The 288,358-nt window shown below is 44.8% G+C and overlaps 12 protein-coding genes and 1 non-coding gene across 20 annotated transcripts in view; 8 read left to right on the top strand and 5 right to left on the bottom strand.

Annotated features, from left to right (window-relative positions):
- Positions 1-46,679, bottom strand: part of gle1 (GLE1 RNA export mediator) — a 46,779-nt gene extending 100 nt beyond the window's left edge. The window contains exons 1-15 of the mRNA XM_056591572.1: positions 45,936-46,679; positions 45,288-45,515; positions 44,785-44,925; positions 43,812-43,960; positions 43,579-43,639; positions 34,666-34,905; positions 33,501-33,723; positions 25,357-25,469; positions 24,801-25,013; positions 23,241-23,431; positions 21,651-21,780; positions 20,845-20,949; positions 2,166-2,248; positions 1,020-1,083; positions 1-821 (exon numbers count right to left, since the gene is read on the bottom strand). The exon at positions 1-821 is cut by the window's left edge and continues 100 nt beyond it. Of these exons, the coding sequence (XP_056447547.1) occupies positions 753-821; positions 1,020-1,083; positions 2,166-2,248; positions 20,845-20,949; positions 21,651-21,780; positions 23,241-23,431; positions 24,801-25,013; positions 25,357-25,469; positions 33,501-33,723; positions 34,666-34,905; positions 43,579-43,639; positions 43,812-43,960; positions 44,785-44,925; positions 45,288-45,515; positions 45,936-46,034 (2,109 nt within the window). The 5' untranslated portion in view covers positions 46,035-46,679 and the 3' untranslated portion in view covers positions 1-752. The remainder of the gene's footprint in view (positions 822-1,019; positions 1,084-2,165; positions 2,249-20,844; positions 20,950-21,650; positions 21,781-23,240; positions 23,432-24,800; positions 25,014-25,356; positions 25,470-33,500; positions 33,724-34,665; positions 34,906-43,578; positions 43,640-43,811; positions 43,961-44,784; positions 44,926-45,287; positions 45,516-45,935) is intronic.
- Positions 46,680-49,826: 3,147 nt separating this feature from the next.
- Positions 49,827-56,440, top strand: slc25a25a (solute carrier family 25 member 25a). The gene is made up of 10 exons (XM_056592242.1): positions 49,827-50,152; positions 51,396-51,519; positions 51,657-51,744; positions 51,871-51,982; positions 52,353-52,511; positions 53,751-53,903; positions 54,064-54,171; positions 54,538-54,705; positions 54,807-54,957; positions 55,105-56,440. The coding sequence occupies exons 1-10, from the start codon at positions 49,994-49,996 to the stop codon at positions 55,287-55,289; spliced, it is 1,407 nt and encodes a 468-aa protein (XP_056448217.1). The 5' UTR covers positions 49,827-49,993; the 3' UTR covers positions 55,290-56,440.
- An 11,554-nt stretch (positions 56,441-67,994) lies between these two features.
- Positions 67,995-72,036, top strand: LOC130384168 (palmitoyltransferase ZDHHC12-B-like). Of its 2 annotated transcripts, XM_056592256.1 has the most exons (6): positions 67,995-68,387; positions 68,538-68,596; positions 68,891-69,024; positions 69,324-69,413; positions 70,066-70,232; positions 70,403-72,036. In XM_056592256.1, the coding sequence occupies exons 3-6, from the start codon at positions 68,923-68,925 to the stop codon at positions 70,722-70,724; spliced, it is 681 nt and encodes a 226-aa protein (XP_056448231.1). In that variant the 5' UTR covers positions 67,995-68,387; positions 68,538-68,596; positions 68,891-68,922; the 3' UTR covers positions 70,725-72,036. The 2 variants fall into 2 exon arrangements, with proteins under 2 accessions (XP_056448231.1, XP_056448230.1); XM_056592255.1 differs by lacking the exon at positions 67,995-68,387 and having other exon boundaries at positions 68,394-68,596; positions 70,403-72,035.
- On the bottom strand, positions 71,207-104,304 carry LOC130384167 (serine/threonine-protein kinase N2-like). 4 transcript variants are annotated; one of them, XM_056592250.1, is made up of 20 exons: positions 104,230-104,304; positions 102,610-102,752; positions 101,594-101,718; positions 100,401-100,572; positions 90,345-90,428; positions 89,778-89,887; positions 89,201-89,344; positions 88,067-88,142; positions 85,842-86,007; positions 85,036-85,132; positions 84,801-84,844; positions 84,658-84,715; positions 84,484-84,575; positions 82,604-82,780; positions 78,717-78,779; positions 76,332-76,417; positions 75,882-76,024; positions 73,333-73,440; positions 72,999-73,079; positions 71,207-72,604 (listed from the first exon to the last, which is right to left on the bottom strand). In XM_056592250.1, exons 2-20 carry the CDS (start codon positions 102,731-102,733, stop codon positions 72,407-72,409), a joined length of 2,148 nt encoding a protein of 715 aa, XP_056448225.1. In that variant the 5' UTR covers positions 102,734-102,752; positions 104,230-104,304; the 3' UTR covers positions 71,207-72,406. The 4 variants fall into 4 exon arrangements, with proteins under 4 accessions (XP_056448225.1, XP_056448226.1, XP_056448227.1 ...); XM_056592251.1 differs by having other exon boundaries at positions 76,341-76,417; positions 104,230-104,303; XM_056592252.1 differs by lacking the exon at positions 78,717-78,779.
- A 1,214-nt stretch (positions 104,305-105,518) lies between these two features.
- Positions 105,519-110,929, top strand: seta (SET nuclear proto-oncogene a). The gene is made up of 8 exons (XM_056593339.1): positions 105,519-105,772; positions 106,743-106,800; positions 106,884-107,026; positions 107,225-107,328; positions 107,413-107,526; positions 107,781-107,951; positions 108,108-108,239; positions 110,192-110,929. The coding sequence occupies exons 1-8, from the start codon at positions 105,700-105,702 to the stop codon at positions 110,213-110,215; spliced, it is 819 nt and encodes a 272-aa protein (XP_056449314.1). The 5' UTR covers positions 105,519-105,699; the 3' UTR covers positions 110,216-110,929.
- Positions 110,930-112,214: 1,285 nt separating this feature from the next.
- eeig1a (estrogen-induced osteoclastogenesis regulator 1a) lies at positions 112,215-128,146 on the top strand. The gene is made up of 12 exons (XM_056593337.1): positions 112,215-112,329; positions 112,440-112,710; positions 118,521-118,641; positions 119,561-119,590; positions 121,005-121,121; positions 121,409-121,455; positions 121,975-122,108; positions 122,855-122,959; positions 123,503-123,680; positions 124,960-125,081; positions 125,518-125,587; positions 125,921-128,146. The coding sequence occupies exons 2-12, from the start codon at positions 112,568-112,570 to the stop codon at positions 125,964-125,966; spliced, it is 1,113 nt and encodes a 370-aa protein (XP_056449312.1). The 5' UTR covers positions 112,215-112,329; positions 112,440-112,567; the 3' UTR covers positions 125,967-128,146.
- Positions 127,085-137,870, bottom strand: cnot6l (CCR4-NOT transcription complex, subunit 6-like). Its single transcript, XM_056593336.1, has 12 exons — positions 137,650-137,870; positions 135,978-136,099; positions 134,900-135,086; positions 134,563-134,648; positions 134,215-134,304; positions 133,783-133,851; positions 133,213-133,370; positions 132,834-132,988; positions 132,520-132,671; positions 132,013-132,225; positions 131,296-131,516; positions 127,085-130,560 (listed from the first exon to the last, which is right to left on the bottom strand). Exons 2-12 carry the CDS (start codon positions 136,087-136,089, stop codon positions 130,348-130,350), a joined length of 1,656 nt encoding a protein of 551 aa, XP_056449311.1. The 5' UTR covers positions 136,090-136,099; positions 137,650-137,870; the 3' UTR covers positions 127,085-130,347.
- Positions 137,871-138,391: 521 nt separating this feature from the next.
- Positions 138,392-149,501, top strand: mrpl1 (mitochondrial ribosomal protein L1). The gene is made up of 9 exons (XM_056593338.1): positions 138,392-138,500; positions 140,314-140,386; positions 140,641-140,911; positions 141,357-141,440; positions 141,530-141,601; positions 142,238-142,349; positions 143,712-143,812; positions 144,120-144,201; positions 149,336-149,501. The coding sequence occupies exons 1-9, from the start codon at positions 138,470-138,472 to the stop codon at positions 149,434-149,436; spliced, it is 927 nt and encodes a 308-aa protein (XP_056449313.1). The 5' UTR covers positions 138,392-138,469; the 3' UTR covers positions 149,437-149,501.
- Positions 149,502-159,750: 10,249 nt separating this feature from the next.
- Positions 159,751-178,708, bottom strand: LOC130384913 (SH2 domain-containing protein 3C-like). The gene is made up of 8 exons (XM_056593312.1): positions 178,601-178,708; positions 178,106-178,330; positions 176,263-176,378; positions 175,608-175,779; positions 166,823-166,934; positions 160,758-160,852; positions 160,592-160,697; positions 159,751-160,013 (listed from the first exon to the last, which is right to left on the bottom strand). The coding sequence occupies exons 1-8, from the start codon at positions 178,706-178,708 to the stop codon at positions 159,751-159,753; spliced, it is 1,197 nt and encodes a 398-aa protein (XP_056449287.1).
- A 1,152-nt stretch (positions 178,709-179,860) lies between these two features.
- On the top strand, positions 179,861-184,248 carry LOC130383850 (UDP-glucuronosyltransferase 2A2-like). Its single transcript, XM_056591700.1, has 2 exons — positions 179,861-180,035; positions 182,361-184,248. Exon 2 carries the CDS (start codon positions 182,555-182,557, stop codon positions 184,121-184,123), a length of 1,569 nt encoding a protein of 522 aa, XP_056447675.1. The 5' UTR covers positions 179,861-180,035; positions 182,361-182,554; the 3' UTR covers positions 184,124-184,248.
- Positions 184,249-186,255: 2,007 nt separating this feature from the next.
- cfap157 (cilia and flagella associated protein 157) lies at positions 186,256-217,020 on the top strand. Its single transcript, XM_056593311.1, has 8 exons — positions 186,256-186,395; positions 208,108-208,379; positions 209,066-209,219; positions 210,374-210,659; positions 211,706-211,836; positions 213,938-214,154; positions 214,513-214,784; positions 216,669-217,020. Exons 1-8 carry the CDS (start codon positions 186,256-186,258, stop codon positions 217,018-217,020), a joined length of 1,824 nt encoding a protein of 607 aa, XP_056449286.1.
- Positions 217,021-218,581: 1,561 nt separating this feature from the next.
- On the bottom strand, positions 218,582-247,142 carry p2rx7 (purinergic receptor P2X, ligand-gated ion channel, 7). 4 transcript variants are annotated; one of them, XM_056591698.1, is made up of 14 exons: positions 247,076-247,142; positions 240,408-240,655; positions 239,584-239,731; positions 239,432-239,503; positions 239,137-239,209; positions 238,624-238,720; positions 238,272-238,352; positions 227,256-227,391; positions 223,268-223,404; positions 222,248-222,338; positions 222,063-222,128; positions 221,759-221,836; positions 221,534-221,671; positions 218,582-220,957 (listed from the first exon to the last, which is right to left on the bottom strand). In XM_056591698.1, exons 2-14 carry the CDS (start codon positions 240,524-240,526, stop codon positions 220,493-220,495), a joined length of 1,701 nt encoding a protein of 566 aa, XP_056447673.1. In that variant the 5' UTR covers positions 240,527-240,655; positions 247,076-247,142; the 3' UTR covers positions 218,582-220,492. The 4 variants fall into 4 exon arrangements, with proteins under 4 accessions (XP_056447673.1, XP_056447670.1, XP_056447672.1 ...); XM_056591695.1 differs by lacking the exon at positions 247,076-247,142 and adding an exon at positions 240,795-240,853; XM_056591697.1 differs by lacking the exon at positions 247,076-247,142 and adding an exon at positions 240,786-240,831.
- Positions 247,143-287,530: 40,388 nt separating this feature from the next.
- Positions 287,531-287,648, top strand: LOC130384980 (5S ribosomal RNA). Its single transcript, XR_008895950.1, has one exon. It is a non-coding gene; the product is annotated as a 5S ribosomal RNA (ribosomal RNA).
- Positions 287,649-288,358: the final 710 nt, after the last annotated feature.

Genomic DNA, 288,358 nt, shown 5'->3' with positions numbered 1-288,358 from the left:
ACGTTTTTGAAAGATGCTGAAATTGGATTTGCAGAATTGAGCAGTGAGAATAATAAGGGGTGTTTTTAACATACAGGCTTGTAACCCTATTCTAGTTGCTCCAAATGCAATTATTAACCCTAAAAAAAGCATGATATAAGATCTTTGAATAAGTTCCTCAAGAGGATTTGAATTGATTTTTTCTGACCTGGTACCTACAGATCATTGATTTATTTAATAATCAAATTGAGCAGGTGAGACCATTAGACGTTAAAATCTCAGTACATTCAGGGTTGCATTAGATAATACGAATCATCTCTAAACAGCTTTATATAAAACCATGATCCAAGACACTATAGGCTGTACAATAAATTGAGGCTGATGCCTAGGCTTTGACCCACCATTTTCTTGTTCTACCATCAGTGTTTTTGTGAGCAAGAGTGGAGAGTATTTAATTACTGAACAATTAAATTTGATAACGTGCTGCAACTCTTCAGCAGATCTAACTCATGTTTTAACCATAGCCTGGTCCATAAAACAAACATGACAAACCACCAGTACACAGTCTGACAGGTTGTCTCAAAAAACACATGACTCTGCCCCAAGCGCAAAGATTCGACACACACCAAAATAAAAAAATAGTTAAACTATAAAAAGGGAAGGGGATCTCAGCCCAGCCAGAGAGAGTCTGCTTCGATGAGCTCCAAGTAGAGCTGGTTCAAGTCTATCAAAAATTAGGAGCATCCAGGTTAGATCCGGACTTCCATGTTGGCTCAATACCTCCAGAACTCTGAGGTGAGGTATCCTTTAGGAGGGCTGATCTGACGGCTTCGCAAGGACCCCTGGAGAACAAACGAGAACATCATGCATATTAGATATCAAAACATAACCAAACATTAAAAGACACAAATTCAACCAAACAACTCAGATGCTACATCCAACATAACAGAGAAAGTCCAGCATTCTATCCAAATGTCTGACCCACTGCTAGAGGTCTAAATCCGTTGAGCCAAAACCACTGAACCTAGATCAGTACTCACCTCAAGGAACTGCTTAAGTCTCATGACGGAACCCATCTGACCAGCGCTGGTGATCACCTGGATCCTGAGGAACACACCCAACCAGAACGTTAGAGAACCGCAGAGAGGCTGAGGTTCCTCCTCAGTGGAAGTCCATTTTATTTGACTGGGTGGTGGCAGTGTGGGCAGGTGCCAAGTCCTGCAGGATAATGAATTCAGCATCTCCATAAAGCGTCAGCAGAAGGAAGCATGAAATGCTCCAAAACATCTTGGTGACGGCTGCGTTGACTTTGGACTTGATAAAACACAATCAACGCCCATGTCATCACCAGAAGATGACATGGCACCCCAAATCATCACTGACTTCACACTGGACTTCAAGCAGCTTGGAATCTGTACCTCTCCATTCTTCCTTCAGAAACTTGGACCTTGATTTCCAAAGGAAATGAGCGACAGACCAGTTCTCTTAGCCTAGGTAAGACACTTCTGACGTTGTCGCTGGTTCGATACAATGAATTCGGTGACAGTTGTACTAGCCCATGTCCTGGATCCGTCTGTGTGCAGATGCTCTTGATGCATTGCCTTCTGCCTCAGTCCACTCCTTGTGAAGCTCCCACACATTTTTCCTTCCACTCAACTCTCAAGTTTCTTTAGCGATGACCTTTTGAGGCTTAGCCTGCTCGTGGAGGGTATCAATGATGTTCCTCTGCACAACTGTCAGCAGTCCAGACTGAGAGACCATTAAAATGCTCAGGAAACCTTTGAAGGTATTTTGCGGTAGTAAGCTGATTAGTGTGTGACACCTTGAGTGGAACTACAATATGGAACTTTTTCAAAATATTCACATTTTCTGAAATACTGAATTCTGGGATTTCATGAGCTGCAAACCATAATTATCAAGAATAATACAAATAAAGGCTTCAAATATTTAGCTTTGGGTTAATGAATATGTAATATATTAATTTCACTTTTTAAATTGAATTATTGAAATTAATTACGGTAACTTTTCCACAATATTATAATTTATTGAGATGCACGCATGCGGGGAAGGTTGACTTGTTATGTGTATATATACACACGTGTGTGTGTGTGTGTGTGTGTGTGTGTGTGTGTGTGTGTGTGTGTGTGTGTGTGTGTGTGTGTGTGTGTGTGTGTGTGTGCCTGTACCTGGGGAAGTACTCCTCATGGATGAACATGAGGAGTTTCCAGAACTGACCCTGGTACTGCTTCATCAGGGCGTGACCACAAACCTGTGAACACAGCAAAACACCTTGATGCAAAAAAACATCAGGTCCATTCCAACAACACACCTGTACATCAGAGATGGAAATTAACTTTTTTGCCCACTAGCCACTGTGGCAGGTAATCTACCAGCCACTATTTATACGCTATATATTTTTTTAATATATGCGTACATTTTAAACAATAGTAACAATAGATAAGAAAAGGCTATTGGTTAAGCAATACAAGTAGAGGCATGTACTTGAACTTTATACCCTGAACTTTTAAACCTTGCGAATGTGCAAAAACATAATTTTATATGTATGTGGCATAGGCCAATGCTGTGGTAAAGTGTGTAAAGTATGAACAAGTGTTTCTTTCTGTTCAATAGTCTAGATATAACTTTATCAATCCCCTGTAGGAGAAATTTGTTAATGTTTGTCCCTATAAAACAATAATGGTAAAAAAATAAATACAAAACACGACGGTAACTGAGTAAGTCAAACCGTCCAATCTGAAGGCTCTGCTTAACCACTGCCCCTACTCACTTCCACCAATGCAAAGCGAACAGAACCGATTAGGGGAGAGCGTAGCCTAACTAGTTTGTGAACGACCCAGAGAAACGCAACGCAAATTCAATGTGAACATGTATGAGGCTTTAATAAAATCCTGGACGATTTTGAAATTCCGCAAAACATTTTTTAAAAGTGTCTCAAAAAGAGGGCATGTCCGGGCAAAAGAGGACGTCTGGTTACCCTATGTACGGGAAACACATTTGATTCCTAACTGTAACACTTTTAAATAGCGGCCCAAGTTGTTGGGCGCTATACTGGTAATTTCTCTGCGTGAGAAATACGAAGTGTGGCGTGTGAGCGTGTGCATGGGTTGAATTCAAGCCCCCAGGAACAGTGCATACTTACGCAATCCACCAGTGCTCAGCGGCCAAGCCTGGTATTGCAGCTGTTTTAAAGCGGGCTGTGGACGGGTCCCTCGATTCATAGAGCCCAGAAGTAGATATCTCCGTTCACTCCAATACAAGTGGGGAACAAGAATGTGTCTCCGCAGAAAATGACTGGATATTAATCAAAGGTTCATAATTATCTTTATTCCATACTTAAAAAATGTAAGTTTTCTCTTTTCAAAATGCCACCTCAAGCGTTTTCTTAGCCGTTTTATGTTATTATTTTTTCCTGGAGGAGGGGTGGGTAGCTGAAAGGAGTCGTAGTGAAACAAATGTTGTTTCGCACCCAGGCCAGCCCCCTATATAAGTATCTGACCGTGCGCACAGCGTCATTCAGGGCAGCAACCTCTTCTCGCTCACCGCAGAAGGGTAATCCGGTGAGATACCTCACTCATGCTATCAGAGAACCGGGGTTACGTCGTAACCTTAAGTTCTCTTTCAAGCAATCGTGAGGTATCTCACATATGGGATATGTTTACTCTCGTATTGCCAGACAGGCCAACCTCAACGATACGTGACCATTCCAATCATGACAGAGCATCCTGCGCTCCCTATGAGTTCACATTCAAAACAGCATGAGCCAAGCGAGGCGCAGTAACGTCAAGTCTGTAAAACCTCATGAACGTAGTGGGTGAAGCCCAAGAAGCGGATTCACAGACCTCCTGCAACGAAACCCCTTTAAACAAGGCCCACGACGTGGCAACGCCCCTTGTTGAATGCGCATGCAAACCAACAGGCACCTCCCTTTTGCTGAATGAGCCAAAGTTATAGCCTCAACAACCCAGTGTGATAAACGCTGCTTTGTGATAGGCTTACCCTTGTGAGGGCCAGACCATGAGACGAACAGTTGATCCGCTTTCCTAAACGATAGAGTCCTTGGCTTGACACATAAGTTCTCAGAGCGCGCACAGAACACAACGTACGTAGCCTCTGTTGTTCCGCAGAGGTGAACGGCGGAGGGTAGAAAGCATTAAACTCCATGGAAAGGCACGAGTAGGACGTGTCCATGACCTTAGGAATATACGCCGGGTTCGGCCATAGCAAAATAACGTAGAGTCCCCAGAGCCAAACTGCATACATGACGAATGCACCGACAAAGCGTGTAGATCATCAACTCGTTTTGCTGAGACGCACACCCGTCCAAGCTTTCTATCCTTCGTGTTAGGAGGGGGAGAAGTTTGGAGACTGGCAAGTTGTATCAAAGACACCCCACTTAGCCTCATAAGGCGCCCTTGCGCTTTGGATGGTCATTATAACATTCTGTGGCAGGCCACATGACGTTAGATTCATCCTTTCCCAGAGAGCCAGACGTTCTGGGTAGGGATGAAAAATTTCCCCCCGAGCCTGGGATAACAGATCCTTGCGCAGCGGGAGTCGCAGCGGCTGTGAATAAAGCATTTGCGTTATCTCCGCCAACCAATGTTTCTGAGGCCAATTCGGCGCTACCAGAATAGCAATTAGACCCTCGTTCCTCACTCTGTCTAATGTGGGGGTTATCAGAGCCAACGGGGGAAATGTGCGTGGCCACGGGTGCACCAATGTGTCCACCCCGAGCGGAGCCTCTGGATCATTCAGAGAAAAGAACAGGGGACATTGTGTGTTCTCTCTGGAGACAAACAGGTCTACTGACGGGCACCCGTAGCGGTTCCGAATCAGTTCCATCACCTCCTGGTGAAGTCTCCACTCTCAATAACAAGGGTGCCCTCGTGAGAGTAAATCTGCGCCGTGGTTCATCACTCCAGGCACATGCGTTGCCCTGAGTGAGAGTAGATTGGCGCTGCTCCAGAGGATCAGTTTGTGTGCCAGCCTGTGTAGTTGAGGGGAGGGCAAACCTCCCTGCTTGTTGATGTAGGCCACTACCATTGTATTGTCTGTCCTTACCAGAACATCAGCGCCCGTTACATACGGCAGAAAATTTCTCAGCGCCAGGAACACTGCCATAACTTCGAGAACATTAATGTGAACAGAGTGCAGTTCCGATCTCCATTGGCCGTTCACCGATCGCCCTTCGTGGGTGGCACCCCACCCCCATAGAGACGGGTCGGTGGTAACCACCTTGCTCGCACATATCGTGCCAAGTTTCACGCCCTGTGTAAGGAAATACGGATGCTTCCACTGGCGAAGCGCCAGCGTCTACTGGAACAAATATGCGGCGGTGTGCATGAACTCGTGGGTCCAGACCGAGTCTCGACACCCAACGTTGAAAACCCCTCATATACAGCCTGCCAAGGGCAACGCCATTCTGTGACAATCTCTTAATGTGACATAATTCCCCCTGCGAAATAAAGTGAGACATGCATGCATCGACTTCACTCTGTCCGGAGTTAGTCAAGCCCTCATTGTGACTGAGTCCAGAGACAGCCCGATGAAAGTTATTGACTGAGAAGGGGTCAGTACACTCTTCTTCAAGTTGAACCTGAACCCCAGCGATGACAAGTGTGCCATTGTGTGTTCCGTATGAACAACTGCATCCTGTGCTGAACTCGCAGCCAGGAGGAAGTCGTCTATAAAGGTTGCCAGACTAATCCCTTTCGTACTGAGTGGACCTAACGCTTCTGTGCATTTCACAAAGACTCGCGGGCTTAGTGACAGGCCGAAAGGAAGAACCGAAAACTCGGAAATCACCCCTTGAAAGGCAAATCTGAGATACTTTCTGTGCCGGGGGTAGATTTGGATATGCTAATATACGTCGGCCAGGTCCAGGGTGGTGAACCAATCGCCTGGACGTACGAACCTCAGCAGTGCTGAATATGTCAACATCCGAAATCTGTATCGTCTGAGATGCGTATTCAACTCTCTTATGCCGCTTTTCCACTGCATGGTACCAGCTCGACACGACTCGACTCGACTCGACTCGCCTTTTTTGCGTTTCCAACGCGAAAACATGGTATCTGGTACCTGAAGTGGCTGCTTTTTCTAGTACCGCCTCGCTCTAGGTTCCAAGCGGCTGAGCCGATGCTAAAAGGTGACGTCGGCAGACGGCCGGCCACTGATTGGCCAGAGAGTGTGACGAAGTCACGAGAGCGACATGGCAACCATGCTGGTAACAGCCATAGCAGCGCCGCAGCCAACATATTCCACTTCTTCAACATGCCAGCTAATAATACGAACACGAATACCATCGCATCGATGTTCTCCATTGTTGTTATGTGGGTTCTGTCCATGTCTGGGTTACGTAGGTGTCGTTTGCGTCGCGTACAAAAATACGTCACGGCCCTTTCGCGCAGCCGACCCCGCCCACGTCCCGGAGGTACTATTTGCGGTGGAAAAGGACCCGCGCTGCTACCGTGTCGAGTCGTGTCGTGTCGAGTCGAGCTACATGTGCGGTGGAAAAGCGGCATTAGATCCAATATGATCTCATGCCCCCTCCTTTTTTCTTTATTAATGAAATATCTTGAGTAGAACCCGCTCATTGCTTGAGCTGGTGGAACCACTTGAATCGCACGTTTCTCCAGTAGAGACTTTATCTCTGCTGCAAGAAAGTTGAGCCGCTTCCCCCACTGCCAGCGAGCCTATTATTCTCGTGAAACTTGGAGGGGAATGCATAAACTGGATTCTGTACCCTTTCCCTATGGTCTTCAGAATCCAGCCAGTGCTGCATTCGCTGTACAAGTGAGCCCACTGCCGGCGCCAGTGCCACAGGTGGAGCAAAGCCGCCCCCTTGTGGCAGGGAGCGTTGCTTCCCCGTTTATAGCCTGCTCCGACAAAGAGCTTATATGGCTTATTTTTTGTCTTTTTTCAAAAGCAGTGCCCTCGGCCCTCGGGCTGGATGCACTAGGGGGTACAATTTTAATGCTGTAAACATGTTTGTGCTTTCGACAGTGGAGGGGTTCTGTAACTGTAAACCGTCCTGAGTCGCAACGGCAGACTCTTCGGACATACCCCTTTGCTGTGGGAGAGGAGCGTGCGTCTGGCAGACACGTTTTCCCTCTCCCGGCAGCGAGCTAGGTGGACTGCTTAGGCCCCTTGCCCGGGCGTGGGCGAAGTGGCGCTGGCTTGCCTCCATGTTGATCCACTGGTGCAGCTGGTTTGTTGGCCCACGCAGCCCCAGCCTCAGTCTTAGGTTGAGCTGGAGGTCTGGGGTGCGAACCGGACATCTCGGAATCTTGTAGTTCGGCGGAGGCCGCGCCACCGCCTGTGCAAAGGATGGCCGGGAAGTCGGAGCGGGAGGAGGCTGCGTCTCCCTGGGCATGCAGGTCTGCAGAGCCTCACCCTCCCGTTTCTTTTCCTCACAGCGGCGTTGCATGGTGGTCATAGCGGGGCCGAACAAGCCCTTTGGATCCACCGCTACGTCGAGGAGCTGGACTTTCTCGCGGTGAGAGAGGCTGGATAAATTGAGCCAACATGCTCTCTCCTGCGCCACCATGATGCCCATAGCCCTTCCAGAAGCCTGCACGGCGCACCGGTAAAGACAGAGGCATAGGTCGGTCACGACACACATCTCGTCCCAGAGTTTGCGGTCTATGTCTCCCGATCCTGACATCTCGTCCTGTAGCTTAGCCTGATACGCCATCAACATGGACGATGCATTGAGGGCTCGCACACGAAGAGCCACAGACTTGTATGCCTTGTCGGTCATAGAAGACTAGAAACCGTCCGTCTTCGATGGGAAGCTCGGTGCGGACGATGTGGATAGGGCTTTCTGACCCGGGTGGAGATGTTGAGCAACCATCGGCTCCACAAGTGGCAGCTTGAACAGTCCTCTTTCTTCCATGTCTACGCATTCCAGCGTGGCTCCCCCCTGGATCGGGCTCTTCGATGAGAACGGCTGCGACCAGGTGCGGGTAGCCTCTTCCACACACCCGGGGAATAAGGGGAGAAGTTGTCTCTCCGCGTTTTCACCCGGGGTAAACGCTTGCCTTCGTACCGGGAACCTGGTCATCAACCGGGTACCGGGCTCATCGCCCTTAGGTCCCCCTGCTCCATCCTTTCACCCCAGTTGGTGCTTGCGCCCGCTGTGGCTACTTGGGTATGGCCGCTAGGAATGGGGGCCTCCGACAGCAACGGCTCTTCTTCTGTCAGGCTAACATGGTGAGCTAGCCGACGCCGGAGACTTTTCATTGGGAGTCGTGCGCAGTGGTCGCAGGTACCCATAAGAGCTAGTGCTTCTCGGGCATGTCTCAGCCCGAGGCACTCATTGCAGATGAGGTGGGTATCTCTCTCAGATATATGGTTCCCTCCAACGCACACCCGTCCAAGCTTTCTATCTTTCGTGTTAGGAGGGGGAGAAGTTTGGAGACTGGCAAGTTGTATTATTTTATTGAAGCTTTGCAGCCGATTCGGTTTAGCTTCCCAGCTAAACGTGCAGCTTTCCAGCTACATGATTGAGTTAGCTTTGCAGCTAAATGTTCCCGGTGACTAATGTTTGGATACAAGCTAGTCACTGTAGAAGCGAGTAACCACTGTTGGAAACAGGCTGGTTAAAGATAGTTGTTTGGTGACAAGCCTCTCTGTCGACAACCGCTTAGTAGGCACTAGCGCCCGGCGAGCGAGTGGTAAACTCACTCTGTGGACAGTAGCATAGAACCTTGGCACTTAGCAGTATCGTCGCTCTTTACTTCTGAGCGAGACGAGGTAATTGAATGACGCTGTACGCACGGTCAGATAATTATATAAGGGGCTGGCCTGGGTGCGTCAGACGTGGCCAGCCAATCATGGCTGGCGTAGTGATAAAGTGCTTCTGAGGGATACGTGGAGAGGCGTACCCATATGTGAGATACCTCACAATTGCTTGAAAGAGAACGGGTGCATTACGGTATCATATTTATAATATTGTTAATAGCCTAATAAACATTTCAGTAGCGTTAGTATTTAATTTTTCATTTGCTTGTTTAGCTGTGTATGGCAGTTAACAATGTTGGTGTATTACAATTATTTATGTGGGTAAGCTACTCCAACCTCATTGCTGATCGATATGTTACCATTTATTTGTATATACATTATTGATTGCATTTTTAGTATATAGTTGGATGGAATCTGTTTCTTAAGCAATAACATTGAACTGTATTTTCGCCTTAGGCCTACATAGATTTACTATGTTGTTGGTGTTACATGTTAAATGGAGCAATCTTTCATACTTAGAAGTTAAATTATACTTCCATGCAGGGTTTGAGTTATGATTCCATTTTTGTGGGGGTCTCTTGAAGTTGTTAACCGAGGAGGGGGAGGGGGGGGAACCGTACCTTGCGCTGGTTTGTTGACGGGGGGGGTGCTAAAAAACAAGAATATTTCTGCATCCGGTACATCATGAACTAGGGCGTGGCTAGGCTCCCATGATGCGGAAGCATATCTCTCCTTGATGTTGCCCTGCGCCATTGAGCAGTTTACATAGGAATGAATGGGCGCCATTTTGGAATCCGGTGTCCATTCTATATTCTGTCCATGGGGAAAGCCCCAGGAATCTCCCACTTCCGGCTTCCATGAAAGAGAACCAAACTAATTCGCACAAAAGCGTTCATGCAAATCTAGCATTAAAGGTTATTTAAGGAAGTTCTCTCCAAACACGCTGAAAGTAGTTCGCTAGTAGTAGCGCTTTCATTTGCAGTGTCAGAGAATTCTGAGAAATCTGAATGCTGACTTAAATTCTCAGAATCCTGACACTGCAAATTATTGTGCGCCACAGAACTTCCACAACTATGCCCATGTTCCTGACTGCTATATACAAAACCATTTATAGCGCATCAGCTGGGTAGTGGTAGTCGCCCTAAATGCAGCTTTAATGCGGGCTCTGATTCTGAATGAATAAATAAAGGGAACTGAAATCTAAAGAAGACACGTGGTTTTGATGTACCGGTGAATTCCAGCTGAAAGTGGAACATTGCTGCCATCATGGGAAATTAATGTAGCCTAGGCCTATTGTAAGTAGCTTTCAATTCCTTGTTCTTTTGTTGAACATATCCAATTGGTATGTGTAGAACTTCCCAGTAAGTGTTACTGTTACTTTATTATTGGAAGTGATAGATGTTATAATTACGTATTTGAGGAAATAAGTACCAACATTTACCACCTTATTCCAAATGCAGGCATATTTTATGTTGTATTTTATATATGTTATAATTATACCAGGTTACAGGTTTGTTTATTGTCCTTCCTGATAGGGGTGCAACGGATCACAAAGCTCACGGTTCGGATCGGGTCACGGTTTTTGAGTCACAGGTCGGATCATTTTCGGATCAACAACAACAATAAAGATAACAAGACAAGTGCCTTTAAATAAAATCTTCAACTGTGTAAAAACAAAATAAAGTGAAAAATTAGGTAATAATCCTGCTTCATTTAAGCATGGTCAATATTTAAAAAATGTGCAATCTGATGCATTATTCCTTCTTCTTTTTATCATGGATAGGATAGTAAATAATCCCTAACCCTGGATTTACAATTCAGGATGTCTGCATTGCCTGGGGAGAGTTTAGAGTCTACACTCTCCCAAGGCAATGCAGACATCCTTATCTTCTTTTTTTTAGTTTGGTAGCGAAATACAGTTTCTGTGGTGTTTTATTTGGCATTTTGTAAATCCATTGATTTCGGTTGGGAGACTCATTGCTCATTGCAAGGGGGGTTGTAGTCTTTTCGCTCGGTTCTAGCCCTACTGTTGATACGGCGAACTGAGCGAAAAGACTACAACCAAACCTAAATAAGTCCGGTTCCGGTTTAAGTTTCAATGGGATTTACGGAACGCCAAATAAAACACAACATAAACTGTATTTCGCTACGATACTTGATGATGTTGTTAATACCGGAATTGTCCTCTAAACATGCGCTGATCACGTCAACGAACAACTTTTTTTTTTTTATCAGCCGATCCGCGGATCACTTGAGTCCCGAACTGTGATGGTTGATCCGTACGGATCACGGGAAACCCGTGAACCGTTGCACCACTACTTCCTGATCTCCATACTGTGTGTCTGTGTATGCGCGATTAGTCCCAGTGCGCAGGTGGCCACGCCTTTAGGTCGCATTTTATACAATTGATGGTCAGGACTAGTACGCCTTGCCGGTGAGTGATTATAAACTAGCATGCTAGTAACTGAAATCAAGAATTAATGTCACGGGAATGTTTGTATAATTTCATTGGTTAATTATGGGTTTTGTGTTTGTGTTTTCTTTGCAGGTTTACAACCTATCTATTTATCTGTCTAACTAACAGTTATTTCAACTTGAGAGGCTAGCGTAACTTGGTAGTCAGGCTACGGAGTGCGTGGGTGATTATTGTTTGTGTGAGTGCAATAAAAGTCCATAAAGTTACTCGAGTTGTATCCGCCGTACTTATCCTGAAACCCTTCCAGTGGGGCGTTTATTGAGCTATAGTAGGTAGCTTAGTGAAAACTGGACAGTTGTAAACCGTCGTCGGAGCCGTGCCGGAGATTGCACGGGCCCCGAGCGGAGGAGCCATCGTTGATGACCGGCGCCGGGAGCGGAGACCCGGAGTCAGTAACGCCACTATAACGGAGGAGCCGAAGCCAAGAGCTAACGGGTCCGTTAAAGGGCTGAAGAACTTCCACAACCGTGAGTAAGGCTGTGTGGATGATATTAAAGCCGCAGAAGGAATAAAGTGACTTTGTTAACAACGCCGCAACCAGCCATAGCAACCGGGGAAAGACGCCTGTCGTTCGCGGGAAGACGTCTGTGTCGTTCACGGACGAGTCGTTCGTTTTGAACGAATCTTTTGGACGAGTCGTTTAAATGAATCCTTTTGGCTAAAAGGTGATTTTAGTGATTCTGTTCACCTAGAGAAGACAAAATGGCGGATGACAAGCCAGACCTAGAGAGCTTAAAGCGGAGCCGTCACATGCGCAAAGAAACTTTACAACAAGAATAAACCGCCTTGATGTTAGTGTTGGTCGTTTACGTGAAGTTGAGTTGTCAGAAGAGTTGGCGAGATTGAAGGATGATTATGACAAACTCCTCGATGTCGGTAATGAATATATCGACGCACAGAGCCAGATAGACCCTACAGGTGACGACAGTGAGTCGCGGGACGCCTTGGTGAAGAGAGATGCCAGTGAGCAAAGGTTCCTTGAAACTGAGGGCAAGATCATGGAAATGCTGTGGTCCAAGTATGCAGCGCCGGACATAGATGCTCTCGTAACACAGTTCAAGTCTGCCTTTGATCAGGCTGAGGCGCTCAGGAAAAGTATAGTAGTGCCATGGACGCAGCGAGGGGTCTACATTGGTAAATTGGATAGGAAACTCGATGAACTCAGAGAGGCTGTGTACGCTTGGAGAGACTATCGGCCGCATGGAAAGGACAAATGGATGCTCCTTTTATCATTGAGAGAGGACAAGGAGCAACTGATGGATGAGTGGACCTGCCAACGTGACAAAGAGGTTATGAAGAGGAACTGTACAGAACAAAATGACGGTGACGGAGGTGAGGAGGAAGAGGATGAAGATGTGGCAGGTGATGGTGCGGTCGGTGGGCATGTCGCAACAGCTAGCGACAGCCTTACAGCTGCAGGTCACATCACTTTTACCCAACAGACATTACAGCCCACTCTGCAGTCGCGACGGTCTGATGGTGGACTTGGTGTCAGTTCCGCCCTACCTCCAACCCTTGCCAGCACGCCACAACTGTTGAGTGTTCGTGCCTCTCCACCAGTCGATATCAGCATGGAGCAAGGTAGTAGCATGCCATATAGCGGCCCTGGTGCGTACGTCGGTGGGAATATCAGCTCTCAATGGGCCCGACCAAACATAAGGCTCACACCCATAAGTTCTCCGGGGACAGGAGGGACTATTCGCCCTGGAAGGCTGAATGGGAAAGTATCCAGGCGCAAGCGGAGCCTACGGGGTCAAGGGAATGCAGGAAACTTCACTTGCTAGACAGTATAGGTGAGACTTTGAAAAGTGATCTCAGACTATCGCGTTGCAGAGATGCAATCGATATCTTTATGGAATAAGAGAACCGTTATGGTGATAAAGCACAAACGGCAGAGGAGATAGTTTTGGAGCTACATTCACGTCCTGCTGTAAAGAACCACCAGCCACGAGAGACGTTAGAATTGATCCTAGCAGTGGAGAGGGCAGCATTGGACCTCACAGACCTGGGGTGCGAAGACGCTATACAGAATCAGCTAGTGATTCGGTCTTTAGAGAGCAAACTCCCTGATGTCATGAAAAGAGAGTGGCTCATGTGTGTGAGAAACCCTGTTAACAACGTCCTACCAAGAAACCGTTTCGACAAGCTCTTGATGTTCCTGGAAGACCAAAAGTCGTTGCTCGTGAGGTTGGAACAGTTGCTTCCCAGTAAGCCATGGCCTGCTAATGCTCCTGAGAGACCAAGCTACCGGGAGAAATCAGGTGACAGGTGGAGAGAAAAGAAGTCGTTCACTAAGACTACAGCGAGTGAAGTCAAAAGAGACTCCAAGCAGATACCATGTGCCGTGTGTGGCGATGAAGAACATGGAGGTAAACTGTTTCGTTGTAAAGCTTTCAGGAAGGCCAGTCTGGCGGAGAAGAAAGCTCAGGTGAAGAAGGCAAAAGCATGTACAAAGTGCCTGGATGTTCACGGGATCGATGGTGCCTGCACTCCAAGGTTCCTCTGTCGTAAGGAGGCGTGTAAGATAGGCGACATTCCGGTAGACCACCACTATTTCCTCTGCCATAAGGCACCGACAATGAAGGATGCTGCTAAGAAGAAAACAAAGCAGAGGAAAAGAGGGGACCTCGTGGTCCGACAGAGGAGCAAGAGGCTGTGTTCGCCGAGTTGAGACTGACTCCCCGCCAGTTGGAGGCGGTCCGCAGGGCCTGTACTAATAAGGCAACGTCGAGAGCGTGTTCTGGCAAGAATCCGATAGAACAGAGTGGCTTGAAAGAACATCCAGTCCTCATGATGCTCTTACCTGTCACGGCAAAGAGAGGAGACAGCCTTGGAGCCTTGATTGATCTCGCTTCTGACACTAATTACATTACGCACCAAGCTGCTTAAAGACTCGGGCTAACCGGTGAACCAATCTCCCTTGTCGTGTATGGTGTTGGCACGATGAAGGTGAGAGTTGATACAAAAAGGTATCTCGTAACAATAAAGGTGTGGACCTCACGAGGAACTTTGAGGTTCCATGAGATGATCTGCTATGGGATGGAAGACATCGCCAAAATGGATCGAGTGGTGAGTTCGGAGCGGCTGGAGCAGTTTTTCCCTGAAGCTGAACCGGGAGAACTGGCCTGCCCAGGGAAGATCGATCTTTTGATCAGTGCTCGAGAAGGCCGATTTGCTCCACAAAGACTGCAATGGGTCGGCGACCTGGTGTTGTGGGACGGTCCTCTAGGCAAGACAGTGAGTGGTGTGCATCCTAACCTCTTCGAAGAAGTGGTGGTGACCACATGGCAGTCGGAGACGCACTTTGCACACTCCATGAGGATGGTAGCTGTCAAAGTTGAAGAACACTTCGTTGGAAGGCCAGGAAGCCATTTGGAACGAGGGTGCAGTATGGAAGTTCGAATGACAGCAGCATGCAATAAAGAGGTCCTTGAGTGGCTAAAATGGGACAGCATCGGTGCTGCCTGTGACCCTACCTGTGGAGGGTGTCGCTGTGGAAAGTGCCCACCGGGAGGAAAGGAGATGACCCTGGTTGACGAGAAAGAGCTGGAGATAATAAGGGCAGGTCTAACCTTCAGAGAGAGTGACATCCACAGCGACCAGCCACACTGGGATGCGAAGTACCCCTGGGAGGAAAACCCAGCCTCTCTTCCCAACAACCGAAGGGCTGTGGAAGCAACGTTCCTGAGGGCTGAGAAGCGGCTGATGAAAGACCCCGTGTGGAAAGAAGCTTACATGAGGCAAGTGCACGAGATGGTAGACAGGGGAGCTGCTGTTAAGCTCACTAAGGATGTGATGGACAGCTGGGATGGTGCAGTGTGGTGGGTGAGCCACCTAACCGCACCGAACCCCCACTCAGTGACTACACCGGTGCGCCTCGTCTGGAATAGCAGCCAGGAGTTCAGAGGGATGAGCATGAATGGCATTTTGCTCAAAGGCCCAGACGTCCTAAACCCTAACAGAGGGGTGCTCCTCAGATTCCGGGAAGGAGAACATGCAGCCATCACCAAGATGTATAATTCGGTATGGCTGGAGGAGCGAGAGGTCCATGTGCATCGGTTCCTATGGAGAGACTCACCGGAAGATGAGATTGGGGATTTTGCTGTCGTGAGGGTGAACATGGGAGATAAACCAGCGGGGTGCATTGCGCAGGTTGCAATGCGAGAGACCGCGAAGTTACCCCAGTTTTCTGATATGAAGGAGGAAAAAAAGAGTCATTGAGGAAGACTCCTACGTTGATGACCTCCTTACGTCCCACAATGACCCTGACTGTCTAGACAAGATCCTAAAGGGAGTGGAGAAGATACTGAAAGCAGGAGGCTTCTACCTCAAGCCCTGGGTCCGGTCTGGTCAGAGTGGGAGGCGGGACGGGACAGGGTCCAAGCCAGTGACTCTGGTGTTGACCAACCAGCTAAGGGAGGAAGATAACAAAGCCCTGGGGGTTGGTTACCTAGTGCAAGAGGACAAACTCTTTGTGATGGTCTCCATCAACTTCTCCAGAAGGAAGAAGAAGATGAGAACTGAGGTTGACCTCACTGAAGAAGAAGTGGAAGCAAAGACACCAAACCCACTGACTCGTCGTGTTCTACTGAGCCAGATCGCCGGACTGTATGACCCGATCGGTTTAGCAACACCTGTGCAACAGAAAGGAGTGATTCTTGTGAGAAGAGCCTTCCAGGAAGCTGGCAAGCTTACCAAAGATACCTGGGATGAACCTCTGTCTGACGAGCTCAGAGGAAAAGCAATTGAACTGTTTAAGGAGTACGCTCGTCTGAGTAGCATCAAGTTCCACAGAAGCCTCACGCCCTCCGACTGGAGGGGTAAACCCTGGGGTATCACGTTTTCTGACGGGAGCTGTGAGTCCTATGGTGCTGTACTGTACTTGCGATGGGAGACGTCCCATGGTGTGGTCACCCGGCTGGTGGAGTCAAAAGCCAAGTTAACCCCCCTCGACCAGAAAGGTGACGCGGTCGAGGCTGAGGTCTGTGGGGCTGTCTTTGCCTCACGTCTAAAAACATACGTTTCGAAGCATGGACGATTGGATGTGGAGAAGTGGTACCACTTCATTGACAGTCAAACGGTGCTGGGAGCCATCCAGAGAGAGAGCTACGGACTCCAGACGTTCTTCGCGAACCGAGTCGGAGAGATTCAGAAGGCTGGGCGCGTAACTGACTGGTGGTGGATACCAGGCGAGGTCAACATCGCTGATCTAGTCACGAGGGGGTGCTCTCCTGAACTGCTGGATGAGGACTGTGTGGCAGAAAGGTCCCATGTTCCTGTCTGGCCCAGTGGAGGATTGGCCCATGAAGTCCGCTTCAGAAGTGGCAGCTGATGCTAGGGAGATGGTGAGCAAACTCCAGAGAAAGGCCTTTTCGGCAGTCCTCACCAGAGCTCAAGCCAAGAAGTTGTTGAAGCCTGCAAGTCCTGTTGGTGAAGGTCCAATAGTCACAGATGGAGTGAGCGGTGCTCCAGCATCCTCAGAAAATGGGATGAAATTGACCTCAATTGAGACCAAGGAAACGGAGATGCTGTGGGGAGCCAGGCTCATAGACCAAGTGGATCCAAGAAGGTGCAGTTCTCTGACTAAGCTCTGTGGAGTAGTCGGTTATGTCCGCAGAGCTGTGAAGAAGTGGTTGGCCCGTGTAGGCAGGGCCTCTATGCCAGCAAAGTGGGAGGCGGTACTGACAGTAAAGGAACGCAAAGCTGCATTCCAAGACCTGTGCCTAGCCGCCCAGGAGGGAGTTACGTTTCCTGTGACAACGCTAAACAGGCTCGTTGTCAGCAGGGAGGAAGTCTCAGGACTCCTGAAATGCCATGGTAGAGTCCAGGCCATTACCCAGGGAGAGACCGGTGAGCCCCTGGTCCCCTACAATGCGTGGATCAGCACCCTTCTCACACGAGAGGCCCATGAAGCTAACCACGAAGGTGTTGCTGGCACACTCCTCCGGGTGAGGTCTAAAGCATGGGTGGTGCTGGGACCAAGGATTGCCAGAAATGTCATCGACTCCTGTATGCACTGTCGGAAGGCCAAAGCGAGAATGTGCAAACAGGTGATGAGTGAGCTCCCCCTCGAACGAACTGAACCAGCTGCACCCTTCGAATTTACAACGTTGGACCTTTTCGGCCCCTATGTCGTTAAAGATATTATAAGGCGAAGAACAAAGATGAAAGTCTGGGGTGTGGTGTTCAGCTGTATGGCTTCGAGAGCAGTACATGCTGACATTGTGGAAGATCTGTCGACGGAAGGATTCCTGAAAGCATACCAGCGCTTCACGGCTCTCAGGGGTCACCCAAGAAAGCTCTGGTCAGATCAAGGGACCAACTTTGTGGGCGCCAGGCCAGTATTACAGGAGTTGTATGAGTTCCTAAGTAGCATCGACAAAGATCAAGTCCAGAAGAAGGCGGCAGCTGTAGGAACTGACTGGATGTGGGTGCTTCACCCGGCGGACTCTCCCCACCGGAATGGGGCAGCTGAGGCAGCTGTCCGTGTACTCAAGAGAGGGTTAAGCAGTGTTGGCGAGGAAGGTAACCTGACAGCGCTGGAGTTCCAGACCCTCCTGTACCTGGCTGCTAACCTGTCAAATGAGAGACCAATTGGTGCCAGAGCCCAGGTACAAGATGAGGCCATCGAAGTCATCACTCCCAACTCTCTTCTCCTCGGTCGCGCAGGACCCAGTGGGGACTCCCGAGGCTTTGAGTATCCTACTTACCCCGTCGTGCGTCTCAGAGCAATCCAGATCGAGGTCGACAAGTTCTGGAAGAGGTGGAGCCAGCTGGCAGGTCCGGGCCTCTACATCTGTCAGAAGTGGCACGCACCTGCTAGAAACGTTGCAGCGGGAGACCTGGTGTGGTTGGCTGACCAGAACGCGCTAAGGGGCCAGTTCAGGCTGGGTCGGGTCGTGGAGGTGTGTTTCGGTGAAGGATCAAGACCCCCCCACTACCATCCTCCCGGAGGCTGGTGGTGTGTTTCGGTGAAGGAGGTCATAATGTAATCGAGGACAATGTGATGTTTATGGGCATTGAGACTACCTTGAACCTATGGTTATTCATGTTGTGACATTCGTTCATGGGGAGAACTTAGAAGTTTAACTGTTTTGGTTATGGTGGCCTACTTGGATTCTAGAATCAGTAGGCCAAGTGGGAGGTGTAGAACTCCCCAGTAAGTGTTACTGTTACTTTATTATATATTGGAAGTGATAGATGTTATAATTACGTTCTAGGGTATTTGAGGAAATAAGTACCAACATTTACCACCTTATTCCAAATGCAGGCATATTTTATGTTGTATTTTATATATGTTATAATTATACCAGGTTACAGGTTTGTTTATTGTCCTTCCTGATCTCCATACTGTGTGTCTGTGTATGCGCGATTAGTCCCAGTGCGCAGGTGGCCACGCCTTTAGGTCGCATTTTATACAATTGATGGTCAGGACTAGTACGCCTTGCCAGTGAGTGATTATAAACTAGCATGCTAGTAACTGAAATCAAGAATTAATGTCACGGGAATGTTTGTATAATTTCATTGGTTAATTCTGGGTTTTGTGTTTGTGTTTTCGTTGCAGGTTTACAACCTATCTATTTATCTGTCTAACTAACAGTTATTTCAACTTGAGAGGCTAGCGTAACTTGGTAGTCAGGCTACGTAGTGCGTGGGTGATTATTGTTTGTGTGAGTGCAATAAAAGTCCATAAAGTTACTCGAGTTGTATCCGCCGTACTTATCCTGAAACCCTTCCAGTGGGGAGTTTATTGAGCTATAGTAGGTAGCTTAGTGAAAACTGGACAGTATGTCCTGTAGAAACCTATATGGTGGAAACCGATATGCCCTCTCAACCACAAAATGTTTGAGTCACTTCTATGGAAGTAAACCTGTGCCATCGGATTTTGAAAATAAAAAGCCATTGAACTCTAAGCACGTTATTTCAATGCATTTATGCATTGAAATAACGTATCTGGATTTGAATTTATTTTTCAATATTTAAAATTCAAAATCAAATATTCAACGTTAAAAAATTCAACGTGGGGAAGTTGATTACGTTGAAATTCAAATCCAGGTACGTTATTTCAATGCATAAATATTCAGTGCTTAGAATTCAATGGCTTTTTATTTTCAAAATCCGATGGCACAGATTTACTTCCATACACTTCTCCTTCGTCATGCTTACTGATCATACCTCTCTCTCGTTGGTTACACAAATCTTACCATGGACACTCAAGAATCCCTCCCAAATTTCAGCCAGCCAGACAATTCACGTCACAGTCACGTCTGTTAATTTATGAATGGAATTCTGAACGTGTCCCGCCTCCGAAATAGCCTGGCTATAGCCATGCTGCCTTGCGCGCAATTTCATTTCGCGTTGCGAGGCAGCCTGGATTCCATGGATCCGATTTTCGCCTGAGATGGGGAACCAATCACAGAGCGGGGAGGGACGGCAAGATGATGACGACGTCTATTCGACACACCCATCGTCTTCTTCCGAATTGCGTGTGTCTCACCCCGCATGCGTGAGACTTGAGAACCCTGTTACCGGTATATTATCCCGGATGTTGACAGTCGCAGTTCAGCAAAAGAGGCGTAGAGGAAGAAGGGGGCCGGATGTTGACAGTAATGGTTGTAGAACTGCAGCGCCATATGACGAATGTATTAAAGATGCAAATTTGATCTGACCTGACTGGAAAGTATAACCCGACACAGTGGCGGGGGAAGTGACACAATTCACCCGCCACCATACAAATCCACCAGCAAATGGTGTGTGGCGGGTGGCGGGTGTTAATTTCCATCCCTGGTGTACACACTTGAACATACCCACCAAAGAATACAACACGACTACCAGGTGGTTTGCATCAGGGTTCAGGCCAAATCCCAAGTCTTTGTACTGAAGGTTTGCAGAGATCCACGTCGCTTCTCAGTGACCCTACTCAGTGACCCTACATGCCACTTTTGGCGGCCGATGACCTGAGCGTATGCGGTCCTCCCAGAGCTTCACTCCCCTGAGCAGATTCAGTCTTGCGTATTCATATCCTGAGAGCCGATATACTGTCCTTTTGTGTCCACCTAAACCTGATGTGGCAGTATAAATGCCGGCAGCTCTGGAACAATTCATGACCGTGGTTATGAATAGTATGATGGAAAACATGCCATTACACATGCGGTACGTAGAAATTAAGAGGTCAGTAGTAGGCAGAGGTTAAGAAAATTCCAGATAATAACCCAGTCGTCCAGATTATAATCGATATAATCCACACCTTCAGATTATAACGATATTATAATCCAAACCTCCAGATTATAACGCAGTCCTCCAGATTATAACCGATATTATAATCCACACCACCAGATTATAACCGATAATATAATCCAAACCTCAAGATTATAACGCAGCCCTCTAGATTATAATCCAAATCTCCAGATTATAACGCAGTCATCCAGATTATAACTCATATTTAGAATCCAGGCCTCCAGATATAATGCAGTCCTCCAGATATAACCCAGTCCTCCAGATTATAACCTAGTCCTCCAGATTATAACCAATATTATAATCCAAACCTCCAGATTATAACCCAGCTCTCAACATTATAATTCCGTATTATAAAACCGGCCCCAAAATTATAATCTAGTATTACTGACCTCCAGGAAGTCGAAGAGCAGCGTTGCTGTGACGTCTGCCAGAGGCTCCATATTGAGCATCTGGGCCAGCCAGCGCCAGCCATGGTTCAGCCCGTGAGGACCCGGCTGGAAAACAAAACACCAGTCAGAACCCTGCTTCTACTGCTAGAACCTCCATTATAATAATAGTTCGAACCCCGCTTCTACTGCTAGAACCTGTTATTATACTGTCAGAACCCTGCTTCTACTGCTAGAACGTCTGTTATAATACTAGTGATAGAACCCTGCATCTACTGCTAGAACCCCCGTTATATTCATAGTTACAACCCTGGTTCTACTGTTAGAACCTCCACTATAATAAAACTGTCAGAACCCTGCTTCTACTGCTAGAACCTCCATTATAATAATGCTGTCAGAACTCTGCTTCTACTGCTAGAACCTCCATTATAGTAATGCTGTCAGAAACCTGGTTATACTCCTAGAACCTCCATTATAATAATGCTGTCAGAATACTACAACAAAGCTGAGAACAGTTATGGTGATAATAAAGAGGGTCAGCACAACTACAAGAACCCTGGTACTAACAGGATGGCCTGGTTCTACTGCTACTGACCTGGTACTAACAGGATGGCCTGGTTCTACTGCTACTGACCTGGTACTAAAAGGATAGCCCTGGTTCTACTGCTACTGACCTGGTACTAACAGTGGGGACCTGGTTCTACTGCTACTGACCTGGTACTAACAGTGGGGACCTGGTTCTACTGCTGTAACCCTGGTACTAACAGGAACACTGGTTCTACTGCTAGCACAGCCGTGGTTCAGCCTACCCCAGGTTTGGCGCCGTAGGGCCACCTCAGCTGGATGATGGCGGCGTAGAGGCGGATCATCCCCGACATCCTCTTCAGGAAGCTGTCCTGACCCTCGACCCCAGAGTCATCCACCCGGTAGCCCAGGATCCTATTTAAAATAACATTCATATTAACAATACCATAACATTACTATTAACAAAGGACCCTGGTAATTAAGAAGCATAATACTGCATTTTAGCATCCTGTACCAAACCATAATGTACCAGAACAATATTAACATGACCATTTACATACTGGATATTAAGAAAGAACTATCACCCATATACAGTAGTATCTGGGTATGGTACAAGGTAACCAGCAGCAGTGCTGATGTGTGTGTGGTGCAATATGTTGATGTGTGTTGCTAGATGCATGACCCTAGAAGGGCTCTGGTGCATTTCAACATTAATGGTCCCATACAATGGTGTGTAGATATAACACGAAAACCAATAGCATGCTAGCACACTACGGTATGTGCGCGAGTATATTTTCGGCATTAATGTTGCCGCACGTTTTCCGTCTGCAATTTGAAGCCCTCCCGTCGTCTGGATTTCATAATACTGTTGCTTCTGTCCTACCAAATGAAAAAGCCAACTGAGCCCACTGTTTCAGATCCAGAACACTGATCTAAAAAAATGTGTTTTTGGCTGAGAGTTTTAGGAAAGAGAGGGTGTTATCACCCAGGTTACGACAACTTTATGATACTTATTTAGCACCGTCGTGGTGTAACCCTATTGTAATAATCGATATTGTATATGAAATGCGCCACACACCGTAGTGTTATACTATATGTGTCCGTAAGCCTTGGCCTCGGATACGGGAATTAAATGCATCTCTGTTCAGACGGAGCTTCAACCTCCACACACTTTGGTGTTATACTATAAGTGTCCGAAGAACGAACGGTAATCTGACGTCACGAAAAGAACGCCCGCAGCAGATTGAAACCTTCATAGAGTTTTGGGGGGAAAATGGAAAGAACGTAGGATTTTATCCCTTTTTTTTTTCTAGGTGCATCTCAATGATTTAGAATATTGTGGAAAAGTTTATTAATTTAAATAATTCAATAATCCCTTGTGGAGGCTGTCAATGACTATCTTCTGGACAACTGTCAAGTCAGCAGCCTTCCCTATGATGATGGTTTAGTCTACTGAACCAGAATGAGAAACCATAAGAATTACTATTTTGAGGTAATTAGCTGATAAGAGTGTGACACCTTGAGTCTACGATATTGAACTTTTTCACAATATTCTAATTTACTGAATATTGGATTTCATGATCTGTAATCCATATTCATGAAGATTAATGCAAATAAAGTCTGGAAATATTACACTTTGGTGTAATGAATCTATAAAATATATGAGGTTCACTTTTTATGTACATTTTCCACAATATTCAAATGTATTGAAAGGCACCTGTATGTTGATAATTCCAAAAAACAGCGTTTAGGGTTCCAATAGTCGGAGTGATCACAGTTGCTACCAATCCAGCGGCGGCACTGCTTCACAGCTGGCTGCATGGAGGGGAAACCCTATAGATAGTACTGTTATAGTAGTAGAAGTATCACTGTACCTCTGGTACTCTTCTAGGGAGGTGCCCTCTGTCATGGGCGGGTAGTGAGGGACGGAGTAGGGGCACTTCCTGTGGAGGTGGGCCAGGATGAGTTCCCCCACCTGGGGGTGTCTCTCCCACACCCCCGAGGCCACCACGGCGATGGGGAAGGCGGCCTCGTGGTGGGATGCCACCTCCTCCTCCCCTTGTTTCTACCCGGAGGGAGAAGGAGCAGAAAGCAGTATAGGAAACACAGGATTAACTAAAGTTTATACTGAAATACCAACTCCGCTACACCTACATGTAATTGTTGCATACAGGGAATAGGTTAACCTAGCACTTGTTAGTGCTTTGCACTTGGTTCTAGGAACATCCTTACTGTACCGGCAGTGATAGGTTGTTGTTTCTCCTTCTTCTGACAAACGTATTTAATGTAAGTCGCTTTGGATAAAAGTGTCTGCTAAATTCCTTAAAAGTAAATCGACATGCTATGGCATTCGAGAGTAACCTCTGAATGAGGCAATTGGAAATGGTAGTTCTGAAACACACTCACATCCATGGCTTAAAGGACCCATGGCATGCTACTTCATGGATGCTTTTATATAGGTGTTAGTGGGCCCCTAATACAGTACTTGAAGATGTTCAAGAAATTCTGCCGTGGTGCAGAATTACAGCCACTAGGAGCCAGTCCCATAATGAGCTTTCCAAAAACGTGCCTTTTTTTGGAGGCGGGTCAAGGTGGAGGGTGGGGGTGTGGTCCTGAGCAGCTTGTGGCCACCGTATCTGTATCATTTACAGTTTCCTACCGCAATGGCTCGGATTTAATCATCTGGAGGCGCACACAGCTTTTGGCCGTGTTCTGTAAATTCTCTAGAACGCTCCGGGTGCTCCGGCGGGAGTCCTGGAGCTCTATATCTAAATAATATAATAAAAAGATATCTAAATATTATAATATATATTATCACGCCCAAAAGCTGTGTGCGACGGTGGATGATATTATGAATCTCAAACGACTGCGTCGGGTTCTCTGACGTCTCTGGTTCTTCCACGTCAATCCGGAGTACAGACTGAGGGGCGACATGGAGGAGAAAGGGATTGTTGCCGTTTGCGGACTCCCGGTACTTCCACAACGAGACACGAAGTGGGGGTTATCTCTGCTCTGGTGCTGCCATGGAAGACAAAGGGATTGTTTCCCGCGATTGTTGACTGGGATTGTCTCTCGCACCTGAGCCCAGCTACCGGGCCCGGTGGCGCTCACATGTGGCGCTCGCACGGCCGTAGCTCATTGTCTCATTGGTGGGCCAAATTCTCCGGGCGGGCAAGGCATAGAAAGGGGAGGTAACCTGGCTCCTTATGACGACATATGGGGCCAAACTCGAAATCGGAGCGTCTGAGCTTTCATTTTTCAAAGGCGGAGCAGAATACCTAGTGCTTGTTTTATACATAACATTATTTCCAGCCACTGGGGGACCATAAGCAGGCTAGGAGAACTAATTTCAATGTAAGAAAACCTCATAAAGTGACATTTTCATGCCATTGGACCTTTAAACAGGACTTAACAGGACGTCATCCCGTTCCCACCTGAAACTTTTCGGCCAATTTGTAACAGACGAACGCCAGCCCCTTTGCATGCTGGGAGGTGGAGGCGGACCTCCCGCCGGTCACCACTGTCCGTCCCGACAGCAGCTTGTCCAGTTTGTCCAGGACCTCTCGGAGCTGGGAGCCAGAGACACTGGAGATCTGGCTGACGGGAGTGGTGGCGGCTTTCTGGAGCTCCATCCTCAGCCTCTTGGTCTAGGTAGAGATCTCGGTTACCACACAGCTACTACACAACGACAGGAGACCTCTGTTGACAACTAAACCCATCCTGAACTTACAGTTACGCACGTACAGTATGCATTGCAATTATCTTTTCATTTTTTGTGATTTTGCGTGATTATTAACTTTTTTACATCAACCTATGAGTATAACCAGAGCAATAATCTAGAGAGCTATGGGTCGACCTGACTGTGCAAGTATTGTGGAAGCAACTAATCACGATGCCCACATTCCAGTTTCTTTCCCCAAGCCCGAGTTGACAGGTCACTGGCATGCGAGTAAAGAGAAGCCTGGTCTGTGATTGGTCAGCCAGTCTCACCTGGGTGTCCGTGGCGGTGTTGAGCGACTGTAGGGAAGAAAGGGTCTGGGAGGCGGCGTCCTGGAGCTCTCGGTACCATTGCAACGTAGCATCTTCAGCACTGTTCTGCAGTCCTGCTCACCAAAACACACACAGAGGAAACCCTAAGAACGAGGGCGAGACACTGGAGTCTAGGCTGCTATCCTTGGGATTGGGTTGAAGATTTTAGAACACACGCGCACACCACACACGCAGAAAGTTAGTTAGCAGAGAGTTAAATTAAAAGGCAAGAGGAAAATCCATATTTGTGTCGTAACTGATGTAAATAGTTGACGCAATGCCCTTTATTCGTTATGTGGCTGATGTAAAATTACCTTTATTCGCCTTACTCACAAACCCTCTACCATGAAAATACCAAGGCACTAGTTTGGGTTTTTCATGTTTAACCAGTATGGAACAATCCAAGATGGCAGCACCCTAGGTTGCATGCGTGTTTGTCTGTCTGTCTCAGTTTTTTTTTGCTTCTATGTCTGATTTGGCGTAATTTTTTTCTGCATCAACTACTACTGAGCACACTGGACTTTAAATGAAACAATTTTGAATCTAATACGGACTACGTGGATACATCTACCTTCAAGCCACCTGCCTGACCTGCTAGCATCCAGCCATCTGCCTGGCACACTAGCATCCAGCCACCTGCCTGGCCTGCTAGCATCCAGCTACCTGCATGACCTGCTAGCATCCAGCTACCTGCATGACCTGCTAGCATCCAGCCTCCAGCCACTTGCTTGACCTGCTAGCATCCAGCCTCCAGCCACTTGCTTGACCTGCTAGCATCCAGCCTCCAGCCACCTGCCTGGCCTGCTAGCATCCAGCTACCTGCCTGGCCTGCTGGCATCCAGCTACCTGCATGACCTGCTAGCATCCAGCCTCCAGCCACCTGCTTGGCCTGCTGGCATCCAGCTACCTGCATGACCTGCTAGCATCCAGCACCCAGCCACCTGGCTGACCTGCTAGCATCCAGCCTCCAGCCACCTGCATGACCTGCTAGCATCCAGCTACCTGCCTGCTAGCATCCAGCTACCTGCATGGCCTGCTAGCATCCAGCTACCTGCATGACCTGCTAACATCCAGCTACCTGCATGACCTGCTAGCATCCAGCCACCTGGCTGACCTGCTTGGCCTGCTGGCATCCAGCTACCTGCATGACCTGCTAGCATCCAGCTTCCAGCCACCTGGCTGACCTGCTAGCATCCAGCCTCCAGCCACCTGCATGACCTGCTAGCATCCAGCCTACTATCATCTCAAGACCCCAAAGCAGCACTGCTAAAATCTCCAGGCCTACAATCTGCAACCCATCTCAAGTACTGTGACATATACTAACCATGTCAGGTAAAATGTTTGCCCTCCTGGCCTTGTTCTTTATACCTGTGTGTGAACATGAAAGAATTGGGAAAAGTTGTGAGAGTGTGTCTTTGCATACAGTGTACTTGCTAGATAAATCAAAGGTGACCAGTGCACAGGAGCTGACAGGCTCCCAGGGGTGCTTGGTATCTTGTGTATGCCCTATCCTTAAACAAGCAAACTTTAAGCATCTATTAAGCCTCCTCCTGTTAAATGACTATTTCATCCCATCCGAAAACTCTTGGCCTGTCTTCTTGAACAGATCTGATATTACAAAAAACACAAAAAATGACAGACACACACTTAGGTGTGTCATCATGCTTCTGTTACTATTATCAGGGAATGTGCAGCCTAATCCAGGGCCTGCCACTACCACAATGTGTTTACAGACCCCTGCAGACTTTTTAGATAGAACTGGTATTGGTTTTATCCATATGAACGTGAGAAGCCTATTGCCAAAAATGGACATGGTTAAAATTTGGGCAAATTCTACAAATGCTGACATTATGGTTGTATCAGAGACATGGCTGAGTAGATCTATTCCAGTCATGTAAATCTGGATGGGTATAACCTCTTTCGTGCAGATCGCCGCGCTAAAGGTGGAGGAGTGGCAATCTATACAAAAAATACATTTCAGACAACAGTTCTTATATCAAAGTCAGTTCCTAAACAATATGAATTACATGTGTTGAAAGTTGAATTTACTAAAGGTTGTGTTATGACAATAGTGGGATGTTATAGACAGTCTGCATTAATAGATACATTAACCTCAATATCAGAGTCCTTGGCTAATGTTAAACACAATGAACTGGTTTTCATAGGAGATCTGAACTGGGACTGGTTGTCTCCGGTCTCTGATCCTTTTAAATGTTTTTGTGATGATGCACACTTGACACAAATGATAGAATCTGCGACAAGGCCTAACCCTAAACACCCTGAAAAGTCATCGCTTATTGACCTGTTTCTGACAAACTGTCCTCTCAAATACAAAGCCACTGCTGTATTTGCAAATGACATCAGTGACCACTGTGTAATTGCTGCAGTGAGAGACATGAAGCTTCCAAAAGTAAAACCATGTATCATAACCAAAATGAATTTTAAATCTTTTTGTGAGCAAGCCTTTTTACATGATCTTTATTTATGTGACTGGGTAAAAGTTGGTCTGATGCCCGACCCTGATATGGCTTTGTCTTACTTTAAATCACTTTTCCTAGACATTACAAATAAGCACGCTCCTCTTAGAAAATACAAGGTTAAAGGCCGTGTCAATCCATGGTTCACTGATCACCTTTCTGATAAAATTCATGAGCGAAATCTAGCTTGGGCAACTGCAAGAAAATCCAAAAGTCAGTCTGATTGGATTCATTTTCGACATCTGAGGAATAAATGTATGTCCTTGATACGTAAAGCTAAATCAGACTACTATATTAAAGAAATGTCTGACATGAAAAATACATCTAAATTCTGGAAGGTTTTTAAGTCCATGTCATCAAGCACAAGTGACAGTGTGTTACCAAAGGAAATTCGGGTGGAAAATGAAATCATTACAGACAAAACAAAGATGTTATCTATTCTAAATCAGCATTTTATCGCCTCAGATAAGCTGTTTGAGAAGGAAATGCCACTTAAAACGGCACAAAACTCCTCTTACTCCGAGCAAAAGCTCCCTTTTGACTTTAATGTTACTCCCATTACAATTAATGAAGTACGTGATGCTCTGAAAAAGATACACTAAAAAATCGGCTGGCCCTGATGGATTAGATCCACATTTGTTGCAGAATGCTGCTGAGATTATTGCTGGACCATTAACCCACATTTTTAACCTGACTATAGAAAATTGTCAAATTCCGAAAATTTGGAAGGCAGCCAACGTTGTTCCATTGCTGAAGGGTGGTGATCCAGCAAACCCTAACAATTATAGGCCTATATCCAAACTTTCAGTGCTTGGCAAGATTTTGGAAGGACTTATTAGTAATCAGTTAAAGGAGTTTCTATCGAAAAATTGTATTCTAAATGATCTGCAATCCGGGTTTAGAAAGAAACATGGTACTGTCACTGCTACAATGAAGGTTCTAAATGACATAATAACAGCAATTGATGAGAAAGAACACTGTGCTGCACTATTCTTAGACTTATCAAAGGCTTTTGACACAGTCGACCACTCTGTTTTATTACAAAAGCTAGTGAACATAGGATTTTCCTCAAAATCAGTTAAATGGTTTGAGAACTATCTGAGTGATAGAACACAAAGTGTCCAAGCTGACGGTTTATCGTCTAGCTGTAAGAATATACACTATGGTGTCCCGCAAGGATCCATTTTGGGTCCTATTTTATTTATAGTTTATATTAATAATTTGTGTTGCAATGTTACAAATACAAAATTCCATTTTTACGCAGATGACACCATTATGTATAGCTCTGCTTCATCCTTAGCAAGTGCAACTAAGGACCTCCAATCGGCTTTTAATGTTGTTCAGCAAAACCTACAAGGATTAAGACTTGTACTAAATATTGACAAAAGCAAAATGATCTGCTTTACAAGAAGTAATAAAACATCCGATATGGATGACAACCAGATTGTTACTCTAAACCAGGGGTTTTCAAAGTGTGAGAGAGTGAGCCCCCCCTCAGAGAAAAAAATTCAGCTGAGCCCCCCCCCCCCCCAATTTTTTTTTCTAAATACCTGTGTTTTGAAAGCTATTTTAATTATTTTACACATTTCAAACATCTCCGATCATAATTTTAAAACATTTGGAACATATTTTTGAAACATTTGAAACAATTTTTTTAACATATCTTTTAAACATATTTCTGAAACATTACAACATCTTTTTGCGTTTTTAAACAACACAAATTAACAACTTTATCTAAGCATGTTTTAGCTTAACCTTTTTTAAATACATTTGAACATCTGTGTAAACTGCCAGTTTACAAATTCATTCAGGGTCCCCGACTCTGAATTTTCTGAGTCGAATCAGGTCTGCCTTTTCAGTCCAGAGATTCGACTATTCGGCGGGGTTTGTTTACCGGCGTTGCTATGGTGACCTAAATTATTATAAGCAACTGAAAACGACGCCGGTTTGAAACTAAAACTGTGATTCTGAAAAAAGTATAAATGCTATCAAAATTCCGTTTATATAGTATTGAAGATACAAGTGTGTAGATTTGTTTAATGGTTTGAATGATGGTAAACGGTTGAAAAAGGAATGAGTTACGATGTCTAGAAGTAGGTGTATCAGAATGGGCTGACGTCTTCAATGAAAACATCTGAAAACGAAGCGGTATGAAACTAAAACTGTGATTCTGAAGACATTTTAAATGATATCGAAATTCTGTTTAGATATTATTGAAGATACAAACGTGTAGATTTGTTAAATGGTTTGCACGAAGATAAACGGTTGAAAATTGATTTAGTTATGTTACTTCTACAGTTGAAGTACGACTGATGATTTGAATCATCGTCTTTCAGGGTTTTTTTCTTTTTTCTTTTTTCTCACGTCGCGCCCCCCCTGAAGAACTCTGGCGCCCCCCAGGGGGGGCGCGCCCCACAGTTTGAAAACCACTGCTCTAAACAACAAAGTGATAGAGCGAGTCGCAACCTACAAATACCTGGGCTCTTTTCTAGAAGAAAATCTCTCTTTCAAACATCACATTGAGTGTCTTACTAAAAAGCTAAGAATTAAACTGGGTTTCTTGTATAGAAATAAATGTTGTTTTTCTTTTGGTGCCAGGAAGAAAATTGTCCAAGCCGTTCTTTTATCTGTTATTGACTATGGTGATATTTTATATATGCATGCAAATTCATCATCTCTGAAAATGCTAGATTCTGTGTACCATGCAGCATTACGGTTTGTCTCAAACTCTGGCTTCCGAACACACCATTGTAAATTGTATGAGAAAGTTGGTCTGTCTTCCTTATACACCCGTAGGATGGAACACTGGTATATGTTTCTTTATAAGGCAATTTTGCACGATCTGCCTCCGTATTTGTGTTCTCTAATGGTTCCTAAAACAAACAGTGCTCGTATCACTCGGTCTAGCAGTTTGATTATGTATAACGTTCCTCGGACTCGCACTACGTTTGGTGAAAGTGCTTTTAAATCTTTTGCCCCGTCATCATGGTGTAAGCTACAGGAACACCTTAAACTGGAATCCCGAATCACCCTGAACAATTACAAAAGCAGGATCAAGGACTATTTAACCACAAACTGAACACTGACTTACTGCCAATTAGATTGATGCTTTGTGACTTTTTATTGTGTTTTGTGTCTTGTTTTTAGTGTGAAATTTTTGTTGTTTTTAATGTGAAACTTTAAATGTTTGTATGCTGCCTTCTTGGCCAGGACTCTCTTGAAAAAGAGATTTTGAATCTCAATGAGAATATTCCTGGAAAAATAAAGGTTAATAAAAAATAAAAAAAAATAAAATACTTTCACTGGAAATGCAGACGTTTAAGTGTAAACATTTGTAAAAATAAAAATATTTTATTTTTACAGTAGTTTAAACTATTATATACAGTCCATGTTAAGTCAGTTAAACCTGCATCATATACAGTCTATGTTAAGTCTGTTTATTCTGTATTATTTAAAGTCTACGTCAAGTCAGTTTAACCTTTATTATATGCAGTCCATGTTAAGTCTGTTTATTCTGTATTATAGTCTTTGTTAAAGGTCCCATGACATGCTATTTTATGTATTCTTTAATATAGGTATTAGTGGGCAACTAACACAGTATTCAAAGACGTTCCCGAAATTCAGCCGTGGTGCAGAGTTACAGCCACTCCGAGCCAGTCGCACATTGAGCTTCCCCCAAATGCGCTGTTTCGGTGGGCGTGTCAAGGAGGAGGGTGGGGGTGTGGCCCTGAGCAGCTTGCAGCCACGGTACCGTGCGCTCTGTTTACAGTGGATGTATCGCAATGGCGAGGCGCACACAGCCTTTAGCCGTGTTCTGTAAATATTCTAGAACACACGGGAGTCCTGGAGCTCTATATCTAAATTATCATATAGCATACACAGATATCTATATCATATAATATATATTATCACGGCCAAAAGCTGTGTGAGCCGATATTATGAATCTCAAACGACCGCGTTGGGTTCTCCGACGTTCCTGGTTCTTCAACGTCCACATCAATGTGAATACACACACTGTAACGCAAGTGTTTCTTGTCGGTTCTTTGACGTGTCTTGTATTTCCACAACGAGACTGTCGTGGGGGTTATCTGAGCCATGGTTGAGAAGGAATTGGGGGAAAGGAACTTTGGTTTGACTCGCTGAAGTACATGAACTGCGACATGCCGCCGGTTGCCGCGAGGCACCATCGCCCGGCAGCGGGCAGCCGGCAGCAGACAGCGCGCGGTTCAGTCGACTTCAGGTTGATGTGAAAGTGGAAGAACCAGAGACGTCGCAGAACCCGACAAAGTCGTTTGTGATTCATAATATCGTCTGGAGGCGCACACATTATGTTATATGATATAGATAGGCCTATCTATGTATTATATGATATTATTTAGATATAGAGCTCCAGGACTGTAACGCAAGTGCTGTACACTTCCTTGTTATTTGGATAACCGTTCTGCTGTTGGTGTGATGGCGCATAACACGTCGGACTCTCGTCTCTGGTATTTCTACAACGAGACTCGTATTGGGGGTTATCTCAGCCAAGGTTGAGAATTAATTGGGGGGAAGGAACATTGGCTTTGACTCCCTCAAGAACATGAACCACAACATGGGGGAGAAAGGGATTGTTGGCGGCGAATGTCTCCCACCTGAGCCCCGCTGAGGGACCATCGCCGGAGGCGCGTGCATAAGCGCTGCCCGGCAAAGATCCCTTTCTCCTCCTTGTCGTGGTTCATGTTCTTGAGGGAGTCAAAGCCAAAGTTCATTCCCCCCAATTCATTCTCAACCTTGGCTGAGATAACCCCCAATACGAGTCTCGTTGTAGAAATACCAGAGACGAGAGTCCGACGTGTTATGCGCCATCACACCAACAGCAGAACGGTTATCCAAATAACAAGGAAGTGTACAACACTTGCGTTACAGTCCTGGAGCTCTATATCTAAATAATATCATATAATACATAGATATCTATATCATATAACATATTGTGTGCGCCTCCAGACGATATTATGAATCACAAACGACTTTGTCAGGTTCTGCGACGTCTCTGGTTCTTCCACTTTCACATCAACCTGAAGTCGACTGAACCGCGCGCTGCCTGCTGCCGGCTGCCCGCTGCCGGGCGATGGTGCCTCGCGGCAACCGGCGGCATGTCGCATTTCATGTACTTCAGCGAGTCAAACCAAAGTTCCTTTCCCCCAATTCCTTCTCAACCATGGCTCAGATAACCCCCACGACAGTCTCGTTGTGGAAATACAAGACACGTCAAAGAACCGACAAGAAACACTTGCGTTACAGTGTGTGTATTCACACACACACATGTGCGCTTGCACGGTCGAGTGTCATTGGCGGGCCAACGTCTCTGGGCGGGCCAGGCAGAGTAAGGGGAGGAGCTGAGATTCCTGATGACGTCATGAATACAGACATTCCAAATCAGCGCGCTTGAGCCTCCGTTTTTTCAAAGGCGAGCAGAACAGCTAGTGCTAGTTTTACACCAAACGCAAGTTTTAGCCACTGGGGGACCATAGGCAGGCTAGGGGAACTCATATTTATGTTAGAAAACCTCACAAAGTGAGATTTTCATGTCATGGGACCTTTAAGTAAGTATAACCTGTATTACATAGTCTACATGCACTCACTCACCTTTTTTCTTCGCCTTCTCTTTAGCAGACTGTGCAGCTTTCTTCTGCTCCTCCACTTTCACCTCGAGCTCCACCTGCTTCCTCCTCTCCTCCACCTCTTCCTCATCCATCCTCTTCCTCTCCTGGGCCTTGGTCGCCGCCTCCTGCCTCTCTCTGATCAACGCTCGCATCACCTGCAGAGCCCGCTCTGCTACCGCCATGTCCTCCACGCTGGGGAACGCCCCCTAAACAAAGCCACACCCCCAGGAGTTAGCCACGCCCCTACACACAGCCACACCCCCAGGAGTTAGCCACGCCCCTACACACAGCCACACCCCCAGGAGTTAGCCACGTTTGAATTCTCTCTAAACCGGAGGGGGGCCAGACGTAAATGCCAGAGCAAATAAGACATGAGCCTGCACATCCACCTGGTTCAAAGGCTAGATCTCTAATTTGAGTGTGAGTGCACCCTTAGGCTTCCGGTTAACCCTTCAGATCTTTACTTGATATCCATTCTGCTGTTCCAATAGTCAAATGACAAGAAGCTCAGTGGTTCACCGTATCAACTTGGGGGGCCGAGGATGGGTAACGTTACCATTTTATCGGTGCTTTTACTCTTATCGATACTGCTTATTCATCCGGTACTTTAACGGTACACTTATCGGTTCTTTTTGACGGAACGCGATCGATTTTACTCAGAAAATGTATGATAAAATATGATGAATCATCATTCATTAAACTATCCAGCATTATATACAATTAAAAAACATCCAAGAACATTTTGCTGATAAAGGACAGTTTAATAACAATAAATATGTTATTCCTTTGTTTCAGATCGAAGAGATTGAACACGAAAAAGGTTTTCTCAACAGTATTTTTACTGCACGGTATTAATAATTTTAAAGCATTCCAAATTTAATTAATGTATGCAAATAGCAAAAACAATCAGTGGGGTAATGGTTACTTCAAATCAATAACCGTTGTTCGTATTATTCATTTAAATCCCGCATAATAGAAGTGGAGTTGGTGAGATATAATGTGCAAGATGACGTTTAAGTAGAAAGAATAAATAAATATAACTACTTAATTTCTCGAGCACCGAGAGCCGAACCAATAATGTCTGAGCTTATATAGGACTATATGAATGCAGCCCATATGTCAGGGACCAGATCCGGCGATGACCTCACCTCTGCGGTCGTCCGCACCACCTCGGACACCTGGGAGCACAGCTGGTTTCCGCGGGTTATGTAGACAGTGATGTCATCGGGGGCCGGGCCGGCCTCCAGCAGCTGGTTGAGTTGGAGGATCTCTTCCTGGATGGAGTTGAGGTTCCTCAGCCTATCCCGTCCATCCTCCAGCCGCTGACGTTCCAGCCCCGCCTCCCGCACACGCTGCTGCTCCGCCTCTCGCAGGCGCAGGTTCAGAATCTGAGGTTCAAGATCAACTTTATTGGATTGATCTACTCTATTGATCATTTATTCCACCAGTAACATACAGCGCCCTCCATAATTATTGGCACACCTGGTTAAGATGTGTTTAAAAGCCTTAAAATAAATTATATTTTTATTGCAGAAGCATACTCTCACACTGAAAATTTTAGAAAAATGTAACCTTCGACTCAAGTGAATTTTAACTGAAAAAAAAAAATCGCTGACTAAGAAATAATTATTCTTCATAAAATCACCTGTTCACAATTATTGGCACCCCTAACAATTCCTAGGAAACAAATGTAACTAAAGTATTTCTGTCATTTCTGCAGTAGTTTACAAAGTTCATAACTTCCTGATTCCCTGGGGTATAATTATGACATGCCACAGAAGCCATTTCTCTTCAACATGGGAAAGACAAAGGAACACACCGTTCAAGTAAGGCAGATGTGTGTCGACCTTCACAAATCAGGCAATGACTACAAGAAAATATCCACTCGCCTATACCTGCCCATATCTACTGTCAGAGGAATCGTCAAGAAGTTTAAAACAACTGGAACAGTGGTAAACAAGCCTGGACGAGAACGCAAGTTCATGTTGCCACCAGGCACAGTGAGGAGGATGGTAATAGAAATAAAAAAATCTCCAAAGCTCACAGAATTGCAAGGAATGGTAGCATCTTGGGGTCACAAAGTATCCAAAACAACCATCAGGCGCTATCTACATGCCAACAGGCTGTTTGGGAGGCATGCACGGAAAAAACCTTTTCTCACTCAAAATCATAAGCGCAAACGCCTGGAGTTCGCTAAGCGGTACATGACCTTCAACTGGGACCGTGTGCTTTGGTCAGATGAGACAGAGATAGAGCTTTTTGGCAACAAACACTCTAAAGGTACGGCCACACCAACCGCGCTGCTCGCGTTAGGGGCGTTGAAAATCGGCATTTTTGCATAGGGAACCATTGGTCTAGGCGCGGTACACGCGTTGAAGCGTTGAAGCGTTGCGTTGGGGGCGGTAGGCGCGGCAGTTGCACGTAATTACGCACGTAAACGCAGTAACGCGCCCAACGCACCAACGCCCGGATTTCAGAAAATTGAACTTTCAACGCTCCAACGCGTGACGCTTAGCCGCGGTAGCCAATCAGCGTGGAGCTTGACCCGAAGTCACTGGCAGAGAGTACTGAGCTTGCACAGAAGCATACGGCCGACATCTTTATTCTGGGTGGAAATAGTAACATAGTTACGCCATTAAATGCGTTTATGGAAACATTTCTAGCGAGAAATGTGCATTTTACTTTCATAATGTTCGCTCAGTGAATGTGAAGGATGTTTGGTTTGATAGTTATGACGAAGAGGGAACGCTCCGTTCACTTGCATGGACAATGGACTCATCTAGCTGCGTTGACGCGTTGGAGCGTTGAACCACCACACACTGGTCAAGCGTCAGGTTAGGCGCGGTACTCGCGTTGTCCAACGCGAGTAACGCGGTTGGTGTGGCCGCACCATAAAGGTGCCAACACACCAAGCGCGTACCTCGCGTACCATGTACGCGCGTAACGGTGCGGCCACACCAAACGCGTTACTCGCGTTGGATAACGCGAGTAACGCGCCTAACCTGACGCTTGATCATTGTGGGGTGGTTACTCGGTTCAACGCTTCCAACGCGTCAACGCGCCAACGCAGCTAGATGAGTCCATGTTCATGCAAGTGAACGGAGCGTTCCCTCTTCGTCATAACTATCAAACCAAACAGCCTTCACATTCACCGAGCGAACATTATGAAAGTAAAATGCACATTTCTCGCTAAAAATGTTTCCATAAACGCATTTAATGGCGTAACTATGTTACTATTTCCACCCAGAATAAAGATAGTTGTCGGCCGTGGCTGCGCTGGAGTCCGAGGTAGGAACCCCAAACGCTGCCGTGTTTGGGTGATGGAGCTCAACGCTGATTGGCTATCGCGGCCACGCGTTGGAGCGTTGAAAGTTCAGATTTCTGAACTCCGGGCGTTGGCGCGTTGGGCGCGTTACTGCGTTTACGTGCGTAATTACGTGCGTCTGACGCGCGTAACGCCCCTAACTTGACGCTTCATCGCATGTAACGCGTCTACGCGCCTATACCAATGGTTCCCTATGCAAAAATGCCGAATTTTGACGCCCCTAACGCGAGTAACGCGTTTGGTGTGGCCGCACCGTAACGCAGCTAAAATGTTGCTTGACCATTTTGTGTCAAAAATGGTCAGATACGCGCGTACGCATACGCGCGTAGATGAGACCGCCCAAAACTCCCCCCCCCCCAGCCTGTGGCTGCGCTGGATTTAGGAGTCCGAGGAAGGAAACCCAAACGCCGCCGTGTTTGGGTGGATGATAGAGCTTGGATCGGGTTAGATTAAATAATCTCGGATATAAATAACAATAATCGGGTTAAATAACTTCACATGGTGTGTCTGGTGTGTTTCCAGCATTCGTAGTGTTGATCAGCAGAGAAATAGTCCGCCAAGACATTGAGGTTGCTTAGCAATCAGAGACTCTGTCCATGCAAGTGAACTGAGCGTTCACTCTTCGTCGTAACTATCAAACCAAACATCCTTCACATTCACCGAGCGAACATTATGAAAGTAAAATGCACATTTCTCGCTAGAAATGTTTCCATAAACGCATTTAATGGCGTAACTATGTTACTATTTCCACCCAGAATAAAGAAAAATGTCGGCCGTATGCTTCTGTGCAAGCGACACTACTCTCTGCCAGTGACGTCGGGACAAGCTCCACGCTGATTGGCTATTGCGGCTAAGTATCACGCGTATGAGCGCAAAAAGTTCAATTTTTTGAACTCCTCGCGTACGCGCGTATATATTCGCGCCTCACAGCCCCTAACGGTACGGCCACACCAAACGCGTTAAGGCCGATTTATGCTCAGTTACGTAAGCGTAAGCGCAAGCGCAAGAGGCCCTTGCGCGCCCTTGCGCACCCCTTGCGCGACTTCTCACGTCTTGCGTGCGTCGGGCGATTTTTCTAGACTTGCGTAATTTTTTACGTAAGCTTTTACGCGAGCCGCGCAGCCTGCAAGGCTGTGATTGGTCTGCTCGTCTGGTTACTACTTCCTGTCTGGAGTATCACATTTCCTGTTTTCATACCGCCACCTACCACCCGATCTGGCACATAATTATGCGAACCCTTTATGCGAACCCTTCCACAGGGGCAAAGTGCTATTTTGATGCGCGACATCAAACAGCTGATGCGGGATTGTGAGCCATTTTAATGATCTTGTCACCCGATATTCGTTCTATTAGGCCTACTGGCCTTATTTGTTTTAGTGTTAGCCTATTTGAATTAATTACGTAATGTTTTGTGTTCACGTTCTATGTGAAACATAAGTGTTCATGTTCTGTGTGAAACATAAGTTCAGTAGCCTCTTTGAGTGAATGAAATTTGAAAGCGTGAGTGTGTAGTGAATGAAAAATGTGTGCGTGTATGGTGGGACTATTTTCTGTATTTGATAAATAAACCCCTTTTCTCTAATAATGCTGCCTACCATATAATTTATGTGGACATTATGCGCTATAGCTTAAAGCCTTTGGCTATAGGCCTACACTTAATTCATTCATCTGTCAAGGCAGTAGCTGTTGTATAAACATTTTATATGGATATGAATTAATGAGTTTGACGTAAACCAAATTAGGTAACTTGTGTAACATGATAACTAATGAATCAAAAGTCATGCTTCCAAGTGACCAATGTATATATATTTATTGGTCAGTGCGCATACCCAATTGTAGCACATTGTACTGGTGGGGAAACACGCCAGCATCTGACAAAAAATAATCTGCCAGCTGCTCCCTGACAAGGGCCGGTTTCGGTGAGAGTCGGGAAGATATCGGATGACTCGCGAAAGGAGATCATCAAACTTTGGCACATAAACAAACCAACGACTCCCACAGACAAAGACGTCATTCTCGAGGTCGTCTTCAACGAAAAACTTTACTCCACATATTACTCCACCTACTGTTCTGGCGGTAAATTGCTTGGCAACACGCGCAAAACGCGCAACCTAAAAGGGAGCATGAATTGCTTTGAGTAAATTTTGCGCAACAACGTAACACCAACGCTGAAGCATGCAGCCGCCTTACTCGCGTTATCCAACGCGAGTAACGCGTTTGGTGTGGCCGCACCGTAACGCGAGTAAAATGTTGCTTATACACATGTAACGCATGTACGCGCCTCATACGCGCGTAAACCAATGCTTCCCTATGGAAAAATTGCCGATTTTATACGCGTGGTACGCGGGTAACGCTTTTGGTGTGTCCGCACCTTTAGTGGGTCTGGCGGAACACAAAAGATGAGCATGCAGAAAAGCACCTCATGCCCACTGTGAAGTATGGGGGAGGATTGGTGATGCTGTGGGGCTGTTTCTCTTCCAAAGGCCCTGGGAACCTTAGGGTGCATGGCATCATGAACGCGTTGAAATACCAGGATATTTTAAATCAAATTCTGGTGGCCTCTCCCCGAAAGTTGACGATGGGTCATCACTGGGTCTTTCAGCAAGATAATGACCCTAAACATACGGCCAAATCTACCCAGAAATGGTTCACCAGACACAGAATCAAGCTCCTCCATTGGTCATCTCAGTCCCCAGACCTCAACCCCATTGAAAACCTGTGGGTTGAGCTGAAGGGGAGAGTGCAGAAGAGAGGACCCAGGTCGCTGGATGATTTAGAGAGATTGTGCAAAGAGGAATGGTCGAAGATCCCTCTTTCTGTTTTCTCCCATCTTGTGAAACATTATAGGAGAAGATAAGGTGCTGTTTTGTTGGCAAAGGGGGGTTGTACAAAGTATTAACATCAGGGGTGCTAATAATCGTGGCACACATGATTTGATGTTAAAGGCACCCAGTGCAACTTTCGAGGCTTAAAAATAAACTCAATATAATCAATTTCTAGTCTTTTTTACACGTAGTAAGTTTCAATAACTCCATACCATTACATACCGACATTCAAGCAGCAAAGATGAGACGTCGTTGTGTGGTGAGAACTGATAGAAAATCGTAAACAACAACAATCGCCGATGGGGAGAAGCCATTTTTCCATTGACTGGAAGCCTGCTTTATTTATTGTAGGTTACAAAAAATAAAGAAAATGGCGGCATTGTTGTTGTTATCGAATGTCGATATGTAATGGTATGGAGTTATTGAAACTTACTACGTGTAAAAAAGACTAGAAATTGAATGTTTATTTTTCATTGAATGTTTACATAAAGTTGCACTGGGTGCCTTTAAATAATTATTTCTTAATGTGGGATTTTTTTCCTACTGAATAAATGCACTTGAATTAAAGGCTGGATTTCACACTTTCTTTCATTGTGGTCCTATATTATTGAGAAAAAAAATGAATTTATTAGAAGCTAAAGAACACATCTTAACCAGGGGGGCCAATAATTATGGAGGGCGCTGTAAATATTTGGCCTGTTATGCCCTTTGTGACTATAATGGTGACGAAGGGCTATACAAATCAATTTGAATTGAATTAACAGTAAAAAATAATAAAAAGAAGATAAACCGGCCCATTCTCCGTACAACAGTCCATTCTTCCGTTCAAATGGTAAAATGCTTGACAAGAAGGTCAGTGGTTCACCATATCAACTTGGGGAACGAGGACTAAGGATGGGTATCGTTACAATTTTAACAGTACTACTACTTATCGATACTGCTCATTATTCCGGTACGCTTATCGGTTCTTTCTGTTGTTAATTTGATCGAGGGTCGTAGATTTTCCCAGTGGATGAAAGGTGTACTTGCACTCAGGGCCGGCTCTGGACAACAGGAGCCCTAGGCTCAAATTTCTCTGGGGGGCTCCAATGGAGTGAATATAGTGCCAATATTACTTTTTAGATGTGGATCTAAAAATCCACATATGTAAATCATTTTTGAGACGTGACGACATCGATTATGCATTTGTAAATTAAGAATTTGTGAACAGCAAATCACCACAAATGTGTGAACTAGTGGTGGGCATAGATTACGTTTTTTAATCTAGATTAATCTAGATTAAAATGGCAAACGGCAAAAAATCCTTTAGTTTACCTTGACAACTGTCAATTATACTTGGCAACGGTGAATTATCAAATATAATTCACCGCCGGAAGTTGTGCCCATGCAAGTGAACGGAGCATAAACAAAAATAATTGAAAGCTGAACGTTGGGAAGGCCCATGCAAGTGAATGGAGCAGTCTACAAGCATTGAGAAGAGCCGTGTAATAATCCATAATAATGAAAGGTTTAGAAGTTAAATATTTGAAAGTTGTAGAATAAATTTATATAATTTATATTGGAGTTAATTTGCTAGAAATGTACTTACAATGTTTAGTCAGTTAATCATTTACATATTTATGTTACACAATTATGACAATTTACATGTTTACATATTTAACACAGTAAGGATATTCTGTTGAATCTGCCTCTGATTCCCTCACGTTTACCTCAGTCTAAATTCTAGCTTCTGATTGGTTAGTTCAGTCACGTGATGGGTCCGAACAAGGAAGTGTTTGAAAATAGATTAACGGCGATATTTTTTTTATCGCGCGATAAAAGTTTCGCGTTAACGCAGCCGTTAACGCCGATAACGGCCCACCCCTAGTGTGAACACATATCCACAAAGAGTGAAACCGTTGTCGCATTCGTCGATCTCATCTTGTGGCTACAGACTGCTGCTGAGAAATCTTTTGTTACTCATTTTCCACAACTGCGGAGAAGAAAATCCACAAATGTATCCACCAATCAGAACACAGGTATCTTATTGGTGGTTTAGTGTGTGTTTACAAGAGGAACTTGAAATGCTATCAAATACCTTGTGAGGATTTTAGTTCCTTTGAAGCTCTTACATTTAAGCTTGGTGGTCCCAGCCCTATTGTATTTGCAATAATTTATCGCCCACCAAAACCAGCTGGCTACTTTTTAGCAGAATTCTCTGACTTTCTTTCCACTCTTATTATGAAATATGACAGAATTATTCTTTCTGGTGATTTTAATTTTCATGTTGATGACTACTAATGTTTATGCTACTGATTTTATAAACAATGTTACATCTTTAAATTGTATTCAGTATGTGTGTGGGCCAACGCATAACCAAGGCCATACACTGGACCTTGTTTTTACCCTGGGTGTAGAAATATCCACTGTCAACTGCCTGGAGATGACTCAAAATTCGATATTTGATGCCTATCAATCTGGGTTCCGGGTAAATCACAGCACAGAAACTGCTCTGGAGTTGTAAATTACCTTAGAATTGCGACTGACAATCATAAAATGATGATTTTTTTTCTCCTTGATCTAAGTGCTGCCTTTGATGCAGTTGATCATGCTATACTACTTCAACGTCTTCAGCATTTAGTCTCCAAGGTACAGCTCTTGCTTGGATCTCATCCTATTTAAATGGGAGATCTTTTTCTGTTTCTATTAAAAGCCTCTCTTCTGATGTAATGCCCATTTCATATGGGGTACCTCAGGGGTCTATTCTTGGTCCTTTGCTTTTTAACTTGTACATGTTACCACTTGGGTCTATCAATCGGCAACACAACATCTCTTATCACTCATATGCTGATGATATCCAACTTTACATATCTATCTCCTCCGATGACCCCAGTCCGGTGAATGACCTCACTTGCTGTATCTCTGACATAAAAAATTGGATGGCCCAATTTCTTTTTAATGATGCCAAGACAGAGATTCTGGTTGTAGGTCCTAATGCCCTGAGACATCACTTTCACCCAATCCTAAACTCCCTCTTGGTAAAACCGTTTAAGGATGTTAAAAATGTAGGAGTGACTCTTGATGCCAATCTTAATTTTCAAAAACATATATCTAACATTACAAAGAAGGCCTTTTACCACCTTAGAAATATTTCTAGTTTTTTGCCTCCTGCCAAGTTTGTGGCCTCCTGTCTTTACAGGATTCTGAAAAAATAATTTATCTCCAGTCGTTTAGATTATTGTAACGCACTCTATGCTGGTCTAACAAAACAGATGTTAAACAAACTTCAACTTATCCAAAATGCAGCTGCTAGAATACTCACTAGAATATCTAAATTTAATCATACCATCCCTATTCTTAAATCACTTCACTGAATTGAGTTCAAAATGCTCCTTCTTGTCTTTAAATCATTGAACGGCCTCGCCCCACAATTCTGGAAAGTAACAACATTTTTGAGAGGTTTCAATCTTGCTTCCGAAAAAACATAGCACTGAAACAGCACTGCTGAAAGGTACCAACGACCTTTTAAGAATAGCTGATAAGGGATTGTGCTCTGTCCTGATACTCCTGGACCTTAGTGCGGCTTTTGATACTATTGATCACTGCATACTGTTAGACAGGCTGAAGCAGTGGGTGGGGTTATCCCCAACCTAAAGCTATGTCTGGGCAGCAGTTGAATGCTGCGTCTGAGAGAAGTTCAGCATTCCCGACACTTGTAGTTAAACACCACTGTGTGATGATTTAAAGCTACGTCTGAGCAGCGATTTATATAATACCCGCAAAATCTTCTTTCTCAGAGCGATTGCAGCATAACATTGCACCACAGAGAACCGTGCTGGAGCCTCTACCAGTGTGTTTGTTTTTAGACAACAATTGAAGACAAGCCTTTATCTAGCAAGTTTCCACAATGATCCCTTGTCACATGGCCATACCTTCATCCTGTGTCTGTGCTCCTCCTTCAGTTTCTCCTGTCGCCCAATACTCTCCTTCGTTCTGAGAAAGAGGGAAAGAAAGAGGACTGACTTTCCAAACCTTAAGATCTTCTCGCTGAATGGCTGCATAGTGTAGTTATAATATGTAAAGTATGCTAAAGGGTCTTCCTTCTGATAGTTTCAATGTGGATGTGATAGTATATAGTAAAGGGTATATAGTGCATTAGAATTACTCTCTGTCCATCAGGTCTCTGATGCTCTGGGAGTCCTTCCTCTGCTTCAGCTCCATGAGCTCCTCGAAGCGTTTCAGCTGCTCAGACTCTCTGTTAGCCATCGCCATCACCAGCTGCTCCTGTCTCTCTTGCCGCAGACTCAGCTCCTTCTACACACGCATACACAATGTCATCAGTGTGGCTGTGGTGTGTAGCATGTAATATGTAATGTGCAGAATGTAGCATGTAGCTTTCAGTGTGCAGCACATAGTGTGCAGAATGTAACATGTAGCATGTGTAGTTCTAGAGTGTAGTATGTAGTGTGCAGAATGTAATTATGTATGTAGTGTGTATCGTATAGTATGTTTGTGTGTAGTGTGCAGAATGTAGTATGTAGCCTGTGTAGTTGTAGTATGTAGTGTGTAGCATGTTATGTGCATAATGTAGTATGTGGCGTGTGTAGATATAGGGTTCAGTATGTAGCGTATAGCATGGCAAGTGTTGCCATTGAAATGTATCAAAACAACATTGGCACAAATTATTAGTCTGGCTATTGCCAGACCAAGCTCAATCGTATATTGCACGTTGGTCTGGGGAAGCTGCTGTCATTTTCTTCAGCACAAGAGGCGTGTTCAACTGACTCTCCATAGGCGCCAAGGGGAAAAGCCAGCTCGGTGATTGGCTCCCGCAAAAACGTATCGGAACCAGAAAGAAATGTATTGCTCTTCTCCAGGGCCTTGTGCAGGGCGAACTCAAATCGCCGGCAGAATGGGCGGGGCTACGCAGTCTAGCAAATGATATCAAGTTATTTACTCTATTACTAGTGTAATGGTATGTAGTGTAGCTTATACTACGTAGTGTGTAGCACTTGTTATGTGCGATAGTATGTAGAGCAGCATGTAGAATGTAATAGTAGGTAGTGTCTAGTATGAGGTGTACAGCCTTTAGAGTGTAGCATGAAGGGTGCAGCCTGTAGTGTGTGGGAGTGGCCGACCTTGGCCTTGGCGCGGTGCTTTTCCTCACACAGCCGGATGCAACCGGCGGTCTGCGTTGCCCTGGGAGACAGCAGCGACATGCTGGGGGGAGGGGAGGGACTGGGCGAGGGCGGTTCAAATTCCTGAACATCAGGAACCAGCTATGGGGGATGAGCCATCATAGCAGGTTACATCAGGAGAGATGAAATATTGATGTACCAGTATGAATATATAAAATATATATACAGATATATATATATAGAAAAATAACAAAGTCCCTGTGCACAGCCTTTTGATTATCAGGTGCTGGTGATGTGAAGTCAACAATGGTATATCAAGTCAAAGAAGTGTAAAATCACTGCAGAGTGGTATAAGCTGATAAGCTGATTTATTTTGTGAACGCCGCATTTCGCTGTTGCTTCGTCAGGTTCACTCTTCAAGAGGAAGAGTGAACCTGACGAAACAACAGCGAAACAGTAGGGGGGGGGGGCATCACGTGAATGCAAGTGAGGGAGAAGCTTACCTCTTCACTTTCACTCTTTTCTGATGGCGCCCCAATCTCACTCACTGAGGGAGATTGGATATGAATGTTGTTGGGAGCAGAGGAGGAAGGACAGCTTTGGGAGACCGTCTCACTTTGGTGTGACTGACAGCTGGCGTCTCCGAGGCGTTTCCTAGGGCTTAGCTTTGTAATGATGTGACCAGACAGAGGAGACAAACTGGGGCCCTCGGTACAACCGGATAGGATGTCCTGCAGTAGCACAGCGACAGATGAATATGAAGTTAAACACTGGCTGGATAAACAAGATAGTTTGGTTCATCCCTTTCCTTAAAAAACAGTTCCATATCTGTGTAAGAGAGATTTCCTTCTTCATGTTTGTGATAGTAGCGAGCATTGCTCAAGCATTGCTCAATCAGTATTATTGTCTTCAACAATAATACTGTAGAGTATACTGGTTTATAAAGGAAACCGACTTGAGGCGATTATGTTTTGCTTAGCAATTCCGTAGTGTCTCTCTCTCCCGAATCTATACGGAAGTATAGCATTAAATCACATTGTATGCTAAGATTTCTATAACAATACCAACCCGTTCTGTAATAACCATCTACTGCTGATAAAACTTCTAATTAATAATGTTGAAGACAACATAATATTACTTTATGAACTCACCTCGCCCCTCTCCACCCAGTCCGCTTGATACTTTAGTTGGCCTTTTGAGGAATTATTTAGAGCTTCTATGGTTTCCCAGCGTAAGCTTGCAAAAGCCATGACACGGCGCTTATCAAAGCTTGAATAATCGATGTTAATAAAACCTTTAAAAGCCTTTTACCGCCTTTTAATCCCCTTGTTTTTTCCAAAACCTACAGGGCAGACTGTAAAATAAGAATTGAATATGGGTCCGACGGTAAATACTGTTCGTCAGGAAACATGAGCATGCACATTGGTTCCGGTGTTCAATGCCTTTCATGTACACTTCTGATGGAATATAAATGCGTCTCCGTTCACAGATCGTTCTCTGTAAATCAAGACATTTTATATCTGTCTGAAATGTTTAGTTTAGTTTATTTATTGGCCACGAGTTCAAGGTCATAACTAAAGGACCCTGATGCATGCATCATTGTCATGGACAGCAAAATAAAGTCACTAAAGGTGGCAAAGGCCTGAGAGTGATGCCACATATGGCAGAGTCAGCAAAAACAAATACAACTTGACTATAAAACCCATACTACATACTCTTTGCTAGGAGCATTCTAAAATTAGTTGAATGTAGAACATTCCTTGTACAGGAACTTTAGCTTCCTTCATCTTTCTTCAGATTGAACCTTAACCGGCCTCATGCAATCCTCTGTAGCTATCCAACTACAACCTAGGTTATTGATGGATGTCTTGGTAAACATCACCTCCAACATTGACTATGATTTCTGTTGCCTTGTGCAAGTCAGGCTTAGAACCGAAAAAATAACTGACCCTTTCTTCCAGGGTTGACCCTTTCTTAATGGGCATGCAACCATGGATCGAAAGCATGTAAATACTATAGGCCTACTGGTCCGACATCCGCATAATGTTATGTACAGATAATCTGAAAATCACAAGTAAACATGTTATTGGTTTAGTGGAGGTGGACACTCCAAGTCAGAGGAATATGTCCAAATGAGCTTCAATGTGAGATCCCAGACACACACACACACACACACACACACACACCCACACACACACACACGCACACACGCACACACACACACGCATGCACGTACATGCACACACGCAAACACACACACACACACACACACACACACACACACACACACACACACACACACACACTCACTTTATTTCTATTGACAGAAAGAAAACATGATGGAGTGCAAACAATAAATAGAGTTTAGCATAAACATGTTGATTTGTGTTTGACCTCTCCTCCACATCCAGCATGTGATGATCAGTGTTTTCTCTTATCTCATGGCCTAGTTCACAATGTACACCCATATACACTCCCCATGGGCTTTCTACTTATGCACTACAACAGTTGATTTCAATTCAATTCAATTCAGTTTATTTAAGAAGGGGACAGTGCAAATTAATAAAACACATGATGATACATGGGTTAAAAATGACAGAATTAGCCAAAAGGCCCTTTTTCATCTGTAGTCCCCTGGCAATGAAAATACAATTAAACAAGATAAAAACAACAACAACATAAACAGGACGGAAACCCACAGCACAAAACAGGGCATTTGTGTTTTTGTACGCTCTCTCAGCATTCAGAACACAATTCAAACCGCTTCATGTAAATGGGAATTGAACGCATCCTGGTCCTGGTGGGATCCCACTTGTATTGGCACCAGATGGTGTCTACTGGTGAAGAGACATTCCACATCTGGGATCTTTGTTCTGTGTTTGATGTAAAACTCATCCGGAGATGGCTTCTCCTGAAGTCAACATCCAAACCAACAGGCCCATTGAGCGAGTCTGCGTGGACTACCTCTCCCTAGAGCCAGATCGGAGCAACAACGTCATTCTTGTAATTACAGATCACTTCACCAAGTATGCGGTTGCCAGACGCATGTCTAATTAGAAGGGACATTGTTTCTATAAAATATCTGTTTGAGATTGAAGGCATTAAGAGGGTCAGAACCACTCATCCCAGAGGAAGTCCTGTTGAATGTTAAAACAGGACTCTCTTGCAGTTAGGCCCCCGCAACAGTGAAGAAAAAACCCACTGTGGAGAATTGGTCAAGCCACTTGTAAATGCCTGACTTTTCAAAGATGATCAGTTTATCGACTTATATTCTTATATTCTATCAGAGACTCGCCTTACTGTACAAATAATGAAATCACCTGATTCACCACCATATTAACTTATGAATGGAAGATAGCCCAGGCTACAAGTCAACCTAGCCTTTGGTATACCTGAACCAGACAACATACTTGAGAAGGAGAGGGACAAAACATGAAAATGTTAATGAAAATTAGATGGTCAGCCTATTGAGGAGGCTAAGACTCCTGTGTGCTGTTCACTAGGACAGCATCATGAACCTGCTAGTTTAAGTATTCCTGACTTGGAAAACCAATGCAGTCATTTAGTCCTAGTTCCAAGGCCTCAGCTAAGCCTTTACCAGTTCATCGAACAGACTATTCAGACCTTTCTCCCATGCAAATCCCATAGAAAATTAAAATAATTAAACTCTGAGCTTTTCCACTGCTTTTAATCTAGGCCTTTTACATATCCCTTCACTTTTGCATCTATGCTACATAAAATTATTTTTTTATTTTCAAAAACAAGAGCTGTTTTTTGATTAGCAAAGGAGGGGATAGATTATGGAGAGGTTTTGTACCAGTCTGCCTCAGTTATCTTCCTGTGTATGTTGGACACTGAATACCACAGAGGTTTATTAGCAACTCTAAAGCCCTTACACATAATTGTATACACAATTGTATCCAGGGATGGGCAGGTCATCATTAGGTTTCAGGAGGCCGGTTTTTATTTATAAAGTTATTTTTGAACAGCTCCCTCATAACTTGCACCACTTTGAGACATCAATCGAATGACACCTATGCATTACTGTCTAATGATCGTATTGTTTTGACTGGCCCTAAGGTGAGGATATTTTTTTTTTTGGTAAGAAAGACATCCAGTTTTCCGGCCCCTTAACATAGAATGAACTTCAAAACAACATGAGCATGAGGGATCCCCGTCACTCTGATAGAATGTAAGTCAATGGTCAAAGCTGTGACGCAGGTCCGTGGAGCTGTCTAGACTTGGCCGTCGTGCTTCCTATCTGCATGCGTCAAATTTGTTTAATAATGTTTATTATGTGATGTTGTATGTTGTTCACTGTTTGTTTTATTTGTATTTTATGCTGCTGCTGTCTCAGTTTTATTAATAGGCAGTAACAGGCTAATAGTCTAACAGCAGAACTATGATATAGGCTACTGTGCAAACATCAAGCCAATACGATTTAAGATGAGCCTGTTCCCCATCTGTTAACAGTATGCAATAAGAATATATATATATATATATATATATATATATACAAAAAGCTTAATTTCTTATTCTCTCGCTATCATGAATGGTCTGTTACCTCCCTGCTATTTTTTCCTTTGCAAATGGTCAGTGCCTAATCGTAGTGTATAGGATTAGATATCCACATGTCCTTCGTAAGGTCTGTTTTCATATGGATGGTCTTTAGGTCAGGTAGGCAGGGTCTTTAATCATTACCACAATCGTAAATCAGAAGCTCTCTCTTTCAGAACAATACACACACACACACACACACACACACACACACACACACACACACACACACACACACACACACACACACACACACACACACACTATGTGGCTCATTTACACACACACTTTGTGTGTGTAAATGAGCCACAAAGTGTGCGATCTCATAGGTCCCATGGGCTCTACCGCAAGCGAAAAACGAAAGACGTGGGGCGGGATCTGAATTCTGAACGAGTAACCAGAGCACGGGAACACTGCGAGGTCGGGGGGGGAGGGGGGGGGCGTGAGTCCTGAATTGACGTAAGAGCCAAAGGGGGCGTGCCCCACAGCCAATGACCGGCTAGATTCCCGGAATGGGGCGTGTTTCTTATCTTCTTTTAACAAGAGTCCCTTCCTTACCGGCTTCGTCACATAGACTCCAATGAGTGGAAGTAAATTCCGTTCACTATTTATTTATTTATTCTAGACTTTTATATTTGATCTTTTTATCAATATGCTGGGCCTGTGCCTGTACGTGCCTATTCCCTACTCCGACCCCATCGAGGTGCAGTACTTTGAGTCCGACCGCCTGCCCACTGAGCTCAAATCGCTCTTCAAACTCAGCGTCTTCCTGCCGTCTCAGGAGCTCTCGAAGTACCAGAAATGGAGAAAGGTAAAAGTCTACTTTTGTGTTTTAACTCTCGTAATTGACGCATTCTTAGTCTTTAGATGGTCTCTATTATTCGCATTTGTGTGTATAATGTAATTATTTTCTCTATAAAATGTCCTTGTCGTTCGATGGAATGCGTTGTGGCGCCGACCGGCATGGCTAGGCTGAAAGGGCTAGAGAAGCCGGCGCTAGGCTAACATCGGTAGAGAAGCCAGCGCTAGGCTAACAGCGGTAGAGAAGCCGGCGCTAGGCTAACGGCGCTAGAGAAGCCGGCGCTAGGCTAACGGCGCTAGAGAAGCCGGCGCTAGGCTAACAGCGCTAGAGAAGCCCAACCAGAGGGCGGGCGGTTCATGCCTTCCACATAGAAGGATTCATAATTTCGTAGGCTGGACGAAAAGGCCCAACAAAAGCCGCCAACTGCGCTATTTCTACCAGGTCGGTCTTTCTCTTCAAACCCTGAAATACGTAAAAATCGAGGGGGCGGGTTCCCTAGAACATGACTTGTTTTTATACTATATATTTATATACACTTGCAGAAAAATAAAGGATTTTATTATAATTTCTGTTGGTAATATAGTGGATGCCAACTTTAATGAATGGGTTAGGGACGTCGTGTAACTTTGTGCCTCCAGAATGAATGTTACATTGGGACGTCCAGGATCCAGATTGTGGGCAGGCTGATTCACTACATGGATTTATTGCATGCATTGTGGCGGGCCTTGATGTTTGCTGTAGCACTTCCCTTGGAACAGTATGTAGAGCAGATTGGTGCAGATGGAATTTGATCGCTCTGGTTGTTGGCGGGTCGCACAAGGTTTAAAGATAGACCGGCACCGGCACTTTCTACCGGTCTGTATGTTACTTTTCAATGATTTAATGCAACCAGTCTTAAGGGCTTGGACATTCTTAGGTCTGGTAATTTTGTCTTTGGCGCGGGGCAAGACACTTCTTGGCTTGCATTTAACATTTTGCATGCTGTAAAGTTGGTGTGGCGAGTCTTGTATCATAGCACGATATGCGTATGAAGGAGGTAATATTTAATATCGAGTTATGGCTAGTTCAACGCTTTGGAAAGGGTGTGCTTGTTCCTCAGAGTGACTCATAAATCGTATTTTCCTCGGTGGTACAAAATAAAGGCCTGTTAGGTTCAGGGTGTTATTATACGCTTTAAGACACTGTGGTTTTGAATGCACGATAAAGTTGCTGCTCATTACATTTCTCATCTCAACTACTTTTTTTGTTCCAGAAACCTCCGGGCCGAGAGGAGTCCAAGTCAAGCCAGCTTGACTTTGAGGAGTTCGTCCACTACCTCCAGGACTACGAGAAAGACCTCAAGCTGGTGGTCAAGAGTCTGGATAAGAAACACTCAGGTGAGACCAGTCTTCCTCCTCACTACTTATTCTTCCCCATTCCCCACCTCCTCTTCCTCACGCACCAAACCTACTTATGTTGTGGGTATGCATGTTCCATTTAAAGGTTGTTTTATGGTCATCTTGTCTTTTTGAAGGTGGTATTGATGCCAGCATGTTGAAGCAGTCTCTTCAGGACCTGGGCGTCCACCTCTCTCAGCAGCACGCCCAGAGCGTCCTTCACAGGTAATGGCAGCAAGAAACCAATGGTCTCAAAACTTTTTATTTATTTTTTATTTCTTTACTTATGTTTTGATGTGAATGAACTGCAGCCAATTCAATTTCATTTTTGATGTCTTTTTTTTTATACAGTATGGACAGAAATGGGACTATGACCATAAGCTGGAATGAGTGGAGTGACTACCCTGTCGTCCCAGCCACGGAGAACATCCCAGAGATCATCCTCTACTGGAAGCACTCAACGGTAGGAAACCTCCCAGGTGTAGGCCTGACTGATGGTGAGGTGTGTCCTGACCTTTTGATAGCCACCCCTCCTTTTCTTGATAGCAGTCTAGTGTACATTGCAATGGGTCAGTTCTTATGCACTTGCAATGGGTCAGTGGCTTAACTGCTCCTTTGGTAGCAGTTAAGCTGCTCTGTGCAGGGGAAGATGATGCAACTTCCCACTAATGACTCTAGCAGCCATCGCTAAATGTCTGGTTTGATTGCCTGATATAGTTTATAGTGAATAAGGTGTACCTTATTTTTGGGTTAGCCGTTCATTACTCAGTGCGGCGTGAAATGAGTGTATAAGAAGTGTATATCAATAGCACGTGTTCTCTGTGTTTGTGAAGATCTTTGACGTGGGCGAGAACCTGATGGTGCCAGATGAGTTCTCGCTGGAGGAACGCCTGTCAGGGATGTGGTGGAGGCACCTGGTGGCAGGGGGAGGGGCGGGCATCGTCTCCCGCACCTGCACTGCCCCCCTGGACCGCCTCAAAGTCATGATGCAGGTCAGTGGTCAACACGGATTCCAAATACCTGGTCTTTTTTGTTTGGGGTGAAGACACACCGCAACCCCAACAAGAAATTATTTTTATTATTCTGCAAAATAACTGCATGCAGCGCTCAACCATTGTTCTTCATACGTTTTATTCTTTCTTTCCTCTTTATTATTCTTTACAAACTTTGGGACTTATCTCCTTCCTCAATTTTTCACCTAGAGACACCTACTTTTTTTTTATCATGGGAGTCAATGGGAGGACGGCAGAGCCGTCCTCTGGTACTTGAACTGTTTAAGACGTAACTAAATACATTTTCAAGCGTTTATCTTCCTTCAAACCATTTAAAAAATCTACACACCATCACAGTTTTAGTTTCATACCTTTTCAGTTGGTCTCATTGATTTACGTTGACGCTGGAGCGTGATGACGTTCAGCAGTGTTGCCAGATTGGGTGTTTTTTTTTCCCGCTGGATTGGGCTACTTTTGGAGGACGTTCAGGCAGTGTTGGGCTGCTTATCCGCTCTACCGGGCTCCTTTTAATCACGCGCCAGCTTCACTCACTCACTCACTCACTCACTCACTCACTCACCACCCCCCCCCCCCCCCCCCCCCCCCCCAGCAGCAGGGCAACACGTTTGACCTTTCAGATACTTCAATTCTTTTTACATGTCCTCATTTTTTGCAGTACTTTGCGCTTTTCATTCAGCTGTCACTTTATTTGGTGCATGTTTACTCCATTTCAATTTATTTACTGAAAAACAATCGATTGAATACTCACACCTTGCCACAAGTAATTTGCTGTAGGCTACTGGTTAGTAGCCACTGATCTATCACCACACAAGTCGATGTCTCCTGCACAACTATGTCCCATCCATTCAGATGTGCCACTGCTGTCGCACTGACTCTGTTGCAAGGGCCTCACTTGCTAGCGCATTGCGTAACCAACTGGTTAATGAGTGCAGGAGTGGGTCGAAGAGTGACGGGTTAGTCTGGGACGTTGTGCTCTTCCACCAATAGAAACATAGGTCAGGCTGTCGAGGTGTTGGGAGCTGAAGTCCCAAGTCATTGGCCTCGTGCGTCAATAGGTGTTGTGACACGGGTCATCTTTGATAAGCTGCCACGGAGGAAAGTGTTGACCCTCCACACACTGAACTTTGTCAGACTGACACAGTAAGGCAGGCGAAGGGAGTTGAGGCCAGCTGTTCCTCAGTTACGACTAAACCATCCCACTGTCTTCTCGCCCCTCAGGTTCATGGTTGCCGTGCCAACAACATGTGCATCATGAGCGGCTTGACCCAGATGGTGAGAGAGGGCGGCGTGCGTTCCCTATGGCGGGGAAATGGTGTCAACATAATCAAGATCGCCCCGGAAACTGCACTCAAGTTCATGGCCTATGAACAGGTACTGTATTGTCTGACCACTGCCTAGCAGTAAGGGGTGACTTAGCGCTCCCCTATTTTACTGCCTCATAGCGGTAGCGGCTAGCCTAGCACGACCCCAGCATGCTAAAGCACTAGCAGCAGGCTGGTTAGCTAAATTATTTCCTCTGTTGTGTTGCCAGATCAAGCGGATGATCGGCAGCGACAATGCGACTCTGACCATCGTGGATCGCTTCGTGGCGGGATCAATGGCTGGAGTTATCGCTCAGAGCTCCATCTACCCCATGGAGGTAAGACACACCCCTCCCCCAGCTCACATCGCCCCACTCGCCACATCAGAATACAGGGATATCAGATGAAGATATTGTGTATTCAGGGATAATTGTGTTGTTGTGTGGGCGGCAGTAGCTCAGGAGGTAGAACTGGTCGGCTGGTGACCGGAAGGTTGCTACTTAGATCTCCTGGCTGAGTTTCGAGGTGTCCCTGAGCAAGACATCTCACCCTGACTGCTCCTGACGAGCTGGCTGTCGCCCTGCGTGTGTGACTCCGCCGTCGGTGTGTATGACTGAATGGTTGTGAGTGGCTTTAGACAAAAGCGTCAGCAAAATCCCCTAAATGTAAATGTTGCCATACTCGTGGCTCTGCCCCCTCCCCAGATGTTGAAGACGAGGCTAGCGCTGAGGAGGACGGGACAGTTCTCTGGGATCGTGGACTGTGCTTGGCAGATCTTCAGGAGGGAGGGGCTCGGGGCCTTCTACAGGGGCTACGTCCCCAACGTGCTGGGAATTATCCCCTACGCCGGCATCGACCTCGCCGTCTACGAGGTGAGGCCCCACCTCTTTGAATTTCCTGTGTGGTCATGTGACCTTTGTACAGCTTTAGTCAAATGACTAACAAGGTAACCTTTACTCGGATGTCCTCTCAGACCCTCAAGAACCGCTGGCTGCAGGAGTACGGCTCCAACCGCAGCGACCCAGGTGTCCTGGTGCTGCTGGGCTGTGGCACCGTGTCCAGTACCTGTGGGCAGCTCGCCAGCTACCCCCTCGCCCTGGTCCGCACCCGCATGCAAGCCCAAGGTAGACACTTCTCCTACCGTTCTAGACCGCTGGATGTTTTATGGTCTGAAGTACCTCTATGGAGGTACTTCAGAACCTCTGATCGGTGGCCTGTTATGTATCAACCACCTGATGCTAACTTCCTCTTGTCTGTGCCCCTCCCACCAGCCACCAAGGAGGGCAGCCGGCAGTTGTCGATGACTGGCGTCTTCAGACACATCCTCCAAACAGAGGGACCCACTGGTCTCTACCGGGGCCTGGGGCCCAACTTCCTCAAGGTCATCCCAGCAGTTAGCATCAGCTATGTGGTGTACGAGCACATCAAGACATCGCTGGGTGTGACCTCGCGCTGATGCTTGACACCGCGTTAACACTTGACATTTAGGGGGGCTTCTCCCTCTGTGAATATAACCCGAGACTAAAGGGACATGAGGAGCCTCCTGAGAAGGGGGCTCCTGCTGCTATTTCTGGTGGAAGGGAAGGAGGATCACGGGACCAAAGGACTTCTGTCCCTTTGCCAGTCCTTTTGCCTGAAGACATGTATATGTTTCTCCATGTCGGGTTTCCCCGAGTCGGTGCTGGAAGAGGCTTTGGGTTTGAGTTAACGGTTCTAGTTAGGTTTTATCTTTCTGCAAACCGCCTTCTTCGGTCTTCACAGGAGAGATTCGTATTTATTATGTCCATCCAGTATTTATAGTTTTTTTTTACTTGATCCTTTTAAAGAGTGTCTGTCTTTAAGTCAGACTGGGCTACGGGAGTTGTCTGTTTGGAATATTCCGACTCTGAGAGTTGTCTGTCAGTTTAGACCACTAAGTATCTAGCCAAGTACCACCTTGGAAATCCTTTTTGTTTAATTTTTCTTTAATAAGCTGCACAAACCTCTGGATCTGCTGCCTCAGATGATCTGATCTGTTCCTGGTCCAAAGTGATGTCTTGTCTTGTCATAGTAATGTTTTAAAATGAATACTGATGATGAAGAATGTATGAGCGACATTATGCACTTTTATCAAAAATTGTGAACTAAAGAATCAGTTAACTTCTTTTGTAAAGAACGATTGAAAGGATTATTTTTTTATGGACTTTTTAATTAAAATAAATGCTATTTCTTGTAAAACTGCTATTTTTAGGTTTTCTTTGCATAAATAATTGCATTAATACACAGGTAACTGTTCTGCAAGTATCTGGAAGTTGGTAAGTAAAGCAACTTCCTTTGACTTGTCTACGAATAATGTAGAGGTCTACAACAGGGGGTCCGCGGAGGTACTACAGGTGGTCGCGAAAGTTTTGGTCAATTAAGACTTTTTCCTATTCCCCACGCAATTTTTTTTCGCAAATTGAATCGTCTTCAAATACACATTGACATGAATCCAACACACTAGCCGCGTTTACATGGACACTTTTGATCAGATTTCTCGGAATAGATCTATTCCTATCATGCGATCCCCTTATTTTTTATAATTTATCAAATGATGTATAGAAATGTTCAGCGTAGTGTCCGAATTCTCGTTCCCTATTCCCTATATAGTGCACTATATCATGTACACTATATAGGGAATAGGGAACGATTTCGAACACAGCTAGTAGCCATTTCTCCATTCGCGTACTTGTGCGTGCTCGTGTGCTCGTGGACTCGTGAAACGTCATCAGTCGTTGCCCGAGCACTTCCAATTCGAAGCACGCATCAAGCGAGTACTGTCGTAAAACCCGGAAGTGTTCTGGATGCGTGCTCGATATCGCCGTTTCACCGAGCATGCATCGGAGGTGGCTCGTGTGTGCTTGCTCCCGCTATAAATCCCAGGATGCATTTCGCACTCACAGCAGTACGAGGGCGGACAATATGGAGAAGACGCACAAGTTACAACTGTAGCTTAAGTTACTCTTAACTTATATATATATTTATATAATATATAATATATAGGCCTAATATAATAATAATATATAAATATATATATGTAAGGTCGTGTGTGTGTATAGCTTATACACATGACAGGACACTCGTATCTTTTCAATTGTTATTCATTCAGAATATTTACATACTCTTTGAAAATGAAAGAGGCTGGGATTTTGTTTTATATCATTTGTTTATATTGTTCAGTAGTATATGCCTAAATGAGGCCGTAGCACAGTTAACGGACGAGCAGAGGTGGTGACGTCATCGAGTCCGCTGCTGTTCCAATTGCAGGTACGTACTCGCGTGCTCGCAAGTATGTGCTTGAAGTACAGACTTGCCAAGTACGTGCTAGCAAGTCATCGAGTCCGTAGTACGCGTGCTACGAATTGAGAAACGGCCAGTGTGTGTGCCCGTTGCCGTGTTCCAATACCCGTACTTCCATGAGTATACTTCAAGGAAGTACACTATCTGCACTATCCGTACTCACTTGAGTACCTTCCAAATCGAGTACTCTGTGCACTTACCGGAAATGACGATCACGACTGCCGCCGTGGCTCCTCCCCCGCAATAAACATCCCGCTTTGAACGGTGAACTCTTTACGCCTAGCAGCTATAAAAAGCTATAAAAACTATGGCCGTTTCTCAATTCGCGTACTTGTGCGTGCTCGTGGACTCGTGAAACGTCATCAGTCGTTGCCCGAGCACTGTTCCATTTCGAAGCACGCATCAAGCGAGTACTGTCGTAAAACCCGGAAGTGTTCTTGATGCGAATATGTCCAGTGCCGTTGTAAGTGCCATATTGGCTCGGCTACCAGATCGGCTCGGGGTCCGTCGTCTGCTGATTACGTTACACAATATCATTGGCTGTACGCTTGAATGGGCGTAGGCTACATTGTGATTGGCTGCTAATGGACAGTTGTGATTGGCTGTTTTGTGCTGTAGCTCTGGCTGTCGTCATAGCAACCACAGCGAGCACATGTGTGAGCGCGAGTAGGTCTGTCTAGTTTCGGTTTGTGTTGCCAGATTGGGCATATGTCCCGTTTTTCCAGCCTAACGTGATTCAAAGTAGCCAAATCAGGCTGAAAATGTGCCCAATCTGGCAACACGGACGGCTTATCTTAACAGCCAAGATGATTCCGAGGGATGTTTTGTTTTTAGAAGAAAACTATCCATACAGATAGGTTGGGAATGGTCTATGTTCAAAATGAAAGATCATTACAGGCTCTTTAATTTAAGCCATAAAATACCTTATTGCTGTAGATAGCGTATTGTGTGACGTAATCAGCAGACGACGGACCCCGAGCCGATCTGGTAGCCGAGCCAATATGGTACTTACACCGTGTTCCAATACCCGTACTTCCATGAGTATACTTAAAGGAAGTACACTATCTGCACTATCCGTACTCACTTGAGTACGGTAATTTGTCAGATGTGAGTGCTGTTCCAAATCGAGTACTCCGTGGTGCACTTACCGGAAATTACGATCACGACTGCCGCCGCGGCTCCTCCCCCGCAATAAACCTCCCGCTTTGAACGGTGAACTCTTTACGCCTAGCAGCTATAAAAAGCTATAGAAACTATAAAAACTACAAAATGACTCTATTAATGCAGTCTATGTGGAAAATGCGCCGACTTTGGCTCAGCCCGGCTCCGCCTCTTCCGCTACGTAGCTAAGATGGCTGCCGTTGAGTACGGAGAGTGTCCTTCGATCCACACTTCACGATTAGCCCATTTTGAGTACGGCATCCGGGTCCTTGAAGTATACTTCTTTTCGCCGGATCTGAATTGGAACGTACTGCGTACTCAAATTTTGAGTACGCAGTACGGACAGTACGGGTATTGGAACACGGCCCATGCGTTTCACCAGAGCCCGTCTACGAAGAGCTTGGGCACTCCCTATACGCCCCATTGTACCGATTTTGGTTGTAGTTCCATGAGACATCCACTGGGGGTGATCGCGGGCGAGTCCAGATTGAATGGGAGTCTATGGGGCTAAACGGCTAATTATGCCTCTTTCACCTGCTTGTCGTAGAAATATCGCAAATTTTATTGTAGATTCCGCAAGTTCAATATAGATTATGTTTCAAAAGTCAAATGAGTGAGTACTTATGTCCTTTCGATTTCTTACAGTTTGGGCCGTTGTTGGCCATACACGCTAGCATTCTGCTAATGAATGCTGATTGGTCAGGGACGGACTTGCGACTGATTACGACCAGAGACCCCTCTTACGGCATCTGAAGCTGAAGAGCAATCAGAAACGTGTTAACTCAATTTTTGAGTACTGTATTTATATTTTCCTGCAGGTCCTTTTATTTTTTAGATAGTAGCCTATGTATGGTGAAAGTACATGGGCATAAATGGAATTTCTTCCATTTCTTGTGTTCAATGTGTTATATACATGGTAGGTACGCTATGACCACCTTAAATAATACAGTCAATATCCCGCTCAATATCATTTAATCTGTCATTGTCTATTTTTCGAAAATAAAGATAGTTTAAAAAAGAAATGCCTCGTGAATGTGCAATGATAAACTGCACTCACAGTGGAAACGGATTGTCCGTCTTTTCGTTTACCAAGGACAGAAAAAGGTAACGTTCTTGCTTGCTCCTGTATGAATGTTCCTAGGCTACCTGAGGCTTCACCTGGTAAGGAAAGTTGCGCTGGAGCCCGGCCGGGTAATATCGCACATGGCTTATTCAAGTTGCGCGCTAGACATTCTCTAAAGTGTCGAGACTCAAGCACTTAACTTACCTTAACCGATTGTTCCATACAAATGGTTAGTTAACGATTTAACAACTTAAACATCTGCTATTACAGTCGTTATTTTTTTGTAGGACTTGGGCTAATGACCTTGCACAGAGGGAAAACCATCTACACCACTTGTCATTTATTTCTATGCATTCACTGATCTTTACAGATGGGTTTGTTTTAAGCCATTGAATATACCGTAGGCCTAATTGCTCTGCCATGCAAAACATTATAAGCTACACATGTTTGTTAAATGAGAAATATGGTCTGGGTCACATTGAAACAGTAACAGTTGTATAACAGTAATTATACAAACATTATACCAACATTGCGACAGGCAAGTTTATTCAAACATCACACTAACAAGAACACAATAAGAACAGTAACTAATAAAAAAAAAGAGAAATGATTTAACAACACTGAACATACTGAACAGAGGCAGGGGAAAAGGACAGAGGAAGAAGACTTGTCCGTTGTCACAGCATCAAGGTCCGACTGTAGAGATCAAGAAAGGAAGAGGCATGAGGAGAACAACAGAACACTGCTCTCTAGCAGATTGTTTACTGATGTAAACTAAATTGATGCAGTCTTAAAATTATGATTCTAATCCAGGTTTCTATTTAAGGAGAAAGAAATGGCTCATAATCGTTACTAGAAAAAAAAGCTTTATCATCGGCACTAGTGAGGATTAGAAAAAACACTCTCTGTAACATACATATGTAAAACATTCGCGCATTTCTTTTTTTTACATTAGCTCACTAAAACTCTAACTAGGGCAAAAAAAAAAAGCCTTACCTCCAACAGCTGGTGTTATCGTTGCGGGACAAGGGAAGGGCTTTAGAAAACTGCCGTAAAGCAGTACCTCTGACAGTATTACAGTGTGTGACGTCATCGCATGTTTTTAACGCCTTTTTAGAACAGATACGTGACCTTAAAAAATGCAATATTCAGCTGAGTTTATTATCTTAGCCCCACCATTTGATAGCAACTTTAAAATTACTTGACAAAAAATTACATCGTGAGAAAAGTGGATTCTGAGGATAAAACCCCGTTGGCTCCCATTCATTCTGGACTCGCCTACGAGCGCCCCGCGTGGTCAAAGATTATTACTGCAACCAGTCCAGAAAACCGGAACTAACCCGCGAGTGCCAGTTCTCCTCATATTTGACATTCTCTGCTAAAACCCCGTTTCTACCCGTTGACACGACAACACGTAACCGGCGTTTTCAGAAATCTCCACTTTGGCCGGAGTTTTTAGAAATGATCGTTTTCTGTGACAAAAACTGCGTTTTCGTGTAAATGAGGCCAAACCGTGTGAAAATATCTGCGTTTTCCCTTCGTGTAAACGGGGCCTAAATCAGATTGTCTGTGTGTGACATGACGTCACCACTAAGGCCCCGTTCACACGAAGCCGATTTCATGGCGAAACCGCAAAGGTCTTGTACGGTTCGGCCTTCCGTACACACGAAGCCGGCGAATCTGCTGACCGAAACCGCAAACTTCTGAAACCACCCTCGGAGGTGGTTTCAAATCTACCCGGTTTCGTTTTGGATTCGTGTGTACGCCTGAAACCGACTGAAACCGCAAACCATGACGTCATCGCCCCACCCCTCGACCTCCTAGCCAATGGCTCTTAAGCCCGCGGAGTCTCAGAAATCACATGCGAGCATGCGCATAAGGGCAGCCTTTATGCGCATGCTCGCCTCTTATTCTTATTTCATTTCTTCTGGATTTCTGTACCAGAAGCAGCGCCCCTTATGGGCCTGGAATGTGTACTACAGCGTTTCTACAGATCTACCCGGTTTCGCTTGGCTTCGTCTTTACGGAGATACTTCGAAACCGGATAGATCGAAACCGTAACGGTTTCCCCCGTTTCGGCTTCGTGTGAACGGGGCCTAAGGTGCGCTTGTTTTTAGCACCTTTAAGGCTGCAACATATAGGAAGTGCCCAGGCTCTTCGTAGACGGGCTCTGGTAGTACTACACTACTTCTGTACAACTTAAATGAAGTACGATGGTCTGGTAGGACCCGGCTACTAGTGATGGGCAAATTAAGCTTTTATGAAGCATCGAACCAGTTGAGCCAATGTTTCGAAAATGGGTTCATTACTCGAAGCTTCAGTGACAGTGACCTCTGCTGGCGAAGTTCGAGGCTGCAGTGGATTCAACGTATCCCTGCTTTGAAAACGATTTGACACACAAACCCAAATACTTAATAGCATGATCTTTTCACGAATAAAGATTGATCTAAATACAGATGTCTAAATTGTTCTTAAAGGGATATGCCTAGCCTTCTGTCCAGATAGGCTAACTGATGTAGGCTAGGATATAATTGAAACAGCATATAAAAACTTTCCCCCCAGGAATGGGATTCGAACCCGGGTCCTCCACTACACATTCAGTGTGTTATCCCCTAGTCTACTCTAATCGATACCCTTACGATGATCTATTACATACATACCCTACTATGCACAACTCCCGTAAACGATTGTAGCATCGATTGTGTATGTTTTTTTCATTAAATAATTAGGCGGTGACCAGCTGGCTTCGGACAAGGTTGGTTGGGTGTGCTTGAGTAACTCTAGTGGGTGATTATGTGGGATGGGGTTAGACACTCAAAGATTTGTATTGAGGTAGGCTGCCTTATGTATGGAAGCCCGTTTCCGCCACGTAAAAGAAAAAAAATGCAGGTCACAACTCATTATTTTGAGATAGTATCTCATTATTTTGAGATAGTATCTCGTTATTTTGAGATAGTATCTCGTTATTTTGAGATAGTATCATTATTTTGAGATAGTATCTCATTATTTTGAGATTCTATCTCATTATAATGAGATAACTTCTCAACAGGACCAGACCAGTCATTGTAGCCTAATTGTAGCTTATCCATAGGTGCTACATATAGCCTATTATTACAGTCGATTAGCTGGAGATGATGAACTCGATTATTTAAGATTATTTCAGACGGAGGTATACAAATGCTGACATTTTGGCTCGATTATCTATGGAGCACAACATAAACATTAGTAAAAGAACTCTAGAAAGAGTGCTTCATAGGAATCAGCTGTGGCGAAGACGCAATAAGGCGGACATCGGAGAAGTAGCCGATTTCATACATCGCCAATTACAGTCCTCTGGCCAACAACATGGCTACAGGTGAACAGAAGAGTTGGATGGAAGGGATCATCACGGACAGAGAGACCGTTCGTCTATTGCTGCGTCAAATGGATGGTGGTGGCGTGGATCTCCGTGCACGGCACCGTCTGAGACGTAGAGTCTATGTCAGTCGTGGCCCGAATTATGTGTGGCACATAGATGGATATGAGAAATTGAAGCCGTATGGGATATGCATCAGTGGTTGCATTGATGGGTTCTCGCGAAAGATGATCTGGCTAAACAGTAAACAACACCCACTCAACTAACAGCGACCCACGTCTTATAGCGGGGTATTTCATTGATTCAGTGATGCAGCATGGTCGCCCATTGAAAGTGAGATTGGATCACGGGACGGAGAACACACACATTGCAGCAATGCAAAGTTTTATGCACGGCAGTGAAAACGGCATTTCCCCAGACTGTGTCACTCTAGGTCCAAGCACGGGGAACCAACAGCGTTTCTCAATTCGCGTACTTGTGCGTGCTCGTGGACTCGTGAAACGTCATCAGTCGTTGCCCGAGCACTGTTCCAATTCGAAGCACGCATCAAGCGAGTACTGTCGTAAAACCCGGAAGTGTTCTGGATGCGTGCTCGATATCGCCGTTTCACCGAGCATGCATCGGGGCTGTTTCCCAATGTCAAGGAAGCATGCTCAACGGCCGCCCTTTTAAGGACGCTACGTCATCGAACGCCGACAAGCACTGTTCCAATGTTGAGGACACTCGAAATACGCCCCCTTTTCGGGTCCTTCGTTTTTGAGAATTCCGAGATTTTTCAAGGATGCATCGCTGCATCCTAGACGAGCCAAAACTACCCACAATCCTCTGCGTTCACTGGGCGGGTTCTTGAAAATGGCAGAGAAGTACACGTTCAAACGAAGTGAAGTTATATTAGTTTCAGAAATATTTTGTGCCGTATTGCTTTTTATAGATTCATCATGTTAATGCAAATAATCAAGCCTAAAGGCCTGTGCCACTTTTCAAACGTTTTTGCAACTTAATGATACGTTGCTATATTTTGCATGGACGTAGCTGGTGTTAAACACCACTGTCACCAATGTCAATTTACTCGCTCACAAGATTACATTATTTATGTATACCTATTTATGTTTTACGTTTTTTTTAGGGTCAGCCCAGCAAACGGAGGCTTTTGTGCGCCTTAGGGTGGCGCACAAACATTTGTTTGCCGGTGGAAGGGATAGTGCCACTATCCAATGTTGTAAAATTAATGCACAACCGATCATTTGCAATGTTTGTAATTTTTAATGAACGTATATAATTGTATTTTATATGATATACTTGTGTTATATATGATATAATGTGTTCAAAGCACTGGTAGATTGTAGGCATATATGAATGAATGAATCAGATCATATATCCAAATAAATACACGTTTATCATCTCTTTCTTTGTCTTTTTCCCCCTGCATAATAGTAATCAACCGTACTGTAAATGTGATGCATGAATTAAGTTCTCAGACAATTTCACTTAGTTTTATAAAAATTGAATGGATTTTCCTTTTAATAAAGACAATTCGATCAACCACAACAAAGCTTTTGTGACTTCCCCAAAGAGGCTCCATGCGAAGGAGACATGACCGCATTCATAACAGACAAAAGTCAAATAAATATCGATCAGCTTGATTGCTGCCATGTTTTATTCATAAGCGCACATGTGTTTACAAGCGGACACGCAGTATTAAAAAGCGGAAGCGCTTCCACACTACCAAGTCGTTCCCAAAGTCAGACGTTACAAACGCTAGGAAGCACTCGAGCTAGCACTCTAGTCTCATCTCCATAGGACGCGACTAGCAAGGACGCGTCCTAGCAAGGCTGCAGCCTTCACTTTGGGAAACAGCCCGGAGGTGGCTCGTGTGTGCTTGCTCCCGCTATAAATCCCAGGATGCATTTCGCACTCGCAGCAGTACGAGGGCGGACAATATGGAGAAGACGCACAAGTTACAACTGTAGCTTAAGTTACTCTTAACTTATATTTATATAATATATAATATATAATATATAATATAATAATAATAATAATATATAAATATATATATGTAAGGTCGTGTGTGTATAGCTTATACACATGACAGGACACTCATATCTTTTCAATTGTTATTCATTCAGAATATTTACATATTATTTGAAAATGAAAGAGGCTGGGATTTTGTTTTGTATCATTTGTTTATATTGTTCAGTAGTATATGCCTAAATGAGGCCGTAGCACAGTTAACGGACGAGCAGAGGTGGTGACGTCATCGAGTCCGCTGCTGTTCCAATTGCAGGTACGTACTCGCGTGCTCGCAAGTATGTGCTTGAAGTACAGACTTGCCAAGTACGTGCTTGCAAGTCATCGAGTCCGTAGCACGCGTGCTACGAATTGAGAAACGGCCATATGTCCAAATAATGAGTTATGACCTGCATTTTTTTTTCTTTTACCTGGCGGAAACGGGCTTGCATACTTACGGAAGAGGATTAAGTTCTGACTTTATTCTCAGAATTCTGAGAAAAAAGTCAGAATTCTGACATTAATCTCAGAATTCTGACTTTAATCTCAGAATTCTGAGAAAAAAGTCAGAATTCTGACTTTAAAGTCAGAACTACGGGTATCTGTAAGGACCAACCTCCGTGGGAGAGACACTTTGCTTTATGCAGTAGGAGGAAACCTATGGAAAGCCAAGAAGGCCACAATCCGGCCCTAGAATGGCGCGGTAAAAGTGCAAGAATTCCGTACGGAATCCGTACGGAACTAATAGCCGCGGCTATTAGTCATATTGAGATGGCAGTGTGCGAAATACCCGTCAATATTCGGGGATGCCCTCATCCCCAGATTGTTCTCGATATGCAGTAGCCAGCTAGGCCATAACATTACAATATTTCATGGATGCAAGCAAGCCAAGACAATCAATCTATATCTGTAGCCTACATGACAACACACACACACACACACACACACACACACACACACACACACACACACACACACACACACACACACACACACACACACACACACACAAGTTAAACACACTGGTAAAGCAATAGGAGCCTGCATTGGCTAAAGTTGTTGAGATGCACGTTATTTTATAACAGGGAGGGGCAAAGTTGTGCATTACAATGCAAACACGACAATAATTGGCACCGTTCTTGCGCACTCAGAAGAACATGAACTGAATAAATCCCAGGTATATAGCATATTGGAGACGGGCACACAATCAGTGCATTTGCAAATGAGAGCCTGCAGTATGACCGATCTTGTGACATTATTTAACCATCCATCTACAGCTAATACGATCAGACAGATACATCATTGATCACATATAAGCCCACAACAAGCCCAACATCACCACGGCAGGTGCGCTCTCTCTCGCACATTCACACAATCACTCCAACTTCTCCAACTCCAAGGCAAAGCTGTTTCACTAAGACCACAAACAACCACAACTAACCAGCCTACATATCCACAACAATGCACAACAATCAGTTCTGTACATTGCGTCTATCTTCTGTTTGGCGCACATGGCTAATTTGCATACTTGCACAGGACTGTCGGCTCCGCTTGTCAAAAAAATAGAACATATTTGTGAATAAATGCTTTGAATTCTGAATACTGGACTTGGTGGGCTTGGTGAGTTGGCTATGGGACGTGCACTTTTACCGCGCCATTCTAGGGCCGGATTGTGGCCTTCTTGGCTTTCCATAGGTTTCCTCCTACTGCATAAAGCAAAGTGTCTCTCCCACGGAGGTTTGTCCTTACAGATACCCGTAGTTCTGACTTTAAAGTCAGAATTCTGACTTTTTTCTCAGAATTCTGAGATTAATGTCAGAATTCTGACTTTAATCTCAGAATTCTGAGAAAAAAGTCAGAATTCTGAGATTAAAGTCAGAATTCTGAGAAAAAAATCAGAATTCTGAGATTAAAGTCAGAATTCTGAGATTAAAATCAGAATTCTGACTTTTTTCTCAGAATCCTGAGAATAAAGTCAGAACTTAATTTTTTTTTACATGTGTGGCCCTAATCCTCTTCCGTACATACTTATGGATTGAGTCGGTTTCTTTTTTTTTGCTCAAAGCTTCTCCACCGAGCCGCGGACCAGTCAAGTGATTCATTCAGGCAACGAACCAGTTGCTGCTTCGGACGTCACATGTCACGTGGTTTTTTTTGCTCTGAAGCAAGCTTCGAAGCAGTGCTTCTTGGGAGTTGGTTTGAAGCACGTATCGAAGCTTCAGGCCGTTGTAAGTACCATATTGGCTCGGCTACCAGATCGGCTCGGGGTCCGTCGTCTGCTGATTACGTTACACAATATCATTGGCTGTACGCTTGAATGGGCGTAGGCTACATTGTGATTGGCTGCTAAGGGACAGTTGTGATTGGCTGTTTTGTGCTGTAGCTCTGGCTGTCGTCATAGCAACCACAGCGAGCACATGTGTGAGCGCGAGTAGGTCTGTCTAGTTTCGGGTTGTGTTGCCAGATTGGGCATATGTCCCGTTTTTCCAGCCTAACGTGATTCAAAGTAGCCAAATCAGGCTGAAAATGTGCCCAATCTGGCAACACGGACGGCTTATCTTAACAGCCAAGATGATTCCGAGGGATGTTTTGTTTTTAGAAGAAAACTATCCATACAGATAGGTTGGGAATGGTCTATGTTCAAAATGAAAGATCATTACAGGCTCTTTAATTTAAGCCATAAAAGACCTTATTGCTGTAGATAGCGTATTGTGTGACGTAATCAGCAGACGACTGACCCCGAGCCGATCTGGTAGCCGAGCCAATATGGCACTTACACCGTTTCTCAATTCGTAGCACGCGTACTACGGACTCGATGACTTGCTAGCACGTACTTGGCAAGTCTGTACTTCAAGCACATACTTGCGAGCACGCGAGTACGTACCTGCAATTGGAACAGCAGCGGACTCGATGACGTCACCACCTCTGCTCGTCCGTTAACTGTGCTACGGCCTCATTTAGGCATATACTACTGAACAATATAAACAAATGATATAAAACAAAATCCCAGCCTCTTTCATTTTGAAATAGTATGTAAATATTCTGAATGAATAACAATTGAAAAGATATGAGTGTCCTGTCATGTGTATAAGCTATACACACACACGACCTTACATATATATATTTATATATTATTATTATTATTATTATATTAGGCCCATATATTATATATTATATAAATATATATATAAGTTAAGAGTAACTTAAGCTACAGTTGTAACTTGTGCGTCTTCTCCATATTGTCCGCCCTCGTACTGCTGCGAGTGCAAAATGCATCCTGGGATTTATAGCGGGAGCAAGCACACACGAGCCACCTCCGATGCATGCTCGGTGAAACGGCGATATCGAGCACGCATCCAGAACACTTCCGGGTTTTACGACAGTACTCGCTTGATGCGTGCTTCGAATTGGAACAGTGCTCGGGCAACGACTGATGACGTTTCACGAGTCCACGAGCACACGAGCACGCACAAGTACGCGAATTGAGAAACGGCTTCAGTGTCACACTGCCATCACTACCGGCTACTGTTCCCGGGGGCTTGGTTGGGAATCGCTTTTGACCGTTGACTGTTCTACATGACTTGAACGCAGCCTTGTTGTTTTACTCCGCACTGTTTGTCCCAACTCAACTTCCGTTGCAAAATACGGAAGTAGGAAATACTGAAGACTTATTCATTTTCGTTACAATATTGTCTGATATATCTGATACATATGATTTATAATGTATGAATGATAAAGCATTGTATTCATTGAGTTAAAAGTATGTTAAAAAAGGTTTTCCGCTCTGGTTTCCTTGTTAGGAGCGGGCATACCGTCCTAACATGGCTAATAACGCTGGTTCTCTTTCTACATGACACTGGTAATTATATTGAAATGACAACTCTTAATGTACTATAAACATACCGTCCTAGCCTAGCTTATAACGCTGTTTTCTCATTGTACAGGACACAATAATCCCTGTTTTGTATATATATATATATTTATAATATATATATATATATATATGTATATATGTATATATGTATGTATATATATATATATATATATATATATATGTATATATGTATGTATATATATATATATATATATATATATATATATATATATATATATATGCATATATATGTTATGTGTGTATACATGTTATGGTCAGACCTGCGGAGGTTCGAGGAGCAGGGAGAGCTGATGCAGCCGGTCGTGTTCTCGCTGCTCGTCCTGCTGTCTGTAATGCTGTACTTCACCGTCTCTCTGATGGACCCAGGGTTCATCCTCACCGAAACTGTCCAGGTATACTTTGACTTTCTCACGGACATTGTCCAGGTATACTTTAACCTAACGTACTCTACTAGTACGATACTATACTACTGTACTTGGTCTTCTCTGATGGTCCCATACCTCATTGACACTGTCGAGGTAGGTACTATGCTAAATATACTCTACTATTGCTAAAACTGACCCGGGTTCTACCCTCACTGATACCCTACAGGTGTAGAATATTAACTGATATATGTGTGCTGTACTATCCTACCAATGTACTTCAGTGTCTCTTAAAGAGGGAGTGAGACTAACAGCTGTGTCTCCTTCAGGGACCGCTTGGGGCCAGTGAGGACCAGGAGGCCATGCTCCCCCAGGCCGCCACTCCCCGCCTGCGACGCTGCGGATACTGCCTGCTGCAGGTACCCCCCCTTCCCAACCAACGCCATCATGCGATATGGTTCACTCTCTACTTGTCACTCTCACACTCTGTGTGGCTCTGTCTCCCATTATGTGTTACTCTCTCCCATTGTGTCACCATCCCATTATGTCAGTGTCCCATTATGTGTCCTTTCCCATTATTATATTTAGTTAATCACAAACAACAGTATATCAAAACACATACATAGGGCAGGGATACTGGATACATTCCAATCATAATCGGTTTTCTAAGTTAACCAAAAATAAGGGGTAACCCACTATTTCCTATTTGGTTACCGCTATACAGAAAAAATAACAAGGAAGAAGAAACATATTTACTGCATGATCAGCAACAGGGCTGAGACGGGGAGGGAGATGAGGGCATGGAAAAGTTGTCGTAAAGGCTGTTTAGTCAACTAAAAGTGGTCATAGTCTGGCAGGTACCCCCCCCCCCCCCCCCCCCATCCTGGGTTACTCTTGTTTTCCTAGCACTCCTCTTCTCCCCCGTGATTCTCCTTAGGATTAAAGAATTGATTCAACTGTTTGTGTTGCTGCCAGAGTGGCCTAAAATATCCCTAAAGAATATGATCAGATAATTTACTCAAATCCAGTAAACTCCAGTCATTCTCTCATGTCCCTCTCTCTCTGGAGCAGCAGCCAATGAGAGCGAGGCATTGCAAGGCGTGTCAGAGGTGTGTGCGTAAGTTCGACCACCACTGCCCCTGGATAGAGAACTGTGTCGGGGAGCAGAACCATCGCTGGTTCCTCCTCTACCTGCTGGTCCAGCTGGGAGCTCTGACCTGGGCCTTCCACCTCGCTCTGTGGGTATCCTCATAGCGCCTCACTCATTCATGTTTGCATGTGATGACATGACCTGAGCTCATGATAAATACGTGCTGTTCCGGTGTTACTACCATCCTCACAACCTCTCCTCCTCCTCTCCTCTCTGCTCCCCATTTCTTCTCCTCTATTCCTCCCCTCATCTCCTCAGGTCAGGGCTGAGCTGGTCCCAGGTGGGGTGGGGTCCGTGGTTGAGGACTCACGGTGTGCTGCTGGGGTGCGTGGCCGTGACAGGGGTGTTCAGCATGGTGGTGCTGGTTTTGTTGGGCTGCCACCTCTACCTGGCCTCCACCAACACCACCACCTGGGAGTTCATGTCCCGCCCGCGCATCGCCTACCTGAGGAGCTGGGGCGACGGGGAGGACAACCCCTTCGACCGTGGCCTCCTTTGCAACCTCTGGGACTTCTTCTGCGTCTGCCGCACCGTGGCCTGGGACCGGGTCTACCAGCGGGCCCACCGCGACCACATATGACGTAATCTTCACTTACAGCACCGCCATGGAGCTCAGCACGAACCACGCTCGGAATCACCACAGGACATGCTGGGCTGGACTTGTATGCGTGGTGGGCTGTACCGATGGCAATGTTTTTGGTCGTGGTCAGTGTTCTGTTGGATTCATCCAAGGAGCAGCCATGGTGGCCACCAGATTCAGTTAAGATGAGGGGACTCTCTGTTCCAATGGAGACCTTCAAACAAGCTCTACTTCTAATGCTGCACGTAATGTGAGTTCCTAATAATGTTTCATCATTCTTAGAAGTTTCCAGGGGGAGGGGCCTCACCCCTAACCCTACTATCCCGCTAACACTACTAATCCCTAAATGTACCCCTAACCCTAACCCTTTTACTAATGACACTAACGCTACTAAACCCCATACCAGTTTAAATGTGTAGGCATCAAAAACAAATGTTGATTGATCAATGTTGTTATTCCGATGTCTCCTCTCCATATCCCCATAACTCAACCTGTGTCACTGTGACCAATTTCAAGAACTGTAACACTTTTGTAACCTTTTATTTATACTGTTATTTAGTCTGTTTAATCAGGACACATTAAAATATGAATAATACATATTTATATTTTATTTATATATTTATTTATTTGTATTTATAGGAGTTGACTGTACAAGAACTCTAGCATTCATCCTCTATTTACACAGAATATTATCAGCCTTTCTTCTCTGCTAGCTGTTGGTCCCTTGTTCAGGGGTACACTTTAATCGACGCCCCCCGCCCCCCCAACAGGAAGTTAACACACCCTCTGTTAAAGTATTAGGAAGTCGTTTTAAATGCTGACATCATCTTAATTTAGTCCTCATAAAGAAATATTGGTTGCTGCTATGGCTACTCTTCTATGGCTTGTGTTTATATAATACTAGTAGTTATATAATACTATATCATACTTTATTTGGCCTACTTTAGCACAGTTCCATGCATCAAGAATGAATAATACTGCAACAAAAACAATGTTAGTGCAAATATTTGAGCTCCACTTGACACATACATATTATATCCATCCTATATTATATATATAATCCATATCTTTAAAAAGGCTTGTGTTCAGAAAAGGGTTGTTCTGTTGGGTCAAGGCAGTGGACACGGTGTCACAGTGATGCATAGTATCATCAGAAAATAAAACTGGTAAATAAATATGTCTCCCAAATAAAGCTCTGTTAATCCCCCAAAATAAAATATTGTTGATGCCCCAATTAAAGTACTGTAAATCTCCCAACTCAAGTGCTGTTCATCCCCCAAATAAAATACTGTTTATCCTAATGATATTTAAAACACATTTTATATATATATATATATATATATATATATATATATATATATATATATATATATATATATAGTGGTTTGTTCTGTTGACCTACTTTCACAAAGCTGTATTAGTATTGTAGTACTGTTTTTTAACATGGTAATACTACTTTCTACTCCAGGTGTATTAGTACTGTCGTTATACAGTTGTATCCCTGTCCATAAAGTTGTATTAGTTATACTGGTTAGTATTACGGTAATACTCCTCCTGTCCATTAAGGAGTATTAAGTTGTACTGGTTAGTATTGCAGTAATACTCCTGTCCATGAAGGTGTATATGTAGCACTGGTTAGTAGTATTACAGTAGTACTGGTTATTATTGTAGTCATCCCTCTCTCAGCTGTGGAGGGCGGAGTAGTCGAAGCCCTGGAAGATGTTCTGTTGTCGTGGGGAGAGGGGCGTTGCCAGGGGCGACAGGACAGGCTGCAGACATGTGAAGTCGCTGTCAAAGTTACTCACATCACACGGAGCACTGATCTTGGGCAGGAAGGGAGGGGGCAGGGTCTTGGTAAAGAGACACGCCCAGTCCAAACTCTGAAAACACAAAAATCCTATAAATGTTAAATGGTAAATGGACTGCATTTCTACAGCGCTTTTCAAACCAGTGGCCACCCAAAGCGCTTTAAAATACTGCCTAACATTCACACACCAATGGCGGAGTCAACCACACAAGGCGACAGCCAGCTCGTCCGGAGCAATAAGGGTGAGATGACTTGCTCAGGGACATCTCAACACTCGGAGGAGTCGGGGATGGAACCAGTTTGGCTGGTAACCGGATGGTTACCACCAAACACTTACACTGTTTTCCCGTCTATATATACATTAGTGTCATTAGTGTTATATATTACACTATATGCACATCCTAGTCCACTCTCTGAGGAGACGTCATATATTTACACTACAAATACTATATATGCTATGTATGTACCTGGTAGAAGGTGTCCTCTTTCACGTCCTCAGCGTCTCCCTCTCCCCCTCCCAGTCTCTTTACTGGATTCTTCTTCAGCAACTGGAAAGCAACGAGATCAATGTGTCACCAATAATCAACATGACTGGACTTTGGACCACTTGACCCATTCCACAAAATACAAAACATTACACAGCACAATTGTGTTATGTGGTACTGCATTCACAAAATACACTAGAATATACAGTAAAACATTATATTGTACAGTATATTACGATATACCATACAAGATAACACATGCCCAGATCGTGCAGTCTATATTGTGAATAACCATTTTAAGGGTTGCCATGGATACCTTCTTCATGATGAGGACGGCGTTGGGGGCCAGCGCGGCCGGGTACTGCACTTCTTCATTCACGATGCTGTCAAACACCTCCTCCTCTTCTTCACCAGGGAATGGGGACTTTACGATGCGGCGGAGGGACACAGGGGAGGAGTGGTTAGGTTGGTTAGAATCATACCCCCACAAAGTAGTACCACCTCCTAGCCTGTCATCAGGAGGAGGGATACCACACCAGGGGACTGGAATGATCAGAACGGATGGAGGGATACCAACACCAGGGAATAGGAAGTAAACAGGTCTGCTAGAGCAGTGATTTTCAACTAGAGAGATCGTCAGGTGTGCCGTGGGAAATTTTCTAATATCACCTAATAAACCATTATCGGGTGTCTGTGCTGCAATAAAGTGTCGCAGATAATGTACCGTAATTTTCGGACTATAAGCCGCGCCTTTTTTTTCTCTCCCATTTTTCGATTCTACGGCTTATATAACGGTGCGGCTAATCTATGGATTTTTACATTTAACGGCTACTCGGAAAATTAGTATTCGAAGCTTAAATCAGTATTCGGAGTTTCGTTGTTTTTTTTCCATGTACGTGACGTTACAAGAGCGAGGGAGGCAAACTATAAGCGTCAGCGACACCAAGCAGAGAAGCGAGAGAGGTGGAGGAGGAAAATATATCTTGTTTCCCTTTACTTTATAACACAACATTAACGGGATCTCGGGAGGAAAAGTAATACTCGACGAAATGCGAATTAGTCGTTTGTTTACGTTCGCTGTACAGCGCCGCGCCAATCAACTGTGACTGGCTTGCTGCAGAGCGTGAGCTTCTTAGGAATACCCGGACAATATAATGGATATAATATGGACACATAAGACAATCAATATTCGGTATTTGTTATGGATTTATTGCACAAATTCCCTGAAAAGATGCACGTTCCAGGATGAATTGAAAAGCTCCCGTAAGGGCTGAGATGGCAGAGGACAGCTGATTTGGAACGGAACAACAGCTGTTCGCTTTCACGGGGAAAAACGAAGGAACTTCAACCTACTCAGGCCCAGGGCCGTTGCTACAATTCCTGGGCCCCTAGACAAGATTTACTGATGGGCCCCCCTGCGCTGAATTGTTGACGGGGGGGGGGGGGGGGAGGGGGTGACCGGGGAGAACAATTGTTGAGGGGGGGGGAGCAATTGTTGACCGGGGAGAACAATTGTTGACGGGGGACGGGGGACGGGGGGTACTATGGTAGTACTATGGGCTGGTGATATAGAAATAATAAAGAATAATTTTTTTTTTTTTTTTTTGTGGGCCCCCCCTGGGCTGTGGGCCCCCTGAATCGTCATCACCTTTCACCCCTTATCGACGGCCATGCTCAGGCCTACTAATTAACGTTCAAAAGCTATTAAACATTAAACAAAATATGCAGATACTGTCAAAATCTGTTCCAGGGAGTATATAGGGATTATTAATGTTGTTTTTGATGGTGTTTTTTTCTGGAACGAGTATTCGAATATTCGCTCGGAAAAACCAACGAGTATTCAAAGCCTGAAAAATGGCATTCGGGCCAGCCCTAATGGTAATTAAACATTAAAACAGAGAGAGACAGAGCTGTTGAGGAAGAGCTTTGTGTGTGTCTTTCTACCATTCCTGCCAGGATATCCATTTTGTGTTAATCGAAACAGGCCCAGGTTTCACACTAAGTGAGTATAAATACATTTAGAAACTATATTATTAACTATATGTACTTGGAGCTATGCAGTTCTTAGATTTAATTGTAAAACATTTATTTAGTTTGTTTGCTTAATATAAAATAATATGACTTTTATGTTTATTTTCTCGTTTGTATTATAAAATAGTTAATTTGAGTTTGTTTATGCTTTTGTTTTGAAGTTATTACTAGCCTATATATAGAGGTGGCGGGCATAGGTAAGACAGGCACTGGGAAGGGTCATGGTTTTTTACTAGCTGTACGAGAGAGACAAAGGAGTGAGGCTGCTGGTTCACACTGTTGCACATTTGTTTTGTTTGCTTGGAAGATCGGAAAATAAACCTGCAGAAATCTAAATTCGACTGGACAGTTGACTCTTTCCCCTGCACTGCGTAAGATTCGTCCCCCCTGGGGCCTCAGTGGCTATTTTGATACGTTGCTTTGTTTGACTTCTTAATTTTCAAGTTATTGTTTCATTGAGGGCAAATCGCCACTACAATATGTATTATATGTACTGTGTTAGAGTGTCATTTTGTGTCATTTTGGTTGGTGGTGTGCCCCAGGATTTTGTAAATGTAAAAAGTGTGCCGCGGCTCAAAAAAGGTTGAAAATCACTGTGCTAGAGGGATGAATTTATTTAACCCATTATAAAAATATGAAATATTGAAAATTATTTTGTTTCATATGGTTTCTGAACTTGTTTCATTGTCTCCAATCCATTCATTCCATGATTTCCTTAATACATTCTTCTATGATATCTCATGGTCACTGATGTCCATCACGTCAAATGGAAACGTGTTCAAAACACATCCATTGGAATCTTGCCCACACTAGACTACACTACCCAGAACGCACCTCTCCGACCAGCATCTGGAAGATGAGGACGCCCATCCCCCACCAGTCGACGGCGCGGGTGTAGTCGTCGTCCGTAAGAACCTCGGGGGCCAGGAACTCTGGTGTACCGCAGAAGGTGGATGTTCGATCCCCATGACCCATACCTGTACACAGACTCACTGAGCTAGAACAACACCTCATGCATGGCCCTCATGCTATAATATAATCAAATATAGAAAGAAGAAAAAGTATGTTGGAGATAATTATCTATGTCTTTATCAAATATAGAAAGAAGAAAAAGTATGTTGGAGATAATTATCTATGTCAATATCTACATAGATAAATATATATATATAGATAGATAGATAGATAGATAGATAGATAGATAGATAGATAGATAGATAGATAGATAGATAGATAGATAGATAGATAGATAGATAGATAGATAGATAGATAGATAGATATACACACTTGTACTACCTTCTTTGCAGAGGCCAAAATCTGTGATTCTGACAAAGCCATCAGCATCCATCAGGAGGTTGTCCAGCTTCAAGTCCCTGTCATCGTCATAGTAATAATATATATTATTACATTTTATTTTCACCGCCGGAAGTTGTGAAGGGTCCATGCAAGTGAACGGAGCGTTCCACGGCATTGAGAAGACCCGTGTAATAAATTAGAGATAATGTAAGAACGACGGTCATTATCAGGAAAAAAATAAAATTATTATTATTTTTGATAATGACCAGCAACCGAGCACGCCAGGGTTGATCAATTTACGTACTACTTGCGGAGTGATACGAAAGACGGCAAAAAAATCGACTTTCCTTGACGGCGGTCAATTATACTCAGGGTCTTCTCAATGCCGTGAAATGCTCCGTTCACTTGCATGGGCCCTTCACAACTTCCGGCGGTGAATTATATTTGATAATTCACCGTTGCTAAGTATAATTGACGTCTTTCGTATCACTCCGCAATAGTCCGGTAATAGTCCCAGTGTGCTCGGTTGCTAAGCGACATCAACGTCTTTGGCGGACTATTTCTCTGCTGATCAACACTACGAATGCTGCTAACAAAAGAATTGTAAAAAGACACACTCTGTTCCAATGAAGTTATAGTTCCGTTTTGGCAAGTAGCCAGGTAATAAGCGGGATGTATGGAACGTCGCCGGTCATTATCGAAAATAATAGTTATTTTTCTTATTTTCCCGATAATGACCGGCGTTCTTTACATTATCCCTAATGTATGGAACGGGCCGAAATCGAGATAAAATCGTGTGGTTTAAACCAGCCATTCAGGCCATTGGCTGGTTCAGACTACACGATTTCAGCCTGATTTTGCCAAGATTCGTTCGTCGCAGACAAATTTGCGAGTCGTACACGATTTTGAAAAATCGGCGACGAGACGAAGTCTTGTAATGTGACATGCTTGGGATCTGCGATTTTTTTCGTCTGTGTTGTTCGAAAACCCCACGATGAAAGTTTGGCATGCCAGAAATTTTGGGGAATCGCATGACGCTTCCATTGTCGACTTGGAGGGAATCCTGCGAACAGCTGGAGCGGGCAGTGTTTACTAACTAGTAAAGAACTAACTAGTAAAGTAAAGACTAGTAGAGATCAGTGTCGTCACTAGGCTGTTTAATTCGGATATTACTTAATTAGCCCTGAATCTTATTTTTGTGAAAAAAAAAAAAAAAAAGTAATGCTTGGGAGGAATTGTGGGCGGGTCGCGGTGGAAATAAATAAATAATAAGTAGGTTAACATATTGACTAGACAAACGGCAAACTGACAAATTATATTTTTCTATAATCTCCCAGTTTCTGAAATCTCCGCCCAGCGCTCGTCCGCTGGTTTACCATAAGCATTCCACTGTGTGATCATCCCTGCTGCGTAACTTCCGTAAAGATGGAAAGAAATTGGCAGATTCAGAGTTTGCGGTTCAATAGATCATCAGTGAAACATCGTTGCGACACAAATGACACCTCTAGCTAAATGTAGTAACCTAGAGAACCAGCTACAACCTTGTTTTCATCCAAACAAGACGATTTTAGAGAACGGTGAATAGACCTCTGAAGAATAAGAACACGATTCTCAGATATTGCAGGGATGGGCAACTGGCGGCCCGCGGGCCGCATCAGCTCGCATCCTCACTCAGTCAGGCCCGCACATAATTAAAAACAAAACAAAAAAAAAATACTTTTTTCTTTTTATAATTGATCGAGTTACAGAAAACTCGGTCAAGAAAGATGAGAAGAATTCATAGAATTCAAAGGCAAACCCATGCGTTTGCTTGGAAAGGATATCAGTCATTAAAGATATCCACATAAGTCGCCACTACAACTACTACAACTGCAATGAATATCATGCTTGTTGGGTTTGAGTTCATTGAGTTGTTGCACTTAATGTTGGGCCACTGTTTTTCAGTTTTGTGACATCATTGAATGATGATGTATGTGAGCCCTTTGCACTGATAAAAATACTAACCATTCATGTGGCTGTTTGAGCATGCAAAACATGAAATAAATTGTTGGTTTAATTAACATACCGATCATAGGTTATGATTCTGGAAGATTTTTTAGGTAGTGGCCATCCCCAAAATGCACCAGAATACAGGAAATCATGCATACCAAATTCGAAATTGTGTAGCTTCTCTCAGCTCACGTTTAGTTGAAGTGTGCAGTCATGTGGCCCTCTGACGGTTATGATGAAAAATGTGGCCCTCTTTATCATGAAAGTTGCCCATCCCTGACATATTGTCTTGACAACAGGTTAGAGGGATCCTGCGGTCGTAACAACAGAGAGGAGAGTCGACTGAATCACCTGTTGTCATTACATAACAGCGGAGAGGCTTCTCACCTGTAGATTATTTTATTCTGGTGAAGAAACTCTAAACCAAGAACCACACAAGCAGAGTAGAAGCTGCAAACAAACACACACACATAAAGAGAGAGACAGTTAGTCAGAGATACAATTATACGGGCTGGTAGTGTTACAAACATAAAATCAGACAGGCAGATGTGGAGACAGACAGATATAGAGAAAGGGAGATATAGAGACAGACAGACAAATATAAAGACAGACAGACAGATGTAAAGACAGAAAGATATAGAGACAGGCCAGTACTGGGTTGGGTCTGGTTCAGGTTAAAGGGTGCTGGTGGATGTAGATCCTGATGTCTCCTCCGGTATTATAGAGACTAGGGGTGGCACAAAATATTGATACAGTGATATATCGTCACACTTTTTCGTGCGATACAAGAATCGATACACTGCAGCCAAAAATCGATATAATATTTTTCAATATTATTATTATTATTATTTATTTTAAAATAATTTCTTTGCATTTTTATGATTTATTCCTGGAGCGTGAGACAGGAAATATCGCCCTAAATATCTATATTTTAATTCATTAATAAGGCTCTCTAAACAGATTTCCCTGCTCCTTGAGGTGGCGCTCAACACATGAATGAATGAAGTTAATTAACCAAAGAAAAGGAACGGAAAAACTCAGCATGGACCAAAATCCAGCACTTTACATTTTCACAGTCATTTTGTATTCATTCTTACAGATATATCGTGATGTATTGTTATAAGATTTTCTAACAATCTATCAATTATTGAGAATCGCTATATCACAATATTATCGGTATTGCGGGCCATGTATCGCGTGTATTATCATATCGTGAGGTACCCTGTGATTTCCACTCCTATTAGAGTGCAACAGTGTGGTTCCAGAAGTAAAAATCCCATTCATTTTCATCATAGAGATTTTGATTAAAAGCCTTAATGTCGTAACCATCCAAATTATACATACCACGTGCCGTTATATTGTGAATCAATGGTTTTGGCTGCTGTAGAAGCCACAAGTTAAACGAAGCAACATCTAGTTTTTTTAAAAAACATTTTCTTATTCGCAATGTCATTGAAACCACTACACTACCCATAAATCCTGAAGTGTGACACGTCTTGATTGGTGGAGCTCGCTGTTACCAGGAAAAGTTTACAGCACCCCAAAAGTGAATGCCTGCTACTGCTACCAGAGAATGTCTAAAGGTGCGGCCACACCAGACGCGTATCTCGCGTACCTCCCGTATAAAATCGCCATTTTTTCCATAGGGAACCATTGGTTTACGCGCGTATGAGACGCGTACACGCGTTACACGCGTAAAAGCAAAATTTTACGCGCATAACGCGCGTATGAGGCGCGTATATTTACGCGCGTAACGCGCGTAAAGCGCGTATATCGCGTATATCGCGTACATTTCAAGAGTTCAAAAAATTGAACTTTTTACGCTCATACGCATGACGATTAGCCGCGTTGCCCAATCAGCGTTGAGCTTGACCCGACGTCACTGGCAGAGAGTAGTGAGCTTGGACAGAAGCATACGGCCGACATCTTTCTTTATTCTGTGTGGAAATAGTAACATAGTTACGCCATTAAATGCTTTTATGGAAACATTCCTAGCGAGAAATGTGCATTTTACTTTCATAATGTTCGCTCGGTGAATGTGAAGGATGTTTGGTTTGATAGTTATGACGAAGAGGGCACGCTCCGTTCACTTGCATGGACAGAGTCTCTGGTTACTAAGCAACCTCAACGTCTTGGCGGACTATATATCTGCTGATCAACACTACGAATGCTGGAAACACACCAGACACACCATGTGAAGTTATTTAACCCGATTATTGTTATTTATATCCGAGATTATTTAATCTAACCCGATCTAAACTCTATCACCCAAACACGGCGGCGTTTGGGTTTCCTACCTCGGACTCCAGCGCAGCCACGGCCGACAACTTTCTTTATTCTGGGTGGAAATAGTAACATAGTTACGCCATTAAATGCTTTTATGGAAACATTTTTAGCGAGAAATGTGCATTTTACTTTCATAATGTTCGCTCGGTGAATGTGAAGGATGTTTGGTTTGATAGTTATGACGAAGAGGGAACGCTCCTTTCACTTGCATGGACAGAGTCTCTGGTTAAGCAACCTCAACGTCTTGGCGGACTATATATCTGCTGATCAACACTACGAATGCTGGAAACACACCAGACACACCATGTGAAGTTATTTAACCCGATTATTGTTATTTATATCCGAGATTATTTAATCTAACCCGATCTAAACTCTATCACCCAAACACGGCGGCGTTTGGGTTTCCTACCTCGGACTCCAGCGCAGCCACGGCCGACAACTTTCTTTATTCTGGGTGGAAATAGTAACATAGTTACGCCATTAAATGCGTTTATGGAAACATTTTTAGCGAGAAATGTGCATTTTACTTTCGTAATGTTCGCTCGGTGAATGTGAAGGATGTTTGGTTTGATAGTTATGACGAAGAGGGAACGCTCCGTTCACTTGCATGGACATGGACTCATCTAGGCGAGTGACGTAGGCGCGTATGGCGCGTATGCGACCATTTTTGACACAAAATGGTCAAGCAACATTTTACGCGCGTATCTCGCGTAAAAATTACGTGAGATACGCGTCTGGTGTGGCCACACCTTAATACGAAGGAAAAGGAGTCCGTAGACAGGCTCTGCTGCTACTAAACACGAAGATATGTTGAGTACAAATATATGATATAGCACTAGCAATGCTTTTTATTTGGGTAGTATAAAAGCAAAGGATTACATAATGTTGAATGAATACGTAACTGGTATACAAGACTGAATTCACATGTATTATGGCACGTTCAGATCACTGGGAATTATGGGGAAAACATTTTCGCAGCGTAAGAAGGTTCTCGTGAACGACACCTCATGACACTCTGATGATTCTACTTCTATTCAGCAAATGAGGCCAGATTTTGAATGCAAAGTTGCCCAGTTGGTGACGCATTGTTAACTACTGACGCCATGAACATGGCGGAACATGAAAGTTTTACTCAATATAAAATAATAAACCATCATATCACATACTTTACTCTTGATTTACGTTGTAACCGTCTGTTGGCATCGACTTTGCTCAGTTTCAAACTTTGTTCTGGTAAATCAGCTCTAGATAAGGGCAAGTATAGGCTTCCATACAGTGGCAATGCAATGTGCTTCTCATAAAAAAAAGCAATAGCTACAAGGAAATAAAGGCGTTCAAACTTGAAACTGATCTTACTAAGTTCTGTTTAGTCCTGACTGTTTATTATAGGATAAAAAAAACCTTTTGTGAAGATCACTGACGAGGCGCTCGTTATTACCAGGACGATGAACGCGCCTTTAAAAACAAGTAACGTTAATACACGTGACTGCAGTCAGCTAAGGAAAGTACCATGTCGATGACAACGCTATACACTATATGAAACACTAACATACACATACACTAACACACACGCAGAATATATGACACAGCAATATAAACAATATAATAAACACAAAGGTTATAAGATGCAAGAAATGCACAAAACTATTGGTTGGAACCATTGCGAAAAGGTCCGCAATGGTTTATGGGATGAGGAGTCCCTTCAGCCGTTCACAAAAATAATGTACACAGTCTTGTACCTTTGCATTTTCTTCCGTTTTCCAAATTCAAACATTTTCTGGTCACCACTACCTTGACTATCGATTGGCTTGGTTCTAGGCTTCAAACTGTTTATATAATGATTTTACGAAAAGTGGACGGTGAAAATGAATGGGAAATTTACTTCTGGAACCAGAGCTGTTAAAAAAGGGGGCGGTCACTGTTACGCTCTATAGAGACACGGAATGACCGACAGATATAGAAACAGGGCAATACAGAGAGAGAGATACCGGGTCTGGTCCAGGCTGAAAGGGTGCTGGTGGATGTGGATCATGAGGTCTCCTCCAGGGGAGTAGTCCATGACGAAACAGACGTGATCGTGGGTCTGGAAGCAGCCCTGGACCTGCACCAGGAAGGGGTGCTGGGACCTCCGGACCAGCTCCAAGATCCTCCGCTCAGCCATCAGGCTGTTGGGGGAGAGGGAGGTCAAATGAGCAGCTAGACCACTGCCCCAACGAATGCTTCAAGATTACCCCCCCAGTTCATTAGGAGCACACCCCAAACTCTATAGACCACACCCCTTACTCTACTGACCAGACCCCAAACTCTACTGACCACGTCCCCAACTCTACTGACCTCACCCCCAACCCTATTGACCACACCCACAACTATACTGACCCCACCCCCAACTCTATCGACCCCACTCCCAACTCTACAGACTAACTAGACCACACCCACATTCAGACCTGGCTGTAGCCCTTTGGTAGCCCTGGGCGAGATTGAGTTTTGCGCCCCCCATTCCCATAGCGAGTGATGCCCTGTTAATTGACATTACTATACTAAACATCACTGAAGACACATATTAACTGATTTACCTTTACTTTGCTTAGCAGTTTTTTCACCCACTTATAGCTCTACTATACTACATTGCAATTGAACAATGTGTGATGCATGGACGACAAACAGAAAAGTTTCAGAACATTTTCTTTTGAATTATTTAAAATAACTCAACACTCAAAACACTCAAAAGGTGCTCATGTGAGGAATCTTTAAAAAGTGGTTAAAATATGGTCTACATCCATACATAAATTAAAGATGCTCAAGAATATTTAACATGAGATTAACTTGTGGAAATAAGGATAATAAAAATAAGCAAAAAGGGTCACCTCTGATGAATTGCATTAAAAAATACTATTAAGGACGCTCAAGAATATTTAACAAATTAGAAGTTTAGACTCAATGTACGCCAAGGTTGATTAATGCAGCAGCTGAGCACAGGACTAAAGGGCTCTTTATGGTTCCACATTGACGCAACGCAAGGGGGTCACGTCGCATTCACACTAAATGCGTCCGTCGACGCAAAGTCATGCAAAGTCAATGAGACGGATCTCATTGACTTTGCATGGGTAAAATGTTCATGTTCCGCCATGTTCATGCGAATCACTAGTAAACCATACGTCACCAATATTGATGCGTTCACAGCACTGGAAATGATGGGGAAAACATTTTCACAACGACGGAAAGTTCTTGTGAACAACACCTCATGACGCTCTTATGATTCTACTTCCGTTCGGCAACTGGGGCCAGATTTTGATAACAGAGTTTCCCAGTTGGTGACGTATCGCAATCGGCGACCCTCCGCACACTCTATTGACTCCACACCCCCTACTCGAAGGACTTGCTAGACTACACTCACACTCTACTGACCACACCCCAACTCTACTGACTAGCTAGACCACACCCTCACTCTACTGACCGCATCCCCAACTCTACTGACTAGCTAGAAAACACCCTTACTCTACGGACCACACCCCCAACCCTACTGACCACATCCCTAACTTATAACTTATATCCCTAACTTTGGCCAGTCGCAGACCTACGTGAGGACTCGAAGAGGTAGCAGAGTTGTCGCCTGTCTCTGCAAAGGTTTGGGTCAACTAATTGCTCATTGGTCAAACCGATAATTGGCTTAGTGTTTTGTTATGTTTTCAACAGCCATACAAGAAAATACAATTATGAATGCACCTGGCATTCATAATTGAATTTTTTTTTATGGCTGGCGTAAAAAACTGTTGAGAAAGATGTCATTAGCAGGTGGGAGGTGCTAGAGAGATGTCATGAGCAGGGGGTTGGTGCTGCAGTGATGTAATGAGCAGGTGGGTGGTGTTACCTGTCCACCTCATCCCGGGACACGATGTCGCACTTTTTCAGGGCTTTCACAGCGTAAAGTTTCCCCGTCTTGCGGAACTCCGCAAGCAGCACCTGGAGACCAACTAACCAATCACAACCCTGAGGCCAACATCCACATAAAACGAATCAAAACTCTGGATGAGTGGACACCGACCTTCCCAAAGTGACCTCTGCCCAGGACCGAGACGTAGTTAAACTCTTCCATCTGCAACCTGGCAACACACACCCGAATGCTCACAACACGAACCAAACCTGACATTGTATGTCTGTATTTGTGTGATTGTGTATTATGTTTACTTGGTAGAAGGTCTGTCATTCTCTTCGATTGGTTTGTCGCACAACTGTCAAACAAAAATGCGAAAATGTCTCCTTTGCCCATATTTCATACAAATACTACTTCACATACTGCTTAACACTACTATAAACATTTCTCATCATATCATCTATCTTTCATCTCCAAGAGCGTCCATTGAGTGGAATGAATCTCCACTCTGGGGGAGTGGGGGATGGGGGAGGCGGTTGTCGTGGTTACCTGGGTTTCCGTGTTGCTGTTGGGTGTCTCCTGTGGTACGATGTGGTTTGATTTCCCCGGCTCCTCGTCCGCCCTCAGCCTGGTCAGCGCTACATCGCTAAAGGTGCACAAACACAACCATTAAACACATTGTTCACCGGTTACGTTGTTGTATTGTCACGTTGTATTGTAGTTGTGTTCTGTTTTTTGTTTAGTTGTGCTGTTGAGTTGCAGTCGATCTGTATTTACCCGATCAGTGAGGGTTAGAGGTAAGTGTCAAGGGCTAAGGATCCCATATCATGCTTTTTTGTGTTAATAAATGCATTTGGGGATACTACTACAATAGGTTTATATGCCTCTATGTTAGAAATAGCCCTTATTATTCTAAATTTTCATTTGTGCAAAGCCAACATCAGCGTCTTTCAAAAACTGTTGCTTTAAGGCCCCCCTCAGTAGTAGCCCAGTCTGCTTTGATTGGTCGAGCGCTTTGCGTGTGTGTCGGCAAATTCACACCGCCGAGTAGTTGTCAACATTGCGGTTCGTTGGGAGGCGGGAAATCTGCACTTCAGCACCGCCTACTGTGCAGGTTGACGTCACACTGTTACGGAGGTAAAGTTTGAGCGAAAACTAGCTGTTTCACACACTTATTGAGGGGTGTTATCGGTGGGCACCAAATACTCCCCCTGGCTCGGACTTAGATTTTTGTAGCTTAGCAGATGTAAAACATGTATACATACATCATAGAACACTCCAAAGCAAAGGGGCAAGTCGAAAAAGCATAATATCATATCACCCCTTAAAGGGTTAGAGGTTGTGCAGGGTTTGACCTGGGCAGTGAGCTGGTGGTTTCAGGCTCCTTCTCTGTCTCATGGGATTGGTGGGGCGCACAGTCAGAGGTCGCAAAGGAGCTGTAGTGAGGAAGGACTCTCATGATCAGGTGACCCCAGGTGGAGAAGTTCATGTTCATCTGGGCGGCGCGCAGGAAGTTCTTCCCTAGGAAACACAAAGTACATCCTTAACACTTATTTCCTCTTGTCTTACTGACCTAATCTTTACCTCTCTAATGTTGTCCTAACCCTGTATCACTAGCTCTCTAATGTTGTCCTAACTCTGTATCTCTACCTCTCTAGTCTTTACCCCCGTATCTCTTGTCCTTACTCTGTATCTCTCCCTCTCTAATATTGTCCTAACCCTGTATCTCTACCTCTCTAATTTTGTCCTAACCCTGTATCTCTACCTCTCTAATGTGTTCCTAACCCTGTCTCTACCTATCTAGTCCTAACCCTGTATCTCCAGTCCTAACCCTTTATCTCTACCATTCTAATGTTGTCCTAACTTTGTATCTCTACCTCTCTAATTTTGTCCTAACCCTGTGTCTCTACCTCTCTAATGTTGTCCTAACCCTGTATCTCTACCTTGCTAGTCCTAACCCTGTATCTCTACCTCTCTAGTCCTAACCCTTTATCTCTACTCCTAACCCTGTATCTCTACCTCTTTAGTCCTAACCCTGTATCTCTACCTCTCTAGTCCTAACTCTTTATCTCTACTCCTAACCCTGTATCTCTACCTCTTTAGTCCTAACCTTGTATCTCTGCCTCTCTAGTCCTAACCCTTTATCTCTACTCCTAACCCTGTATCTCTACCTCTTTAGTCCTAACCTTGTATCTCTGCCTCTCTAGTCCTAACCCTTTATCTCTACTCCTAACCCTGTATCTCTACCTCTTTAGTCCTAACCCTGTATCTCTACCTCTCTAGTCCTAACCCTTTATCTCTACTCCTAACCCTGTATCTCTACCTCTCTAGTCCTAACCCTGTATCTCTACCTCTCTAGTCCTAGCCCTTTATCTCTACCTCTCTAGTCCTTACACTGTATCTCTACTCCTAACCCTGTATCTCTACCTCTCTAGTCCTAACCCTGTATCTCTACCTCTCTAGTCCTAGCCCTTTATCTCTACCTCTCTAGTCCTTACACTGTATCTCTACTCCTAACCCTGTATCTCTACCTCTCTAGTCCTAACCCTGTATCTCTACCTCTCTAGTCCTTACACTGTATCTCTACCTCTCTAGTCCTAACCTTTATCTCTACCTCTCTAGTCCTTACACTGTATCTCTACCTCTCTAGTCCTAACCTTTATCTCTACCTCTCTAGTCCTTACACTGTATCTCTACCTCTCTACTCCTAACCCTGTATCTCTACCTCTCTAGTCCTAACCCTGTATCTCTACCTCTTTAGTCCTAACCTTTATCTCTACCTCTCTAGTCCTTACACTGTATCTCTACTCCTAACCCTGTATCTCTACCTCTCTAGTCCTAACCCTGTATCTCTACCTCTCTAGCCCTTTATCTCTACCTCTCTAGTCCTAACCCTGTATCTCTAGTCAAAAACCCTGTATCTCTACCACTCTAGTCCTAACCCTGGTCTTTATCGCTAGTCCTACCCCTGTATCTCTACCTCTCTAGTCCTAACCCTGTATCTCTAGTCAAAAACCCTGTATCTCTACCACTCTAGTCCTAACCCTTTATCTCTACTCCTAACCCTGTATCTCTACCTCTTTAGTCCTAACCTTGTATCTCTACCGCTCTAGTCCTAGCCCTTTATCTCTACCTCTCTAGTCCTTACACTGTATCTCTACCTCTCTAGTCCTAACCCTGTATCTCTACCTCTCTAGTCCTTACACTGTATCTCTACCTCTCTAGTCCTAACCTTTATCTCTACCTCTCTAGTCCTTACACTGTATCTCTACCTCTTTAGTCCTAACCTTTATCTCTACCTCTCTAGTCCTTACACTGTATCTCTACTCCTAACCCTGTATCTCTACCTCTCTAGTCCTAACCCTGTATCTCTACCTCTCTAGCCCTTTATCTCTACCTCTCTAGTCCTAACCCTGTATCTCTAGTCAAAAACCCTGTATCTCTACCACTCTAGTCCTAACCCTGGTCTTTATCGCTAGTCCTACCCCTGTATCTCTACCTCTCTAGTCCTAACCCTGGTCTTTATCGCTAGTCCTACCCCTGTATCTCTACCTCTCTAGTCCTAACCCTGTATCTTTACCTCTCTCCTTGGTGAAGATGCATCGCTGACGTCTCAGCTTGGCCGGGTGTTCCACGACGACCTCATCGAAGGTCATCTGCAATCACACCAGATAACCAGAGGGGTATTCCATCAAAGTCGCTAACGAAATCGGCGCTTAGTTGATTAAACCCGGTTAGAACTAACGCCAACTTCCTCTGAGGCTAAAGCCATTCCATCAACCCAGTTCAGTCGCACCTTTCTCAGGTTAGTTCAAGCCAGGCTTATGTTATCGTGGATTAAATGCGCTCACGAGATATGTAACCAGCCCAGAATCGTGAATGTCGAATCATGGATCATATCTCCGAATAGGACAGAGCGGAATCTGTTCCAGCGGCGAATAGAAGCTGCTTGTGGAGGTCTATGAGATGAGCACCTTTAAAACAAGACTGAAGACTTTTATGTTTGCTTTAGCTTTCTGCTAAATCTTAAATACAATGCACTTTCTAAAAAGCTTTTTCAACTTTGCCTTTATTTATATTTTAATACTAAAATGCCTTTTTAACTTTCTATTTTACTCATTTCTTTGCATATGTTTTTTTTTACTTATCTTTTATTTTACTGTATGACAATGTTAGTATGTGAAGCACTTTGAGTCTGCCTTGTGTATGAAAAGTGCTATATAAATAAAGTTGCCTTGTCTTGCCTTGCCTACAAGCATATAATAACTCTAAAAGGGAAACCCGTAACCGTTAATAAAAACAGGGAGGCTGCCTGGCAATAAAATTGCCGATCTTTTGAATGCATAAGTAGTATTAAGCGTAACATACTTAAATGACAAAAATTGATAGATGACAAAATTGTGAGGACTAGGCTTGACGGAACCCTCTGGTACACTTTTTTCCGACAGATGGACTTCTCTGAAACACCGATCAAGTAAGCCTGACAGTTAGCCTGGTACTGACCAGGTTAGTTTGGTCGGATAAATTGCCATGGTTACTTAGCGGGGATTCCCTTTGGTCACGTTAATGGAACGCAACTCTATCTTAAGGTTGCGAGGCTAAGCGAAATAAGCCCGGCATTGCCTTTAGCTTGGTTGATGGAATACCCCTCTGATGAGGCTAGGTCAGGGGTCAGGGGTGATCAGGGGCCATTGGGGTCAGGGGGTCATCATACCGTAGCAAACAGGACCCCCTGAGGCTCCAGCCTGAAGATCTGTGATTGGTCGGTTCCCTCCATCAGCTCCCCGAGGCGGAGGAAGCGGACGCCACACAGCCCTCGTTGGTCCCGCCAGCACACCTCCACCTCCAGCTCCCGGGACTAGCACGCACAACCACACAAAACACATACAACCACATACAACAGAAACAACCACAGCCACCACATGGTTCTTCTTTAGTAGAAAATAAATCCCCTTTGTAGGCAGGGAGATACCCCTGCTGTTTACGACCAGAACTTCAACAACAAAGTCGTGTGCAGGATTCCTAATCCCAGGATTTCTGAAAGCCACGCAGGTAACCAGATATACAGGCAGGCAAACATGCATATTGGCAGAGAGAGAGAGAGAGAGAGAGAGAGAGAGAGAGAGAGAGAGAGAGAGAGAGCGAGAGCGAGAGAGAGAGAGAGAGCGAGAGCGAGAGCGAGAGCGAGAGCGAGAGCGAGAGCGAGAGAGAGAGAGAGAGAGAGAGAGAGAGAGAGAGAGAGAGAGAGAGAGAGAGAGAGAGAGAGAGAGAGAGAGAGAGAGAGGTCTAACCCGGTCCAGGTGGCAGCAGAAGGTCTGGTCCCAGGTCCGTCTCCCCGGGGGGCCCCAGCGGCTCCGACCCACCAGCCTTCCATCCAGCTTCAGCTCAGCACTAACCTCGACTAGGGTCATACAACCAACGGTCAACTAGAGGTCAATACCAACACCTGCATCTAGTAAGTATCTCAATATTCCTTATTCAGACATTTTGTTTGTGTATATTATGTACAAAGTTATTAACCTAGCCTACAGCAGCGTTGTGCTGCTCCCTCCCTCCCAGCCTGCTCCCTTCCTCTCAGCCTCCTCCCTTCCTCTCAGCCTCCTCCCTCTCTCTCCGCTCCCTTCCTCCCAGCCTCCTCCCTCCCTCTCTGCTCCCTTCCTCCCAGCCTCCTCCCTCCCTCTCTGCTCCCTTCCTTCCAGCCGCCTCTCTCCCTACCATCACTAGGGTTAGTGGTAACTGAAACTCCCTTCCCTAGCGCTGTTTGGTCTGTCCACTCTTTGGGTTTGATAGTTGGTTTCAAGTGAGGCTCACAGGAGGGTCTCATAAGGCTAGCTTAGCACGGCAACTGAGGGACTTACCTTTACAGGAAGTCAGGGGCAATCCCGTTTCTGTCAGAGACTCCAGCAGATCTTCACAGCCGAGAAGCTGTACTTCAAGTTTGCCTGAAAAGATCCACAATAATCTGAAATTAATAAAATACAGCCACAAATAAATGCTATATTTATATCAAATAAAATTGTGCCGATGTGCAGGTTGGTTGTGTGCTTGCTGATTGGTTGGTTGGTTGATTGACTGCTGAGTTGTGTTCTGTGTGGGTCAGGTTTTTAGTGGGTCGGGTTCTAGGTGGGTTGGTTTTGTTCTGGGTGGGTGGGTTGTGTTCTGGGTGGGTTATGTTCTGGATGGGTGGGTTGTATTCTGGGTGGGTTGTGTTTTGGGTGGGTTGGTTGTGTTCTGGGAGGTTTGTGTTCTGGGTGGGTTGTGTTTTGAATCAGGTTGTGTTCTGGGTGGGTTGTGTTTGGATGGGTAAGTTGTGTTCTGGGTGGGTTGTGTTTTGAATCGGGTTGTGTTCTGGGCGGGTTGTGTTTTGAATCGGGTTGTGTTCTGGGTGTGTTGTGTTCTGCGTTGGTTGTACCTTGATACCTGGATACCATTTATACGGAATATGGGGTTGTGATGACTGTTGTTTTCGGTCTTAAGGGGAACTATGCAAGTCTTTTAGCTTAATTTGATTAGCAGGTTAAGAGTCATTGTGATAGTTTGTGGAGGTTCAACATGGACTCCAGGATACTTTGCAACTTCTACAGGTGCACCATAGAGAGTATCCTGACCGGCAGCATCACCGCCTGGTACGGCAATTGCTCCGCCCTCAACCGGAAGAAATTACAGAGGGTGGTGAAAGCTGCCCATCACATTACCAGGACGGAGCTGCCATCCATGGAGGACCACTACACTTAGCGCTGCAGGAAGTAGACTAACCGGATTATTAAAGACCCTCATCACCCCAGTAATAAACTGTTTCAGCTGCTCCCGTCTGGTAGACGCTACCGCAGCATCCGGTCTCGCACCACCAGACTCAGGGACAGTTTCATCCCACGGGCCTACTGAACTCCTGAGCTACTTAGCTCACCACTATAACACTTTATAACTTGCCACTTTATAACTTGCCACTTTATACCAGTCGACATCTAGATAAACATGTCTGTTTACATTTGACATTTATTTAGTTTTGCATTTAGGTCTCTGCTCTCCTACTTGTGTTCCTCTTATACACTTAATTTTTATTATTATTATTATCATTATTATTATTATATTCATTTTTATTTTTATTATTTAAGTCTCAGCCTTCCTACTTGTGTTTCTCTTATACTTTTACTTTCTCTTATATTGCACTGTTGGAGGAGCCCAAGACAAAATAATTTCATTGCCAGCGACTGCTCTGTAATTGTTGTGCATATGACAATAAAACCATCTTGAATCTTAAATGTCTATATATTCCGGAAGTCACCCCGAGGATCTGTTCCAACTGGATCTTCTCGCGGAATCTGAGAAGTCTGATTGACAGAGAACTCATCACCCCAGGAATACATAGTACCGTGGTTACATACGTAACTATCGTTCTATTTCATTCTTATGGACCGCCAGAGGCGGTGCTTTAGCACTGGATGACTAGTACCAAAAAGGTCACAAAGAGTGCTCACCAATTAAGGGCTTGAAGCCGTCGACAAGACAGCTGTCGCCACAGGATGAGGAGCAGCGACATTAACACTGTAGAATCGGGTTAACGTACATGATGAGGACCATGTAGCCGCGGAGCAAATGTCCTGAAGTGGAACCCCCTTCAAGGCAGCCCATGATTTAGCCATACTCCTGGTAGAGTGGCATTTAACGGCCAAGGGCACAGGGAGCCCCTGTGCTCTATATGCATTCAAGACCACATCCACAATCCAGTGGGAGAGTCTCCGTTTCAACAGGGCAGCCCCCTTCCTGCAGCCCCCGTAACAGACAAAGAGGTTATCCGTCTTACGCAAGCTGGTTGTCACATCAACATACGCCCTAAGCGCCCGCACCAGGCACAACAGGTCTCACACTCTTTCTGCACCTTCTGGAGAGCCTGGGGGATTGAAAGCAGCCAACTCGATTGATTGGTTTACATGATGGGGAGACAATCATTTGTGTAGGAAGGATGGATTCGGCCAGAGCACCACTCCTGACCCATCTGCGTACCAGCGCATACACGCCTGACTCAATGACAAGGCATGGAGTTCACGACCCGTTTTGCAGTCACAATGGCAAGGAGGAATGTCTTCTTCATGGAAAGCCGCGTCAGGTCTGCCTGACTTAGCGGCTCAAATGGGGGTAGACGTAAGGACCTCAGAGCAACTTGCAAGTCCCATGATGGTGCCCTCAGGGATGGTGGCGGTTGAAGCTTCTTGGCCTTCAGAAACTGCCTGACTAGGTAGTGGGACCCTACCGTCTGGTTATCCACCCTTGCATGTGTGGCCGAGATCGCGGCCAAATAAACGCGCAGGGTAAGAAGCAGCTCTCCTGTTGTCTAACACAGACTGCAGAAAGTGTAGTATCACTACCACTGAGCAAGTCTCTGGGACTTCACCCCGTGCCACGCACCACTGTGAAAACAACTTCCACCTGTTTGCATAGAGCAACCTAGTGGAGAGTGCCCTTGAACTAAAAATGGTACGGACCACTGACTGGTCGCAAGACGTCAGCAGTGGTTCCTGGCTCTCAGGGGCCACACGCACAGCCACAGGCACCCCGGATTCGTGTGCCATATGCGTCCGCTTACCTGAGTCAGAAGGTCCTGTCTCTCTGGGATGCCCCAAGGCTCCCTGTTGAGGAGTTTTAGTAACGCTGGGAACCATGGCCTTCCTGTCCAATGTGGAGCCACCAGAAGTAGGCTCTGACTGCCACGCGCGTTGCCAGTAATGGGAATTGGAGGAAATGCATAAAGCAGGCTGTTTGGCCAAGCATGAGCCAGAGCATCCTGTCCTAGGGGACTGGTCCTCTCCGTCAAGGAGAACTAAAGGGGACAGTGGGTCGTCTCTTCGGAAGCAAAGAGATCTGCCACAGCCCTGCCATACCTGTCCCAAATCATGCCCACCACCTCCGGATGGAGTCTCTACTCTCCGGGGGGTGGGCCTTGGCGAGAGAGAAGGTCTGCGGCTGTGTTTCGCACACCTGGAACATGGACAGCCCTCAGTCTCAGAAAATGGGGGAACGCCCACGTAAGGAGCCATTGCGTGAACCGCAGACTCTGCCTCGATCTGGTGCCCACCTGATGGTTGACATGGTAGACTGTGGAGGTGTCTTCTGTCCGGACAAGAACATGTCGGTTCCTCAGAACTGGAAAGAAGTGCCTGATAGCTAAGAACACCGCAAGGAGTTCCAGCACATTTATATGCTCCAGTCTCTGCTGGGCATCCCACTGGCCTCTGACAGTCCTGCACTGCCATACTGAACCCCAGCCGAAAAGAGAGGCAAGTCCAGAATGGGGCGAAACCCGCCATCCTTCTTCGGTACCAGAAAGTAGGTTGAATAGAACCAATCGAGCTGTTCTTGTGGGTTTGGCGCAGTGCTACGGCGCTGGTCAACCTGTGGTGACAAGTGCTGGCCCCTCGATTGTCCACCTGAACGTGGTTGAGAGCTATTGGCACGGGGTACCGCAGAGGCCCCTGGCCTGGGTCTGTGCTTAAGGATCGGCACCTGACCCCCGTATAGTTTGAGACAGAGCCAGAACAATCTGAGAAAGCAAATTCCCAAGGCGGCCCACACGGGCAGCAAACCAGAGCAACGAGGAAAATACAGTGTGGCCACAGTTACCTTGAAAAAGTAATCCGATTACTGATTACTAGTTACTCCTTAAAATAGTAACTTAGTTACTTTACTGATTACTTGATTTTAAAAGTAACTAAGTTGGATTACAAGTAACTTTATTAGTTACATTTAGCTGCGACTACACCCCCTGCCGCCTCAAAATAAAAAATTACAACCGGTCCTGCCAATGCTAACTTTTTGCCCCCCCCCCTGTCAACAATTGTTCAACTGATGCTCTAAGCAAATTAAAGTAAAGGTGGAAAGGTGATATCAGCTGCCATGCTCGCTGACGGCTACACGTAGCCTACACACTTTACTCACCCCTGGCCGAAATCGAACAAATTGCAGGTCGCAGCCTTTGATGGAAAAAGTCAAATCGAGGCACCAACCCTTGGGTTACAAGACTACTTGCGACAAGCTAATATGGTATTTTAACAAACAATGTTTGTCTGTCCTGCTAGTCCGCTACCGCGAGAAAATAGAAGGAACAGATCCTCAGGTGACTTCAGGAATATATAGACATTCTCGGGTCACCCAGGTGTCACAGGTGACTTTGTTGGTATAATTACTCGACCTGCGCATGCGCGAGATTGAACATCCAGTGCTTAAGCACCGCCTCTGGCGGTCAGTAGGAATGAAATAGTAACGCAAGTAGCGAAGGGATTGTTACATTCATAATGGATCAGACAGATAAAAATAGACAGAGGAACCAGATGTCGGAGGAACAGAAGAAGAGATAAGGAGAGACCAACAGAGAGGCCAGACATGAGTAAACGTGGGCAAGCTTTTCAGGAATGGCGCGAACTGAAAAAAAAAGAAGATTCAGAAGCAAATCTGATGCCGAATTGGCCGTGTTGCTCTTGAAATTGTAAATATCCTTGGGTGAACTTTGTTTTTTGTTTTTCTTTGTATTGTGGCTTTCTCAATGTTGATAGTCTCTGCAAAAAATGTGTTTGATCGACCGTTTTGTTGTGAGCCCTGCATGTTTCTAGCTTGCTTGCTAGCTGGGGTGTTAGTTTACAAGTTCACTACCAAGCACATTATGCTTATATCAAGTTATTTGTCCGGCTTGCCATATAATGCAGTACCCTGCACTTTGTAAAAAGATTGCTTTGCCATTTTTCTTAGTTTCAAGTGTTGGCAAACACTACCACAGACCACATCAACCACTGGTGTCAAGCATCACAAAGGAATCTGACCTGTAAGTTTCCATCTACAGTATATGATTTTCTACAACCGGCTTTCATTATGTTGCACATGCTTAATTATGGACGACCATCTTTTCACACAGCGAAACACAGTAAGCCAATCCTGAACTTGGTGTTCAGCCACTTGATGAAGAGGGAGCAGTTGTTGTTTTGAAGACAAGGTAAGTGCATTCCATGGTAGCCTGCATGTCTTTCCTCATAATAATATATGTATATCCACAATTACTGATTCATTCTTTGTAGCAAGCAGTCCCTGGACATTGGCGAAGACAAGTGTGACTCTCCAGATGAGGGGCAGGCAAACTGTACTCCCACATCTGGCATACAGACGGACATCCTCTCCAGGAGCATAAGAAGTGAAACCGGCCTTCCTCGCAAGATCGTTATGAGGCTTGAGGACCCAAGACGGTTCGGCCTGCTTGGCCCGGTACAGCCACAACCCACATCCAAACTTGTGCGGGTACAAGTGTTACGAGGAAACCTTCATCCAGAGAACCCTTAAGAAGATGCTACACAATAGCCGTAAGGCAAGAAGAAACCATAAAGCACTGTCCCTTGCATTTTTTTCAATATCCAAAATAAATATTTTTCTAACCAAAAAGTGTGTATAATTGAACTGAAAGAGAGGTGGTGAAAACATGTTTATATAAAAAAAATTGAAACATACAAAAACGATATGCATAATGATTATTTACAATGTTTATTTACCAGCATCTAAACGTCCAGGCGGCGCACCCTGAAGCCCGTGTAGTGGGCCCTGGGGTCAGTCTGGTGTCCCTAATCTTCCAGACCCAGCAGCTGGCTATGACAACTCTCCTTCCCACACCCAGGCGGCCATGCTGCCATAACGCAAAATGTTCAAGCTATCGTTATGTATTATGTTGGCCAACCCTCTTACACTGATCATTCTGTTAAAAAAAATAACCCTAAATACATGATTTCTAAATGTATAACCTTGTCTACTCTTTATGAACACCTATCTTGGACATGGCTCCACGCATCCGCCGGCTTCTTTAAAAACAAATGCGCATGGCTAGCGTAGATATGGATGGAGAAGGGTTGTCAACGAGTTGTTACGACAGTGTTGAAAATATCTACTCCGAAGCTGTAGGGGGAGCTCTGTAGAGAAAAATGCGAGCACCAACCGAGAAAACAGCAAGGGAATGGCCGATCCTGTATAGTGGGCCTTTTACTGTATATTACAACTTAACGGTAAATCACGGTATCTTATACTGCTTGTAATGCTAGAAACGGTCCAGTCTTGACATGAAACAGTTCATAATATCACTAATGATCACATTCTCAGGTAGGGAGTTCCAATCGGCTACAATTCTTTGGCTGAAGATTTAGCCTCGCACATCGAGCCTACGTCCCCTGTGTGAAATGGTCGTTGGAAGAAGAGCCCGGGCTCCATTCTGTCCATACCATTCCTGATCTTGTAAATTTGTATCATATCACCACGTCGTCTCCTGTGCATCAGTGATGGTAGTTTGACTGGAGACAAGTTCTTCATAAGGGAGGGATCGGAGGCTTGGTATTAGCTTCGTAGCTCGTCGTTGGATCTTCTCGACCTCTTTGCTGTCAGATTGATATCGTGGAGACCAGATTGCATTCCCATGGAGCTCGTAAGTACGCCCCTTCCGGTAGACATCTCATGGGACCTCTGGGCGAGGAAAATTAGAATGGGAGTCAATATAAAGAAAGTAATTATTTTCTTTCTTTCTTTTGTCTTTTGCCCTGGATTACACATATGTTGCTTGTGGATTTAAATGATCATTCTTCATGTCAATAGTTTCACAGTTTATTGTGCAATTGTTCAGTTAAAGGCTGCAGAGAAAACATAATGAGAAAGACTAGATCTCTCGAATGTGACGTCAGGCTCCCTGCGACTGGCGTGGACAAGACTAACAATCTCCCCATCGGCATAACTGAAAATCTACACATGCCCCGACTTATAATGGTTTTCACCTCTTTCGATGCTGTTATCCTCCCCTTGGAAAAGGGCGGTGAAGTGGAGCAGAGAGATTGCCATGTCTGTACAAGAGTGGTGGGTACGTATATCATTCGCGTCAAGAGCAGCGAGGGGCTGTAGTTCACAAAGCGGCCTCACACAAAACCTAACATTATCACCTTCCTCGTGATTTTTTTTGTTTTCTTTGCACGAAAAATTATAATTTAAATCCACAAACAACATATGTGTAATCCAGGGCATATAAAGACCGGGACCAGAAAATAATTGCTTTCCGTCCATTGAAACCCATTCATATTTTACGATCTCAGAGGTCCCATGGGGGTCTACCGGAAGGGCATACTTACAAGCTCTATAGTGCTGCTCAATTACGGAGAATATCATAATAACGATTATTTTGGTCAATATTAAAATAACGATTATTTTTGAGTTTCAAAACATAATGTTTTTTACCCAGCATGTCTCTCCCGAAAACACTATGTAACAGAGAGCTTTTAAATTTTGCCTTAAAAAAACACACAAAATGGTCAAATCTGAAATAAAAAAAATGTCTCTGATGTGTCATTGATCAGGGTAACACCGGTAACACCATTCATTGTATAATCTAGTTCGGGGTTGTTGCTGCCAAGATGAACCACTTTGCATTTTCCCTCATTGAAGCCGAGCTGCCATTCTTCTGACCATTTAACCAGGATGTCAAGGTCTTCCTGGATCTGACGGTGGTCGCCTCAGGTTATCATTCTGTTGAAGATCTTGGTGTTGTCAGCAAATATCTTCGCTGTGCTTCGGATCATGTCGGGGAGGTCATTTATGAAGATGACATACAGTATCGGTCCTAGGACGCTCCCCTGAGGGATTCCAATCAGTACAGTGGCCCAGTCAGAGAGGTTTTTTTACGGTCACCCTCTTTTTGCGGCCCATGAGGAAGTGCTGGATCCAGTTCAGGAGGTTGCCGCCCACGCCTTAAGCTTGCAACTTCTGGTAGAGACGAGTATGAGGCACACTGACAAAGGCCTTCTTAAAATCCAGGTGTCTGTCCATATCTCCAGTGTTACCAGGAGCTAAAAAATAGTCTCCCTCTGTCATGTGTCGAAACAAATCCCACCCTGACAAGTGATTCCATAACTTTACTGACAACTGACGTGAGGCTAACATGTCTGTAGTTGCCTGGTACTGTCTTCTTTCCCTTCTTGTGGACTGGTGTAATGTTGCTGGACTTCCAGGCTTCCGGAAGTCGGTTCTCCACCAGTGAATTGTTGAAGATCAATGACAATTAGAGGCCAACTGTAGATGCTGTTTCCTGGAGGTCTCTTGGGTGCAGTCCATCTGGTCTGGATGATTTTATGGGTTTTAGCCTCTTTCGTTTTTTCTCTACCATATCAGCTGGGATATCCAGATTTACTATGGGCTCCAGGCATCTGGCATGTTGTCCATTTTTCCCTGGTGAAGACTCTGGCAAAGAAGTTGTTTAGCAATTGAGCTTTCTTGCTGTCATCCTTGGTCAGTAAGCCATCCTCTTGCTGCAGGTCTCCTAGTTAGAGGCGATTTTTCAATTTGCTATTCATGTATCGCCAAAACGCCCTTGGATCAGTCTTGATGTTGTGAGATAGATCATGTTTCAACTCTCGGCAGAGCATACGGGTACTGTTGATCAGGTTGCTCCTATATCTGGCTGCTCTGACGTAGTCAATGTAGTTCCCGGTCTGCATGTACCGCTGCCAGCAGTTATACTTCTTCTTTCTCTGGGCCATCGCCTGCCTGTTAATCCAGAGCTTTGCCTTTTATCCTTTTTTGGCAGGATTTTGGGATGTACTAGTCCATGGCCGAGTTGAAAACAATGGTGAAATAGAGCCAGGCCTCCTCTACACTCATATGGTGGAGTATATCAGTCCTGTTTGTTTCCTGTATACAGCTATTTAGTCCGTCGTAGTCTCTTATGATTATGATTCATGATTTCGGAATTTCGGGTCTGCTTTATCATCTGGTTCGGTGTACACTCTCAGGTTGAAGCTCATACAGACGTGGACACTCGTGCTTAGTCCTGGTAGATATTGAAGGTTCTCAACCATATGCTCTTCTTTGGTGATCACAAGATCCAGTATGTTGCCGATTTGTCCGTGATTGTGTCAGGTAGACTGGTTTATGTGCTGGTCCAGAAAGGTGTCTCTGATGGTCTCAAGAAAAGTTTGACTCATGTGGCACTGACCTTTTGTTGTGGTAACTGTTGTCCAGTTGATGCTGGGCATATTGAAGTCCACTGCCATCAAGAGATGTGTAGGCTTCATCTTGACTATGGTCTTTATTATCTTCTTCGCTGTTGGCGTTGGGGGAAGATGGGCTCTGATAAATACAGCCTACAATTAGGCTGTCAGTCCCTCAAAGTCTTAGTTTCAGCCATATCTGCTCCTTAAACTGGGTCGTGTTCTGGGTGGGTTGTTATCTGGGTGGGTGGGTTGTGTTCTGGGTGGGTTGTGCTCTGGGTGGGTGGGTTGTGTTCTGGGTGGGTGGGTTGTGTTCTGGGTGGGTGGGTTGTGTTCTGGGTGGGTGGGTTGAGTTCTGGGTGGGTTGTGTTCTGGGTAGGTGGGTTGTGTTCTGGGTGGGTGGGTTGTGTTCTGGGTTGGTGGGTTGTGTTCTAGGTGGGTTGTGTTCTGGGTAGCTGGGTTGTGTTCTGGGTGGGTTGTGTTTTTGGTAGGTGGGCGGTGTTCTGGGTGGGTGGGTTGTGTTCTGGGTGGGTGGGTTGTGTTCTAGGTGGGTTGTGTTCTGGGTAGCTGGGTTGTGTTCTGGGTGGGTTGTGTTTTGGTTAGGTGGGCTGTGTTCTGGGTGGGTGGGTTGCGTTCTGGGTGGGTTGTGTTCTGGGTAGGTGGGTTGTGTTCTGGGTGGGTGGGTTGTGTTCTGGGTGGGTGGGTTGTGTTCTAGGTGGGTTGTGTTCTGGGTAGCTGGGTTGTGTTCTGGGTGGGTTGTGTTTTGGGTAGGTGGGCTGTGTTCTGGGTGGGTGGGTTGCGTTCTGGGTGGGTTGTGTTCTGAGTGGGTGGGTTGTGTTCTGGGTAGCTGGGTTGTGTTCTTGGTGGGTGGTGTTCTGGGTGGGTGGGTTGTGTTCTGGGTGGGTTGTGTTCTGGTTTGGTTACCGGTTAAGCAGGCTGGTTTTGTGAGGAGCGTGGAGGGCGAGAAGCTGAGGGAGGCGTGCTCTGTAGAAGGAGGCACTGAGGGAACATGGTCTCTGGGCTCCTCCTGGCACCGGTCCAGCGAGGTCTTCAGGAGCTCCAGCCGACGGGTTGTGTCACAGACCCTCACCAGCGCCTGGTGGACAGGATGATACTGGATTCAGTGTTGCCATGACCTAATCATGATGATACTTTGATGTACCAGATACTTGAGGACATCATCAGGGCAATGCCAACAACAACACTCACACCCCACCAGGCCTTCTTAAGGAGATGCTGTAGGCCTTCCTCAGTAAATGTTAATGGACTTCATTTATACCACGTTTTTCTAACGAGTGGCCACCCAAAGCGCTTTAGAATATTGCAGAACATTCACCCATTCATGCACACATTCACACACTGACGGTGTTTTCAACCACGCAAGGCGACAGCCAGCTCGTCTGGAGCAGTCAGGGTGAGGTGTCCTGCTCAGGGACGAATCAGCAACTTCCCGGCTACTAGCCAACCTCCTGAGCCTAATGCCGCCCACACTGAGAGCGTACCTCAGTAGAGGCTGAAAGCGTACCTCAGTAAACCCTGAGAGCGTACATCGGTAGACCCTGAGAGCCTACCTCAGTAGACACTGAGAGCGTACCTCAGTAGAGGCTGAGAGCGTATCTCAGTAGAGGCTGAGAGTGTACCTCAGTAGAGGCTGAGATCATACCTCAGTAGACACAGAGCGTACCTCAGTAGAGGCTGAGAGCGTATCTCAGTAGAGGCTGAGAGCATACCTCAGTAGACCCTTAGAGCGTACCTCAGTAGAGGCTGAGAGCGTACCTCAGTAGAGGCTGAGATCATACCTCAGTAGACACAGAGCGTACCTCAGTAGAGGCTGAGAGCGTACTTCAGTATAGGCTGAGAGTGTATCTCATTAGAGGCTGAGAGCGTACCTCAGTAGAGGCTGAGAGCGTACCTCAGTATAGGCTGAGAGCGTACCTCATAAGAGGCTGAGAGCGTACCTCAGTAGAGGCTGAGATCATACCTCAGTAGACACAGAGCGTACCTCAGTAGAGGCTGAGAGCGTACTTCAGTATAGGCTGAGAGTGTATCTCATTAGAGGCTGAGAGCGTACCTCAGTATAGGCTGAGAGCGTACCTCATAAGAGGCTGAGAGTGTACCTCAGTAGAGGCTGAGGGCTCCATGTTCTTGAGGTCCTGCAGGCTAGAGGCGATGTCGGTGGCCAGGGCCAGGGCGTCGCTCTCTCTCTGGATGTAATGCTGGAGCTCTGTCCGCCGGGAAACATCTGCACACGTACACATCCACAATATACCTTTAGGTACTGTAAATACTGTTACTCTGACTGGAGAGAGAGGACCTTAATGAGCTGGGGTTAGGGGTTACGTGGAGGATCTTAATGAGCTGGGGTTAGGAGCTATGAGGAGGATCTTATTGAGCTGGGAGTGGAGTTATGAGGAAGATAATAAGCTGGGGTTATGAGTTATGAGGACCGTAATGAGCTGGGGATGGTGTAAGGAGCCTCCTAAAGAGCTGGGGTTAGGACTCGGGAGGAGAATCCTAAAGAGCTGGGGTTGGGAATGAAGTGGAGGATCCTAAAGAGCTTGGGTTAGGAGTCATGAGGAGGATCCCAATGAGCTGAGGTTAGGGGTTACGTGGAGCCTCGTTTCCACATACGTATGTTTTTCGTATCCATGCTTCCGTAAATTTACGGAAGTGGTCAGTACTGTTTTACGTACGGACATGAATTTATATACGCCAGCCAAAAAGATCGGGGAACGTATGATAATGGCCGTTTTTAGGAGACCGGTACTTTGGAACATGAGGATCGACATAGGCCTACACAGAGATAAAAACAAAACCAACCAGGCTTGGAAAGAGATCGGCGAGGAGTTTGGCCTGCCAGGTACTTACATGTTTTGTGAAAAACATAAAAACTTTCATACGGTATCTCCGTAAAACGACGGCGAAAGTTACATTTTTTGAACGTATATTACGGACACACCGGACAGAAATTTTACGGAGGGGAGGAGTCTCGGAGGTAAAACGGACATTACGGAGAATCACATAGGAATGAATGGACTTTCGGTCGGAGGCGGTTGGATCGCATACAAGAATGTACGTATGTGGAAACGAGGCGTAAAGCGCGGGTTAGGAGTTATGAGGCTGGTCTTCCCACCTGTCTGAGGGGAGAGGTTCCCCTCTTCTGTCTCTCCGCTCTGGGCAGCCTTTAGGATCTGGAGCCGGAGTGACTCGATCTTGGACCGGCTCTCCTGCAGCATCTGCTGAGCGCTGGACAACATCACGACCAGGGAACCACCGCTATCCACCAACCAGTAGAGAACCAAGACTAGTCAGTCAGACCCTAGAGAGAACCCTGACCAGTCAGTTAGACCCTAGACAGAACCCAGACCAGTCAGTTAGACCCTAGCGAGAACCCTGACTAGTCAGTTAGACCCTAGAGAGAACCAAGACCAGTAAGTTAGACCCCAGCGACAACAAAGACCAGTCAGTTAGACCCTAGAGAGAACCCTGACTAGTCAGCTAGAACCAGGACCAGTTAGATAGAACCAAAAGTCAGCTAGATCTGGGACCAGTGGGTTGGAAGAGGACCATTGGGTTAGAAAAGGACCAGTCAGCTACTACCAAAAGTCAGCTAGATCCAGGACCTTTCCACTAGGTCTAGATCCTGGGCCAGGACTAGTCCACTAGATCCGGGGCCGGGACTAGTCCATCAGTCCCTGTATGAGCCAGGACCAGGGGGACCTGGCTCAGTGATCACCACAAAGATGGAAGACCTCACATAAAATATTGTGTTTAGTGTAGTAATAATATGATTTGATTGTGCTGTGTGGATGGTGTAAGAGCATTCCCAACAAAGAAAAACAGGACTGAGTTCAAAACAGTTCTGTCTACTCTAGCGTGTTGCGGTGACTCCAACTGGAGGCCTGGACTCTCCTTATGGTTAACCGGCCAGCAACCCATCGTTGATTTAATATTTTTTTTCCTGGATATATGTACGTCAATTCCGGCCCTGATCATCCCTGGAGGGAGGGATCCCCCACTCTGTGTTCCTTCTCAAGATTTCTTCCTTGCTAGTTAAGGGAGCTTTTTCTTGCACTCTGGGGGGCTAGGGTCAGGGGGGAGGGGGTCATACATAGATGGCCTATTAAGCCCTTTGAGACTGTACCTATGAAGGGCTGTAAAATTACAACAGAATTGATCTGAATAGAAAGGACCCAAACCATGAAGAAGCAGACCAAAGGTAACCCCACTATAGGGCAGCAGACCGAAGCCACTCCCTCACAGGTGAACCACAGGAGCGACCTCTCAGCCCTGCCCACTGGCTCCCTGCACCAGAGGGGTTAACAGGAGAACCAACACACAGCCGCTAATGTAATACTACATCCGCTTTAGCACATATAGCTGTGTGAGGGTACTGAATGTACTTTAATACTGATACAACTCTGAATGCATATGCATATAACTGTATATATATATGCAGTATATATATATATACTGTGAATCCATTATCTAATTCCATATTATTATCAAGTTGTATACATTTGGTATTTATACTGTACAAATATGCCTGATGTCACCACCTCAACCCCACACAACATGAGTTCTGAGGAAGACAAGACGGATGTGATATATCGGCCTGCATATCTAAGACAAATATATCTATCATATGTATTGATGTGTTTGTATGCATATATTATATCATATAATGTTAGTGTATACATATAACGTATAATATATAATATTCTTGTAATAAATTGGAATAGTGTTGACCAACCTGCGGCTCTGACTGAAGGACAACTAACTCGTCATGCTGCCCGGAAGGAGCCTTCTTCACCCGCCTAGAAAGAGTCCAGGTCTACTGTCCCGCGGTCTGCTCTCCCTCGGTCTGCTGTCCCGCTAGCTGTCCCGCTATGGTCTGCTCTCCCTCGGTCTGCTGTCCCGCTAGCTGTCCCGCTATGGTCTGCTCTCCCGCTATGGTCTGCTGTACCGTTATGTGGATGCGGTCCCGGGATGTTGTTGAACACGCTCAAGCGGAGTGCTCTACATCTTGGGCACCAGATCAGTGATGTGTTGCCTGGTTTGTTTGTGTGTCCTATACTGCAGCCCGCTCCGCATCCTCCTCTCTCCTCTGTAACAGAATACCCCCCCCCCCATCCTCCTCCTCCCACCCTCCTCCTCCTCCCCCGCGGGACGGTAGAGGTGCTCTTGGATACGGGACCTGCTCAGTCTCCCCGGGCAGCTCTTCTCTTGGCTCGGTATTGGCCGGGGGGGGGGGGGGGGGGGGGGGGTTGGGGGGGGACTGGTATATTGTAAACACCTTTACTATCGACGTCGACGATGATGATGATGATGATGATTGACCAACAACACGGTGCCCAACCCCCAGTTCGTAATCCAACACGGGGCTGCCTAATAGGCCCATTATTGGACAGCAGCTGTTTGTCCCATAACTCGGGGGGCCGGGGGGTGGAGGTGAGGGCCGTTTACGGGTGGAGGCCGTTATAAATGATGTATTGTCATGTGTAGGAGACTTCGAGGCGATTCCTCCAGTCCAGAGGTCCAGGAACACTTCCATCCACACACTTTCCTTGATTAGCTTCCTAACCTTGGAGACTGTCGCAAGGGGAAACCATATTGTCTCAAGATTTTTTTTTGGAGGGAACGGATATTGTTGGTATAAAATGGCTACTTAATACAATTCTTTAAAAAAAAACAAAAAAAAAAACGTTATCAGCGGTCTTTAGAAATAACGAATACCATAGTTAAATAGACACATCTCGTCATTAGTCTTTGTGCTCATTTGGACGGACTGTGACATTCAGCATCTTTTCTAAGTGCGCAAGTGCGGCTCCGCGCCGCTCACGGCCCACTGGCCTGCTCTAAATGCATTCAATATGTGACTCCAAACAAATATATTTTTTTATTCCGGGATATCCATAATATCCATGATGTTTTATTCCATTACTAATTTCATTTTGGGCGGGGATTCGTGTGCTTCTCGTCCAGTTTGGAGCGGAGAAGGAGACCTATTTTGAGAGGCGGAGCCCCCTGCCCCCTCGCCGAGGCGCGTCGTACTGAGACGCGCCTTGACTTCCGTGCAGCTCCGCGGCTACATTGTGTGGACAGCAGCAGCACGTTGTTCAGACTCCTCCACTGACCCAAACCTCTCCTGCTGCAGGAGAACCAGCCTTCGCTCCTCACCGCATATTCCCTCAGGCGCCGGTTACTCTCAGCTCGCGAAACCATGTCTGCTTCGGCGGCCAAAGTGAGTAAAAAGGAGCTGAATTCAAACCACGACGGAGCGGACGAAACCTCCGGTAAGCAAGGCCTCCCGTTCACCGCCATTTTCACTCTTCGTTAGCAGGAATAGCGTCGTTAGCGCAGATAGCTTCAACACAAAAGCCAACACTAGGTTATAAATGTGTGTTGGGGTAAAGTAGGTCATCGTGTCTCTTTGCAGGGACCTTGGACGCAGTAGTTGGGGAGAAGATTATAGGTGTTTATATTTTGGCTGTTAGCATGCTGCTCCGTCCACACCGGTATCTGCGAGGCCACGGTGTAGCTAAGTAGCATGTTAGCATGGTGGCTGGTTAACATGGAAGAGGGTTAGCATGGGTGCTAGTTGTTGTAGCATCAACAGCATGGCCAGTCGAGTAGCCCGATGTCTTGTCTAGGATGCTATAAGATGCTTACTGGACGTCAGGGGGTTTGAGTTAGATACCAGATCCTGTGTTCTTCAACGGTCTGTGTCCACACAAACCAACACACGCAGTAAAGTACTAAAGTTATTTGTTAGATTACCATTAGCAGTGTTGTGGCGTTGTCTAACGCTAGCTGATTCATGTTGCTCATCCCGCCACCAGTAAACCGAAGTCCATTTAATATATGTACAACTCCTTACACTATGAATAACCCTGTCTGCGATATTGAAACTAATATATTTTAATCACACTGCTTTTCTTCATCTTGCTCTTGGCTGCCGCCAATAAACAAAAGCCAATTTACCTTTCATTCAGCTCCTATGGTTATTTAACTTTTCTATACTAATCACCATGTTCGACATTACCATGCAACTTGTCATCTCTATGAGGGTAGAGGTGGTTATATGCAGTGTGTTGGCTACGAGGTCTATTACTTAAGTTCCGGCGCTAACATGTAAGCCCCAGAATTTGAAACTACCCCCTAATGCAGACGTCTTTAGTTTCCTTGAACTGCGTCTAACTACTTCATGTACAGGACTATTGTGAGATTACTAATGTGTTTCCAACTATATTTTATTTTTCACAGAAAAAGAGCAACAGGAGGCTATTGAACACATCGACGAAGTTCAAAACGAAATCGACAGGTAAGGCATTATGTCAATGTGTTTTTAACTGGAGTACATACACGACCAGATTAATAACATGTGTTTCCATCTGCTTCCATCAGGTTGAATGAGCAGGCAAGCGAGGAGATCCTCAAAGTAGAACAGAAATACAATAAACTTCGCCAGCCCTTCTTCCAGAAGAGGTCAGAACTGATCGCCAAAATCCCAAACTTCTGGGTCACCACGTTCGTCAACCATCCGCAAGGTGAGAGAGGCTCTGTGTGGGCATCTCATCCACACCAATGCTTGGCTGGAGGGTGGAGGAGTTATGCTTGGGGGGGGAATACGGCCACTGTTGTGACTTTGTCATCGTAAAATAATGATTACATTTCTACTCTACTACTGGCTGGGTGGAGGGGTAATGCAGGCTGAATAGATGTTCATGACTGCTCTGTGTCTCCAGTCTCTGCTCTACTCGGGGAGGAAGATGAAGAGGCGCTTCACTACCTGAGTCGGGTGGAGGTGACAGAGTTCGAAGACATCAAGTCGGGCTACAGAATAGATTTTGTAAGTACAGTCATCCTTCTCGATATTCCTCATACCCGCTACCCTCTTCCCTAACTAACTTAAGACCATGTCTCTGTGTTGCAGTATTTTGATGAAAACCCGTACTTCGAAAACAAAGTTCTTTCCAAAGAGTTCCACCTCAACGAGAGTGGAGACCCGTCTTCAAAGTCGACTGAGATCAAATGGAAATCAGGAAAGGTGTGTGTGTGTCTGTGAGATTTTATATCCATCCAGATCTTGTTTATGGGGACAAGGAGATATGCCTTAAAGTAGGCCTCCAACTTTCGGCCAGAGTAGTTTAGAGTGTTTACAAGTATATTTTTTCATATTGGGCGTTGTTTTCATTATGTCTTCTGTTTGCGAATGACATTTTTTGTAGAGGACCTGACCAAGCACGCATTTAAGCGTTTTGTAGTGGTGTGTTATGTATTTCAATATGTATCTGTGTCCAGGACCTGACAAAGCGCTCCAGCCAGACTCAGAACAAGGCTGGAAGGAAGCGACAACACGAGGAGCCAGAGAGTTTCTTCACCTGGTTCACCGACCATGCTGACGCTGGGGCAGACGAGCTGGGAGAGGTCATCAAGGATGATATCTGGCCTAACCCCCTGCAGTACTACCTGGTAAGGGGTCTCACCTGGTTCCTATACACACCTAATTAACTCCACCTATCTGGCCCAGACCCCTGCAGAATGACCTAACCCAATACTACACCTGGCTGTAAGAGAAATGTGAGATGAAGGCCTGACAGTGGATGCAAATGTTGTTCTGATCTGCAGGTCCCAGACATGGATGATGAGGAGGGTGAAGGAGAAGATGATGATGAGGATGAAGAGGGGCTGGAAGACATTGATGAAGAAGGAGACGAAGATGGAGAGGAGGATGAGGAAGATGATGGTGAAGATGGAGAGGTACGATTGCTCTAGGCCGTTATTGGCAATATGGTGATGCAATATAAGGGTCATCACGATTCAATATAATGCCATTCTTTGCAATTTTCTTAAGGGTAAATTGATTTTCCATAACTATTGTAGTAACACATCTAGCAGTAGTTTGTACAACTAAAACATAGGAACAATATCCATCTTTGAACCATAGATTATTATTATTATTTTTTATAACAAATGCCTGAAAGAGACTATTGGGAGAATTTTACGTGCACAAATCACTTTAAACTGCCAATATATAAAGTACAGCCTATGGGCTGAGTTATATATTACTTGAACACGGCCGGTTTTGCCGGAAATTGGCAGGGTCTTAACCGTGGATAACGTTGATCTCTGCTCTAATAACCTCACTGCGTTTATTTATTTTAACCCAAATTATTACTTGTCTCAACCCAATCCAGTTTAAGCGGCGATGTAGACATTACGTCATCAAAACCAAAATAAGCCAGACATGTTATACGGCCAGGAACCATGTTTCAACTTTTAAAATCAATGCAACATGTGGTGTGAATAGATATTGGGGAAAATATATACTATGTATTTTATTTTTTCCACCCATTCCATTGGCTGCTCAACATGGATGTATAAGGACAACTGGGTGAAGTGTAAAAAAAAAATGGCTGCTAAACAATATCACTGAAACCTGCTATAATATAATATAGCAGGTTTCAGTGAAATTGTTACTGTTATTGTTATATTACCATTGTATATTATGCATGTTCTACCAGGCTATGGTTGACTCGCTTAGTAATGCTTCTCAGGGCATCCATTAACCTTCTGTTCCTGGCAAAGAGCAAAGCAGCTTGTTTAGTGTTTGTCTAGTAGTAGTTTAATCTATTCTATAAAATGTGTTGCGGAATTGATCAATACCCCTTATTGTATTTTATAAATGATAGACCAGTCTATTCATGTATACTATAAGTAGTGTTGCTACTTTCTACTGCCAATAGCCAAAACTTTGAATGAATGCTCTTACCATGAATTTTCTATTTTGGGATCAATCACGTATCATTCTTTTGTGGACCAAAGTGCTACTTGCGTTCATTGCGGGTGCACTCATGCTAAATGATCTTGAGCAGAATCTGAAAGGTCATAATTTAAAAAAATAAGGCTTTTGATGGGTTTAATAAATAAAGACTTCAGAATCAATCAGTTTAACTTGATGAATATAGAGCATTTTGTTTATTTTGCTGGGTCCCTATGGGGGGGAAAAGCAGTGTGGTGCAGGCTAGGGATGGGTCAGAATATTCGATTTATTCGTTCCAAAGGGGTCAAAATAGTTTTTTAACATTAGGACCGTTAACATTTTTTTCCTTCAAATATAACTTTTTTTCTCAAGCCATAACTTTGTTTCCCTGGTAACGCCTGAGGGTTTGACTAATACCTGGAACTATCATTACCTTCACGTAAGGTTCTTGTGCAACGGAAACATTGTTCACTCCTCTAGCAGTAAATCGGACGGACCTTAGCTACGACTTGGCAACGGGAGGTATTTTAGTCCTCTCGGCTATGAGCCAGAGAGCTCATAGGGGGATTCGCGACGGTCTATACTTTCAACATAAAGTGTACATATTTATAATTTGAAATTCGTCCCAGCCTTTATACCACAGATACTATAGGGTCTATAGCATATAACCGTGTTTTCTGATTAGTTTATTGCATTTGTCAGACAATTTGACTGGAACTACTTGACAGGTAGATGTTAATTTGCGTTGAAGATATTAAGTGATTATGGCTGCCTTTGTGAATGGCTGCCTTTGTGAAGGTCGGCACACATCGAATAATCGATTATTCATTTATACCACCCAATGACTAGTTGACCATGAACATTTTGAGTTATTCACATCCCTAGTGCAAACATTATTCTACAAGGCTGTCTATTTGTTATTCTGATCGCTTTAAACGCTTTGTTTCAGGATGACGATGGAGAGGACGACTAAAGCTACCAGACCCTCAAACTTCTCTTCCTCGTTGGCTTTATCCACCATGATCGGGAGCAAAGTATTTAGTTTTTTCTGATTTCCATGTGCTTCTGTCCATTCTGAAGCAACCACCTATTTGGTGCCATGTTACGTTCTTTAACTCCCAGGCCAATGGCACTTTGCCCTGAATTGTGAAAAACCTCCCTTAAAAAATAAAGATCATCTCAAAATAATAAAATGTACAAAAAATATCTTAAGGGTGACACCGTGAGTGGAACGAGAAATTAATTGGAGGCTGACCACCTGGTGTAGTTACCTAGCACTAGAAGAACTCCTCAACTCCTTAGTTCCCTATGATTTCTGTATGACCTGTTGTCCCTTGTGAGATCCTGCTCATTCCTGCTTGTAATGTTTTTCGGGGAGGGGGGTGGGATGTGATGGGCTTATCAGGGAAGGTGGATGTTTTGACACCATTTCTATGGGATTTTTTTTTCATTGTATTGTTTTACAGATATCCATACGATTTGAAATGACATTTTTAATAAAGAGAACAAAAAGAGAAAAAAACAAGCTTGTAAATTGTGGCCCCCGCTGCTTAAGAAATGACCACCGACTCATCCGCATTAAAATCACGTTTTCTTTTCCGCTGGGGGGAAAAACTGTTTTAAATTTGAGTTGTACAACTTGCTTTGTTACAATAAAACTTAATGTGTATACATGTGTGGGACTCAAGTTGAACGGATTAAGAGAACCGTATCGCCCGCCTTGCTGTCAGCTGGAGAAGGACTTGGGGATCAGGAGGCTGAGCAAAGTCTTTCGCCAACAGGCTATCGGTGATCCGCTTCAAACGTCCGCTCAGTGGTCAAACCTGCTGTCAGGGGCCACTCACTGGGCTGGAAGGACCATCATGAAGAGAACGGCATGGTCGTTAGGAGTTATCCCGGTTCGGATCACTGTGTGGTTTGAACTTACCCAGATGAGCTCCACACCTCGGGCATGAGGCAATAAGTCCAGGTGAACCCCGGGAACCAGGAGAAGCCCCCGTCGGCCGGCCACCGCTTGGCTACATCTGCTGTTCTAAATGTAATGACCTCGATTTGAGGTCCGTTAGGGTTTTTGTTGAAGTTGAATGTGAAGCGGTTTGGCTCCGAGCAGCGAGTCGTTGCGGTGAGAGCGCCAACGGACTAGGAACCGAGTCGTGTGTCCACAGTACCTACAGAGCAGCATTGTGCCGTTCTCGTCCACCGTACAGGCGTCGCTACATGTCTGTGTGCACCACAACAATGGGAGCAGGGGGCATAATGGGCCCCTCATACTCGTTTGACAGATGGACAGCATGGCTGTGTTTAAAGAGATACACCACGCATGCACGACCGGAAACTTAAATGGTATCAATGCGCTCGATGCTGGAACGAGGAACCGTTTTTATTTATAAGTCGAATATTTAGTCAAATCCTTTAAAATAAATGTGGCCTATCGCTAGGTCTTGCATTTTCTTGGTTACAGAAATAAAACAAAGATGAGATGGGATGGTGGGAACCGGAAACCTTAATTTTTCGATTGAAACCAAATGATTTGCCAGTGTGGCCGAATTATATATGAATGACTGTCCTATTTGCTTTGTAATCCGTCAGCTGTAGGCTACGTCGTTCCGGGCGTCCACACGGAACGTGAACGCGTGGTCGTACTCTCTTAACGCTCTCTCCTGGATAAATATAAATTATAATTTGAGTTAATCATTTGTTGCCTTTTCTCATCTAATGCTGTGCCATTTTCCGATTTTGCATGCTTGTAACAAATAACCTTAAGTTAACCCATTACATTTTTTTTATTTTTTTTATTACTTTAAGCAGGTTGTGATCCTACAGTGTCTATCAATGAATTTAGCAAGAATTGGGTGGCCGCGGCCACCAGGGGGCGTCGTGTCCTGCTCTCGGCCACCAGGCGGGTGTCGTGTACCCCTCTCGGCCACCAGGGGGCGTCGTTTCCTCCTCTCGGCCACTAGGGGGCGTCGTGTCCTCCTATCGCTGGGGAAGAGTCCAAGACCCAAGTTCCCGTCAGCACTGAAAGAGCCAATCTTGCCTCCGTTTGCCATGGTTCTCCCCTCAATCCTCCACGATCCGCGTCTACAGGTACGACTGTAACATGAATCCACTAAGCCTTTCTCCTGTAGCTCTTTTTAACTATGCTTCCTTGTACCCAGTATAGTTTGTAACTCCTTTACTTTGTACTCCGTTTGCAGAACCACCCCGCTGAATCATCCGTGAACTGTTCGGATGAAGACATGAAGTGACAGCAGCAACGCTCCGTTACCACTTTTTCTCAGTTTTCAGAGTACTAGCCTCCCATCTTTAATAATACAGGGCGGTGATGGCGTTTTTCGTCAAGAAGAAGAAATTCAAGTTCCAGACGCAGCTCACCCTGGAGGAGCTGACGGCGGTGCCCTTCGTCAACGGGGTTCTGTTCTGCAAACTGCGGCTGCTGGAGGGAGAATTTGTGGCAACTTCCTCGAGGTAACTATAACTATCCTTCACACCGCATTTAATCTCTTAACAGTAGAAGATAATTTAATAGTTCATTTATATGCTGCATGACTGAGATGACCCTATTCCCTTTTGACTGTGATGTAATTTTAGATGATGAATTATAGTTTATTTAAGGTTTTTACTGGCGGGGGCGTCGCCGGAGTCTTAAGTATAGGCCTGTCTTTATAACACTCAGTTTTCTTTATTTTGGTCATTTGATTGAGGTTGAATCTGGACGTGTATATGTTTTCCTTTAGAAAACCCTAAACGGTTCCATCGTAACTGAAATTAACGTTCACCAAAACTAAAGAACCTTAACCTAACTCTACAAAGTTCCTTACCCTAATCCCAGGCAGTCGGATCCAGTATGTGATGTAAGGCAAGTGGTGTTATTGTTATTGAGATGGGGGTCAGAGGTCACCTGGAGATCCTAGGCGATACAGACAAACATACCAACACACACATAACTGAAGTGACCTCCTCTAACCCAAGAGTTTTGGATGAGTCTTCTACCATAGATACAAAGATAAGGGAAGGAAAATAGACATGAAGGTAGAGAGAGGCAGGCAATGAGAGGAGAGGGACAGACAGGTTGAGAAACGAACAGACTGGTAGAGAGAGACAGACAATTAGAATGAACTATAACTAAGTCAGGCAGTGAGTGAAAAACATTGAAAGGAATTCTGTATGTGTTTTGTTTTAAAAAGTGTCAGCAAATGTGGGACAGTGAAAAAAACCTAAACTAAGCTCAGTGGTGATTGTACTCTAATGTTACCTTTCAGACATATCCTAGTTATTGTGTGTGTGTGTGTGTGTGTGTGTGTGTGTGTGTGTGTGTGTGTGTGTGTGTGTGTGTGTGTGTGTGTGTGTGTGTGTGTGTGTGTGTGTGTGTGTGTGTGTGTGTGTGTGTGTGTGTTTTAAAAAGGCCTGTCTCAGTGGGGGAGGTGTGAGGGGAGATGACCAGGCCGTCATCACAGTCCTCCCCTTTGTCTAGAATCCCAGACCTCAACATGGAGGCGGCCACTGCCTCTCCCTCTCTTCGGTCACACAGCAGTACAGAGCCACTGTTCTGGTTTATCAGTACACAGCAGATACTGATAGGATACTCCACTAAGTATCTGACAGCATGACCCAGATCTATGTGGGTTAGATCCCATGGTATCTTATTTATCTAGGTTAACTAGATATATGGTGACTAGCTCTGGGTTGAAGCCATTCTAATCAGCCCTGACAGGAAGAGGTTGATATGATAATCGTTTGGAAAACTGCTGACCTCAAGTTTCGACCGGATTTTCCAAGTCCCAGTTAAGAGAAAAAAAAAAAATGACAGGACGGGAGAAAAAGTCACAGAAGTAACCTGACACATAACAAGTGACATGAGTCCAAGCGAGCACTTCAATAGATGCTATCGTAAGATCTGTTTCTGACTAACTCCAGAAAGAAGTGGTCTATTCTAGAAAACATGATTGAAACATGACTTTGATTGTTGGTGGTCGCCTGGTGTGTTGCTAGAACAGTGATGTGGTCATCTGAAGTGGTCACGACCTACGTTATGGTGACCCTGGTGGGTTGCTGTTGTGTGGTCGCCAGGGGCCGGTTGCACCAACTGGGCGTAAGCCTAGTCGTAACTACGCCTGGTCGTAACTTGGCGTTCTAAGTCCAACCTAACCGTTACGCCGGTTGCACCAACTGGGCTTAGCGTTCTTTTCACTAAGACCAGGCGTAAATCCTACGCCTGGTCAGGGGCAGGCGTAGAGTTGAAATTCCAGGCTGTTTCTATAGCAATTACATCCAATCCAATGCAGCATTACCACCATCCTTGCAACGCTTCGCTAAACTGCATTTCAAAGCACAGCCGGCGATATGATCAGTGTTCACAGATCGACTGCCTGTCGGGAAGATATCGCTGGCCGATTAGTCCGTTCTCAACTTATAATCAGTTGTGAATGTTGTTTTAACTATGTTTATATATTTTATACAGGCCGACACATTAAACAAATCTCTCCTACAGAACCATTCCCGTCTAAATGCCTGCTCATCGTAAACCAGACATTACAAATACATATTTTAATTATATTCGTTTGCAGTGTTTTATTGTTAGGCATTAACACAATTGATGAATGACAATGAGTGAACGAATGAATTATTTATTTCGGTGTCCAACAGCATGTCAAGTAAAATAGTAAACAGCTGTTGTCACGAGGTATCCTAGCAACGCGGTGATATGCGCATACCATGGAACATTCACATGGCCGCGCATGGCTAAGACCGGGCGTAGTTAAGACCAAGCGTAAGTCCCGTTGGTGCAACCGGCGTTAGTTCCATTCTAACGCCAGGTCGTAACTAAGACCTACTTAGCAGTTACGACCAGGCTTAGTTACGCCCAGTTGGTGCAACCGGCCCCAGGTGTAGTCAAACATCGCTTAAAAATGCCAACAGACACTGCTGTGCCATGTGGAACTGCAGCTCCCACAATTCAAAGAAATTGTCCAAGGTTACCATATGTGGATATATGCAGTGAGTTGGTTAAATATGGCTCTGATAAAAGCCTCTGGTATCGTATATGAGTAGTATCTTTATAGGTTATATTACAGTAAGTATCTACAGCTCTCTCTAGGTATATGAGGCTGGCGGTGGTAAAGCCAAGTGATGAAGCAGGTTAAGGTGCTGTGGTGGACAACATGGGATAATAACATTTGACGGGTGGTCAGTGTGAGGTTGGGTTGGTTCAGAAGGGGGGAGCGGGTTTAGGAGTAGGAGTGGTGGGAGAGGAGGCATGTGTAATGAGTGAAAAGAGGAGAGTTTGCAGTGAGGAAAGTTAAGGGTGACAGGGCTGTTCACCAGCTGTTTCCTGTTTTCTGACTCCCACCTCCTCCCCCTGGTGGGAGATACAGGAGGAGGTGGGGAGATGGGGAAAGGAAAAGAAAGTCCACGGAGGAGGTGGGAGACCCTGGATGAGGTGGGAGATATGGGAGGAGGTGGGAGATATGGGAGGAGGTGGCAGATATGGGAGGAGGTTAGATCATGTAGCTGCTCCTCTGCTGTTTGTCCAGCCTGTTAAAACCAACTTCCTGCTTGCAGCAACTCTGCCAATCAGACTCCTGAGTCCCATCAGATGTTGTTGGTGTTGAGCTTGATTCCCTGCGATGACAAATGCTCTTTACGAAGTTAGTCTTTATGACTGTATATCCTTGGAATCCAAACCTTGCCCCTCTAAAGGGGGGGGGGGGGGTATTGTCTATTAGCAAGGCACTAAACCTTACAGCCACCAAGATGTGTGTTGTGGCAACAGGTCGAGGATCCAAACCAAGGAAAACAATAGCAACCATGTCCGAGAGATCAGTTGTGTTCATACGCTCTTCTCCCCCCTCCCACCCTGTGCACGTTCTTGGCAGTAGCTTGCCAGAGCTACAAGGCATGCTCTGTTGCCATGGCGTCTGAATAAAGCCATCTGGACAGAGGAATGTGTGTGTGTGTGTGTGTGTGTGTGTGTGTGTGTGTGTGTGTGTGTGTGTGTGTGTGTGTGTGTGTGTGTGTGTGTGTGTGTGTGTGTGTGTGTGTGTGTGTGTGTGTGTGTGTGTGTGTGTGTACTGTGGCTCTGCAAGTTGTGTACATGACCGGCGATACCTGTACACAGACTTGTAGGAAGGTCGTACTGTGTTGCAGACGGCCCTTTACCATGCCTATCCTGGCTGTTAGCTGATCGTAGTTGAGTAATCTCCTTCATGTGTTTCTGGTACTGTAGTCTGAGGGGTCTCCCGGGGGGGTCTTATGCAACAGGCTTGTTGTTATGGTTCTCTGGGCTTACTGGGAGACGTCAACAGTTTAACTCCCACGGCCACACGCTCCATTCCAGTGGAGGTCTGCTGCACCCCTTGGTTTAGCCAGCCAGTCTGTTTTTTTTTACTGTGAAACTTGTCCACGACGTTCAATGTCTGATTGACAATTAAGTGACAACTAAAGTCTCGTATACTCTCAGGTGAACTATTGATTATTAATAACTGTAAATAATCGTATAACCCATACACATATGCAATGTTGTACCCAGTTTACACAGAAACAGCCCCGTTTACCCGGGTAGGAGTTAGAGTCCAGAGAATTGGAAGCTGGATCTTAAAGCAGGGGTCGGCAACTGGCGGCCGGCGGGCCATAACTGGCCCGCCAGACATAATATCTGGCCCGCCAGATTTTTCTGAAGTTGTATCATTTTTTATTTTTTTGAATGTCGAATATCTATATCTGTTAGCTTAAATGTAAAGGGCCGGATACAGTGAACTTTTTTGTTCTTTCACCACCGTTTTTGAATTTAATTGTATCAAATCCTGCTACTACCCCTAAGGTTAGAGTCACACTCGTCACGGGCACGCGTAAGCTACGAGTGGCTGAGCGGGAGTTATTGGAAATTATGCAATATTAAAGGAAACGGAACCCCCCACTATAGGCCAACAACCATGGCGACCCGACATTACGTATTGTTTTGTGATACTGCACGTAGAGAAAGGCAGGAGCTGTTGACAAAAGATTAACGAGGCCAAGCTCTGAGACATTGCTGTTTAAGTAGAGTCTCTGATGAGGCTACTTTGCCTACAGCTCTTCTAACAGTGAGTAGGCTTGGAACGGAGGTTTATTCGTGAACGCAGTCAATCAGCACCTGTGTGTGTGTGTGTGTGTGTGTGTGTGTGTGTGTGTGTGTGTGTGTGTGTGTGTGTGTGTGTGTGTGTGTGTGTGTGTGTGTGTGTGTGTGTGTGTGTGTGTGTGTGTGTTTTAAAATGAGCGCTAGGTATTCTGCTCCGCCTTTGAATAATGAAAGCTCAGATGCTCCGATTTCGAATTTGGCCCCATACGTCGTCATAAGGAGCCAAGTTACCTCCCCTTTCTCTGCCTTGCCCGCCCAGAGAATTTTGCCCACCAATGAGACAATGAGCTACGACCCTGCGAGAGCCGTGTGTGTGTGTGTGTGTGTGTGTGTGTGTGTGTGTGTGTGTGTGTGTGTGTGTGTGTGTGTGTGTGTGTGTGTGTGTGTGTGTGTGTGTGTGTGTGTGTGTGTGTGTGTGTGTGTGTGTGCACGCGCGCGCGTTGTTCACTTCTTTGTTATTTGGATAACCGTTCTGCTGTTGGTGTTATGGCGCATAGCACGTTGGTTCTCTGACATCTAGGGTATTTCCACAACGAGACTTTGGCTTTGACTCCCTGAAGTACATGAGCCTCTGTGCTGCCCACTGCCAATGCCTGCTGCCGAGGGCTCCGGCAGCCACTATAACTTATGAACAGTAATACTATAGTGATACTAGCAGTAGCACTATTACTACCGTGTGACCAGTAAGTACGCGCAGTTACTGAAAATATGGTAACAAAACGTAGTTCCGTTTTCAATTAGGCGCAACGTTACTTTTCCCAGGGACAGATTTGACAGTGATAGTGCCTTCTCAGGCAGTATGGTGAGTATGAACTGCTGTATTCCCACTGTAGCTTATGAGATGTAGTACTCCCACTATAACTTATGAACTGCGTTGTTACCACTATAACTCATGAACTACTGTTTTACCCAGCTCTTGTTAGCAAGCAAACTAGAGGTCAAGCTCAGACAACGTTCCTTGTATCGACCGCAGGTTCGATTCCCACCTGGGATCCTTTGCTTGGTGCTGTTCATGCTCTTCTAGAACCCACTTTTCTGCCTCTCTTCACCCTCCTGTTTATAGAGGGGAACCTCAAAGACCAAGGTACCTCTAGTTGAGTGTTTTTAAAGTTGTGTGTTAGAGGGGGAACATGACCAAACGTGTGAATCTCTGGTTCCACAGAGTCGAGGTGCAGGAGAACTGTGTTCGATGGAGAAAGAGGTTCTCCTTTGTGTGTAAGATGAACGCCAACCCTCACACCGGCGTGCTGGACCCCTCCGTCTGCAGAGTGTCTGTTAGGAAGGTAGACCACACACACACACACACACACACACACACACACACACACACACACACACACACACACACACACACACACACACACACACACACACACACACACACACACACACACACACACACACACACACACACACACACACACACACACACACACACACACACACACACACACACACACACACCGACATGAACATCCCATGAAGGCCTATCGGTGTATTTGGTGTGTGTGTGTAGAGGGCTTATTGTGGCCTTCCTGCGTGTGTCGGCTTGTCCTCACCCGGCGCCTCCACATGCCTGAAGAATGAGGCCTGTTCCTCAGCAACGTGTGGAATTCACCTAATCAGGAGCGCTACAGCAGCCTGATAGCCTGACGGCGGTTCTTAGGAATAATCTGTAGCTGGAGATCACATGGCTGTTCCATAAAACTGGACACAAAGGCTCCAACCTAAGTGGTCTGTTGGTTATGGTGGTCTTTCAGGTAGCTGTCAACAGGAAATTAGGTCCACTATGGGTGAAGCTGCACATTTGATGTCAGTGCTGTTTAGGAAATTAAACCTGCAACCATAACTAGAGCTGTGTATCTAGAGCACCAGTGATAGGGCTGTGTAACGAGAGTGTTTAACTAGAGCTGTCAACTGAGCTCTGTAACTAGAGTTCCAAGCTCTGTAACTAGAGCCCTAAACTCTGAGAGCTCCTCCTAAGATCTCTTGAACTAGAACTCTAGAGCTCTGTTACTATATCTCTTGATCTAGAGCTCTTGACCTAGAGATCTGTAACAATATCTCTTGAACTAGGGCTCTGTAACTAGAGTTCTAGAGCTCTGTAACTATACCTCTGTAACTATAGCTCTGTAACTAGAGCTATGTAATTGACCTGTAATTGCCGTAACTCAGCTTTTTTCTGTGTTTTTTCCTATGCAGGAACTCAAGGGAGGGAAGGCGTATACGAAGGTGAGATTGTTTGTCTTTGAGGGACCTATTAGCCCACTGCTCTCCAAACATAGTGGATCACTCGGCAACGCACGCCTAACGCAAATACCTTCAAATGCTAACAAACACGAACATCCAAATATTAGCACATCTCTGTGAACTTCTGGACAAACATCTACTCCTGAACATGTGTTCTGTCAACACTGAGGGATGGGCTAAACATCCCGTAGCTGGTACCAGCCTCCTTGGTGCCGTGTGGGGGGTAGTGAGCTAGGTGGGCCTCTGCTGAGGCCGGGAGGGCTTGTTGATCACTTCAGGTCGGCGATGGAAAAGAACCACTTCCTCCTTCCTGCTCTCTGCTTCTACACTTCCTTCAGCTAAATATAAATACAGCCTCCGTCTTCCTTCTGGGAAGAGGATGGGCCCTCCTGTGTTTAAACAGAGCAGTAGAGGGAGAGCAGGAGGTGGAGGAGAGGGAGAGACCAGGAGAAAGAGATACCAGGAAAGATCCGGAGAGGCAGAGCAGGAGGTGGTGGTGAGGGAGAGACCAGGAGTAGGAAAGGGAGAGACCAGAAGGAAGAGAGACCAGGAGGAAGAGAGGGAGGGACCAGGAGAAGGAGAGGGAGAGACCAGGAGGAGGAGAAAGAGAGACCAGGCGGAGGCGAGGGAGACAGGAGGAGGAGAAAGAGAGACCAGGGGGAGGCAAGGGAGATAGGAGGAGGAGGAGGAGAGGGAGAGACCAGGAGGAGGAGAAAGAGAGACCAGGAGGAGGCGAGGGAGACAGGAGGAGGAGAAAGAGTTGATGTTGAGGTTTCTCAGACTCCTCATTCCTCAGGAGTCTGCTCCATGCCATACAAGAGAGTTCAGTATTCTGATATGATTTGACCGTGGTAGAGAGCTCACACTTCCCCATAAAAGCAATGTGAACCCACAACATACCCTGGAGGGGTAAGGACGGTACAATAGGGTAGAGCAGTGAACATGCTTGGTAATTTCGTTGCTCTGTACTTGTGACATGTGTAATGACAATAAAGTCTTTACTACTGCATGCCCAACCTCGGCCACTCAGAGCGGAGGGATCTCGCTTGGAAGCTGAAACCATTTAATCCTTGACCTTGCTCCTCACACGAAGCAACACGCCAACCAATAGATTTGCAGCAGAGTCAATGAAGACATCATTTTCTAAGCTGTTGGTGATTTTATGTGTGTTTTTATAAGTGCCGTGCTTGAGAACACAATTCCATACCTAGCTTGTTTCCAAGGCCCAATCCCATTTCTACCCCTTACCCCTTCCCCTTACCCCTCCCCCTTGTTTTGAAGGGGTAAGGGGAAGGGGTAAGGGGTAGAAATGGGATTGGACCTAACTGCGTGTCAAGTGAGTGCACCTTAACGCCTCCAGTCTTGCTCTCAAGCCAGCTCCTCTCTCCCCCCACAGCTGGGCTTCACAGACCTCAACATGGCTGAGTTTGCTGGCTCAGGCTCTGCAGTGCGCTGCTGTCTCCTGGAGGGCTACGATACCAAGAACACCCGCCAGGACAACTCCATCCTGAAGGTAAGATGCATTACCCACAAGCCCCCGGGCAACTCCATACTGATGGTAAGGTACTTCATTACCCACAAGCCCCTGGGCAACTCCATACTGGCGGTAAGGTACTTCCTTACCCACAAGCCCCTTTTAAGGATAAGTTAATCTGTATAACGTACATACCTAGCATAACCTATCCGTCCAATATAACAACATATAATAGATGTAAAGATTTTAAAAGAGTTATACAGTATGTCACAAATAACAATGTATGTCTCCAATATAATCGAAACGTAAGTCTGTGTGTTTGTCAGGTGATCATCGGAATGACACTGCTGTCAGGAGATCCGTGTTTTAAAACGTGAGTCTGCTCATGGTTTTCTCCTTTCTCCTTTGAGCCCCCTTTGTTGGTTATTTGCTGGTCTTTTATGACCTCAAGTCCTGTCCCTGAGAATAACAAGTGTAACCAAGACCAAGAGTTCCTTATTTGACTTCTCTGGAAACTGCAGATAGTGACTGATTAACTTCACCTGTCAGCATCTATTCTCTTGCCGACAAAAATATTGACTGGTACATGGGAATAGCGAAGTGCAGGGCCATTTCAAATTAATCTGCTAAATAGACATAGGGAGTTCATAGATTATTAATAAAAAACACTGCTGATGATTTATGGATGTAAACTAGATAATCAAATCATTATGTGGAAAATGTTGGATAGCAATGGTATTGTTGCTGGATATTGAGTTAGTCAAACTTGTACTTGGTTTAAGGTGGTTAAGATATGATAAGTTAAGGGTCATCCTGCTTATGTTCCTGGTGTCCTGTTAAGGTTTATAATTTAAGGTTCCCTGAAGTGACTACTCATGTTTTCTCCTGCTAGCCCTCCCAGCTCGGCCAAGTCTATCTCGGTCCCGGGCCGCGAGCCAACCCTGCAGCTGGACTGTAAGGGGGGCGGCACGGGCACCACAGGACCCCTGGCCCGGGGCACCAAGCCCAGACCCCCCATCAGCTCGGGTAGGATCACAGACCAGTTATGTAATGATTACAGCTCTGTGAACAGGGTCTATTATGCCGCTTTTCCACCGCACATGTAGCTCGACTCGACTCGACACGACTCGACTCGACTCGACACGACTCGACTCGACACGGTAGCAGCACGGGTCGTTTTCCACCGCAAATAGTACCTCCTGGACGTGGGTGGGGTCGGCTGCGCGAAAGGGCCGTGACGTATTTTTGTACGCGACGCAAACAACACCTATGCAACCCACACATGGACAGAACCCACATAACAACAATGGAGGACATCGATAACATTACTATTATTAGCTGGCATGTTGAAGAAGTTGAAGAAGTGGAATATGTTGGCTGCGGCGCTGCTATGGCTGTTACCAGCATGGTTGCCATGTCGCTCTCGTGACTTCGTCCCACTCTCTGGCCAATCAGTGGCCGGCTGTCTGCCGACGTCACCTTTTAGCATCGGCTCAGCCGCTTGGAACCTAGAGTGAGGCGGTACTAGAAAAAGCAGCCACTTCAGGTACCAGATACCATGTTTTCGCGGTGGAAACGCAAAAAATGTCGAGTCGAGTCGTGTCGAGTCGAGTCGTGTCGAGCTGGTACCATGCAGTGGAAAAGCGGCATTAGTCGCTCACTGGCTATGATTGTAGATGTTTGGTATCACTACGATATTGTTTGTAGTCGAGTTCTAGTTCAGTCTAATATCATTTAGATACTGATGTCGGGGTGTGTGGTGTTGCCTCCAGGCCTCATGGAGGAGTCTGAGCCTCCCCTCTCTCCCCTGGCCGAGGTCTTCCAGTCAGGACACTCCCGCAACTCCAGCTACGCCAGCCAACAGAGCCGCATCTCAGGTGCTTCTCCGCTACAGTCACCTCCTTCTCACCATCGACTCCTCCTCATCATCACCTCCTCCTTCTCCTCACACCCCCCCTCCATCACCTCCTCAATGTCCTCCTCACACCCCCCCCTCCATCACCTCCTCAATGTCCTCCTCACACCCCCCCCTCCATCACCTCCTCAATGTCCTCCTCACACCCCCCCCTCCATCACCTCCTCAATGTCCTCCTCACACCCCCCCCCTCCATCACCTCCTCAATGTCCTCCTCACACCCCCCCCTCCATCACCTCCTCAATGTCCTCCTCACACCCCCCCCTCCATCACCTCCTCAATGTCCTCCTCACACCCCCCCCTCCATCACCTCCTCAATGTCCTCCTCACACCCCCCCCTCCATCACCTCCTCTACCTCCTCCACACCATCCCCTCCTCCCCGCCCTACCTATTACCTCGGCCCTCTCTCCTCCTCCTACCATTGTGTGTAGAGGCCGCTAGCGTGTGTTGAAGTTAGGACTAAACTGTGTGTGTGTGTGTGTGTGTGTGTTTGTGTGTGTGTAGGCTACAGTACTGAACACTCGTGCTCCTCCAGTGTGTCCGACCTGACCCACCGCAGGAACCTGTCCACTGGGAGCAGCACCTCGGGCGGGGCCCTGGGGACCAGTGACCTCCCTACTGCTGACGGGGACCGGCCCCCAAGACCCCCCAGGCCCTGCCTGCCCCCCAGCCGACTCTCCAGGTAGAACTAGTCAACTTCACCTAACCAACTCATCTTTGGTTATCTCTTGGTTAACCTCACCTCACCTAGTTAACCTCACCATACCTTGTTAACTTCACCATACCTAGTTAACCTCACCATACCTAGTTACTTCACGATACCTAGTTAAGCTCACCATACCTAGTTACTTCACCATACCTAGTTACTTCACCATACCTAGTTAACCTCACCATACCTAGTTACTTCACCGTACCTAGTTACTCCACCATACCTAGTTAACCTCACCCTACCTAGTTACTTCACCATACCTAGTTACTTCCCTATACCTAGTTAACTTCACCATGCCTAGTCAACCTCACCATACCTAGTCAACCTCACCATACCTAGTCAACCTCACCCTACCTAGTCAACCTCACCATACCTAGTCAACCTCACCATACCTAGTCAACCTCACCATACCTAGTCAACCTCACCATACCTAGTCAACCTCACCATACCTAGTCAACCTTACATTACCTAGTCAACCTTACCAAACCTAGTTAACCTCACCATACACAGTTAACCTCACCATACATAATTAACCTCAATGCACCTGACCAACCTTGCATCAGCTTGTAAACTTAAACCATACCTGTTTATCTTCACCTTCTTCGTCGACCTCACCTTACCAACTCATCTCTAGTTAGATTTAGAGGGCTGTTGACTGAATCTCAGACGGCTGTGTTTCGGTTGTCAGTACGAGACCACAGGCTGAGGGCCGAAGATAAGCTTCATACCTAGTTAACTTTACTTTACATAGTAATCTCCTAGTTAGCTTTACATTACATAGTCAACTCCTAGTTGACCTCCCCTTACTTAGTTATTCCCAATCCTCTCCTCCAGCAGAGTGTAACAGAGTGCTGCTGTGTCCTCTCCTCCAGCAGACTGTAACAGAGTGCTGCTGTGTCCTCTCCTCCAGCAGACTGTAACAGAGTGCTGCTGTGTCCTCTCCTCCAGCAGACTGTAACAGAGTGCTGCTGTGTCCTCTCCTCCAGCAGACTGTAACAGAGTGCTGCTGTGTCCTCTCCTCCAGCAGACTGTAACAGAGTGCTGCTGTGTCCTCTCCTCCAGCAGACTGTAACAGAGTGCTGCTGTGTCCTCTCCTCCAGCAGACTGTAACAGAGTGCTGCTGTGTCCTCTCCTCCAGCAGACTGTAACAGAGTGCTGCTGTGTCCTCTCCTCCAGCAGACTGTAACAGAGTGCTGCTGTTTCCTCTCCTCCAGCAGACTGTAACAGCGTGCTGCTGTGTCTTGTCCTCCAGGAGAAAGCAGGACTCTGTGGAGAGTCATCTCTCTTGGGTCAACGACACCCGCATGGACGCCGACGACATTGTGGACAAGATCGTCCAGAGCCACAACTTCGAGGACGTCAACAACACGGAAGGTGATCAGACCTGATGGTGTGAAGTGGTCGCATCTCGTCCCTTCACAACATTATTTTTTAGATGTTGAGGGGCGGCATTTGGCTCATGTTTGCTGAAGGTTGCTGGTTTGATCCCCGGCTCCGAAGTGTTGAGGTGGCCCTGAGTGAGACACCTCGCCCTGACTGCTCCCGACAAGCTGGCTGTCGCCCTGCGTGTCTGTCACCGCCGTCGGTGTGTGAATGTGTGCGTGAATGTTAGGCAATGTTGTAAAGTGCTTTGAGTGGCCTCTGGTTAGGAAAGTGCTGCAGTCCATTTACCATTTACCTTGATGTGATGCACCCAAGAATGACCTTGGACGGAGTCGGTTGTGATAGCTTATGATGGGTTATGATGGTTTATGATATGATATATGACAGGATAGGTTAAGTAACCATTAAAACCCTGTTTCCTTTACAGACAGCAATTTGCGTCTGTTTGTCAACAAAGATGGAACGACGGCACTCAGTGGCGTACACCTCGGAAACCGGTTAGGACCACCTCTTCTTTCTCCTCCTCCTCCACTCTCTCTTGTTCCATCCCCTCTCTTCTTCCACCTTCTCCTCCTCCCTCTCTTCCTCCACCTCCTCCACTCTCTTGTTCCACCTTCTCCTCCTCCCTCTCTTCCTCCACCTCCTCCACTCTCTTGTTCCACCTTCTCCTCCTCCCTCCCTTCCTCCACCTCCTCCACTCTCTTGTTCCACCTTCTCCTCCTTCCTCCCTTCCTCTCGTCCTCCACCTTTGGTCTTCTCCACCTCCCCGTCTCACCTTCTTTCTTTTAGTTCCGTTAAACATGAATAAATCTGGTCCTCTACTCCCTCAGGGTCTCAGCTGGAGGTTACGAGCCGGTGGTGATTGAGAGCCACTAGGGCCCCAGGGGGTCCCAGGGGGTCCCAGGGGGCCCCAGCGCCACCAGAACTTCAACCACTCCATACTGACCTGGAGAAAGTGGCCCATCTATCTCCTCCTGGTCTCTCTGTCTGTTCCTAGGTGTTCCGGTTTGCACTTTATCTTTCCCAGATGTGTCGATGTCTGATGTAAACACCCCCCCCCCCCCCCCCCCCTCAGTCAGCACATGCATCACGTCTTTTCTAGCTTTAATCGGTTGAAATGTTGACATTTCAACCCAAATGTGTTTTATTAGGATTCCACTCGCAAATTCAAAGCTGACTTTAGATCTTGGATTCCAGGATGAATGAATCCAACAGGAGCAGAAGTTTGCACAGTCCGCGGTTCTGCTTCACTGAGGTGGCGTACGAACGAGTTTGTGTGTTTTGTTAAGAGTGTGTTGTTTATTAGTCTGCTTCTCATCTGGGATCACACAACGTGTTCATAAGACACTCCCTGTTGATCAGGGAGGTACGTGGTTAGGGGTAGAGCATTCTAACCCCGCGGGACGTTTTTCTTGAAGGATCCGGAAGCAGGTTTTAAGGTGGGATGAAGACGTGCTTGTGATGGAGAAGAGAGAAGATGTCGTTGGGTTAAGTCAGGCTAGTGGTGTTCAGTTGTACGAGTCTCTAACTGAGTCTGTCTCTTATGATGGCTGCTGGGTACAGCTGGTAGGAGGGCCTTGGTGGGTTGACCTCTGGTCTGGGTGCTTGGTCTGAGTGGTCTGTTGCTGTAGCGTTGGGTCTCGGAGGAGTCCTATTCTGGCTGCCGTCGCCCCCTGGTGGAGTGGTGAACCTTCTTCTTCTGCAGAACCTGTCTGCAGAACCAAGCCCCAGGGAGTTTGTGACCTTGCTTCAAGCTAAACCCAGTAGGTCCCGTCCCAGCTGCTGGAAGGCCAGACATCTTAACTAAACTAGTTCAGTTTTTTAGGCAGCCTTATATTTAATTTCACATTTTTGGTCAGGGGGAGATACATTTCCAATGACAATGACCTTAGGGTCACTTTGATGTAAGAAACAACCTTTTAGTTTTGAAACTATAGTTTGCTACAAAGAGACAATGTTTTCAAATAATTGGTCAGTTGCAACATCCAAACTGTACGCAATCTGAAACTCTGTTGGTTTAGTGTGAATAAGGATGTTTATTGATGACTTCTGACATCTCTTCAATTCACTACTTTATGGCAACCTTATTCACATTTGTTTTTATCACAGGGTCGATTGGTTTGCTATATTCACATTTGGGAGAAACCACTAATAACATTGTTTGATATCAGCCCTTAATATCCCTTTAAAGAAGTTTCGGTTTTAATGCTCTTGTCTGAAGAAGTCTAAGCAATGCACACACCTTGCACAGATATCAACTCGTTTCTAAAAGCTCTAACAAATTGTTTTACTTGTAAGCTTGCACGACTTTTAGAAACGGTATTTCTAAAAGATTTGTACCGTGTAAGACCACTACTTCAAACGTGTTTTTCTTTGTTCCAACAAATGTATTCTATATATTAAAGAGCCTATCTTACACGCCTCGTGTTGATGTGTGTTGTCTTTTTATTGTGGATCCCTATCAACTGGGGTTCAGTGACCTCTAGTGGTGAAGTGTGGAACCACTGCCTAAGCAGTAGGACGTAATTAAATGGATCTTATACCAAGTTAATTGTATTTCTTTAGGTTTAGAATAGTTTGTTACATTACATTGGATATTCTTTCCATATACTAAACATTATTGATCGTTGTGATCTATTTGTATAAAGGAGGAACCAGACACTTTAGAGCCTGCCAGTGAGTGATGTCTGGTCGTCAGCTGGAAGAGTTGGACTACTCATCTCAAGAAACGACCCTGGATAATTCCCTGAATAATTAAGTACAACTAAAGACAACATAAATCTCATGAAAACCCCATATTCCGTTAGATACTTCTCGCAAGGCCATGTATTATCATTAACCTCCTCAGCTAAATATTTATATTAATGTTTGTGAATAAGAGCACTTGCTCCTAGTCAATCTTGGTTTCAGATTAACACATATGATGTACCATTATACACACAATCTATACTAGTATTTGATACCATTATATACGGTTAGGCCTATTTTATACTATTTACATATTGCATACAATTTATTCACATTTTCTAGTATTTTATATATATATTTCATATAGGCCTGCTAAATACAAAGGACTAAAACCTGAAGTGACGCTAGATGTGGCTGGTGGGAGAACACAAAGACTATCTGATGACCAGAAATCAGAAATGAAACCAGACAACGTTTACTTTGCAATCTACAACAATTCTGTTTATCTTTTGTACTGATGTTTTTCAAAAGTGGTGTTGAATTGTACAAAGTATCAGCTGAATTTGGATTTATGACCATTTGGTCTGTCTTTCTCTCAGCCTCTGGTGGATATTGAGATCATCAAGAAGATAAAAAAACAGTGGCTGTCAGTCGGTTCCCTGGCAGGTGGAGGGTACAGATGAAACAAGCTTCACTTAACACGACTCAGTGGCTTTAGGGAGTAGGGTATAGGCCTGGAGGGCTGGCCTCAAGGGTTAACCTGGCAGCAGCTGAAACATTAGCCATAGCCACAGCTAACTATGCTAACATGAAACGCAAGCTCTATGCTAACATAAAACACAAGCTACATTTTGCTGCTGAATCGTTATGAACCACCTGCTAACAAAAACAATCAGTGTGCAATTTAAAGCAGAGCATGAATCCTTTGGCCCCCTGGATTGAAGAGTTTTGAACAAAGTTCACATTTTAAGGTCAGGTGGGGAGAAAGTATTATGGCTAGTTTTTGATCAAATGCAGGATATATTGCACGTTTTCATGGATATCAGGTGTCAGTGTAAATCTGTTTTGTGGATATGGTGTCAATGTAAATCTGGTTCGGAGATTTGGTCTTGGTGAGAATCTGGTTTTGAGATCTGATCTCAAATCTCTGGTTAGGGGAAGTTAGGTTGGAGAGCTGGAGTCAGTGTAACTGTGGTTTGGAGATCTGTTTTCGGTTTACATCTTTTGTATAATCTGGTGTAAGAAATAATCTGTAATGGAGACCTCTGTGTACATTTGGAAAACTTGAGTCTGAATAAATGTGGTTTGTAAACCAGGGGTTATTCTAGATCTGGTTTGGAAACCAGGTGTTTTTCTAGATCTGGATGGAGACCAGGTGTCAGCATGGATCTGGTTTGGAGACCAGGTGTGAGTCATGATCTGTTTAGGAGACCAGGTGTGAGCCTAGATCTGGTTTGGAGACCAGAGGTGAGTCTAGATCTGGTTATGAGACCAGGTGTTGGTCTATATCTGGTTTTGAAACCAGATGCTGGGTTCGATGGTGTACTGGTAGAGATCCTTAGACGGTCACTGTTGGTTGAAGACACCACTGGGAGTAGGCCCTGAGTTACCGTGCGAACAGGTCAAGGTTGGGCAGATGCAGCCATTCTCAGGTTATTTTACGGTACCTACGGTTACCGCCAACCTCCACCAACCTGCATACATTCATAAATCAGGAGGGAACAGTCTCCCATCTCTTGTTTCTCAATTCAATAAATTATCTTTAGAAGACGCTCTACTTCCTGGCTAGAAGTCACTTAACCTCCTGGTTTAGAATCTTAACCTCCTGTTACAAGACTCAGTCCTCATTTCCTGGTTTAAACTCTTCACCTCCTGGTCCGAAGACCCTTTGGCCAATGAGCTGCCAGGAAGCTAATTTTAAAGCTAATAGTGATTGCCATAGCAGCACTGTGTATACATATATATATATATATATATATATATATATATATAAAATTCTATCCTTCAATCTATCTCTCTTAGATATATATCTGTATCGATATCAGTATATCTATATAGATATATCTATACATCTATACACACAAATCCTTAAATTACATCTCTTTTTAATTTAAGCAAAACGAAGGAAGCGCTTGCCATGGTAGATGAAAGATAAGGGTCAAAAACTTTAGAGACGTCTAGGAATCAGGAACCTAATCCGCGCCCTAACACTCCAGGATGCACAAGAACAGCTGCATCTACTGGTGGTGACCCCATGAACTTGGGCTCCTAGGACGCAGGAGGATGAACTGAGAGATGATGCTGGTTACCAAGGCAACAGAATCCCACATGAACATCCAGTGTCATGACAACGGGATGATGATTGTCCAATCAGATACAAAAACAATCCGTCAATGTGCAAAACAGGCCCATACTCAACTCCTGTGGTGTGTGAGAGAGTGTGTGTATTTGTGTGTATATGTGTGTAGAGGGGGGTCCGGGGGGGAGAGTAGTGATTGGCTGACAGCGTCCTGTAGCAGCAGGGTGGTGGTAAGGTGACATCAGGAGAAGGAGGTGGGGTCTAGATTCACTACCTGTGTACAGGCATGTGTAGGCCGTTGAGGGGGTGTGTGAGGGGCGGGGCCAGCTCCAGCTGGGCCAGCAGGGAGAAATGGTCTGAGGGGATGTGGGGGTGGGGGCAGCCCAGAATGCTGTTTTCCTGGAGCCACTGGGGGTCCAGCGGGCCCAGCACACCCAGCGTGGTGAGGTGGGTCCTGGACGAGAAGATGTAGTCGATCACCCCCTGTGGAGACCGGGAGACAGTGGCGTCACAAGGCTGTTTAATTTGGGGCTAAGGATATTATTTAATTAGCCCCGAATCCAGTCATATATATATATATATATATATATATATATATGGTCTGTCTCACTTGTATTCATTTTACTCTTACTCTTACTACTTGAATGGAACTTTAGATGTCTGGGGATAAGCAGCACAGCAGTCAGGTAGCTATTTAAAGCTATAATAAACGTAAGCGTATTTTGTGTATATTTGTGTATATTTCGGTAAAGCAAATTTGCATGTGCAATAAAGCATACAAAATTGTACCTTTCCGTCTGGGCTAAGCCCCGGATATCTAAAAAACCTAGAAACACCCCTGCCAGGAGAACCACTCATTACCGTTTATCTTTCACACCTTTAACTCCAAACAGATCACCCCAACCGCTTCAGCTACGCGAGAAATGCTTTTATTTTTTTGTTGTTTTTTTATCCACCGGTTAGTTACCCGTTAATGGGTGTCAAGCTATCGAAAGCAAAATTTACCGAAACTGACTTCCCAAGCCCCAACCTTCTAATCCTAAAGCAACTTCTAAGCCTAACCTATCCAAAACCAACCAAAACCAACCAGCTAACTACCAACCTGCTTACCTTCTAACCCTAAACCTTTGACCCAGACACACCTTCTAAACCCTAACATCCAACCTGCTTATCTTCTAACCCTAATCTTTTAACCTGGACACACCTTCTAACGCTAACCTTGAAGTCGTAGGTGTAGTTGGTGAAGGGCATGGCGCTGCAGTCGTAGGCACTCTTCAGCTGGAAGCTGTGGGTGATGCTCCGGTCTGCGGGGCTCCTCTTCCCGTTGGGAGTGCTCTTGGCGTTGCAGCTGAAGTTGGTGAGACAGTCGGTGTAGCGGAGCTCCTTGAAGTCCTTGTGGTTCTCGGCCACGCCCCCACTACTCAGGTATTCCACCACACCTGAAAACAACACAAAGCCACCTTCCCTTAGACACCACTCCCACGACTGTCCAGAAGATAGATTAAATGGACTGCAATACAGCGCCTTTCTAAACAGTGGCCACTCAAAGCACTTTACAATATTGCCAAAGATTCACCCATTGACAAACCAACAGCGGTTTCCACCAAGCAAGACGACAGCCAGCTCGTCAGAAGCAGTCAGGGCGAAGTGTCTTGCTCAGGGACACCTCAATTCTCAGCTAGAAGGAGCCGGGGATCGAACTAGCAACCTACCAGTCACCAACCAACCCGGTCTACCTCCTGAGCCACATGCCGCCTAGTATCTGCCGTTCCATCCATCCATTCATTCATCTGTCTACAGGTTGGTCCTACAATATTCAACACATGCAACACATACAATACGTGGGAGTGTTGTGTTCTCCGTGTTCTCTTTTTTAACTGATAAATGATAAGGTGGTTCCAGCTCTGTCCTGAAGGGGGGGGGGGCTCCTCCTACCAGAGTCAGGCAGGGAGTTGAGGTCGGCACACAAGACGATGGGGATGGTTGCGGGGTCAGAGGTTAGGGAAGTGGCAGCCCTCTCAGCGATGCTCTTGAGCTCAGAGAGGAACATCATGGTCTGGATGAGCTTGACGTCGGAGAACTCCGGGTCCCAATGCATGTGGGCGTTAGCAACCAAGATCATCTGCCTCTCGGGTGGAGCCTTCATACCTGCACAGGAAACAACTATTCAGCACCAGAACGGTCTACCTGTTCACCTCTCTACCCGTCTGGGGGACCCTTTGTGCCTGCACAGGTAACAACACATTTGGTACTAACACTACCTGTTTCTCAAAGTTATAGTCTTTAATCCAACCTCACTATTTCATTGGCCCAGGAAGGTCGCCCACAAAGTACAATGCACCTTAAGGTGTGAGTATGTTTGTGGCCATTCTAGTGTCATTAACATAACTGCATGCGAGTGTTTCTTAATAACCCAATAATAACATAACTCAACATGCTCACCGCCTGAGAACATGTCCTTGTTGACCTCCAGGAGCACGGCGACCCCGATGTTGTCCTTGGTCATCACCCTGTTGAGCATGATCTCTGACCCCTCCGAGTTAGCCATGGCTACCTGGTTGAACTCTACAGTGTGTTTCTGCACCAGAGTGAACCTACACACAAAAACATACAGATGATAATATTATTCATTGTTTTTTTTAGGATTTGGAGTAATTATTGTGTTCTAGCTAGCTATGCTAGAACCCAAATGAGCAGTACGCTCACGTGCAGCATGCTATCTAGTAGCTTGCTAATGAGCCAAGTATTCTACATACTTCTGTGTCTTGAAGAAGATGGCGCAACCGTCGACGTGCTTGCGCTCGGGTTCGGACACCAGCTTGGCACGAGACTTTGGGCAGAAGTATCCGTCATATCCCTGCTCCTTCAGCGTGTCCAGGAACAGGGTGTAGTACTGCTCCGTCTCCACCTCCTGCACACCCAAACAGAAGCTTCTAGAACTAGCTCGGGTGGAGAGGCTTCTACAACAGTTCAGGTGGAGGAGCATCTACAACAGTTCAGGTGGAGAAGCTTCCGGAACATTTCAGGTGGAGAAGCTTCTGGAACAGGTGGTTTAGGGTTTGTGGTGGTTAAAGTAAGGATGAAGGCTGGTTTGCGTAGGGGTGAGGGCTGGTTAAGGGGAGGATGAAGGCTCACCTGCAGGCTGATGATGTCTGCGTGGCAGCTGGTGATCTCCTCCATGATGCCCTTCCTGCGGTAGCTCCAGCTCAGAGCCCAGGAGGGACAGTAGCCGTACAGCTGCCGCGTGGCATACTTCTCACACAGCACGTTGTAGCACATGACCGTGAACACCGCTGAGAGGGGTGGAGGCATGGAGTAGGGAGAACAAGAGTGGAGGAGAGGTATACATTTTTAAAGAAAAAGGGAGTGCCTCTCGGGTGGAGCCGTCATACTTGCACAGGTAACAACTATTTACCACCAAAATTATTGGTCAACTTATTTACCTGTCTACCTGTCGGGGGGAACCCTGCACAGGTTACAACACATTTACTACTAATACCCCCCCTTCCAAAGGTAACAGTCTTTAATCCAACCTCACTCACAACATACAGTGCACCTTAAGGCGTATGAGCATGTTGATGACCATTCTAGTGAAAATCTAATTATTCAACTTGATTTTCATAGTGGCTGTAGCAGCAGCACTTTAACGTTGGATGTCATACATAACCTTATATAATCCTGATGTTATATAGGGTGTGGAGTTACCTGTAGGGACGCTCTGGTCCCTCTCCTTCAGAGTGATCCAAGGCCTCTGGGGAAGCTGTTCAGGATGCACTGAAACCAAACAGACAGTGAGTTCAACCTCCCACAGATTAGTCAATCCATCCCCCTCCTAGCTCCTTCTCTAGTGCAACGGGATCTCAGGATGGTTCAGGGAGGGATTAGGGATATGCACTAGGGTTATAATGAAATAATATAATAATGAAACGGAAATCTTGGGAGATTGCCACTTTAAGATCTGTATCTGACAGGTAAATCTATGTATATCTCTACATCTCATCTTATTCAGATGTTCAAAACGTGAAATGACTTTCCCTTGCACTACTTTTATTTCCAAGTACAAGAGGAGGTAGTGGGGGTGTGGTCTATGGGCATGTGGGCGTGGTTTATGAGTCTAAGGGAGTCCAGAAGGGTTACCAGCTAGATTATCCAGCATGTAGTTGAGGAGCTTCCTGGTGCCGTCGGGTTCCTGGTACAAGTTGAGGATATCCTGGGACAACGGATTACCTAGACAACACATTCAGCTAAGTCATTAAATCTTGCACACATTCGGTAGTGCGGTATTCTATGACATATGTAAGCCGTCCCTCAGCTGCTAATGTTCAAATTACATTCTGAGACCTGCTGCCTAGTTCTGTCATTCTGGGGTCCATCTGCTCTCTACAAGCATACTTATAGCAGCAATTTATCTTCCATGTACGCAGCATAACATAGGTTGTGTATATACAAATACAACCATTCTACAGGTGTTAAGTAATGCCTCACCCTTTAGTCCCAGAGTCTGGAGCTGGAAGAGTCGTCCCAGTTCATAAGGCAGAACCCGTAACAGGTTGTTGTTGAGCAACAACTCCCTGAAACACAAAGACAACCACATTGTAAAAGCACAAAACCACATCTCTCATATTATATCTCTTCTAGTCAAGCACTCTCTCTTATTACAGAAGTCCATCTCTAGTACATAGCTCTATCTGTAGCACAGAGCTCTATCTAGCACAGAGCTCTATCTCTAGTACAGAGCTGTTCTCTAGTGTAGAGCTCTATCTCTACTAGAGCTCTAGCTCTAGCACAGAGCTCTATCTCATAAGAAAGCACTCTGGTCCACCTGAGAGAGACCATGTTTCCGAGCTCCGCCGGGAGGCTGCGCAGCTTGTTGGAGGAGAGGTTGAGGTAGGCGAGGTGAGGAAGATTGGAGATCTCCGGCGGGAGGCGGCTCAGGTTGTTGTCGTTGATGTGCAGCGCCGTCAGGTGGGTCAGCGACCACAGAGAACTGCTCAGACTCCGCACACGACCTGCAGCGAAGTGAACACAGCAAGACCTCCCATGTAGCAGGCTGAAATAATCTACCACCAAGAGGAGAATATTACACCAGTGTTTCATCATCATTAATCTGCTGCAGATCTCTATGTACTGAATAGGACTCAAGGGGTGCAACCAGCTCACAGTCAAGGCTGACCAGGAATTTCTAGGTTTTCAAGAGGGTTGTGGGTAATAGTTCAGGGGTACATAAGGAGCACGTGTTTTTTTGTAACAGATAAAGAGTTGACTGGTAATAGATAAATGGTTATACTGGTAATAGATAATGGTTGTTTCGGCAATTGATTAAGGGTTTACTTGAAGTAGATAAAGAGTATATTGGCTACATATTGGATATATTTTAAGTACAAGGGAACCCTATTTCAGCTCAAACTCAATCACTGAGATTAAAATAATGTTGTATCACCATGGCTACGAGCCATGACAACTTTGTCGTACTTTCTTTGTCACGTTGTTGTGAGTATTATAATGTTGTATATGAACTACGCCGCACAACGCTGAGTTATACTATAGGTGTCACATCAACCTCAACCTCTGCCCAGACAGAGCTCCACATATCAATATCACCTTCTTCCTAGACGGAGCTCCACAAATCAACACACACAAGTGTCTTTTGGTCGTGATGACAGTGAGTATAGTAAAATGCATTTTGAAGTCAAGAAAACAATCCCACCGCTGATCAGAGTACGAACACGTTTGGCGGCGTATACATAGAATTTGACTCCTGGTTTTCTCTTGACGACGGTCTTATTTCAGTAAAAGTGATAAAAGGACACACATTACTATGTTGACAATCATATAAGACATATTAACTTCATTAAAACAACACAAAGACGATTTTGGGTCCCCGTTTAAGAGCTACTGACCCGATATCTCGAGCTCGGCCCAGTAGCTCCTCTTCCCGCTGGAGGCGTCCTCAGCAGACATGATGGAGTAACAGCGGCGAGGGTCGGGGGGTTCATACTTGTCCTTGGGCATCCCTGGAGGTCTGAGGACCACAACCAGAATTAAAATCAAAGTTGGGGCACACCCATTTATTACCAGGATATTATTATATATACTAGGTTATAGGAGTTTCAGCAAGATCTCCCACACAGCGTACAAAAAAGGGTCAAATAGATGAAAGTTCATAGAAATTATTTATGTGAAACATTTAATAAACACAAACGGTAATCATTATTAAAATAGTAACCTATTTCAGGATTAAGAGATAAATCCTACAAAATGAAACAGCACACCTAGTGTGCCGTGTGTGCAGTCTGGTCGTGAACCACGAAGACAACCATATGTCCCACAACACAACATACCCTTATTATTGGATGATTACTTATCCTTATGGTCAACAAACCACCCAAAATGTGGATATCAAATATGTTGATCTTCAGTGAGTTGAATCATTCATTACCAAAAACCTCTGCAGGGAATTATTCAGAGTTCAAAACAAGCCTGGTTAGATAGGAGTTATTATTCCAGGTCTAGTCTACCGCTGGGTACCAAGTGAAGTCAAATATAATTATATATAGAAATGTATTTATACCCCAGCATTGAGAGCATTCTGAATTCCTTACATAGCACCACATTAAAACTGTTGCAATAGACTGCTTGGAGAGTTACATAACGTGTTTACACTATGGGGTCAGATAGCAGCTAGGCTCTGGTAAACACTACATTTGCTACATTTCATAACTTTACTCTCTGTTAAACTTTACATTAATTATCTACTTTAGACTACATTAGTTATTTTACATTAATCACTGTACTTACTTTACACTACATTTGTTACTTTACATCACATTCGTTACATTACAGAAGTGTAACAGTTAGTGTTGTTGTTTTTTTATAATGAGTTTGGCTACACAGTACAGTACAATACCCACAACAAAACTTCATAACCTTAGACAGAACACTACACACAACACTACACCATTTGGGACAACACACTACACTAGACACAACACAAGACACAACACTACACAGAACACTACAGTAGACACACGACAACGGTTTAGTTAATCCTACAGCCAGGGTGTGGGTTAGTAAATCATACAGCATGGTTTGGTTAGTCCTACTAGATGAGTCTGGGTTAGTTAGTCTTACAGCATTGATCTGGCTAAATAAGTCCAACACAATTAGATAGTGCTGATAGCATGGGTCTGGCTTAGTCCTACAGCTGGGATGGGGTTTAGTTATTGTTACAGCATGGGTATAGGCTAGTCAGTCCTACAGCATGGGATAAATAGCCAAACAGCAGGGATCTGGATTAGTAAATGTGACAGCATGGGTTAGTTGCCTCGATTAGTAAGACCTACCATCATTGCTCTTGGTTAGTCTGGTCCTACAGTGTAAGTATCGGTTAGCTAGACCTACACCATGCGTCTAGTTGAGTCCTACAGCATGGTTTAATGAGTCATACAGTATGGTATGGTTAACGTTAGTTATTCAGCATTGGTCTATGTTAGTTTACTTTCCGTATCGGAGAGGGGTCTAATGACACCAAGACAAGCCTGACAGTAGGAACGGAGCTCCGGTACCGCTCACCTGCATTCGGGTCAGAGAAGACAGTTAAGAGATATGGTCGGTAAGGAGGTGGACCCGTCCTGACCTGGTCTCGACTAGACCTGGTCCCGACTAGACCTCCAGACGGCGAGGTGGACCGTCCTGACCTGGTCCCGACTAGACCTGGTCCCGACTAGACCTCCTGACCTGGTCCCGACTAGACCTCCAAAAGGACCTGCGGATCTGAAGGAAGAACAACAAACGCGGCTTCCGCTCGCGTCCGTCACCCCGTGCACGCGTCTACATACCTTATAGGTCCATGCTACCTACAGTTTGTAGGAATAACGTTTAGCACTCTGAAGCAATATTTTAATTTGTTATTATGAATTTCTACTGAAGCGATTGTATTATTACGTTGTATCCACCTTTAGTGTTTTCTTATCAAGCATGGTTTATTCTATTATTATTATTATTTCTAGGCCTAACGGTGCATTAGGTCTCAAGGCAAAGTAAACATCTTATTTAGTTCTAGTAAAAGTAACTTTAATTCACTATGGTCGTTCTAGTTGTCTCAGGTGGCCTTTTTAAACTGAACCATGCCCTTTTTATGTTCAAGTGACTGATGATACAATCGTGCCCTTGCCATTCATAAATTTTTCTCTTTATGATACAATCCTTGTCTGTTTTATCATGTATTTTAGCATGAAATTTGAAGCAAAAAAGAAGCTACATTTTTTTAGCAATAGTTATGTGGTTATAAACATGGACTATAGTTGTCTCTATAGTAATTCCAAGCTGGTGGCGGAACTGTCGGTGTGATCTCTTTTTCCATTCCGGAGTCGGACCAGGCTGTTCTTCAAACATGGCATCCTGCGTGAGGACTTTATTAAAAGGTCAGTGGAAATATTTTACATTATTTTAAATAACTGGGATGAAAGGTGTTAAGGTAATAATGTTACATGTATATCCGCTGCATACAGTGAAACACAGCTCATGCTGGCTATGATAGTATTCGGCATATTCATTAGAACTTTAGGCCTATATGTTGCTTTCTATATTAGTTTATACCGCTTTTAGTTTATATACAATCTTATTTAATACAATCTGTGCTCAGCTATAACCACTTTGCAACCAGGACTATGCATTATTTTGATTTCATGACAATAAATGACATCCCTCTCTCGATTATTATCCGAGTCTACCACAGGTCTACTAATAATGTCAAACGGTTAAAAAAACTGCATTATTATAACGCATCAGCAATGCATCATAAACACAAACGATTAGTCAAAAGGCAAGGCAAGGCAACTTTGTTTGTATAGCACTTTTCATACACAAGGCAGACTCAAAGTGCTTTACATATAAACATTGTCATACAATAAAATAAAAAGAGTGCAATGTATTTAACATCAGATCAACAGACTCTCTGGTACCCGCGTCGGGACTCCAACTCAACCTAAGGAACTTGGTCCTTTCTCTGGACTGCAACCCGGATTCTAGGATTCTAACCCAGACAAAACTACCATTAATGTCAAACGGTTAAAAAAACGGCATTATTATAACGCATCAGCAATGCATCATAAACATAAACGATTAGTCAAAAGGCAAGGCAAGGCAACTTTGTTTGTGTAGCACTTTTCATACACAAGGCAGACTCAAAGTGCTTTACCTATAAACATTGTCATACAATAAAATAAAAAGAGTGCAATGTATTTAAGATCAGATCAACAGACTCTCTGATACCCACGTCAGGACTCCAACCCGACCTAAAGGAACATGGTCCTTTTTCTGGGACTCCAACCCGACCTAAAGGAACTTGGTCCTTCCTCTGGGAGTCCAACCAAGAATCTGGGACTCCAAACCGGATTCTAGGATTCTAACCCAGACAGAACTCGGGTCTCAAACCCTTTTCCTTTCTCTCTGGTATCAGATCATGTATCTCTCTGGTAAAAATATAAAATAAAGGCAAAAGTGAAAACGGCATTTTAGTAATAAAATAGAAAATATAAGCAAAGTAAAAAAAGCAATATATTTAAGATTTAGCTGAAAGCTAAAGCAAACATAAAAGTCTTCAATCTTGTTTTAAAATCGGTCAGGTCTTAAAACCTCAGGGAGTTTATTCCAGCTATTTATTGCATAGTGACTAAATCCTGCTTTCCCATGTTTCGTGTTTACTCTGGGGTTCATTAACAGATTGGTCTCAGAAGATCTGAGTGGTCTAGAAGGCTTATGTAGTGGAAGCATATCAGTTAAATATTTTGGTCCTAAACCATGTAAGGATTTATAGGTTAGCAACCTGATTTTATAAAATCAATTCTCTAACCTACAGGAATACAATGTAATGATTTCAGAATTGGAATAATGTGACTGTTCAAATTGTTTGTTCTTTGTTAGAACTCTAGCAGCAGCATTCTGAACAAGCTGAAGTTTCCCTAAATACAAAGCATTTTATACAACTCCTGAGCAGGCAATCATAAGTCTAAACCAATACCCATTTCAAGTATAAATGTCTGTAAACAAAGTAGCTTAGCAACTTCTAGTAAGTATCCATTTAGTGAAATAATATTTAAATTTAATTTCCAAACCAAAGTGGGAAAAAAGCAACAGAAAGTATTCTCTAAACTCAGCGAAATAGATGAGAAGTTATTTGCTTCTTCCTCAAGGTGCCACATGTGACTTGTGTGATTCTGTTTTCTTTCTGGTCAGGAGGTTACCTGTTGCCCTCCAGGACCCCGAGGGTCTGTCACCTTCCCGCCCGGTCCTACGCCGCCCCCGCCAGGTGGGTTTCAAACTCAAACTTAACCATTCAATCCTTGCTGGTTAAGTTGATTTCAAACTAAAACTATCCATTTAACGATCTGACTTCTATATTATCTGCTAAACAAAGTAAACATTAACTCAATAGTAAACAGTAATGATGGACAGTAATGAATATTAAATAATAATAGCAGATGTTTGAATAACAGATAGTTACGGTCAATGGCATAACTGAGATTTGTTGTCAACCTGATTGAAACCTCTGCTGTGTTCTAGAGCCCAGAAGAAGAAGGAGGTGAAGAAAGAGGTGGAGAAGGAGGTGAAGAAGGAGAAGCGGGTCATCGACGACAGTGCGCGGCATAAGCCTTACGGTCTGACGGCGTGGGCGCCCGTGGACGACGTCTATGTGGCGCGGTTCTACCCCCGGCCCGTGCTCGCCCCTGCCGTCGCGCTCCTCAGGCTCAAGCTGTACCAGGAGCTGGACGCCACCGTCCCCGACCAGCCCGTCTACATAGACCTCAAGCTGGACATGAAGCTGGAGAAGAAGGTGACACAATGGGTCTGGTACCTCCAAGACCACACACTAGGATCCTAGAATAATCATTATATTTAGCGCATTTAGCAGATGCTTTTATATAAAGCGACTTACAATAAGTACATTTGTCAGAAGAAACAGAAACTATCTATCGCTGTCGGTACAGTAGGGATGTTAATAGAACCAAGTGCAAAGCACTAACAAACGCTAGGTTAACCCATTCCCTGTATACAAAGAAGATAACTGCGATAAGATGCCTCACAACTATGTGCTTTTAATTTATTATTTTGAGTGCCAGGATGTACTACATACAATAAGTGCATACATTAAGTGCCATAATCTACTCCCAAAGTCCCTACTGACTAGATTCCTGTGTTTGCTCCGAGCAGTCGAAAGTCATCTCTTGTCTTTTATAGATCTCAGTGGCATTTGGATTTATTTATTTGTTCTCTTGCAGAAAACGGTCGATGCTTTTGTGAGTACGGTCCAGTTGCCTCACTCCTTCAGCACAGGACTCAACACGGTGGCTGTCTTCACTGAGGTAGGCTCAGAGAATTCCGGTATTGTAGACCTTTAAACTATATTATATGTATGTGTTGTAAAACGTTGTGTGGCCTGTTTGTCCTTTAGAACCCGGAGCAGGCTCAGGTCGCCCGGGAACAAGGAGCCCAGTTTGTTGGAGGACCTGAACTGGTGGAGCAGGTGTGTGTGTGTGTGTGTGTGTGTGTGTGTGTGTGTGTGTGTGTGTGTGTGTGTGTCTGTGTGTGTGTGTGTGTGTGTGTGTGTCTGTGTGTCTGTGTGTGTGTCCATATCTGTGTGCGTGTGAGGGGGGGTGGGGCAAGCAAAGTTCCCGCGAGAACTCTGACGGTTCTCATAATAACTCTGATCATCCTTGCAGCATGGGGGGTAGGGCAAGCAAAAATGTGTGTGAGAGAGGTATGATTGATTAAGACAGACTGCGTGTGTGTAGTATGAGTGAGTTAGACGGCGTGTGTGTAGTACTAGTGCATTAGACTGGACTGTGGGTGTTGGTGTGTGTGTAATATATACTGATCGGGTTGTTGTGCAGATCCTGGAGGACGAGGTGTGTAGTACTAGTGCATTAGACTGGACTGTGGGTGTTTGTGTGTGTGTGGTACTAGTGCATTAGACTGGACTGTGGGTGTTGGTGTGGGTGTAATATATACTGATCGGGTTGGTAGTACTAGTGCATCAGACTGGACTGTGGGTGTTGGTGTGTGTGTAATATATACTGATCGGGTTGGTAGTACTAGTGCATTAGACTGGACTGTGGCTGTGTGTGTGGGTGTAATATATACTGATCGGGTTGTTGTGCAGATCCTGGAGGACGAGGTGTCGGCAGACTTCTACATCTCGGTTCCTGAGATGCTTCCAAAGATCGTCCCGCTGAAGAACAAACTGCGCAAGAAGTTCCCCAAGAGCAAGAGAGGTGACTCCTCGTTATGAGAGATGTGTTTGCGGTAATGTGTGTATTTGATTGTGTGATAATATATGTGTATACTTGGTCAGTGTGCGTGTGTTAAGCTTGTCACAGTAATTATTTTGACCCCACCGTTACTTATTTTAAACTATATTATACTGGTATTACCCATATTCACCACTATGGGAATAAGACCAAGCCGAGGGCTCCAGAGTGCGACCAAAATATTTAAGGGTGCGACTTATCATCTTTCTAGGTCGCACTGGTGCAACCGACGCTGCCCGGGTGAAAGTCTGTACATGATTCTTTGAGTGATGTATGCATTTCTGAGAGTACCCCGCCTACAGTTACCAAACGAGCTAGTCAGTTTCGGCGCCCCCTCCTACGTAGGAAGGGGGCACAGTTGAATATTACCTCCCACTTCCCCACTCCCCTCCAATCAGAGCATAGCTAAGATTTTGTGGACCAGCAGACGAGCCGCTCCAGCGGAGGGAACACGGCGGCAGCTCAGCTCCGGGAGTACCATCCCTTTCTCCACCGGAGCTGCAGGACTGCCGCTAAGTTCCCTCCGCTGGAGCTGCTCGTCCCAGGGCATTTTCACGGGTAGAAGGTTGTGAAAACACGGGTTACGGGTTACGGGTTGCCTGGAACGCACCATTATTCTTGTTAATCATTCACATTATATGAAAGTTATGGCGAGCGATAAAAGGGTCACCTTATGGCGTTAAAGGGTCACCTTATGGCGTTAAAGGGTCACCTTATGGCGTTAAAGGGTCACCTTATTGCGTTAAAGGGTCACCTTATGGCGTTAAAGGGTCACCTTATGGCGTTAAAGGGTCACCTTATGGCGTTAAAGGGTCACCTTATGGCGTTAAAGGGTCACCTTATGGCGTTAAAGGCGACACAATGAAAAATGTGGGTGAACCTACATTTTGTGCTGGTGCACCTAAAAAACCTGGTACACCATTGCAACCAATGCAAAAGGTTAGTCTGGAGCCCTGGGGGGCCAAAGGTCATATAAAGGCTAAATAACAAGTATCCATGGGAAGAATAAAAAAGTATGAAATATCAATAGGGCTGTTAACCATGCAAGGAGACAGCCATGCAAGTAGACAGCCTTGCAAGGTGACAGCCAGCTCGTCGGGAGCAGTCAGAGTTAGGTGCCTTGCTCAGGGACACATCGACACTCCATAGGAGGAGCCGGTGATCGAACTAGAAACCTTCCGGTTACCAGCCAACCCACTCAATAGAATAGAATTCTCCTGGGCTACGTGCCGCCAGTACTGATACCAATAGTCGAGTGGGACTGGGAACGTTCAGTTAAGATGATAACAGGATGATAATATAATTTGTGTGTGTGTGTGTTTGCAGGGTCAGTGGGTGTGAACATTCCCAAGATGATGGCCATGTTCAAGACGGGCTTCGAGTACCAGGTGGAGAAGGACTGCTACGTCAGGACACAGATTGCTACGGTAACCATCCATCCCTCCTAATAGGGTCTATCGTCCATCACCTTAAGTCAGCATACTTAACGTGGAATTAAAGAACACATGATTACATTGATCCTTTACAAACGTTTTTGTAACTTGCTAATATCTCTGCAGCTGACGGCAATTTTGACATTTTGTGAAATAGAAAGTTCCTGTTGTTCCAACCCATAGGCAGGAGCTCCTCCTCCTGTACAAATTTACATGTTATTGTGAATGGTTGAAAATGAAACTGATTAAAATCAGCTGTGACTTGGTTATTTATTGTGTGCGTGTGCGTGTGCGCGCATAGCTGGACATGCCTACAGAACACATCCTGGCCAACGTGAAGTCCATCCTAACAGACGTGTGTTCCCACCGCCCTGCAGAATATGGTAAGGTTGAGAAACTCTGACACACATTATCTTAATGTGCACTAAACCTTGTTTTGTGTAAAGTAAATACTAGTTAAATCCTACTAATACTTCCTATTAATACTTTTTAGTATTTATTATTGTATTTATTGTTTAAGTATTTAAAGGGAAACTTCACCCATTTCCATTAAGCTTTGAACGTTAGAAACCCACTCATATTTTTGAATGGTCGTGCATCATTCCCTTATTTTCTGGAGAGACTGGAGAGATCCGTATCGATCTCCAACACTTCCTGTTTAAGATGACGCAATATGACGATTTTTGCGTAGAAGTAAATAGGAAGTGTAAGAGGGGAGGATTCTCGTAAGACTACAACCACTAGTCCCACCCCTCTATAGGGGGTGGGACCCACTGATGCTACAGACCTATTAGAGCAGTGCCAGTGGGTGGGACTTCACCAGCAGAAACTAACATCCACAGCGTCTGAAGCTAAGCTAACAGAGGCTGTTGATAAAACTGAAGTACAATGGCGGAGGGTACTGGATCTGACATAGAAGATGGCACCATGCAAAAGTTCACTATTTCGAAAGAAATACAAACGAGGACTACCGTATTTTCCGCACTATAAGGCACACCGGATTATAAGGCGCACCTTCAATGAATGGCCTATTTTAGAACTGTTTTCATATATAGGGCGCACCGGATTATAAAGCGCATAGAATAGAAGATACTGCAGTCAAACGTTTGACTGGGGTTGCGTTATGCATCGACTAGATGGAGCTGTGCTAAAGGGAATTTCAACAAAACAGTCAGATAAAGTCAATCTTTATTAAGCGTTGTGACAACTCCGTTCACTCCCACCCTCTGAGTTGGTTTCAAATCTATCCGGACCTATGCGGTTTCGTGTTAGGATTCGTGTGGACGTCTGAAACGCTTGATGGCATTAGCCACCCACCAGCTGGGGGACGTCAGAGTTGCGTTGAATTTTTTATTTATTATTAGGGGTCCAAGCCAACAGGTTGGAACCCTATTGTTTTTGTAAGGTTTTTTCTTTTTATTATACTTCCTACCAAGAAAGTGGTACCACAGCCCAAACCGTAAATGGTGCAGACACGCCAATTGCATGACTAGATCCAGGTCCGTGAAGACTATGCAGACGACAAAATCCAGACATGCCGGCCACTAGGTGGCGCTATACCAAGGAATACGCGTTTGGGGCTATAACTCCCACACCGAACCTCCCACAGTCCAAAGCGTTATACCAACAGATGCACTGGAGTCTGCTGCATCTTTTGGCATAGGCCACGCCAATTCCACGCCCAATTTTCCGCAAAATCGCGAAAACCGCAAAAATGCTTTTTCCCTACTCCTCCCACATTTCTTGTTTTATTTGTATTCTTTTTGTAGCTTTAAATAAAGCCCCTTGATAAATGTAATTACTAACTGTAAATTAAAAAGTATTTCTGCTCAATTCAAAAGATTGAATCTCCTCGTGACTGAATGTTGGTATACAGCGCGCAGGCTTGATGCCCTCCACTTTTTTCTGTGGAGAACCAGCGCCTTGAATATTTACTACAGCGTTTCTACAGCTCGATGCGGTTTCGAAATGACTCCGTCTTTACGGAGTGCGCCTTACAGTCTTTATGAAGTGCGCCTTATAGTGCGGAAAATACGGTAATTCACTGAGTTCACCAACTAATACTCATTTCACACAAATGTTGTGTGAAATGATTTTCAAGCAGTCTTACGGTATCAGCTTGGTAGATGGAACAGCGAGGTGTCCGATAGGCGGAGATCTAGATCAGCGGGAGTGGCCAGCGAAGCTGTGCATCGTGGTGCATAGTGGGAGTTGTTGTCTTCAATCCACAAGCGCCAAAAAGTCCCTTTTCTCGGTCAAGACGGCACCAAATTAGAAATTTATTTTATTATTCGACTACATATAGGACCCAATTTCAATACATATCCATGCCTCCACCGGTGAAATGGTCCTTTAAGTAGTTTAGCTATATGAGGGTTTGTGTGTTTGTTATGTCTGTCCATACGCTGTTGTGACACTGTAATTTCCTGTAAAGGATAATTAAAGGATCTATCTATCTATCTATCTATCTATCTATCTATCTATCTATCTATCTATCTATCTATCTATCTATCTATCTATCTATCTATCTATCTATCTATCTATCTATCTATCTATCTATCTATCTATCTATCTATCTATCTATCTATCTATCTATCTATCTATCTATCTATCTATCTATCTATCTATCTATCTATCTATCTATCTATCTATCTATCTATCTATCTATCTATCTATCTATCTATCTATCTATCTATCTATCTATCTATCTATCTATCTATCTATCTATCTATCTATCTATCTATCTATCTATCTATCTATCTATCTATCTATCTATCTATCTATCTATCTATCTATCTATCTATCTATCTATCTATCTATCTATCTATCTATCTATCTATCTATCTATCTATCTATCTATCTATCTATCTATCTATCTATCTATCTATCTATCTATCTATCTATCTATCTATCTATCTATCTATCTATCTATCTATCTATCTATCTATCTATCTATCTATCTATCTATCTATCTATCTATCTATCTATCTATCTATCTATCTATCTATCTATCTATCTATCTATCTATCTATCTATCTATCTATCTATCTATCTATCTATCTATCTATCTATCTATCTATCTATCTATCTATCTATCTATCTATCTATCTATCTATCTATCTATCTATCTATCTATCTATCTATCTATCTATCTATCTATCTATCTATCTATCTATCTATCTATCTATCTATCTATCTATCTATCTATCTATCTATCTATCTATCTATCTATCTATCTATCTATCTATCTATCTATCTATCTATCTATCTATCTATCTATCTATCTATCTATCTATCTATCTATCTATCTATCTATCTATCTATCTATCTATCTATCTATCTATCTATCTATCTATCTATCTATCTATCTATCTATCTATCTATCTATCTATCTATCTATCTATCTATCTATCTATCTATCTATCTATCTATCTATCTATCTATCTATCTATCTATCTATCTATCTATCTATCTATCTATCTATCTATCTATCTATCTATCTATCTATCTATCTATCTATCTATCTATCTATCTATCTATCTATCTATCTATCTATCTATCTATCTATCTATCTATCTATCTATCTATCTATCTATCTATCTATCTATCTATCTATCTATCTATCTATCTATCTATCTATCTATCTATCTATCTATCTATCTATCTATCTATCTATCTATCTATCTATCTATCTATCTATCTATCTATCTATCTATCTATCTATCTATCTATCTATCTATCTATCTATCTATCTATCTATCTATCTATCTATCTATCTATCTATCTATCTATCTATCTATCTATCTATCTATCTATCTATCTATCTATCTATCTATCTATCTATCTATCTATCTATCTATCTATCTATCTATCTATCTATCTATCTATCTATCTATCTATCTATCTATCTATCTATCTATCTATCTATCTATCTATCTATCTATCTATCTATCTATCTATCTATCTATCTATCTATCTATCTATCTATCTATCTATCTATCTATCTATCTATCTATCTATCTATCTATCTATCTATCTATCTATCTATCTATCTATCTATCTATCTATCTATCTATCTATCTATCTATCTATCTATCTATCTATCTATCTAATCCGCCACCGTGTCAATCCATCAACACTTCCACACCGTAGGCGGAGCTGAGCCATGTGTTTTTGGTTCTGGGGTCTATTTATTCTGCCTCAGCCTAATGTTTGTCTAGTAGTCTTGATCTGTGGTTCCCAACCTTTTACTTAAGGTGTACCACAGAATTGTTATCAAGATCTGTCACAGACTACCTTGTATGCAATCAACAAACATGCAGTGGCTGAGCAAATAGTGCCAGTGCGCCCCTTATGAACGATTATTGCTGCAGGCAGGACATGGCTAGGGTGAAACAGGGGAAAGGTAAGTCAGCAACGCTGATATTGTCCCAGTGTGTTTATTTAGTAAACACAAACTAATGCAAATAACAATGAAGGTTATTACAATTGAAAAAATATTTATAATATAATTTCTTTTAAATGATCCATGTTACTTTTTCTATTATTGTAAATTGGACCAATTCAATATGTAAGGGATAATGTATAGAACGCCGGTCACTATCGAGAAAATAAGCCCCGACAGGGCGAACAGGACACCGACGCGCAGCGGAGGTGTCTTGCTTCGCCATGAAGGGGTTTATTTTTCGATAATGACCGGCGAAGTTCTATACATTATCCCGCTTATTACACGGCTACTTCCCAAAACGAAACAATTTATTTACAATGTATTTGTTACCAGCATTCATAGTGTTGCTCAGCAGAGAAATAGTCCGCCCAAGACGTTGACGTCGTCGCTTAGCAACCGACAGCGCTTGGGTTGATACATATCACGCTTATTAGTAAGTAAGTAAGTAAGTTTTATTTATAGAGCACATTTACACACAGCATACACTGACCAAAGTGCTGTACAATAAGATAAAAATAATAATGATAATTAAAAATAACAATAATAATAATAATAAATAAAGATAAAAAAGTGAATAAAATACTAATACATTGACAAGTTACCGGACTACGTGCAGAGTGATACCAAAGGCAAAAAGTCATTTTGTTTACCTTGACAGCGGTCATTATTCATCCGTTGCCAATGAATTATCAAAAAATAGTTGACCGCCGGAAGTTGTGAAGTGCCAATGCAAGTGAACGGAACGTTGAAAAGACCCGTGTAATAAACCACTATATCCCATATACTACTTGCAGTACCCTCACCTATCACAGGTTGAAAAACATTGGTCTAGGAGGGTGATTAGTCCACTTGGGTTTAAAACAGTTCTGGTGTGCAGACAAGCGCAAAATATGTCAGACAGATCCAGCTGCACAGTGGGATGGAAATATAACTATAATCATTCATGGTAATTAATGTATTTTTCTTACTCTCCACTCCACTCTACCCTTTCCCCTTTTCTCCTCCTGTCTCTGTTCTCTTCCTCTCTCCTTCTCTATACCCCCTTCTCCTCTCCGGTCCTCACTCTCCAGGTCCCTTCATTGAGAGGTCCATCCTAGCGAGTCATACCAGTGAAGCTCTGCGCTTCAGCAGCCAGGAAATCCTTCAACCTCCTCCAGCAGATAAGAGCTGAGACCTCCCACTGCTTGTTTCATGTGTAAATAATGTTGATACTTTGTTCAATAAAGACTTGTTCTAAACATACCAGTTTGTTCAGTTGTTATTTTTCAGAGCTGGTTTCTTAAAAGGGGCATGAACTTAAAATAGTGTTTAAACGGGGTAAAATGCCTAGTATGATCTTAAAGCATAGCAATCTGTGTTTTAATAATATAGGCCACCCTGTCACTGTTAGTGAAATAAGTTGGTAATTTAGAGAGAAGTTGTCATGTTCCAAACAGTTTGCTTATTTGAGGTACTCTCAGGGGTGCTGTCGCGTTCTTTCTGAAAAGGTAATCGAATCAGGATCGCTTTTAACTGACTTTATTTAGTAAAGGTTTGGTCTAATCTCTATGAAGCAAAAGGCAGGGAAATGTATATGCACGGTGGAGATACCCTTAGCAGGGCATCCGAGATACCCTGCCTGGTGCGTCCACCTCTAGAGGGTCTCTAATAGCCTAGCTGCCTCTAAAGCAGGGGTGCCTAAATTCTTCCCAGTGGAGGGCCAAAATCTAATTGGGGGGAGGCTCGTGGGCCAAATTTAAAATTGTCAGTGTATTAAGTTAAATATGGGTATAAATAGAATGCGTGTGCAAAATCAACACTATCATCATCACTATCACATGTCATTTTGAAAAGTGAATGACACTGTTTATTGTGCTTCACATGAATGTTGTTGCCATGGCGGCGCGCACGGTCGCAGCGGCTTATAACGGCTCTTCCCTTTCGGTGCTTTATTTGTTTTTTATGCTTTTATTTACGTTTTTGTTTGTGTCTACTACGCAAGGAAACAATTGCTACAGTAGACAGGCTTTACTGGACGTGGGTTTTCACAGAAAATCACCGGTCACAGCCGACTTTCATTGCCACAACAACATCCCGGACGAGATAGCGAGACCACCAGGCTCTCCGTGGATCGTAATCAGCTGCGGCAGGCGGCGCCGACGGAGAAGGGAGAGGAAGCAGAAGCGGGGACGTCGCTCCGGCCTCCTGGCAAGACTGAGGAAAGACCCACATAAGCCTCCTCTACCGAGTATGTTCCTCTCCAACGCAAGATCTCTGACACACAAAATGGACGAGCTGGAACTACTCGCCAACGGTAACCGCTATGTACGAGACTGTTGCGTGTCTGTAATATCCGAGACATGGCTTCACCCGTCGATCCCGGACGCAGCCGTACAGCTGGGGGGCGCACCGTCCACCGCTGGGATCGCAACAAAGACTCCGGTAAGAGCAGAGGAGGTGGTTTGTGCATCTTTATACACAACAGCTGGTCTATAAATACAACAACTATAGACACACACTGCTCCCCGGACTTAGAGTACATTACAGTTAAATGTCGCCCATTTTTTCTGCCCAGAGAGTTAACAGTAGTGCTAATCACGGCTGTTTACATTCCTCCCAATGCCAACGTTGGCATAGCTCTCTCTCTACTGCTAAAAGCCATAAACACTCAGCAGCGTGCTCACCCCGACGGTGTTCACATCATAGCCGGTGATTTTAATCAGGCAAACTTAAAGTCTGTCCTGCCGAAGTTTTATCAGCACGTGAAGTGTCCGACCAGAGGGAAAAACACATTGGACCATGTTTACACTAACATTAAACATGCTTACAGAGCCATACCACTACCTCACTTAGGCCAGTCAGACCACCTCTCTCTGCTCCTTACCCCTGCATACACCCCTCTCAGGAGAAGTGCACCACTACAGACCAAAACCATCACCACGTGGCCTCAGGATGCACTTTCCCAACTACAAGACTGTTTCCTACACACCGAGTGGGATGTTTTTAAACACTAGGACCTGGCTGTCCACACAGAATCTGTACTTTCCTACATCAAGTACTGCGTGGGAAACGTCACAGTGGACAAACGCATTCGTGTGTTCCCCAATCAGAAGCCCTGGATGACCAGCCAGGTCCGGACGCTCCTCAAGGTCCGCAACGCCGCCTTCAGGTCTGGAGACAGAGAGCAGTACAGCGCTGCTAGAGCCGACCTGAGGAGGGGAATTAAGAAGGCAAAGGCGGACTACAGGAGGAAAATAGAGGACCACCTCTCTGAAAACAACCCACGGCAGGTGTGGCAAGGCATTCAACAGTTGACAAACTACAGGGGACACAACACCACAACTGTGAACTCAAGTATCTCGCTGGCAGAAGAACTGAACTTCTTCTTTGCCCGCTTCGAGACATCAAGGACATCACAGACCTCAGCTTCATCACCACCCCAGCCCCCACCAGCTCACAGCACCCACTCACTGACTGTACAGGTGCAGGATGTGAGACGTGTGCTTAGTGGAGTCAACCCCAGGAAAGCTGCCGGACCAGACGGACTTCCTGGGAAGGTCCTCAAGGGCTGTGCTGACCAGCTCTCACAGGTCTTCACAACAATTTTCAACCTCTCCCTGACACAGGCCATCTTCCCAGTCTGTCTGAAGTCCTCCACCATCATCCCCGTACCCAAGAAATCGGCACCGGTCACTCTAAATGACTACCGCCCAGTAGCACTCACACCCATCATTATGAAGTGCTTCGAGCGGCTGGTCCTACACCACATAAAAGCCTTCCTTCCCCCCACCTTAGATCCTCACCAGTTCGCTTACAGAGCGAACAGATCCACCGAGGACGCCATTGCCATAGCCCTTCATGCTGCGCTGAGTCACCTGGAACCCCGGGAGAGCTACGTCAGGATGCTCTTCATTGACTACAGCTCAGCCTTCAACACCATCATCCCGGCTATCCTGGTCTGCAAACTGTCAGCTCTGGGTCTCGACCCGCTCACCTGTTCCTGGATTAGTGACTTCCTCACAAATCGACCCCAGAAGGTGAAACTCGGTCCCCACTTCTCCTCCACCCGCACCCTCAGCACAGGCTCTCCACAGGGGTGTGTGCTGAGCCCACTCCTCTACTCTCTGTACACCTTCGACTGCAGTCCCACCCACCTCAGCAACACCATAGTGAAGTTTGCGGACGACACAACGGTGGTTGGACTGATCTCAGAGGGAGACGAGTCTGCCTACAGGGATGAGATCCTGAAGTTAACATCGTGGTGTTCAGACAACAACCTGGCATTGAACATCGCAAAAACTAAGGAGATCATCCTGGACTTCAGGAAAAGCAGAGCAGACCCGGCTTCCCTCTACATCAACGGTGACTGTGTAGAGAGAGTCCACACCTTCCGCTTCCTGAGCACCATGATCTCTGCTGGCCTCTCCTGGACTGCCAACACGGCGGCGGTCGTCAAGAAGGCTCAGCAGCGGCTTCACTTCACAGGAACAACGTGGGAGAGAAGCTGCTGGTGACCTTCTACCGCTCCACCATCGAGAGTCTTCTGACGTTCTGTATCTCAGTGTGGTTTTCACAGTGCACTGAGGCAGAGCGGAAGAAACTCCAGGGAGTGGTAAACACCGCACAGAGGATCACTGGCTGCCCCCTCCCCTCCCTGAAGGACATATACATCTCCCGCTGCCTAAGCAGAGCGGAGAGAATCATAAAGGACAGCTCCCACCCTGGCTTTCACCTGTTTGACCTGATGCCCTCTGGCAGGCGCTATAGGTCCATCAGAACCAGGTCTTCACGGTTCAGAGACAGCTTCTTCCCTAAAGCTGTATCCACCCTGAACACACACATGCACTGACCCCCGACTGACTGACCCCCCCCTAACCTCCCACTGCTGTATTGTACTTTACTTTATTTTACTTTATTATTTATTTTACATTATTTACATTTCTATTTGGTATACTGTTGTTCTTGTTCTATTTATATATTATTTATTTTCTCGAATGCACCAATTGGGAAAGCTTACTAAAAATGTCGTTGTACTTCACTCGTGCAATGACAATAAAAGGCTTTCTATTCTATTCTATTCTATTCTATGTTCAAAAGATTGATAAATCTATGTTCTATTAATTAGAAAAATAATTTAAGCACTGAAATATTTGAAGACAGACATGGAATATTACTAGGCCTTGGGCCCATATCCTCAAATACAACAATTTTTTTTTAGTGCAATAAGCAAAGTAACACAGGACAAAACATGCCCCCATTAAACATACAGAGCAGAACATGCTCTGACACATTGGAGGTCCAGGCCTACACATTCTGCTTGAAGTAGGCCTATCATTGGTAGACATGAAGCCTGTCATTGGTTTTTACAAGACTCTTAATATCAGGCTCCAGATGGCTAACTGACAGAATGTTATGAAGGTGAGAGTCAGATAAAGAATTTCTCAGTTTGGACTTATTAAGATTCATCAGGCTGAATGCCTGCTCACAGACATAGGTACTTCCAAAGAGGGCTAAAATCACCTGTGCATGTCTGCGGATCTTTCCATATCTGTGTGCAGGAACACATTTGTAAAAGTCCTGTAAAGAAAGCTCTCTAAACCAGCAACGGAAGTGTGAATCAGACTGAAGTTCCAAAAGTTCCATTTGAAGCTCCTCACTAGCTGCGTTTCCATCTAAAAGGTGATGCGAATCTTTAGAAAGTTCGCAAAAAAGTAATTCGAATTAGGTGCGTTTCCATCAAGTGGTTGGAGCGGAATAGGGTGATGACGTTGCACATTGATGTCGGCAGGGTTGCTATGGCCGGTCGTTATGCGGAAATCGGAAAGACTGTCAGTCCTGTGTTTTCAAAGATCACTACGTCACAGCTGTTTCGAAAAATGTGTTTCCATCTCCCATTTTGCAAATTTACTCTTTCGCATTTCTCAAAAACCACCTCAAGCGAGAGGATAAACCTTTTTGCGAATTAGAGGATTTTTATGCGAATTTTGGTGTTTCCATCACCGTTCACTGATTCGATACTTCAAAGTTTGCATAAAATCAGGGGGATGGAAACGCACCTACTGACTGCATCCACATTTACAGAAAAGGGTTGCGCAAACAGCACAAATGCTGTTTCGTTAGCACGAAAATCTTCAAAGCGAAGGTCAAACTCCACCACAAGATCGCTGAGAATGTTGATGTATTTTGATGTGTCTTCCTCCATCAACCCAACTTCTCTGAGGCTGGGAAAATGTGTCAAATTTCATAAATGTACAGACACAAAGACAAAAGTAGCAATGTAAGATGCAAGGTTGTTCATTTGATTTTAAATTAAATACCAAACATCAATCAAATGAGAAAAAAACTTTTTGGTTTTTGTTTATGGCTGCAGTATGAAAAACAAATACTGTTACTGATTTAATGCCTAGATTTAAATAGAACATTTATTCTCCACAAACAAAGTATGCATGTAACAAATATAATAACATGGTAGTGATCAATAACAAGCCTACTACATTGTTTTGTGTTCAATAACATATTCAAGTTAGATCTCACCTGTTGAGAGATGTCTGCTAAGCAACTGGAGCTTTTGCTTGAAGGCTCTGACATGGTCGTACAGCTGAGTGATTATCTGGTCTCTCCCTTGAAGCTGAAGATTGAGGATATTCAGCAGCTCTGTGATGTCCACAAGAAAAGCCAGATCTGCAAGCTAGTGATTGTTCGAGGGCACTTGAATGCTGTTCTCCTTAATGGCTTGAAACACCCTGATTTCCTCACGCAGCTCAAAGAAACGTTGTAAAACTTTCCCGCGGTTCTGCCACCGCACCTCCTGGTGGTCAACCCGGTATCACGCGATTTCGTGCTCATGCGCACGAACGTTAATCTATTGAAGTGTGTTCCAGAGCACGATAGTCCGAATTTTTTCGTGCTATACAGAACGAAATGTAAACCAATGCATTCTGAATGGGAGGGTTCTCAGACAATTAACGTGCTCCACAAAACGGTACGAGAGAGAGAAAGAGAGAGAGGGAGGGACAGAGAGGCTTCAGAAAGGGTGTTCCCAGATAGTACAATGCACCCTAGTTATGTTTATGCCAAAACCACAAATGCTATATATATATATATATATATTGCCTAATTATATATATTGCCTATATATATATAGGCTATATATATAATTAGGCTATAATTATATTATTTAGCGTGTAATGAGACAATCAATAGCCAAATTGTCGAAGATGCCCGAGAATCTCCAGAGATATCAGCATGGGAAATCGGCGCATCAGACCCATGAACCTATAAAGAAAGACGTCATCTCAAGCGGGAGAGAACGTTTGCGGTGCTGGTTTGTGTCACGTAAGTACAGGGCTCTCATGTCTCATGCATTCGGCATGAGACACACGCAATTCAACCCATGCACACGCTCGAACCTGGTCTCACGAAAATACGTGACACTGTCACGGTATTTAATCTATTGAAACGGGATCAGGGACACGTAGGCCTATTTTCTAAATGTTGTATTTCAATTGGAAGTAGGCTATTTGTCGTGTCACTAAGCACGACTTCCAAACTAAGGTTCTCTCCGGGAGCGTTCTCCTAAATGTCCCTTATGGAGCTCCGTACAGATCATTCATTGTTGAAAACAGCTTTTGGCCACCCGTTTCTACTTATAATTGTCTGTGATAACTAACAATATGACAGCTTTTGGCCACCTGTTTCTACTTTCACCTTTGATACTGAGAAATTGTGACAATACACAGATATATTAAATGCAGGTGCGCTGCTCTGTAGGACTATCGTGTTCTGGAACACGCTTCAATAGATTAACGTTCGTGCGCATGAGCACGAAATCGCGTGATACCGGGTTGTGGTGGTACAATACATCACCATACTGGGCATCCATCTCATCAACAACAGCTTTGAACTGACGGTGTGAGAGCGCCTTTGAGCGAATATTATTGACAATGCCAACGACATCCTGCATCTCGTTCTTTTGGCCGATATTTTTAGCGCACAGTTGCTCCTGATGCAAAATGCGATGATGTTTAAAAATCGAGCCACCACACTCACAGACTTTGTCCGACACAAGTGCAGTAGGCCTGCTTGGGGAGAGTGGGGTAAAGTGAGACTTATTTATTTTTTTACATTTGCTCCCCTCTAAGCGAGCTAAAATTACCTATCAGTAAAATGTACATATTTCCCTTTAATTCAGGATGTTTCCTAGCAATGGAAATAATCAGCAAGGGCAGTGAAAATATGAGTGTTTTTTTAAAATGTGGTCTTGTGTCTCACTTTACCCCATCTTAGGGGTAAACTGAGTCAGACCAGATAAATCAAGGGAGTAAAGGGAATCGGCTGGGGGTAAACTCACTTACCGGTACTTTATCGACTCTGAAACTACCAACTACCAACACATGTTCTAACAGTTAGAATCCTGACAGCTAGCTTGACAACCACACATTCCAGAACTAATTTCGGACTAGTAACAGAATCATGGGGATTGGTCAATTAAACTCTTTTTCTAAACACTTGCAAGTAACTCTGAACAAAATCAAATACAACCTACCGGTAGTATAATTCAAAATGTTTTAATTAACATTCAAATTAAGATTCAAATGAACCAGATAGATTAGAACACAGTCTGGGGGTCAGAACACAAAAAAGAAACAGCTAGAACAGCCTGGGACTCAGAACACAGCACTAGGTCCACCTGGATCAGAACATCAGCCTACTGTCGTACTCTACATTACAGCCCTGAAGGTTACAGGGAAAGATGAGGAGTCGTTCTCTCCGTGTGGTTCCTCCAGGCCTTTTAGGTTGAGGCAGCTTCTTCACCACATCATGCTCTCTAGGGAATCATGTGTAGCTTACCTGCTGTGGCTTTTGTACTGTAAAGACGCCTGTTTCATCCACATTGTGAATCATGTGTGGAGGGAATGTTTGCCTGTTAAAGATGAGACGCAAGGGAAGAACCTTATTTATGGAGGTAAAACCTCCATAAAACATTTGCAACTAAAGAATTAATTCTGTCACCTATCCATCACTACAGCCAGATTGTCAAATAACTCCCTGACTCTAGTTTTATTGAAGACTGTAGGGATGTTGCCTCTGGAGTTCAGACACAGATGGCAACGTGCTAGGAAGCTGCCAAACCAATCTGCACCTAGAGTAGACAATTCATTTTACTTCCCCTTTCTCTTTTTTCTTCATGAATCTTAGGCTTGACATGTCAATATTTCTGTCCCTTGCAGCTGGTCTTATAGACATCTTCCCTTCCTTGACCTCAGCGGCTGCAATCTCAATCTCCTCGAGGGGTGTTTGCCCCAGGTTGCTTCCTGCTGCATTGCCTTGGCATGATGGCTTTTGTACAATGTTTATGACATTAAAAATAAAACATATGTAATGTAATATTACATTAAAATATGTTTAAGACTAAACTCAACTTGTGCCTCATGGTGGGGTAAAGTGAGACACTGTCTCACTTTACCCCACAGAATTTGTCTCACTTTACCCCACCACCTCCATTTTAGAAAAAACGACCTCTCTTAGTTATTCAGGCTAATCTTCAGCTAGCATCATCACATGGTTTTATATGTTGGTAGTTCATCAACATGTATAATATATGATTTTCTACCTGAATCAATTAGATTTGGCACAACAGTTGATTAAGTTGAAAGCAAGAAAATTTACTTTTACATACAAAGAAAATATTTTTGTGAAAAAAACATGCTTACCGCAGCACCATGAGGTCCTCTCCTTCATGGGGAAATGGGAGGGGCTTGAAAACATAATGGTCACATGACCACAAATGTGTTCCGTTGCCTAGATACAGGGGGGGTCTCACATTACCCGATGTCTCACAATATCCCGTTCTCCACTACCGACCATAGCACCAGTCGGGGTGCGTCCAGTCATAGATACCAGATCAAACCTTCAAATCGTTGTTCTCCATAACTTGCTGCACGGCCATAAAAATATTGATACCTCTTGTTTTCCCTTACAGTGTTTCAAGGCCCGCTAGTTCTTGGCACACTTCAAAGTCCCCATTGACGCCTCGCAAAAACACCAGCAACTGTGCTGAGTCTGATATGTTGGTGCTTTCATCGCATGCGATGGAGAAGGTAGTAAACCAACCTGCTCTTTGGGCTATCTGGCCACGAACGTCTTCGGCCATGTCCTCAACGCGGCGGGTCACCAGGGACGCGGGAAGTCAGTCAGAGTCGGGGGTGCTGAGAAAGTCTATATGATGATGTCATAATAAATGCTGCGCAACATTCATGGTTTTCGTGTTAATATGGCCAGCAACATTTTACACCAGTTTTAGAATGTTTTACACTACAAATGACATGTTTAACACCAACATGCTTAATGTCAAAGCAGCATAGTAGCGTAGGCTACCGCATTCAGCTATGGACAGATCACACATGGAATGCAGGTTTATTTCTAATCAGAAGACGATTTATTATTGACAGAGTCACAGCTACGCTATTCGGGTAGCAACAGAACGAGGCACTTGAACTTAACTATAACACACACACACACACACACACACACACACACACACACACACACACACGTGGCGCTTGCTCGGTCGTAGCTAATTGTCTCATTGGCGGGCCAAATTCTCTGGGCGGGCAAGGCAGAGAAAGGGGAGGTAACTTGGCCCCTTATGACGCCATATGGGGTCATATTCGAAATCTGAGGTTTTTATTTTTCAAAGACGGAGCAGGATACCTAGTGATTGTTTTACACCTAACCATTTCTAGCTAATGGGGGACCATAGGCAGGCTAGGGGAACACATATTAATGTTAGAAATCCTAATAAAGTGAAATGTTCATGGCCATGGGATCTTTAAATACAAAATAAGCCTAGCTCATGGACACATCCGTTTTGGAATTGAAAGGAGTAAGCATTTTTAATGTCCCAAGCTGGAAGATTTAGTTAAAAAAGGTTTTACTGAATTTATCAACATTTTTAATTCAGTTAACCAACTGAATAACATTGTATTGTAGCCGTAAATCGTATTGAAATAGTAAAGGCATGCAGGGGATGCTGAACACAACAGCCACATCAAAGAGTTACCCTGTAGGCCTACACTGAACACACCATAACTTAACAAACACACACACTGTTCTTCAAACTTGGCCGACACCCAGGGAGAAAAACACTATTATGACATTGACTTGAACCTGTTAGGTGATTTGATCAGGCTGGCAAACCACATACGGCACACGCACACAGTGAAAAGTTATACTAAAAGCTGTTGGCCATCTTTTGTGTGGATATCCAAACACAGCAGTCGGTCGGTGCTTCCAGGGGTGACCCCCTGGAGCCAGTGTCCGGGGGCTCCAGGGGGTCGGTGTCTGGGGGCTCAAGGGGGTCATTGTCTGGGGGGTTCAAGGGAGTCAGTGTCTGGGGGGGTCCAGGGAGTCAGTGTCTGGGGGCTCAAGGGGGTCATTGTCTGGGGGGGTCCAGGGGGTCAGTGTCTGGGGGGACAGGGAGTCAGTGTTTGGGGGGGACAGGGGGTCAGTGTCTGGGGGGCTCCAGGGAGTCAGTGTCTGGGGGGGTCCAGGGAGTCAGTGTCTGGGGGGGACAGGGGGTCAGTGTCTGGGGGGCTCCAGGGGGTAAGTGTCTGGGGGGCTCCAGGTGGTGGGACAGAGTGGTCAGGACAGAGTGGTACTTGGCGTACCGCTGGGCCGGGTCCTGGCCCGCCCCGCCGCTGCCCCAAAGCAGCCGCGTCTGGAAGTCGGTCTGGAAGACCTCCGACACCTCTGCCTGCTCCCGAAGACCTGGGGGGAGAGACCGCTGGTCACCATGGTTACATAGCCGGTCACCATGGTTACACAGCCGTTCACCAGGGTTACATAGCCGGTCACCTTATCCCCGGTCATCATGGTAACACTGCCCAAGCTGTGCTGCTGGTCATATGATAGCGGACAGATCTGGGTGAACAGGGTGTTTCATTTTCTTTGCTGCATATTCATTGTGCTCAATCATGCTCTGGAGGCGGGGATCGGTAAGCACGTGATTGGCTAACCGCAAGCACAAATTCAGAAGGCAGTCAAAGTTTCCCGGTTGGAAGACAAGCTAAAACATCCTGTAACGTTGCTATAGACTGGCTATGAACACATTGTAGACTGGTCCTGTAGCAATACACTTATTAATATCCCTGCAGGATACAAGCCTAAACTTCATGCCTTTTACTGGTAGGTTTCTGGCCCAAGCTATTTGTCACTTCTCCCCAGAACTATGCTACAACTTACACGGCTGGTCACCACATGTAAACTGGTTACACTGTTGCTAACCAGTTAAAGCTGCTGGTAAAACTGGTCATATAGCTGGTTACCATTAAGCTGGGTGTCCTTACCCATAATCTTAATGTCAGCATTAGCACAGTAGATCCTGCCCAGCTGTGCTATGGTACGAGCCGCCGTCAGGTGACTCATGACCGCGTCCACACCCGATCCCTCAGCCTCCAAGGACTCCTCCCCCTCCCAGGATTCCTCCCCCTCCCAGGACTCCCCCCCGTCGACCTGCCACGCCCCCTCCCCTAAGGCTGTTCTCCTCTCGAGGAGGAGCAGCAGGGGTATGATGTGGGGAAAGGAGGTCCCTGTCAGCTGGGTGCTCTCTGGAGAGAAAGAGGGGGCGGGAGAGAGAGAGGGAGAGAGGGAGGGAGATGGAGAAGGAGTGAGAGAGAGAGAGAGAGAGAGAGAGAGAGAGAGAGAGAGAGAGAGAGAGAGAGAGATTTCAACAAGATGGGCTTGTTCATCACCAACAGCATCTTATCATATTTTATTTCTATTTCTATTTAACCTTTATTCTACCAGGTACGACCCCGTCCACACGGCATGCGCACACAAGCTCCTCCTCCTACTCCACTGAGACGGAGAGCATGCAGAGTGCACTCGTGGTGGAATATTGATATGCAAATTTCACATATCAGTCAGAAGCGGGAACACGCTTTTGTTTGTTTCACGTGAGTGCGTCCGCGGCGGAGAGGCAGAGTAATGCAACTATGAGCCAAAGAAAGCGCAGCAGCATCTCTTTCCAAAAATATTGTTTACTAAGATTTGCACAAATGATACAAAGGACAGTTCAGGAGTCCTCTGCAGTGTTATACTTGAAAGAAACTTGTTTTGTAAAAGTTTTTCTATTTTAATATTTTTTTTTTCATTATATTTTTGCATGGAAGTTCGTTGATCATTACCTGCTTAGTTTTTATTGTGCTTCATTAAAAAGGTGATACATGATGAACAAGTGAAAAGAGCTTTATTTACACTTCGACACATTGTATACAAAGATCCAAAATAGTGATGTGTCAAAGCAGAGGGATATAGCACCACCTTGTGGATTGTTTACAATGAATGCAGATCAGACATTAAAATCTAGTCCACACATGTTAAATTAAATTATAATCAATATTTAAAATACATCAAACTCAAATATCCGATGTCTAAGTCTGAATAATTCAGATCCAAATCTTACCCAATCATTCCTCCCAGTGATTAATTCCCAGATAAAAAGGGTTACCACTAGGCTAGCTTCTTAAAAATAAATTAATGAGCCAGTCTTTTGAGGGGCTCTTTGAAAAGAACGGCTCCTCAGGATCCGGCTCCCTTCAAAGAGCCATGAATCCCATCTCTAAGGCTAATTTACATGATGACGGTCTGAACAGAAGACGCAAAAGTGGCGTTGCGTCTCCACTTTTTATTCCACGTTTAGACAAGCGTTTTCGGGAGGAAATCTGTGTGCATACGGTGACGCCAAAGGTTTGTGGAATTCGATTGGGTATGCATGTCAGGCGGCTAGGTGGTGCTGTGATACACTATCACACAACACCGCCATGTCTGAGCGCATGTGTAGAATCTTCCTTCTTCTCTTATCTGCCCCGCGAAAACCAAAACATAATTACAGATCCTTCTCTGTTCAGTAATACTATCTGTAGGCTACATATCCTGTACATTTCGTGGAAAGACTCCTGTAAGTTTATTACAGCTGCCAGAGCACCTTGACGGTCCGAGGCATGGAAATAACCCAACACATTTGTTTATTTCCCTGTACTGGCGCAATTGACGTAAACGCGTACGCGACATCAGCAGATCTGAGCAAATTTTGCGTCTTGGCAGTGTAGACGGAAACGCTACGGCGGAGCTGGTTTCAGATTTTTGTATTTTTAAGCCCCCAAAACGCCGTCACCGTCTAAACGAAAGGCACATAAAATATTTGTCGTTTTTATCCGCAAGCGTCCTCGTGCAAACGATGACGTCATTAGCTGGGGGATTATCACGCTGATACGTAGTACTTCCGCATTCGGTGTTCATTGTGCACTGTGACATCCGGTGAATCACTCATCACTCTGGCGAACTGATGATGGAGGACCGGCAGTTCACTTTCACGACATCCCTGGTAAATGTACCCAAAGTCACGTTTTCTGAAGTTCACAGACTTACCGAACAACACTCCATAACAGCCCGCTCCAAACTGGACAAGGGATTGTTTATTTTTCGAGAAATATATCGACTACGAATGTGAGTGTCTGCTAGATAGCTTACGCTATGTAGGTTGGCTTATGCTAACGTCAGTTTGGCGTCAGCTCAGTCTGGAGGGATGAAATGATGAGATGAAAAATAAGGTAGACTTGTACTTCTTTGGTACATATATGAATGTGTATCTTCAGCAGAAAGTGAAATGAATGTGAAATGAACTGAATGAATAAAGGAACTGAAAGTATAAAAGGATTTAATTCATTCCCTTTTTCTGAGTACATAATTTACTACATTATATATTAACATTATTTTGAATACTTTCAGGATGGACTGACTGGACTTTAACATTGATTATAGATGAAAGACTTCTCATTCAATTAAATACATGTCATTCAATATATACAATGTTTTCAGTGTACAAAATTACAGCTCCGGAAAAAATGAAGGGACCACTCCAAATGTTCAGTGCCTCTCGTTTTAATATTTACATATTATATTTAATATTTATAGGTACATGTTTGAGTAGAAACACTATTCAACAGGGATCTAGCCTTTTAAATCAAGTGGTCCCTGGAAGTTGGTCATCACACAGCAGACGGTCCACAGCTGATTGACTGTCGCAGACAAGGTGAGAGGACAGTGCGTTCCCAGATGCGTTATTCCTTGACTCTGCCTATTGCTCTTTCTACGAGGATTCGAGGTCGAGCGATTGCTTGTGTTTTCAGAGCATCCTCTTCAGTGAACTGCGCAGTGGTTTGAGATAAATTAATTAGTAATATTATTGTGAGTGCTTCAGTCCATCTTAAACATTTGTCTACATATCTTAATGGTCACATTTGGGTCAAAGTTTTAATTTGAAATGTTAATTCCTTTCAGGCCTCCCTGTCATCTTGAAGGGTGGTATAATCAACGTTGCCCTACGATCAGCTAGTGGCTTCTCGATGGTGAAACCCTTGTCTGCCATGCAGCCATCTCCTGGCTCCAGTAAATCCAGCAGTCCACTTCGTTCAGTCAGCTCTGGGTCGGAGATGGAGCCGGTGAAGAGACTTGACACAAAAGTCACAGCACTACAAGGGGCAATCCCAATCAAGGCCTTAAAGGTTGTTGTGTTCTTGTAAGATGATATTCGGGTGCAGTCGATGATTACCCGAACATCTGGACTGTACTGCACAAATTTGCTTGGCATGGTGTTCTTGACTTGCTGTTTACTCATCCAGATGGGGAGGGAGCCAAGGAGCAGGGGAGGGAGCCAAGGAGCAGGTAACGGTAGTTGGCCCACGGTATAACAACATGGGAGACAGTGGACACACTGACCTGAAACATGTCAGCCAGCACCTTCTCTTGCAGGCCTGCAGCAACCCGGCAGCAGAAGAGAAAAAAACTCAACCAGTTGCAGTCTACACGTTGGACTGGGAGAAATGGCTTCAAATGTTTGTTTCTTTTTCTGAGCTTTCGACCAATAAACCAACATGGAGGCAGATGGTTGAATAACCACATCTCTTGACGTGAATCTGGTGTAAAAAAGGATCTCCTCGTCTGAGACACAAAATCTGTGAAAAGGCACTTGAACCACTTTCAGCTGTGACTGCTCTCATCAGCTCCTTGACTGTTTCTTTCAATTGCTGTATGTTTACAGCAGCAGCATCCAGTGCACCTGTATGAGATGAGGAATAAAGATTAAAACATCTAACCCAGATTTTGGCTGTGACTTGCATATTGGAAGCAGTTTGGACCTCTAAAGAAATTGCTTTTTGTAGCTCAATATTTACCTTTACAATTAATTAAGTAAGATATAAAATGCAACATTTGTACTTGTGATGAAGCTTTTCACATTGTGGTTTGGTCAAATGCTGGGACATTAATAAGACTAAACATTTTGTGCCCGAGTTCTGAAAAGTTGACCACCTACTCTGTATAACCTACTAAGAGCCCATTCTGTGATTAAACCATAGGTAGCACATCCTGTCAGGTAGGTGGTTTAAGAACAGTATGGGGTAATAGTAGGCCAATATTTCAGAACACTAACAAACACTGACAAACCTGGTTTAGGAGCAGAACCGAAATCGTGTTCTGTCATCACCACCGAAGCTGCGATCTCCTCCATCGGCTCTTATTCACAGGGCAGCGGTTGCTCCAGAGGAAGGGCTGGGTGAACGTCATAAGCAAGTTGATGCTCTTTTATAAACAGACCCCCTTCTTGGCAGTCCCCAGTTGTTCCACTGGAAACGGGAGGGTACAGACCCGATTTTCAGTCTCTTGTTGTGACCCCGGTTGGTTGCTAGCTGTAGCGTTTGTAGTCTGATTCACTAAAGTGCCGGCTACAAACAAACGTGCTACCTTGTTTTATTTTAAAGTTTGGCCCTTCATCCCGGCGAACCGCTTGAATCCACTTCTTCCTTAGACTCAATTCAGTCGGGAATCCATGAAAACTTAAGTAGGGTTGGTGTTGTTTGTTAGATGTACAAAGTGGAACAGAGCAGTGACATCTAGCCTTTGTTTCAGCCATTTTTGAAGTACGCCGGAAGTGTTCATGCACAACGAAGACAAATCCCGCCACCGGAACCAGGAAGCGTGATAATCCCCTATATCATCCAACTGCAGACACAAATGGGCGTTTTCGTGAGGTGGGGGTTCCCGTTTACGCAGACTGGAACGCCCCCTTCTTATTCTTCGTCGCCTTTCTCGCTGAACTGTATTAAAATGTCAAAGTGTACTACTCCGAAACCACGTAAATAGTGTTGTAAATAAACTTCCAAAGCTTTTCAAATCTTATTTGGAAAATAACTTCACATGGTGTGTCTTTTTACAATTTATTCGTTCCCAGCATTCGTAGTGTTGATCAGCAGTGAAATAGTCCGCCAAAGATGTTGACGTCGCTTAGCAACCGAAGACGCTGGGGTTGACAAGTTACCGGATTACTACCCATGCAAGTGAACGTAGCGTTCCACGGCATTGAGAAGACCCGTGTAATAAAGGCCTATAATATTTCTGTTTATGGCATAGATTTCTCCTCAGATTAGGCCAATAAAGCAATGAGAACCGAAACAAAAAAAACACAAACGCTCGATCAAAGGCCCGGCCCGACCCGGCTCAAGGATAGTAATTGAGTATTTAAACACAATTCAAATCGTGCATCACGTGAGATTTATTTCCATTGATCATTCTGACCGGGGACATTTCAAATTTTCGGTCCTCCTCATTTTTTTAGCAGAGTTTTCGTTGTCCGGTAATAACCGGACAACGAAAACTCTGCTATAAACCGGCCTAACTTTTACCGTTAACACCGAACCCCTTCTTCTTCGCACGGCTGTTAACATCCGGAACATTCGCTAGTTAGATTTTCTCAAACAGAAGTTTCAAAATAAGATCTAGTAGTAAGTACGGGTTAGAACTAACGCTAGCAAAGTGGGGGCTCTATGATTGCTAAATCTAATGAGAGAGGTAAAATTGCCATCAAGGAAGGAAAGCATTGCCTTTCGACTGTGCTTCACAGTATGCCTTGCGAAACCCAGTATGCCTTTCAAAACACCTTGTGATTGGTCGATGAAACGCTACCAGGAACGCCTAAAGGGCGTTCTTGTGTCATGACGGAAACGGCCAATGCTGCTGGACCCTTCTCACCAGCTGGGGGACGTCAGAGTTGCGTTGGATGGTTTTATTTATTAATTTATTTGTATTCTTTTTGTAGCTTTAAATAAAGCCCCTTGATAAATGTAATCACTAACTGTACATTAAAAAGTATTTCTGCTCAATTTAAAAGGTTGAATCTCCTTGTTTTTGTATACAGCGAGCAGGCTGTATGCGCTCCACTTTTTTCTGTGGAGAACCAGCGCCTTGAATATCTACTACAGCATTTTCTGCAGCTCGATGTGGTTTCACAATGACTCCGTCTTTACGGAGATATTCCTGAACCGCATAAAACGAAACCGGATCGTTTTCGCCCGCTTTGGCTCCGTGTGGACAGGGCCTTAGTTAAAACATGTTTTCTGTGGGCTTCATACTAAAAAAAAACATGACCCAGGAGCAGGAGCAGGAATCCTAGGTGTCAACAGAAAGAGAGGGGGGGGGTAGGAAGAGGGGGAGCGTGAAATACCCAGGAGAGTGAAGGTTACCTTTCCCTTGATCCAGGGCCTTGAGGAAGGGTCTGAGGTTGTGTTGGTAGAGAACGGAGCACTCTGTGTACCGCTGGCGTAGCACCGTCCACGTCTGCTTTAGCCTAGCAACCTGTAGACACAAATGCACACTATTACTCTGTGCATATAGCCGTGTATTTATATTTTCTGTCAATGTAACAGTATGCTTTATATACATATTACACGGCTATGATGGTTACTCTTTTTTGATAATTGTGTAATTTAATTAATTAATTAAGGGCGCCACCAGAGTGCGCCCCCGACACATTTGCCGCCCTAGGCAATCGCCTAGGTCCTTTTTTTTTTTCTCCATGGGCCCCTGAGGCCGTCTGGGCCCCGGTGCAATGCACCTGTTGCACCGTCGATATTTACGCCACTGTGTCGGTTATTTCTGAATAACAGACAACTGCTTTGAATAATAGACTGTTGCTATTTCCAAACAAACTAATACATTGTTTCCCTAGTGAGTGGTTGTGAATCTCTGCGATGGTGTCAAGTTTTTCTCCTTTATGTTCTCTGGAGAGTTAGAGCCTGACCGACATGTTGCAGTGTACTTTTCACATGAATGACAGAAGGTGGGCCCCCTCTCCTTCTCAATCCTCTCATGTTGGACCGGAGGTATGCTGGACGCTGCAGTAACAGCAGTGGCCTCTTGTGGTACGAAGTGGTAATACGAGAACCTACAGACTAGTGCTAGCTGGGTAAACTGCTAAATTAAGTCAATACCTCTGCAATGTCTAATTGACATTAGACGTCTTTTGCATAATTTCAACACTGATATTTCTCCACATTCCGTTGATTATTGTAGGTCATTCTTGAAGGTTTTAGACTAATAATCTTACAAAATGTACATTCAAGTTATTAGACTGGAGTAGCTCAGGCGGTAGACCTGGTTGACTTGTAACCCGAAGGTTGCTAGTATGATCCCAAGCTCCTACTAGCTAAGTATCGAGGTGACCATGAGCAAGACACCTAACCCTCACTGCTCCCGATGAGCTGGCTGTTGCCTTGCATGGTTGACACTGCCGTTGATGTGTGAATGGTTGTAAGTTGCTTTGGACAAAAGCCTCTGCTAAATCCCATACATTTTAATATAAATTCAATAGCCCTGTTATGTCAAATTATTTCCCCAAGTTGGTCAATGTAAATAATCTGTGAGTATGTGTTTAGTGTGTGTGTATGCATAACATATGTTTCTTAAGGTGTTCTCCTTCCACGGACCCATTTGGATGGGACAACGTGACTCCGCTCTCCGTCTACCTCTTTTAGTTAACACACATAGAGCATAGTGATAATGTAACACTTTATCAGCTGGATGAAGTAACCCAAGGGTCACAGTGAGTGATGGAAAATCACCATACAAAGGGTTAAAAAGGGTGTGTGTGTGTGTGTGTGTGTGTGTGTGTGTGTGTGTGTGTGTGTGTGTGTGTGTGTGTGTGTGTGTGTGTGTGTGTCTCTCTCTGATAGCGTTGCCTTTGTGTGCTGTTCATCAAGGTAGCACAGTAGTGGAGGGCCCTGCGGTTTCTATTTCATCCTTACTGACCGCCAGAGGCGGTGCTTTAAGCACTGGATTTATCCGTCTCGCGCATGCGCAGTTCGAGTACCTAATATCAACAAAGTCACCTGTGACCCCTGATGAGCTCCGGACAGCCTATATCTTCCGGTGACATCAGAGGATCTGTTCCTCCTTTCATCTTCTCGCTTCGCAGGTATCGTATCACCTTGCTAGCTAAAAGCTAATTGGATATTATTATCATTGATCGTTCGTTGCTGGTGGCCTTGCGACATATTGTCGGAGCCGTGAGCTGCTCACCCTCCAAAGGCCGCAACGGACCCGCCGAGAGGTTCGGATTGCGTGGAACGCATCTCCCTCGGCTGGATACGTTTACTTTGTTATAATTTCGTGTTCGGTGAAGGCAGTGTACCCGCTCCCTCTCCCGGCGTTTGTACTGCGCTTATCATTTAATTTCTCCCGGCGTTTGTATTGCGCTTATCACTTAATTTTCAAGTTGTGTATCGTTGCTATTGGTGACGGCAGTGTGTGCGCTCCCACTCCCGGCTTAGGTACATTTTACCTCGGTGCCAACTCGGTTGTGCCCGCTTTGTGTTAACTGGTGAAGGCAGTGTTTTCGCTCCCGCTCCCAGCATTTATAGTTATATTTAGCCTTGTAGTTAGTAGCAGTGCTCCCGCTGAGGCTAACTGTCTGGGCTGTTATCCCGCCAATATTTGTCGGTGAAGGCTGTGCTTTCGCTCCCTCTCCCGGCATTTATACTGCTATTATTATCTACGTTTCGTTCTGACCGCTACCCTCAACTGGTGAAGGCAGTGCTCTCGCTCCCGCTCCCAGCAGAGGTGTGACTGTAGTTGGTAGCAGCGTTCCCGCTGAGGCTAACTTGTTTGGTTTTTTTTCTGTTCATATATCCAGTGGTTAAATTGGGATTTTCTATGTGGGGGGGCTCTGATCCGGAGGGGCCGCCGCTCCCCATACGCAGAGTACGCAGAGTACGCAGAGCCAAAATTAAGGTTGCAAAAAAAAAAATCCATGATAGTCGTTATATTAGTACATTAAAGAAATTATATAAATTTGTTATGAACAAGCCCACCGTTGTTTTTTTCTTAATTGTGTACCCTATTACTCAATTTGGGCAAATTCGATGTGCTGACCTATACCCCCCCCACCCTCCTTCCCTGAAATGGTACACAGTCTTCAGTTCAACTCACCGTTTCCCAATTATACCCATATCATGTGAAATATGACCTGCCATTAATCAGAAGAAGAAGATACCAGTATCAAGCTGAATTTAAACGGTACCAAAACGAAAAGAAGAAGTATTTGAACGGTGCCAAGTAAGAGCAACATGAATCTGGCACTGAAAAAGAGAAAGAAAAGGATGACGCCCGCCTCAGCTCCTCTGCCCTCAGTGTCCTCATCTCTGCCCTGTCCATCCTCAGCTCCTCTGCCCGGTCCATCCTCAGCTCCTCTGCCCTGTCCATCCTCAGCTCCTCTGCCCTGTCCATCCTCAGCTCCTCTGCCCTCAGTGTCCTCATCTCTGCCCTGTCCATCCTCAGCTCCTCTGCCCGGTCCATCCTCAGCTCCTCTGCCCTCAGTGTCCTCATCTCTGCCCTGTCCATCCTCAGCTCCTCTGCCCTGTCCATCCTCAGCTCCTCTGCCCTGTCCATCCTCAGCTCCTCTGCCCGGTCCATCCTCAGCTCCTCTGCCCTGTCCAGCCTCATCTCCTCTGCCCTCAGCTCCATCCTCATCCCTGTTCTGTTCAACTCTGCATTTTTAGTTTAGTGGAGGAAGAGACAGCACTTAAGACATGACAGACACACTATCAGGATGAAAAGATCTAGCAACAAATCACAGCTTGGTTACAGTGACTTCTGCACACGGGCCTAGCTTAATTATTTCAAAATTATGTCTTGGATAGCAGCTGCCCACCTTTTGAAGAAATCTGTAAGCTTCCTCCTCTTTGTTCCACTCATGTTTACCTTTTATCTCTGAAATGTTCACTTGTTGACTTTCACCCTAAGTTAAGAAGTAGATAGAATGTATTTTAAAATGGTTCATATTATATAACGTTCTTTAAATAAAACACTTTTGAATGAATGAATGAATGAATGAATGAAGCTATCTTTTTCTTAAAGGCTAGCCGATAGGCTACGTCACCATCATGTTAACGCGGGCTTTTAAATCTAACCTGCTGTGTAGCCTATATGCAAACATTAAATCACAGGACCTACTGTACTCACAAATAGCCTAGGCAATGCACTGCAATTCATAGATACAAATAAGTTTGAAATTCATCCAGCTAGGAATGAGAAATGTGATTCGGAGATCGCATAGACTACTTGCTAAATCATTAAGAATTAACAGCATTGTTCTTCTTAACTAGCGCTTGCCATTTGACATACCAGTAGCAGGCTATCCCTGCATGTCTAAGGTTAATTTTTCCTGCTTAATGAAAATGCAAGCCCATATCTAATGATATTAGCCTATTGGTGATGATCGACCTCTTTCAAAATACCGTGCACCTTTAATTTAGTTTCTCTTACCTCGCCATTCACCTGTCTACTACGATAATTATGTCTGATGATGACCGTTGATTTGACGTTGTGTTGTCTGATCTGGGGGGAGGAGGAGCTGCTGCGCAAGTTTCGTGCGCGATATGCCTACGTCTCAAACTTGCTCCAGATGTCTAGGCCAGCCTATCCCTACTCCATTATTTAGAATTGTGTTTTAAAACAACATAGATTTGCAATGGAAAAGTTGTAAATGAGTAGGACAACATTGCTCGTGATGGACTAGGCAGACTGCCAAAATCGGCTGGAGCTGATCTGCTGCGCAGAACTCCAGACCCGGCCGCTTATGTGCCAGGGCTCCGCCCCGGACAGCCCCGGCCCAATTTAACCTCTGCATATATCCATTGGTGAAGGTTGTGTTTTCGCCCCCTCTCCCAGTGTTTATTGTTTTTCTTGCTTTATACAGTGTTATTTTTTCTGGTTGTCAACATGGTTGGCGACCACTCATGCTCGGCCTGTATGGCTCCTCTGCAGATTGAGGATGGCCATGATTTGTGTCCCTCATGCCTTGGCCTCGGGCATCTGAAGGAGGGTCTTTCAGATGATCCCTGCATGAATTGCACTTTTATGCCTCGGGCAGTTAGAGTTGCTAGATTAGCTGAGGTGGAACAACGGTTGGGCCTCGTTTCATCCCCCGAACTGTTGCCCCCAGCCCAGCGACGTAATCCAGCCCAGGATGGTCGCTCCAAACGTCGGGCTGCGGTGACCGCAGGCCCCACTTCTAGGAAGAAGGTTAGGGAGTCCGGGCTTGCCTCCAAGGTAGGCCAATTGACGGCAGAGCTCGAAAGCATGTAGTGCCTCTTCCTAGCCTTTCAGGCTGGGACTGGTGCAGGGGGGCCAGGTGCTCTTGCTCCTCCGGCAGCCACCTTGGAGCCGGAGGAAGATGTGCTTTCTCTGGCAGCGTCGGCTGCCGAGTTTGCTGAATACGAGCCGGATGGGGTCCTACAGGACGCAGCCTCCCGTGCCTCCGCAGCGTGCTCCCGTCCTTCGACCCACAGCTCTACTAGTGCTTCTGAGGACAACTCAATGGGAGCCATGATTCATATGGCCCTGGCCAGTCTGCAGCTAGACGTGCCACAAGCGCAGCCGGCTCCGGCCAGTGCGTTCTTCAGGCGTGGCCCAGCCCCCGCCAGCTTTACTGTGCCTCCATCGAAGGAGTATCTGAGGGAATTGCATGCATGCTGGAGGGATCCTAGAGCCCACTCTCATGCAACATCAGACGGTCGGTCACTGGCAGCCATGCAGGATGCACCCAAGTTTGGCTTGGACCGCATGCCAGCAGTTGAGCCAACCATAGCCGCTCTAATTGTCTCACCTGATGAGGTTCTAAGACCGGATGCGAGGTGTCCTCGTCCCCAGTGTCGGGTTACGGATGACTTGCTCTCCAAAGCCTATGACGCAGCGGCACGCACGCTTCCTTGCAGGCGTTCGCACTGATGTCCAGAGAGTTGGGGCGGGTGATGTCCACTCTCGTCCAGGCTCGCCGCCAGGTTTGGTTGGCACAGTCTCCTCTTACTGAGGCGTGCAGGAGAACCCTCCGCAGTGTTCCAGTTGAACCTGGGGAGCTGTTTGGCTCTGCAGCTCTAGAGGCGCTTGAGCGAACAGTCCAGGCCAGGAAGACTCGCGAGCATCTATCTGTGCTTCAAAGGAGTGTGTCTCCTCCTAGCAGGCCTAGAGGTTCTTCAGCTGCCCCACAGCGCAGCTATCACCCTCAGGCTCAACCCAGTGGCTACCTTAGGTCTCAGCGCCCACGTCCACAGCCTGCTCAGCAGCAGGCACAGGCCTTTCGGGCCCCTGAGCGGCTGCCCTCGGGGCAGCCTCAGGTCCCATATGCTGCCCGTCCTTCCCCCAGGACCTTTAGAGGTCGGGGGACCCGGCGCTGAGAGTCAGGGGTCAGTGGGGGTCGTCAGATGTTTTTCCCAGCAGCAACTCAGCTATTGGGCTGCTTCCACCAGGGACCCGTGGGTGCTTTCCACCTTGACCCATGGGTACAAACTTCAGTTCCGGCGCCGGCCCCCAGCCTATGGCCGGGTCAAGATGACCATCATACACGACCCGGCCAAAGCCCAAGCCCAAGCCCAGGAGCTTTCCGCCCTCCTGGACAAGGGTGCCATCGAGCCAGTAGATCCCCTGTTGCAACCCGGGGGGTTCTACTCGACTTATTTTCTGGTAGCAAAGAAAGACGGCGGACTCCGTCCTATCCTCGACTTGAGGGGCCTAAACAGGTTCCTGAAGATCCTGAGGTTCCACATGCTAAGCACCGCAGAGGTTCTGCGTACTGTTGCCAGGGGGGAGTGGTTTACATTAGTAGACCTGAAGGATGCCTACTTTCACGTTCCCATAGCACCGCACCACAGACAGTTTCTGCGGTTTGCTTTCCAGGGGCGTCGTTTTCAGTTCAGGGTGCTCCCGTTTGGCCTCCCCCTTTCCCCACGGGTGTTCACCAGGTGTGTGGCAGCAGCCCTCTCACCCCTACAGTCACGGGGCATGAAGATCCTGCCATATCTGGACGACTGGCTCATCTGTGCACCATCCCAGTCTCACGTGGCCCTGGACACGACACTTCTTCTCTCCCATGTGGCCCGTCTGGGTCTCCGGGTGAATCTTACGAAGAGTTGCCTGGTGCCATCGCAGAGCATAGTCTTTCTCGGTGTGTCTCTCGACGCAGTCGCCATGAAGGCCTGTCCGTCGCCACAGCGGGTGGACGGCATCCTCCGCCTCCTTCTCCTGTTTCGGGAAGGCAGGCTGTTGCGCTATGTGGAGTTTTTGCGCCTCCTAGGGAAACTGACGGCTGCCGCTACAGTGGTTCCTCTAGGAGTGCTGTTGCTACGCCCCCTCCAGAGGTGGCTGCACAGCTTTCATCTGGATGTCAGGTGGCATCGGCACAGGGGACTCAAGGTGTCACGCTGCTGCCTACTTGCTCTGGCTCCGTGGAGGGACAGATCGTTTCTTCTCCAGGGCATGCCCATGGGTTCCATTGCATCCCGTCGGGAAACCGTCAAAACAGATGCCTCCCTCTCGGGGTGGGGTGCTGTGTGGCAGAACCGGACAGCTCAGGGGCTGTGGCCTGTTCAGGTCCGCTCAGAGCATATCAATGTTCTGGAGCTGCGGGCTGTGCACAGGGCACTGCAGTCATTTCTTCCCTTTCTGGGGGGCCGGCATGTGCTTGTGCGGTCGGACAATGTCTCGGCCGTCTCTCACATAAACCACCAGGGAGGCACCAGGTCTGCACGGCTGTTGCAGGCATCCCGGGACCTCCTGTTGTGGGCAGCACCACGCCTGGCAAGCCTGAGAGCAATGTATTTGCCTGGGGTACAGAATCAGGCTGCAGACTCACTCTCCCGTTGCAAGCCGCCGCCGGGGGAGTGGCGGCTTCATCCGGAGGTTATCCTCAACATCTGGAACGTCTTCGGCAGGGCAGAGGTGGATCTCTTTGCCACAAAGGAGTCGACCCATTGCCCCCTGTGGTTCTCCTGGACAGAGGAGAGCAGCCCTCTGGGTCAGGATGCTCTCGCCCACGATTGGCCAGAGGGTCCCCTCTATGCCTTTCCTCTGATTTTTCCGACGCTACAGAGGGTCCTCCAGCAGGGTCACAGACTGCTGTTGGTAGCCCCCTTCTGGCCAGGGAGAACATGGTTTCCACTGCTGCACAGGCTCTGCAGCAGTTCACCACAGCGCCTTCCCGACAGGAAGGATCTCCTGTCACAGTTACAGGGCAAGATCTGGCATCCCGACCCTCGTTGCCTACAGCTATGGGTCTGGCCGCTGCAGGGCCCAATCCGCTGCTGACTGAGTGCTCAGACGGTGTCTGCAATACCATACTGAACGCCAGGGCGCCTTCTACCCGGGCGCAGTATGAGAATAGGTGGCAGCTATTTACGGCATGGTGTTCAGACAGGGCTGAGGACCCTGTGCATTGTTCAGTTCCAATGATTTTGGAGTTCCTCCAGTCACTCCTGGATGGCGGCCGGGCCCCAGCTACTCTGAGGGTATCTGAGCCATCTCCTCGAGACATGCTCTCTCCAAGCAGCGATTGTCTCATTGGGTTGTGGACGTCATCACCCATGCCTATAAGGAGGTGGTCACCCCCTGCCATCCGGGGTCAGGTGCCACTCTACCAGGGCTGTCTCAACGTCATGGGCTGCCCTGCGGGGCGTGCCCCTGGAAGACATCTGTGATGCAGCATCATGGACATCACCATGTACCTTTTCCAGGTTCTACCGGGTGAACGTTGCCACTCCCCATCCGTTGGCCGTGGTCCTGTTGCCCGACTCTGCTGTTCCCTCTCAATGAGGTGGGTGTTGGAGTTCCTCGTGACCTTGTTGGTATGAGCCATCCAGTGCTTAAAGCACCGCCTCTGGCGGTCAGTAAGGATGAAATAGAACGATAGTTACGTACGTAACTACGGTTCTATGAATCCTGGATGACCGCCAGACCGCTCTGTCACTCAGAATCCTTGTGTACTCGCGAGAAGATTCTGCAGGAACAGATCCTCTGATGTCACCGGAAGATATAGGCTGTCCGGAGCTCATCAGGGGTCACAGGTGACTTTGTTGATATTAGGTACTCGAACTGCGCATGCGCGAGACGGATAAATCCAGTGCTTAAAGCACCGCCTCTGGCGGTCATCCAGGATTCATAGAACCGTAGTTACATACGTAACTATCGCTCTGTGGTTACCTGCGGGAGCTCCAGGGCCCTCATGACAGCAGAGAACCCGAACATGTTCCCCATGCTGCTCTTCAGCTGGGCAGCGATCTGGATGGCTTTATGCAGCAGAGCCGCCCTCTCCTCAGGGCTCCCTGTACATCCCAGAATAAACACCGCCAGCACCACTGACATGGTCTGGTACCTGAGCTCCCAAAGACATCCGTTTACTTCAGATCAGATCAGATCAGATCAGATTAATTTACATTCTATTACATAACATTTGACCAGAGAATGTACATCCAACGATTCAATGTGGGCAGAAATCCAAGTGAGCAGTGTTTAACTCTTTACTGAAATGGGGAAGATGGTTTATGCCCTACTGGGCTATAGGAAGTATATTTTCAATGGAAGTTGAATGTGCTTCTTTTTTACTTGACATGGTCCATAAAGCACATTTCTGGTCAATAACTAGCCTAGCCTTAACTTCATGGAAGAATTTCAATTTGTGTTGCATTTTAAGCTCTAACCTTAAGCTTTAAGCTCCTTAGTCGACTAAAACTACAGGAAACTGAAAACATTGTGTAAACAATTCTCGGGAAGTAGATTATATAGTATTATTATGATTGTATTACACCATAGTAGAGTGTATTACAAACCATGAAACTAGCCTAAAGAGCGTGACTACCTCTCCAGAAGGTCCAGGCGGAGCTGGTGTCCGTGGGCTAGGGTCAGCAACTCCACCCCCGACGCTACACCCATCCTCCTCTGGTCCTCCACCCTCACCTCCACGATGCCTGCCACCTACACCACCAAACCACACAAAAACACCCATCAGTCCAAACCACACACACCTGTCTATCTGCTTCACAAACCAAACAGGTCTGTGCTTCGGTCGATAATATAATGTTATTCACACTGATAAGGAGAACAGTACAGGAGCAATACATTGTTGCCTAGCACAGTAGAGGGAGTCTCTGGAGCTGGTAAAATCGCTGATTTGTGGAAGCAGAATTACTCAGCTTTATTTAATTGTGTAAAAAGTGACCCTTATACAGTTGGCAGTATTTCCAATAGGGATGCAGTAGGAATCACAACACATGAGGTTTTTTAAGCTATCACAAAATTATCTGTGAATAAAGCAAGTGGCTCAGATCAGATCACTGCGGAGCACCTTGGGTTTGCTAGCCCGAAAGTGGCCGCTCTACTTGCCATATGTTTCACTGGCTTTATGACGCATGGGCTGTTGCCCGACTATGTTGGCCGTAACTCTTGCCTGTCATTAAGAACAAAGCAGGCAAGATTGGGAGCATGGACAATTATAGGCCAATCGCACTGGCAAGTGTGATTTCCAAAGTTCTGGAGAGTATTCTTTTAGATCGATTGGGTAATTATATTAATACCAGAGACAATCAGTTTGGTTTCAAACCGAAGCATGGCACTGAGTTGTGTATTTATAGTTTGAAAGAAATAGTAGAAATGTATAGAGGGCAACATTCCTCTGTTTTAATTGGTGTTATTGATGCCTCTAAGGCCTTTGATAGAGTCAATCACCAGCAGCTATTTACAAAATTAAGTCAAAGGGGTGTACCTGCTAGCATTATAAGAATACTTGCATACTGGTATGCTAACCAGAGTATGCAAGTCAGATGGGGTAGCAGTGTCTCTGGTCCTTTCAATGTTGCTAATGGAGTTCAACAAGGGGGGCTACTGTCACCAGCCCTCTTCAATCTGTACATGAACGATTTATCTGACCAATTGAACGATTGTAGAACGGGCTGTATGATTGGTAACACAGTGATGAACCATTTAATGTATGCGGATGATTTGGCCATTCTCTCTCCAAGTAGTGCTGGATTTCAGCAGTTGTTAAATGTGTGTACAGAATATGGTGTCAAACATGATGTGCAATACAATACAAATAAGAGCAGTGTGATAATATGTAGGGCGAAGGGAGGTAAGGACCTCCACTTTCCACCATTTTATCTTTCTGGGGAAGAGCTTTGTGTTTGTTATAAAGTTAAGTACCTCAGGCACTTTATAACAGATCTAATGTCTGACGATGACGACATCTTAAGACAGTGTCGTACATTATGTTAAAATATGTCTCTTTAGAGCATATTGCACTCCCCTGTATACTGCCCCCTTATGGGGTAAGTTCAAAAAATCAAGTATGCACAGACTACAGGTTGCTTACAACGATTGTTTTAGGATCTTACTTAAAAGACCTAGGAGGAGTAGTGCAAGTGAGCTATTTGTGAATGCAGGAGTTAACACCGTACAAGCTTTATTGAGGAACCTTATGTACAGATTTATCTGTCGCCTGAATAACTCAAAGAATGGAGTCATAATGCTGCTGTCGAACCCAAGTTATAGCGCAGTACGCTACCAGTCATACCTTTGGAGGCATTGGTATAATTGGTTGTCATGTTTGTATTCTTATTTATGTGTGTGTTGTCTATTTCTTTTATTGTATGTTTTTAAATGGACCTTGAGTCTAATAATAAAAGAATGATGATGATGATGAGTACCATGCAGTCGGCCCGGGTGATGTGTTGAGCAGCGGTCCTGGGCTCCACGCCCTCCAGCACCTCCTTCACTCTGCGGAGGAGCCCCACATCCAGGGGCTGGTTCTCCCCAGGCAGCAACCTGGACCGGTACCTAGTGGGCCAGAGCGCTGACCTGCGGACCGCTGTGTAGCTGTTTCCTGATAAGTCCTGATAGAGGAAGGCAACCGAGTCCTGGCTTACTTGTTCCTGGCAAACGGGGTTGTGGTATATCGGGTTGGGGTTCTCATGGTTTATAGGTTCCTGATATATGTTATGGTTAATAGGGTCCTGGTTAATGGGCTCCTGGTAAATGGTGTTATGGTTTAGAGGGTCCTGGTATATGATGTTGCGGTTTGAAGGGTCCTGGTATACACTGTTTGGGTTAATAGGGTCATGGTAAACGTTTTTGTGGTTTATAGGGTCCTGGTATATAGTGTTTTGGTTTATAGGGTCCTGGTATTCTATGTTGTGGCTTACAGGGTCCTGGTATACGGTGTTGTGGTTTATAGGGTCCTGGTATACATTATTGTGGTTTACAGGGTCCTGGTATACCATGTTGGGGCTTACAGGGTCCTGGTATACCATGTTGTGGCTTACAGGGTCCTGGTATACAGTGTTGTGGTTTATAGGGTCCTGGTATACCATGTTGTGGCTTACAGGGTCCTGGTATACAGTGTTGGAGTTGTCATTGTGTATAGCATACTGGTATATGTGGTTTGGGTTTATAGCATCCTGGTGTATTATGCTGTGGTTTAGGGGGTCTCGTGGTCTTGCGTTCCTGTGCTCCTGGTTCGTCTGAAGGCTGGTGATCAAGGGGGGACCAGGGGCCGACCGGACCGGAGAAGGACCTTGACTGCCACTGGATGTCCAAGGGTCAGGGTCTGCAGATGATTGACAATACAATGAAAACCTTTAGAAGGGGCCTGCTGACAGAGTGTCCCTGGGAGGGCCCTCTCGACATCCAGATTATAACACTTATCATCAAAGTTTGTAATTGTTTTGCAGGAAGATGACTTTAAATACAAATTAATCTTGTGGATGAAGAAGATGTGATCATCTCATTGGTAAAAGTGGCTAAACCCTACAAAACATAACATTTTGAAACATGTTATAAATGACATGAGAATGCTATTACTGTTACTTGTTGCAAAAGTTATCAAGTCAAACATTATTTATTATATGTCGCCATGGAATTAGATTAAATTGCATTGTGTATTAAGAGAAGAGGTGGGGGGTCAGATATTCAAGTTGCAAGTTGGCCGTCACAGCAAGTCGCCGTTATCTTTTGGCTAAACACTAGCAAAAGATATGCTATCTCTACGTTTTCAAGGTTCTCCTTCTATGGTGTTCTAATCTACCTGTAGGTGTATATCTACTGTTTCTATGATATTTTACTTTACATATAGCGTATATTTACTGTTTATATGATATTCTACTGTACCTATAAGTGTGTATTTACTGTTTATATGATATTCTACTGTACCTATAAGTGTGTATTTACTGTTTATATGATATTCTACTGTACCTATAGGTGTGTATTTAGTACTGTTTCTATTATATTCTACTCTACTTATAGGTGTAGATCAAATGTTTTGATGATATTCTACTCTGTTATCCTAGGTGTGTATCTACAGTTTCTACCCTTCTGAACCAGAAAGAGTAGAACACAATTGGTGTGAAGGTGGGAGGGCCCTGTTGGGAGGAAACCTGTTTGTAGTTTCTTGTGTAACCAGAAGAACCTTTGATCCAGTTACCCAACATCCTGCGTTCCCTTGTGGGATATCCCCTGAGGTTCAGAGGGGTAAAAGTGCCAGCCTCACTTCGCTTCCAGTGTCCCTTTTCTGCTGAGGAAGGAGCGAGGACTTCAACAGACTGCTCTCCTGTCCTCAGAGACGAGAGTCATCTAGAGCAGGTATTTGTGACGATGTTTACTATTCTGTTTAGTATAGTATTTGTTATTGTTCTCCAGGGATGAATGAAGAACCCATCTTAACCCACCAGATCGTGTTCTGTGCCCATTCACCACAGTGACTCTTAAACCTGTAGGACTTCTGATGTCTTCAAATGTAGAACACTACAAGAAGCCAGTAATCAAAAGTAGAATGCAAAAAGAAGTCAGTACTCAAATGTAGAATACAACATGAGGCCAGTACTCAAATGTAGAATACAACAAGAAGCCAGTACCAACAATTATCCTACTTCTCCAACTTAGCCTCTAGATCATAAGGTGCAACAAACACCAAGGCTCTCCTCCTCAACGTATGCCAAAATATCTACCAAAAAATTATGAATATTAACATTTAACGTTTCTGATCTAGAAGATACATCTGCAGAAGGTAATTTATTGGACGTGTAGTGACATGCAAGTTAATTCAATCTTCAGAGAGATAGAAAGAGAGAGCGAGAGAGAGAGAGAGCGAGAGAAGTAAAGACTAGAGAGCCCTCATGTGGAGGGGGAAAGGAGGCAGGGCTCTCTGTTCTGCACAGACAGGCCCCTCATCCCCTGGACAAAGGGCTGTACGGTAGTGATGTTACGTTTTGCGTCGAGGCATCGAGGCGTGTGTCGAGTATCTCGGCTCCTCCCCCAGCGAAGCTCCGCTTCGAGTAGGATTCACGTTGGCGAAATGACGTAGGGTGTGACGTTCGAGGCTTCGCCTCGGACTTCTGCTTCGAAATATGGGTTCAGTATTGGCGGGAGATTTCGACTATAAAGATGTCCCGTATACGATCACAACCTTGTGGTATATTCAATATACCACTAGTCTGTGATCGTAGTAGTTTGAGCATTGCATTTTCTGTAGTATCAATCGAAACATCACGTTCATTATTCATCATGGAGTTTGCCAAGAAGAGAAGGTTTTCCCCTGTTTGGGAGCATTTTCATCTAGTTGCTCCCAATAAGGTTTCAATAACTACTGTCCAGAACACTTTAATGGCTATTAAATTAATAAGTCCTTCTCAGTTAACATGCAGTGTGGGTCGGCTTAGCTCAGGAGGTAGAGCAGTTGACTTGTAACCAGTAGGTTGCTAGTTCACCACAGCTCCTCCTAGCTCCGTGTTGTTGTGACCCTGTCACTTTGCTCCTGACAGCTGACTGTCGCCTTGCATGGGTCACACTGCATGATAACTGAGAAGGACTGATTCATTTAATAGCCATTAAAGTGTTCTGGACAGTGGTTATTGAAACCTTATTGGGAGCAACTAGATGAAAATGCTCCCAAACAGGGGAAAACCTTGTGTCAATATGCGTGTATTTACCGAAGTAAGTCGCTTTGGATAAAAGCGTCTGTTAAGACACACTTTTGTTAAGACACACTTTTGCCAAATGATTTATTTTCTAGCATGAGCTCTGTGCCATTTTATGAATGTCACACTCACACACATGTATCATTGAAATGACTTCAATTCTCAAATGATTTAATGTTGTATCGGCACACGAAGCAAAAATCACATTTTGGGTTGGGTTGTCATAATTTCATTCACCACTAGATGTCCCTAGCGTACTCATTTGAAGCTTCGAGCACGAACCACTTTGGTGGTTCATCTGGCTTTGAGGCTTTGACGTTTCATGAGGCATTATCTCGGCACCACTACTGTACGGTAAGCTTCAGCCTGCAGGGAGGGAACATGCCCCGTTATAATCAGGCCTGCCTTAACCTGCCATTGGGCCCTGGGGCTGAGGTTTCGTAGGCCCCAGAGAGGGGATCTTACAATGAAGATGTGTAACTTATTTCCGACATTTTGCCGTTGTTGATGGGGGGGGGGGGGGGGTAGTGTGGCTAAAAAAATCACATTCTCTTGGGCCTTCGCCGATCTGGGGGCCTATCATGGGCCAGTATAATATATAAATAAAAAATAAATAATTTTTTTACTGCAGCTCATGATAGGCCCCCCGATCGGCGTAGGCCCTGGGGCTTCAGCCCAGGCAAGCCCGTGCATTAAGGCGGCCTTGGTTATAATACCTCCAGTGCTGCATTCTTTAGAGATAATACGTTTGGTAGGTGTCTGCATCATTGTTTGAGAGCACAGTCACACAGCTCAGAACTTATGTAAAAGCCTAATCTACTGTCCCTGTGTGAACATTTGCACTCTGCAAGCAGAGGGCGCAAACTACCATCCACAGAATCATTACAGTAGGCCGTACATGACCTGCGTATTAATATATATTCCCTTAAAGTATCAACATGCCTGTGATAGTGCTGTCAGTATTGATGTTTCATGGTTTCTGCCCCCGTAGACCTCCACCAACGCTACCCCTTCAACCACCACCAACCCCCTCAATCCCAGTACCAGCGCCTCTTTCCACACCCACCACCCACCATCACCACCATCACCACCACATCTACCACCACCAACACAATCATTCAGCTCCACCACCACCATAACCACCACCCAACTTGGAAAACCAGCTCTTCTACCTCCACCTCCACCATGCTCCCTGCGGTGCTACTCGCCGCGTTGTTCTGCTACGTGGGCCCCGTCGACGGTGGTAAGGTCCTGGTTGTCCCGGTTGATGGGAGCCACTGGATCAACATGAAGGTGCTGATGGAGGAGCTGCACTCCAGAGGTCATGAAATCACAGTGCTGCGGCCCAACGACGCCTGGTACATCAAGGACAACTCTCCTCACTACCGCACTGTCACAGTCGACTTCTCCGCTGGCTTCAACGAGGAGGACTTTGGTTCAATGGCTGCCCGCATCATCAGTCTGCGGCGTGCTGGGGGGTCCGTATGGCACCGCATGTCCGTGGAGATGGAGATGTTATTCATGTTCCGGCAGTTTCACTTGTCAACCGTCAACATGATTGAGAAAATCTTTGAAGACGGGGAGCTGATGCAGAGCTTCCAACAGGCCGGGTACGACCTGGTTCTGACAGACCCGGCCATGGGGACGGGCGTGCTGCTGGCCCGACGTCTGGGTCTCCCTCTGGTCCTCAATGTCAGGTGGACCATCCAGGGGGAGGGCCATGGAGCAATAGGCCCAAGCCCCCTCTCCTATGTTCCCACCCCAGGGGCAGAGCTGACGGACGTGATGAGCTTCACCCAGCGGATCAGCAACACCCTCTTCTATCTATTCACCCGGCTACAGATCGCCTTCATCATTGAACCGAACTATGGGCCCCTGGTGCAGCGCTACTTCGGCGTGCACTACATGGAGCTGTTCCAGGCCGCAGACATCTGGTTGATGAGGACCGACTTCACCTTTGAGTTCCCTCGGCCCACCATGCCCAACATCGTCTACATGGCCGGCTTCCAGTGCAAGCCCTCCAAGCCCCTCTCCCCAGACCTGGAGGCCTTTGTCCAGAGTGCGGGGGAGCACGGCGTCATCATCATGACCCTGGGGACGCTGGTGGGAGGGCTGCCTGAGGAACTGACGGAGGACATCGCTGCAGCGTTCGCTGAGTTGCCCCAGAAGGTGGTGTGGCGGCACACCGGCAAAAGGCCCTCCACCGTGGGGAACAACACCTTGCTGCTAGACTGGCTGCCCCAGAATGACCTCCTCGGCCACCCCAGCACCAGACTTTTTGTGGCACATGGTGGGACCAATGGCATCCAGGAGGCTATCTACCACGGGGTGCCTCTGGTGGGCCTGCCGCTGATGTTCGACCAGCTGGACAACTTCTCCAGGGTGAGAGCCAGAGGCGTGGCCAAGGTCCTCGACCTCTCCACGGTGAACAGAGAAAGCTTCCTGTCGGCCCTGAAGGAGGTGCTCTACCAGCCCACCTACCGGGACAAGATGCAGCGTCTGTCTGCGCTGCACAGAGACCAGCCCACCAAGCCCCTGGAGAGAGCCATGTTCTGGATAGAGTTTGTGATGAGACACAAGGGGGCGCCACACCTCAGAACGGACTCCTACAAGATGTCAACAGTTCAGTACTACAGTGTGGATGTGGCCCTGTTCCTCCTGTCGGTTGTGCTGCTGGTCCTGCTTATCTCCGGTGCTACACTCAGGTTCTTATGGCGCCGGGTGGTGCGCAGGAGTAAAGGCAAGCAGGAATAATGTAAACATTCTAACAGGCGTTCCTTCAAAGGGATTGTTAAGATATGGGATTCTTATGTAAATCATGTAAAACAAAAATATAATATAACTTACCTGTGTATCTTACATAAATAAATCTGTTCATATTGCCACACTGCCCTATCTTTAGTTTCTGGTTTCACGAGAAAACCTTGATTGTTGATTGGGTCATAGTGAACGAGAGGAGTGGAAAAGTAGGAAGTGGTTATAATCCTCACCTAGAGACTCTTCTTCACCCTCCAACCTGGCCTGGGTGACCTCTGACCTCCTGTGTGTTGGAAGATTAGACAGACTGAAGAAAGAGAGAGTGAAATGAGGGGGTGAAATAGAAAGAAGGACGATGGAACAAGGGGTGTGTGAGGGGAGACAGAGACAGAGGGAAAGAAGAGAGAGAGAGAGAGAGAGAGAGAGAGAGAGAGAGAGAGAGAGAGAGAGAGAGAGAGAGAGAGAGAGAGAGAGAGAGAGAGAGAGAGAGGAGAGAGAGAGGGAGAGAGAGAGAGAGAGAGAGAGAGAGAGAGAGAGAGAGAGAGAGAGTGAGGGGAGGTATAATGAGAGAGGGGGGAGAAAGAGAGAGGGGGAGAAGAGAAAAAAGAGAAAATATAAAGAAAGGAGAGAGGAGAAATAGAGGGGAGGGAGAGAAAGAGACAGAGAGAGAGAGAGGACAGGGATTGAGTGGACAGTGGGAACAAGGGGGCAATAGGAAGATTAGTGCGAGGAGAGAGGGAAAATTATAGAGAGGGAAAGGGAGGGATGGGAGGGGAGAGGGGGAAAGAAAGTTATAGAGAAAAGATATACCAACATGTATCCCCTTAGGGGATGAATGTAACTACCGAGGGGGGTAGAGAATAGAGGGTTGTCATTAACAGTGGACGGTGAGAGGGAGTGAGAGGATGAGTGACAGGGAGATTCGATCTGTCTATTCCACAGCCAAGCGTAGCCGTAATTGTAGTACCAGTAGTTGTATTTGTACCATACAAAAACAAACAACTACACAGAGACATATAAATGTAAATGTTTGGACCCTTGTGTGAGCAAACATTTTTTCCAGACAGACCCCAGTGTCCGCTATCAATGGAACAAACAAACAAAGATTACATCAAGAATGAAAAGACAGAGAAAATGTGTGAGAGAGAGAGAGAGAGAGAGAGAGAGAGAGAGAGAGAGAGAGAGAGAGAGAGAGAGAGAGAGAGAGAGAGAGAGAGAGAGAGAGAGAGAGAGAGAGAGAGAAAGAGACCACCCTCTGTTCTGTTCTCGTCTCTTGGTACGGCTAAAAGAAAACACACATTAACGTGCACAGGCCCCCCCTAACACACGCACACTCACCAGCGCCCACACACAAACTAACACACACACACACACACACACACACACACACACACACACACACACACACACACACACACACACACACACACACACACACACACACACACACACACACACACACACACACACACACACACAGAATGCCCAATATACATATGATAAAGTGCTTTAATGCAAATAACTAGCAATATACAATTTTTTAAAAGGACCAAAGTTCAAACCAAAGTAATCATATTTAATTGGTGAACCTCCTCAGCCTACAGGCTATTTAAATATGCATGTTCACCGAAGTCCATATCTACTAATGGTCGTTAATTGATCAACTTTTTTCATCTTGATCGTTGTTCACATTGATACGAAAACGAGTATTAATAATAGTTTATTTTTAACCAAGAGAACAGTGTGCTTACCCCTTCATCGCAGTGTCGGCGTCCTGGGTTCACTCTGCTGTCCGCTCCGCGCGTCTCTCAGCCGACATCGGTGGGACCTAATGCGCATGCTCGGACACCACTCAACACTCTGAATGGCCGTTTTCTGCCTTCTCTTTCACCATGTTTATGAATGAAAACATTCATTAACAATATAATAATAATATGAATAACTATTAGTATTGTTGCATTACTATTGTGATTATCATGATCAAGTCTTTTTATACAAACATGGCTTAAATCTGGTTCTGTTGTTCTAGTGGGGAGCGTCATCTCTTAGTAACGCCTGTGTTTTGGTTGCTCGGTAACTAGGCTCACTAAACGTTCCCTCGCCCAGAAACACATGCTGAATACGCTAACATGTCGAAAAAGAATGATAGAAAAGACGGAGAGAGGCCACAAAAGAAAAGTAACGTCAGCGCGGCCCCGACGGAGAGGTCTGAAAGGGACGATGGCTTCTACCGGCTGCAGGTCCGAGCTCTGAAGGGCCAGGTGGAGAGGTAACTGCTCTAAAGCAGGGGTGCCCAAATTCTTCCCAGTGGAGGGCCAACATATAATCGGGGGGAGGCTCGTTGGCCAACATTTAAAATGTTCAGTATATTAAGTTAAATATGGGTATAAATAGCATGCGTGTGCAAAATCAACACTATCACAAGGTCATTTTGAAAAATGAATGACACTTTTTATTGTGCTTCACATTAAAAAAAATCATAAATCTATCTTCTTTAAATTAGAAAAATAATTGAAGTACTATGAAATATTTGAAGACAGACATGGAACATTACTAGGCCTCGGGCCTGTATCTTCAAATACAAAGAATTTTTTTTGGTGCAAAAAGCAAAGTAACACAGGACAAAACATGCCCCCATTAAACATACAGAGCAGAACATACTCTGACACATTGGAGGTCCAGGCCTACACATTCTGCTTGAAGTAGGCCCATCAGTGGGAGACATGAAGCCTGTCATTGGTTTTTAAAATAACATGGGACAAAACATGCCCCCATTAAACATACAGAGCAGGGGCCGTATTACATAAACCTCCTATCTTAAGTCCTAAGTTAAGATAGGAGAAGTGTAAGATAGGATTTTTCTCAATTTGGTATTGCAGAAACATATCCTATCTTAATTTAGAAATCCTTATCTCAGGTTAAGATATCCTAAGTAGGTGATCTAGCATCGAAATTCAGCTTTTATGTCTGTTGCCTAGCATCAGATGAAGCTTACGCGCGCATCCAATATTTTTTAATTATCCGTCAACCAGTGTTTCCGCTAGAAGAAATTGGTGCCGGTCATGTGACCGGGAAGGTTTCATTTTACCGGTCAAATTGGAAAAAAAACGGTCGGATATTGTCCGTGTTTATTGTACTTAAAAAAAATGATAGGCAGGCTATATAAAGAAGAAGTGTGTAATCATATTTTGATTCGCCATGGTTGTTAAATACCGGTGCTCCGCAAAGCTTGCCGCCGGCTTTCGCTAGCTTGCCGCCGTTTAGTTCATAAACCTACGGTAGTCTATAGGGGAGCGTGTCTATGTTCCCCGAGTCCTATGTTCCCCTCTTTGTATGAGACTGGGGAACATAGGACCCTTTTTTTCAAAAAGGGTCCTATGTTCCCTGCTTTTCCCAAAAAAGGGTCCTATGTTCCCCGATATGTATGTGACCGGGGAACATAGGACCCTTTTTTTAAAAAGGGGTTCTATGTTCCCCGGTCTGTTACTTTTTCCACCATTAGTGCCAAATTCCGGCCGAGAAAACTACCATTGCATGTCCTTACCTTTAGTGGAAGAGGGAGAGACGTCGGAGAACCTGACGAAGTATATTCATACGCCGGTAAACAAACCCCGAGAAGCCCAATCCCTACGAGAGCTCCCCGCGTTACGGCCATCCGGAGGCGCAAAGAGCTTTTGGCCGTGATATTATTATACAATTATATTATATACTATTATATAAAGAGCTCCGGGAGTCGCAAACGGCAACAATCACTTTCTCCTCCATGCTGCAGTTCACCCCGGACTGCACTGCACTGAGTTGGCCGGTTGAACGCTGATTGGCTGTTACGTTAGACATGTCACTCTGTTGAACGCCGATTGGCTGTCATTACGCGAATGCCGCGTCAAAGTTTAAATATTTTTAAAGATTGATAGATTGCGGGGAACATAGGACCCTTTTCTGGGAAAAGGGTCCTATGTTCCCCGCTTTTCCCAAAAAGGGTCCTATGCTCCCCGGTATGTATGGCTACAGGGGAACATAGGACCCTTTTTGGGGAAAACCGGGAACATAGGACCTGCTCAATTTTGTTCTGCTCAATGGTTGAATCTCCTCGTGACTGAATGTTTGTATACAGCGCGCATGCTGTATGAGCGCAGGGTTGATGCGCTCCACTTTTTTCTGTGGAGAACCAGCACCTTGAACATTAAGCATAAAACGAAACCGGATCGTTTTCGCCCGTTTCGGCTCCGTGTGGACGGGGCCTTATTTCCAATCGGTCATTCTGACCGGAGACATTTAGAATTTTCGTCATTTTTTTCCGGTCAAAGACCGGTAATTACCGGACAACGGGAACTCTGCCGTCAACGCAATGGAGACAACAAGCGCTGTGATTGGTCCGCTAACAAAATCATTTCCTGTAATAGAGCGAATAGCGAAGTCACGCCCCTTCCGGTAGAGAAAAATATGAATGGGTTTTCAATGGAGAGAAAGTAATTATTTTCTTATTGCCCAGGATTACACATATGTTGTTTGTGGATTTAAATTCTAATTTTTCATGTCAAGAGTTTGACCGTTTATTGTGCAATTCTTCAGCTAAAGGCTTTAGAGAAAACACAATGAGAAAGACTACACGTCTCGTATGTGACGTCACGCTCCCTGCGACTGCCGTGGCGTGGACAAGACCAATAATCTCCCCATCGGCATAACTGAAACTCGCCACATGCCCCAATTTATAATGGTTTTCACCTCTTTCAATGATTTTTTCTGGGGGGCAAGTGGGGCAGAAAATTTCTCGATATTTTTTTGTTTTCTTTGCGTGAAAAATTATCCTTTAAATCCACAAACAACATATGTGTAATCCAGGGCATATAAAGACTGGGACCAGAAGATAATTACTTTCTCTCCATTGAAACCCATTCATTTTTTTCTATCTCATAGGTCCCATGGGCTCTACCGGAAGGGGCGTGACTTCGCCACTCTATAACTTCTCCGGTTTGACCTTGACCCTTATTTACTTTGTACATTGTTTACTTTGCAAATTAAGGACCAATACAACACTACATTGTTTGTAATCAACATATAAGATCGATCAGGCGGCGAATTGCATTGCGTATCCGACATCCCAACGGAGAACTTTGAATGCTCGAAAGGTCTCCGTAGTTACGGGGTCGGATTACGGATAACGGATTAAGCCTTTCAACTAACATATTTCGTAGATCACCATTAAGCCTACATCTACGATTTTGCTGCGCCACATGTAACAAAAGAGTAAAAGTAAATGACAGTTAGGAGAGCTGATGGGTCATCCTAAAATTTGGACAGTTTATTTGGGATTTGGATAATTTAGGATATTTCTGTAATACACATTTCCTATCTGGAGTTAAGATAAGAACACTGACTTTAGGATCGGCCGTTCTGTAATGACTTTTTTCCTAAATCCGATCCTATCCCTTGTTACCATAATTACCAAACAGATAAGATAGGATTTTCGAGTTAGGAAGTTTCTGTAATACGGCCCCTGGGGCCTCATTACAGAAACTTCCTAACACTGAAACCCTATCCTATTTTGAGATAGGAAGGCATTTAGGGGTTTTGATATTACAGAAGGAGGTTTCCTAACTTAACTTAGGAAGAAATCCTATCTTATCTTAAGATAGGAATTTAGCCATTACAGAACTATCCTAAATTAGGAATTTCTTAAGATAGGATCCCTAAGTTAGGTAGCCATACACCCTGTCCTAAATTCAAAATAACTGTCAACAACAGAAGAAAATGCTAGCAGCACTGCTAGTAGGTCTGTATGACAATGAAGACGAGGAACATCACAAAAGAAATGTGATGGCTAAAAGGCTACCGAGACCGCATAATGATTTCTTTCTTTTTATTATTTGTATTTTAATTTCATTTTATCGCCTACGAAGACATTTAATTTTGAATTTGGTGGAAGAAATACTTTACTACTTTACTACTTTATTACTACCTCTTCTTGTTCTCTGTACCAATACCCGCCATGACCGTAGTACTAGTGCTACTAGCTTGCCGTCAGTGGTGGGTAGAGTAAGGAAAATCTATACTCAAGTAAAAGTAAAATTACTTCCTTCAAAATCGACTTTAGTAAAAGTAAATATTCCAATTGGAAAACCTACTTGAGTAAGAGTAAAAAGGTACTTCTTTTTTTTTTAAAGCTACTCAAATTACAAGTTACTTTACATTTTTGTATTGGAGTGCTTGGATCAATGAAAAATACATAACGTGTTAGAATGCGTGAGTGAGTGAGGGAGAGAAAGAGATGTACTCCTAAAACATTTCTTCACAAGTTGTGCAACAAAAGCAATATGTACAACAAAAAATTTAAGCTCTGTGCATGTGACAAAAGGCAAGAGCTTTGTAGGAACACAACCAATTAAACACAAACGAGACTTGGCTGATTGGGCAATCAGATTTATCCAGCCTACGCACATAGCATGCACGCACACTCACAGAGCCAGACATGACAATGACGAACAAGTTTGTGAGTGGTGTGCAGTAGGGTTGCCGCGGTGTGGACATTTTCACACCGAGTAATACGCTCGTGTCAACACTGGTATTACCGGTATAAACGGTATTAACTTTGAAACTATAGGTCAACCGCCATCTTCTCCGTCAACTCTCCACTCACACTCTGTGACAGCGGCTGGCAGCGCGCCAATTCACGGCGTCTTATAACGTTCTATATATAATAGTATAATATAATTGTATATAGGCCTATCATAATATCACGGCCAAAAGCTCTATGCGCCTCCGGATGGCCGTAGCATGGGGAGCTCACGTAGGGATTGGGCTTCGCGGGGTTTGTTTACCGGCGTTGCTATGGCAGAGGTTGACACTAAGGTTTCAAAAGCACTTGCCCATCGGGCAAGTACCGGTCATGTTCGACTTGCCCGAATGTAATGTTCACTTGACCAAATCAAAATCTGAATCATGAACGGGCCTCTTTTTGCGAGGCACCTGGCCTAATTTGGGGAACTCAGAAAACTCATCCTAGCTCAATCTGAAGCTGAATGTTAGCTTCCACATAGCACGTGTTTAAAAAATAACAAACTTCTTCTTTGTTTACTTATATACCAAATGTTCACATCGTGCCATGAAGTTATTTCAGTCCACCGTTGCAACCTATTAAAGCTACCGCCCAGTTATATGTAGACCTGCATGCTTTCATCTGGATTTTATGCAAATGTAAATAACTAAGGCCCTGTTTACACGAAGGGAAAACGCAGATATTTCCACGCGGTTTTTGTCACAGAAAACAATCATTTCTAAAAACTCCGGCCAAAGTGGAGATTTCTGAAAACGCCGGTTGTGTGTTGTCGTGTCAACGGGGAGAAACGGGGTTTTAGGTTCTGAAGCGTCACATTATGCGGCAGGAAATGCTTAAGGTCATATGAGCGCCCTATGTTTACAGTTTGTTTGTTACAGGAAGACGCTCGTGTTATTCGTTGTTGTTGATTCTGAGGATTCTGATTGGCTTGCACGGCTTTATCCTTCTTCCTACTAGAGTTTAGATTATCTGCCCGAGATAATACATAGGTTATACACTATATCATTGGTTTATTGGCCTAATCTGAGGAGAAACCTATGCCATAAACAGAAAAAATATAGGCCTTTATTACACGGGTCTTCTCAATGCCGTGGAACGCTCCGTTCACTTGCATGGGTAGTAGTCCGGTGAATTGTCAAGCCCAGCGTCTTCCGTTGCTAAGCGACGTCACCGTCTTCGCAGACAAATTATTTCTCTGCTGATCAACACTAAGAATGTTGGTAACGAATAAATTGTAAAAAGACACACCATGTGAAGTTATTTTTTCGTTTTGGCAAGTAGCCGTGTAATAAGCGGGATAATGTATAGAACGTCGCCGGTTATTGTCGAAAATAAGCCCCTTCAGGGCGAAGCAAGACGCCTTCGCTGCGCGTCGGTCTGTGTACTGTTCGTCCTGTCGGGGCTTATTTTCCCGATAATGACCGGCGTTCTATACATTATCCCTTACATATATATTTAGCAGAGTAGGCCTAGTAACAAATGTATACAAAGTTACATATGTATTAAAAAAAAAAGTCGGGTTGAAATCGGGCTCGGGCTCATAATTACGGTTAATGTGTCGGGTCGGTCCGGGCTCGGACAGAACGTGCACGGGCTCGGGCCGGGTCGGGCTTGATTTTCTGGGCCCGATCTAAGCTCTACTACACTGCCGCCCATAGGTTTGTCATAGTTATAATGGCGCTCGACGGCGTATTTATGCGTTTTGATGTAAACGACAACTTTTTTGAAAACGATGCTGTGTGCACAATGTTATTTTGGAAAACGGAGCGGGAGAAATATTAGTTTCTATAAATACCCTGCTACGTATAAACGTGGCCTGTGACTAGTGCCGAAACACTGCCAGAGACCGCACTGCGAGTGAGTGACAGGAGGCGGGGCTATGTTCGCGCTGTAGCGCTGTGTGTCTGTTAACTCGCTGTCCGAAAGAAGAGAAGACAGATCAATTGCAAATGTATCTATTTTGTGTGATTTTACGGAAGAAAATGGTTGCTTTGCAGTTTTTAGAAACTCTTAAATATATATGAATATATATGAACAAACCCTAAAAAATGCACTTGCCCTTTCGGGCAACCAGGAATAATCTCAATTTGCCCAAATATTATTTTTTGTTGCCCCGGGCAAGCGGGCAACCGTTAGTGTCAACCCCTGTATGGTAACCGGTCTTGTAAGAAAGCACGTCAATTCTCGGTGCGACAATTCTCCCGCACAGAGCAGAACTGTGGCCTACTCTACACATTTTCATTTTCTTAATTATAAATATATTTACTGAATTTGTTTTTTATTACTAAAAAAAAAACTAAAAAAAACGGTGTTGCCAGTGTGCAACACCGAGTAATCGGTGTTGGCCTCAACACCGGTAACACCATTAATACCGTATACCGCGTAGAGCTGTGTTGAAAAAATCGATTTTCCGATTTTTAATCGATTCGCATATTAATGACCGATTATCGATTCGTATGTCCATAGATCGATTTCTTTTAATTAATAATTTTTTTTTTTTTTTTTTTCAGTTTCAGTACTTCTCAGTTTATTAAGTGTGAGCAGTTTTAAAATAAAAATGCTTTTGGTAGCAACCGCTTTTGGGTGAATTCTTAATTATTTTCAAGCATAATAATAATGCACTGGTTAGTGTTCCAGTAGGAATCCACTGTTGCAGATATAGTCACCTCAATGATGTCCTCCATTTATTGTCCTGAATTATCTTTCTTGAAGGTAGATTGACCCTTAACCTTTTCATCAGTCTTCCGGCCATCAGTAACTACCAATACTTGTAAGATTTGCTGTTTAATATTGATATAATACTAGAGTTAATATGTTGCTTCTCTACACAGTCATGAAGTGAAGGAAACGGTTCAAATACATTTTTCCTTTTTAATAACATTAACCCCCGGATCGAATCGAAATCGGATCGAATCGGAAATCAGATCAAAATCGGATCGAATCGGATGGAATCTGAGAAAATCGGAAAAAATCGATTCTGAAACTTAAAAATCGGAATAAAATAGATTCTTGAAATTTGAATCGAAACCCAGCTCTAATACCGCGGCAACCCTAGTGTGCAGAATACAGTGTAACATAGTATCTTTAGAATTATATAAACTATACGTGGACCGTAACTCCGCACCCCCTGGCGAAAATATCTTCCTGCGCGTCTGCATTCATGCGTTTCTAGTCCTCAGTCCCAACGTAACGGTCGACTCGTCATATGGAATTGCAACAATGTTGCAACCTAGGGAGGGTGCGTCGCTAACGTGTACGCTTGTATTAGTCAAGAGTGAGTCTGTAATTGTATTAGTCAACGAAGATAATGTCTTTATTAAAATACTAATTTTAATGAAGGCACAATGGAAAATGTAATTGAGTAAAGAGTAGAATTCTAAATCAAATATTTACTTGAGTAAGAGTAAAATTACAGACTTAAAAAAGGAACGTGAAAAGTACTCGTTACACAATTTTTTTTACTCATTTGCGTTACTTTAACGCGTTATTACCCACCACTGCTTGGCGTCATTAACAAAGATCCTCAACAGTCTCTGTTAACGTTAAAAGTAACTAATTCTATCAATCTCACGCACACTCTGAGTGCAGAAACAGACATAACCTGACGATTGCCGATCGAAAAATCGGATTGAAAGAACAGTTAGGGTTATCTTAATTACCTAAATTAAGATAAGATAGGATGCCAAAAATAAGATAGGAAACGGCCAACAGGTTAGGGACTGCTTCTGTAATAGAAAGTTATATAGGATGTTCCTATCTTTGAGTCCCTAACTTAAAGGAGCATTTCACCGGTGGAGGCATGAATATGTATTGAAATTGGGTCCTATATGTAGTCGAATAATAAAATAAAATTCTAATTTGGTGCCGTCTTGACCGAGAAAAGGCAAAAAGTGACTCTTTGGCGCTTGTGGATTGAAGACAACAACTCCCACCAAGCACCACGATGCACAGCTTCGCTGGCCACTCCCGCTGATCTAGATCTCCGCCTATCGGACACCTCGTTGTTCCATCTACCAAGCTGATACTGCAAGACTGCTTGAAAATCATTTCACACAACATTTCTAGTGAAGATCCAGTACCTTCCGCCATTGTACTTCAGTTTTATCAACAGCCTCTGTTAGCATAGCTTCAGACGCTGTGGATGTTAGTTTCTGCTGGTGAAGTCCCACCCACTGGCACTGCTCTAATAGTTCTGTAGCGTCAGTGGGTCCCACCCGGGTGGGACTAGTGCTTGTAGTCTTACGAGAATCCTCCCCTCTTACACTTCCTATTTACTTCTATGCAAAAATCGTCATATTGCGTCATCTTAAACCCGAAGTGTTGGAGATTGATACGGATCGCTCCAGTCTCTCAAGAAAATAAGGGAATGATGCACGACAGGCAAAAGTATGAGTGTGTTTCTAACGATACAAAGCTTAATGGAAATGGGTGAAGTTTCCCTTTAAGTTAGGATGAGAAGTTAGGCTTTTTTCTCAGAAAAAAAAGTAAAACATTTAAAAAAAACATGACCCTTCTTACCTATGCCCGCCACCTCTATATATAGGCTAGTAATAATTTCAAAACAAAAGCATAAATAAACTCAAATTAACTAATTTATAATAAAACTAGAAAAAAAAACAAAATAGTCATATTATTTTATATTAAGCAAACAAACTAAAAAAATGTTTTCAATTAAATCTAAGAACTGCATAGCTCCAACATACTGGCCCCTAATAGGGAAAAGTGTAAACACCCAATTACTTGAATACATAAGGGGAGCTATTCTCTCTACCTGCCCCTAACTCTTAAGACTATATTCTACAGTCTTCTTCCTGATAGCTGGATGGATTGTGCTGGAAGAAATAGAAATTAAAGATAGAAGACAGGACAGATGGAGAAAAATAAAGAATATTGTCCATTGTCTTATGCCGTAGCCTCCAGGAGCAGGCATATCTTGGTCACAGGTCTTTCCAACACGCTGGTCTTGGTTTGGATGCAGACGGAGCGGACCAATCCTTTGGAGTCCGGTTTTGTACTCAGAACTCTGCCAATCTGTAGCATCAGCAATGATGACAATATCTCCTTGAGAGAAGTTTCTTCTTGGATAAGCCCATTTTCGTCTTTCTTGCATTGCAAGTAAATATTCAGATGTCCACCTTTTCCAGAACAGCTCTGCCTTATACTGCATTTGCCTCCATCTTCTTTGGATGTAGAGGTCACTCTGCTCAAAAAATCCATCTTTCCACTCTCCTGGTGGAAAGATGGATTTGCCTTTTAGCAGAAGAATATGGTTTGGCGTTTAGGCTTCAAGATAATTGGGGTCATCCGAAACCTTTGTGATGGGTCTCTCATTTAGTATTGCCTCTACCTCACAAAACAGCGTCTGCAGGCCTTCATTGTTCAATACCTGCTGTCCAAGAACTGAGGTGAGTATGCTTCGTACTGAGCGAATCAGACGTTCCCAAACACCATCTTGATGTGAAGCAGCTGGTGTGTTAATGCTCCACTTAATTCCATCTTGAATCAAGGCACCTTGGATTTTCGCATTGTTTAGCTCTACAAGGCTTCGTTTTAACTCTTTGTTCGCACCCACAAAATTTGTGCCGTTGTCGGATCTCAAACTCGACACAGGGCCTCTTCTGCAAATTAATCTCTGTATGGCATTAATGCAAGAGTGTGTGTCAAGGGAGTCTGCCACTGCAAGGTGCACTGCACGACTGGTCAAACAGGTGAAGAGCACACCATACCTTTTTAAAAGGCCTCTTCCTCTTTTGACTGCGATTGGGCCAAAATAATCAACTCCCACGTTTGTGAAAGCGGCCTTGTCTGGCATAATCCCCTCTTCAGGTAAGTCTGCCATCTTTTGCTCTCCAAGTTTTCCTCTGTGGCGTCTACACACAGTGCATTCTGTTATTGTCCTTCTTGCTGCAGAATTGGCACTAATGATCCAGTATTTCTGTCGAAGTCTGTAAAACATGTGGTTTCTACCAGCATGTCCAAGTTGTTGATGAATGTGGCGTGTAATAAGCTGGGAAACATGCAGGTCCTTGAAAGGATAACAGGATGCTTGGTCTCCGATGGTAATGCAGATTTATGCAAGCGACCACCAACTCAAATAATTTCATCCTCCAGTATAGGATCTAGCTTGTACAGAGGACTGTCCTTGGATACGTTTGAGTCGCCTTTCAATGAGGTGATTTCACTCGCAAACCTTTGTTTCTGAACAAAACAAATGATTGCCTTTTCTGCTTCATCATAATCTTGTGGAGTCGAGGTTTTTCCTACAAGAGCGCCTTTAAAACTCTGAAGTTTCTGTTCCACAGAACGTTTAACTCTGGCGTCCTCATCGCTCTCAGTGGCTTTAAGTTCTCTCCTCTTTTGACTCAGAAGCGAAATAACTCTTTTAAGCTGAAGGAACCAGGCAACAGACACTTTAAGTTTCCTCCATGATGAGAAGTAGTTGATGAAGTGGTTTGTGGCATTATCTGCGTATTTGACAATGGCATTCACTTTTGTTTCTCTTTTGACCTCGGGGTCATCAGCAGGAATCACAGCTGGATCCATGTCAGCTACAGGCCACTCCTTTTCTGGCAAGTAGAGGAACTCTGGGCCTTTAATCCATCGTGATCGTGTCAGAAATTCCTCAGGTCTCATTCCACGAGATGCCTCATCTGCAGGGTTGACCTTGGTGTTTACATACTTCCACTGGTCCCCGTTGGTGGCTTCTCTTGACAACTCCAGCTGCTCCTCTAATATGTTCTCGTTAAAATCTTGGTTGTATTGTTTAATGAGCATTTCTTCAAGGTGTGCCACAGATATATGGTTTGTTGTAACAACTGAGCAGCCAGTCTTCACTTGGTTGTTATCTCCACCACGAAGTGGTCCATTAATGACCCAGCCGACTCTTGTTCGGACTGCGTATGGTCCTTCGCCTTGACTGTTGATCAGCTCCCAGGGTTCCATCACTTTTTCTGCATCAGTGCCGATGAGCAAATCCACATCTGCATTAATATCGTGAAGCTTTCCATTCCTCAGATATGACCACATTCAAACATCTTCTTGACGTGGGATGTTCAACCTTGACACCGGCATAGTGTTATGAGTTAAAGTATCAGGCAACTCAATAAAATCAATGGAATCTATACCCAGAGGTGGGTAGGAACGCGCTACATTTACTCCGTTACAAATACTTGAGTAACTTTTTGGATAAATTCTAATTTTAGGAGTAGTTTTATTGCAACATACTTTTACTTTTACTTGAGTAAATATTTGAAGAAAGAACGGTACCTTTACGCCGTTCCATTTGGCTACGTGACGGTCGTTACTTTGTTTTTTTAGATCTTTTCTTTTATTACATGCGAGATCTATTTCTATCACGTGAATATTCCTTAGCCCAGTGGTTTTCAAACTGTGGGGCGCGCCCCCCCTGGGGGGCGCCAGAGTTCTTCAGGGGGGGCGCGACGTGAGAAAAAAATAAACCCGAAAAAAAACCTGAAAGTCGTTGATTCAAATCATCAGTCGTACTTCAACTGTAGAAGTAACATAACCAAATCAATTTTCAACCGTTTATCTTCGTGCAAACCATTTAACAAATCTACACACTTGTATCTTCAATAATATCGAAACAGAATTTCGATATCATTTAAAATTTCTTCAGAATCACAGTTTTAGTTTCATACCGCTTCGTTTTCAGCTGTTTTCATTGACGACGTCTGGCCATTCTGATACACCTAATTCTAGACATCGTAACTCATTCCTTTTTCAACCGTTTACCATCGTTCGAACCATTAAACAAGTCTACACACTTGTATCTTCAATACTATCGAAACGGAATTTTGATAGCATTTATACTTTTTTCAGAATCACAGTTTTAGTTTCAAACCAGCATCGTTTTCAGTTGCTTATAATAATTTAGGTCACCATAGCAACGCCGGTAAACAAACCCCGCCGAATAGTCGAATCTCCGGACTGAAAAGGCAGATCTGATTCGACTCAGAAAATTCAGAGTCGGGGATATGGAGTTAGATTCATGCCAAAACCCCGCACACACGCAAAACGTGTTTTGCTCACGCATAACGATTCACACGCACACAAAACGTGTTTTACTCACGCAAAATGATTCACACACACGCTCAGTGTGGTTTGCAAATACAAAACATCATTCACAAACTAAAGCATTTTGCTTCAGAAACAAATACAGTGGCCCTCATTTATCAAACGAACGTAGAAATGAGCGCAAATCTGAACGCATGATTCATCTTACGATAGGACCCACGTGAGATTTACGAAACCTTCGTATCACACCAATCCCAGCGTACGAAGGATCTTGCGTTGATAAATACGGCGGCTGAGATCGATCGTAATTAACGTAACACGCCCATATAAAAGCACGTCTTCAGAAGTCTCGCCCCTAACTTTTACGACATGGAGAAACGTCCAACGGTAAAATAAAGGAATTTTTCCGAGACCCAAATGGAGACGCTCGGGTCACTGGTGGATGCGAACCGTCTGGTTTTATTTGGTAGCCTAAAAGCTGGCATTAAAGGCCAGCATATAACCCTATATGGAAGGAAATAACTGTTGCAGTGAATAGTGTTTCCAATGTTCGTCGGGCTACGGAAGAGGTTTGTTAATTAAATCAATTAAATAATACATTTAATGTACAACTTCTGTTATCCAGCTTAAAACATTTCATATATATGCTATTGTGTGCATTCCGTTAAAGTTATTTAATTCCGAATAAGGTGAAGAAAAAATGGTCCGACATGAAGCTCCAAAAAACGTGTTGCGGCTGTGAAGCCGGCCAAGCAAGAAACGGGAGGAGGCCGGTGCAGTGCGACTGCAGCGTAACTCACCGAGATGACTCTGACCATGTAGTGCGCCCTGATGTAGACGATGCCCAACGTTGCTATTTTGGAAAATAAAAGAATCGTGCGTGCCCCCAGGCCATCGGGCTACCATGTTCAGGATTTGACATTCTGGCATCGCAAATAATCGGAACATTAACTGAATGGTAGCTTTTGCGGTTGATGTACGCGTAATCATTAATAGATGGTTCATACGTAGCCTACATGGGTACAATCAACCGCACCAATCACATTTGGAAACCTAGCAATAGCATAAAAATCCCGTTTGATTCCAGTTTGCTGATCGTTATTATATGGGAATTTAATATAACGTTCGGAGAGGGACATTATAGCTGCCAAAACTGCTGGCATGGTTCGGCTAATACTTGGCTGGGAAATAGCAGACCTGTCCCCGATCTCCCGCTGCAAGATCCCGGTGGCCAAAAATCCCAAGGTAGAGCAAACCTGCACAGGTATTGCGTTTGATCGCCTAGTTTCTCGCCTTAACTGTGGCTCCAAAGCATTGCATAGCTCCATCAGGAGATGCCTTGGGAGACGAAAACGACTCAAGAGCCATTCAGCGCCCTCCTTAAAAAAATCGGCGCGGTCTCGAAAAACTCTCGTCTGTGCGTTGAGGTCCTTAACAGAGCCAGATCTGCCATCGCTGCGACTCGACCACCTATTTGGCAAAGCTCCTGTTTATATAGACAGCTGAATAAACATTTCACCTGTCACATTCTAATTATTTTCATAGCAATACTGTTTTTAATTAGGGCTGACTTGATTGTAATTGTTTGAACGGCTGGGCTAATTCCAATTTATTTAGTAATTAATACAGATGTGCAACATGGGCTACTTGTGCTGCACTATTCATCAGTGAAATACCCGTGTGCTGCGCCAAAAAAACTTGCGTACACGAGCTCAGACCTGACGTGAGATTTCATCGCAGCCTGCGCTCACGTTCAAATTGATAAATGCCAAGCTCAACGTTGAAATGAGCGTAGATCCATTTTACGCACGTTTTCTGTCGTACGCTCGTTTGATAAATGAGGGCCAGTATGTTTTCCACAAAGTACAAAAAAAAATCCTTCAAGTACACAAAACAATTCTACAAGTACGGAACACGAAAGCTGCGCGTGGATCGGAATGCATTTGCGCACGGATCGGATTGCATTTGCGTACGGAACAGCAAGGCGGAAAATTAGTGCCAAAAGTCACGTGACAAATAAATGTCCTGTTATTCACACTACACAACAGCAGGTGGCGGTGTTGAGTCAGTTTAAGGCCGCCAGGACGATCTTTTTTCTCCCCAAAATCTTTATTTGATGCCAAAACAGAGTGGCGACACTTCCATTGGACTCACCTGTTGGCCGCTCATTTTGTTCAATTTAATCTCCCAAACTAGCTTTTCTCCGTGTCGTACGATTCCGTGACAAAGGGGCGGAAAGTCGCATAGTATGGAGTTGAATCCACACACGTTTGGCCGGCATCAAATAAAGATTTTGGGGAGAAAAAAGATCGTCCTGGCGGCCTTAAACTGACTCAACACCGCCACCTGCTGTTGTGTAGTGTGAATAACAGGACATTTATTTGTCACGTGACTTTTGGCACTAATTTTCCGCCTTGCTGTTCCGTACGCAAATGCAATCCGATCCGTGCGCAAATGCATTCCGATCCACGCGCAGCTTTCGTGTTCCGTACTTGTAGAATTATTTTGTGTATTTGAAGGATTTTTTTTTGTACTTTGTGTAAAACATACTGTATTTGTTTCTGAAGCAAAATGCTTTAGTTTGTGAATGATGTTTTGCATTTGCAAACCACACTGAGCGTGTGTGTGAATCATTTTGTGTGAGTAAAACACGTTTTGTGTGCGTGTGAATCGTTATGTGTGAGCGAAACACGTTTTGCGTGAGCAAAACACGTTTCGCGTGTGTGCAGGGTTTTGGCATGAATCTAACTCCATACGGGGACATCCCTAGAAAATAATATTGCTGGCTAACTTTAGCAAAATGGATCGGTTTTTTGTATCTAAAGCTACGGTGAGTAAGGAGACAGAGTCTGGGGCAGGCAAAAAAAGAAGGAAGTATGACCATGAATATTTAAACTTGGGATTTTCATGGACTGGATCTGAAGATGCTCCACTGCCACAGTGTGTGGTTTGCAAAGAGGTGCTAGCTAATGACGGTATGAGACCATGTCGACTCCGGCGTCATATTGAGACCAAGCACCCAAGTCTGGTGACCAAGCCCCGGGAGTTTTTTGATAGGAAGCTAAATTAACTGCGGTCACCGAAGAAAGTAATCCAGGGGGGGGGGGCTCAGCTGAAATTTCATCTCTGAGGGGGGGCTCACTCTCTCACACTTTGAAAACCCCTGCCTTAGCCCAAGTGAAGGAGTTCAAGTACCTCGGGGTCTTGTTCGCGAGTGAGGGTAGTACTATGGAGCTTGAGATTGGCCGGAGAATCGGAGCAGCGGGGGCGGTATTGCGTTCGCTTTACCGCACCGTTGTTACGAAAAGAGAGCTGAGTCGCAAGGCAAAGCTCTCGATCTACCGGTCGATCTTTGTTCCTATCCTCACCTATGGTCATGAGGGTTGGGTGATGGCCGAAAGGACGAGATCGCGGGTACAAGCGGCCGAGAGGCAATTGAATAACGCCTGCACACACACACACAGGCACGCACGCACGCACAACGCAGAGTGGTAATCGGGAGAGTTGGGAAAATTCCCTGTGGCCCGTTAACGTTTCGGGGGGCGCCGGGTCAACGTCGCAACCGATTCGGTTTTGTCTAGAGGGGAGTAACTGAGCGCCCCCTCCCGAAGTGGCACAGCCCAGGTCGGCCTTGAACTGCGATTGGTCAGAAAGACGTTACAGCTAATGACAACATTGAACTCTCATGCAGGCTCGAACAGAGTGACACACACACACACACACACACACACACACACACACACACACACACACACACACACACACACACACACACACACACACACACACACACACACACACACACACACAGTTTTTCACCCACTCCGTATAACAATTATATGTGTATTGGTTTTAATTAATATAATTTTGGATACACAAATTTATTTTAATTTTATTTAAAGGTTGATGTATTTAATTTGGCAAAGATTTAATTTGGTATTGTTTTAGTTCAAGGGTTATGCATTTTATTTTTAAAGACCTTATTTATTTTATTTAAAAGGATGTTATTTACATTATCTTTATTTGAACATTGCTGTTTTATATTTTGCTGGTGTCTATTTTGTACCGTTTGTGTTGCTCTGTTTATTTAAAAAATAAATCGGAGAAACTCAGTACTTGTACTCTTGAGTACTTGAGTAGTCTTTTCACTGCATACTTTTTTACTCTTACTTGAGTAATTATTTTTACGAGTACTTTTACTTCTACCTGAGTAATTATAATCTTAACAGTACTTTTACTTGAGTACATTTTTAAGCTACTCTGCCCACCACTGTCTATACCAGACACTTCCAAACCAGTCAATATGGTGGTGCCCACAATTTTTTGTTGACCCATTGTCCTTAGTAGGATGTTGGCTAGCTTGCCTTTCAAGCCCAATTTCTCTGCCAAACTGACTGTACAGAATGTACCGGAACTCCCCGGGTCCAGAAATGCATAGGTCTGCAGAATTGTGTTACTCATGTGGGCTTTAACTTTGACTGCAACAATGGAAAAGACAGCATTGTCCTCATCCCCGGCCCCTATATTCAAGATTCAAGATGCTTTATTTATCCCGAGGGAAATTACTATGCAACAGTTACAATACAAAGGTGGGAAAGTAATACAGGGTTAGAGTCAAAATAGATAAAATAGATTGAAATAAAATAAGTACAAACTAAATAAGTGAAAAGGAGCGATTGGATAAAAGTGCTATTAGTGGTAAAAGTGGTAAAGTGATAAATATTATAGCAGCAATTGTTGGCAGCATAAATTAACTAAAGTGATTAATTGAAAATTGGGTTAAAATAAAAATAAGTAAATATATAAATAAATAAATTGGGTAAAAATAATTAAATAAATAAAGTGACATTGGTCTCAGGGCATAGTGTCTCCACGGTCCCTTCTGCAGCTGGAGGTAGATGCATTAAACAGTCTGATGGCCACAGGAAGAAAAGACTTCCTCTGGCGTTCTGTGTTACACCGGGGGAGGATGAGTCTGTATGCCTACATGTCTGAGGCTGTCCAGGTGAAACACTTAGTGGAGAACTCACAGATGCTTGTATTTCTTTTAAGGATGTACTTCTATCGTTTATCTCAATGTGAAGTACTGAGGGATGCTTCTTCTGACACATTGCAATCCAGGCGACTCCTGCAGTCTTTACTTATGTGGCCAGGCTTTAGGCAACCAAAAAGAAATTCCCTTTTCCTTTATGAAACGTATCTTGTCCTGATGCATTTTCATCTTAATGAGTGAGCATTTCTCCATCGAGTGACTTGTTTGTTGACAAAATAAACAGCATTCGATGTTACCTTGAGTAGAAGCGGATTTTATCTCATTGTTGTCATAGCTTTGTCACGACCCTAACGAGGGGAGCTTAACGAGCTCATTGACAACACCTGAGCTATGCTTATTTAAGTAGACCTGTGAGCCCAGTGTCGGGGTGTTGACCTCGGGGCTGATCACCGGATGCGTCTGAGGAATTGCAGAGGAAGCAGATCAGGGTGGAGTAGTGGCGTGCTAGTGGCGGTGTTTTCAATTGTTTATTAATTAAACTTGTTGGCTTCAGAACAACAGCTAAAGGAGATTTCTGAATTGGTTGATTTTTGGGTTGTTCAGCTTGGGTGTTGTGGGGATCTGTTTGTAGGGATATTTCCCGACGGCCTGTATAGGTCCGGGAACGATATCCCTGCACAGGTCTGTGCAAACTCAGCTGTTCGATCTGACGATCGCTTGCTGAGTTGGGGATTGCCTAAATCAGAGTTGGCCCATGCCGACGGGAGCGTAATGGGATGGGGGTGGGGGGGAATGGAGTAAAGTGGGTGAGGATAGACTCAAAAGGAAAGGGAGAGGATATCATTCTCCAGCCAGTGATGTGGATAATTCACAGGCTAAAGCAATGAGACCAGACCAAAAAAGTGATCATGGGTTTAAGGTTCTGATCAAAGTGAAGGGAGGTGTTGGGTTTTCTGCTGCTAGTCCCCTTAAATTGACTGAGTTAAAAAAAGAGATAGGTGATGTAATGCATGCTTCTATTCTGCAAAATGGAATGATTTCTATCATCTGCAAGTCTGCAAGGCAACAAGACAAGGTGCTTAATATAAAAAATGTGCTGGGTAAGGGAGTGGATATGTTCAAGCAACGGATTAGTACAGGGGTTAAATGAGTTGTGTATAATGTGTCCTTGGAAGTGTCTGAGCAAGAATTGTTATCTTCTCTGAAGGGGGCTAATGTCATAGCTGCAAAACGAATGGGGAAGGGTGAGAATGGAAGAGGGACCGCTCCTGTCCTTCTTACCTTTAAAGATGATGTGGTTCCTAAGAGTCATGTTGGGACACATGAGTTACCCAGTGAGAGAGTATGAAAGACCTCCTCTGAGATGCTTTAAGTGCCAGAGATATGGCCATGTGGCAGCTGTGTGTAGAGGAAAGCAAAGGTGTAGACGATGTAGCAAGGCTCATGATGGAAAAGAGTGCAAGGAACCTGTGAAGTGTTGTAACTGTGGGGGTGATCACCTGGCTTCCGTTCAGGGGGTGTCAAAACTATGTCGAAGCAGAAAAAGTTGAATGAATAAAGAAGGAAAACAAAATATCTTATGCAGAGGCAGCCAGAAGGGTGGAGGAGAGCAGGCTGGGCAGTCAAAGTACGGCTGTTGACTTTGCCCCTTTTGCAAAGGGGCATGCTATAGCTGTAAATGATGATTCAGTTTTGACAAGCAAGGGCTACGGCATTCATGGTTGAAGCAATGTGGAGGGTTAAATTGGTGGCAAAGAAAAAATCAGATGTGGCGCGAGAAATTGCTTCTGCTGCAGAAAGTCTGCTAGGTTTCAAGGGAATAAATCCTATGTTATTCTATGGTCAGGAATGGAAGTGCACCAATAAATAATATTCAATGAGAGTGAGCACAGATTCCGAGCGTTGATGGCAGAAAACAATGATAGTGGGTGAGGAGTGGGCCAAATAAAATCGGTTGCGGGCCAAGTTTGGCCTTGGGCCCCAAATTGGGCAGCCCTGCTCTAGAGTCTAGAGGGACAGGTGGAGAGGTAACAACCTTAGTGCTCTAGAGGGCCAGGTGGAGAGGTAGGAACAGCCTCAGGGCTTTTACTTTTCAAAAAAGAACATTGATTCTCGGACTCCAATGCCTAACAGTTTAATATAAGGTGAAAGTTGTCAAACCCTTCCCTGTCGTGTCATTAAAGGAGACGTATTATGGCGTTTTCACAACAAGTAAACATAGTATTTGAGTTCCAGAAAACATGTTTTTAAAGATGTTTGCTGGATATAGCTTTTAGGAAAAAAAAACTCACCTACCGCTATTCCCTTCTGTTTAAGTACCTGCAGAATAGGCTGTTTCTGGTGTCTGTAGCTTTAATGTAAATGATCTGCTGCCCATTGACCAATGAGCTGTCAGATTGAACCACAGCATGGACAAGAAGGAACTTTTGGCGTTTTCGGACTCCTGGAGCTCTATCTATATAATATAATATATTATTATATTATATAATATAGTATTTTTTTTTTTTTTCTTTGGCTCAAATTAAACAAGCAGTAGCCTGACTGCTATGTCCAAGGCAGTATGTTTGCATATTCATCGTTTAATTGCACTATAGGCTTTTTTTTGTATCGTCCTGTTTTGATCAGTAAGCTATATGCCAATGTTATCAATAAACAAATATTTGCACAAGGCAAGCCGATGCACTTCTCCATGTTGATTAGAGCATTAAAATGAGAAATTAAATGGACAAAGAAATCAAGGGATATTTAGCATAGAATTTTTTTTTCCGATTAATCGTGAGTTAACTATGCCATTAATGCGATTAAATATTTTAATCGCTTGACGGCACTAGTATTTATATATTATTGTATCTAATAGCACGGCCAAAAGCTACGTGCGTCTCGGATGATATTATCAATCATAGAGTGCGTCTGACGTCTCTGGCACTTTCACAACAAGTAAAGACACTAGTGGGGGATATCTTGGACATGGTTTAAGACAGGGATGGGCAACTTTCATGATAAAGAGGGCCACATTTTTCATCATAACCATCGGAGGGCCACATGACTGCACACTTCAACTAAACGTGAGCTGAGAGAAGCTACACAATTTTGAATTTGGTAGATATGATTTCCTGTATTCTGGTGCATTTTGGGGATGGCCACTACCTAAAAAATCTTCCAGAATCATAACCTATGTACGGTATGTTAATTGAACCAACATACATACATTTCATGTTTTCCATGCTCAAACAGACACATGAATGGTCTGTATTTTTCATTCAATGAAGTCAAAAAACTGAAAAACAGTGGCCCAACATTAAGTGCAAAAACTCAATGAACTCAAACCCAACAAGCAGTTGTAGTAGCCTAGTTGTAGTGGAGGCTTAAGTGGATATCTTTAATGACTGATATCGCTTCTAAGCAAACTAGACGCATGGGTTTGCCTTCGAATTCTATGAATTCTTCTCATCTTTCTTGACCGAGTTTTCTGTAACTCGATCAATTATTATTATTCTTTTTATTTTTTATTATTATGTGCGGGCCTGGCTGAGTGAGGATGCGGGCCGCACTGAGTGAGGATGCGGGCCGCCAGTTGCCCATCCCTGGTTTAAGAGAATTGGGGGAAAGGGACTTTTGCCTTGACCCTCTGAAGTCCATGAGCCGTGACATGGAGGAGAAAGGGATTGTACTCCTGGAGCTGAGCTGCCGGACTGCCGCCGTGCTCCCCGCGCCGGAGCTGCTGGACTGTAGCCGTCGAAGCAGTTCGGCCGCCACCGAGGCAGTCCGGCAGCTCCGGCGGGGGTACTCCGGGAGCTGAACTACCGCCGAAGCTTTCCGGCTGTTCCGGCGACAGTCCGGCAGCTCAGCTCCGAGAGTCCAATCCCTTTCTCCATGTCTCCTCCGGATTGGCAGCTCCGGCGGGGGGAGCTCGGCGGCAGTCCGGCAGAGAAAGGGATTGTACTCCCGGAGCTGAGCTGCCGCCGAGTTCCTCCCCCCCAGAGCAGCTCATCCGCTGGTCCACAAAATCTTAGCTATGCTCAGATTGGAGGGGAGTTGGGAAGTGGGAGGTAATATTCAACTGTGCCCCCTTCCTACGTAGGGTCGCTGAAACTGACTCGCTTGTTTGGTAACGGTAGGCGGGGTACTTTCAGAAATGCATATCTCACTCAAAAGATCATGTAGGGACTTTTTTCAAAGCGTGTGTGGGAGCACCAGAGACCCAAAACAAATACCTGGAAAAGTGTTGTTTTCATAATATGTCCCCTTTAACAAACATTGTTTGAATGCTCCTTCTTTAGGCTACTAAACAAATATTTAATAGGAACACATTTTCCTTTCCATGGCCTAGTCCCACTTGGCTACACGGTGCTAGGGATGTAGGTCAACTCATGTTTTGACAATGCTGCCGTCCTCCAGGTATCAGCAGAAGTGCGATGAGGCAGAGCTGCAGAAGTCGGACTCCTTGTTGCGCTACTCCCAGCTGGAGCAGGAGATGAAGGACGTGGTCCAGTACCTGAAGCGCTCCGTGGCCCAGCTGGAGGAGGAGCTGATGAGATGCGCAGCGCGACTGGAGTCTGAACAACGCACCTGGGAGGAGCAGAACCGTTCCCTGGAACTCCGGCTCAGTAAGCTCGAAGAGGAGCACCAGGAGAAGAGCGAGAAGCTCTCCTCTGAGAACATGATGCTGGGTGGGTTGAAGATTGATCACCTGTCATGATGTTTCCATCACATGGAATGTGTCATTGATCACCTCTGATATTTTATTGATCATCTGTAATATTTTTTATATTTTATTGATTACTTGTGATGTTTTATTGATCACCTGCTATATTCTATTGATATTTTAATGATCACCTTGCCCTATGGACAGGATGTGTATGTACAAATGACCATCTGAGGTATAGAAGGCACTAGTTTATTCCAGCGGTGCGGTGAATGAACTGCTTGTTTCAGGCAGCATGTCATGATCTCCGGCTGAAACCCTGTTTGTCTGCATACCAACTCACTGTTTACTTCTCCTATCATCTACTCCCCTCTCTCCTTTGCCCTCTCCTTCCCCTTCTCACTCCTATCCTCTGTCAACCTCTCTGCTCTCCTCCTTTCCAGTCCGCTCTCTCCCCTCCTCCTCTCTCTGCTCTCCTCCGTTCCTCCTCTCCTCTCCTCTGACCGCCTCTGCCTCTCCCCTCTTCCTTTCTCTCTCCTCTTCCAGTCTCTTTCCTCTCCTCCTCCCTTCTACTCCTCCTCTCCTCCTCCCTTCCTCTCCTCCTTCCCGTGTCCTCCTCTCTAATCTCCTGCGCCCTCTTTCCACATCCCTATTTCCTCTGTCCACCTCGGTTCTCTTTCCCTCCTTCTCTCTTCTCTCCTCCCCCTCCAGCCGGAAAGCTAGCGTCTCTAGAAGAGTTTGGGGAGCAGAAGGAGAGATTGATGTCAGATTTGTCCTCGCTGGAGAAACAATTAGCCAATGAGGAGGAGGCGCACAACAACCAACTTTATGAGCTGCATATGGAAGCTGCTCTGGAACAAGCTAGGTGCATTACACTTAGTATTAACATAAGGCTACTATATTAGATGCACTATATTAGCATAGTATAAAATTACTTTATTTGCTATATATTATGTTAGTATCCTATACAATTACTATATTAGATGTATTATATTAGTTTAGTATATGACTATAATTGATGTATTAATACTAATATATATGTATAGTATAATTAGTATTATATTGCTATATTAGATATATTAGTACAGTATAATATGCCTATATGTAGATCAATTAATTAATTAAATTAATTAATCAGTATAGTATATTAGTATAGTATAATATTACTTTATTAGCTCTTTTATATTAGAATAGTATAATATTATATTGTACTCAAAAAAGGGACAAAGGATAACTTAACAACTTAACTATATACTATAATATATAAGCATAAAGTATATTATAGTGTACTATATTGTAATATTCTATACTATATTAGTATTAAGTATATTACAGTATAGTATACTGTAATATACTATACTATATCAGTATAAAGTATATCATAGTGTATGACAGCATATTTTAAAGTGTTATTGTTGTATAGGTTAAGGCTGGAATGTGTGGGGAAGGTGGCAGTCTACATAGAAGTGTAGGATACTATGTGTGCACAACGGTTATATATTAACTTCAGTTTTCACGCGCGCGTTGCGCACGCTTATCTCTAGCTGTAATTAAACCCATAGCATTAATGTGGAAAGCCCAGTCCATAATGAAACAAATTTCTGAGCGCATAATATAATAACATCTCGGGCTCTACATCGGTTGATCCACACATTTACACACCGCGACAACCATGCAAGGCGACAGCCAGCTCGTCAGGAGCAGTTAACTAGCAACCTTTCGGTTACAAGACAACTGCTCTACCTCCTGAGCTAAGCCGAGCCTTGACATACGGTTTGTGTGCTTCCGTGTATGTGTCGCTGTCTTTGTCTTGACGTGCGGTGTGTGCGCGTGCGTGTTTGTGTGTGCGTTTCAATGCATTATTGTGCGCATGTGCGTGTGTGTATGCGGTGTGTATGTGCGTGCTTGCGTTGTATGTATGCGTTCGCGCGTGCTGCGAGTGTGTGTGAGCTGCAGGCTGCCTGGCACATGCGCACATGAGTAACTTGAGTAACTGCTGCGACAGGCCTGCTATTATAGTAGTAAGATGTTCTCCAGGGGTAAAACCAAGCATGCAGACCACATGAAGCAGGCTGCGGTGGAGCTCCAGCTGCAGGCCCGGCGTGACGTCTCGGAGGAGGTGGCTCAGTGTCTGGGGGAGAGGGAGGCACTGCATGAGGAGCTGGCCCACCTGGCCGAGCAGAACCAGGCCCTGGTCCGGGAGAACCAGACCCTCAGGGATTCAGAGACCCTCACCCGCAGGAAGGACCAGCTCATTCATCCCCTGATGAGAGACCTCAGCCATAAGAATAAGAGCAATCTCGGGGTGAGAGACACACACACACACACACACAGATAGGAGGAGAGAGAGAGAGAGTAAAACACAAACTTAGAAAGACAGAGAGGCGGAGAGACATAAGCCCCTAAAGATGATATGTCGTTATGCTGGCTTTGCTTTTCTACAAAGAACCCAAGTCAAACCATGCAGCATTTGTTGGCGTTATCATCCCCAGTTTATTATAGGAATATCCACATATAAAAATTCAATTACTGTGCGTTCTTGTGTCTGAGCCTTCTCAACAGCTTGATTCGTCATCCTTTGATTGTTCTTGACTATATAGGCCTGCTTGTAGAAATATATTTACATTGAATTTAGTCTTGTAAAGAATGGACACAAGACTAACATGAAATAAATCGCCTATTGAACGTCAAACTGAATTCATCCTCGAGGATATAGCTGTGTGATCTGTCTGAAACAAATGTACTAAGTAAAATAATGAGTGTGTTGTTTTGTCAGTTGAAGACACACCTTCATGTGGGTAGCTAATGTAATGAAGACTCAAATCAAGTCAAAACAGTCCTCTTGGTCCGACAAAGCAGGACCAGCACTACACTCCTGTACATCAGTAGATGATGCTGTACCCGGCCCCTCGGTTACTCGCTGGACCCAAAGGTCCAGCAGCCTCTGTATGAAACAATGTGATCTCAGGCCTAGAACAGTACTGCCTGTACATTCTCCAGAGTATGGTCTGGTCTTCTACGGAGAAGGGAAACGTAATGCAAATCTGTATGCCATATTTTGTTGTTAAAAAGCTGAAATTGCAGCCATGGCTTATAGCCCCCAAGACCAATGAGTAAAAAGCTGGCCATGACTGCGATCACTATACTATCAACAGGGTTCAACCAGTATACCAATTAACGATACATTAAACAAAGCAATTTAAACCAACCCATAAAATAGAAAGGGGGAGAGAGACGCAGAGATAGGGAGAGACGGAGTAAGAGAGACACACGGAGGCAGAGAAAGAGCGACAGAGACAGAGAAAGAGATGGTCAGAGAGAGACGGTATGACTCTCAACCCCTCCCCCCAGGTGATAAGGAAGTTGACTGACAAGTGCGAGGAGCTGGGGGTGGAGCTTAAGGAGCAGTCCTCTGTATGCAAGGGCCTGCAGCATATACACACCCGACACACCTTGCTGCTGGCTGAGGCTCAGGCCCTCAGGTATGCCCTATACCTTGACCCTTGACCCGAACCCTGGAATCTATACCCCCTTCACCCTATAAATGTGGAATCTATAACCCCTTCATCCTAATACCCTGGAATCTATTCCCATGTATCCTAGAACCCTGTAATCTATACCTGTGTGTGTACCCTATAACCCTGTCATCTATACCCGTGTACCCTATAACCCTGTCATCTATACCCGTGTACCCTATAACTCTGGAATCTATTTCCGTATACCCTATAACTCTGGAATCTATATCCGAGTACCCTATAATTCTGGAATCTATACCCCCTTCACCCTAGAACCCTGTCATCTATACCCGTGTACCCTATACCCCACTCCCCTTTCCCCCTGTACCCCCTGTACTAGGGATGGGAATTGATAAGAATTTCACGATTCCGATTCTGCTTATCGATCCGATTCTTTATCGATTCTCTTATCGATTCTCATTGGGTGAGAAAATAAGTATAAATGTGTTTGTTTGCATTACATCTCTTTAATATCTGATCAGAAGTGCTTCTAGTATTAGGAAATTGTACATTTTCAAATCAATTGGTCTAGACGAAAAGATATATGTTTCGCTTTTTAAGCCCAAATGCCATCATTATGTGCCATACAACTAAAAACACAGACTGAAAACAGCCAAGTAAGAGCTTGTGCCTTTTGGAATTCTAACAGTGCTCATTTACATTCAACTTGTAACAAAATTAAACTGACATAAACAAAATGAAGCATTGATTAGACAGAGATTTATTAGATGGGCCTACCTAATAAACCGTTGGAACACACAAGACCGGAAACCATAGCAATGCCGGTAAACAAACCCCGAGAAGCCCAATCCCTATGAGAGCTCCCCACGCTACGGCCATCCGGAGGCGACAGAGCTGTTGGCCGTGATATTATATATACAATTATAATATAGTATATAATATATTATATACTATTATATATATAGAGCTCCGGGAGTCGCAAACTGCAACAATCACTTTCTCCTCCATTCCGCGGTTCACCCGGACTGCACTGCACTGAGTTTGACGGCTGAACGCGGATTGGCTGTTACGTTACACATGTCACTCAGTTATCACGCTGTTGAACGCTGATTGGCTGTCATCACGACAAAAACTTGTCATCGGTTTTCTCCCGCGAAAAACTCGCCCTTATACGCGTCTCTACGTTCACTTTGTATGGGATCTTGTCGCCCCGTCGCGTTTGGTGTGAACGCACAATGCAATTCTTCCCCGGCGGCGACATGTTTGCTGCGTTCTGAACCAAATCAAAGCAGCGTGTGTGTGACGTCACGACGCATTTGCCGCGACCGGAACCGATAAGCGGAATCGTTAAGCAGGCTTGCTAACGATTCCAAGGAATCGGTTGACTCGGAACCGGTTCTGAACAAGAACCGGTTCTCGATTCCCATCCCTACCCTGTACCCCATACTCCCGGGTATCCCTTAATAATGTTCCAGTGCCTCATTTGTCAATCAGGAGGAGGCTAAACAGAGAGATTCTGCTGGTCTGGTGGGTTGGGGGAGAAACAGAAGACAACACCTATTATACATACCTAACAAAAAGGACATCATAAACAATGCTATGTGCAGCGCACCGATAGAAAATGTTGTTGCATCTTCTGACATGATAATGGAGCCTAGTAGACCCTATATGCCCCAAACAAGGGGAATGATTATAGACATACTCATTGTTTTTGCAGAGGTTTTCCAAATTCAAATCGCAGTAACATGAGCTGACCTGCACGCTTCAGGCATCACGGCCTGACCTTAGTCAGGCCGTGATGCCTGAAGCGTGTGAGTTTTGTGCAGGTCAGCTCATGTTACTGCGATTTGATCATCATGGCCTGACCTTAGTCAGGCCATGATGCCTACTAGAATAATATATTATATATGACTAGAATATTGTGGAAAAGTTCATTTAATTAAATTAATAAATTAAAAAAGAATATATATTAAAATAAAAATATATGTTACATAGATTCATTCCACCAAAAGTGAAACATCTAAAGCCTTCATTTGTATTAATCTTGATGTTTATGGATTACAGCTGATGAAAACCCCGAATTATAGTATAGTGTTCTTGTGGACAGGAAGGAGCATGAGCTCGTCCTGGAGCGAGGCCGGGAGGACGCAATAACGGTGAAGCGCTTGGGGGCGGAGCTAGATGAGGAGCAGAGGAGGCGGGGCCAGACAGAGGTCATCCTGAGTGAGGCTGCCATGGCGCTCAGACAGGCACTGACGGTAAGTCTGGGCGGTTTGGTTCTGTTTAGGGAATGGCAGGGAGCCAAGCAGCCAATCAGCCACAGAGCCGGCCGCAACATGATGTTCAAATCAAGTACATTTCTTTGTATAGCCCTTAATCACATTTGGAATGCTTAACAGGCTACATTTTGTGCTCGCCACCCTCCCACCATGTCTCAAGGGCTAAAGAGAGATATGGTGGAGCTGAGGCGGTGGTGGGTGTTGTGCACTTGAAGCCATGCAGCAAGCAGCTGTCAGATGAATGAGTGTGTGGTCTCTAAAACAATGCAACTGAGTGCGTTACTCCCGATTGGCTTATGTCCGAGGCAGCAGAGCTATTGACTATCAGTTCATGCGGGGATGGGTGTGACCTGAAGGCAGTATTAGTCAATCAATATGATGTATCCTTTTGTATCCTGCTCAGGATGAGAGGCCAGGGTTGGAGGAGCAGGAGGAGGAGGTGCAGGCTGTGGTCCGCAGGAACCAGAACATGCAGAAGCTCCTGGCCGTCCTGGATAGAGCTGCGCGGCTCGGGGCCAACGGCCGCGGGACCCCAGAGCTGACCTCAGCCCCAACGGCCGGTCAACACCAGACTCACTACAGGCCGGGGGACCTGGGTCTGGTGCCACGGCAGAACCAGACCTCCAGGGAGTTCAAGGTGGGCCCCCATCCCATGACTACCAGCCAGCACCCCAGGTCAGTGGTCTGCCATGTCGGAGGTCAACATCTACCAAACATTATATCTGCTTATTACACAGGTCTTCTCAATGCCATGTAACGCTCCGTTCACTTGCATGGACCCTTCACAACTTCCAGCGGTGAATTAGGGGCCACTCACACTAGGGCCGCGGCACCGTGCCCGAGCTCATTTGCATACTAAAGTCTAGACCGTTTGGCTAGTGTGACCACGCCATCCGTATTCCAGCACGGAACAGCCCCTTGGCCACGGCACACTTGGGAGAGGTGTGCCGTGGCCAAAGTACAGATGCTAATGAGATGACACACGCGGATACGCAACGTGAGCTGATGACCTAGTCCTTGCGCGACCCTTCTTTCTTTATAGGTCCATGCCCTTCTTCCCCACAACAATCATTTTAAACAATGGTGGTAAGCGGTTCACGAGTGGGTTTACGTTGGTGCGATAGTGAAGTCGAGTGTTTACTTGAAATTTGGGCAGACGACAGCATTCAGTCGCAGCTGGACACCACGCTTGGTGATGACGTATTTATCATATTACGACTTGATGACGTATGTATGAAGGAGCAATCGTGCCCAGGCCACGGCCTTTGGGAGCAGTGTGACCACGGGCCAGCGGGAGGAGTGGGGAGGGGGGGAATCGTGCTGAATCTTCCTGCAGCACGGAACAGGCAAGCGGCCCTAGTGTGAGTGCCCCCTTATATTTGATAATTCACTGTTGCTAAGTATAATTCACCGCTGTCAAGGAGAACAAAGGTTTTTTTGCCTCTAATGACGTCTTTGGAATCACTCCGCAAGTAGTCCGGTAACTTGTCAACCCCAGCGTCTTTCTGCATATCTCTAAACAGACAGAGAGTTTCCAAAAGGCTTTATAGAAGGTATGATTGATTTGTTCCATGCCCCCCCCCCCCCACCCGACTACACTTACGTATCTACACACTCTGATACCATAGATGGCGGTATGCACCTAGTTGATTTCAGACCCACCACCTAACACAAGTAAGAAGAAGAGTACACTTTTCATAGGTTTATGTTGTCGGTACAGTGTAAAAGAGCACGCCAATCGCAAGATCCCAAGCCAATACGATGGAGTGTACCCGTTCACTGATCCTCTGGTAAGGTACACAGTAATCAAACAGGACTTTTGAGTAACATGTACTCAGATCAGTCCATGGGTCCCTGATGTGAAAGCAGCCTTATTAGTATGACAGATATATACTATAATAACTATCTTGTAATTCAAAACACAATTATTTTTCAGACCAAATTTGTTAGGCTCTTACTGTTTTCAAATACTGTAAATGATGATGACATATGGGTAAAAAAACTATGTGAAGTGAGATCTGCTATTTTTCTATTCTCTAGGAAGACAAGCCAGAAGAGAAGTGGTCCCTCCAGCCCGGCCCGATGATTCAAGAACCCTGACCTTTACCCTATCAGCTACCTGTACCCCCTGACCTTTACCCTACCACCTCCCTGTACCCCCTGACCTTTACCCTACCACCTTCCTGTACCCCCTGACCTTTACCCTACCACCTCCCTGTACCCCCTGACCTTTACCCTACCACCTCCCTGTGGCCCCTGACCTTTACCCTACCACCTCCCTGTGGCCCCTCACCCTACCACCTCCCTGTACCCCCTGACCTTTACCCTACCACCTCCCTGAAGCCCCTCACCCTACCACCTCCCTGTGGCCCCTCACCCTACCACCTCCCTGAAGCCCCTGACCTTTACCCTACCACCTCCCTGTACCCCCTGACCTTTACCCTACCACCTCCCTGTACCCCCTGACCTTTACCCTACCACCTCCCTGTGGTCCCTCACCCTACCACCTCCCTGTGGCCCCTCACCCTACCACCTCCCTGTGGCCCCTCACCCTATCAGCTGCCTGTGGCCCCTCACCCTACCACCTCCCTGTGGCCCCTCACCCTACCACCTCCCTGTACCCCCTGACCTTTACCCTACCACCTCCCTGAAGCCCCTCACCCTACCACCTCCCTGTGGCCCCTCACCCTACCACCTCCCTGAAGCCCCTCACCCTACCACCTCCCTGAAGCCCCTCACCCTATCACCTCCCTGTGGCCCCTCACCCTACCACCTCCCTGTGGCCCCTCACCCTACCACCTCCCTGTGGCCCCTCACCCTACCACCTCCCTGTGGCCCCTCACCCTACCACCTCCCTGTGGCCCCTCACCCTACCACCTCCCTGTGGCCCCTCACCCTACCACCTCCCTGAAGCCCCTCACCCTACCACCTCCCTGTGGCCCCTCACCCTACCACCTCCCTGTGGCCCCTCACCCTACCACCTCCCTGTGGCCCCTCACCCTACCACCTCCCTGAGGCCCCTCACCCTACCACCTCCCTGAGGCCCCTCACCCTACCACCTCCCTGTGGCCCCTCACCCTACCACCTCCCTGTGGCCCCTCACCCTACCACCTCCCTGTGGCCCCTCACCCTACCACCTCCCTGTGGCCCCTCACCCTACCACCTCCCTGTGGCCCCTCACCCTACCACCTCCCTGTGGCCCCTCACCCTATCAGCTGCCTGTGGCCCCTCACCCTACCAACTCCCTGAGGCCCCTCACCTTACCACCTCCCCGACCTTTACCCTACCACCTCCCTGTGACCCCTGACCTTTACCCTACCAGCTCCCTGTGGCCCCTGACCTTTACCCTACCAGCTCCCTGTGGCCCCTCACCCTATCACCTCCCTGTGGCCCCTCACCCTATTACCTCCCTGAAGCCCCTCACCCTACCACCTCCCTGTAGCCCCTCACCCTATCACCTCCCTGTAGCCCCTAACCCTATCAGCTGCCTGTAGCCCCTAACCCTATCAGCTGCCTGTAGCCCCTAACCCTATCAGCTGCCTGTAGCCCCTAACCCTATCAGCTGCCTGTAGCCCCTAACCCTATCAGCTGCCTGTAGCCCCTAACCCTATCAGCTGCATGTGTCTCCACAGAATATTATTGTCCTCAGTTTCTGTCTGCTGAACCGTCGGTACTCATTTCTTCGACACATTGGCAGCCTAGTGTTATAATGTTGAACAATAAATCCTAAATAATAATGGCATTATAATGAATGTACAATCTTAATTGGTCAGACACCATAATCTGATTAAACAACGTTCCTTAAATATTATTAATGTCTATATAAAGGAGGATGTAGATGCATTTCGGGGATGTACTTTAGTTCAATATGGTTCCCAATTCAATGGCAGTTCCCTCACATTGATATCTCTTCACTTAAGACATTGACAACCTTGACACTAACATTGACATCACTCTAGGTCTAAAATCTATTAATAACCAGGATCCCCACTGGCCAGACACTGATGATATGTATCTAGAAACTGATGATGCTTTTGACTCTGCAAAGATCGTTGTGAAGAAGAAAAGTTAATAGTATGTTTACACTGAAATAAAATGCAATCTTGTTAATTAAATCCTGTTTTTTATAGTTATTTTGTTTGTATGGCCGAGGGTCTGATAAGATGGGGACAGGGAAAATATAGAAACCTTACTGCATTCACACATCCAAAACCATAATATAAAACAATATCTATAAAACACATTTGTAAATTAAATATTAGCGGTAGATCGGCTTGGAGACCTGATGATAGCATGATGTAACCTCACCAAGTCATCGGACCCTTCATAAACCATGCTGTAGGGCCACCTGCTAGGTATGTGTGTGTGTTTGTGTGTGTGAAAAGCGGCGCCTGGCAAGCACTCAGAAGAAAGTACACCCTCACATACCCACGCCCCCCCCCCCGCCCCCAACACTGTTGTTTGGTGCTTGTGTTTTTCAGTATGTTTTCTCAGTTTTTATCAACTAAATCAAGTTTGTTCATTCAAAAATAAAACTTAATTTAATTTATTTTGTGCACGTACCGTAATATTTTACGAAAACCTTTCTAGTTTCATACTTTTCCCAAGAACTAATCTGAGACCCATTCTCTTCAACGAAATAACCAAGGGTAAACATACATAAATAAGGGCATTAAAATACAATAAAACCATTAAAAAAAAACAATGTTTTAATAAAGATGTTTTAAGTAACAATGTGTTTTAGACTCAACTTAGTATTCATTATGCCATTATAAATGTAAAATCTAATAAGTGGATATAATTGAGGCAAATTGTGGCTTTTTAATGAGGATGTATGTCATGAGACATCTCAGGTTCAGAGAAGGTGTTAGGTAACCTATCATTCAATAGAAAGGGAGGGATATCTGTTTCCACAACTTGCTTCGCTTTGCCAAATTATTAAAAAACTCCATAGTCATCCTCCTCATCGTTGCCATCATTGTTGTTGTTCTTCTTCTCGCAGCTGAAAATGTAAACTGACATATGAAGCTCACGGGAAGTAAGCGTAAGAGATGGTAAATGGCCTTTCGATTGTAGGGAGGACAGAACTGACCAGATATAGTCGATGAAACCAAGCACGGTCTCCCAGCTAAAACGGGCTGCTCAGCCTAACACGGCCTTAAAGTGCTACGCACTAAAGGGAATTTGGATGAACAACCAACCGTGTTCTGTTATGTTTAACAAATAGCTAATGATGCAATGAGTCATGCCTGAACTGGCAATATCATTCAGGCCATTAAATACAGTATAACACTTGATAATGCCCAGACAGGCCACCTTCTTATGCAGGTTGTCTAGGATCTCCTTCCAGAAAGAAATGTCACTGCAAAGACTTTATGTCCTTCATTCTGGTGAACTTTAGTACATGTGAATTGGAAAACAAATGAGCTAACAACTTCTAAGTACAATAGTTGGCATCTCTCTTTAATTTCTCACTAATACTGCGGCTCTAGCAATTCTACTCTCTCCACCTTCCGAAAGAAAGAAGCAAGATCACAAAGTAACTTTCAGTTTACGTGAACCACTTTCTCCTCCTATTCAAAGAACAGGACGAAAGCACATTACCCTATTTAGATGAATGATACACTAACCATCAATAGTTACAGAAGGCCTTTAACCAATGCAAACACAAAATAACATAAGCCTTTCAACAATTCTGTAGATAGTTGCCCGAATATTGTAACACGTGCTGAGCGCACTTGCACACACAAATGCATGCCCAACATGCCAAATGATAAAACAACACATTAACGATTGTATTCTACCTCACCGAGAGTGACCTAGTAGGATAATTACAGATTGTTGGCTCACAAATGAGGCGCCCAGTACAACCAGTCTTCTACTGGTAGAATTTGGAGCTGCGCAGTACAACTAGTCTTCTATTGATGGAAACTGAATGCTGCCCACTACCACAGGCTTTAACTGGTGGACACTGGGAGCTACCCAGTACAAGCACAGGCTTTAACTGGTGGACACTGGGAGCTACCCAGTTCCAGCACAGGCTTTAACTGGTGGACACTGGGATCTACCCAGTACAAGCACAGACTTTAAGTGGTGGACACTGGGAGCTTCCCAGTACAAGCACAGGCTTTAACTGGTGGACACTGGGAGCTGCCCAGCACAACCACAGGCTTCTTGTCTTTACAATTCAGCATCTTTAAAACTGAGGCAAATTGAATTGAAAAGATTTGATTGTTTCTATTAAATCCCTCCATAATCCATAGTGTTAGTGTTGTTAGGGCATCACAAATCACTGCTGCTGTTCAGCGGGCCAATGTGTGTTAGTCTTTAGCAGTTAATCAGTGTTGTCTGAGCCTGAAGCCGGTTAAACAGGGTTATCTGGGTTATCTGGGCCTGAAGCCCTGGTAGTCTCCGTCCAAGCTGGGAAACTCCGCCCTGATCTTGTCTACACAGCAGCGGGGGACGACCGGGTGGCTGTCGGCCGGCGGGACCCCGAGCCTCCAGGCGATGTACTGCTCATAAGCACAGTGGCGGAGGGCGTCGGTGGAGCCGGCCGGGTCACCCAGTGGGTCCCGGTACCGCAGCAGAGCCTCCAGCAGGGGGCGGCTCAGCACCAGGGGATGAAACAGAGGAGAGGAGGTGATACATGGTCCCCTGGACCTCCGGCAGCACAGCTCCTCCTGGTGGAGGGGAGTGGAACTGCAGCCACCGCACAGGCACCACGCCGGCTCACCTGGCCCGCGCTGGGGCAAGGGTTTGGAGCCATGGCCGTTGACGGGGGTCAATTTTGGGGTGCTGCCTTGCTTTGGCAGCTCCAGCATGGCTTTGAGGTGACTTCCGTTGTTCTCCTGCATGATAAACAGACGTATTCTGTCATGAAGCCCGTTGACTCTGGCCACTATAATGGCACCATTTAAGTACGTTGACCACAGCCTGTGGTACGCATCACAGACTGGTCAGACCTAAATAGTGTCATTATAGTTCAGAATCAGAATCGCTTTATTGCATCGTAAGTATTGAATTTTTTCTTGGAATTAGGTGCCACAAATAACGATGAAACATAAATATATAAAAGTGAAAATAGAAACATTTACAAAAAAAGAAAATGTGTGTAACATTTTAGGAAAATGTAAATTATAAGGAAGAAAAAGTGGATGCCTCGTTTTAGAATTAAATGAAGCTAAACAGATCTGCACGAATGTGTAAAATGACCATGGCACATGCAAATATTCACTGTTGTTATTGTGTTTAAAAATATTTGCAATGTGCAGAAGAGATTTGAGATACAATTGTTTATTTCTCACCTGCCGCCATTTGACATGTTTAATGTGCGGTGAAATTAGTGGCTGCAACAATGATAACATACAACACTATATGAGGTGTTAGCATACTAGTTTTAGGTTTCTATGGTATGGGGGTCTAACCTTGCGTGGGAGCACAGACAAGGGCTTGACGTTCTGCAGACTCTTCTTCCGCGACTTCCGGACAAGGCGGAGTTGGTCCTCGTCCACGAACGACACAGAGAGGATGCACTGGAACAAGGACCCAGGACATGGGTATAGCTGCACCACAACAACAGATAACCCCGTTATAGACATCAAAACCATCAGCTGGGGGGTTACCTGTTGTTTATCTTGGACAGATTCCACCTTGCGCTCCGAGTAGTTCTGTTGGGCCTCCATCTTGTAACAGCTGGTCCCGATCAGCCAATCGATAAAGATGGTCGTCTGAAAAAGGGAATTGAAGCGGTCTGAATTACAAGAACCACTGTTTCACATTGTGTATGTGGGTAAAATGTTTTTTTATTATGCTTTCCAAAGCAAACAATCACTACTTGGGAACAATGCTTGCTAGCTTGTAGTGCTATAAAGGCTAGCTGGTTCAATACAGAGAAACCACTGTCATTGTGATGGGATGAAAGTATCGGTCATTTCATCTCAAGCTGTCACTTACCAGGGCGTAGTACGACAGTGTCGATCCAATGTAGACCACTAGCTGAATGAAACTGAATTTCCCTGCCTTAACAACAAAAAAAAAAAATTAAATATATATTCAAAATAAATATGTCACTAATGAAGTTCAGTCCATTATGATTATGGAATTGGAGAAACAGACGGTACAGGAGGAAATCATCCAACCTTTCCAAACACCATGACGTCGAAGCGGATTCCAAACGCTTTGTACAGCGTGCGCATCTCTACTCCGTTCTCGCTGTGGTACCGCGCAAACCTGCGTGAGACAGCGCCAATGTAAGACTTTGTTAGCATAGCGTGATACAGTGCTAGCCTGCCATGAAGCTGTGTTGATCTAGCATGAGACAGTGTTAGCCTTACGTAAGACTGTGTTAGCTGAGCATGACACTGGGATAGCCTAGAGTGAGGCAATGTAAACCTAGCATGAGAAAATGTAAGCGAGACAACAAGCTAATTTGAGACTGCAAGCCTAACAAGAGACAGTTGGTCTAGGGCTCCGGTCAAATAGTCAAAAATATGTGGTGCTATTTACATTCTTAAACCATTTTCCTTGAACTTGATGTAAAATGTCATGAGGTCGAGGGAATATGTGAAGGAGAAAGAGAAAAGACAACCCAAAATATTCCAACTGCATATACAATAGGCCATGTAATTATGCAACGGCTGACTAGGGTCAGCCGTGGTGAGACCTCTGAAGATGGACTGCTAAAGCTCATCGTATATACTTCGCCACGTGCGTTCTTCTGACAGTGTTGTTCCATGGAGGCTTTATAAACATGGACAACCCAGTAATAAATCAGGTTGGAATTTTAATAAGAAAGGAAATATAGGCTAGCAGTCACAAAAGTTAAACAAAATGGATGTCCCATTGAGAATCCACTTATATTTATCGACATGAATAACATGATTGTATGAAAACAATTTCATTTGATCGTTTCTTTGCATGAATGGAATGATTCGAATGTCGATTTAATTTTGCTGCCACTAGGATTGGAATTATGTTATTTCCTTTGGTAAAGGATTGTCCAGTGGACCTTCTGCTGAAAGATAAGAAAGAAAGCATAGAAGCACCTTTTCTTAGCATTCATAAAATTCAAACAGCTCTTAGCATGGCTGCCCCTTGGATCCTTCTCGGTAATTTCACTCAGTGAGGAACTTTCCGAAGCAAAGCTTTGGAACTCCCACCTGAAGTTGAGGCCGGGGTAGAGGGTTCGGTTGCTCTCTTTCTCATCCAGCCGTCTGAAGGAGTACTTAGGAAGGCATCGCTCCATGAGGCGGTCCAGGTTACAGTCCCAGTTGATCTGTATGCCAATCACGCCCCCCTGTAGTGGGAGGGGGGACAACACAAGCACCCCTCCTTTATATCGCAGATGTGCTTACATTTGAGCACTAAACACGCTGCAATCTAAATACTAATTAACAGTTCATCATTGACAACTGTAAACTTGTACATTTACATAGTTTACCCTGCTCCACGACCAGACATACCTTCACGGCAAGACCCACCCCATGATTACACCCAGTGTTCGAATTACGGGGGGTACCGGGGGGGTCTGACGGTCCCGATTGAGACTTGATACCCCCCAAATGGCATTAAAATGAAACTTTGGGGGGTACCGAGAATAATATATTCATTCTTCAAATTGCGTGTTTAAAAGTGTCTTCTTATTTCTTAAATGCGTTCGATGTTTACTATGAGTAATATACTGACATTAAAATTCAAACACCCCTTGAATGGACTGTACCATTAACACGTCTTCAGCGGTCTTTCAACGTCTTCTCTATGGCTTGACCTCAACTTGAACTCGTCGTCTGACTTTAACTTAAACTTGACGCGCTCACTACTTCAAGAACACCGACGAACAGGACACTGATGGACCGAAGTGTCTAAGCTGTGAGGGGATCTACTCGTATCAAGGTAAAGGTTTCTACGTTTTCTAGTTTCTACGGAGTTGTGATGTATATAGAAAGTATATATATATAGAAATTAGAAAGTATATACCAATTGGTTTTTTAAGTTCTGCATATATTGTGTTCAGTGCCGCCGCTCCCATAACGCGCACTACGCGCTGCGCGTAGGGCCTCAAGCCCTGAGGGGGCCCCCAAAAAAAATAAATAATAATAATAATAATTACAAAGTAAAGTGTGTAAATATTTGTGCAAATAGTTTCTGCTGGTAAATCTTTGCTTCATAGAAGAATTTTTCTTACTTGTATACTTCTGGTTTTAAGTTTGTATTTATGGATAACTATTTCATTTAAAAGATTTTGGACATTCCAATACTTGTGTGTACTGTATGTATGTTTTGGCTGTTCTGTGAACTGTGTTTACAAAGTAGATTTAACTTTTGCGTTTTAATAAAATGTTAAACTGGCAGAAACCAATTCTTTTTTTCGGGGGGGGGGGGGGGGGCATAAAGGAGTTATGCTTAGGGCCCCAAAATAGCTAGCAGCGGCACTGATTGTGTTGTTTGATTAACAGCCGCCACGGAATGGTTAGGTGCTAATCTATCTACGATGCTAGATGTGTAGGCTGTCCTTAAAATTAAACTCTTTGTTATGGTATTCGTCAATCTAAGTGTAAATTATCCCGTACACTGACGGCAATCTGACTTCTGATCTGACGCTTTTGCACACATCTGTAGTCGGACAGGTGCGAAGGATATTATCCCAGTGAAGATGTAATTCAAGTGTTAAAAAAAGACAGTTCCTGCCTACTGTCCATTCCACCAACAAACGTTAATACAACAACGAACTTGCGAAGCACCTGTCCAACTACACAGGTGCGCAAAAGCCTCTGTTTGAACAGTACGTCGTCATATGTAATTTCTTTCATATTTCAGTCACAGAGCAATGAGCAAGAAACGAAAAGCAACTACCTGATAGCAGTATCATATCTATAACGTAAAGCCTAATCTTTCATGCTTAACGTTACCAACCTAGCGGAATTCAACTCATAAACCTAGTCAGAAACTATTTTTGGATAGCTAGATAACTACACTTGTCTTAGATGCTATTAAAGACAGTGCTCTGTTTCTACCTTGATTGTCATAACGTTATTCAGCTATTAGGCTACTTAACTTGCGCTTACAGTTCTGCATGTTGATTCTTGTGTGAAATAGTATTTATTGTTACACTAGGCTCTATTGCTTGTAGCATCTCCTTTGTACGTCGCTTTGGACAAAAGCGTCTGCTAAATGACTTAATGTAAAAAACACCACAATAGGGATAGCACTACCGTATATTTATAACCTAGTTTCCTATGTACAGAGCCGCTTAAAAAAAAACAAAAAAAAAAAACATGTGACGTCAACACCATCCGTTTCAAAATGCTGACCCCCCCGAAGCTGCAGTGATAATTCGAACACTGATTACACCCAAGCAGTGTTGCCAGATTGGGCGGGTTCCCGCCCAATTGGGCTACTTTAGATTTAATCTCGCGGGGAAAAAATGCATTGGGCGGGTATATACATTTTGGGCTGCTTTTGCCAATATCTGGCGGTTTTTTAATAATGTGAAAACAGCACACCAAACTGTTATTTTATGGTTTAAAAACGGTATTATAATGTATATGTATGTGTACTATATGATGTCTATGGCCACACCAACCGCGTTACTCGCGTTGGATAACGCGAGTAACGCCCCGTGCCCACTACATGCGTCCGTTGCGTGATCCCCATTGACTTTAATGGGGACGGACGCGCAATGCATTGTGGATCCGTACGTTCCGTTGGAGCCTTCGGCTCAGTCAAGAAGTTGAAATATGTTCAACTTTTTCGGCAGCGACGGATCCGTCATCCAATCAGATCGCGTCTGCAAATTTAAGCACTGTGACGCGACTCGGGCTCTGACGATACTGGAAAGCGGGAAAGCGGGTCATCTTGCATCCCAACAAGCAGGAAGTAGCGGGAAGAACCCGGCGAAGCGATTAGATTGGCTGACGGATGCCTCTGCAAAGACTACTCCCCCATCAGTCAGCCACGCCTTCCCACATCAGTCAACGGACGCATGACGCTTAGCCGCGGTAGCCAATCAGCGTGGAGCTTGACCCGACGTCACTGGCAGAGAGTAGTGAGCTTGCACAGAAGCATACGGCCGACATCTTTCTTTTTTCTTCTGGGTGGAAATAGTAACATAGTTACGCCATTAAATGCGTTTATGGAAACATTTCTAGCGAGAAATGTGCATTTTACTTTCATAATGTTCGCTCAGTTAATGTGAAGGATGTTTGGTTTGATAGTTATGACGAAGAGGGAACGCTCCGTTCACTTGCATGGACAATGGACTCATCTAGCTGCGTTGGCGCGTTGACGCGTTGGAGCGTTGAACCACCACACACTGGTCAAGCGTCAGGTTAGGCGCGGTACTCGCGTTGTCCAACGCGAGTAACGCGGTTGGTGTGGCCGCACCATCACGCGTTGGAGCGTTGAAAGTTCAATTTTCTGAACTCCGGGCCTTGGTGCGTTGGGCGCGTTACTGCGTTTACGTGCGTAATTACGTGCAACTGCCGCGCCTAACGCCCCCAACGCAACGCTTCAACGCGTGTACCGCGCCTTGACCAATGGTTCCCTATGCAAAAATGCCGATTTTCAACGCCCTTAACGTGAGCAACGCGGTTGGTGTGGCCGTACTGTAACGCCAAGGCAGGTGGTTGATGTTACTGCTGTTCATTCTTGGGCCTGGCACTGGGATACAGGAAGTGCATTTTTCCACATTTTCTGTGACATGCACGGTCTGTGATAATAAAATAGAACTTGCCATTTGGGCTTAATTGTTTCAATACCGTAGCGTTACTGGCCGCGTAATCAGAAGGACGAGTCGATATGGTAAAATCCCCAGGGATGTTTATTATTACTCCTCAACCGGACGGAGCATAAAACATTGCAGCCATTAGAAGTAACTCTTGGCGCATATAACACTAGAACCACAACATGCGTTTAATGTTTATTCAAAAATTATTTTTTTCCTGTGAAAAACGTCATTGGGCGGTTTTTTGCTGAAGTGGGCGGGTTTTGGAACGTGATTGGGCGGATTTAGCTCAACCAAATCTGGCAACACTGCACCCAAGGCATGGTCAGACCCAGCTCCACCTCCAGATCCAGTTCCAGAATCAGATCTACCTCCAAGGCCAGAGTCATCTCCTCCACCAGACCCAACTCCTCCATCAAACCCACCTCCACAGCTAGCACTGCGAAGTCCTCCCTGGCCTGGTGAACGATGTCGCCCAGACGGAAGATGGGACACAGGGCGTCATCCCCCCTGTGGCAGCCTCTCAGATAGGCGTCATTCATCTGGGGGAGAATGTTCCTCCTGGAAGACAATAATAGTTTAACTAGCATAGCTTAGATTAGCCTAGTTTAGCTTACTTTAGCCGTAGCTAACCTCATTTATTTATATCCTAACACCGCCTAGTTTAGCTTTCTGTAGTCTAATTCAGCCAAGTTTAACATTAACCTAGAAGATTATGGTTGCTAGAGATTGTATCCTTGTGAGTCCAGCCTAAATCGTCCAAGTTCATCGCCTCAAGGTTTAAGTCTGGAACCAGCCTAATATAAGCAGCAGATATGCTCACAACCACATTCGCAGCATATCTTGCCGTTCTGGATTTAGAATATTGTTTGGAATAATTATAGTATTGTTTATTTAACAATGGGTCATTTAAATGTTCACAGCTTGGTGCCCAAGCGTGAACAGGTTGAACATTTGTTATGTAACTCTAACGTTGATTGCTTGGGTTTATCTGAAATGCGGCTCACAAGCTCCTCGCCTAAGGCTGCTGTGTCACTACCAGAATACAAAACTTTCAGGAAAGATAGGGGTCAAGGGAGGGGTGGGGGGGTTCTTATGTATGCAAAGAACAACTTGAAATCCGATCAGATTGAATGGCCCAGCAACATCACACTTGAATGCATTGGTGTACACACATCTCCCTTTCGAGAGAAATGTCTCTGACAGTTATCTTCATCTATCGCAAGCCTACTGCTAATCTGGATTTATATGACCAGCTCAAAGCACTCCTTACGTTATGTAATCATAAAAAAAGAAATCCTCCTCTTTGGCGATTTCAACAACAATTAGGATAACAAAAAAGACAGAAAAACCCTCAAGCTAATAACAGATTAGGCCTACTTCAACCTCACTCAGCTAATAGAAAAGCCCACCAGAATTACACACCACACTCAATCCAGAATTGGCTTAGTTTTCACCAATAAACCGGAAAGAATCACAAACACCCACAACCTGGGTGTTTGTGATTGCATTATGGTCTCTCAGACCATAATGCAATCTTTTTCTCTAGAAAGGTAAAATGCTCAGAAAATCTGTCATACGTCAACCAACCATATTATTAATATGACAGTCCCCAAGAATCAATGAGAAAAATGTTGATAGAACTCTGAAAGATATTGACTGGATTGGCCTTACGGAATGCAAGGATGCAGACGCTGGCAGTGACTTATTTCTCAGTTTCTCTTATTTCAAAAATCAAAGAGGTTTTCCTCTCTTTCTCCAGGAGGGGGCGCCATGGGAGAAAGAAGTCAAGCTCTCTCCCCTGGCTAAACTCTGCCTTTAAAGCTAATGAAGCATAGCGATCAGTTACTCAGAATTATTTATCCAAATTATTGAAAACGCTAGCGAGGTAACAGTAAAAAAATATGGCAGAACATAAATAAATTGACAAGGAAACAACCCAAGCAGGAAACTAAAGGCTTGGAATTGAAAATTAACAATCAGCTGGTGAGAGACCCTGTTTTTCTGGCACAATAACTTATTTCCTTCGTCATTAAATCAATTGATGATTTGGTGAAACAATTCACATCTTATGAGGGTTCTGATCAACAGGTTCCTGCTCTATCTGACAATGCTCATCCCAAAGTTCACGGAAAAAATCAAATGTCAGTTAGATAGAAAAAGATGCGTTGGTGCCGTATTCCTAGATTTAAAAAGAGCTTTGGACATCGTCAATCACAAGGTGCTGTAATCTAAATAGTTGTTTTTTTGCACATTTTCTGCAACATGCACGAGTTTGAAGCGTAGACAGGCATGAAGTCGTTCACGTGCGTAAACATGCACAAGCTTAAAACCTAATGTTTGAATCATCATCGATCACTCGGAATGGGTGCATTCGTTTTGTTACACCTGGCACACGTTGTTGTGTTGGTTAAGTGGCTGAATTAAAATGGTTGATATGCCACTGCGGTGGCATAACGAGAGCGCAATGAGCGCGCAGAGCCGACATTATTGCGCACCGAGTGGCATGATACAGATATGAATCAAATAAAAATCAGGTTGCTGCAGGCCCGGTTCCAGAACAGAATGCCTTGGGGTGCATCTGAGATTACAGGGGGTGCACCAGTACTATACTAAAACCAGCTACCCAGCTTCAGTTCAGAATTCGCTTTTTTACACACAGGCTTTTCCTACCATAGACAAGCACTTCTGCGTAGTTCTACTGACATGTTGGGACAACAAACAATTACTGTGCTTAAAAGATGGTATCATATCATGTCTTTTGATGTGGAGAACATTTCAGCTGCAACATTAGCTTATTGATATCTTAGATAGCTTTGAATATGAGATTTTTGAGGTGTAAAAATGAACAGAATTCTACAAAAAAAAAAAAACATGTGACTGCAATTCAAAAATAACGATTATTTTTTTATAAATTGTGGCAGGATATTTGACATAACAAATAATTGTACATTGCCACTTATAAATAAAACAGATTTTAGCTGAACAAGGAAAGAACACTTTCAGACTTTGAACTTTGAACAAAAAGTAATCAGTATAATACTCTTAAAGTTAACACGATTGTAAATAAATGCAATAAAAAGAAATATGGGTTCCTATGAACATAATACATTTAATACATGTATTGGATATCCAACGGATATAGAGTGGCGAAGTCACGCCCCTTCCGGTAGAGCTCATGGGACCTATGAGATCGAAAAATATGAATGGGTGTCAATGGAGAGAAAATAATTATTTTCTGGTCCCAGTCTTTATATGCCCTGGATTACACATATGTTGTTTGTGGATTTAAATGATAATTTTTCATGCAAAGAAAACTAAAAAATTTCGAGAAGAAGTTTGAAAATGTTTGGTTTTATGTGAGGCCGCTTTGTGAACTACAGCTCTTCGCTGCTCTCTACGCATATGATATACGTCCCCACACCCGCACTTGGAACTCGGCACAGAGATGGCACATAGGAGATGGCACATAACTAAAGCTCTCCACATGCCCCGACTTATAGTGGTTTTCACCTCTTTCTATGCTTTTATCCTCGCCTTGAAAAAAAGTGGTGAAGTGGAGCAGAGAGATCGCCATCTCTGTGCCGAGTTCCAAGTGCGGGTGTGGTGACGTATATCATATGCGTCGAGAGCAGCGAAGAGCTGTAGTTCACAAAGCGGCCTCACATAAAACCTAAAATTATCAAACTTCTTCACGAATTTTTTTTGATTTCTTTGCATGAAAAATGATCATTTAAATCCACAAACAACATATGTGTAATCCAGGGCATATAAAGACTGGGACCAGAAAATAATTATTTTCTCTCCATTGACACCCATTCATATTTTTCGATCTCATAGGTCCCATGAGCTCTACCGGAAGGGGCGTGACTTCGCCACTGAAGTTCAACGTCACTACCGTGCGCACCATAGATATACTATATGGGTGCGTGCATTTTGCACACGATGCCGGCCGGCGGCCAATCACAGCAGCGCTGATATAGAGCGACAACATTGCGACCTCGAGTGTGATATTGCTTTATACAACAGTTATACTAGTAAAATGTACTGTTAATAATAATAATTGACAATAGATTTTGATTTGTTTGTTTATTTAATCATATAAACGAATGAAATTGCTTCCGGCAACAAAAATAGATCCCCACTGAGCGGACTGTTGCCAAGCAACATATAAACAAAACACCATACATAAATGCGGAGTGATTTTGTCAGTTTGTGACAAAATCACAGTCAGAGTGATGTTGGATTCTGATATCTCAACGGTATTTAATGGAAATTGTCACAGGTTTCATTACAATTTGTTTTGTGAGCAAGTATTTATTATTTTTTATCATATTTATAAAAAAAAAATCTTTTTTTTTTTTTTCAATTGAGGGTGCAAAACATTTTTTTGGGGGTGCAATGCATGCTTATGCACCCCCGTAGAACCGGGCCTGGGTTGCTGTCGGGCGCCTCTTCCCGAGGCACGCCGTGCTTCAACTGGAACTACAGGCTGCTGCCGCTTCAGTGGCCAGTGCCACTCAGTGCGAAATACTGTCGGCTCTACGCGCTCTTTCCACAGCGTCCGCGGGCTTCAGATCGCCCCAGCATCACACCAAACCTAGGCAAAGGGACCTCGGAGCGCCCCAAATTGGTGCCCTAATATATTGGTCTCTTAACCCACTACACTTACCCTGCATGCAAATTCAGCAAAGTCGCTGCAATCACACACACACACTTCACATACAGGCATTAGTTTGTCGTTTATTTCATAAACTGCAGCAAAAGGGTAAAAAACAACAACAGTGTGCATTATAACAAAAGCATAAATAAATATAAGATCCCCCCCCTCACCTTCGTGCTTAATAAATACATTTGATTTCATTAGCATTTTACAGACCCAATTTGGATGGGGCGTTTAGTAGGCTACGTCCATCGTTGCTTCTTTACCCATTAAAAGCTACAGTCAGTGTTTCATGACGTTGACTTACCTTTGAGCATTTCCAATTATAGGCTACTGTGTAAAATGCTGTGTAGAATTAATGTTTGTATCAAGAAAGAAAGACATGTCCATGTCCAACGTTGCCGTTGGACATGGCTAAAACCGGCTTTGCACATGCCTTCCAGCAGGGCCGGCCCTGACCAATTTGGCGCCCTAGGCAAGATTTTTGCTGGCGCCCCCTACTACCCCTTTTGATCGCACAGTAAATTCGACTACGAATGTTCATAAACTCAGAGAAGCTACAAAGCTTTGTCTTTGAGACTCTTTGATTTTAGATAGAAAATTAAACACACGAAACGTATTAAAAACCAAGTAACAAGCAATGAATCATAAATACAATATGGTATGCACAAAATACTGCAGGCGTTAGAACTTTTAATAATTAAACACTTTGCAGTAAAAAAAAAGTCTTGCAAAACAAGTGACAATGAATCACTCATACAATAAGGTATGCACAAAATACTGCAAAGAAATGCATGATGTTTACTAAAGGCATTCATAAGCAAAATAATAGATAGAGTTCAGATTCAAATTATTGTAAATACAATTAAATGTAGTATGGTTTATCTAGTTTGGTTCTAACCAGAGATTAAACAAGCACTCAACTGAAGTGTAAAAAAAATACAATAATGTATTAGGGCTGTGCAGAGGTAGACGGGACGGCAGAACCTGATGCTGTGTCACTTGGGGTGGCACTGAAATATTTTAAAAGTGCATCTGAAGAGAGAAGAGAAGTATATGTGACAACTGCATGTTACATTTTAATAAAAAAAACAAATGCTTGGTGTGCTATACATGAGACTAATAATGAAAATGTGATGAGATTCATTCAGCTTTATTGTCATTGCAATGCAATTCAGTCTAACCACAGTGCAAAAACCAGTAAAGTGCAGTGAAATTAATATATATGTACTGTATATATAGCTTATGAATGATATGTGAAAGCTAATGTATGAAATATTAACAGTAATACACTTTAACTGCACTTTAACACTGATGTAAACTTTAACAAACATAAACTGTGACACATAAAACCAAATGCTTACAACCACCCTATTACAAAGTGGATGGACAACTAAAAGCATTGTAACTGACATACAAGCAGGAAAGACACCTGTAAAATAACACCCAACGTTAAGTTAGGTGTGAACAGGCCTTACGTTAAATTTCCAAACGTCCCTGATGAATTTAAGGTGGAGTAACATTAACACACGTCGACTCAGCTATTTTTTGATTATTAAACAATGTTGCTCTCGTCCGAAGTAAGCTAGCAAGCTAACACTCTGCCCCAACAACGGTAACTACGATGCATTAAGCTATTAATTTCATGCACTTCATCACATTGACATTACTGTACCTTTACCTTTTTCACGTTTTTCCTCCTCTTCTTTCCTTCTTTTCCTTCCTTGGGCGCCGGATGGCTTCAGTCTTTTGGACATAATTCCGACACAGTGTCATTAATCTTTTTCTTCGTCTCAGGGTCACGGTCCGGTCAGATTCAGGCAGCTGGCCTCTTGACACCGCCCCCCTCACAGAGGGCAGGTACAGAGCAACGAGCCAGGCAGGCACCCAGAAAAAAGGCTTCTCCATTATTTAATAGTCTTTGCTATGACTTTATGTTGCTGTGGGCTTAAATAATATTTCGAAATAATAGTAGTAATGGCACTGGTAAAAAAAAAGTAGTATTTATATATATTTATTATTATTATTATTATTATTATTATTTTTATTTAATTTTTTTCTCCCCCCGTTTTCGGCGCCCCCCGCGGATGACGGCGCCCCTAACATTTGCCTATACTGCCTATGCCCAGGGCCGGCTCTTCCAGCATCAGTCAGGTATCCAACGAGTGACGCTCGTATTCCCGCTTGCCTGACCACGATCTAGCATCTAGGATCGATTGCTCTTCCTTGGGATGTTAACACCGAATTTCGTACACTGAATTTTGCAGCTGAATTTGGCATGTAGAATTTGGGGACGTTCAAGAGCAAGGTACGTTTTATTACTCTGTTTTCTGGGAATAATTGACGCAAGCAGAAACCAGAAAACAAGCTTTTTGTTCGTTTTTTCGTTTTGACAAGCAGACACAGAGGGCCACACCGCCCACAGTGAAGACTGACACGGCTTCAAATAACAATAATAGTATTCATAATCATTTGAAAATGAGAACTTCTGAAGTTATGATGACTTCAGTGCAGTTGATGTTTAGCCACAGTTAATACATGCAGAGTAGACCTGAGGGCTTTACTACGACATCATTGTCCGGCGCTGAACTATGCGCTCTGTGCGCGTTCACATCAAAGGAGCTGCGATCGCTGGCTGCTGATTAGCTCACAGCCTGAGAGCTATGAGGAATACAAGTGATTACAACACATTTCTGACAGCTGAACATTGCGCAGGGCTCTCCGTGAGACGCACGCATTTCAACCCATGCACACGCTCACACACCACACAACTTGCGCCGCTATTTAACAGTGGAAGGGTAGGAATCAAATGCGCCCGAGTGAAATTTCAAAATCGTCCGGGATTTTATTAAAGCCTCAATACATGTTCACATTTAATTTGCGTTGTGTTCCTCTGGGTCTGTTACAATCTAGTTGGGCTACGCCCTCCCCTACTCAATTCTGTTCGCTTTGCATTGATGGAAGTGAGTAGGGGGAGTAGTTAAGTAAAGCCTTCAGATTTGACGGTTTGACTTTAGAGTTACCGTCATGTTTTGTATTTTTTTTTTTACCATTATTGTTTTATAGGGACAAACATTGACACATTTCTCCTGCAGGGGATTGTTAAAGTTCTATCTATGTAACAGAAGGAAACACTTACTCATACTCCATCAAATATTCATACTCATACTTTGCACACTTTACCACAGCATTGGCCTACTGAATGCCACAGATATATTTTTAAGCATTGGACTGAATGCCACATAAATATAATATATGATTTGCACGTTTGCAACGTTTAAAAGTTCAGGGAAAAGTATATGCCTCTACTGGTGTTGCTTAGGCCAATATCCTTTTGAGGCAGTGTTGTTTCTGAATATTAGTGTTAAGGGCCAATAATGCATACTATCATACATTCGTCACCATGTCTGTGGACAAATTTGTATGCAGTCACATATTAATATATGTGACTGCATATATATATCCTACTTGGAACGTGTTTTGAAATGGATCTATAGTAGCCTATATAAATTTGCCAGCTGGAATAAAAAACAAACTCTCCTTCAAATGCACATTCATGGAAGTCTTGTATTGTCATCCCCAAATAATGCTGCAATGTAATAATATACATCTTTAAATGCACAATAATGAGTCATTATTTTTATTATGACTTATCAAAGATTTTTATTGGCTCCCAGAATGCAGGTCTGTTAGTGACTCCCAGTATCTCTAAAAACAGACTGGGAAGTAGAGCATTCACTTACTGGGCTCCTTTACTGTGGAACCAGCTCTCCCCATGGGTCAGAGAGGCAGACACTCTTACTAAATTTAAGTACAGCCCACCCCCCCTCACCTTTCGCACCTTGTAGTTGGCGTCTCGCAGTCTCTCTGTGTTTCCACATATTCTCCACAGCTCCATCCCCAGTCTGAACCAAATGCAATTTTTCCCCTGGGTTTTCCTGGGAGTTTTTACTCAGTCGACGTGAGGGTTTAAGGGAAGAGGATGTTGTTATGATGCTCATGCTATGTAAAGCCCTTTGAGACAAACTGTTTGTAAAAACGGGCTATAAAAATAAAATTGCCTTGCCTTGCCTAACCCGCTTGGACTGTAATTCATATTCATGCTACTAGTTTGATCATTGACTGACTACATGAATAATTGCACAGAAGAGATTCTTATAGAGGTCTTATAGTCAAACGGTATAGGGTATATACAAATGTTATGTGTTTAGGCCAGTTATGAGATCTAGTTAACATCATTAAAAGTAATTTCCAAACACATTAAAGAAAAGAAAAAAACAAAAGCAAAGAGATTTTGCAGCAGTAGCACACTTTTACTAAAACAGAGTGGGATAGGAATCAGGTTAACAAAACATCTAAGAACATCTAAGCTATCATAAAACATCACAAAAAAAACAGCTGGAATACAAAGTTTGCTTTGTATTCCAGCTGGCCTGTTATGAGCAAATTTCTATACGCTACTATAGATCCATTCCAAAACGTATTCCAAGTAGGCTATAGGACAACGCATAATGCATCCTGGAATGAGTGAAGCTTGCCTGCTGACACGTTAAAATGACTGTCACAACTGCCATGAGCAAAGAGAAAAAACATTTGTACATAGTGTAGGCTACAGCCTAATAGCCTATTCGATATTGAATGAAGTAGGTAACTTTACACTCCCTGTCACTGTACAGAGTAGACGATATGATTTGCTTCTACAGCACCTTAAAAACCTCACTGTAGCCTATATTCATAGGCACACCCAGCCTCGCTTTCAATATACTCGCATTCTGTAAACACCATCAGTAAATAATAATATGAAAACAATATAAAATATCTTTCAACAAGAAAAAAATATTTGTTTACTTTAAATGGATAAAGGTCAACAAATGCGCAATTTTCAGCTGTCAGAAATGTGTTGTGATCACTTGTATTCCTCATAGCTCTCAGGCTGTGAGGAAATCAGCAGCCCGCGATCGCAGCTCCTTTGATGTGAATGCGCACAGAGTGCAGAGTTCAGAGCCGGACAATGATGTCGTAGTAAAGCCCTCAGGTCTACTCTGCATGTATTAACTGTGGCTAAACATCAACTGCAGTGAAGTCATCATAACTTCAGAAGTTTTCATTTTCAAATGATTATGAATATTATTATTGTTATTTGAAGCCATGTCAGTCTTGACTGTGGGTGGTGTGGTCCTCTGTGTCTGCTAGTGTCTATAATACAGTAATATTTTTGTTGACATTATCAAACGGAAGAACTTTTATTTTGAAGAGCACAGGGCAACGAAGCACACTAGCCAATACGAGGACACGCCCACCGGCGGAAACCAGATATTGAGTGGTCAATTGGTTTTGTTAAGAAGAACCAAAAGACGAATAAACGAACAGAAACTTTGATTTTCGTTTTTTTGGACAAAACGAAAAAACGAAAAAACGGCTGGTTTTTGAATGCGTGTATGGTTCGTTCTTTGAATATTCCGATTTAAAACAAAATCAGAAAAACCAAATAACAGAGTCGTTCTTTGGTTTTTCTGATTTGGTTTTGAAACGGAAAAAGGGCAAAAGGAATAAACAAATAAACGGCATTTCATTTGTGTTTGTGTTTGTGTTTTGTTTGTTGGTTTTTTAAACCCGAAACAGAAACAGAAAAACAAAAATAGATACATTTGTAGGCTACACCAGAAGGCAGAACGCAGCGAGCGAAGAAAAAAGAGCCTACCACCTAAACCAGCAATAGACTGTCCAATTATATTTAGCCTTAGTTATGGCCGCACTTGAACCATATGGGGATTTTATTCGTGAACTATTTGACAATGGAAAGACACACGACGAGATCAGTACCGCTCTAAAGCAATCTGGTGCACCGAAGTGCTCCGTTATGACGGTGAGGAGGTTCTGTGTGGAGCACAACCTTCGAAGAAGAAATCTAGTTTCTTTCTTCTTCTATGTAGCCTATTGTACAATATGTAGGCTACTTGTCATTCAGATGTATTTTAATGTTTTATGACCAGCTAGGTTTCTTAGTAAACAGCCACCTGGAATATCATGGCGATCTTCTCCACGGTCATATCGTCCACTCGCAGACTAAGTCGCCGGCTCCCACGGAAAACAATAAAGCTGGCCATTGTAGAATGCGAGACTCAATGGAAAGTTTGAAACGTCTTTATATGTATTTTTTAAAACCACGTGCCCTCTTCCTGGCATTCATTGTGGTTTTATCTAAATATCACACAAACAAAACAAGCAACTGGATTATTCAGTATTCCCGTTTTGATTTAAAAAACAGACAAAAAAAAGGCGTTTATTTGTTTATTCCTCTCTTTTTTTTTACGTTGAATATTTGATTTTGAATTTTTGAACAATGAAAAATAAAAGTGGAAATGATTTGTTGAAAAAAGTGTTAAATTCAGTGGCAAAAAATCCAGGCACGTTATTTCAATGGATAAATATTCAGTGCTTAAAATTCAATGGCTTTTTATTTTCCAAACCAGATTAGACAGATTTACTACCTACTACAGCATTCTAGATGTGGGTCTGGATTTCCAGGCTAGCATTTAGGTGGAACATTGCTAATTTTATCCGATGGTAATTGAATGGTCATTTCCTCATGCATTTTCATGAAAGCACTTCTGTCCACGCCACAGAGCTGCATATTAGCTCTGCATTGGTGGGGAGGGGAGCCTGTGCCCCTCTGAGCAACAACAACCTTGGACAGAGGGTCACATTTTGTTGTGCTATTGAGTTCCAGCGCTGGTGCTGCTGTCACCACAGTGTGAATGAAGAGACATGGCCGTACCTGACGTAGTTGAAGGCGGGGAAGCGGATGTTATTCTTGATGAGGACGGTGAAGTTCTCTGCTGCTGCCAGGAGAGCTGGCCTGAGGACAGGAAATAGAGAACATGAAGGGAGGAAATCAGGTGAGGGAAGGGAGTGGTCGATGGAGTCAAGGTGAGGGGTATGTATGTTAGGTGAGTTGTAGGGAGGAGAGCTGAAGTGAGGCAGTTGGAGGGAGGAGAGGGGAGTGAGGGGGATGTGGATGGGGAAAGGCGAGGGAGGTGATGTAAGGGGAGATGTAGGGATGTTTGTTAAGTGAGGGTGTTTGGATGAGGGGATGGAGTATGAAAGGTGAGGTGATGGGAGGTCTCTACCTGGGAGGTTTGCTCCTAGTTTCGACAGGACACCATGCCGATACCTCACAGGTCTTCCTCCTCACGTCAAACTTCACGCAGGCGCCCGTCTGCACTCCTGGAATACAAAAACAACTTGTACGGAGGCCGCCTAGGTGAGGAGGGGGGAGAAGGGGAGACTGAGGGGAAGAGAGAGGGAATAGGAGCCAGGAGGCTGGAGAATAGAAACGAGAAGAGGAGGAGAATAGAGGGGATACGAGATAGGAGGGGTGAGATGGACAGAGACGATGAGTTGTAATGACATAAGAGTGGCAGAGACGGAGAAGTGAGAGGAGGATAGAAAGAGAAGTGAGAGGAGGAGGGAAGAAGTGAGAGGAGGAGAGAAGAAGTGAGAGTAGGCGGGAAGGAGGAGTGAGGGCAGCAGAGAAGGAGGAGTGAGGGCAGCAGAGAAGGAGGAGTGAGGGCAGCAGAGAAGGAGGAGTGAGGGCAGCAGAGAAGGAGGAGTGAGGGCAGCAGAGAAGGAGGAGTGAGTACCATGGCTATGCTGGTCCCAGGCTCCTTTCGAACAATCTTTATCCGTCTGGCAGACCTTGTCCTCCCTAGGAACCTACAGGAACATCATAATAAGTAACATTATAGCTAGATATGTAATACTGATATTCTATACTGTCTAGAACTATTTAGAATAATAATAGTAATTGATTATTATTGTTTTTGTTATTTTATAAATACAATATCATTTTAATGTCATCAATAATCACAATATCAAAAATAATGAAAGAATGAATATGATGTTATATTATAATATTATATGAACAATTCAGAGCACCTCAGCACATTTTCCTTGCTTCTGGTTCTTTGTAATTATCACATTCGTCACCACGAAGAATGAATTCTTTTCCTAAAGAGAAAAAAATAAAAGTTAAAAAACAGTTTTAAACAGTCCATTGGTAAGGGGTTGGGTCCAGGACAAAGGCCCACCTGAGCTGGACCGCTGTAGTCCACCACGTCCCAGACTACATCCCCCAGCCCGGGAACCTGGGTCAGCGCCACCCCCTTCAGCTTTGCCGTGACGGAGCTCACAACAGGGTCCAACTCCTGGTACTGCTTGTTCCACAGCATCATGATACTAGAACACACACACACACAAGAACACGTCACACACACATCCAAAGTTTTGTGTCTCACTAAATGACATACTCTTGTGAGTTGTTTGTTTGTTTTATTTTAATTTTGTAATTCACGTTTTTATTCCTTATGCTACCTGGAATTGCTCTTAACCTTTCGTCTGCACGTCACTGCAGCTGATGTACCAGCTGCAGTTTATTTGTCTAGGTAAAGAAACGGAGTGGATATACATTTTCCATTTGTTTAATGGAAAATTGACCAACTTCATGTTTGTATTGTGTGGGCTGTGGGCAATAAACCTGATAAATCTATCAATTTATGTATCTATCTCTCTATCTATCTCGAGAAATAATGAGATCTCTCATAGGCCTATATATATATAATTAGTCAACCAATACAGTGGTTAACGACATTTGTTGCTGGCCCTGTGAATGGACTATTCAATAAATCCTGTGTTTATCTTTTACTTCATAAAATAGTTATGTTACGGAAAGTGTCAATATTTGGTATGTTAAAGTTATAACTACCGAATATCAACACATTCCGTAGCACCAAAAGGACACTGGTAGTAGCATGCGGCGGAGAAGTGGCATTCCGGGAGTCTGGAGAGGAGCTGCGGAGGCGTTCCGTGGCGTTATGCATATATTATATATTATTTTATCTCTGATTTAACTCACCAGATGAACATTAAGATCACCACGTTCAGCGTCCATTTCAGCGAACCGAGTCTCACGCTGTTTATTCGGACCAGTTTGTTTGTCTCGTACTGACACAGAGTGAGAAGTCTGCAAGACATTGCGCTGCAGCTCGGATCTCTGACTCACTGTCCGCTCCTTCCTGGTGAGGGTCACATGGTCACTCTCTACAGCTGCATGAATCCTGCAGCTTGACTCTTCTTGGTATTCAGTTCCTTTGTGTGTGGCATCTATGGAGTAAAAAAACGTGTTTTACTCACGCACAATGATTCACACACACGCTCAGTGTGGTTTGCAAATACAAAACATCATTCACAAACGAATGCATTTTGCTTCAGAAACAAATACAGTATGTTTTACACAAAGTACCGGAACACGAAAGCTGCGCGTGGATCGGAATGCATTTGCGCACGGATCGGAATGCATTTGCGCACGGATCAGCAAGGCGGAAAATTAGTGCCAAAAGTCACGTGACAAACAAATGTCCTGTGATTCACACTACAAAACAACAGGTGGCGTTGTTCCTGCCAAACCGCACGGATTCCGTACGGATTCCGTGCGGTTTCCGTGCGGTTTAGCACTTTTACCGCGTCCCTTCTAGGGGCATAATGCCCCTTTCACACCGCCGCAAAATCGGGGCCGGTTCCGGGCCAGTTCGGAGCTAGGGCCAGGGCTTTGGTTTCACACCGCCAAAGAACCGGCTCCGGCCCCTAAAAACCGGTTCAACTCTGGCCCCACTTTAGAGCTGGGCTAGAACTAGAACCGCTTTTACGCCGGGGGCAGGGGGCGGAGTTATCCGTACCTTGATAAACAGGAAGACCAACGAAGACCGGCATTTTTTAAAACACCGAAGTAAACAATGAACGTGAATCCGTGTATGGTTCTTTTTTGTTTTTTCTGATTTTGTTTTAAATCGGAATATTCAAAGAACGAACCATACACGGATTGAATCGAAGACGAAATTGTTGTTGTTGTTGTGTTTGAAACTGGCGCGAGGGTTCTTCTGCGCGCCTAACCTGACGCTTGATCATTGTGTGGTGGTTCAACGCGTCAACGCGCCAACGCAGCTAGATGAGTCCGTGTCCATGCAAGTGAACGGAGCGTTCCCTCTTCGTCATAACTATCAAACCAAACATCCTTCACATTCACCGATCGAACATTATGAAAGTAAAATGCACATTTCTCGCTAAAAATGTTTCCATAAACGCATTTAATGGCGTAACTATGTTACTATTTCCACCCAGAATAAAGAAAGATGTCGGCCGTATGCTTCTGTCCAAGCTCACTAGCGGAGACGTTTGTAGTGACGTCATGACGTTGCTCACGCCGGCTGTATGGCTGGCTCTGGCCGGTGTGAAACCAACCGGTTCTTAACTGGGGTAAGGCTGGAACCAGTTTGGAACTGGCCCTAGCACCAGCCCGGAACTGGCTCTCGGTTCTTTTTGGTGTGAAAGCGGCATTCGTGGCCTTCTTGGCTTTCCATAGAATCCACACACGGTTGGCCGGCATCAAATAAAGATTTTGGGGAGAAAAAAAGATCGTCCTGGCGGCCTTAAACTGACTCAACAGCGCCACCTGCTGTTGTGTAGTGCGAATCACAGGACATTTATTTGTCACGTGACTTTTGGCACTCATTTTCCGCCTTGCTGATCCGTGCGCAAATGCATTCCGATCCACGCGCAGCTTTCGTGTTCCGTACTTGTAGAATTGTTTTGTGTACTTGAAGGATTTATTTTTGTACTTTGTGTAAAACAAACTGTATTTGTTTCTGAAGCAAAATGCATTAGTTTGTGAATGATGTTTTGTATTTGCAAACCACACTGAGCGTGTGTGTGAATCATTGTGCGTGAGTAAAACACGTTTTGTGTGCGTGTGAATCGTTATGCATGAGCAAAACACGTGTGCGGGGTTTTGGCATAATTCTAACTCCATAGGCATCGGTTAACTTTTTAGGGGGTCAAGCAGCGAAGCTGCAAGACAACCATTGTTTTTGTACATTTTCCTATTATTGGGGATCAAGCAGCGAAGCTGCGAGACAACCATTGTTATTGTACGTTTTCCTATTATTATTATTTTCCTGCCGTGGGAGTCTATGGCAGGCAGCCCATAGAAAGCCATGGTCAAAAGTTGTGAAATTTGCACACTGATTCAGGACAGTCCCATGATCCCTCACAGCAAATTTGTGGTCGCTAGCTCATGAGCTCTAGCGCCACCATCGGGTCAAAGTTGGACACGCATTCATGTATATAACTTTTGACCCATTCATCCAATATTCCCAAAGAAGGTATCATTGGAATCCTTGGGCCAAGCCGAGTTCAACACACTCTATGTTATGGAAGCATATATGTATCAAAATTAAAATGGCAATGCAATTTGCAATTCAATAGGCTAAGTCATTACATTATGCAATTGACAATTCATTATGCAATTTAATAGCCTAATGTAAATTTGTAAATACGTAATAAAAAAAGTGTTTTAATATGCAAAGTGACAATGAAATCCTCAATTAAATGTGCAAAAGTTATAACAATAAAAACAGAATAACATTTTGTCCAATTTTTTTTTTGTTCCTTTATTCAAATTGAAAAGCTATAGTGGCAAAGTCACGCCCCTTCCGGTAGAGCCCATGGGACCTGTCAAACCAGCTGATCATCCACGACCTGGCACTTTCTTTTCTATGCCTAGCATTGTGCCAGGTTTGACGTATATAGTAATAACGTGAAAAGGGCGGAAAAGACGGTCGTGGAGCTGCTGCGGGAGGCCGCTGCAGCTCTAGAGAAGAGGGGGGCCAATCGGAAGTTTCAATTATTATAATTTTTTTTGAGACACGACCGTGCGAGCGCCACATGTGTGTGTGTGTGTGATTACACACACTGTAACGCAAGTGTTTGCTGTTGGTGTTATGGCGCATAACACGTTCTTTGACGTCTCTTGTATTTCCACAACAAGGGGTTATTTGGGGTTTGGGGTTATCTCAGCCATAGTTGAGAAGGAAATGGGGGAACAGAACTTTGGCTTTGACTCCCTGAAGTACATGAACTGCGACATGCTGCTTGCCGCCGGTTGCCGCGAGGCACCACCGCCGTGAAGCACCACCGCCCGGCAGCGGGCAGCCGGCAGCAGGCAGCGCGCGGTTCAGTATACTTCAGATTGATGTGGAAGTGGAAGAACCAGAGACGTCGGAGAACCCGACGAAGTCGTTTGAGATTCATAATATCGTCTGGAGGCACATGGCCGTGATAATATGTATTATATGATATAGATATCTATGTATTATATGATATTATTTAGATATAGAGCTCCCGGACTGCAAGTGTTGTACACTTCCTTGTTATTTGGATAACCGTTCTGCTGTGGGTGTTATGGCGCATAACACGTGGGACTCTCGTCTCTGGTATTTCCACAACGAGACTGGTAGTGGGTGTTATCTCCAGTGTTGCCACAGTTACCTTGAAAAAGTAATTAGATTACTGATTCCTAGTTACTCCTTAAAATACTAACTTACTTACTTTACTGATTACTTGATTTTAAAAGTAAATAAGTTAGATTACAAGTTACTTTATTAGTTACATTTAGCTGCGACAACACCCCCTACTGCCTCAAAAGAAAAAATTACAACCGGTCTTGTCAATTGCTCCCCTCTCAACAATTGCTTCCCCCACTGTCAACAATTGTTCTCCCCCCGTCAACAACTGGTCTTCCAATTCTGCGCAGGGGGCTGGTAGGGGGAATTCGGGGGGGCCCATCAGTACCTCTTTGATGCCCAGAATTTGGTGCTACGGCCCTGGTTGCACACACTGACACACGGCTTTCAATCGCTTCCGCCAACTTTTAGTGCGTAAACAAAATATCACTGCGCGCTTTACGGGGCGATCACCGGACGCAGCTCCACACACGCGCACACACACACACACACACACACACACACACACACACACACACACACACACACACACACACACACACACACACACACACACACACACACACACACACACACACACACACACACACACACGCGCGCAGCACCGCGCGACTAATTCCGCCGTTAATAACAACTGGTGGCGCGGACTCTGGAGAGTCAAGGTCGACACTCGCCTCTGATAGATTGAAGTCTTTGGAGACTGCTTCACACGCACATGCAGTCTCACACTAACAGACAGGCAGACAGACAGAAAGACACACACACACCACTCCATCGCTCTCAACGCCAATCGGGGATCCGGCAAAAATAAAATTTAATAGTAACGTACAGTGACTTTGATGAGTATGTTTAATCTGATTACTGGTTTGGAAATATTACTCGTCACTGAAAAAAGTGGTCAGACAGACAGACAGACACACACACACCACTCCATCGCTCTCAACGCCAATCGGTGATCCAGCAAAAATAAAATAAAATAGTAACGCACATTGACTTTGATGAGTAACTTTAATCTGATTACTGGTTTGGAAATATTACTCGTCACTGAAAAAAGTGGTCCGAGGCCAGTAACGCGTTACTGGCATCACTGGTTATCTCAGCCATGGTTGAGAGTGAATTGGGGGAAAGGAACTTTGGCTTTGACTCCCTGAAGTACATGAACCATGACATGGTGGAGAAAGGGATTGTTGGCTGCGAATGTCTCCCGATTGAGCCCCGCTTCCCGCTGCCGAGGGACCAACGCCTCGGCGCTACAGGAGGCGGTGGTGCCTAAGCGCTGACCGCTGCCGAGGTGGGGGTCCCTCGGCAGGGAAGCTCCGGCGGGAGACAACCGTGGTCAACTATCGCGGGCAACAATCCCTTTCTCCTCATTGTCGTGGTTCAGTCTACTTCAGATTGATGTGGACGTGGAAGAACCAGAGACGTTGGAGAACCCGACTATCGTCTGGAGGCTCACACAGCTTTTGGCCCTGATAATATAGATATCTATGTATAATATGATATTATTTAGATATAGAGCTCCAGGACTCTATATCTAAAGCCCAGTTCAGACCAAAGATTCACCTTGCAACGACTTGCAACTCGCAACTCCTTGCGACGCCTTGCAACGAGACGGGCTGCGACGTTCTAAAACTGGGCAGTTCACACTGGCTGCAACGCGCTGCAACGGTCTGCGACGGTAGGTGGTTTCCCTAGCAACTGTGAACGCAAGTTCACAAGTTGATCTGGCTGCCTTTCGTGTTTTCACGAAGAATTTATATTTTTTTTGCGGAAAATTTCTATGTGGGTCTACGGTACAACAGAATGAAATCCGACCTTATTAATATTCCCCCCCACGATAGTATGAGTTCGAATCCCGTAATGTATCATATTTTAAGCATTAGTTTTTCATTTATTTCGGCTTAAAACGGTTCTACGTGACAAGTTTCTTCCAATTACACTCCAAATACGAATGAGATGGGAATGTTTTTGACATTTTATTGAAAGACAAATCAAAGAGGCATTCGCAAGGACAGCTACGTGTCTGGCCCGATTTCCAACAGCTGGCGTAGCCACGACAACAAACGACGCATTCGGCTAATGGTCACCAGTTAACACGGTCACGAGTTGAACTTAATAATAATAATAATAATAAATGACATTTATATAGCGCTTTATATGGTACTCTAAGACGCTTTAAAACACCACACCAAGTGCCACCGCAATGTCGCAACAACATGCCAACGTCGTAAAGGACAGGTTGCTCCTCCAGCAAGCAAATTAAATTCTCCTCCCTCTCCTCGGACCAGAAGTCTGCCATCTTCGGATATTTGTATGCTGGAGTGGACAGTACGGTACCGGGACGGAGTAAGGCCGTGACGTACAAGTTGTTCTGTGCTGTGATTGGCTGAAGAGAAATAGTTAATTCGCCGCGTTCTAAAACTGGACCTTGTGATTTGACATGTTCAATCTCTGGCGACTCCTTGCAACGGCTTGCAACGACCCGTTCACACCGCCCCTGCGACGTTCTAAAACCGTCTCGTTGCAAGCCGTTGCAAGGTGAATCTTTGGTCTGAACTTAAGAGTCCTGGAGTGTTCTAGAATATTTACAGAACACGGCTAAAGGCAGTGTGCGCCTCGCCATTGCGATACATCCACTGTAAACAGAGCGCATGGTACCGTGGGTGCATGGGCGTAGTGGACGCGGGGTACACTACCCGTATCTGTGCCCTCTGTCCCCCGCACTTTTTACAGCCATTACAACCATTCAATTCATTTTTAACACGTGGAAACACGTTTTCCGAGCCGCCTTTGAACGCACCATCAGCAGGCGGAGCCAGGTGGCAAACACCGCTGTCGTGTTGTAATTTCAATCACAGAGACGTTGATTCAGATCTGTTTCAAGCATGTTCAGCAAACCAGCAGCCAAGAGGTAAAAAACTTTACCTTGTTTTATCCAAAAAAAACGTGTAAGTTGAGTAATGCTGTTGCATGTTGTTTAACTAAATGATGACTGACTAATAGATGTCAATATATCAAGTTAAGCTAGTTAACAATTGTTAACTGTTACCTATGTTAAATCGTTTGCTAGGTGCAGAGGTGATAGTAACTAGTGACAATTACTCTGACACATTTCCTTGAGTAACTTTTTGGATAGATTATACTCTTAAGAGTTGTTTTACTGCAAAATACTTTTTTACTTGTATTATTCTAAAGTAAGCACAACTTATTGTGCTTACTTACCTACTTATTTTGGAGCGCTTGGTCCTCTGCCAATGCTACCGCGACAACAGCTTTCCGGGTGGCGTCCATGTTTTCTTCCAACGACCGAGCGAAATAATAAAAAGCTTGAAGTGTGGGCGTGGCGTCAGATCCGAGATCCGAGTCGGTTCGCAGAGAATACTCGAACGCAGCACCCCGGGATGTACACGAAGACTGGCTCCGCCGCTGTTTGGAGTTTTGGAGGAAACTTGTCACGTAGAACCATTGTAAACTGTGTGATTTTTTTTCTTATAATAAATACGGGATTCTTTATTTATTTATTTTATTTTATTAACAATATGGCTTAATGGACATGAAGAAATTTAACTTTTTAATTTTTTGTTTTCAACATTTGACAATCGTATATAAACAAAAAAGGGTAATGTTCAAATAATGCGCAAAAATACCTTCCCCCCCAACCCACCCCAACCCAGCTTGTTGATTAAGTCCAAACCTTCACAAGAATAATAATAATAATAATAATAAATGACATTTACATATTGGCCTATCAAAACTATGTAAGACAGACTAGGAATAAAAGAAAAACAGAGGTTAAACATGAAGAATAAGGTGGGAGTTAGGTGGGGAAGGCTAGTGTGAAAAGGTATGTTTTGAGGGCAGATTTGAAAGAAGAGATGGTTGGAGAGACTGTGATGTGGGAGGGGAGTGAATTCCAAAGGGTGGGGGCAGCAACTGAGAAGGCCCGATCACCCCAAGTCCATCGCTCAGTCCGTGGAACTTGTAGCAGGTTGGCAGAATTGGACCTGAGGAATCGGGAGGGGGCGTGGTGATGGAGGAGGTCGGCAAGGTAGGGGGGGGCTAGGCTGTTGAGGGCCTTGTAGGTGATGAGTAAGATTTTGTAGTTGATTCTGTGTTTAATTGGAAGCCAATGGAGTTCACGGAGGACAGGTGTGATGTGTTCTCTGGAGCGGGTACCAGTGATGAGGCGTGCAGCTGAGTTCTGGACATATTGAAGTTTTTTGAGGACTTTGTATGTAAGAATGTCTATTGAAGTGTAAGTCCAAAGAGGGATTACAGAAGGAGCATATACAGTTTAGTACAATATGTCAAATAAGTAAGTATCAGTACAGTAAAGTAAACCTTGGAGAATAGTAATATATATATTTTTATATAATAATTAAATATTAATAAAATAACAGGAATTAAAATTAAGGGAGGGAGAGAGGGTGGGGTGGGGGGGGGGGGGGGGGTGCACCGCTTACCTCTGATAATAGCCCATTAGTCATTTTTAATTAATGGTATTTGCAAGCTCTCATAGTATTCTAAAAAGGGGACCCAAACCTTCCTACATTTTTGCAAGGAGCCTTTAAGAGTATATTTGATCTTTTCAAGCTTCAGGAAATGCATAATATGTCCATGATTTTTTTAGTTAATATAATTTGTGTTTGAAATTGTAAATAATTATACTTGAAGAAAATACTTTTGTTTTGAGAATTGAAAGGAGAATTGAAAGGTGTAGGTAATGTTAAAGAGTAAAAACTGCAACATACTTTAAATGAGACACTAAAGCCTTTATACTTCAACTGTTTATCCCAAAAGGATTAACTCAGGCCCAAGAAGTCAAATTTTTTCCTTAAAACCTAATTACCTATTATGGAAGGTTCATCATTGGTTTGTGAAATTATTTACACAGGTAGAAGACAAACATAACAAATCAATAGTCCATTTATAAGTTGTATCCACCTAGTGAAGCTGGGGGTGCTTGATTCTTCCAAGAGAGAAGGATGAGACGTCTGGCAATCAAGGAGGAGAATGCTATAAGTGAACGATTTTCAGGGGTAAAACCAAATAGGGCACATACAGGGTTAGGGGTGATGACTGTTTGACGCATTTTAGAGTAGGCGCCAAAGATGCTGGCCCAGAATGTTTTAAGTTTGGGGAAAGACCAGAACATGTGAATATAGTCTGCTGGTTGACCTTTGCAGCGAGGACATGAGGGGTCAACATTAGGGAAGATCTTCACCAGTCTTGACTTGGTCAAGTGTGCCTTAGAACTATTTTGAGTTGTATCACACTACCTGGCGCAAGGAGAAGATGTATGCATTAAGTCAAGCACAGCCTTCCAATGATCATCTGTAAAATCCTCACCAAGATCGCTCTCCCAGTTCCTCCTAACATCCTGCAAAGAGTGAGGGGAAATATTGGATATGCAGTTGTAAAGAGCTGAAATAAGACCTTTACGCAAAGGGGATAATGAGAGGATATGATCAACCGTATTGCTTGCTGGGAAATCTGGAAAGGAGGTAATACTTTACCAGACAAAGTGTCTAATTTGGAGAAATCTAAGGAATTTGGACTTTGGTAAATTATATAATTGAGAAAGTTGGGCAAAAGAACCAAACTTACCCTCCACATATAGATTTGAAATGGACTTGATGCCATATGAGAACCAAGTTCCAAATGTAGAATCTGACAGAGAAGGTGGGAAGTTAAAATTATTCCTTATGGGAGAATTCACAGATGTTATCTGCAACTTAAAAGGTCTTCTAAATTGTGAACAGATTCTGGTTGAGTGACAGACCACTGGGTTAGCACAAAATTGGCTTTGCGGAGGAGGTGATGGAGCAAATAGTATGGAACCTAGATCGAAAGAGCTAGAGGCACACTCCATTTGCACCCAGGCCTCACACCCACTGGGACGATCCCACCAAATCCAGTGTAGCATTGTCTTTATATTGCATGCCCAATAATAGTAAATAAAATTAGGTGGAGCTAGTCCAGCAAGCTTTTTAGGTCTTTGGAGGGCGCTTCTTTTAATTCTAGGGAGTTTACCCTTCCAAATAAACAAAGATATGCATCCCTCCAATGAGCTCAAGAATGATTTTAATCAGGATGGGGATATTTTGAAAGAGGTAAAGAAATGTTGGTAACACAAGCATTTTATTAATGAAAATTAACAAGGTTAATTCTGCCAGGGGGAGATTCATCCATCTAGCAAAGTCTTTTTTACATTTTTCAAACAAGATTTTAAATTTTTTAGTAAAGAGGGTTAAAAAAGCAGGATTGATCTCCACGCCAAGATATTTAAAGCACTTGTTGACAATTCTGAATGGGAAATGGGATGGAGCGATTGAAGTGGCTGACTGATTAAGAGGAAACATCTCACTTTCTTCTAAATTTATTTTATAGCCAGAGAAATTTCCGAATTGAGCTAGGATATTAAGAATGGAAGGAACAGAACTCAGTGGATCCGAGACATATAAAAGAAGGTCATCCGCATATAGATATAATTTGTGTGTCCGGCCCCAACGTTCTATACCCTGGAAATCCTCTGATTGTCTAAGAGCTATGGCAAGAGGCTCAATGGCAATAGCGAAGAGTAACGCCCCGTGCCCACTACCTCCGTCCGTTGCGTGATCCCCATTGACTTTAATGGGGACGGACGCGCAATGCATTGTTGATCCGTCCGTTCCGTTGGAGCCTTCGGCTCAGTCAAGAAGTTGAAAAATGTTCAAGTTTTTCGGCAGCGACGGATCCGTCATCCAATCAGATCGCGTCTGCAAATTTAAGCACTGTGACGCGACTCGGGCTCTGACGATACTGGAAAGCGGGAAAGCGGGTCATCTTGCATCGCAACAAGCAGGAAGTAGCGGGAAGAACCCGGCGAAACGATTTGATTGGCTGACGGATGCCTCTGCAAAGACTACTCCCCCATCAGTCAGCAACGCCTTCCCACCTCCGTTGACTTAAGGAGGTAGTGGGCACGGGGCGTAAAGGGACAGACGCGTACCTCTGCAAAGAGAGAATTGCTCCGATTGCTGTCCGTTAGTAATTACTGTGGCTGTGTTCTGTGGCTGTGTTCTGTGTGGTGTGCTGCTACGGCACCGGCCGCTACGGTACAGATGCTAATGAGCCGACACGCGCACATGCACGGCTACGCAACCTGAGCTGGATGACGTATAGTCAATGCGACGACCACGGACATAATAAAGGCGACAAGCCTTCTTTCCCATTAAACGGTAAACATCGCGTCAAGCGGTTCAACTGTTGGTGTGTTCTCTGTGTTGTTGTCCATTGTTGTTAAAACTCTGACTGGCGGCAGACTTTATTATGGTCCATTCAGCGGACGCTTGGTGATGACGTGTTACGACGTGATGACGTATGTACAAGAGCCTTCCGTGGCCAGGCCACAGCTGCGACGGCCAACGGCCACGGCCAGATGGCCTAGTGTGAGTTCACCCTAATACCACCTTTAACATGTAGCTAAGTGACATTCAAAATAAAGGTATATTACGAGGGACAAATAGTATTAAAAAAATCCTTTATTTAAACATGCCAATTACAAAATATAAATACCATTTCAGGTTAAACATCTTTACAATGGGTCTTGCTCGTTGCCCGAGACAATGGCAGCCAGTCTGTCTCTTGTAACATTACCAGGGGTCTGGTTATCTGCTAGGGGGCACGGGGAGGCCATGATGACGTCACAGGGTAGGGTTGTCCCATTTGGTAGGGGATCGGTTAGGGGTAGCAATGAGCATGAGCTATGAGGGTAAGGGTTAGGGTTGAGATGTAGGGTTGAGACAGTGAGCAAAGAAACGGGATTGGGCCCAAGTCTTCTGCCTATCGGTTTTGGATCTCTTGCCAGTACCTGTCCGTCTGTATCTGTCTACCTGCCTGCCTGTTTACGAACCCCGCCTGTACCTGGAATCTGATTTGCCTGCTGGACTGTTTGTGAATAAATCCTTTTGATCTGCAATTGATTCCCGTTCTGAGTCGTGACACAGCATCGTGATCTGAGATTGTAATACTATGATATGTGCAAGAGCTAACATTTCCCAATAATCTATTATCTAAAAGAAAATAGTCGATGCGAGTGTATGTGTGATGGACATTAGAAAAAAAAGAGAATACCTTTTGATTATTAAATTTGAATCTCCAAATGTCCGAAACACCACCATGAGCTATGAAATCGTTTATAACTTGAGCAGATTTGGTGATGGATTGGACCTTATTTGAAGATCTGTCTAAGGCCTAAAAAAATCTTTGTTTGGTTCCGGTTTCCGACCGACCCTGTCAATTTATGTGCGACCCAAATTATTTTATGATCTTTATTTTTTTGATGCAAACTATAATTACGTTTTGGTACAGCACCTCTTCATTCTGTCCAAGGATGAGCGAATTTTCTCGTTTTTAAATGAAAACAACCTACCTATCATTCGCTGCCGCTGGAAAAAATAAAATAAAATAATAAAATAAATTCCCTACCTACCCATGACCTCAACTGACAACCAACAGGAACCAAACTTTTTTTTTTTTTTAGGCCTAACACAGTACACAGCTGAGTACACAGTTAAAATCCACTCCTATTATCAGCTTATAATTGTTATAACCGGGAATGGCAGAGAGCAGATTGTTAAAAAAAGTTGTAATCATCAGTTTGGGGCATAGACGTTGAACAAAATTACAAGACTGGTGAATAGTCGACCTACAACAATGACAAATCTCCCATTCTTATCGGCAATCACCTCCTAAGCTTCAAAGGGGATGTCTTTATGTATGAGGATTGCTGTCCCTTTGGCTTTAGCATTAAACTGTGAGTGGAACACCTGGCTGACACAGCTTTTTTTAAGATGGTTGACATGGTCATTCTTAAGGTGGGTTTCCTGTAAGAAGGTTATGTCTGAGTTTAATTGTTGTAGGTAGGATGTTATATATTGTCTTTTCACCCAGGTGTTCATTCCATTTGTATTTAAAGAAACAAAGTGAATAGGACTATTTTGAGTGCAATTAGTTGTAGATGTCATATCTTACAAGATTATGAGGGCATGTGAAGTGAGCTACGACGGAAGGGGCTGGGGAGAGGGTAGGGAGTAGGAAGGAGTAATAAAATAATAATAATAACAATATAATAATAATAATAAATAAAATAAATAAGAATTCTAATGACAAGGTGAAGAAAGGCGTCTGAAGGGGGACAGGGGCCAGGAACAGTGCTCTGAGCTAACATCTAAGAGAACACTTAACTTACACTTGTACTCTGTTTTCACAAAAAAATCACTAAAGAGTAATACAGGTTTAAGGATGTAACAGCTGAAAGACACTGCGTGTCTGGTAAGAGCAAACGGAACAGGTGTAAACTATCGTCAGCAGTTGTACATATATGTCCCTAAAACAAAAAAAACAATCGCTGCTGCATTGGAGGGTAAGTTATATTCTATCCTTGGAGTTACACATGCAATGCTTGTTCAACAACTGTGGACCATATGTAGAGTATAACGCCATAAATAGGCTACAAATATAAACTAAATCAGAGCAAAATAAGCATGGAGCTTAACAGATCTCGGTAGATAATGTAGGCAACACCATTCAACAGGAGGCTACACAGCTGACAACAGTATTACACAATGTGTGGGGCAAATAAAAATAAAAATAAAAAACAGCGCTCACCCGCAACAGGGTGACCGCTCCCGCATCTGAGTGGATTTTACGCAATCAAAGTCAAAGTTTCCTTAAGAAGAGCGAGTGGGCGAAATACCTGGTCGGTTGTTCTGAAGAAAAGTGGATATTTCTTCGGGAGAGAATTTTTTGTTGTTTCTGACCGTTCTTTTCGCTGACTTGGAATCTGGCAGGAAAATCATTCGATATCCGAAGCCGGGGTTTCTCAGCTGTGACTTCACCGTGGAATAAGTTGCCATTTTCTTGGACACCTCTGCGCTGTTGTCGGGGTAGATGTGTGTCTCAGAACCGCGGAAAGAGCCTCTCTAGCCAGCTTCATGATGCCTTGCTCTGGTAATGATGGATCCGAGCGATGAACGGGCACGGAGGGTCGTCCTGTTTCTTGCGGGGGATGGCTACTCTGTGCGCCCTGTCCCCGGCTGGAGGAGAGGGAAAAGCTCCTGCGCCGAAGATTTCTGTCAGGAATGCCTTCATGAAAGCGGTCGGTTGCGAGCCTTACATTTTTTAAGGTAAGCCGGTTTTACGGATATTGTTGCGCCTCGATCTATTTTCCAGATCATCCGTCTTAAGTTTTAGGGCCTTGTTCTCTCTGGATAGGGCAGTGCAGGTTGACTCAAGGGTTAGCAGCCTGGCCTCCATATCGTTAAGTGATGATTCCATATGTTGGATGGTCTGGTCGTGGAGGTTAATAATTGATCCGTCAGCAGAAAGTTGGACAGAAAGTTTGGCTATAATGCGTTCCTCCATTGAGTTGAGAAGTTTCTCCATGTCGGCCAAGGTCAGCGGAGCATTGCCAGTAGCATGCTGTTCGTTTGAGCTAGGTGCGCGCGGATCCTTTTGGCTAGCATTCGGTTTGCGGTCCTGGTTCTTCCCAGGCGACTGCTCGTCTGTAGGTTGGCTTTTCTTCCTCGGTTTCCCCATGTTTAGTATACCTCCACAAAAGCTTGCACAAGATGATTGTGATGGTAAAACCTTGTATTATTCGAATTGAATCAAACCGGAAGTTCCAAACTCATACAATTTTGGGGGGAAGATATTTCAAGTTCAGATTCCATGCCATTGTGCCGTTGAGCCATAGAGACTTCAATATCTGCCGTACAATAAACCACAACTAGTCTTCCAAAGAGCAGGATGCAGCCAGATCAACTTGTGACCCGACTGTCCATGTTATTATAGACCACGGTATTTGTCTCGTTTCCAAAAAGAAGAGGCCGTTACGCCAGTTATTCAAAACCTAATGTTGCGTTTACCTCCACTGCCTACAACCCAGCCAAAAGTTATTCAATCTTTCGCTATCATTTCGGTCGTCTGATATGGTGTAGTCTCTTGCTCTGCATCTTCTCTAAGCAAAGCAACGAGCTCGCGCAGCAATTCCGCGACCGTCCACCATTTTCACGTTATTACTATATCCGTCAAACCTGGCACAATGCTAGGCATAGAAAAGAAAGTGCCAAGTGCTAGCCAGGTCGTGGATGATCAGCTGGTCTGACGAGGAAGTGACGTAGTTCCCGCCTAGATGCGATTGGCTGAGACGTTTTGCTAAATCTTTTGCAAAGCGTTATGCTAAATCTTTTGCAAAACGCTTTGCGGATTGAAATGTAATTTGAATTTCGCAACACACGGAGCGTGGCAAAGTGCATTGCAATCACGGGGACGCTATTGCTTTTCAATAAATACATAATAAAGGAACTCAGAATAAAGGAACTCAAAAAATTTGACAAAATTTTATTCTTTTTTTATTGTTATAACTTTTGCACATTTAATTGAGGATTTCATTGTCACTTTGCAAAATAAAATACACTTTGAATAACGTATTGACAAATTACATTATTAAATTGCATTATGAATTGTCAATTGCATGATGTAATGACTTATTGAATTGCAAATTGCATTGCCATTTGAATTTTGCTACATATATGCTTGCATACTATGTCGTCGCTTGGCACCATGATGGATTTTCCGCCATCTTGGTTTATGTATAGACCTTCAAAATGCATCTTCTATCACAAATGCTTTCCAATCATCTCAAAACTTGGCACAGAGGATCTTCAGGCCATGCTGGACAAAACCGGAAGTAAGGCAATTTCTCAGCAGCCCTATGATAAATCATAATTTGGTGACCTTGAACCTCTAGGGGGAGCTGTAATTAATGAAGATGTGTTTTAACTCCTCTCTCTTCACATGATTACATTTCAAACTCATTTTTAATGTCTGGTGATACTGTCAGACCTCTTCATATAGCTAATAAATTATTTCTCAGAATTTGGCGTCACATGTTGAAAGTCGTCAAAATCAATAGTACATATCCACAAATTCTGTCCAATCTTCATGAAACTTGCCATATATGATTTTCGGACCAAGCTGAACAAATTTGTCAAACAGCTTTTTCAAATTCAAAACCGTCTGGCCGTGACAGCCAGTCAAACTTGACGGCAAAGCCGCCAAACAGGAAGTAAGCCTGTTCTCAGCAACTCTTTAACATATCTTAGCCAAACTTGGTACATAGACTCATGACATCATTCTGGGGACACCCAAGCAATTGGGTGACCTTTGACTTCAGGGGAACATAAAACAGGAAATTAGCTCATATCTCTGCAAGGCCTTCATGTATCCAAACCAAACTTGGCTCATAGTCGTATGACCCTATCCTGATGATGCCCAAATAGTTGGGCAACATCAATGCCTAATGGTGGCGTTGTTAGCAGCATGTCTATCCCAGCCCTTAGAAAGCAACATCAATGTATTTTCGTTGTGATAACCATTTGCCAATAGCTTTCATTGTCAGTAAATCTATCTAATAAAATGCATATCTAATGATATGCATTTTATCATGGTCATCATACACTGTGTTATATAAAACTGGTAATATATCAATCATGTTAAATCATCATGTCAATCTGACATACAGCATACAATCAGAACACTACTTCATTTATATACATGTTAGTTGCGCTGAACAGCGCTCATTGAAGGGTAGACACAGCACTCGTGTGACGACAAGCGGTACTGCATGTGTAATGCGACAATGACTTTATTTACCATTTTGCCCACTTACAATATAAAACTGCAATTCTTACTGGATTAGATGCTTCATGAACCACCTCCAGAATGGATGTTTGTTTACATCGTGCCTCTGTTAGGGATATTGTTCAGAATATCCCTATGTATTTGTGAGATTTCTTCTGTCAGGCAGACGAAAATGCGCCCTTACCACTAGATGGGGTCATTTTTCCATTTTGTAAACATTGACCAGTCGCATAATGCTGTAGTTCATTCATTCCAACAGCTGTCGTTATTACTAATTACTGAGACTGTCATCATGTAGCCACCTAGCCGATTACGTCTGTCCAGCAAATTAGTTGATGGAGTCCTATTCTGCTTGACCCCCACATTGCTGCTTGCAGCTATATTTGTGGGTGAAATCACTGAGACGGTCATTGTTGAAGCGATTCAACTGATTTGTGTTTTACCTAGGCTATGTCCTATTTATCATATTCATGTGAGGAACTTATAAAGAAATACTATTGATCATGTTGACGTGAAATGATTATGATGATGATGATGCAATGATGATGTCAGGGGGTGGATATGTAGATGTCACCTGAGCACAGGTGTTTTGGCTAGGGAGCGGAAGGGCAAACGATTTTCAACCGCATTATGAGATGAAGCGAGTTTTCTGAACCTCTAGGGGGAGCTGTAATTAATGAAGATGTGTTTTAACTTAATTTATTTTGCTGTTAGGGTTACGCAATAAAAGATCGCATTGTGACACTACGAAAGGATGAATGCGCTTTGATTTACTGACCGCTCCTACAGTCATCATGTAGCCAACCAACCGATTACGTCTGTTCAGCAAAATTAGTTTACGGAGTCCTATTCTGCCTGACCCCCACATTGCTGCTCGCAGCTATATTTTTATTTTATTTTGTAGCCTAATTCAACCGAAGATATTGCGAAATCCAGGATCGCAACGTTAGCGCAAAAGGCAGAATTTTGAGTCGTTGTTAACAGAAAACACCAAAATAAAAGGGGAATCTAACATATTTCTGATGCAAATTAATATCGATTTATAGCCGACTCTCCATAGCTAGTCTTACACACCCAAAAAGTTATTGGTCTCAAACAAAGAAAGGTTACTTTGGACCCCACATCCTTGGTAATTCGTTACACCACCTCGGATAGGTCAAATGCTATTCCAGTATGTAGGACAATGATTGTCGAGTTGCCCCGTGGGTTTTTCCTGAAACATGTGGGTTCATATATTTTCTTTGTTTCTTTGGAATGACAAGTTTGTTTCATGGGTCTGATACAGATATGTTGTTGTTTCTTGCAGAACAAACACCCCATCTGCAGAGAGACTCAGACACCAATAAAAATTGTATGAGGTAGAGTGTTGACAGATGTAAAGGGTTGTCCTGGGGTGCATGCTTTGTGGGAATTTGTGGGAACCAGCCACTATGTGTCCATGTTGGTTGAGCTTTTAGAAGGGGTGGAGTTTTGATTGATTTGAGGTTTTTTTAAGTCTTGTTTGACTTGGGTCTAGTGGGGAGGTTTAGAAGAGAGGAGGCCTGAAGGGTTAAGAGGAGAGGAGGTTTAGAGGAGAGGAGGCCTGGAGGTGAAGAGGAGAGAAGGTTTAGAGGAGAGGAGGCCTGGAGGTTAAGAGGAGAGGAGGGTTTAGAGGAGAGGAGGACTGGAGGTTAAAAAGAGAGGATGTTTACAGGAGAGGAGGCCTGGAGGTTTAGAGGAGAGGAGGTTTAGAGGAGAGGAGGCCTGGAGGTTTAGAGGAGAGGAGGCCTGGAGGTGAAGAGGAGAGAAGGTTTAGAGGAGAGGAGGCCTGGAGGTTTAGAGGAGAGGAGGCCTGGAGGTGAAGAGGAGAGAAGGTTTAGAGGAGAGGAGGCCTGGAGGTTAAGAGGAGAGGAGGGTTTAGAGGAGAGGAGGACTGGAGGTCAAGAAGAGAGGAGGTTTAGAGGAGAGGAGGCCTGGAGGTTTAGAGGAGAGGAGGTTTAGAGGAGAGGAGGCCTGGAGGTTTAGAGGAGAGGAGGCCTGTAGATTTAGAGGAGAGGAGGCGTGGAGGTTTAGAGGAGAGGAGGTCTAGAGGAGAGGAGGCCTGGAGGTTTAGAGGAGAGGAGGTTTAGAGGAGAGGAGGCCTGGAGGTTTAGAGGAGAGGAGGGGGATATGGAGATATTTCACTGTTTGAAGTGCAAAATCAAGCAGGCTGGTCAAAAATTTTAGTTATCAGGACAGTTTGGGAAGCATTGTGGAAATGCAGTGTACATTGTGTTGAACAGATATTTCATTGTCTTTTATACTCAGTAAGTAGTAAACATTTCACCAGGATCATCCTCATTGGTTCATGCGATCCTATGACTGATGAGCTAAATTAAACTGTAAACTGAGCTTAAGCAGTAAACTTTTTAAAAGTTCACATATTGTATAGAGATCCGGTTTCACCTTCTTATAAACTATTCTTTCGTTTTTACGCCCCCTCCAGTGCAGGAAGCAACGGTTTACTGGGAAACAAGAGCCAGCATGAATCTTGTTCTTCAGATCAAAGAAATCATTGTCCACAAACAGCACAACAAGTCTGTGAAACATGAGGGCATTTCACAGATTATGTAAGAATCAAGGGGCCCTCAGGCAAGGCAGCAGACCAGATCATTGCAATAAGTAGAAGTGGTTGCAACATGTTCACCTCCTAGAGATAATTCTTTCTCCACTATACCAAATCTGAAAAAAGATTATACCTACAATAATGGCAACAGTGAAGATGTTCTAATAATAGCTTCTAATTATTAGTTAAGATCTTCATTAAGGAGGTTATAACTACTATGTATTAAAAAAAACAGGAGCAACAAATCACATCCAAGGACCTACAAACTACTTGGCAAAAACTCAAACAAATCACATAAGCAGAGCTCCACATACCTCCTAGGTAATTACAGTGATTTCCCAGACAAATGAAACCTGTTTGAGCCTTTGCCTGTTCGCACTCCCTCCCCCTTTCTACCATGGCGATACAAAGAGGTCAATAAGTCACAGGCCTTGACAGAATCAGCCCCGCTGTGATCCACCACTTGGTTCAGTGCTGCTGATCTGGTGCATGTACTCACCAACATCTCCCTTCATCAATGCTCCCTTCTAGAATGCTTCACAGTATTCACCACCACCATCCCTGTCCCCAAAAACCCCCTGTTCAGCCATGGCCGTACCCAGCAGATACTCTGCTACGTCTCCCCCTCTTGGGAAAGGTGTTCCCCGGCTCTACACCTGTTCGACTTGCACACCTGCCCTCCATCTCCAGTCATTGTCTATGCCCTACTTAGAGCCTGGTTCCTCAGCAACTCATCGCCAGATCGTTGATTCAACCACAGTGCTAGTTAACCAGTAATAATCAACATCTCAGAGCGCCCTCTCCTGGTGTGGAGTTACGACTGCAGTCGGAGACAGACTGGGAGCCAGCTGGAAGTGTACCGAAGCCAGCACCACAGCTGGATACTGTGTATCCGGGAAGGAAAAGCGGGACGTCTGTGCTGCGGCCACACAAACCTACAACCATCAAGCTAGCCTCCAGCTGCTAGCCTCCAGCTGCTAACCTCCAGCTGCTAACCTCCAGCTGCTAGCCTCCAGCTGCTAGCATCTGACCTCCAACTGCTAGTCTACAACCACCTTGACTGCAGCTCTCCTGGGTAACCAGGGTTACTAGAGGTGCGCTGGATTTAGCTAAAACAGATAGGTAAGCTTGGCAACTTCATAGTTATCACTACAATATCATGAGTAAATCACAGAAGGCTGCAAGGCCTCATAGGCAGAAGATGAAACAAGATACCCAGTCGCAGAAGATTACTGACTAACAGTCTCCAAATAAAAAGACATGCTCTGATGCTGAGAGTGGTGATGAATATCCGTCAGATGATGCATTGGCAATTACTGAGGGGGACAGTAAGGTGATAACATTACAGTCCATCAACAAGAAACTTGACAAACTGGATATGTTGAATGCTATGATGGAGGAGATAAAGGGCCTAAAAGAAAGCTTAGAGTTCAGTCAAGAACTCATTTCAGATTTGGTCAAGGACAATGTAGAACTGAAGGGTAAGATGGAAATTATGGAAGCCAGAGTTGATACCATTGAAACAGTAAACAAGAAGAAGTTGAGGGAATCGCTTCTGGATGTACAGTGTCGCTCTATGAGAGACAACATTGTGTTTACTGGGATACCAGAGGCTGAGGGTAAGAACTGTGAAATAGTCATTAGGGAGTTTATGTCAGACCAGCTTAACATGCCTAGTGAAACTGTTCAGGGTGTCACATTCTCCCGTGTGCACAGAGTGGGAAGAACCTCAAAGGACAGACCCTGTGCAATTGTGGCTCGTTTCGAACACTATCAGCAGAAGGAGCTTGTCAAGGGGAGGGGCAGAGAGCTGAGGAACACCTCCTTTGGCATGAATGACCAATTCCCTCCTGAGATACATGACAGGCGTAAAGTACTTTTCCCTATCATGAGAGAACATCGGAGCCATAACAGCCCTGGTAGTCGACAAATTGTACATCAATAATCAACTGTTCAGAGACTCCAGCATCACTCCCTGGTTATTTTAATGTCACAATCCCAGTAGGCCTGTGTATTGGCATGCTGGACTTGTTTTATGGCTAGTTCAAGCATTGATGGGACTTTTTCCAAACCGGGTCTTCCTAAGGGCCTGGCATTAGCTCATTTAAACATCTGCAGCTTGAGGAATAAAACACATGAACTCTCAGCGAAATTGATGGACAATGGAATTCATGTAATGGCTATAACTGAAACACACTTGGATAGTACATTTGATGACTCATTGATATCAATTGAGGGTTTTTCCATGTTCAGAAAAGATAGAAATAGATTTGGCGGGGGCGTGGCAATCTACGTGAAACATCATATACCAGTAAAACTAAAACCTGCTTTGATGAATGAACATTGAGGCATTGTGGTTACAGGTTCATTTTCCCCATACTAGCCCAATACTGATTGGATGTTGCTATAGACCACCCAACTCTAGAATAGAATATCTCAATGGAATCTGTGATATGTTTGACAGAGTTGCAGATGAAAATAGAGAAATGTACTGTCTTGGTGATGGGGATGGGAATCGAGAACCGGTTCTTGTTCAGAACCGGTTCCGAGTCAACCGATTCCTTGGAATCGTTAGCAAGCCTGCTTAACGATTCCGCTTATCGGTTCCGGTCGCGGTAAATGCGTCGTGACGTCACACACACGCTGCTTTGATTTGGTTCAGAACGCAGCAAACATGTCGCCGCCGAGGAAGAATCGCATTGTGCGTTCACACCAAACGCGACGGGGCGACAAGATCCCATACAAAGTGAACGTAGAGACGCGTATAAGGGCGAGTTTTTCGCGGGAGAAAACCGATGACAAGTTTTTGTCGTGATGACAGCCAATCAGCGTTCAACAGCGTGATAACTGAGTGACATGTGTAACGTAACAGCCAATCCGCGTTCAGCCGTCAAACTCAGTGCAGCAGTCCGGGTGAACCGCGGAATGGAGGAGAAAGTGATTGTTGCAGTTTGCGACTCCCGGAGCTCTATTGATATTATAATAATATATATAATATCACGGCCAACAGCTCTGTCGCCTCCGGATGGCCGTAGCGTGGGGAGCTCTCATAGGGATTGGGCTTCTCGGGGTTTGTTTACCGGCATTGCTATGGTTTCCGGTCTTATGTGTTCCAACGGTTTATTAGGTAGGCCCATCTAATAAATCTCTGTCTAATCAATGCTTCATTTTGTTTATGTCAGTTTAATTTTGTTACAAGTTATTATGTTCTTCAAGGAAAGAGGGGTCGAATCCAAAGGAATAGCTTTAAAGATACTTTATTTGTATAAAGTATTTTCGGTATGGTAAACTGATGCTCTGAAGTTAAGAGAGATTGAAGATGTGCCTTAGCACGTGCGAGAGTGTTCTCCTAGCTGGTCCAAGACATTAACCCCCGCTCAGCCTGAAGAATTCTACCTGTCTCCACGATGTGGAGGCTTTCTTATGGACTCGGAGGACCGGAAGACTTGGAGAAAACCGGTGGGACGTAATCCTCGGTTTTCCTCGCTTGGTCTGTGGTGCTGCCCTCTGTGGATAAAGTATCTATTGCAGCCTTCAGTAAGGCTCCCCTTGTGGCTATGTATGGTATTTACGGCTAATATGTTTGGTCTTCATTGGGTCTATGTGTGGGTAGCCTAGATTCTTAAAATACGTAACAGTCCCTCCTTGGTCATCTTAGATGACCATACAATAATATTTTAAACCATAAACACCATTTACCACACCTAAAACATAGTCAAATTAGGATCAACACCATCTACCGTTGTGGAAAACTCTTGAATAGAGGGAAAAACCACAACGGGCTCATAATACTGAAATGGCATCCACCTTGTGGGTCTCATTGGGAATACAGGTCATTATTTAACAATACAACAATGAACATAAATCTTGTTATCATACAATCACATGGCCAAATATCACACAAACAAAACTATTCATAGAAATCCTGAGCTAATACTTTTGGTTATGTGCTACAAGGCCATACAATTTTCATCATGTGTAAAAGTAAAGTAAAAATTGGTAGACATAATACAATTTTAAAATTTCAAAATAATTGACAAGCTATCATGGATTTGGGGGGTTCAGGTGATCTTCGTGTATTGGTGCGCCGGTTCATGTGGGTGGTTTGGGCATAGTTTTGGGGGGGTTCAGGTGATCTTCGTGTTTTGGTGCGCCGGTTCATGTGGGTGGTTTTGGGCTTGTTATTAATGCAGTCATTGTTTTTTCTGTCGCCGTCTGGCCTGTAATTCATGAACCCAAGACTCGTCCCTCCTTGTCAAGGGCTCAACTCAGAGAGGTTACTCCTACATCATGGGAGCCTTCAAACAGGTTCTCCGTCGTCGTCGTGTCAGTAACAGGTGGCCTGTAAAACAATCGCCTCAAGGAAGATCAACTGTACCATTATTAATGCAGCGATTCAGAAATAACGAGTTGTATTCACAACCAAACAATACTATATAATAACAAGCACAACTCGTCTTGGTGGTTCAATAATTAATTATTCAAGTAAATCCAGGATATTGATTATCTTAGACACAGGTGCTACAAATGGTGGCATTTTATTCTATATATTGTAATTGGATAGGTTCAGGTTCCTCAGGTGGTATCTCATTCAAGTTCAACGGATTATATCTGATTCCTACGTAAGCATGAATGTCACCTGGCACTTTTGTGGCGCCCAATGCTGTGGTGATCAGCCGATTCAGTAGCCCTCGTGCGCAAGGAATACAACAGCAGCCGACAACAATTAACACGGCTACTGCCATTATTCCCGCGATGAGTACTGACTGGATCATACCTCTCCACCTACCAAACAGGTTCTCCATCCATCCAGCTATTGGGTCACCAATACCGCAGTTCTCGGCCAACTCCAACTTGAGAGATTGCAGTCCTGCCAATGCCCTGGCCACGGACCCATCTGGTGCTGTGTTATTGGGGATAAATGTACAACATGTTGTCCCTATCATCCCGCACACCCCTCCTCGTTCTGCTAATAACATATCTAAAGCTAGCCTATTCTGATAGGTCATCCGGGAGGTGGCATCCAATTGTTCGGACAGTCCTTTGACTGCCTCTTCTGTAAAATTAACAAACCGTTGTTGATTATAGTATATGTAATTTATCCAGTCAACATTTTTATTAATAGTAGACCACCAAAATAGAACTGATTCAAATCCTGCCGCTACCTGATTCCGGGCTTTATGTTCGTTGGGGACCCCTCGGGGTACTCCTATTGCGTCTATGTATATGTTTTTATCAAAACTACCCGGGACTGGTGCATACTCTCGTTTCCGACGGGTCAAGTCCGGGAGACCACCGTTGCTGGATAATGTGAGATCCATCACCGTCTTGCTATCGGGTAAAATGTAGATGGGCATTATTAACTGTATGATTGCGCATGTTCCTGAGAATTCAAAGGGGAGAACTCCCCTGAGGATCAGACCTCCACAGAACCACCATATATCACTACGGGCACGGGTCATATTGGACAACAATTTTATCTCTCTAGTGGTGTTACAAGAGTCAAGAGGAAATGATCCCACCTTTCTCCCTGTTCCCCTTCCTGTGATACAATGATAGTCCGGAGTTAAATTAACTTCAAATCTTGGGGGTAAAGATCTAATCGGGGTCTGAGGATACATGTTATTTAGTCTGGATTTTATTGCAATTGTGCACCCTGGGATGTGGCCGTCCACGAATAATTCCAATAGACAAACAAAACCTTGCGGTGAATTATGCGGGGTGATTCTAGCGGGGGCTGTGGTCAAGGAGGGGCGGCCGGCGGCACAGATAATGCAGTTGGTCTTGCCCTGGGCTCGGGCCGTGTAGTTCATCCATTTTAACCACATGTTCTGATCAAGCTCACCCGTCTTTACCTCCCAATATTCTTCGTGCGTCCCTCCATTTGGGTGCACTACCGGGGGTGGTGAGAGATGTGGCGCTTCTAAGGAATCATACGTCCTTCTAGATGGAAATTTATTGGGACCGCATGCAATTCCTGATAGATGGATAACTACCTTTAGGTCCTCCCCATAAGTATCCGCCCTTAACGTTAGAAAAACCAGGCCTTTGTCTGTCTTATGAGATCTGTTTTCGGGAATGAGTAAATCTGCCCTTACTTTTATGAATATTGACTCTCCCTTGACTGCTAGACCATTATTGCTCCAGACTTCCTTATAGCCATATAATCTTCTGGTAAGGGAGATTCCCTTTTGGATTTCCTTGTAGTTGGACCACAGGGGATAATAGCCCTCCTTGTACCCAGGATGGGTAAGCCACGATGCCTGAGACCACTCTTCGCAGGAATAACCTCTCATGTAGCTACCGTCTCGTCTGGTACTTACGCACATGTACTTTTCTGCCTGGTAGACCCGGTCCATCCTGGTCCCACAGGGCAGCATATCACAAAAATTCAGCTCAAAGATACTTTCTATCCCTCGACAGTACCTTAACCAGACCTGACCTGTTGTTGCTGGTTTTGACGGTGGGTACCTGGCGATGTTGTCTCCCGCTCCTTCTTGGAACAGGACTACCAGAAGGAATCCCACCAGGTACTTTACCAAGGGCACGCTGTGGCCCATCGTCTTGGGATGAGGAGTGTTTGTCCTTGGCTTGGAGTGCAGCTAGGTCGGTCAGTATCTGCTTTGCGGCACCGGCTCAGGTGGTGCCACTGGGCTCCACGTCGGTCCTCTACAGAAACAGAAAAGGGTGTGGCCAAGAGTACCTTGTATGGCCCCTTCCACCGGTCTTCTAGGTCTTTCGATGGTGTTTTTTCACCCAGATCCACTCGCCAGGTGTCACCGACGTTGGTGACGGATCCTCTGGATCGGACGGCTTCTGGTCTGTGATCTGTCTTGCTACACAACTTTCAATCCTTGATTTAATATTCACACTACATCCCTCCTTGCGCATTGCTTCAGCCATGCGCATTAAAATTAACCAATCCTAACCATTTCTTATTTTGGTATTTTGGACCTCGTCAGGTCTGTTGAACTATGCATTTCTACCGCTTGTCCTCAGGATCCTCTATTGGGGGGGAGTCCTCTATTGGAGGTTATCCCAGAACTCTTCTAATAAGAATCCCCAGGCCTGGATAACCCCGGATTTCTGTGGACGAGCGGTATGCACGCTATGGACAACTTTAAAGGCTAACCGTTCATGATGTGGAGTCTAGCTATTTTAAGATCACTGTGTAACTGCCGTACAGGGATCTGGTTGATGCAAGACCTCTGGGTTGGTGCCCTTTTGTAGGCTTCTAGTTTCTGGAATCCGGCTTTCCTAATTGTCGAATACAAGATAATGCATTCATATTGTGGTACGATATTATATCTATTGCAATCGCTCCAACGGAGGCAATAGTTGACCTTTGAACATTTCACGCAGTGTTTATTCGTATGTAGTAGCAGATTATAGCAGAATTTAAGCCATGTAGATTTAATATTCGCAAAAACGTATTGTAATTGTGTCTACCGCAGTTGGGCTAACTCCCTCCTTGGGCACCGTTTAAAACCATGTGCACCATTTATTAATTCAACATATTATTCTAGCAGTTGAACCCCGTGTCTATTTGAACCAGCCTGGTTCTCTACCTGTCTTGCTACACAAAACACATGTTGAATAGACAGAAGGGCTCAGCAACCTGAAAAAAATAATTACTGTCAGTGTTTGGCATTCGTTCTTATACTGCCATTTCCTGGAGAGAGAAAGAATTAAGATCAATGCAGAGAAGTAAAAAGATGAGTGTTTGGCAACTATAATGCTTGTGTTGCCACCTCCTAAAGAGAAAAGAGAATTAATATTTTATGCACAGAAGTAAAATGATGATGATGGGCAACTGATCGTTGTGTTGCCACTTCCTGATTAGAAAAGAGAATATTTGTAGTAATGTTAACGATTAAAATGATGAATGTCGGGCATCCATTACTGCTCGGGTTGCCAAGGCCTGACGAGAAAAGAGAACAAATTTATTACAAATGCAAGAGATCGGCTACTTGGAAAGTTGGGGGGACGTCTAGTTGGGACTAATAATAGTTATATACTTGTGGTACATTTGGAGATGTTGAGATGTAATTGGGAATAATCTCGTGTTAACGAGTAGGCGGCACTACCAAGAACTACAAATATGGCTGCGGTGCATACTACATACGTATCAGCCGACTACAGAAACTTCTGAGTTCTATCTGTCTGGCTGAACACTGTGGTACCTTATGGCATAAGGCTACCACTTAACCGCATTTTGCGCTCTCAGTACACTTTCTCCGCGCTGTGTGTACATGTATATATAAAAGTTATCGTTGTTAAAAATAGCGACACAGAGAGAGATGTGTCGTGGGAGAGGCTGGGGGGGTGGTCTTTATGATGAGGGTTTAGAGGGAGGAAGATTGGTGGTGGGGGATGGGGTTCATTAAGACAGTGGAGGAGGAGATTGGAACTCTCGTTAATGTTCTTTTGTGGCTCGATCTTCACAGAGACCGATAGTGGAGGACCTTACCTCGCACCCATAACCATGAACAATCGTTAACTACAAGTACTCAAAACGACGCCAGTGGGGCATTAAAGACAAAGCTATTCTGTGGGGGGGGGGGGGGGGGGGGGTCTTTATGAGGGGGGGTGGGAGATAGGGACTAAAGGATGGGGAAGGAATTTAAAGGGTGAGGGAGGGCCTACCTTTAGACAGGCAGGCAGACAGAGAGAAAGAGCGAGGAATTGGGAGTTACAAGATTGTACAACGTTAATTACTCTTCAATATTCCGTATTGAATCTGTGGAACAACCTTCCTGGTTGCCCAAAAGCAATATGTCTGTACAAACAAAGTGGAGAGAGAGTGAGTGAGTGAGTGAGAGAGAGAGGGGGAGGTTAGGTGGGGGTGGGGGTCGCGGCACAGGGGCTGCGAAGTACTAAGAGTGTTTGGGTTTTTCGGAATTCACAACTTATTTATCGATAAAGAAACTTTTCTTGATTTCTATCTGAACGACAAAAGGCTGTGATAACCTATTACTATATCCAACACTTAAATGACCAAGCACACACTATTCGCACGTCGTGCTGTGAGTGTACCCGTCAATAAACAGTATTCAATGGGATGGGGACAGGGATCTGCAACAGGACCTGCGGAGAGGGTGGAGATAAGGTGGAGAAGTGAAAAAATAAAGGGGGGTGGGGGGCTTTTACTCCAGGACCTGCGGAGAGAGATGAAAGGGGTGTGAAGGGGGTTTACAATAGGATGTGGGGACAAGGACAGAAGGGTGGGGAGGGGGGGGTGAGTTTACGATAGGATATGGGATATTAAGACAAAGGGATGGGGAGAGGGGGGTGAGTTTATGATAGGATATGGGATATTGGGATAAAAGGATGGGGAGGGGAGGGTGGTCTGACGACCGGATCTTTAGAGACAGGGACAGAAGGGTTTGGGGTTATCAAAGGGGTTTTCTAGGGTATGGGAGAAAAAGTACAACAACTATTCGAGTTGTTCCAGTCCTACCGGACTGCGCAACCAGGCCACAAGATAGCACCGGCACCGAGAGATAGAGATCTGCTTTTGCCTAGGTCAGAGGTTATGCAGTCTTAACAAAAGACTGACCATTCATCTCCTACCGACTTGCGAGAGAGAGAGAGAGAGAGAGAGAGAGAGAGAGAGAGAGAGAGAGAGAGAGAGAGAGAGAGAGAGAGAGAGAGAGAGAGAGAGAGAGAGAGAGAGAGAGAGAGAGAGAGAGAGAGAGAGAGAGAGAGGGGGGGAGAGGGAGGGAGAGAGAGAGAGGGATAGGATGTAACACTTAAGTTGAGCCCCCCGTTGCTTTAGAGAAATGGCGTCTATTTCAAAAAAGGAGTTCGACTATAACGACTGATGGTATGAACAAAGGAACCGCACGTTTTCCAAGACGCGTGGTCCCCTTAAATCGTACACCACGTGGTACATCCAAAGGGCTGTAGAGACAAACTAGTTTTGACCCAGGTAGCTCTAGTCAAAAGTATGTATTGGATCTCTATAAGAAGTAAGAGATTCCTGCAAGTTTGTCCCCACGGCGGGTTAGCGAGGCGCTTGATAGCAGATGGGTTATTCCTGCGTAAGTCCACCTCTACGGCTGCGTTCTATACTAACCAAAATTGCACATTAGATGTTACATGAACCGGGCTGTGAGGAATCAATTCGATTTGAATTCCTTGGCTAACTACGGCCAAGCTTCCGGTTTAATATGCAACTAAGCTAGGTTAACGTTAAAAACCTGACCTTTCCTCACCCCGCCGTAAGAGTTCAGAAGTTTATGGTCGGTAATAAATATACCTTATGGTGGCCCGGTTTAACTTCGGCGCTTCACCAAATAAATAACACTTAACCACAGGTAATACGTCTCCCACGTTGGTACGAACATTTAGATCTAATCAGGATTGGACACAGTCTATCTACAAACCCATATAAAACACACTCCTAGCCCTTATACTTCGTGAGCTCGTTATTTAATTTCAATCTGTTAGTTTATTCTAGGCCGTTTGTAACCGGCTGTATGAATTTAAACCAGTCCGAGATTACACGTCCCCGCAGCCTGACGGATGCAGTACAAGCTATTCACCTAATGTTACTAATCTAACTATACAGAGTTTAGTCATTGACAACAGGTTCTGTTTACCTTTGTTTTGGCGCCTGTAAGTAGCTTGTACTGCTTCCGAACGGCCCCGCGGTCGCCAGTCTCGGTCCGGACTTTCCAGGAACGTCGGGGTCAACCAATTATTATGTTCTTCAAGGAAAGAGGGGTCGAATCCAAAGGAATAGCTTTAAAGATACTTTATTTGTATAAAGTATTTTCGGTATGGTAAACTGATGCTCTGAAGTTAAGAGAGATTGAAGATGTGCCTTAGCACGTGCGAGAGTGTTCTCCTAGCTGGTCCAAGACATTAACCCACCGATGCCCTAGCTCAGCCTGAAGAATTCTACCTGTCTCCACGATGTGGAGGCTTTCTTATGGACTCGGAGGACCGGAAGACTTGGAGAAAACCGGTGGGACGTAATCCTCGGTTTTCCTCGCTTGGTCTGTGGTGCTGCCCTCTGTGGATAAAGTATCTATTGCAGCCTTCAGTAAGGCTCCCCTTGTGGCTATGTATGGTATTTACGGCTAATATGTTTGGTCTTCATTGGGTCTATGTGTGGGTAGCCTAGATTCTTAAAATACGTAACAAAGTTGAATGCAAATGAGCACTGTTAGAATTCCAAAAGGCACAAGCTCTTACTTGGCTGTTTTCAGTCTGTGTTTTTAGTTGTATGGCACATAATGATGGCATTTGGGCTTAAAAATCGAAACATATATTTTTTCTTCTAGACCAATTGATTTGAAAATGTACAATTTCCTAATACTAGAAGCACTTCTGATTAGATATTAAAGAGATGTAATGCAAACAAACACATTTATACTTATTTTCTCACCCAATGAGAATCGATAAGAGAATTGATAAGGAATCGGATCGATAAGCAGAATCGGAATCGGAATCGTGAAATTCTTATCAATTCCCATCCCTACTTGGTGATTTTAATGTGATTTGGAACCTTCTCCGGAACCGGAAGCAGCTGACGTTTGTTCAGAACATTGCGTGCTGGGCTGCCTGGAGGCTGTGCGAGGACACCGGGACAAGACGGCTGGAGCTCAATTATTGTCTAGTTGTGGTTGTTTTTTATTGTGTCTCTGTAGCCGAGGGTTTTAACAGTGTCTCTGTATCCGAGGGTTTTAACAGTATCTCTGTATCCGAGGGTTTTAACAGTGTCTCTGTATCCGAGGGTTTTAACAGTGTCTAACACACACACACAGGGTTTTAACACACACACACAGGGTTTTAACAGTGTCTCTGTATCTCTTCCTATACCTCAGCTTTATCAGACCATTTTTTGCTCACTTTCCAGGTGGTGGTATCCTGCCCCTGCGACGATCAGCAAGCTACTTTCAGCTGTCGCCGCATCACACCTGCAACCATTACAGCTATGGCAGATAAATTAACTAGTTCACTTGCACCTCTCTGTAACTATAGTGGTTCTGTGGAGTGTCTTACTGATGACCTCAACATTGCCTTGTCTGTTGCCATTGATTCAGTTGCTCCGCACGTAACTAAAAAACGAACATTGAAAAAACCAGCTCCTTGGTTTAATGCAGAAACGCGCATTTTGAAGAGAAACTGCAGGATCCTTGAACGTAAATGGCGCTCGGCTAAACTTGAGGTCTTTCATCTTGCTTGGCATAATAGTCTGATCACCTATAAGGGTGCGCTGACTATTGCCAGGAACGCCTACTATTCTAGTATCATTAATTTGAATAGAAATAATCCTAAATTTATTTTTGACACGGTAAGGAGTCTCACTCAGAAACAGAATCAGACCGTAGGCTCCTCGATCGTGGCAGGTGAATTCATGGATTTCTTTGAGAATAAGATTCAATCAATTAGAGAGGAAATTGATGCTTGCCGTGCGGCTAATCCTACACATCCTGTGGGGCAGGATGGGGTTCTCCCAAGTAGGATGGTGAACTCTGACGCAACTCTTTTGGAGTTTAAGGCAATTTCTTTGGTGGAACTTGAAAGGGTGATAAAGGCCTCAAAGCCAACAACTTGTATGTTGGATCCTCTCCCTTCCAGGGTTCTTAAGGAACTTATTCCAACGGTGGGGCCTGTTATCCTCTCCCTTATGAATCTTTCGTTTTCAACAGGAATTGTTCCCTCCAATTTCAAGGCTGCGGTGTTAAAACCGCTACTCAAAAAGCCTGGCCTAGATCCTGATTAAATCAGGAACTATCGGCCTATATCGAATCTGCCCTTCCTGTCCAAGGTACAGGAAAGGATTGTAGCGAAGCAAATTGTTGATTATCTGACCAGGAATAATCTCTTCGAACCTTTCCAGTCGGGGTTCAGGAATTTCCACTCAACTGAAACTGCTATTACAAGAGTTGTAAATGACATCCTTTTAGCTTTGGATAAAAATACAAGCACAATGCTTGTGCTGCTGGACCTGAGCGCTGCGTTTGATACGATCGACCACAGCACTCTTCTTCACCGTCTTGAACGCTATGTTGGTTTCGGGGGTACGGCTCTTGGTTGGCTTGAATCGTACCTCACCGATAGAACCCAATTTGTGCTTCATGAGGGTGCAGAATCAAAGTGCGGTAAATTGCGCTTTGGCGTACCACAAGGGTCGGTTCTTGGTCCATTACTTTTTGCAATTTATATGCTTCCCCTGGGTGACGTTATCCGCGGCTTCGGAATTAGTTTCCACTGCTATGCGGATGACACCCAGCTCTACATTCCTGTAGATTCCGGGGACTCGGGCCAGATTCAAAGGGTTGAGTCCTGTCTAGCTGCTGTGAAGGGCTGGATGTCACAAAACTTCCTACAGCTTAATACTGGGAAGACAGAGCTGATGATTATCGGCCCGAAGCGGGACCGGGAAAAGTCTGAGGATGTCTCTCTGTGGTTGGATGGCTTCGCCATCCCACAGAGTGCATCCGTCAAAAATCTTGGTGTCCTGTTTGACCCTCACCTATGCTTTGACCAACATATAAGAAGTATAACTAGAATTGCCTTTTTCCATCTGAGAAACATTGCAAGAATCAGACCAATGTTATCCGCAGTGGATGCGGAGACACTGATTCATGCATTTGTTTCGTCAAGACTGGACTATTGCAATGCATTGTTCTCGGGATTACCGAACTCTACCACAAAAAGTCTACAGCTGGTACACAATGCGGCAGCTAGACTGCTGACCAGAACGAGAAAGTTTGATCATATTACACCTATTCTCGCCTCTCTACACTGGCTACCAATTACTTTCAGATCAGACTTTAAGGTGTTATTGTTAACCTATAAAGCCTTGGATGGATTATCTCCATCGTACTTGAAGGACCTGATCATTCCTTATAGTCCTTCTCGGTCTCTCCGGTCTTCGGGAGCTGGCCTTCTTTCACTGCCGAAGGTTAAAAAGAAATCGGCTGGACAGAGAGCGTTTGCCTATCGAGCCCCTTTTTTATGGAATAGGCTGCCATCAGCGATCAGGGAAGCTGACTTTGTGGAGCTATTCAAAGGGAAGCTCAAAACGCACCTCTACAATCTTGCATTTGGAGTGTGAAAACAACTGATGCGAGAGTGAAGACTACTCTGTTTGCTGACAGGTGTTCCAAGGTAATGTCATTGTTAGTTGGCTTCAGTGACCATGACCTGGTTGCTGTGTCCAGAAAGTCAAAGATTCCAAAAGCAAAGTCAAAGATAATCTGTGCTAGGTCATATAAGAATTTCAGTAACAATGCTTTTTTAGAAGATGTCAAGTATGCTCAATGGTCTAAAGTCTGTGTTGAACCTGATGCTGAAAAATCGTTAAATATTTTTATGGATTTGTTCGTACCCATTGTAAACAAACATGCACCACTTAGGAAATTCACTGTCAAGCCTAATGGAGCTCCCTGGATTGATGAGGAGTTAAAGAACTTAATGAAACAAAGAAATTAGCTAAAAAGATGCTTTATTGCCTCTGGTTCAGTCAATGATAAAAGTTCATATTGTAAAATACGGAATCTAGTTATGAAGGTGAACAGAGAAAAAAAGAGAGAATTGTATCGGCAAAGGATTGATAGAGCCCAACATGACAGTAAGAAATTATGGAAAGTGATGAATGATATTATGGGTCGGAGTACTAATGCTTCTGCATCCTTCATTGAAACTGATAATGGTGTATTTATTTCTAAGCCTAAGGAGATGTCAAATTACCTAAATAAGTATTTTGTGGAAAAGGTTGAAAATTTGAGGGTAGGCTTTTGTACAAATGTAAAGAACAAATCGTGTCTGCTCATTGATGATCTCATAATGAAAGGCAAACAGTGTACATTTGAGTTCAATCCGGTTGAAATCAAGGAGGTTGAAAAATTGTTACGATCCATTTCTAAAGACAACTCTGCTGGTACAGATTGTATTGATGGTAAATTACTCAGAATAGCTGTTGATTATATAGCTCTTCCTGTATGTCACATATTTAATTCCTGTCTATCTAATGGAACCTGTCCTAAAATCTGGAAAGAAGGAAAAATTATTCCCATACCAAAAGATACCAAATCCACATTCAGTGGTCCTAACTGTAGACCTATAACAATCCTACCTGTTTTGAGTAAAATTTTAGAAAGGATTGTATATAACCAAATCCATGATTATATGTCTAAGAATGATTTGATAAGTAATGCACAACATGCCTACAGAGAGGGTCATTCCACCTGCACTGCCTTGGTAAAAATGACTGACGATTGGTTAAGGGGGATTGACAATTCATTGTTATCTGGTGCTGTCATGTTGGACTTCAGCGCTGCATTTGACCTAATTGACCATAAGTTGTTGATCGAAAAACTCACACATTATGGTTTTGGACCTATGGCAATCTCTTGGTTTGAAAATTATTTATCTTTCAGAACTCAACAGGTTTTCTTGAATGGTACTCTGTCCAACAGCATTAACATAGACTGTGGTGTGCCGCAAGGAAGTTGTTTGGGTCCGCTCTTATTTTCAATTTTTACGAATGATCTCCCGCTTGTAATTCCAGAATCCACTTTGGTTTTATACGCTGACGATTCTACACTGTACTATTCTGCATCTACATGCTGTAAACTTAAGTCTGTTCTGTCACAAGATCTGAAAGCAGTGGTCAATTGGGTTACTGCAAATAGACTTGTTTTAAATCTATCAAAAACTGTCAGCATTGTCTTTGGATCTCGGCATAATGTAGCCAGTCAGCCTATGCTTGATCTGCAGATTTCTAGTCAGCCAGTCAAGCAGGAGAGCTATTTAAAGCTTCTGGGACTTTCTATTTGTAACACTCTGTCCTGGACTGATCATGTTAGGCAGATAGTTGCCAAGATGAGTAGGAGCATTGCTACAGTCCGGAAATGTGCCACCTACTTACCAGCTACTTTACGGAGACAGGTTGTTCAAACATTAGTATTATGCCATCTCGACTATTGTTCTGTTATTTGGGCCTCTGCCTCTAAGACTGACTTAAGCAAACTACAAACTGTACAAAACCGGGCTGCTAGACTTGCCCTTGATAGATCTTACAGATCAAATGTAGATCAGATGCATTCTGATCTCAAGTGGCCTAAAGCTCTTGATAGGTTATCCATTAGGTCCTTGATATTTATTAAGAATGTAATTTTCACTCATGTTCCTAGAGCTCTTTTTAATGAAATTGTTTTTTGCTCTGATGCTCATTCATATGGTACTACATCTGCAACAGCAGGGCTAGTTGTGCTCCCACACTGTAGGAGTAATGCAATGAGGAGGACATCCTTCTATAGGTCAATTTCTTTGTGGAATATACTCCCTTCGCACATTCGTGTTATACCTGTGAAGAGGGAATTCAAGAGGCAAATTAAATCCTATTTTATTTATGTTAAATATGAACTCGGGACTCTGACTTGGCTTGGCGCTCAATGAATTATGTTTTGATGAAGGTGTTTGCGCTCTGAGGTGCCCAGATGCCCATTTATTTGTTTGTTTGACTGTTGCTATGTTTTTGTAGTTTTGTCACTACGTTTACTGTATTTGAGTGATGATTAATTGTTTGTATGTTCAGATTTTAATTGGACCCCAGGAAGACTAGTCTGCCGCTTCTGCGACAACTAATGGGGATCCATAATAAACAATAAACAATAAACAGTCTCAGCACTAGTGAATTTTGTATTGCTAAATACATTTTTTGTTCCATATTGCCTCCTGTTCTTAATCTCCTTGTTCTCCTTGCCCCAGGTTCACCAACCCTGTACCAGGATCACCAACTCCGTACCTGCCTGCCATCCACCCTGTTTGCTCTTCTACCTCCCATTAGTGTTACCTGCCTGTCATCCCCCCTCGCCTGTCAGCCTCCTGTTTATTTCCTACTGCTCACATCCTCCCTACAATAAACCTCTGGTTTAATTCAACCTCTGTTGTCTGTGTCTGCGCTTGGGTTCCCCCCGTTCGATCATAGCACCACATAGACCTGCTGCGGCTGCCTCTTCCACTACAGACTAGTAGCCCTCAGTGGTCTTGAAGCTAATTGAAGGCATCATCCTCCCTCACATGGAAGTTAAATTATTTAAACGAGGTGGTGGAGGTGGTCTCCCTAATCTGTCTGACAAGAGTTCCAGAGCAGCCAAGCTAAATTATCTTTCCACCCATAAACCAAGGCCAGAGAGGGCAAGTGGGTCCAGACAAACAGTACCCTCAAGTGGACCACCAACACAGACACCATCATTACAACAAACAATCAATGACTCTTCTACCTCAGACAGTTGAAGACAATTATAAATACGGTTTATAAACAGGGGCGCGCATAGCTGGTACGCAAGTACGCATGCGCGCCCATAATCAGGGATGCGTAACGTCACTTGTGTCCCTACCGCGCTTTTGCAAAACTAACCGTCAGGTCATCAACACAGAACTACGCGTGTATCTTGTCAACTCTGCTGTTCCACCTTCAAAGAGAAGGCAAACGGGGCACGAGCGAAAAGTGGCTCAAAGAGGTGCCGTGGCTCGAAATGAATCATGAGCGCCTGTGCGCTCATGCACACACTGGACAACTGCACAAAATCTATAGTTATGATATTATAACTCTAGTCCTATGATTGTAGGCATGGCAGTCTAGGCTTTGCCTTATGGGCTTGTCCCAGAAAAATTTCAACTATGCACCAATCAACGTGCATAGTTGATTGAATCAACATTCCCCCGGCACCGTGTATATAAGGCGGCGCAAACCGCCGCCCATCAGCATTTGGAGGGTACAGCAGGTGGGAAACTAGACGGCTACGCCTACAATCAGAACAAGAGTTATAATATCATAACTATCGTTCTATTTCATGCAGGCTACGCCGTCTAGGCTGGTGAAGGTGAAGCTATGAGCGGAGCCCAATCAATGTACTCCTGCTGTACCCCAGTCAAGAAACTTAAGTCACCAGGGCACACAAGACTCAAAAAAGCAGAGGATGTGCAAAACACAACAGCTTAATAAAAAACGAATTCCTCCTAGATCAAGCAAGGCGATGATCAAGAGAAAAAAGTGAGTCTGCAAAGACTCTGGCCCCAACCCGTCCTTCATGGAATCCATGAAAGTGAAGGGAAAAACCAGAGTAATACGGTTTCCATTAGGTCCGCTACCACCCCGGGCGGAGCTACGGAGTCCGACTCTCCAATACGGAGCTTCTCTCGAGAGAAATACTGGCATTCAAATCCAACGCGCCATCCGGCGAGAGGAATTTCAACGATGCCTTCATTCCTATGCCGTAGAAGGGGCACCGGACTCCAACACAGAGTTGCCGAGTGAGCCCCTGGACATGTCTAACATGTAGAAACGAACAAAGGGGCCTGGTGGAAGACCAAGACGCAGCCGCGCAGGAACGCCTCTGAGTAGAGCCGTTGAAGCGGCCATCACCGTGTCGAGTGAGCTTTAACGCCCAATGGTGGCGCTAAGCCTTGCCAAGCGTAGGCTAAGCAAACACCCTCACATATCCAGCGAGAAAACCGCTGTTTAGAGAGAGCCCGGCCCCTGCTGCTAAAACACAAACAACTGTTGCGTGGAGTGGAACGCGGCCGACGATTCACGTACATAGCCAGCGCCCGCACAGGGCACAGGAGATGCAACTCCGCCTCCGCCTCACTAGAATGAGGCGGGTGGTGAAAAGCCTTAAGGCCAGACATGGCAGGTGAATAGGGTAACATTTTTCAATACAAGGGATCACCATGAAACTTTACCAGTTGATTACATACATCATTATAAGAAAAATTTTTATTACAAGTCTTTGAATTTTGCATATTTAATTATGCTAATCTCATTAAATATGCACGTTTTTGCATATATTTCCGGTGCATGAATTTTAAACTGTGATAAAGCCAGGACCAAAATTCTTTTTTTATTTTGTTTATATATCAAATGACAAAAAATCCTCACATGGATTTTAGGATATCTGCTTTTATGACCTGGGAAATCAAAATATACTATCCATGGCCTTAAAAACCCTATTTTCGCCATGATTTCCAGGTAAAATGACCCATAAATCTGGCCAGGAACAATTTATAAATAAATCCATGTGTAGATGTCTTCATAACAATGCTATGTGTGAAACTGGGAAGTGTGGTGTACCTAGGTTCTACATAGGCTGAGAAATGTGCACCTAAAAATGGAAAAACACTCATTCTGAGAAAACGGCATTTAAAGATTTATATAGGGGATTTTCATACATTTATACAGCAAAAATCTACTAGAACGCAAAATAAAGGCTCAAGCTCTTAGTCATAACAGTTTTGAATATATAAAGAACATTTAAATAAATAATTTAATAACATGGCAGCCATAGAAAGCCAACAACTGCTGTAACAGGCTGGTTAATTATACGGTATTGTGCAGGTGAATAAGGTAAGATTTGAACTTATACATACTGTATCATCATGAACCAGTTCATAACTTAAATCAAAATGATTACACAAAACATGCAATTCATTTTTTTTATCTAGTTTAAGTAGGCTATGGTAATTAATTGATTTGCATATACAGAACATTGGGCCTACATTTCCATCCCTGCACCATATGTCGCCCCCTCTTCCTGTTCTTGCTGGTGCCTTTTCACTTTTCTTTCATTGCTCTCATGTTTTCTCTTTCCCTTTGTTTGAGGAGACAGGATGGCATTTGCCTTGGTGACCCTCAGCATGTCAGCTTCCCTGATGGTGTTTAGGGTGATTGTTGTGCTCTCCAGCCACAGGTTGGCCATCACATTAAGGATGGCTGACGCACCCTCATTAAAAGATGATATGGCCATGCTTACAGCCGCCTCCACTCTGTTTCTCCCCACAAACACTGTTTTTGGGCAGCGAGCCCATATAACTGAATTGAGGCACTCATTGTTATTTTGTGTGCCCCCATGCTGCATTTTTTGCAGGAGACTGTCACTTGACGTTCGATGATAAATGGGCACAAGTGTCTGACCCACTTCCCGGGACAAATGTTTTTTTGAGTGAAGCGAGTGGCTGTCAGGGGTCTCTCCGTTGTCTTCCGCCCTCCTAAAGAAGCACCACTGGGGGTTGCATCTGTTGTGCAATGGCACTTCGTCAGTAGACATGCAATGGAGCAGGCCCGCCCATATCTCCGACTTCATGCCCTCAATGTTTCCCTGATTATTTAGAATGGCCCCCCTGTAAAAATTTTGTAGAGATTTGCACTTCTTTGCCGTGAGTTTCCCTGATCCCTTGCCACCCAATTTTTTGCCTACACTTATCTTTCTGAGTGCAGTGCCCATTCTTTTGTGAGCATGGTTAATGCACTCGAGTTTGGTGACCTCCTGACCCGGGTAGGGCTTCAGCTCTACTACCTGCCGGAATGCTGAGCTCTCTACATCCGACAGCATCTCCGTGTACCTGAGCTGATGACGGCTCACTGACCTACCCCACATCCTTTTGGCAGCCTCCTGCTCCATGGCCTTGCTGGAGCCAGCAAAGTTTTTAGCGCAGTCAGCCTTGTGGCCTTCTTTCCAGCTGTCAAACTCCTCCTCACTGATTTCTCCTGCTTTCAACACACTGTTCTTACAGGCGCATGCATGGCAGTAAGATGACAGGATCTCGTAATCTATAACGAGACCTGTCAGGATGTCAATGCAGACACCCACACCGTAGTGTGAGGTGAAGCCTCGCTTCTGCCAGGTCCCATCGAAGGAGACCCCAATGTCTATCACAGCATCCGTATCCTGCCTCAGTGACTCAGCCACCTCCGGATCCATATCTGCATACGCCTGCCTGATGCTCTCCCTGGCCTTGTGCAAGGACCCTAGTCCCCTCTCAATTTCTGCCACTAAAATTAAAATACACACTGTGTCAACATCTGCTCATTTTATTATGTCCTTTTTTTTATAACATAATCAAAAGAATAACATAATGTATTATTAGCCTAATATAATATTATCTGTTGTATGGTGTATTATGTTTACTACTAGTGGTGTAACATAATTATGTTGGATGTGTATTGAGTTAATACCTATCTACCATAATAATGTGTACATTTACCTAATACAGTAGCCTACATATATTTATTATTACTAGACCTACATTATTATCATCCAAGTCTGTAATCATTCCTCATCTTTCCATAGCCTACCTGTAACTCTTTTGTCATGTCGCTGGTACGTTTTCAAATGAAGGGAAGGGATCCCCAAAACCTTGCTGATCTTTTTCAGCGCAGCATAACCCAAGCCCAACTCGTGTGCCAACAGCACCATTCGCACATTTACGTCAAAGGCGACGTCTCCGCGGGTCTCACTTTGCAGTCGTGTGGATGTATACACGCTTCGCCGATACCCACCCTCAGCTTTACAACGGTTGCACTCCAGAATCAGGCTACTGCAAAAGCCCTGTTTTTTTGATCAATGTTTATTGACAGATCCGATTCGGCACAGTTAGGACACAGAAGATCATTTATCATCTCATTTAGACGAGAGACATGGACAATCAACCACTGCTGTGTCGCGCAGTCAGTGGCACCCTCTATCACCTCACGGTTAGTAAACAACTTACGACCGGACGCGCTGTTCACTGGAGGGTTATGAGGCAATTCGGCCGGCTGATATATTCTCGTGGATCTTGCTAGACCCATTTGTGTCTTTCTTTTAGCGGACAATTTAGTAAGACGAGGCATTTCTAAAGTTCCCGCGGCCAGCTAACACGGAAATGTCAAAAAGACAACACGTGAGGCACTGAGCGAATCACGTTAGCAGAAAAGCGCCGTCAGCCAATGAATCGACTTTAGTTCTTTAGGACGAAATGGATGCCGCGGCTGAACTAAATCAGTGAAACAGACACATAAATGTGTAATTTTGACGTTTTCTTTATGGTAGTATGAAAGATAACAAGTTAAAGAGGCAAACTAGCTCAAAATCTCAAATTTGACCAGGGCATGAAAAAATCGATATTTCACCTGCCGTGTCTCGCCTTAAGCACAATATCTCTCGACCGGAAAGAACTATTAATGTTCTTAGGGAGGAACACAGGATTAGGTCTGAGCAGCGCAAAGGAGCTGTCCTCGTTAAGCAACAAGCAGCTCGGGCTGACAGACCCGCTTGGCAGAAACCAAAGCCAATAAGAGCGCCGTTTTAAAGGACAGGGCATCCAAAGGGGCCTGAGACAGAGGCTTGAAGGGGTCCCTGGACAACCCGCGCAACACGGTGGGGAGATCCCAGCGTGGTGTAAGCACGCGCGAAACAGGCCTAACCGTCTAGCCCCACGCAAGAACCTCTTGACCAGTGGATGGCTGAAGATCGGTCCACCATCACAGCCCGCATGGCCAGCCGAAACAGCTGCCACATAGACCTTGATAGTGGAGAAAGCCAAACCTTTCTCCAATAAGTGCTGTAGAAACGCAAGCACGCTTCCCAACTCGCAATGGGATGGGACAGCTTGGTTCCTGTCACACCAATCAGAGAAAGCGCACCACTTCGCCGCATAGAGGGAAGAAGTAGAAGGCGCACGAGCACCCTGAATAGTGTCGATAACCGCTTCAGGCAAACCTTTGCCCTCCAGGATCAACCTCTCAGGATGCATCAACGATACATTGGGCGGTTGGTGCACCGTTCCATAGGCCTGTGAAAGCGCATCCGGTCTGAACGGTACCAGCCACGGCGCCGTCCGTGAGAGCGCCGCCAGCTCTGGAAACCACAGAGCAGAGCGGTCCTCCGGAGCCACTATAATCAGGGACAATCTCTCCTGTCTGACCCGTTCCCAAGGAGGAAGGATCAGCCGGAGCGGAGGAAACCCATACAAGAGAAACCACGGCCACGGTGTGTGTGCCAACGCATCCACCCCCAACGGGGGAAGATCCCGAGGGTCGAGAGAGAACCACCACTTGCAGTGTGTGTTCTACCTGCACGCAAACAGGTCCACCAGAGCCGTCCCGAACCTCTGCCAGATCAGTCTTACAATGTCGGGATGCAACCGCCACTCGTCGCGGCGGGGACCGCCGCGAGACATGAGGTCCGCCCCGAAGTTCTGGGCGCCTGCGATATGCAGAGCTGTCAGGGGATACTGATGAGCCAGAGCTCGACCACCGGTGGAGAGCAGAGGAGCGCACTCCCCCCTGTTTGTTTATGTACGCCGCCGCCGACTGTCCTGATCAGAACGTGGCGGCCACGCACCAGGTGAAAGAAATGCAACAGCACTTTCCTCACAGCGACGAGTTCCAGCACATTTATGTGGACTGTAGGGGGCGTGCGCCACTCGCCTCCCACCGAGTGAGAGAGGCACGTTCCTCCCCAACCCGTGAACGAGGCGTCCGTGAAGACCACTACGTAGGAAGTCACTCTGCCCAGGGGAACGTCCCTGAGAAGGGCGGAGGGGTTTCCCCAATATTCCAGGTCTGGTGACACTGAACAGGGTAGGAGGAGCACCCTGAGCTTGTGTCGCACAGGGTCCAACCGTTGGCGAGCAAACCACCGCTGGAATCTGCGTGTAAAGAGCAGACCCAGGGGAACAACGGGATGGGCGGCCGCCATCAGCCCTAACAGGCACATGGTGGACAGCGCGGTCACGTTTCTGAGAACACCAAAGCAAGAGAGTGCCAACAGGATGGCGTCTCGCCAAGGAGGCGAGAGCATCGCTGTCATGGTGGCTGAGTCTAGGCAAAGCCCCAAGTAGACTATCTGCCGGCCGGGGAGCGGGAAGCTCTTCTCCCAGTTGATGGCAAAACCCAGGAAAGAGAGATGGTTTATCACAGTCATGGTGTCCCTTCTCGCAGCTTCCTCTGAGTCGCTCAGAATAAGTAGGTAGTCGAGGTAGAAGAAAACCCACTTTCCCTGACGCCTGAGAGGTCCCAACGCCGCCTCCACACACTTCGAGAAGGTGCGCGGGGCCAGGGAGTAGCCGAATGGCAGGCACTGGTACTCGTACGCCACCCCCATAAAGGCAAAACTGAGAAACTTCCTGTGCGCCTGCCGAACAGGGACGTGGAAGTAAGCATCCTTGAGATCCAGGGATGTGAACCAGTCGCCCTCTCTCACACATCGGAGCAGCGCTCTGATAGTGAGCATTCTGAATTTCCTCGCGGCAACAAATCTGTTGAACACGCGAAGATCCAGAATAGGTCTCATCTCCCCTGACTTCTTGGAAACCAGGAAGGAGCGGGAGTAAAACCCTCGATGTGACTCGTGGGGGGGAACGACAACGATGGCCCCCTTCTCCAAGAGACGGGCCACCTCCGCTGCCAGCGTTTGCCGCCGGATCCCGTAGCCTGGTCTCCACCAACCCCATAAAGGGTGGGGGACGGCGCTTAAACTGTATGGGATGACCCCATTTGAACGTGTTGTCCAACGACGATGGTAGAACGCACCGCTCTAGCCAACATGCGTAGCGGTCGGAGAGAGGGCGAGCTGACAGCTGAGGAACGCTGTCCAGGAATAACCCGTATTCCTCGGCCCCTACCGCCTCCACAGTGTGTGGACCTAGGGGGGTATCCCATGAAAGGGAGGACGCTCAGCGAGCATGGTAGACATCACAGAGCTAGTCGCTGTACAAACAGCGTTCGTGTCCGCTGAACAGGCAACGAGCCGTCTAGCCGTAGCACTCATGACGTGTGTTGTCCGCTGGCTGTAACCACAGCGCGCAGATCCGTCTTCTCGCCTTCCACAGACTGTAGAAGGGAGGTAGAGGGGATTATGTGGGACACGAGGAAACTAGCTCAAGCGTCCGTATCCACGGGCTCGTTTAATGAGTCTCCAGCCCGCCCACGAAGCTCAAAGGGACGCCGCTTCTTAGAAGCAGGTGAACCAGAGGTTATGTAAACACGCCGTCCGGCCGCCTGCTGGTGGGAGGAGCCCGTGAGAATCGCCCCGAACCGGGAACGATTCTCACGGAAGGCCTGCTTGTGAGCGAGCACCTCCGAGAACCGGGACCCAAATAGTCCATCCGGAGCTAATGGGCCCTGGACGAGGCTGGCCCGCTCTCGCTCCGGAACCGCGGTGTGAGATAGCCATATTGTCCTCTGGATCATTGTGGCCCACGCCATATGCCGGCCGGCCGAAACGGCTACCAGCTGGCACAGCTGAAGGATGGTACTGGAGAAGCGGGAAACCGCCAGCCATCTCGCGGCCTCTTCCGGGCCGTAAGCCTCCCTGCCAGCCGACAAGGAGACCAGGGCAGAGGAGAGCAGGGCGATGTTGTTGACCGCCGCCGCAGACTGCGAGGCACAGATAAACACCCTGTCCGTCAGGCCGGCAATGTGCTTCTGGAGGCGGTCGGGGGCAGCGGCTTCTCATTAGGACGCCATCCGGCGCCCGGACAGAGAAGCGCTGCCAAGTAAGGCTCCCCCTCGTCTGAGTATCAGCCCACCCTTCCACGTTGGTGAAGTCAGTGAAGGCCCTCAGCGGGGCCTTCAGAGTAGAGGGGTCCCCACCCGCAGCGGTGAAAAGGTGCTGAACCGGTGGGAACAGGGGGCACTGGGTAACCCGCCGGGAGGAAGACAGGGTGCAAAAACACTCGCCCTGCATGTCATCCGACATGGGGGCGAGTGGCTCTACCATGATCTCGCCGAAGAGATCGGCCATCCGGCGCGGTCTCTCCCTCGGGACGATAGCAGCTTCGGTGGAAGCCCCGGAGCGGGAGAACTCGGACGCAGAGCCAGGAAAGACGTCGACCAAAGAGGCGACGTCGTCAAACCTCGAAGCGCTCGCCGGCGTCCTGGGCGTCCGGAACTTCGGCCCCGAAGATGTCGATGGCCTCAGCGAGATCCACAGAAACAGAGGTGCCTGGAGAGGAGCCCCTCTTCAGGCAGCGCGCGGTAGGCGGTGCAGGCGGCGGGGGCAACCAAGGCAGCAGCGGCGTGTTCAGCGCCGAGGCACCTGAAACACGCCCGGTGTCTGTCAGCCGGAGCCAGGGAGGCGGGACAGGAGGCGCACTGAGGCTCTGAAAAGGGCCCGTCAGCTCTTACAGGAGCGCTCTCCAGTGGCCCTGAAAAGGGCCGTTGGCCGTTGGCCTCGCCCACGCCGCTGCCACGGGTCATCTTAATGGAAGTCATATCTTCGTTTTCCGTTGATCAGTACAAATGCTGAAAGAAAAGGGAGGATGGGCGGCGGTTTGCGCCGCCATATATACACGGTGCTGTGGGAATGTGGGTGGTGCCCATGTTGATTGGTGCATAGTTGAAATTATTCATGGGACAAGCCCATAAGGCAAAGCCTAGATGGCGTAGCCTACATGAAATAGAACAGCTGATCACAACGTTCCTTACTGTGAGACATTCAACATGGTCACGCCCATGGGCGCTGTGTACCACCACACATTGGAGAACTGCGCAAAATCATCTGATCACAACGTTGTCGTTCCTTACTGTGAGACATTCAATCGCTCCATGTTCAAGCTGCTGCAGTTTTATTTACAAAAAGGTGGAGCAAAAAACAATGCTGTGCTGAAGAAGTTGTGTATTTAAAATTGGATCGCCTTTGTGAACCTGGGTAAGTTGGGGTGAGTACCAAACACCATCTCCTGGTACTCACCTGAGTGACTAACTCACTTAAAAAGTTATGTGCACCCCTGTTTATAAATGCAATTTCATATCCTCCTAAACAATCTGGGGTATACCACAAACCTTTCCACCGGCCGCGTTACGGCCGCGTTACGGCTGCGGCACGGAACAGCTGCGATTCTGCCCTGCTTGCATTTCCACCGGTTGCGTTACGGCAGCGCAGCAGCAGCCATATTCACGCGAGATCACGAGATCACGCGATAATCCTAAACCTAATGTACTTACCTTCCACTCCCAAAACTACTGCAATTAAATGCCACGCTTTGTCCTTCCGGCCATTGTCATCATAAAAAGGATGATTTGGTACATAAATGACTTCATGTTGCTGAACTTTGACAATGAGTCTCTCGTCGTCCATGTTGCCGACCCTCTGAGACCCCTTGATTGATTGACTGTTGACCTGGTGCCACCTGTCATGACGTAATAATATTGATGTGAAGTTGTGATAGGCTACATGAGCTGAGTATTGTGTTTTATATTGAAAATTGACCGGATGCTCTTTACTTTTTCATTTCCTGCCCTGCTCGATCTGCTCTGTTGAAATTGACGCGGTTCAGCAACGGCTTGCGGCAAAAATAGAAATGCTACGGAATGATAGCATTTAGGTTCCACCGTTCCGCAGCCACGCCCGGTGGAAATGGTCTCATTGATTAGAGTGGAACCTATCTGCTGCGGTGACCGCGGCCAAGACGTGCTGCAGCCGTAACGCTGCCGTTACGCGTCCTGTGGAATCGGACCTTTAGGCTACCACATTGAATAGGCCTTATATTTTTATATTTATTTTTGACTTGGCCCCATGTTCGTAGGAGCGTGCTGGCACCACATCTATGGGGGTAAAAGGCATGATGATACATGATATTTTTTTGACAATATGCAGAATCTTTTCACTTACGAATTAACACTATTTTTTGCCATCACGCCACCCAAGCCTTATTATGGGCAACCGTGTTCCCCTTGGCTGCAATTTGGAATTCCTTGTAGGAATTCATAATAATGCACTGCTCGTCTTGATTGAAATACACCGCTCTCGCTCTATTTATTTTGCATAAGGGTGAGTCAAATGACGCGATAAACGCCCCTTTTATGTGAACAGACATTGAACCTAAAGCGGAAAACCTGGTTCAACTAATTTAATCTAAAGTGAGCGTAGTGGTACCATTTAACTCTGAATGCGAGTTGCATCTCTGTCGAGCCAGGTTTTCCCAACAAAGCCTGGGTATGTTCAGCGAAGTTCATGGTATCTTAGGCCCAATTTCTACCCCTTACCCCTTCCCCTTACCCCTCCCCCTTGTTTTGAAGGGGTAAGCTGAAGGGGTAAGGGGTAGAAATGCGATTGGGCTTTAATCTTGTTCTGTCACACAAGAAGCTCCATCAGCCTATCATCCAAAACCATTGCACCCTGGACCCCACCCACCACTCAACACCTCTTCCAATCGCTGCCATCCAGAAGAAGATACACATCGAGATCTGCCACAATTTCCCTCTAAAACCTGCAACATGTACACTATTAGTTTCCCAGTAAATTGACTTTTATTCAGATATATTTACATATATCTGACATGCGATCCACTATACTGTTACATTTACCAAATATGTTTTGGCAAAGTCCATTACTACACGCCACCGAGGTGGCTGCCACCACCACCAAAGTGACTTTTCTGGGCTCTTCCAAGCATAAAGGACGCAGGGTGGTGGTGATGGTGGTGTTGTTATGGTTGTTGTTGTTAAATCTGGTTTATTGTTACAAAACATGGCTAGGGTGCTCCGCTGCCATGCAAGAGGCGATCCCCCGAGTTTGTGTGGAGATGGCTGGTTTGAATATCCCATATCATGCTTTTTTAAGGTTTAATAATTGAATTTGGGGCTACTACTAGAATAGGGTTACATACCTGTATTGCATTACATCAGCCATACCACCCTGAACACGCCCGATCTCGTCTGATCTCGGAAGCTAAGCAGGGTCGGGCCTGGTTAGTACTTGGATGGGAGACCGCCTGGGAATACCAGGTGCTGTAAGTGGTGTCGGGTGGTGGTCAATAGCTGGCACTCTTCGCTTTGGCCTTAACATCACTCCCGATGCCCCAGTGCAGTGACGGGGACACTGTGCTGCGGAAGGCGCCGTCCTTCGGAGGAGACGTAAAACCGAGGTCCTGACTCACTGAGGTCATAAAAAGATCCCAGGGCACTTATCGCAAAGAGTAGGGGTTCCCCCGGTGTCCTGGCCCAACCAGGCTCATTCAATCTGGCCCCCTAATCATCCCCCTGTATAATTGTATAATTGGCTGACTCATTAATTCCCTCACCCTCCACCTCGAGCTGGTGTGTGGTGAGCGTTCTGGCGCAGATTGGCTGCTGTGCATCACCCCTAGTGGGTGCTACACACTGGTGGTGGTGAGTGAGGTCCCCCCCTTCAATGTAAAAGCGTCTTTGAGTGTCTAGGAAAAAGCGCTATATAAATTCAATGCATTATTGGATTACCCCTCATTATTCTCAAACGGTTAATTTCTGCAAAACCAATTTCGCATATTTCAAAAACGGTCTGATTTGTATCATGTCGCTTTAAGGCCCCCCTCCCGAGTAGCTCAGTCTGTTGTGATTGGTCAGCACGCCCACTTTGTTGCGATTTGTCAAATACTTTGCGTGTTTCACCCCCTGAGAATTTGTAAACATTGCGGGTGACCGGGAGGCGGGACTTATGCACATAAGCACCGGCCACTGTGCAGTCTGAA

This window comes from Gadus chalcogrammus, chromosome 6 (genome assembly GCF_026213295.1).
Source record: "Gadus chalcogrammus isolate NIFS_2021 chromosome 6, NIFS_Gcha_1.0, whole genome shotgun sequence".
Classification (NCBI taxonomy): Eukaryota; Metazoa; Chordata; class Actinopteri; order Gadiformes; family Gadidae; genus Gadus; species Gadus chalcogrammus.
This window is presented reverse-complemented; position numbering and strand designations above follow the sequence as displayed.

Coding starts and splice junctions, on each gene's coding strand:
- eeig1a (XM_056593337.1), top strand. CDS start 112,568: ATGGCGTTTTTCGTCAAGAAGAAGAAATTCAAGTTCCAGACGCAGCTC. Junction 123,681..124,959: donor CCCCCCAGCCGACTCTCCAG/GTAGAACTAGTC, acceptor CTTGTCCTCCAG/GAGAAAGCAGGACTCTGTGG. Junction 125,082..125,517: donor GGACGTCAACAACACGGAAG/GTGATCAGACCT, acceptor TTTCCTTTACAG/ACAGCAATTTGCGTCTGTTT.
- LOC130384168 (XM_056592255.1), top strand. CDS start 68,500: ATGTTAAAAAAGGTTTTCCGCTCTGGTTTCCTTGTTAGGAGCGGGCAT. Junction 68,597..68,890: donor TCTCTTTCTACATGACACTG/GTAATTATATTG, acceptor TGTTATGGTCAG/ACCTGCGGAGGTTCGAGGAG. Junction 70,233..70,402: donor TGGGCCTTCCACCTCGCTCT/GTGGGTATCCTC, acceptor TCATCTCCTCAG/GTCAGGGCTGAGCTGGTCCC.
- LOC130384913 (XM_056593312.1), bottom strand. CDS start 178,708: ATGGTATACCAGGACCCTGTAAGCCCCAACATGGTATACCAGGACCCT. Junction 178,331..178,600: donor ACACCGTATACCAGGACCCT/GTAAGCCACAAC, acceptor CCCGTTTGCCAG/GAACAAGTAAGCCAGGACTC. Junction 176,379..178,105: donor TCACCCGGGCCGACTGCATG/GTACTCATCATC, acceptor TTGGTGGTGTAG/GTGGCAGGCATCGTGGAGGT.
- LOC130383850 (XM_056591700.1), top strand. CDS start 182,555: ATGCTCCCTGCGGTGCTACTCGCCGCGTTGTTCTGCTACGTGGGCCCC.
- cfap157 (XM_056593311.1), top strand. CDS start 186,256: ATGTCGAAAAAGAATGATAGAAAAGACGGAGAGAGGCCACAAAAGAAA. Junction 208,380..209,065: donor CTCTGAGAACATGATGCTGG/GTGGGTTGAAGA, acceptor CTCCCCCTCCAG/CCGGAAAGCTAGCGTCTCTA. Junction 214,155..214,512: donor AGCAGCCAATCAGCCACAGA/GCCGGCCGCAAC, acceptor TATCCTGCTCAG/GATGAGAGGCCAGGGTTGGA.
- cnot6l (XM_056593336.1), bottom strand. CDS start 136,089: ATGCCCAAGGACAAGTATGAACCCCCCGACCCTCGCCGCTGTTACTCC. Junction 133,852..134,214: donor CATGCTGGATAATCTAGCTG/GTAACCCTTCTG, acceptor GTTTGGTTTCAG/TGCATCCTGAACAGCTTCCC. Junction 132,226..132,519: donor CAAGGACATGTTCTCAGGCG/GTGAGCATGTTG, acceptor TTTCCTGTGCAG/GTATGAAGGCTCCACCCGAG.
- mrpl1 (XM_056593338.1), top strand. CDS start 138,470: ATGGCATCCTGCGTGAGGACTTTATTAAAAG. Junction 142,350..143,711: donor GTTCCCCAAGAGCAAGAGAG/GTGACTCCTCGT, acceptor GTGTGTTTGCAG/GGTCAGTGGGTGTGAACATT. Junction 143,813..144,119: donor TCAGGACACAGATTGCTACG/GTAACCATCCAT, acceptor GTGCGCGCATAG/CTGGACATGCCTACAGAACA.
- p2rx7 (XM_056591698.1), bottom strand. CDS start 240,526: ATGTCTTGCAGACTTCTCACTCTGTGTCAGTACGAGACAAACAAACTG. Junction 238,721..239,136: donor CTGGGACCAGCATAGCCATG/GTACTCACTCCT, acceptor TTTGTATTCCAG/GAGTGCAGACGGGCGCCTGC. Junction 222,339..223,267: donor TACCCCGGCCTCAACTTCAG/GTGGGAGTTCCA, acceptor TGTCTCACGCAG/GTTTGCGCGGTACCACAGCG.
- seta (XM_056593339.1), top strand. CDS start 105,700: ATGTCTGCTTCGGCGGCCAAAGTGAGTAAAAAGGAGCTGAATTCAAAC. Junction 105,773..106,742: donor CGGAGCGGACGAAACCTCCG/GTAAGCAAGGCC, acceptor TATTTTTCACAG/AAAAAGAGCAACAGGAGGCT. Junction 107,527..107,780: donor TCAAATGGAAATCAGGAAAG/GTGTGTGTGTGT, acceptor ATCTGTGTCCAG/GACCTGACAAAGCGCTCCAG.
- slc25a25a (XM_056592242.1), top strand. CDS start 49,994: ATGCTGGGCCTGTGCCTGTACGTGCCTATTCCCTACTCCGACCCCATC. Junction 51,520..51,656: donor TCTGGATAAGAAACACTCAG/GTGAGACCAGTC, acceptor GTCTTTTTGAAG/GTGGTATTGATGCCAGCATG. Junction 54,706..54,806: donor TCGACCTCGCCGTCTACGAG/GTGAGGCCCCAC, acceptor ATGTCCTCTCAG/ACCCTCAAGAACCGCTGGCT.
- LOC130384167 (XM_056592250.1), bottom strand. CDS start 102,733: ATGTTGTCCAGCGCTCAGCAGATGCTGCAGGAGAGCCGGTCCAAGATC. Junction 84,845..85,035: donor ACAGCAACACGGAAACCCAG/GTAACCACGACA, acceptor TTTGTTTGACAG/TTGTGCGACAAACCAATCGA. Junction 76,025..76,331: donor CTGCAAAGAAGGTAGTACAA/GTGTGTATATCT, acceptor GTCTGTGTACAG/GTATGGGTCATGGGGATCGA.